Source organism: Pezoporus flaviventris, unplaced genomic scaffold (genome assembly GCF_033815535.1).
Source record: "Pezoporus flaviventris isolate CSIRO_AGI_PZ_B2104156 unplaced genomic scaffold, CSIRO_AGI_Pfla_v1 ptg000001l, whole genome shotgun sequence".
Classification (NCBI taxonomy): domain Eukaryota; kingdom Metazoa; phylum Chordata; class Aves; order Psittaciformes; family Psittacidae; genus Pezoporus; species Pezoporus flaviventris.
In genome coordinates, this window is record NW_026892549.1 from 60,764,129 (window position 1) to 61,018,859 (window position 254,731).

Below are 254,731 nucleotides of genomic sequence, written 5' to 3' on the forward strand. Positions count from 1 at the left end.
TTTCTAACATTTTCAACACTCCTGTTTGTTTGGCAGAAAGTTAATCGCAGACTACAAACTAATTCAGCTTTTGCAAATGAACCACCAGAAAATCAATCTTTAAGGGACAAAAAAAAAAAAACAAAGAAGAAGAAGAAAAGGGAAAGTAGTTTTGTGTAGTTTAACCAGTGTCTTTGAAACGCTTTAAGAAGCTCTCCCTTGCCCAGCGGCCGCCAAGTGACTGGCTGCCTATGGCTAGGAGGCTCCAGAACTCGGCTGAGGAGAACCCCGCTCGAGGGCACGTCACCAGGCACCGCTCTCTCATTGGTTGGAGAGATAGGAAGGCGGCTTTTGATTGGCGAGTCACCTTGTCAATCCACCGAAAAGGTGGTGCACACCCTGCCGGGCCGGGCCGGGCCGGGCCCGGCCCCAGCGCATACAAGTGTCCCAGAGAGGGAAACGTACTAGCGCTGCCCCCGCCGCCCCTTCCCGGAGGTGCTACCCCCGCCTCAGGCCCTGCGAGCTGTACTTCTGCCTCTGCAGGGCGTTTGCCTCGGGCTGCGGGGTCGCGCAGAGGGTCCCGGTGCCCCGGGAAGTGCGAGTGAGCGCAGCGCTAGGGCGGAGGGCGGAGCCTCGCCGGGCGGTGAGGTTCTGTGAGGTGGAGGGCGTGGCGGCCGGGCGGACGCGGAGAGCGAAGGAGCGAGGGCGGGACGGAGAAGGAGGAGGGCTGGTCACTGGCGCGGCTCGGCCTCGGGCCGGGCGAGACAAAGGCTCGTAGCGAGGTTGCTAGCGCGCCGCCGGTCGCCTGGTAACCGCCTGCTGCCTCTTTATCCGGGGGCGTTTCCGCGCCGCGGGCGGGGCGGAGTTGAAGTCTCCGCGGCCGCTAGCCGTGTCCCGGAGCTAGTGCTCGTCTCTGCTCTTGCTCCTATGCGGGCTGCGGCAGCGGCGCTTCCCGCGGCGTGGCCCCCGGCAAGGGGGCGGCCCCTCCGGGCATTGGGTCGCTTCCCAGAGAGCGCGTCCCGGCCCCGCCATGAGTTCGGAGCCTCCCCGCGCCTCGCTGCTCCGCGCCCTGTTTAAGATGGAGCCGGCGGCAGCCGCCTCTGAAGTACTTGGGGGAGCCTCGGAGTTCATGAAAGGTGAGAACGGGCCGGGGAGCTCTCCCCGTCCCCTGCCCGCGGGGGTGCCGCTCGCCGGAGCTTCCCTCGGGAAGGAGGCTCGCTGGCTTTTTTCCCCTTCCCCGCATCTCTCTCCTAGCTCCCTGCGCTTTTGCTGCGTGCCCGGGTCGGCTTCGGCCCCTTTCGCCTTGCGGTTTTCGTGAGCTGCCGGCCCCACGGCCGCCGCGGGGCACGCCTAAGCGGTTCCTTCCTGCTGTCTTTTCCGGTGAGAAGCGGGGCCGGCACCTGTTGCGATGTGTGGTTGTGTTGTGGATCAGAAATCTCAGCCTTTCTGCACCGAGGGGTGTCCGGCCGGGCTGAGCGGGTGCTCGCACCCCCGCCGCCGCTCTTCGCAGGAGAAAAAAGATCATGGAGTTCACGAGGTTGGAAAAACCCTTTAAGCCCATCCAGTTCAACTGTTTCCCAGCACTGCCAAGGCCACCACTAACCCATGGCACTGAGGCCTCGTCTCCACGGTGTGTGAACACTTGCAGGGACGGTGACTCCAGCACTGCCCTGGGCAGCCTGTTCCAACGCCTGAGCACCCTCTGGGGAAGGAATTGTTCCTCAGCTCCATCTAAACCTGCCCTGGTGCAGCTTGAAGCCGTTTCCTCTTGTGCCATCCCTTGTTCCTTGGGAGCAGAGCCCAGCCCCTCCTGGCTCCATCCTCCTGTCAGGCAGTTGTAGGGAGCGATCAGGTCCCCCCTGAGCCTTCTCCAGACTGAGCCCCCCCAGGTCTCTCAGCCATTCCCCATCACACTTGTGCTGCAGGCCCTGCACCAGCTCCTTTGCCCTTCTCTGGCCCTGCTCCAGCACCTCAATGTCTGTCTTGTAGTGAGGGGCCCAGAGCTGAACACAGGATTTGATGTGCAGCCTCACCAGTGCCCAGTGCAGGGGCACAGTCCCTGCCCTGGCGTTGCTGCCACACTGGTGCTGATACAGGCCACGATGCTGGTTTCTTCCTGGATGCCTGGGCCAAGAAATGGCTCAGCTCTGCCTGTTGCGTGGTGGGGCAGGACAGGGCTGCGGGGTGCAGTGGAGAAGTGCTGAGCTGCTTGGTCTACCCTGTGACGCTGCCCTTGTCTTTTTCAGATCGGCTGTACTTTGCTACTTTGAGGAATAAACCAAAAAGTACCGCAAATACCCACTACTTCTGTACCGATGAGGAACTGGTCTATGAAAAGTAAGTGTTGTGATCTGTTGTGTTTTGCCTGTTCCAAGTGATCACTTGAGATTCTTCTCAGAACACTTGAGTGCTCTATAGAATGTTCTTGCCCCACTTGGCTACTTGCACATAGCATGAGTATGAAGTTATCCTGAATATGTTTAGACACTAGCTGAGACTAGTTTAACAAGATTATTATGTTAAAAAACACAAAACCAGCTACAAGGCCAGTTAAATGGCTTAAATGTGGTTGGGCCTAGGGGAAGGATCTCTAAGCTTTGTAAGATTTGTTTATAAGGTGGGGGAGATCTCTTAAGACTAATTATGTTTTATTAAATGGTGTCTTAAATAGAAGACTGTTGTTTGGTGTGAATGGATGAAACAATAGTTTGTTTTGTGTGCGTTTTCCTGTGTAGAGAGTATGAGATGTTTGTCTTTTATACAGTATCATAAGAATGCAAAACTTAAATGTGCATTTGAAGAAATCTGCAACTTTTATTTAGAAGTTTGTAGAAGTTTGTAGAAGTTTTTGATATGATACTTCCTGTTGGCTTTTGTAGAACAGTAGAGAAAGTATTTCCCTGAAGTAAAAGCTTCATGTGTTTAGAAGATGATGAAAGCACACAGAAGGCCAAAAGTTAAATTGGCTATAGTTTGAACACTGTTAAAGGACATAAAATACACTAAACAAAGTAATTGCTGTGGTTAAATAGTGGCTGCTCTACGCTGTGTTCCCAGATCATCTGTTTCACATGTGATTGTGTATCTAGCCACTTGACAAGGGGTTTGCTCCAGAATTGAAACAAAAAATGTGGTCTTATTTTAAATAGAACTGTCCATATGAGTTGAAGAACTTGTGAGCATCAACCATTCTTCCTTCCCTTCTCCAGTGGCTTCAATGCTGCTTCTGTGAAGCTGTAAACTAGTCTTACATTGTTTCTAGCTTGCTTTCTATGCACAGCTTGCAGTTTTAGGTCTTCCTATCTACACATGTTTTGAGTCTTCATTATCTTAAGTTTTGTGTCTTCTAGTGAAGCTCCCAATGATTCACTCCCAAAGTTGACTTTTGTAATTACCTGCTTTGGTTGGGAGTAGGTTCTGTAATGATCATTAACTTACTCACATTGGAAGGGACCTCAGGAGTACCCTGAGGCAAGACTGACCTGATATCAAAAGCAGAAAAGCAGAATTCAACTGGGAAGGCCCTGAGCAATTTGCATTACATTAATATGTTCCACTTTCTTTAATGAAAGTAAAATTGGATCTCGTATCTCTAAGACTTCTGTGTTATGCTTGACCTGAGGAGTATTGTTTCTAATTCTTAATATGCTTCAAGTAAGGGTGAATGAATCTTGTGTGCAATTTGATCTTGGGGGTGGGAAGGTGGAGCAGTTCTGCACTGTTTGTTACAGATGATTGTACGAACCAAGGACTGTAGCTGGGGTATTTTGTATGAGGACACTATCATATTTAAAACAAAAACAGCTGAGAAATTTGGGGGGAGGGAGAGGGAAGATGTGAAAAGGAAATTCAGTAAGTATACTCCTTAACCCAATTACCTGTTAACCACATACCAAGGTCTAATTAGACACCAGGTAGAATTACGAGGTAATGGGAGGAAGTAAGGTTTCCTTTATCTTTTAGGGCACACCTAAAGATTTTGGATATGTAACTTGCAATGTGTTTTCTGAATGGGTAGGTCCTAATCTAACTGGCCTTTTTTCAAGGCATCATCCTCTGTCTGATACCATAGTAGTACACTCCCTTTTATGCTCTCAGAATTCTAAAACATGAGGTACAAATTAAGTGCCGGTTACTAGGTGAGTTTTCTGTAATAACCTAACTCCGTTATGTAACACTGCTAAACTTTCCCCTGGTATTTGTATTTCAGCACCCATCACTATCAGTGTTTGCAGTATTTGGTAGTAAAACCATGCCAGTTCTCCTGTTTTTGATGTCAGCCTGTTAGGTTTCACAGGCTGTACAGCAAGTGAGGGGCCTGACATCAGGGGCTGTCTGTAAGTAGTGGTGGAGTGTAACTTTGATACACCAGATCAGATGTGCTGCTCATTCCCTCAGAAATGCAGCCTTCTTTCTCACAGTGATCAGAAATACTTGCAGCGTGATAGCAAAGTAACTACTTGGAAGTGAGTTCTGAAGTGCTATATCTCAGAACAGTGGTTTCCAGAGCCTTCATTCTTGCCTGTCAGAATTTCATGAGCACTTCTGCTTTTTAATCAAATGAGTTTTTCAGATTGTTACAAGGAGGAGGAGATGTCTACTCAGGGACACAATCCTAAGTGCCTGTGAGGCACACAACTAATTTTGTTAATACAACTGTTTATTTATTTAGATATACATCCTTCAAGTGACAAGACAAAAATACTTCATTGTGCATGGAAGTAAACAGCTTTGGGCTGTTACTCTGTTAACTTTAGCGATAACTCCTAAGTATGAAGTGCTAGAGGAAGTTATTTAGCTGACTTTACTGAGGTGTCTGTTTGCCTTCACTTCAGTGATATGTGATCTTGAAAACCATAGGTTCAGGGTTGTCAGATTACAGAGAGTGTGTTACTGGCTCACATAGTACTTAGAATCTCACTGCCTTGCTTCCCTTGTTTTCCTCACTCTTGAAGAGGCATCAGGAAGTCATAGTGTACATTAATAGTATACCCCATTTATTAAACAAAGCAGCTGTTGTGCTGGGTCGAAGCTTTGGTCTGATAAATGCTGACGTGCTCTTGCAGTTTGTCACGTGGTTTAGCACCAAGTTGTACACAAGGTGTGGTTACGTAAAAGCTGGAGCACTTTAGCCTTCAGTTTCACTTGCAGTTGTCAGCTGTTCTCATGAATTCGTAACTGTCTCAGTTAAACATTCACACTTTTAAAAATAATAAAGATAGGCTTAAATGCTTTTAAGAACATCTCAAATGCTGGGTGACTAGGAACTCACTACTAGAACTGTCACTGTCATAGTTAAATGTACTGCAATTTAACCTTGAACCTATTATGCTAGGGAAATGGTATGTAAATTCCTCAGTTGATGGTATGTAAATTCCTTGGTTGAGGGAACAAGAAACCTGAATGAATCTATCCAATTCTGAATTCTCTTTTTCTTGATTGTTCTGTTTCTGTAAGATTTTGTCAGTTTCTTTCTGAGACTCTGAGGTCCCTCCTGAGAAAGGGACTGTAAGGGAATACAGTCTTTCAGGGTAATGCAGTGCAGGTAAAATAATATTTTGGGAAAATGAAGTTAGTGCGAAATAATCCAGCCTGATGAAGGCTGTCAGTTGGCAAATAGACAAGCCTTGCCTTGGCAAGACCTCAATTAATGAGTTAGGCACTAGTAAGCAGCTTTTTATTCTCTAAGAATAGCTTCTTTCATGTTTCACCTTTCAGTAAACAGGTCTGGGTTGAGCATACCACACTTGACTGGTTAACTCAGCTTTCATGTTTTTGTCAAAGCAACCTTTTATGTCCTTTTTGTTGTTGAGTAGTTTTCTCAAACAAAATTAAATTTAGATGATGAGAAACAGGAGTCTCTTACTGATAAATTATAATGGCAGTTTTCATAAATTCTACTGTTTTCAATCACTTGTTCTGACTTTGGATCTCTTGTGTAAACAGCTTTTGCAGATCTAGTCTGACATGTGAGCAGCTGTAAAATTAATGCTATGTTCTCTGTACATCCTGTTTTACACTAGCGCTTTCATTCAAGTCATAGTATGTTACTTGTCTGTTCCACAGTAGTCTTAATGTTAGCTGCTGCTTTCAGTTCAAGGAGCAGTAGAGTAAAACCCTTAAATGCTTAGCTACAGCACTATTAAATGAGCACTGTTTGGACTTTGATTTGTAGGGCCTGTTTCCTTTGCTGTGTGTGTATATGCAAAGAAGCAGTTTCCCTCCTATGAGAAGAGTAGGGGTTAACTTGTTTGTTTTTACTTTGGCTAAATGCTGCTTTTCTGTGGCTATCCAGTAACAGTACTTGCATACAAAACCTGAACTTCTCCATTGTTCTGTGGCTTATATCATTTGAAAGGAAAAAGAAAACTTGAACTTAGCCTTGTTACAACAAGCAGCTATCACTTCACACAGAGAACAGGGAGTTCCTTGTCCACATCAGTAGCTTTTTGGATGTGACTGTTGAACAAGATAAGTTAATAACTTAAAGTCCACAAAAAAAAGGAGATTTTCCAAATTATAACTTCTATCTATGTAAATGTCAAAACAGAGCAGGAAAACCTGCTGATACCAGCTTTTGTATGTCTAACTTTTACATATGAATGTTAAGAATAGTACTGTGGCTTTATTTTGCTTTCCATTGTAAAACAAGAGATTTTAAGTTCACTGCAAACAAGAAATTCGGAAGATCTAAGAAGTGAGAATGTAATTCCTTTTTCCTCCAGACATGAACTACTGACATAATTTTATGCTTGAAAATTGAAAACTACTATCCTTTAACACCTATGGTATTGTCTTAAATCTGATAGTTCCATAAGTTCTGTATCCACAGATTGCTTTACCATATCTGTTTTCACTTCTTTGTATGGGGAAAAAAAAAAAAGCAGTCACACAAAGTATTGAGGAATTTTTCTCTTTGCAGTAGAAGGACAGCAGGATTAAAAAAAAAAGAAAATCTGTTTTCTAGGCTCCAGTTTTATACTGGGTGGGAGCATAGCTTGATATAGGAAACCCCTTATGAGAAACTTTATGGGAGAGCCTCTTCACTGACAGTTTGTTCCTGACATCAAGGAGCATTGTATCAAAAATGCGTATATCTGGAATAGCTATTTATCTATAATTTGGATTTGTGTTCTTGTTGAAGAGTTGTAATCTTAAGGATTTGAAACATTCAAGGGGAAATGGAGTAGCCGGTGTTTTAGGTAGTCCAGAGCCTCTACGTTATTCTTGCCTTCAGGTGAAAGCAGTAAGGTGATGTATCATTTCTAGCCTTAGACTTGCTGTATCACCCTTTGTCTATTCAGAAGTGTGCAATCCCTAAGTAGTATTAAGCGTTAGGGATCATGTCTCAGTCCAGATAAGAAAGCTCCTATCAATTCATGTGTTACTGTAATTGGTGGGGCTAGAGCAGGGAGACACTCCAGTGGGCATCCCACTTTTCTTCATGCACTTGAGAAGCAGGAAGGAGAAACACACTCTAGGAAACGGGAGTTGGAGGAAGAAGATGGAGTAGCCAAGGTTTCCTGACTGGCAGTTAGGTTGTAGTGAGTGTGCGGGGTGATCCTCTTGGCTTTCATCCGGAAGTTTTAGTGGATGGACACGTGTTCAGCTTATGATTTGAAGCATTTATCTGGAGCAGCCAGTTGGGTGCTTCTGCAGTAGCTGATTCTTGTGGCTTAATGGCTAGTTAGAGTGCATACAGCAAGGGCCTTCACAGTGCAGTGACCCAAATGTTGTTCAACCCAGCCCAGGTAAGGGGCAGAGAAAAGCAAGTGGAAAATGTTGTTTTTTTTCCTAATTTCTGGATCTTTGTAAAATGTTACAAAATTAGTGTAGTTTTGCAGTTAGGAAACTGCGTTTCTACTAGTTCCTGGGGTTGTTGTGATTAATCTTTTGGTTTGATCACTTGCAAGCTTGGGATGCTCCTGTTTTGGCAGAAAAATGACTTTATATGGTTGCTAGTTCCCAAGAAGGCATGCTTCCTACTTAAAGGAGTAGTTGTACCAGTACTCTAGAAAATGATTGCAATTGTTAAACTGTGCCTCTTTTCAAGTTACTAAGCCAATAACTGGCTAAGCTGCCATGCAAGTAATATCCCCCCTAAGATTTACTACATTGTTAGAACTGACTTGGTGGATCTGTCCTAGTTGTTGCACCTCCCCCTCCCAATATGGTAATTAGGCTTTGGACCATATTTAAGCTATTGGAAATGCCTGCAGCTCAGTAAGGATGCATGCACAGCCTCGTTCAATGTGGCAATAACCCTGAGCTTCTGTCACAAATAGCCCTGAAATAGCTTTTCAGATAGCAATCTCCTTTCCTTTCATCCATTCCTTTGCTGTATCACAAAAGCATATGTGAATGACAGTATAAAACTACTGATCTGGTGTATTCATCTGTGGGAAAAGGTATCAGGCTTCTGGAGTAAAGTCTAAGCAGTGTGATTTGTCTTTGCAGGATAACTTGCTACCCTGGCCATAGGTAGGCTGTGATGATAATGGAGGTTAGCAATTCATTTCAGAGTCTGCCAGGCTGTAGTATTGATTCACTGACCATAACCAGGCTTCATTCAGTACTTCAAGATACGAAAGCTATTTCATTCTTCTGCTGTACCAGGGTCAGTGGTATTCAAATGCTTAGTAAGAAGTGGTTTTGACATTCAAAAGAGGTTCCCAAGGCTTGAACTGACTCATGGCACCTTCACGTGGCAACCAATGGAACTACAGTTGGCAATGATGAGTCGCTCTCCTAGAGAGTTGTGTATTACATTCCTCTCACCATTAATTTTCCTGGAAGAATGGATAGTTACTCTTTTCATGACAGAGTAGACCAGTGAGCTCTTTATGAGCTGGTCTTTCTAGGTGGATGACCATTCCTATGATACAACACAGCAAATACCTTGGATCTGATGCTTTAAGAACCCATAGGGATGAGAAGTTCTAGGAAAACACAGGTACAAGAAATGCATTCTGCTGCTTCCAGGTAGCATTGTGATAGTATTCTTGAAGTATTTAAATATCCCTTCGCATATCCTGGAGTTCTGCTACTTCTTAGCTTGAGAAGCATAAGGACAACATGTTTCCATGGGATGAAGGTGAAGAATAATTTAAGATATCATCTAAGTAGTTGATGAAAACAAAATATAATTAAATGTAGATTAATACCATACTTGCCTTCTGATCCTCATAGCTGGTTCCCACCTCCATGGTAAATGATTGCCTCTCTTAACTGGCTAAAATGTTTATTAGAACATCTAGATACAAAGAAAGTCTTATTAACTGAAAGAGCTGGAAATAAAGTATTTTAATTGTTATCAAACACTAAGATTAATCGCTTATGTTTTTTATCTTCAGCTTTTGCCAGATAAAATTCTGTAGTCAGATGATGACTTGGTGTATCATTTCTTCCCTGTTCCCTGCAGCTCCTGTTTCCCAGCTTCCATTTATGTTTAACTCTCTGTCAAAATCCTGTTCTTAAGAAGAAAATCCTCTGTGTGAGTCAGGATTAAGTGTTTCTAGATCAAGTACAGAAATGGCCTGTTATACTAAAAGTAATGAGTTGAAACATGTCAGAAACTTTAGTTCTAAGGATATAAGTTTAAGAAGGGTTTTGTAGCTTGGAGTTCTCTGACTTCAGTACAGAGCCTTGTATTATCTTTCGGAGAGCTCCTTGATTTGGAGGTTTGTAAGGCAGTTGTTTTACTTAGCCCCATTAAAAAGAAGGACATTCAAGCTTATTCCAATTTAGGGATATTAAGTGAGGAAAGTTAAAATTATACGTATAACAAATAACCTTTGTCTCTAACATCAATAAAGTCAGTGGCTGGTTTATAGTGCCTATATGGTGTTATATAAATAACTTGGGAATTGCCAGTGTTTATGTGTGACCAGAAGTGCCTTTCCTTTATAATTGTGTTTGGATTCTAAGAAACATCTTGTTTCTGCAGCACAGGCAAACAGTGGTAGTACCAGGGTGAGAAAAACTGATACTTCCTCTCCCTTTCCCCCCTTAAGAGCCATCATAGCATACTTTAATGGTAATGAGTGATGAACAAAGTCAGCCTAAGATACTGGCTTGGTGGCTGAGAGAATCTGAGGAGCTTTATTTTGTAGAAATAAAATTCTTTCATGGATACACTCAGATGTATTTTATCCTTATCCCCACCAATATAGTATATAATTTGTCTGTTGTGGATAAATTGGTTTGTAATTTAATTTTCATGCGCTTTTCCTACACTTTACTTTGAGTTTAATCATGTGGAAAAGTAGAAGTGAGTATCTGACTTCATGGAGATGTAGCTGTAGCAAATGAACTTACTATCCTAAATCGTGGTTGTAGTTCTTCAGTGCTTTATGTGAACTGTGTGTTCAGTTCTGTCTTTGAGTTACTTTGCTTACACCAGTTCTAAAAGTATTCTCTATTTTAGTAACTATCCTATTCCATACTTTCTCACAATACTTTTGAAAGTATTTTTCACAAAATAACCTTAAAATCCCAAATTTTACTCTTTCCTCATATATTTAAGTGAAAGAATAAAGTTAATGGAACAAGATAGAGCTGGTTTTTTGCTTTAGAGAAGGTGTTAGTGCAGCAGAATGGGAAGAGATGTTAATATGTCTTCTATATGGCTTCTCTAGAATCTACAATCACTGGTGTTGTTAGACCTCCAACTTTAACTTCTGTGCTGTAACTTACACTTGTCCTTCTTAGACAGTTGAGTTTCATCTCATCCTTTTCATCTCTATTAAAAATTGCACAGGTAACTTTTGCCTATATATAGCATACTTATCTAAGAAAAGATGAGGAATCCCAAGGTTCAACCCTGCTTTACTGCCACTGCAATTTGCCTGTGAGATGGTTAATGTCTGTGCAATCTACAAATAAAGTCCTAATAGCTGGACAGCTTAGTCTTTGACCCAGCTAATGGACTTCTGTAATTAAGCATTGTGTTATAATATTCTGTACTGAAGGGTTGAACTGAACCTTAAGAAACACTTCTGTTGCTGTAAACCAGATGATAATGAAATAGCATTGGGTGTGACAGGCAGCCTATTCATCCTAGACAGTGATCAGGCTAATGCCGTTGTCTCTTTGCACTGGGTTTAGCTTTTTTGTTTGTGAGAATGTGGGAAGGAGTATATTAGTAAAGTTATAAGTACCTAAAAGATCAGAAACTTCTACTTGTGACCACTTAGAATAGCAGAATGACTGCAGCTGGAAGGTGCCTCTGGACAGGAGATCTCTAATCCAGACCCTGGGCTCAAAGCAAGCTCAACAAGAGTGTATTGCTCAGAGCCTTGAGCAATTGGTTTGTGATTCTGCAGCCTCTCTAAGGGGTGTCTTCCCAATGTGTGACTGCCCTCAAAGTAAAGGTCTTCTCCTTAGTTAACTGGAACATAATTAATTTTCCTGAGAAAATAAACTTTCTGGTACGGGGAAGAAAACTTGAATGGTGCTACCACCTATTCTGTCATCTGATTTCAGGAAGTTTTCACTCCTTCGAAGTTTAGAATTTGTAGAACATAGTCACATATTTCCTTTGTCATTCCCCAAGTAACACATTCAGATGGCTTGTTTTGTTTGTTGGTAGGCAAGAAGTGTCCTTTCTCCTTTATCAAAAGACTAAGGGCAGTGCAGATTAAAGCAGTCTTAGTCTGTTCTCACTGGGATATATAATGTATGCATCAACAAATTTTCATAGAGCATCAAGATAAAGACTTCTATACACAACAAGAAAAACTGTTTGAGAAAGCTTACAACTTAAATTATGAGTGGTTTTGCACAACAGGAGGTGAGGAGAAAAAGCTCCAGAAAATGTCATAAGCTGTATAGCTTAAAGGCTGCTATTACTTGTAAAGGTGCCTATATGAAGGGTTAGCTTGGAAAAGCACTGTAAATTCCTACCAGGAATTTAGCTTTATTGTACAACATCTTTCCTGTACACACTACTGCTATTAGCCCTTATTCTAAGGACAATGGTTGCTGTTTCAAAAGTAATGTCAAGGTTTAAGAATCTAGAAGAGAGAAACAAGAACAATCAGAAGACATGAAATAAATAATATATTGGAATAAATTATACTGGAATATAATTGCCTAGAGACAAGAAGGTTGGAGGGGACAAAGGGGAACACTGAACCATGTAAAGTTAAGTGTATATGTAATCACTGGAATAGTGGAGAATGGGATAAAAAAAGTAAGCTTCCATTTCAGACAGATCAAGACTGGATTAAAACTTATTTAAGTTTTACCACCTATGAAGTCTTTAGCTTATTCTTCATAGTATCTAATGATATATTCTCATCTTAAGCAGTTGTGGAAACTTTATATAGGATGGCATCAACATCGCTTAAAGGGGAGTAGATGATGTTTTGAAGTTCTTCACTGTAGTTTTGTCCAAAACCAGTCTGGGTATCATGGGATAAAGAAAAAATTCTGTAGTTAGCTTGTGTATGTAATGGGAAAGGTAGTTACTGGAGCATCTTCAACTGAAGCTACAGATGCTTTCAAATTAATTGTTGGTATCAGCCTCTTAAATGAATTAATAAAAGGCTTATCTGTTTTCCCCTTTGTATTGGCTACTCCCAAAAGTTACTGATTAGCAGCTTTAACAACAGGCATGTTGAAATTTGCTTAGCTTTTTTTTTGTATAATAACACATCTTTTTGTTTGTTTTCTCCCAGTTTCTATGGCGATTTTGGACCTTTAAATTTGGCAATGTTATACAGATACTGCTGTAAGCTAAGTAAGAAGTTAAAGGTAAGCTTTGTTTAAAACTAGTGTTCCTGTATTTGTGTCTTGCAATACAACTGAAATGCGTTATCCAGTTTGTAAGTGATTGTTAGATGCTCGTTATATAGGTGGTTGCTACTAAGCTCTAAGGTTATTCATTCTGAATTATTTTCCTTCTGAAGAATGTTAGAAGTGAATGTTGTCATTGCTTAGCAGATGAGGCACTGAAGGCTGTGTTCACCTTTTTTGCATAACCCTACAGTTTCAAGGCAACAGTAACAAACCACTCTAGCTGTTTTGTAGGTTTGCAACTGTATATATGCTAGCATGAAAAAAGCAGAGATTAACAACCAAGCAAAAAAACCCACAGCCATAAAAAAGAACAAAACGTGGACCCTGAAATCATACTATTTAAACTCAAATCTCACTCAGTGGAAAAGTTAAACCTTTTAAATCTCATTCAATTTAATGTTGCTTCTAATAAATGTTCTGAAAATGTGCTTTTACACATAAAAATGGTTCCTTTTTCTGTCTCATAGAAGTATCCCTCTATCAAATATTTGTATAAGCTTTTTTATTGACTTCCACATCATGCTTGTTGGTTGTAGGGGAATAAGAAGTGGGGAGACATGGGGACAGAGGGAGGAGCAAAGCAACTGGTGCAAATGTAGTCACCACCTCCCACCAGTAGACTGGTGCCTGGCCAGTCTCCGAGCTACCCCTGCTCCTCAGTTTTACTGCTGAGCCTGATGTTCTATGGCATGGAATATCCTCCTGTCTGTTGGGGCCAGCTCTTCTCGCCATGTGCCCTCCCAGCATCTTGCCCATCCTAGACTACTTGCTGTGGGGGCACAGTGAGAAACAGGCAGCCTTGATTCTGTGTGAGCACCGTCTGGCAGCAGCTAAAACATTGGTGTGTTATCAACAGTTTTAGTCACAAACCTAAACCTCAGCATCATGCAGCCTGCTCTTGAGAGAGCTGAACTCCATCCCAGCCAGACCCAGCAGACAGAGCACATAGCTGGAGATTTAACCTGGTCCCCAAGTGCCTGCAAAAATGATATGCAGCATGTATAAAAGATTTATCAACTGCGTGAAAGGAATTGTGTTTTAATTCCGAAGCACTACCGATTACCACTCGTGTGCAAATAGTAAGGAGACCCTTCACTAAATATTACAGATTTAAATTCTATAATATATTAGTCCTGTTGCTGACAGAAGGGAAAAGTGGGACAGCAGATGTGATAACACTGGCCACTGCTAAGAGGATTCCTGTCTCAAAAGTGGAATTATGTTTTGGGGCTACTGTTTTCTGCACCAATGAAACCATTACACAAGTTGGTTAATGCTATGGACTACTCACAGGGACATGCCGACTCAGGTGGTCTTAAGAGGACATTTTGCAATTTGAAGGGTGGTATAGAGTTGCTATAACCTTTCTGCAAAAAAAAAATAAAGTGCTCCTAGTGAAAATTTACATGGCTGCTTCATGCAGAAAGTTTGGTGTAAATAAAAAAATACTAGACTCTTGTATTTTTAATTTGGAATGCCTTCATTCATATTGGGAAAGGGTTGGATTTGCCTTTTCTGTATTAACACTAGATAGAGCTTATAAATACATTCTCTTATGAGCCTATTTTCCAGTGCCACTGTCCCAGTTAAAAGACATGGCCAATGATGCTCACTCACTAGGAATCCATGTTTGGATTTTTTTAACCTTAATTCTGCTGTTTCTTGCCTTATCTTTGAGTTATTAAAGATTGTGGAGAATGCTTTCTCTGTGAAGCAATTACTCTATATACCTCCTACTCTGACTTTCGCCATGCATATGAGAACTGCAGAGATTAGTTCTGCTTTTTCCAGATTCAGACTGAGACTGGCATCAGTTTGGGACCTCAGTACAGTCTGAATACACTGCTGAAGCATATCTTTAAACTTCTGCAGTTGAACTAGAACATCTTCAGACTGGATCCTAGATACCAAGCATTTCAACCATGAAATAAGCACACAAATAATAAATACCTTGGGGCTTGTTTGTGGTTTCTTGATGATTCAGTGTTAAACAGGAGTGTGTCTACTGTCTTCATTCTTGTTAAGAGACCACCATGTGCACTGAATGAGGCAAGCTATTTGTTGCAAGTAGCTTCTAATCATGATTAAAAAATACACAGGGGAGGCAAACTGAAGCTGAAGTGGTAACTCTGGCATTTGCAGGGTTGATTTAGCAGACTGTGATGTCATTTTAATGTGAGCTTTATATTTTTATTTAAAAGCAAGCCCCCTGCAGTGCTATGTGATGCACCAGCAGGGCAGAGAAATCTCATGTGCATCAACTGCAGCTTAAGCTGGGAGGAGCTGCTGTTAGTGCTGCTGCCTTACCAGAGGCTAATTCCCAACGCGTCGATTTAAACTACTAGAGAATAGTAGAGAAGGGTAACCTGATCGTGCAACCACTTGAAAGTAATACCTGAACTTGAAACAGCTAAAGCTTGGAATACTGCTATAGTGGTATAAAACTTTGCGCATGAATAGGTTCCAGCCTGGGTGATGGACAATTCCCCTCAGGTAGGCCAGTACCTGCTAATGTAAGCTTTGTTTTTCTAATAGTTAAAATATGTGCCAGACTGTCCTCACTTAGTTACTGTCTGCAGTGGTTAAGTAGGCTTGAAAGACCAAATCCCTGTGTTTAAAGAGCATATCTGATGTGTACTGTAGTCCTAGCTATTATGGATTCACAGTTTCTACCCTTCTGCCTTTCATCTTCTCATGTCTGACCCTCACAATTATCACTGAGAGGATTCCCAAAGGCTGAACTATTGTGTAAGACAAGTTCATGACCTGTGACTTATTGCCAGCAAGGCATTGATGCAACAAGTAACTACAGCAACAAGAGTATGGCAGTTCTCACATGGCACCAGGGGGACATGTAAGCAGCCTGTGGCCAGTGTTGTGGAAGTGGGAGGTGCCAATTGGACTAATGACATGGAGAAAGAGGCTTGTTGGGCAATCTGCTGCGTGCATACCCTTGCATTAAGGGTAACCATGCCCTGTGACCAATAGCAGGAGTTGGCTGATGTAAAAGGAACTGCAGATATCCCGCCTCTGCTGTGGCATGGTTGCTGTTACCATGTTGCGCTGCTTTTGGGACCCTGAGGCAATCACACTACTTAAGCCTGATGCCTCCTGCCATGATTAGGAATATACCTGACTGGGGATGTGCTTCTTCATACAAAAAGAGTCTTTAAAAGAAACATGGCATGAAAGAAGTATTCACAAAATGTGATGGTTCTTGTGTGAATGTGAGGTCTCAAAAGGAGTTAAAAGACTTGGACTTATAGTAAGTTTAAAACTTCTGTGAGTAGGAACAGGAGAAGTGGGTGTATAAGATCTCATTAAAACAAACTTCCCCTCCAAGTCTTTCAGCTGTATTTACTTCTGTTCTAGATAAGGAATTAGACACGAAGGCAGTTCCCTGCCTTCCTCTCTCCTTCCTTGGGGGACAGGTAGGAGAAGCGTAATGGCACTTGAAATGTGCTAATGGTGGGCCAACTTTGTAAAGGAAATCATTGTTACTTTATGCTGACTGATTTTAAAGCCAGTAAATAGTTCTGTTCTGAGGAGCTGAAGTATTTGTTCAGATACCCATTTGCTGAGAAAGTTAGAGGTAAAGTCCTGGTTATGTTTTACCGGAAAACCTTTCTGACCTTGCTATGTTAGTAATGTTTTGATTGTTGATTGCTATGGAGATGATCTTGACTAGCCAAGTCAACAGCACGAGAAAATGCTTGGCTGGGCTATCTTCCTGCTGCTTAGAATTCTGCTTGCTGAGAAATATGTTTTTCTTCTGTTTAAATAAATCTGTTTTCATAAAAACTACTTTAAAAAGCCTGGTGTGTTCTCATGAGCGTATAGCCTCACAACTTCAGTAAATTCAGAAGCAGGGCTGATTGGGGAGGTTGCTGAGATAAATGATATTAGAAGAGAAGATCAAAGGCAGAAGAGGGAAAGTTCTGGCAGGTTTATGAACTCTGGGGTTAATGATTCTTGTATGCTAACTTTATTGCTGCTGAATCACAGAGGGTTTTGGTTTATTTTTGTATTAACATCAATAAGCTGCTGGGTATACGCATGGAGCTATAAGTGATTGCAAGCATCTCCCTGAGGACAGCTTAGATTCCGAGGCAGGGCTGTGTGTGCATGCTTTAATACGTACATTTCTGTGAACAGTTTGCCAGCCGTCTAGTCACTCTGATTTTTATATATGCATCTTAAGTATACATAGTATATGCATAGTATGTGCATTGATCCAGGCTTATTAAACACACTGCAGTAATTTCTTGCTTGACCAATGCAAGTGTAGTAAACCATATCCATGAAATAAAAGACTGTCAAATAATCTGGTGGTTCTAAACAGATGTTGAGCTAGTAATTGTTCACAATAGTATCTTCTAAACCTGTCACCAATTTCTGTGTAAATTTATCTTGAGGTCTTCCAGAAACAAGAACTGATCTGTTGAATAATCTTGCAGTGCAAATAATATTTTCTGGAACCTTCTCATACACCTAATGAATTAGAATTATCACCTAAAACCAAAACCTTTTCATGTAACCTCTGATTTTAGTTCAAATAATTGTCTTTGAGCATGCTCCTCTGTGATGTATCTTGACAGATACTGTTATTATATTGTTGCATTTGGTCTTGTAGTGATATGTGAAACTGCTAACATTTTCTTACTGCTGAAGAAAAATATATTTCATGTTTCATAGTGTTCGTCTTAGTTTTGTTTTAGAAAAAAGATGATTTGCAGCTAATGTTATCTGTAACTAGAGCTATTCTGTAGACAATCTGTATTGAAAAATTCCTTGTTGGAACATTTTTGGTTCTCTGGAGTTGTTCAGTATCTGGGGGAAGTAAAGCCCTAATCCATTCAGGTGGAACTCTAGAGCAGTCTTTAACACTTATCGTTGAACCTAGCCAAAGAAATGTACTTGGCTTATTAAACACGGTCAGAAAATCAGTGTTCTCTAAAAATATATGATATAGCTTAGCATTGATACTGAGGTGAGAATTTGTGCTAACAGAGATGTTACATTGGCATTTTAGCAAACGCGATAAAAGTTGACTTTCTTTAGCCCATGCAAATAGAAAGTGGTTTGTTTTATACACTTCTGAACAGTAAAATCCTGATGCAATTTTCCTCTGGTTGCTGTGCTATAAGCCATTAGTTAATGTCAGGTTTCAATTTAGTGTTAAAGCTTTAGTCAGGACTCAAAAGCCAGTGAACTATTTCATATAGCAGTATGGTTTATAAGATTCAAACCCTTCAATTCTGAAAATCAAGCAATGAAAGTGTTACATTACTTGCATTTCACTGTTCTGGGAACTTTTAAGGTGAGCTCTCACTTTTTTCAGGTACAAAAGCATCTCAAAATTGGAACGACATGTCATAGCTATCTGATAAAAAAAAACATCCATCACTAAAATAAACCAGGAAATATGGTCTTATTACATAGCACTTCTGGCTAGCTAGCAGAATGTGCTTTTTACAGTTTAAAATAGTATTTCAGGTGAACCGTAAACTGTTGCAAAGAACTTTGCTTTAAATAAGAAGCAGTCAACAAGTTCTAATTGAAGTTCTGTCACTGTTGCATAACTGCTGTAATCTTATCCCACCTACACATCATGGGTGGAACTGCACTTAGAGAACACTCATTAAAATCTTGAGGAGGGGGAAGAAAGGAAGGATCTTAAAATACTGGGCTTCATTTTGTCAAGGTGTAATAATAATTGAATGCTTCACTAATTAAATAACTACTGGAGCTTTGTGTGTTTGCATATATGCTGAGAAAGATGTTGCTTTTGGGCTCAAGATACAACCACTTCCAATCACCAGCAGCCAGCTAGCTCTGAAATTACAGTCCCATTTAGATGTACTCACTGTATTAACTCACTCCTTCCACCGATGAAAACTGTGGGTAACACCAGACTGGAGTGTACGGTTAGAACTGCTGTTAAAGGTTCTATTTTTGGTGGGAGGTGGCAGTAAGAAACTCACTATGATATATCAGTTTTTCCTCTGAGTTTATCAGCTGTTTGTTTGGGGTTTTTTCTTTTGAAAACATGATTCTGTGGTTAAAGCTGTCCTAAAATTTGCAACAAGATTGAGGATGAGAGTCAACGTTTACAGACTTCTGAAAGTGAAATACAGTTGGTACTACTCAAATAACTGCTGCAATATTTCAATAGATATATACACATCTAATACTTAAAAGCAGAATCCAGAATGTCTGGTGATGGCTTCCTCAGAACTGTACTAGCACTGTAAAAACCTGGCAGGAAAAACATGCCTGATAGCATTGCAGAATACAAAGAAAGTGAAGCAATTCATGAAGCTCAAAAAATGACAACACAATGGACTGCTCAACTTGCCATTTTTAAGTGACAGTTTTCTCTCTCTCTGGCTTTAAACAGTTTGCTGCGGTTTGTCATTATTGCTCTTTTCTGGTGCTTGTTGGGCTTGTTTTCAATGGGAGTTTTGTCCACAGGGGGGTTTTGTCTTCTTTGTTTTGTCCTAAATAAAGAAGAATTACCAGTGTTACTAGTTTTATCTCTGCCTATCCTTTTTTCAGGGTTTTCACTTGTGCAGTCATTTTTCTTAAATACAAGTTCTTGCTGTTGAAGCTTTAGAAAGATGATGTCTGTCACCCCATTTTTAGGTAGTATAGATGGAAGAGTAGTGTTTAGTTTAACAAAATGCCTGTAAGATTGATTGCTTTAGGTTTTTTCTTCTCCACAGAATTATGTGCTGGCAAAATTTCACATATAGGGGGGTGTTTTAGTCTAAAAATTTCAATGTCTTTTATTAGTGTTCATAGGTTATTGTTTCAGATCTTTAAACTTGGAAAAAAAAAACAGGTTTTTATCTTTAACATTGTGGTTCAGTGTTTTATAGGCTGTTTATGTACAGCTAAGAGATCTGCCCTTGAACAGTGGCTGTTTCTTTGCACTCCTATCTATAATGCAAGAAGATGGTTCATGGTATCAGTAATTTTGTACTTGTAAGACTGTAGAAGAATTTTTTCTGGCTTCTTTTTCAGTTTTGGAAAAGTGACTTTGGAAGGCATTTTAAATGTGTATTCTCTCAGTAAATATGCTTTCTGGTTCTTTTTAACAGTATTTCAGTCTATCAAGAAAGAAGATTGTGTACTATACCAACTTTGACCAACGAAAACGAGCAAACGCAGCGTTTCTAATAGGTGCATATGCTGTAAGTATTATTTATCACATGGATTCTTCTAACCTTCCTTAAGAGTCATCTGCTACATGTGAAAATAACATCTCAATGGGTTGTACTGTAGGGGGCAGGCAGATTGTCATTTGATTCTTCCCTAAGCTGTCTTTGAAAATTCTGCTGTGTGACTTTTGGGACTTAACTCCATTTAACTACACAGGGAGTGGCTTTGGTGGATCGTGTACATGCTTCCCATATTATACCATTTTCTTGAATATCAAAATGCAAACCACAAACTTACCTCTAAACTTGCCTGAACTCAATTGCTGCTCGTGGCATTACTGAAATTCATACTGAGGAGGCGAAAGCCTTTTCTTGCAGCCTTTCTTAAAGTTACTGGACCAGAGGCATACTGATTATTGGATGGATTTCTTAGTTAAATTTCATAATCTACCCAGAATAATGAAAAACCTGAGGTATTTCAATCTCCTTATTTTACAGACACTGTGCAATACACAGGGCTGCCTTAGTTACACAAGACTAATTTATTAGGATATCATGCAAATTTTGGTAGTCACAAGCTGACACTTGCACAGCTATCTGTGTGTCTTCATACCAGTGTAGTTCAAACTTCAGTTTCACCTTCCTGCTCTACTGTCCAGAGTTGAAGCAACTTCTAGAAAACTCAGAGTCTTTGTCATAGCATGTTAGAATACTGGAACTAACAAGCTGCTGGTTCTAAGCTGACACGCATGTTCCAGCTGAGTTCTGGAAGTCTCTGTTAAGACAGGTTTTATACTCTGTGAAAGCTGGTGTATTTCTTTCAGGTCATGCGGAAACCAAAGCTCAGTAAATGCAGATGATAATGTTGAAAGAATTTAGTTTGCAGATTCTTGTCATTAAAGAAAAAGTTTTACTACGTGTATGGGGTTAGCGTGTGCATGCTCTTGAGAAAGATCTGTTTAAATGTAAAGATGGAAAAAACTTGAGGATAAGTTTCAAGTATCGTTACTGAAAATACTATGTACAGAGAACAAGTTTTTACTAATACAGTGTTCCAATACAAAAAGTATTCTCTTGTTGAAACCACCTTAAGGTCGCTTTCCAATTCATCTCAACTTAGTGTAACATTGGAAAACAGTTTGCACAAAGGTATCCAATATGTTACAAAAGTATGTCATCCCAGAATTACTTGTATAGATGTGTATTCCTAAACTTGCAAGTGTTAAGGGAGTTCATTCATTTTCTTCTGTAATGATTGATACTAATGTAGATTCATAAAATGACTATTTAGTTATTCTAAAAACTTATTCATGATCTACTTACCAATCTGATTTTGTTGTTGTTTTTTTTTTTACCTGCAGAAGCTTAGTTTTGACAATCAAGACATATTCATTTCACTCTCAAGAAATAATATTTGCATTTCATAGTGTGTTACTTGCAAATACTGTGTTGGGTCAGATGCAGTAGAGGTACACTCTTGGGTTATGTGATAGGGCGTAAGGAAGGACCTGAAGGAACCTCATCATATTCTTCAGTAAAAGAACTGTGTCATTGGCAGTGTGATCTGTCACAGTAGGAATATCCAAATCATGACAGGAATATATGTACTCTTTAATCTCAGGTCTTGTAGATTTTACATCTTGCCTTTGATTATATAAGCTTTCTGAAACCAGAAAGTCTTAGAGCTGTGAACACTTACCAGTGTGTGAAAGTTAACTGAGAAGGATTGGTTTTGCTGGTGTTAAAATATTAAGTGTAAAATGAAACATGGAAAACAGTGGATCGAGTTCTAGGAATGGGTTTCCACTGGTGATTATGCAACTTAGATTGTTCCAATGAGGAGCTGCTTAGACATGTTGCACTGAAATACCCTATAGCTATTAAAATATTTTAATAAGAGACTCATAAGGTTAAGGGAAAGTTAAGTCTTAAAACTTTGTGGGCAATTGCTTTCCTGTTTATAAACTGCATCTCGGGTAGATGTGTTTTCTAAATGTCAATTTTTACAATGTACTTCCAATACATTTGGGCTAATCATGTCCAGTTCTTAAATTATTGCCCTTGCTCTTAAGAATTCAGTGAAGATTCTTTCTGTTATTCAAATTAGGACAAAAAGAATTTTTATGTAGCTTTCCACAATAGTTAATTAAAAAGAAAGAAAGAAAAACTAGTATTTAAAAATCATTTAAAAATAGTATTACAAGTACTTTCATGCATATCAAAACTAAAGCAGCCTTGTTTGTCTCAATTTGTCCCTAACAGTTTCTGGGGGGAAGAGGGGTGAGAGGGAATAAGTTTTATTGAATTATACCGAAGTCATTACATGAACTCCCCACTTGTCATCAAAGAATTCCTTCTTGGAGAAGGAGAGTGCATTTTACCCTTTCTGATAATATGGATGAATTGAGGGCTGGTCCCTTCTTTCCATATTATTAGGGTATTTGTTATGTTTCTTTTCTGGTTGGAAACCAAGGAGCCCTCAACTGGTTGTGTGATCTGCTATCTAGTAAAGTTTGGATTACTTGGGGTAGAAGAGCAGGAGGAATATTAGTCTGTTTGTACCAGTGACTGCTCTTGTACTTCTAGAGAAATGGGACAGCGGGGAGAGAGAATATATATGTATGGCACATGCTCCCTCTGGTAAACCTAGAGCTTTAATTCTACCCTTGTAGAAGACAAGTAGTTGTTATTTCTTGCAGTTCTTTAAAGATCAAAACTTGATTAGTGGACCCATATCTGACTTTTGAGCAGTCCTGATGAAACACAATGCTTTCATACTGTGACAAACTCTGAACAGGGATCCAGTGAGCTCTTTTGCCTTGTTGATAGCAGATAGGCTGGTCATATTTCTTTCTTACAGTTACTTTAAGTGTATTTTTTGGTAGACTTGTATTAGGCTTGTGTAACGCAAATAAGGGAAAAAAGCTGTTGAGTTCTCAAGTTTGTAAGTTTAGCACAGCAAATGACCAGGTAATAACAAACTACTACAGATGAGAGCTTCCCCCAAGTTTAAAACAATAAATCGGATTTCTCAGCTCTACCTGAAGCTTCAAGGGTTTGTTCTGGTATAATCTAGGCATATCACACTACTGCTCAAATCCATAACCGCTCCCTTGGAGGGTCAGCAAATGCGAAGGCTTTTCAGTTACTGCAGAGAAATATTGTAAGTCTTAAGGCGGTTTTGCAAAATATTCCTTTTTTATTCTCTAAACTTTTTAGGACGTGTGGTATGAATTTTCTTGGCCACTATCACTACGTGTCATGTGCCAGCACAGTGTCAAAGCTGTGAGAGGCTTTCTCTTCCTAGCACATCTTTATTTAGAAGTTGAGGGCATAAGAATAGAAAGGTGAGAGAAAAAAGAATACTTGAAACTTTTTAGTATTTGATGAATCTGTTTTTTTATAGGTAGCAGAGCCACATGATATGAGCTAGAGCAGTGACAGTGGGAATGGGAGGAGAGCCTTGTCCCTTGTAAAGCAACTCTTTACAGTGTGACAATAGTCACTGTCTGGAAAGTGGCTTCCTTTGTTTATTTTAAGGCTTTTACTCGCATTTCTCCTTCGATACAGATTCAGCTTATGCAGACTATTCAAACAGGCTCTGTGTTGTGTTATTTTTATTTGTGTGTGTTGCAGAATGAAAGCTCTGAAGATTCAGCATATTAGATTAAGAACTGAAGCTAAGTTTCAGCTGCTGACTTTTCATTGATAGAGTCAGAAAACACACCTTCCTCAAATTTTCTTAATGGATATCTCTAATTTTAAGTAGTGTTTCCTTCTCTACTTCATTCTTCTTCTTCAGTTACTGCATTATTCTTGACATCCGCAATACTTTGTTTTTTCAGGAGCTCTGTTAAGTGTTTCTTTACTTCTCTCCTTCCTTTTGTGTTCTTGAAATCTTTCTCCTGTTTCCAGCCGAGTATCTTTATTAGGAGCAAGCAGTGTCTGGTTCAAAATGGCGTGTATATATGTGCCTTTGAGCAGAGACAGCTTTGAAGTACCACAGCTTCTGTGAACTAAAACCTGCAGCACTAGAAAAACATTCATGTAGTACAGATTCACTTCAGATTTCTGACTCCATAACTGTGTAAGATGGAAACTCATCTTCCCCTGAAGTCCTCTGAACTCCCCTTTAAGGATCTTTTGACTATAAGCATGAATTTAGGCTTTAAAGGTGAGTAACTGACATGAATATTTGAATGAAATTGGTATTTTTCTCTGAAATATACCCCCCATTGAAATGTATTGCACAGGATGCACACTTCTTAAATGCAAAACCTTTGTGAAGTGGACTAAAGGAAGGACAAAGGAGACTTCTTTCACAGGCTAAAATAATCCTTTACAAAGAGCTATGAAAGCAGCATAGCATTGCTGTGTAGCAGGAGTTGAAAGCATGATGCTGGTGCCATTAGTTAGCAATCATAGCTGCAGACAGACCATGACAGCTTAAAACTACAAAGAAATGGGCCCCTCCACTTGTTGAATTAGGTAAATATATATATCCATTAAGTAAATCTCTCAATCTGTTCCAATATTAGCAATAACTGGTTTGACCCCAACAACAAAGAATGCAATAGTTGAGCTAGCAAAAAAGCAACAATTGTTCTGATAACATAGAGTGAATGGAAAGGTTTTCATCTAGAAATTGTGGTCTGGTTTGATGGTGGAAAGGATGCATTACTTTCAGAGATTATGGAGGGGGGAATGTGGAAGTCCAGGCAAATAAAAATCCATGTCAGGGAATAGATCTTTTGAAGGCAGATCAGTTTGTGGTGAGGCTTTTGGTTCAAAAGTAGACCAGTTGTTGAAAGCGGTGAAACAGGTGGTAGTTTAAAACCACCAGAAATGATTCTGGGCCCTCTTTTCACTCCATCATGGCAAGAGGTTTTTCAGGCTGTTTTACTTGTGTCAACTTTATGGGGTTTGTTTTATCCTTCTCTTTTCTGTCTGCCTCGTCCATGCTTGAGGAAGAAATGCAAGAAAATCTACTTACTGTGGTGATACCTTACAGAATACTGAGAATCCCATTAACTTGAGATATGACTCTAGACTTCAGGCAAATTGCAAATATTATGGAAGTGGCCACCGCTTACCTATATTCTAATGTGCTTAAGGTCAAAAATTGAAGAAAGCTTTTAGATAAGGAACTAACCTATGTCTTGGTTAAGAAAATCTTTATTAGAATACTTCATATTCAAGAGTTAAATGTGCATAGAGTGAATATGCAGCCATGTAGGTGCTGGGTGTGAGTTGGAGGGGAAAAGGCCAGGGAAATTGTGTGGCATTGTTTAAGAAACATGCTTGTGTGCATGAAATATGCCACTGCAAACTGGATTACAACTCTTTTGTAAATAATAACTTGCTTATATTTTCCAAGTTAGTTTTATTTTAGGATCAGTTTTACTGTGCAAATAGGAATTGAAATGCAACATGTGGTTTTATTTTAATTTCTTGCTTAAGCCAGTGCAGCTGATGGTGTTCAGGATAGCTGAATGAACCTTGGCTTAGGGTATTACATAAACTGTATGTTGGTCTAACAGTAACAGGTTTGGCTTGTTGAATTAGCTATTTTTGTGTAATTGGTAGTTTGATATTGACAGTTAGGAGTCGGACAATGTTTATGTTGGAAAATCTACCATTGAGCTGTGGTGGAGAAATATTTTCTTTGTCAGACACTGTGATATGTGGAGTCATCGGAAGCTGGGCAGAGAACTCCTGGTATAGATGCCTATTTTTCTTCTTAGGATGATGTTGAGTCTGTCTTAAAGTCTCTCAGTTGCCACAGTATGTGTTTGGTTTGGGTTTTGCTTTGGTTTTTTAATTTATTTTATTGTTTTTTAAAGGAGGGGAATCACACAAAACAGAATTCCCAGTTTCTGTTGACTTCTGTTGATTTCTGAATCTTTTACTTTACTCCTATAAATGTCCTAGGAGTTGGTCATAAAGGAGTATAGCATACATTCTTAGGAGTGTAATGGGCTGGGGAAGCTTACGTGTGGTTAATGACTTTTCAGGCTCAGGGCTGATATTTTTTCCTCTCCCCCCCCATCCTTTTTAGGTAATATACTTGAAGAAAACACCAGAAGAAGCTTACAGAACACTTTTGTCTGGATCTAATCCACCTTATCTTCCATTTAGGTATGTGAACATGAGAAATGGGCCTAACTTTTGTGTTTTGGAATTCGCTAAATATAGATTTTTCAGACTGGTCTCCAGGAAAAGATATCGTTTACTTCTGGTGGGATTACTTGTTCTGTGTTGGAATAAGAAAGCTACTGAGATTGAGTTAAGTGTTAAGTAAAACTTCCAGTCTTGCAAACTATCACATTTTGAAAATAGTTCTTAGCATGTTTGTGATTGAGCAATTCAAACCTTACTTCATCAGGTACCCTGTCTTACTACTTGGAAGCCATTCCCATCTTTTAAATTCCCTAGTACCTAAGCAGCTAGACTTACTTGAATGAAGAGGGTTTATGCTGTTATGTTTTCGCTATTTTGCAGGACAAGTACTGAAGTTCAAATTAAGATGCTTTGCCTATTTGTTTCTAATGAATCATAGCTGATTTCTATCGATCTGTCTTTATTGCCTATACTAATGTCCTACTGAGACTTAAATCTGAGGAGTTCTAGCTGTCATGCCTATCTAATAGACTTCCAAACTTTTTTTATGGTTTGGGCCATGAAGTGCCCTTGTGCTTTAGGAATGGAAATACCTCATGCTATTGTTATGCAAACACTGGCAACAAAAGGCAACTACAAGAAGGTCAAAATCCTCTTGGGGGGGGGGGGGGGGGGGGGCAGTCAGCATGTCACAAGTGGTGTTCACTGTCAGCCAGTGCATTTGTGAATGTAGATCTACCCTGTCTGTATCAAATTCATCTGATTCTATAGCCACTCAGCAAAGGAAGATCACATTCTCTCTCCTCATAGCTTGTACAGGAGCCAGATACAGTATAAACTGTTGGTGGTAGATTTGTATTTAAAGTCCAGTTTGACTGTGAAATCTTAAAATCAGTGATAGCTTATATTGGCAGGGTGTTTATACACTGACCTGGTCATTGGTAGCTCTCCAAAGCCCAAGAAGTTTGTTGAGCTATCAATATCCATATTTTTTCAGCTAATTATAACATATACTCACAGTGCATAAACAAATGAGTTATTTTAAACATGTCAGTGGTCCAAATTCTATATAAAATACAGGAGTGATAGTCTAAGTTAAAGATTAATGTATAGTTTTCTCTACCTCTTAGCTTCTTTGGTTCCTAATCTTTTCCCAGTTTCATGTAATTACATTGGTCCTTTCTATTTGCAGAAGGTTCAGCTACTGGAGAATTGCTAGAAGAAGTTCTTTGAAGCAAACTATTATTCTGAGCACAGAAACTGTATCAGTACATTCTATCTCATTATTTTGGGGAAAGCAACAAGTGAAATTTCCTTGTAGGAATTCATCTGTAGCATTTTGGTGGAGTCCAAAAATCATTATTCTCCCTTTCATATAAAATTCTTAGTAGTTCAACTTTGGCAGGAGTATTTCTTTCTTATAAGAGCTTTTAATACTAAAGTGATTTAAATTTTTCAGAATCTTAACCTGAGCTTATTCAGGACTTGCTTAAAAAACAAACAGTGGAGGATGTATGTTATCTGGGAATAGCTGGATCTTGTTCAGCAGTGACAGAAACATACTCTTTGGAATCACAGTAAGTTGCTATGTCTTTAGGTTCCTTTCTCCCCTGCCAAAGCAAAGATTAAGGTGAAGAAAACTAAGTGAAGAATTTGAATTGTCAGATCCCAAAATTGTAACTGGGAGGAATAGTGTGTTTGCAGACCCTATTTCCTCAAACCAAAGGCTACAGACCTTTGCCTTGCAACCAATTCTTTATAATAATGATGATGATAACAGCAGTACTAATGCAAAATGCTATTTCTGCTTGACTGGTAGGGAGTAGTGAACGTAATTGGCTCAGTGATTTCTTGTGTGGCTGTAAGAACCACAGTCACAAATATAATGACACAAAACAATGTCATTTAAGTGTTAATTGTTCAAAGCACGTTCTTGTAAGTTTAAATTCATAGCATTCTATTCCAAAATAAAAGAGGTATATCAGCAAAGGAGGGAGTTAAAAAAATCACAAAACCCCGTAAGATTTTCTAAAGATAACTTTATATTATATATAAAGAGCATTGCATGTCTGGGAGAGAACACTAGCTGAAAATTTTGAAGGTAATATCTAGCGAAGAGACTACTCAGGTTTTGCAGTCCGGCCTGTCAAAATCGTTACAAAAGTATAACCACTTTGTTCTGTTTATCAGCTTCAGTAGAAGAGGGCAATAACAGAGAGTAGGCAGCCTTCTGAAACATCAGTCCTCTGCAGTCTTTGTCCCTGTGTTTCAAGCTCTGGCTTGCTGTGAGATAAATGATTGGCTAAAACTGTAGTTCTTTGGGAGAGGATGTGTGTTTCATGGTGGGTTTTCTGTGTTGTGGATTTTGGTATGGTTTTGGGGTTTCTAACACAAAGCTTTGGGTATTTTAGAGGATGTGAGGGAGGCAGTCTTCCGCAGAGCCATGCTGTTTCTAGAAGGAATATAGTGATACGAGCTTTTGCTAGAAGAATTAAACATTTTGATTTCTTGAGTGTTCTTTCACATATGGCTTGGGGCTGGAAAGCACTTAAGTTTCTTTTGCAGCTGCTTTGGACTATGTCAGGTCTTGACACTGGATTAGAGCCTAAGCAGATTCTCTTATTGCAGTATAGTTTGTCCTGCTGGGAAGGAAGACTGTGTAATCTAGCTGTACAGGAGGTGAGACAAGGGGGGTGAGGAAAGAAACTGAAGGATTCGAACAAGATAGGAGGCTAGGTAAGAAATGGGGAATCTGATACGGAGGGGATATTTGGGAGTTGAATTGATAGGAAGAGCTAGAATAGATGCAGAAGGAGTTTAAGGATTACTGGGGCTGAGAGGAAGGCAGGTAGGGTCTGATGAGGGCCTGCAGTGGGACAATCTATGTTAGCTGAGAATGGGGAAGAAAGAATTGATTCCCCCTTCTGTGTTTTTCCAGGGCCTTTCAGCTTCTTTTCTCCCCCTGTCCATTCTGAGACACTTAAGGCACCTTTGGTGCAAAATATAGTATGATACTGAGGCTCCAGCAAATGAACCTGTGCTGGAAGCTGTTGCAGGTGAGGGGGGCTATAGCTGCTTGGCATCAAGCTCTACTGTGGAGAGACAAGTTGGTGCTATGAGGAAGTTTGTACTCCTTCACATCTTCAGTGTCTTGAAAAGAGCTAAACTCACTTATGTATAATGAAAACCGTAGCCAAATGTCTTGCTTCATTCTTCCTATTCTAAGGTCTAGGAAAGAAAGAATTTGAGATACTGAATCATTGGTATTCAGTTCTTACTGACATGAATTTATTCTGGTACAATATCTAAGTTCTGGGCTCAAGCTTCTGTAGTATAGGTCCTCTCTGTTGGAATTGTTACAGCCGGACTGTTTAACAAGTTGGTTATTTTGATATCTGAAATGTCTTCTATTTGGGAAAAGAAATAGATAATTTTCAATAGGTAGAAGCTGCAGGACTGTCATTCTTTATGGAGCACTGAGGAATGCTTACATGAAGTGATCACTGGGAAACTGATCTACTTTATTCTAGCTCAGTGACCTCAAAAAGCTTTAATCGGCTTAGATCTTTAGCTGGTATTTCAGTTAAAGACAGCTTCAGCAAATACTGCTTGGGGGTGGAAGGAAATCAGAATACCCCTCTTGCAAGATACAGGGAAATGTTCTGATTTTGGTTTTATCATAGAAAAATTAGAGATAAAGCAGGAAGATAAGGCAAGACTCTCTTTGAGACAATTATTTTTGGCCGATTCACTGTGACACTCAAGTCATTTGAAGATTTTGCACTGTAACTTCTTGCTTCCGTTTAAGCAAATGGTGCTAACCACATTTGAAATCATTATAAATACCAGTTACTGTGAAACTAAGCTTTACATTTTTACCTCAAACTGCTCTGTATTGACTTTATATTAAAGAGAACCCAGTATATTTTAGTGTGTGTTCAGACTCTAGATACAACATGAATTTCAGAGCTAGATTTTAGTTTGTAGCTTTTGGGTTTTGTTTCTTTATTGGCAAGTGCTTGGCAAACGCTATTTTGTTACCGATAGTGTTTAGAGGTTTGGTGGAAGGAAAGTGTTCTGCAGTATTGAGGTCAGCTACAGTAACTGTGAAATCAGATGTGGGATTTGCAGCTCAGATTCATACCACATCTGTATCTCATAGAAACAGACACATTTTTCTCATTTTGAAAGCAAATAGAGTGCTATCAGGTGGTGGTAAAACACTATTTTCAAATCAAGGTGGTTATGCATTTGGCCATAGAAGACTGGAAGAATACTGTAATGAAACATCAGCAACAGGAATTGGAGCACCCGCACTGTAAAACTGTGCCAGAGATGTCTGTATGTGCTTCTTCATATCATTCTGAGATGAAATGAGGTCTTGCTTTCTCTTCTGTGCTTTTTTAAACAGACTTTTGAGTTGAACAAAAAGTTTTAACATTTGAAATGCAAATAGCTTGGTTTATACCAGTAAAAACACTGGAATGTTTTTCTATACCAACAGGTAGTCCCGGTAGTCCCAGTTACTACTGCCTTAAACATAAGTACATATATTAGTTTTCTGTAGGATAGGATGGTGACTGTAGAATAAAAGATAATAAGTTTAAATAGGAAGAATGTCTGGAATTAATTTTAATTTCATGTAAAGCCATATGTTTCTTCAAGGTTAGTAAATGTATTTTTATTTTACAATGCTCTTCCTTATAACAGTGCTTTTCATTTGGTGTTACTGCGGTGCAAAGTATGGCCCATTCAGAATCTACTGCATTTTATGCAAGCTAAAATTAGTTTTATTAATTATTGCTCTAAACCTTTTGAAATATGTCTGTCATTGATAGAAAGAAAATGCATGCTGGTGGATCGGGTGCTATATAATTGACTTCTCAATCTGGCATGAGAAGAGCTGCATTTCGAACAGGATTTTTGTAAAGGTTAATACTACTTCTGACAGTATCCAGTATTTTTATCCATGGTCTGGAAATTTACACAAAATCAGTAGGAAGAGTGGTGGAATGGAACTAGCCGCTCTGCGTTAGTTTTTAATGATTTAGTTTTCTCCAGTAAATGCATTAATTCAGGAGGATTAAAGAAAATAAGATGAAATTTAGTTTTTTAAATATTTACAAAGCTTCTTAATGACTCTTCATCGGGGGCTGTAATGATAGGGGTGATAGGTTCACACTGAAACAGGGGAAGTGCAGGTTAGATCTAAGGCAGAAGCTCTTCTTCCCTGTGAGGGTGCTGAGGCGCTGTCACAGGGTGCCCAGAGAAGCTGTGGCTGCCCCATCCCTGGCAGTGTTCGAGGCCAGGTTGGACACAGGGGCTTGGAGCAACCTGCTCTAGTGTGAGGTGTCCCTGCCCATGGCAGGGGTTGGAACTGGATGAACTTTAAGGTCCCTTCCAACCCAAACCAGTATGGGATTCTGTGATTCTAATGATTTGACATGACTTCTGACCCATTTCTCAGGGATAGAAAAAGAACTTGGTAACTCAGCCCCTGCCTGGAGGAAGTTATCGAGGTGATTAGTGGGGGGAGATTTGTTTTAGGTTTGTTTTTAACAAAGAAAGAACCAAAACAGTAAGTGGCTTAAAATACCTCAGCCAACTCCCGCTAAACAGGAGGATATTTTACTCAAGTAATTTATTGAAAACATTCAGGAAATCAGGTCATGATAGACTCTTCATCTTTACTTTTTAAGTATTTCTAGACCTTTCAAGACATACTGTTGGCAGTAAGATTGTCATTAAGCATCTGTCCTGTCTAACACTTCAGCAAAATGCCCTTTGACTGAACTCTACAGGGTTACTAACACTTCTCTGGAATAATATGAAATCATCTAATAGGAAGATTGAAGTTAAAAAATGGCACTTCATAAGTACACTGCAACTGGGCTTCATAAATAAACTTTTTTACTTTTTTTTTTTAACATTTAAAACAGCTCTGTAAGGTGTATTTTGTTGCTTGCTTCTGTTCTGAAATGAGTAACTTGGGTTTCATTTCCTAAGAGTCCACAGGCACTTGCCTTTCCTGTAGTTCATATATTGCTGTACTGTATCAATGGATCCAGTATGCGGAATTCTCATGGATTGTACATAAAACTTCTGCCAGATGAATTTTTTTGTTCTTGCACCTAAACTTTAATACCTGTAGATATCTTAGCTTAAAATTCTGGAGCATAAAGCAGGAAGTTTCAGAGAGGGGTTTGCAACTGGAATTGATTCTGATCAGCCAGTTGTGCTTTTGGAAACTAGGAAAGAAAAAATACATACATTCATGCTTCCTCTTGAAGCATGAGGTAATATCAAGCCGCTGGTTCCAGGTGTTATTTACCACCCTGCTGTACTGTCATTCATGTCTGGTGCTTGTTTATGGTTTCAATCCATTATTGCATTCCTAGACAAAAGATAAATGGGGGGGGGGGGGGGAAGGGTGTGTGTGAGGTTTTCAGATGTTAACTCAGTGTATTGTGTTTCTTTTAAAAAAATAGCCCCAACATTAGAATTCTGCTACTCTTTGAGTTTCTGGGAATTTGAGATCAGGCTAAAACAGCTTTTCAATTGTTCATTCCCAACCTTTGCCTGTTTTGAATTTTGCTGGCTTTCAGTCTTTGTTATTCCACTGTGTGTGGATGGCATGTGTCAGCAGAGCTGTTTTCTCCAGGCAGAGTGCACCTACTCTAATGGTGAGGTGCACAGTGACAGAAATGAGACATTTGAGGCATGGCTGATGTAGCAGTGGATGTTAGCTGCCAGCATCCTGTGCACCTCACTGGAAATAGCTGTCTGTGGGCACTGTAGCTATGAATACTGCCCACCTGGTATTGTGATAGGCTTACCTTGGACAGCGCAGTTGAGTTCAGTATCCCTTCCTCTTCTCCATTCCCTCTCTTGCTCTGTGCTATTAATGGATTAGAGAGAATGTGGCTTTTTTCCCTGGTGTTGTGTTTATGTACTGCAGTATCGCATGCCTTATCAGTTGAAGTGGTACTTATAGAGGAAATAAAAACTAGATTCTTGCTATAGCAAAATAACATGTACTGCAGAACATCTGCTACAATCATATCTTCCATTTATGTTTCTCTAAATAGTTAATTTTGTGGTTTGCATTGGTTTAGGTTTTGTTGTTTCTGTCAGCCCCTTCAGAAAACTGTTGCAGCTTTTGCAGCTTTTCTGTTATATATGTTCCCATGGGGGCCTTAAGATTGTTTTTGCTTGGAAGACCCTTTTGTTTGCTAAAATCCTTTTGTGCTAAAATGCTATCTAACTTTCTCTTGTCAAAAATGTATTGTCTGTTAAGTTACATTTTACAGCTTTGGTATGTTCTGCTTATCTAATGTAATGAAAATACTTTCTGGCTTTTCATTTTGAAAACCTACTTTGTTGGATTTGGATCTTGAAGGTTTATTCACACTTGAAAGTTCTATTATAAAACACTGTACTAAGTATCTTTTAATACTCTAATCACTTGAAAGCTTTTCTAGAATAGCCTGCCTGTAATATGACATTACCAAAATTGGAGCTTTTCAGTTGCTTAAATACATTTTCTATCAAAATTGCTTGCTCAAAGCTGCTTACTCTCTTCTTAAAGACTGAGAGAGAATATTCTAGTCTTAAAGGACTTGGAATTGAAGGAGCACATCAATACAAAACCTTCATATAACTTAGAGCAAACAGACTATCAACAAAGGAAAGTTTTCAAGGAAGATTGCAATTTTGACTCTAATATAGGTTAGAGCTGTAGCTGGCTGAAACCTAAAATGTTGCTGCTCTGCTGAATTGCAGTTCTTAGCACTCTGGATAAGATGGCTTAGAGCAAAACTAGAAAACATTCCTTCAATGAGTGCTTAGGAAATAATCTGCCCAGGGAGAACCCTGCTGAAATGCAAACTGCTCTGAAGCACACTTTGAAAAGTACTTTGTCTTCTTGCCACACTGCATTTATTGCTGATATTTTTGGTGATGTTATTTGGTTTTATGTTGCTCTCTCTAACCACTTAAATATGTTTTGCTTTGGGGTATCCTGTCATCTTTTAAAGAGAAATTGTTATTTTCATAGTGGCAGAACTGAGGTTAAGCAACTTTAAGTACATCTGGGTATTTTTGAATCACATCTGTAATCAGGCATCAAAACAAGAGCCTGTAAATGAAATCCAAACTAGTAGTCTATTTGCCTTTCCCTGTTAGACAGCACAACTCAATGAAGACTTGAGTAATGGATAAAAGTTTTGTTTTATTTACTACTATCCTTACACAATTGAGAGAGGATGCAAAGCTTCCTGTTCCAGGACAGGGTGAATAATTTGGTAAAGGGCATGCAGTTGCTGATGTAAAATGGCACTCTAAAATGCTTTGTAGTATCTAACTGCAGTTCCACGGGGCTACATCTTCGGTAGGAGTGTGCTTTCGCATCAACAAGCTTCTACAAGATATCTTCTTTGAACTTTAATTCAGAGTTCTTAAAGAGGATGAAATAACTTGAATATATTCCATTGTGTGCTGCCTTTCCCCAAGTTCTTCAAATAATTCTGTGTATCTTAAATTAATTTGTGTTAAATCCATAGGGATGCTTCATTTGGGAACTGCACGTACAATCTTACGATCTTGGACTGTTTGCAGGGAATAAATAAGGTAATGACACTTTTCCTTAGCAAAACGGACTTTCAATTGACTTGAAAAACAAGAAGGAAAATACTGTGAAAATATATTACATCTGGTTTCAAAGCAAAAGCTGTGAGTTGAGGTGTATGCTGTCATGAAGCCTAAGTTACTGAGGACTGCAAGTAGTGAACATGGAGGAAGATTACACCTTTATCTAGCTGGCTGGTCTCAAACAGCTTTCTGAACTTAACCTTCTGAATCAGAATGTGCAAACACCCCAGGCCTGGCTGTTCTTAACACTGCGAGGTAGCGCACTAGCTCTGCTATAGATCTGCAATAGATCATTTATGATGAGTGGTAAAAAGCAATAACAAAGGTTCATAAAGTCAAATGTGACAGACATCTAGGTATCCTGTGATTTAATCTGATCTGTTCGTGCAAGTACTTGGTCCCAATTTATCCCCCAAACACTTGGTTCACCTGCATCTTCTAATTGTTTACAAAGAATGAAAACTAATATATCTTACTGGTGTTCTGATGTGTCACTTTCAACAGGCCTGGTCCTGGAGAAGATTAGGCTCCAGTATGGCTTTGTTAAAAATGTAACATCACATCTTAAATTTGCAACCTTGTGTTATGTACTTCATACTCTAAGCAAAGATGAGATTTTGTCCATCATTTCCCAGTGATCTTGATGAAGGGAGTAACCTGTGTGAACAGGTCTATACAGACAGTTTGTAGATTATTTGTAATTCTTATAAGTGTGGCAAAACAAATGTTTCTTCAAAATTGAAAACAGAGATCTAGCTTAATATTTTTAGTTCTGTGGGGGTGGGAAAAGAGCTGTCAGTTAACAGCAAGACTCTAATTTGTGTGGCATTCTACAGCTCCTGAAGCTCTGTGAAGCAGTCAGTGCAGTCCCTATAATTTATCTGCAACAAACTCGTCAGGACTTTGAACATCAATTTTTCCTCCTTTGTTCCCCTAAAATTTCTTACTGAATTTTTGTCCAGTTCACCTACAGAGTTAAAAAACACTTTGAGCAAAAACCTTAATCTAAAGAAAAATCTCAGTCTACCTGAGTAAATTTGGTGTTTGAATTACATAACATATAATTCAGGGGGGCCACAAATTTTGAAGTGCAGCCAGCCAACATGCTAAAATGAGATAGGTTTTCCTGTTAAGACAAACCTCGTGGTACCTTAGGTTTCATGACAGCCCCAGTGTTGAGCCTGCATTGTCTATAACAAAGCTGTTTTTCTTTTGTCTTCGAAAAGGTGCTTTATATGTAGCAAATAATGGCAGTGATGATGATTGTTTTTTTTTTTAAATCACAGACCTGTGGTGTGGTTTTATCACACCTTAATCCTAGAGTGTTGTGTAACGTCTGTACTTCTCTCAATGCACTAGATTGCAGAGCTGTCTTCCACCTGTTCCTTAGAAGAAATTCAGGCTATGAATTCCTTATTCATAGAATTGGGTTTTGGTATGGTATTATACGGAAACCGTTAGTACAAAATGGACGTATTTAATAATAGTCCAGTAATCAAATACAAAACTCGACTTCTTTCAGCCCTATAATAAATACTGGGCATTATAGTCTAGTGAAAGTCATTCTATCAGTGGAATGTGTATTAAAAGCAAATAACAAAACACAGGTTACAGACAGCATTTTATCCTGCATGTGCCATTTTACCTGGGTATGATGGTGATAAAGTCAGAGTATCATATTAAGTATAAAAAAATCAATAAACTTATTGGTCTATATTTTATGTCCAGCTGCATGAATATGTATTCAGCATAGAAACTGTAAAATGGATGTTTGACAAAAAGGGAATTGCTTTTTAATTTGTCATCTGCCTTACAATAAAAAACATATGTACCTAGTGGGATGGGGAGAATCAATTTGATGATTTAAGTGATATGCAACAACCTTATGTCCCATTGTAATGTCTTTGAAAGGCTAAAAAAGAGCCTGATGTGCTTTAGTGACTTCGTTGGAGTTCTTGTTATGTGTTAATCTGTGTAAAATGTTATGTTGTCTTAACATAGAAGCTTCGAGAAAACAAAAGCAGAAACATTCAGTGTTTTAGTTTTGAGTTCAAAAACAGTATTATAAAATTAGATTCTGTATAATATTTTCGTATAAACTTACACTTTGTTGCCTTTTAGGCCTTGCAGCATGGATTTTTTGACTTTAAGACATTTGATGTGGATGAATATGAACACTATGAGGTTTGTACACTTAATAATGAGTTGAGTGTTTTGTTTACCTAAAATAAGTTAGAATATACAGGGCCCCACAACTTAAAAAGATACTGGAAATGCATTTTAATTCAAGTAAAAGCCAGTGTTCATATATAAGGTATGTCCATCCAAACCTGTGTGCTGTGTGTGAAAAACATGCAGGATGAATACCCTTGCCCTTTCAGTGTATCACGTAATAACTCTACTGTTTTCGTGTAGGCCTTCTGGCTTCTGATATCTCTTTCATGCTTTCCCAACCTTCCCTCAGGATACGTTCCAAGGTCTCTCAGCTGACCTACAGAGTCTGTGTTTTTTTCCAACACTTGTTGAGCTGCTTCCTGAGATGCCATTAGTCCCAAATATATGATAATATTTTTAATAGCTACAGAGATTAAGCGCATTTTGAACTTTTTGTAATAAGGATGGATTATATGGGCATTCTAATTATGAAAATACATCCAAATATTTCCCTAATGAAGTCCCAGAAAACTAATACCTAAAATAAATAAGAATATACAGTACCCCACACCTGAAGAATAGATACTCTGGTTGACTCTAGATGCTTCTAGAATTTTGTTCTCTAACATACACACTTTTAATGGCTAATAGTAGACAGTTATCTCAAGCTCTGTTGCTGGAGAGAACCTTTAAGATATGGCCCTGCTTCAGCTGTGACCTGGGCTATGTACAGAAGCTGCACATACAGCTGGCCCAGAGCACTTTTCATGAGCTGTCTAACATTTCCCTTGGTTGTATTGGACTTTGTCTTTGGAACTCCTCTGAGTTCCTGAAGTTGCTCTGGTTAAGGGGAAAGATACATAAACTAGAGGTGTACTGAACGTCTGCCTATGTACTAAACTCTTCTTAGAGTTGTATTACTTTACTGTAGCCAGTATTTTTCCCTCCCAGCCCTTCTTGTTTCAGAAAACGTGGAAATAATGAGAATAAACTTGCTCAGTCTGAAAACATTTGAAAATTTATTCCCTTAAGCTGAATATTTCTAATATCAAATAAGGACAACTGCTTTTCTTAAATGTCTGTAACATTTGGTAAACAACTGTTTTAAAAGCAAGAAGCTATGGGTGACTCAGTGCCTATCTGAAAAACATACGGCTATAGGGCATACCCCAAGAAAGAGGGTGAGGTCAGGAGAGGAATAAACTATGGAAAAACTGAATTTGCAACACAAATATCTACAGTAGATGTTGGCCGCAGCAGGCACACTGTAGCGTATAGCTAGTCACTAAACTTAAAAGCACTTGTAGAAGGACTTCTGTACACTGCAATGTTCCAGAATGGTTAAATTGGGAAATTGGAATAGTATGTGCTGAATTACCAAAATTCAATGACCAGTAACTAAAATGTAAAATATGAAATTGCTGGGGGTTTCCTTCCTCTATGTACAAAAGGAAGAGGTTTGTCTAAACACAAAGGATGGTTGAGAATACTTAGGATTAGGCATTAATCTGCCTGAAAAACTAATATTAGAGTAATTGACTGTCTCATTATTTTGTTTGATACTGAACATTACTTCAGTCTGTGAAAAGCACATGTGTGTGAATGGTGTTTAAGTAGCTGCCTGCTGTCTGAGGTCTTCTGTGGTTTTATGCCTCGTGGTCAGCTTTGTATGTTTAGATACATCCTGTGCTACATTTCAGAACCTTTAAATGTTCCAGGTTTCTGCTGTATTAGGTCTCCAAATGTGTAGTTTTGTGCAGAAAAGTTGCATAAGACTTAAAGGGGGCAACTAAAGAAAATTCTATTTCACATTTGTAGCTCTTCCACCTCACTCCATGATCAAGGCAGCTAATTCCCCTTTTGTTGGACTAGGTATAAAATACTCAAGTTTTCCTTTTTGTTAATCATAACATTGTTTGCATGTAGTATTGAGTATATACAAATACATCTGTATTCAGATTGGTTAATATATCAAGTATTCACAGTAACTTATGTAGCTATAAAGAGCTACTTATTTCACAAATGAAGCTGGTAATACAGGTACAAAAATACATTTGACTTACTGAACAGGACCTCTTCCCTGAAGAGGTAGAGATGCTCCAATGTTGGCATTGCACAGTTTGTGACAGAGCTCCGGGTGATTGTAGGGTCCTGGCCTGGCTGGAAGATGGGTTCACTGCTCCTTATGCAACCTTGTTCACTTCCAGATTTCTCTCTGTGAGGACATTTAGAGCAAGCCTAATGGGCTTAGCAAAGCAAACAGTGGGTGAATTGGTTACAGTAATGTCCATTATCAGATCCTTTCACTCATTAGGATGTTTTGAGGAGCTGACAGCTGAAAACATAAGCTTAATAATGCCAGGGAACTAAGTGCCATGTCCTTAAAAGTCACACTGAGAATAACTGCATTGCTACATGAGGAATGAGTGCTTTCCATTTAGGATAAAAGAAGGCAGTTTTGCACTTTAGTCAGATATTTCCAAAGAAGCTTCCAGTTTGCTGGCACTGCCAGGATTTGAAAAGCCTTTTTTAAAGTTTTTATTTAAAAGTGGGCAAGAAATGCAAAAGCTCCCAGTTTGAAAACGTTCTCAATTTAGTCTTTTTGTTTGATTTATACTTTGCTTCTGTGATTACTGGCTCATCAGAGCTTATGCCAAGATGTAGATTTTTGTTTCTACAGGGAAATTAGAATTGTTTCTAAGGACTAATTGGTTTTAATTTGTTTTCTGCGAATTGTTTTTTTTAGCCAATGCCTTACAGGGAAGGGAAGCATTTTTCCATATTCTTTCATTAAAATATACAAGGATGTTGGTGTCTGTAAATTTTATAAATAGGTATCTTAAACTGCTGAAACCTCTAAGAGAGAAATATCTTAGAGAGAGGATCTTTCTGCTTTGCTTGGAAAACTTCAGCCAAACTGATTTGTGTCTCATTTTATGCAGAGATTTCTGCAAAGCAGCTTATGATTGGTTCTTTTGTCCCATATAGTTAAGATGGTTAATTCCATTTGAAGTGTTTTCATTTAAGGTAGCAACAACATAGTGAAAAGTAAAATAAACTCAAGATTAATTCTTTTGAACCTTGTCTGTACAGATATTAAAATGACTTTTTTCCTGACATTTTTTTATAGCGAGTGGAAAATGGTGACTTCAACTGGATTGTTCCGGGAAAATTTTTGGCATTTAGTGGACCACACCCAAAAAGCAAACTTGAAAATGGTATGGTACATATTGTAATGATGTCCCATTTCTAGCTTGTGGAACAGTCTCACCCAGTGAGCAGAAGATGAGAGGTTTATAGGTTAATTTTCATCTTCAGAAATAATCATACAGTGAACATTTTATATGCAATGATAGAGCTTAATTCCAAAGGTTTTAGAGTTCTTGGCTAGAAGAATTCCAGTTCTTCCAACAGTCAGTGGCTTCCCTTCAGTGATGAAATGTCTGAGAAATTCAGGTCCTTCCTTTTTTCCTGGAACCTGACACCTGATACAATAAGTGTGCAGAATTAAAGGTGAGTTGCATAAAGCAAAAGAGACTGTAGTGAAGAAATGACTTTTAAAAGAAGCTTGCCTTTACTACCGAAGATTCTTGGCATAATGGGAAGAACCTATATGATTCTAATGGAATAAAAAAGAGAAACTTGATCAACAGAGGGAAAAGAGAGATTTGGCTCAGCTAAAAGGAAACCTGGTCATTTAAAAACCACAATCAGATTTTTGCTGAATTTCAACTTACTCCTTGTGCTTCTTCCTTTCCTAGGTTATCCTCTTCATGCACCTGAAGCCTACTTTCCCTATTTCAAGAAACATAATGTCACATCAATCATAAGACTCAACAAAAAAATTTATGAGGCCAAACGTTTCACCGATGCTGGGTTTGAGCATTATGACCTGTTCTTCATAGATGGAAGCACACCAAGTGACAGCATAGTTCAGAGGTTCCTCAATATCTGTGAGAACGCTGATGGGGCTATTGCTGTACATTGTAAAGGTGTGTGCACTGTTATTTCTCAGATTGAAGTTCAAGATGAGTATTAAACCATAGTTTATTTAGAAATAAAGCATTTGAAAATAACACTTTCCAGTCATGAAAGTAATATTGCTTATGATACTTGGCTAAATATATGATAAATGTTTGTTATTTTCATGTGCATAGTAAGTTCTTTCATCCTACGCTGCTACTTACAGTAACTGACAATCTGTTGTTCATTGTCTTGGTTTTTCTTAGTATCGCTAGAAGGCCTGAGTTTGAGTTGGTTTCTCTTTTGCATTATGCTTCCACAGCATTATGATAATTGGTTAGGAAATGCAAAAGACTGAAAGGTTTTCTTTGTGCTTTTGGACTGTTGTTCACTTTTCTGTGGAGCATGACTTTCCACATTTCAAGTTAATGTGAGTTATTGTGATGCCAGCATTTCAAACCTGCCTGTTTCAGCAAAGCAGCCACAAAACATGCTTAATCGAGGATGATTAACAAAGGTTTTGAAGGGTTTGGCTTGATTTATGTTTGCAGTTGTGTAAGGACATTGTGGAGACGAATGTTTTGCTGGTCTGAAACAAGAACAGGCTATTCATCATTTTTCCATGAGCAATAAGCATGCATATCTAAGATAAGTTTATTTGCTAACAAGTTGCTACTGTGGCTAGAACCCTGCAATTCTGGCATTAATAAGCTGGACATCTGCTGAGTGAGAGTATAAACTAGTGATCAACAGTAGATTGCTATTCTCCAGGCTTAGCTGCTGAAGGAATACAATATACTTTTCTAGTGACTTAGATATGCACTTGCTAAACTTCCTATTTCTAAAACCAGTAAAAACCAAAATCAGAGTACCTTTGAGAGACCAACACACATATTTTACAAATCAAACTTCAAATACATGCAAATAAATGTGCACATCACAACAGAGAGCAGCATGTGTCTCCTCACCCAGTGGCTTTTTCTTTTTGAAGCAGTTCTGTTGTGAAACCAAGCTATAGAAGTATTCACTGCTACCTGTAGAAACAGCAAGAATTTTGACCAGTGTGTAATTTTGTATATCAGTGGCTTGGTAATTGCTGTTTTTTGTAATATCAGCCTTTAAAAAAACCCCAAACAACCAACTTGGAAGTAGAATTGTGGGAGTGATCATCGCTCCATGCATTCTTGAACCCTATTAACTTTTTACAAGTATATGTTTGTTCTTGTATCTGCAGCATTGAAATCCAGTTATGTGATGGATACTAACAGAAGTTCTTTCTTCAAATATTAAGGTGGTGCATAACATTGTAAAGACATCTTCTCCTATCCTACTTTAATTGGATACTTAAGAAATGCTCATGAATTTGTATGTGACTGTTGATACTTGTGTTTCTGTAGCTGGCCTGGGGAGAACAGGAACACTGATTGCCTGCTACATAATGAAACACTACAAGTTCACACATGCTGAAGCCATTGCTTGGATAAGAATATGTCGACCAGGCTCTATTATAGGACCGCAGCAACACTTCTTGGAAGAGTATGTATACCTTCTTTGCTACTAAGAATGAACTGCTTCTCTACACCCTTCTCCATCTTGCACTATTTATAGGATCTACTTTCTGTCTACTGACATCGTATGTTACTGCCTGTTGCAGTATATTTAAGGTTAGTCAACTTGGGATTGAACTCAAACTTGCTAAGAATCATCTTCTCTGGGGTGCTGTGTCTTTTGTCACCTTAAGGGGCAGAGGGTCTTAAGACTCTGCATGTTTGTGTTCATATATAGCCAATGATGACACTTAAAATTAATCTCACATTAGTATAATTGCTATGTTTTTTTTCTTTCTTGTAACTAAAGATTAAGTATGTAGTGGACAGCTCCTGACTTCTGTCAGATTCCTAGCATAATGCATGAAGTGTTTCTGATTTGGAGCTAATGGTCATTAGCAAAATAAAGGGATGGTTTTAATACAGCTTTTCTCAAAATGGACTGTACACTTTAGGTTGAACATTTCATGTGCAGATAGCTTGAATGGGTGATTCAAGTTTTGATTCTGACTGGAACTGAATGACAAAATCGCAGTGGCTTCAGAGATGTAGGCATTAAGTTTAATTTCATGGTGGTTTCTACACTGTGCATTTACTATTACAATGTTTATGCTGGTATCTTTTATTTGATACCATGATGATACTTAGTTGGAGGCATTTTCACTGTTAGGAGAAAGAACATTTGGAAAAGATACACCACAAATTAGTGTGGTGATTTAAGCCCAGCAGCAGCTCACCACCATGCAGCTGCTCACCCACTGCTCCCTGCTCCCCACTATTAATAATACATTAATAATAATGACAATGATGAAAGGAAATAGAGAGGAAGGAATAACACTACCACCCCTCACCCACCTTTCTTCCCCCTTTATACCTCTGAAGAAAAAAAAAAAGAAAAAACAAACCAAAACTCAAGTGTTTCACTGTACAGTTGCTCACCACCCACTGACTGATGCCAGCCCACCCTTAGGTAGTGATCAGCCCTTTTCTGTCCAGCTGCCCCCAGTTTCTATCCTGGGCATGACATGCTGTTGTTTGGAATCCCCCTTTGGCTAGTTTGGGTCAGGTGTCCTGTATCTGCTTCCTCCCGGCTTCCTGTGCTCCTCCTCGTGGCAGAGCATGAGAGACTGAAAAGTCCTTGACTGGGGAAGTGCTACTGAACAACATCTGAAACCTCAGTGTGTTACCAGCATTATTCTCAGACTAATGCCAACAGTACATCAACAGCTGCTAAGGGAGAGAATTACCATAGCTGAAACCAGGACAATTTGTCTCATTTTGGAAAAAAGAAAACAAGAGCTAGAAACTCTGTAAATACAGTAAGACATACCATACACTGCTTAGAATCAGAGAATCAGTTGGGTTGGAAAAGCCCTTTAAGCTCATCCAGCCCAACCCTTACCCCAGCACTGCCAAGGCCACCACTAACCCATGGCACTGAGGCCTCATCTCCACAGTGTGTGAACACTTGCAGGGACGGTGACTCCAGCCCTGCCCTGGGCAGCCTGTTCCAATGCCTGAGCACCCTCTGGGGAAGGAATTGTTCCTCAGCTCCATCTAAACCTCCCCTGGTGCAGCTTGAGGCCGTTTCCTCTTGTCCAATCTCTTGTTCCTTGGGAGCAGAGCCCAACCCCACCTCACTACAACATCCTGGCAGGCAGCTGTAGAGAGCATCTTAAAATCCAACAGATATCGGAGATAAAGAAGAAGCGTTACTGTAATTCGTAACAGAAACTGAGCATGAATGAAGATTCCTATTTTTCCAGTTCAACTGAGTGGGCACTCCTTTATTTAACATCTGGCCCACCATTAGTCAAAATACTTTGAATCACAAACTTCCACAAACCGCAAGTGCTCACTGAAGGCACATTTAACTTCTCCACACTGTACTGATGCTTAGATGATGCGCTCTTACAAATAACTTCCATAGTAGGGCAAAACTGAGAGAGGTAGTATGTAGTGTGGTTAGTAAGTGCAGTTTACTTGAAAGATATGAAAAGCTGGACCCATGTCTTTTCTGCAGTGGTATATAAATATTTGGTTTGATTTTTATAGATAGGCAAAGTTCCGTAAGATTTTTTTTTCCCTCATACTGTAGTATTGTTCATTAAGAGTTTTGTATTTAGCCTCATGCCAATAGATACTTGTTGTGACAACAAGGCAAAACCCAGGGAATGTCACCAGTAGTGTCAAAATGGGATTGAGAAAGAGGGAGCAAACACCAGTTACATCATTCTCATATAAAATCTCTTGCCCTCAGAGCTGCAAAGTTGCATCTGACAAAAAATGGAATTCTTGCAGACTTCAAAGGTCTTTAAATTCAGGCATGTTTTCTAGGCTCCTTCTGGTAGCTGGAATAAGAGGTCCTCCCTCTTCCCCTGCCCCATCCTTCTCCCTTCTCTTCCTGTTTTTTTCGGAATGTAGTGAAATTTTCCTCGAAGTGCTTACCTTTCCCTGTATTATGGAGCAGGTTCAGGCAGTTGTCTCAGACTGCTTGGTCCTTGAGCTTTGCCATAATACTTTCCAACAAAGAAAAGTTTCCAGTGCTAGTATATTCTGACTGAATTCCTTATTCTTTTTGCCTCTGTTCAGTATAAGACTTTAATTTTGTTACAATAATATGTAGTGGAGTCTCAGTTTTTGGATGGAACAGTCATGAGTGGTACCTACCCAGCAACTTCCTTATTCAGGAATAACACAGTCACATCAACAAAAGCCTGCTTGGCCCATGCACATCATAGCATTATGTCTGAAATACATGAGCTTTTATTTTCTGCAACTGATAGCAGAGTCCCATTCAATTTTAAATGGCTGTAACCACTTCCACTGTACAGGTCAGCTGTGATTTTACTGCACAGTGTCTTCATATACACGCAGCTCATGCTAATAACAAGTTGGAAAGTGCTGTGTCATCATTCATTCTCCACATTACATAAAAACGTTATTTTAAATGAATCTTTGTGTTTTAAAAGCTATTAAAATACCATTGCTTATTTCTCTTTAGTTCATCTCTTTATCCAGTCGGGGTTTGTAAGTTCAAGTTTCGTTGTCTGTAATATTTCTGTGATGGCTACAGACTTGTTTAGTGATTCGGGGGGGGGGGTATTTTTAACCACTGAAAATGTTCTGGGTTTGTTGGGGTTTCTTTTTTGTGATAGATTTAAATTTATTTTCTTTCCAGATAAAGATGTACAGAATCCATGGGGTTTTTAGCAATCCATACGAGTAGCATGCTTTCCTGTTGGGTTTATGTGTCTGCACCTTTGTTGATATGAATTGATTTGTTTTGTATCCCAAAGGAAGCAAGCGATGTTATGGCTGGAGGGAGATCTCATCCAATCAAAGCAGAAACACCAAGTCCTTGATGGAAACATTAACAGAGTTCTTTGTGGCTTGAAGGACATTTCAATCAGTGACAGCTTGAATAAAATACAAGACCTGGATCAATATAGGCAGGTAGGAGTTTGTAGGGAAGATTTCAAATAAGCAGAGATGGAGTTGATCTGCTAATAACTAGCTACAGATAATGTTTAATTTTTTTAGGCTTGTTTTAGTACTCAGTTGCTTTTTCACAACTTTTGCAACTTTCTGGTTTCACAAGTTCTGGTTTAAACTGATGCAGGTATTTCTTCAAACTTCAAAAACTTGCATTATTCAGGTCATTCTTTTAGGAGGGGGTTCAGTTGTTGATTGGATAAAAATATATCAGTTCTCTTCCTGAAAATGGATTTATTCCAAATATCTAGCTAATGATCGTATAGATGGCCATCCCTTTATCACAAGTGTTATAGATTACTGATACATTTAGGGTAAGGACCTTACAGTTATTTCTTGGAAGCACAGGCATGAAATGTGAATGAACATAATCATACTTGTGCATTCTGCGTGAGTTTCCTACAGTATCTGTAAAAAGCAGTTTAGAGGAGCTAGGCACTTGATTAACAGTGTCTTAGCTCTGTGATAACTGAAGAGCTTTCACATTGCTGACGGAGTCCTTAACTTGATGTAAAAAAACAGGGATGTCATGGGCATCTGTCACATGATCTATCATCATCTGTAAAGGTACTATGGAAAATAAAAAGTTTGTGGCTTGAGATACATAAAGTTAAATACCTAGATTTCTAACTGGAAAATATAACACTGTGTAGGGATGATGTTGTACACCAAGTGAAAACAGTTGGCACACAGCTGTATGGGTAGAAGTAATGTTTTTGAATCTGAGCTACTACTGCAACTTTACTGCTTCCAGTATTCAAGGCAACTTGCAGGTAACTCAACTACCTATACACTTTGTAGCAGCTTATGTTCAGGTTCACAATACAAATTCACAGTGCCACTTTCTTCTACCGTAAACCTCTCTATACTATGTGTATTTCATTTTTTTACAGATGTCATGTTAAAGTTAATATTCAGATTTCAAAACATTTAATTTATGTCTTTATCTCTTTGGATATTTGATTATATTTTGAAACCTCATTATACTGGGCTCTCTAGAAGCTGAAACCGAAGTGATGTTCCCAGTCCCCCAAATGTGTTAAGGGCTCAGAATCAGAGGACAGAACAGCTACACGCAGTAACTGTTGGGCAGGGAAAGACAGTGAAACAAAATTTACCAACATTGAGGTAACAGTGGCCTAGCAGATAATCCTCAGTAAAATCTAGCTAAAATCTTTATGTTGTCCTATAATTAATACAACACTTGGACCTTTACATGATTAGATTAATTCTTACTGTGTTACTACTTCTGTAAACCTTTTGTCTGGGTTAATGGCAGGAGCTATTAAACATAAAATCCCAGACTGGTTTTGGTTAAGGGAGGAAGGAACCTTAAAGCTCATCCAGTTCCAACCCCTGCCATAGGCAGGGACACCTTCCACTAGAGCAGGTTGCTCCAAGCCCCTGTGTCCAACCTGGCCTTGAACACTGCCAGGGATGGGGCAGCCACAGCGTCTCTGGGCACGCTGTGCCAGCGCCTCAGCACCCTTACAGGGAAGAGCTTCTGCCTAAGAGCTCATCTCAGTCTCCCCTCGGGCAGGTTAAAGCCATTCCCCTTGTCCTATCTCTACAGACCTTTGTAAAGTCACAAGTGCTGGTCATGAAAACAGAATGTATCTTTGCTCTTCTGGCTTGCAGCTACTCTCATTAAGTCCATTCATCCAAATTAACATAGAAAGTAGCGTACCTACAATACAAAGACTCAGGGGAAGAGAAGCAGAAGGAAACAGGAAAAGATACAGCTTAAACCAAAGGGTCTGCTGTCATTTGTAATATCAGCCTTATATCCAGGCTAGATTGGTATTGCAAATTTTACAAAGCACTCACTATTCTGTTTTCTGCAGAGCAGCAAGGTCACTTAGGCACAATAGGAACTGCAGTAATGCAAACAAACAGTTGTCTGAGGTCAAATGAAGCATAATGGCCATAAACTAACACACAAGTTTCACCTCAACATGAGGAAGAACTTCTTTACATGAGGGTGTCGGAGCCCTGGCACAGGCTGCCCAGGGGGTTATGGAGTCTCCCTCTCTGGAACCATCCGAAACCCACAATGGACACATTCCTGTGTGCCCTGCTCTGGGTGGCCCTGCCTTGGCAGGGGGTTGGACCAGATGATCTCCAGAGGCCCCTTCCAACACTGATGGTTCTATGACTCTCTGATAACTGGTATGAGTTGTTTTCATTTGGCAATAAAAAAATCATAGTTCTGTCCTTGCTTTGTGTAGCTTCATGTTTCTCTGTTACTTAAGAAACTGTTCTCTGCTTAATAACTGGGTCTTAGAAAAGGCTATTTTGAGTCAGAAAATATAAATAGGCATTTAAACAGTGTTGCCAGTTCACAGAATGTTTAGGACAGTGGATTTTTAGCTCCTCTTGCAGAACACACAATGTTATCTAAATTTCTTCCTTCTCTTGTGTGTACCACAAAATTGTGTGTTGCTGCTTCCCTTCCACATTGAGGATAACTTTAAAAATAGTTCTGGAGGAAGGAGTTGAATTTTATGTCCTATAAAAACTCACTTCTTTGAAGTAAATAAGTACTGGCACTAGACTCAAGCATCCTGAACTCACTTTGAGGTCAGATTCTGCAAAAAACCTCTGTGGAGTGTGTTTGTGAGTGACAAGAGTTTACTGAACTGTGCAAGGACAGAACGGTGCCCCGTCCATGCAGAGGGATTTGCCTTTTAAATCACAGTCTTTGCAAAGGAGATGCTCAGCACTTTGAAACTACTGCTAAGGATCTGATGGATTTCCTTGCTTGCATGCTTCATGTTTCCCAGAATGAGTTTGAAGACAGTGCACATGTGGAAGCTCGGGATGGTATGACGCAGGGAGATAAGCTCAATGCCTTAAAAACGCGGAGACGGACATGTTCTAGTACAGCTGGAGCTCTGAGGTAAGTGTTGATGAATTCTGAGGGAAGCTGCAATTTGAAATTGAGTCAGTGCTATCAGATCTTTATGGCAAGTACATGGCCTTGGTTGTTGCACCACCTTCTGTGGGGGAACTCTCTCTCAATATATAACTATTAGTTGCAGATTTGATGGTTTTCTGTCTCCCTGTTCAGGCTACCTACTTACCATGTAGCAGTAAAAGATGAAGTAAAAGTACCTCAAAACCTTCAGATTTCTCTCTAGCACTTTAAAGCTTTTGTCTCAAGCAAAATATTCTTCAGTGAACTTTCTCTATTTTTCTATAATTTTCTGTACTCCCTATGTAAATGTTAAACTTCTCAAAGCCAGTACAAATGTGAAGTTCAAAAATAAACCTGAAATACTTCTCTGTTTAACTGTAAATGAAAATAATGATTGTCAATAATTCCTAACTCTTGTTAGTCTTGTACTTTAAAGCCAGGATGAGACATGGGAGCATGCTTTGCCAGAGGGGAAAGGCTCTTTATGGTTTGATAAAGGCTGCTGCTTTTGTTTCTTTAGGCTGCAAGACACAAAACTGCACACCCGGTCACGATCACAACCTTTCAGGTATTAACTTTAACATTATAGTTCTCAATGGCTCAGGGCTTATATTTTTAGTGTTTTGAATTATCACTCCAGTTCATCAGCAATTTCAGACTTCTGATAACAGACTTTAACACCTGCAAATGCTAGTGGGAATATAAGGGGCAGAGAGATACAGCTGTGCTTCGGGGATACCCTGAATTCTTCTTAATAAATAATTAGCACATACAGGTAATTTCCTCAGTCACGTTTTCTAGTATTGATAGTGTTCCGCAGTGAAGGATGAGTAACGGTGGTGGTTTAACCCCAGGCAGCAACTAAGCACTGCATAGCCTCCCACTTACCTCCCCTCAGTGGGATGGAAGAGTGAAAGTGAGGAAACAACTCATGGGTTGAGGCAAATGCAATTGAACAGGGAAGGTCAAAGCCACGCACACAGGCAGAGGAGAACAAGGGATTCATTCACCACTTCCCATGGTCAGGCTTCAGCCATCTCCAGGACAGCAGGGCTCCATCATGCGTAACCGTTACTTGGGAAGACAAATGTTGTAACTCCTCCTCCTTTCCCCAGCTTTATGTGCCGAGCCTGACTCCATACGGTCTGGAGTATCCCTTTGGTCCATTGGGATCAGCTGCTTCCCCTCCAAGCTCCTTGTGCACCCCCAGCCTGCTTGCTGGTGGGGTGAGGCAGAAACAGCCTTGACCCTGTGTGAGTTCTGCTCAGTGGAAACTAAAACATCCCCATGTTATCAACGCAGTGTGTAGCACAAATCCATACCACAGCCCCATGCTAGAGCCTATGAAGAAAATCAACTATCCTAGCTAAAACCAGCCCACCAGTTAACCCATAACCACTTTATCTCTGTCTCAAATGCGTAAACTGGCTACATGTTGTTTGCATATCACAATTTTGTCAGTTTTGGTTTAGTAGATGAAGTAGAGGTATTGCTTAGTGGATACAACCAGTGCTGTTCTTTAGAAGATAAATACTGAATTTCAGTACCTTTTCATACAGGGTCCTCACTGGATATTTTACTACAGGCTTTGCTTAGAACTTTCTGTGGAGCCAATAAAGCCACTAGTTTCTTCTCATTTTCTAAATGTTCATTTCTGACCTGTGCTAATCTCAAATCAGCACCAACCATGCTTCCTAAAAGGAAATAAAATGTAGAGTGAAAATTGACTTAATTTTCAAGAGTTACAGGAATGGCAGAATTGAGTCTCAGTGTGACCCCACTGCATCTAAAATCACAGAATCACAGAATCCCAAGGGTTGGAAGGGACCTCAAAAGATCATCTAGTCCAACCCCCCAAAATACAACATGTAAGATAAAAACTATCTGTCATTAGAAAGCCTTAATACTGAAAGGAACACATTCTCTTCAGTTTTGTGACAACCTGGATTTTGGAAACGGATTACTCCAAATGTCCAACTTTGGAGGTGTCTGTTTACCCTTCCCTGGTGTGGAGTGAAAGCTATTTCTGCTCAATGCCATGCTGTGCTTGTAGCTGGAGACTTGTACCCAAGGTTTTTCATCATTTAAGAGCTGATCATGATAATATCTCCTGGTGTAAAGATGGAGAGAACTTCATTCTACTGTGAGGCTGTTTGCTAGCTTTTAATAAGTGAATATGGCCAGCTCTAATGCTAACATTTTTGAGTAGTCCAGTGCCCCACACTTCCAGCTGTAGCTGCACCATATGGTACAGCAGGAGAACAACATGAGTGGGATCTTTGAAAAGTTTATTAGAAACAGATTTAAAACCAGGCAGACTGTTGTGTTTGCACTGTTGAGTTCTTAGTACTCAAACCTGAGAATTCCCACTTCTTGGAATACCAGTCTGGAATACCATGCTAGAAGGGTCTGTGTGTTTCTGAGATGTATATTTTCATGATAATCTTGCTTCTCACTAAAACTCTGCGCTCTCTTTAGACTCAATACTTCAGGTAGCACAGAAGGATCCATGTCTCCTCTGAAGGCCTCCAAAGTGATGGCAGTTCATTCACCATCTGCAGAAAGAATAAGCAAAATTCCGACATCCTTGGGCTCTAACCTTAAAAGGTTTGAGTTTTTTTCCTTCTCATTTTGGTACAATGGTACAGAATAGTTTTCAGCACATACGCAGTCTATGAAGGACTTGCTGTTCTTGGGTGTAAGAAGGGCTCTTCCAGAGTGATTAGCTGCTCCACCAGCCAAACTTTAGTTGCCTGCAGATTTAAAAACCAAACAAAAACCCAAAACTTACACTGCTGGCATGAGAGTACTGGTGGGGTTATATCAAGTATTCCCATGAGTCTATTCACGATTAATGACAGAAGAATACTGAGTGATCTTTAATTTTATGAACCCATTATTACTATTGAACTAAGTAATGATAGATGTTAAGTGAAATTTAAATGATTGATGCATTTTTAATAACTTCTGGGCACAAATAATTAAAATAACTAAAGAGGTATTTCAGGGCACCCTATTTTTCTTAAAATTTATCATACTACTTCCTGGTTACTTGAGGACTTGTATCACATTACTGATTTCAGGAAACAGAAGGGGAGTTCTTAAACTGTTCTATGTACACAAAGTACTTCCATGTAGATCAGACACTGCCTAAACCTTTTAACACAACCTTCTTCATGGGCATACAGTTTGGTAGAGGTGAAAGCTAGCCATGGTAGTGCGTGAATAAGCCAAGTTTGGGAACTCCTGACAAAGAATTCTGGGTTTTATTAGTTGGGAGCTAGAAGATGAACACAAGTGATTTCAGATTGGTCTATGTTATTTACTTAATGTCTTCTGAATTGTCTGTTATTTTTTCTGTATGTATCTGTACATATCTTGTGTATATTTTTCTTTTTTCCCCGTATGTGTTTTCCATTCAGTGTTTCCATAAACTCCAGACTAGCCAGTTCTCTAGGGAACCTGTACGCTGCTTCAGATGATGATGAGAGCAAACTGACATCATTGTCCTCTAGGACAGGTTTTTCTGTAAGCCATATCTCCAGCCATTTGAATGGCAGCTTGCAGCTGCCTCACAGCAATAACCATGAACTGAACAACAACTTGTACAACAGAAACAGCAGTAGTGGCAACAGCCTGAGCAGCCAAACCAGTTTTCCCAGCGCCGTGACAGATGAGTACGCATCAACCTTGCTTTATGGGCCTTACGACTCCTCCAGCACGATCCCAGAGTCAGTGAATTCCTGTAAGTTCATAGTTACAACAGCACTGTCAGGCATCTGAGCAATCCTGATCTTCCTTGCTTCTGCAAGCAAAGCTGTTGCAAAACAATCTCAGCATGATTCTCTGACTTCCTTTCATGTTTCTAAACAATAGCTTTGTCTCTTACCTTGAAAGTAATTTTCATTTCATCTGCTTTTTTTCCACCTCCTTCAAGCATCTAGATGAAGGAGGTTCATGAAAATAAATCACTCCTAAACTTCAGCTAACACCTAACACCTTTCCTGGTATCTTTTTTATGGACCTTCTTGCCCTTTAGATTTTTTTTCATTTCAAATTATCTATAACATCATTTATAAGTTTATTATGCATCTTAATGTTCATGCAGTAACAGAGTTAAAGAAGCCTTTTTATGTATCATACTAAAAGTACAACATTCTTACAGGCAGGGTTTGTGTGAAAAACAAGTTCAGTTGACATGAAACCTAGTCCTTTTCAAATGGAAAAGGTATTTTGGAAACAGGTATTTCTGATGGTCTTACCATTTTAGCTTTCATTGCTTGACAACTTAGAATCATAGACTCCCAGACTAGTTTGGGTTGGAACTTAAGATCATCCACAGGCAGGGGCACCTCACACCAGACCATGTCACCCAAGGCTCTGTCCAACCTGGCCTTAACACTGCCAGGGATGGAGCATTCACCACTTCCTTGGGCAGCCTGTTCCAGTGCTGCTTTGGGCTTATTTTGTGCTCTTTTCCTGTGTGAAAGTCTGTATGAAGAGGATGCAAGGAGAAATTAAATACAACTTGAAAGTGACTCTACAAAGTGCAGAAAAGAGAGACTATAGAAACTCGTAACTCAGTTATGAAATCAGAAATAACTTCAGATATTTTAGGGAAAAAATAAACATATTTACTACTGTAAATCTACAAATAATTTACAGTTGATTTGATATGGTTTGAAAAGATTTGATGTCCTATTCATCTTAGTGTTGTGTTTTTAATAGAATATATTGTCCACAGTTAATGGAACCTGCCAGCCTCCCTTCAGTAGTACCAACACTTCGAGTTTTATATTTCAGCTCCTGGAAATTCAACTGTCTTCACATAAAATTAACTTCAAAATATGACACCTTTCTCTCCTGTTTCCTTATCACTGATAAATTGTTTCATTCTGAAGTTTTAGTGTTGTACCTGCTACTGGTTTTGAGTGTGGCTGGTCTCCTGCCACACTCAAACACCTAATACACATTGTATGTAACCAGGGCACTTCCCAGTTACCTGTGAAGCAACCTTATTTCAATATAACAATGGTTAAATTGCTTTCCTGCTTGGAAGATGGTTTTCAACCATGTCCTGAATGTTGCATATGCTTCTAAATACACCCCATGACCTTGTGCATCTGTCACAATCACAGTGTAGTGCACTGAATTGTTACCTGCTTTAAGTACAATCAGCTGAGTTGAGTGCAGTTCCTGGGATGTCACAGTGTATAAAATGAGTATATTATTTGATCATTTAATCTCTGAATGCTTTCTGTGTGGTAGGGAGCTCCTGACTTACTTGCTAATACAGATCCATCTTGATGTTGGTTTATTTTGAAGACAATATCATTTTTCTTGGTAATTAGTCCCACTGGTTGAATACAGTAATTTCACTTTCAATCTGAAACTTGTATCTCTTTATTGTGTCACGGTTGTAGTCCTTTATTACCCTATTTTCTTGTCAGGAAGGTATTTCATGCTAGTCATCTCAACTTGATTGTCTTCCAATAAGCAAAGTTGGCTCAAAGATCCTTTAGGAAAGTGTTCAAATGCTTCTACAAGTGTTGAAAATCCCTTCTCAATAAGTAGATGCAACACTTTTAAATTCATTTTTCAGGTCCAGAAAGCTATTCCTCAGTGCTGGCCTGCTTAGAAATTCATAGCTTGTGTTGGCTTCGTTAACTGTAATACATTGGGAATTCATGAGAGACACTGACTTGTATTTTAGCCTAGTGTTCTGCATTCCTGTTTATTTTTTATGTGGAATTCTATGGAAAGCAGCATCTTCCCCCTCACTCCCACCCCCTTCTTAATAGGACCCGTTAACCAACCATGGACAATGCTGTGTTTCAGCACTTCAACCACTGACATTCAGCTATTTTGGTTTTGGTGATATTCATCAGTGATCTTGAGCTCTGAGCAAAATCTGGAGTAGCATCAAGCCTTAATACCAACAGTACTGGTTGGCAGAACTCTGTTTAAAGCAGAATTCTATTTAATGATTTCCACTTGACTGCTTTAGATGCTGAAATGACTTGGAAGTCTTGACAGACAACCCTTAGTCTTGTTGCTGGAAGCATTTGCATTGCATTGCACTTCTTTCTAATTGGAGCACATCAGATGCTGTACCTGACAGAAGCCTATTCCATACACTGGTGGTGATGTTTATTCATTTAACTTATTGCATCAAAGAACTCTTGAACAGTAAGAATTATATTCCTCCTCTTTATACTAGCAGAAGCTCCCTTACCTGAGTTAAATCTCAAGCTACCCCTCTGTAATTGTACAAGTACTCTAGTTTTAGAAAATCATCATTCTGAGTTTGTTAACTATCAGAACAAGTGGTGCACAAGCATTTTATGATGGTTAGAACAGTAAAACTGCAGTTCTAATTATTTTTCTTCAATCCCATTAGTGAGGGAATCGGGAACTTCATTTTTATGCAATGCAAGTACGTATTATTTTGTTTCTTCAGTATGGAGAAGTTATTCAATACTCTCTTTTGCCTTTTCCTGTTTAAAATGAAAATCTTTAAAAACTTTTATTAATACTGTTGTTCCATAGACAAATCCCAAACATGACTGTCACTTCCTCTTGTTGTCAGCTATTTTTTCCTAATGGTTTTGTCCTTCATCAGTATAAGCTCATAATCTATTTCCTTTTTATCATGTTTCTGCTCTTGTATGCTCATGAATTAGAAAAAAAGCTTGATTTTTCACAGACTAGAAAACTTGCCGTTCTGGCCAAATAGAAGAAATATTTTATTTGCAAATGGGATGTTTTGATTTAACAGAATCTCTCACAATTATAATTGGCAGAAATATTCTTACCAAGTAGAACTGCATTTAAGGTACCACAATAAGACTTTGACTTTGTTCGTACAGTAGTTATAAATCGAAATATCACTCTTTAAAATGTATTTTTATGGAAGAGTATGCAACTGGGTAGTCTTAGGATGAGTCACCTTTTGCTTCTATAGCTGTCATGGAAACTGGCAAGATGGAAAATGCTCAAAAAAGTGAAGTGTTAGCAGTGTTTTAAAATTTATATACATCATCTTTATATGTGTTTCTTAATAAAAGCTTCCTATTAATGAATATAGGACAGCCTTTGAAGAAAGAGAGACAAGCAGCAGTGCATCTTCCTGATCTGGAAATTCGGCAAACACAAAGGATTATCTCAAGTGCCTATGCATTTTTTGTAACGTAGACTTATTTTAGTGGATCTTGTGGATTCAGGGTAATTCTTGCCTGCTGCAACAAGAGTGTTGCAGCAGTGGTTTAGGAGAGTTGATGCTCAGTTCAAATCTCTTACATTACTTACTGCAGTTACTTGGAGAAAGGGCACATTCAGGTGCTAACAAATTGTCCTGAATGCTCTCGGGGTGCTCCCTCCTGAAAGCTGACTCACAGTTCACTTGATCCTCAAATTAAAGGCTTGTGAATACGGTTCTAGTGCCCAGGTGGGTCTGTGGCTTTTCTCTTCCAGGAGGCTTTCTGGGCCTCTTGTTGAAGAAGAATGATAGTGATCTATGCAGTTGCTTCAGCATGAGCTTCATTAGATGAAGGTTAACTGTAGTGGAGCTAATTCTTTCTTTAAACATCTGATACTTGGGTATAAAATGATAAGCTTGAGACTGCATGGGACCACTGCAGAGGTACACTGAAAATTCTACTCAATTAACTGATTTTTATACTCTCATCATTGCAGTTCAGCAGTTTCCTTTGGGTTTTTTTCCTTCTATTTTTACCTCTGCTTTAAAAGAGATTTTGTTAAATACCAGCATAGGCCATGTAAAGGTGGACTGGGATCTTTTGTTTTGAATAAAGCTTTCAGAATCACAGGAAATACTTTTGAGTCCCTGCAAATAGGAGGTAGGAATGTAAATTTTAAAGTAGAAAATTCAAAATATTTAAAAAGGGAAAAAAAAAAAATCAGTTACAAGCTTTGAACTATTACAGTTAATCTCTTTGGACAATGTGAAGAGATTTAAGGGCACAAATTACATAACTGCAAAAGCAAACAAGCCAGACAAGTTTAAACTTCAGAATCTTTAATTTATGGGTTTCTTGTTTATTAAAATCCTGATGTAGAATTCTTGGTTACTACTGTCTGCAAAGTAAAGGGCTGAGGTTCATAGTTCTTTGTCAACTAATGCTAGCTGTTCCCAGGCTCACCAGAAGCATACAGTGCTTTCTGGTCGTATTTCATCTGTCCAAGCTTAAATGAATCTGTACTGCACAACGTATGACAGTGTGTAATTAAATTTCGTGCATTTTTTAATGTTTGTTAATCAACTTTACTTGGAATTCAGTTCTGAAGGATCCATCTCAAAAGCTGCTCTGATTAAGTGTAACAATCTTTCTGATGATTAAAATGCACATCTGAAAACGAGTAAGCTTTGAGAGCTTCTGCCTCACTCTTACACAGGTAATAAATAGCTTGACAAGTGCTCTCCCCAAAGATAATAATCCAAATGATTATTAGAGAATGGAGTTGGGGGGAAGGGCTTTTATGACTGTGTTTGGTGATTCCACGGTGATTCTGAACCTATGATGAAAAGATACTTGTTATTTCTGTTTAGTTTTGCAGTAAAGTATTTTCCACTAAATGATACCCTTCATTTTGAATCCATTCAGTGCTAAAAACAGACCCTTTTTAGTCAGTGGTATTCAAATCTTTACATGCTGACAGCACTTTCTAAACCTAGGAAAGAATATCCAGATGGTCTCTGATCTTCAAGATGTGAAAATGCTTTTAAAAGACAACTTTGGAAATACACACCGAGACCTAAGATACAGAAGTGTTTTTTTCATACTAGTTAGAGCTCTAAAGGTTTATGTATCTATTATCCACTTCTCACTATATATAACAAAGAGCATTTCTATGGGGAGTAGTTAAGAATAGTGGGAAAATGGAAGACTCCAGGGTTCCAACCATTCTTGGGATTCATGCTTTTCTCCAGTAGTTCTCTCGTATTCTGATGAATTGATGCAGTTTTAAGATATGATTTGGGGATTTTATTTGCTCTTTGTTTATAACTAGTCCAGTGAAAAGCTCTCTCAGATAAGACTTTTTATTCATCAGAATCCCAGCCTGGTTTGGGTTGGAAGGGACCTTAAATCTTAACCAGTTCCAACCCCCTGCAATCATCTGTTTTCCCAATGCATTTTTAAGGTATTGTTTTAAACTGGTGTTTTAAAGGACTTGTAACATTTCACTAATCTTGTTCTAACTCCTCCTTCCTGTCCTTTCTCTACTCATTAAGTGCAAAATGGATATTATATGTATATATATAATAAGTATAACTTCCCCATTGAGTTTTAATCAGTTTTTCTTCTCTGCACAGTCCCTTCAATCTGAGTATGTTCAGTACTAAAGCCTTGCTGCTTTGGTGAAACCTGCTGAGCTCTTAAAATCCAAGTCCTTCATGAAGAACTTCAGGAAGGAAACTGCTTGCTCAGAGGAGGAATCTTCAATACCCAGGACGTATTAAACCCTTAACGAAGTAGGAGACTTCTTAACAGGCAGAAATTTCTTGTTACTGACTACTGCAGCTGCACTGATGTTAAATTTATGGAAGTTCTTACCCCGTGTTATATGCAGATTTAAATTTTTAATGTTGAGACAGCTTGAATATATTTCTAATGAGTTTCATTAAGACATTTATTAACTTGTGTACAGTGTTAAAATATGTATTTAGAGAATATTTTGGTAAGCAATATATATAAAAATGATGTAAAAATTAGAATATATTTTAATTTAGTGTCCACTTTGCTACAAAAATGTGTATTTTAAAGAATTTGTACATGTTTATCAAAGATACAAATTTTTTTATGAACAAGTTTTTCTTGGTGTAGGGGTCCACCATTCTTACTTAGAGCCTAATGTAATTACTTTTTTGCTACTTGGTCTTCTGGTAACATAATGGAAGTCTAACTAGGGAGAAACTAGTTATTGCACTATCAACTGAAAGCACTTGATGCACAGTCTCTTCCTACTTTCAGCTGCTAATGTTTCATAAGGAAATGCTGTGAAAGAAAATCTTCCACTGCAAAGCAAAAGTGATTTATCTGACGATTCAATTCTAGAATTAATGCTTTCTTTCCTTTTGTCTTAAAGGAATGTTTTCACTTTCTTCTCAATGTAGAATACTACATTTAGCTATGCAATGTATGCTGCAAAAATGAAGACAGGCTGGACTGAAGTTGGTAAGACTGTGTACGTACAGTGAGTTGGGCAGTGCTACATACTTAAGTGGTTTTAACCTACATTTGGCAGTATGTGTACACTTTCATTAGCAAAGATGTTTGAAGTATATTAAATTTTCACTTATCAATTAGATAAGTTTGGATATGAATTGGGTAACATCAATTGGATGTTTCATAAACCTTGTACTTTGCAAACTGCTGTTAAAACACATAGCTAATGTAAGTTCCTGTATCACAGAACGTTTTTGCAGTAGTAAAGATGCTCTTTAATGTATAGTTTAATCAGGTGTTACTAGGAAGGAGACTGAGAATTAAGGTGTCACAGTGAAGCACTGGAGATCCCATGGGAAATTTTCACAACTCCACAAATGCACAGTAAGCAAAAAAAAAAGGACTTGATTTGCCACTAGTTTAGAAGACAAAACCAGAAACAGATCTGTTACGTAGGAGGGTTTCTGATACCTACAGAAACTTAAAAGATCAAACTCAGTTGAACTGTCCATCTGTTCGTGAAGATCAGGAATTCCCTGCATTTGCTTGACAGCTAAAGTTAAGGTAAAGTGCCACGTTATTTATTTAAAAGATAAGCTCACAAATTGCTATGGAAAGTTGTACTGAAAGTGTTACTAAGCAATACTGAGAGCAGCTATATAAATCACTAAATAAAATCTCCATGCAATACTGTACTTTTTCCACAACTGTGTATATGTAACATATACACACACAAAGTAGCATATGTGTGTGCATATATATACAATATACTGTATATTAATTATAGATTAATGGTAAGGTAATTCTACCTCTTATAAAGAATTTTGTCATGTACTTTGTTATAAATAGTTTTCCTTGATAAAATATTGTTTAATTTTGAAATGTAGATATATAGACATACAGCTAAGTGACAATAAAATGCCTTTATCATCCAGCCTCCTTGTTTCTTGGCGTTTCTTACATTAGATATTTTGATGCTAACCAATAAAATTGGATATCTAATAGAAAAGCAGCTCTTCAAAATGACCTTCCTTCTTCTAAAGCATGTAATGTATTTTTAAGTATCACAGTATGCTAGAGATTGGAAGGGAGCTCAAAAGATCATCTAGTCCAATCCCTCTGCTGGAGCAGGAACACCTAGATAATGTTACACAGGAATGCGTCCAGGCGGGTTTTGAATGTGTCCAGGGAAGGAGACTCCACAACCTCCCTGGGCAGCCTGTTCCAGTGTTCCGTCACCCTCACTGAGAAGAAGTTTCTTCTCAAGTTTAAGTGGAACTTCTTGTGTTCCAGTTTGTACCCATTACCCCTTGTCCTATCATTGTTTGCCACTGAGTAGAGCCTGGCTCCATCCTCGTGACACTCCCCCTTTATATATTTATAGACACTTATAAGGTCACCCCTCAGTCTCCTCTTCTCTAATATAGAGACCCAGCTCCCTCAGTCTTTCCTCATAAGGGAGATGCTCCACTCCCTTAATCATCTTTGTTGCCCTGTGCTGGACTCTCTCCAGCAGGTCCCTGTCCTTCTTGAACTGAGGGGCCCAGAACTGGACACAATATTCCAGATGGGGTCTCACCAGGGCAGAGTAGAGGGGAAGGAGGACCTCTCTCGACCTACTAACCACCCCCCTTCTAATACACCCCAGGATGACATTGGCCTTCTTGGCCACAAGGGCACAGTGTTGACTCATGGTCATCCTGTCGTCCACTAGGACCCCCAGGTCCCTCTCCCCTATGCTGCTCTCTAACAGGTCGTTCCCCAACCTATACTGGAACCTGGGGTTGTTCCTGCCCAGATGCAGGACTCTACACTTTCCCTTGTTATATTTCATCAAGTTATTCCCTGCCCAACTCTCCAGCCTGTCCAGGTCTCGCTGGATGGCAGCACAGCCTTCTGGCGTGTCAGCCACTCCTCCCAGCTTAGTGTCATCAGCAAACTTGCTGATAGTACACTCAATTCCCTCACCTAAATCATTGATGAATATATTAAATAATACTGGTCCCAGTACTGACCCTTGAGGCACTCCACTAGTTACAGGCCTCCAACTAGACTCGGCCCCATAGACTACAACTCTGGCTTCTCTCCTTCAGCCAGTTCGCAGTCCACCTCACTACCTGATCATCCAGTCCACACTTCCTCAATTTAGCGGTGAGGATGCTGTGGGAGACTGTGTCAAATGCTTTGCTGAAGTCAAGGTAGACCACATCCACCGCTCTGCCATCATGCATCCACCGTGTTATTTCCTCATAAAAGGCTAAGAGATTGGTCAAGCATGATTTCCCCTTGGTGAAGCCATGTTGACTGCCCCTCATAACCCTCTTATCCTTGATATGCCTTAAGATGGCCCCAAGGATAAGGTGTTCCATCACTTTCCCAGGGATGGAGGCGAGGCTGACCGGTCTATAGTTACCTGGGTCCTCCTTCTTGCCCTTTTTGAAGACTGGAGTGACATTTGCTTTCCTCCAGTCCTCAGGCACCTCTCCTGTTTCCCAAGACTTGGTAAAGATGATGGAGAGTGGTCTAGCAATGACTTCCGCCAGTTCCCTCAGCACCTGCGGGTGCATCCCATCTGGACCCATGGATTTATGGATGTCCAGATTGCTCAACTGATCTCTAACCCATTCCTCATCGACTAAGGCAAACCGCTCCGTCGACCTGACTTCATCTAAGGTCTCAGGGGTACAGGGCTCTTCAGGACTGCCTGCAGCAGAGTAGACAGAGACAAAGAAGGCATTCAGTAACTCTGCCATCTCTGTATCTTCTGTCACCAGGGCACCCATCCCGTTCATCAGTGGGCCTACATTGCCTCTCATGTTAGTTTTGTCTGCCATGTATTTGAAAAAGCTCTTTTTGCTGTCCTTGACCCTTCTCACCAGGTTTAATTCTAAGGAGGCCTTAGTCATCCTAGCTGCCTTCCTACATCCTCTAGCAGCAGCCTTATATTCCTCCCAAGTGGCCAGCCCCTCCTTCCATGAGGAGCTGTAAACTCTCCTCTTCCACTTGAGCATACCCAGCAATTCCCTATTTAGCCACGCAGGTCTCCTGGCCCTCTTCCTTGACTTCCTACGTGTTGGGATGCTCCGATCTTGAGCTCAGAAAAAGCAATCCTTGAATGCCAACCAACTGTCTTGGGCCCCTTTACCTTCAAACAGTCTTGCCCATGGGATTTCCCCTAGCAATTGCTTGAAAACGCCAAAAAGTAAGGTGACATTGCACAAAGTCATTAGTATGATGGGTATCTTTTATAACATCTCTAGCTAACCTTGTACTTGCTTTGTATAACATCAAGTATTTAATCAACGTGTTGACAGTATGATGTAAAGGTTGCATTTGAAAATACCGTAACTTAAAAGCTGTGTCTGAATTGAGGAAGCTCTTTTTTCCTGGACAAGGACGCCTGTTAAAGGTGTACTATACCTTGTCTTTTGCAGATGTAAAAGGTTTCTTAGTCTCACAAACAGCAGAGTCTTTGTCTGTAAAAACCTAAAACATCATGCTTTCATTAGCTTCTTATCCTTCCTTTCAATTAAAAACTAGTCACAAATGGTGCTAACATGGTTTAACTGTGCTGCTGATTATCAGCACATTTGTGTGTCACGTGATTATTTATCCAGGGTGCTTAATATTCCTGTTGGCTAAGTCTGTACCGCAGTGGATGATGTGGGCAGTATGGAACTGTTACACAGCCACTCTAAAGGAATGGCAAAGCCAGGGACAGAGCTTTGGAAGTTGCCCAGATTCTGATGGAAGTCTCATCTAAAAACACAATAAATGCTTTTGCCACTACACTCAGAAAATTAATGGATGGTGTTTTGGATGTGCAGAGTAAATACAAAAGGCAGCTAAATAAGAAGTTTCCAGTACATAGGAATTAACCTCTCCCCTAGGTTTTTTTTCTACATTTTCTATACAAAATACATAAATGCCAGCTAATGTACAACATATTTTTTGTTTTTAAAAATGAAAGATAAATATAGCCAATATTCTATTACAGTCTGCTTCCTAACAACAGCAACAAATCTAGGGACAGTGAAAGGTCAGGGAGGTCTTTAGAACCTTGTAGCTTTTAAGAAATACCCTGGAATTTGGTTCTCTGTTTATCCTCTGTTCCCTTCTCCTTGAACTTTTACTATTTCTGTTGCCCCATACATAAATGTATCTTCTTGTTCTGGGAGTGCAAGCACAGGAGATCATTAAAACAGGTTTGATAAACAGTCAAGGATGGGTTAAATAGATCTAGAGGTTTCACTGGGCCTGTGATTCCATGGCCTTATGAAGCTGTTAATCATCTCTTTAAAGTATGCCTTATGAAGCTTTTTGGTTGGGGAGAGATTTCTTGTTACAGATTTAGAGAATATTTTTCAATTACAGTACTGCAGAAAGAGGAGGATTTGAGTTTCTATAATAACTGTTCTCTACTGACAGCTAAACAATGAAAGGCCTCAAAAGGTTTGACACTTGATTAGATCTACACTGTAAAGTGCAGCAGGCAAAAAGTATGGTAATTAAGGGCCTGATCAAGTAAATCACTCAGGTATGTCTTTAACCTGGAGTACATGAGCAACCTAATTAATTAAAGAAGAACGTAGGTATTCTTGTTGGTAACAAATGCATGTTTGGATCAATAGTCCTGTCAATTGCAAACACGAGCCTGTCAAACGAAAGATGTGCTGTGTTGCAAAAAATTAATCTGTTAACCCACATTAATTAACTCCAGTATCTTAAAGAATGTCTATTGTAACTATAATTATTTCCTAATAGATTATTGGGTGTTGTCATTTGTTAGCACCGTGAGTTTAACAAAGATACCTTTAGTCAATATACAGATCATACCTTACCAGCCAGGAGCATTCATTTCTGTAGCCTACATATAACCCACCTGTAAAAGCACTTTATCTCCTACAGTCACCACAAAATTAAGCAGCATTCCTCTTCTGGGAAGCTTTTCTGAGAGGAAATATTAAGTTCTTTTACTTGCTTTCTTATTAAGTCTTGTGCAGGGTAAGGACAGCTAACATTCCGTTACTGTTTGAATAAAGTACCATTGAGTTCCTGAGAGAATCCAACTACAAACTCTTGTCTATTTGGGAAAGAAGTGTTACGTCCGGCTTTTCACACAGCTTTTAGTCCATGCAACCACCTGCCAGTCACCTCTGCTGGGACTTGTGCTCTGAATCAATTCTGGTATGAGACCGTTTCAAACACCGCACTATTTCTGTTTTATCTGTGTTCTTACTGGCACCTCCAGCAGGATCTCCTGTGGGCTGAGCCAGGCTGTTTAATCAAGAAATACTGAATATTTAGGCTGAGTACCAGCTTCCTCAAATAAGGAATTTTGTCTTACCAAGGATCTGTGCATCTGTTGTGTTTGAATGATTTAATTTGGAAAGTATATTGTTTAGACCAGTTCTAAAATTAAGCTTGCAGAAGCATAGTGCACTTTCTCTTAAAAAAGTGTCAGAAATAAAACCAATTTAAGGGAAGTATCTCGCAGAGGATTTTCTCCAGTAAATAAATCGTGTTTCAGACAGAAGTGACTGATACTGGTTTGAAAGCCTGCTGCAAATGAAAGTTGTGTAAATGGCTTTGAACCAGGAAACTGGTAACGCGAAGGGAAGAGTCAGACTGTGTAGATGCAGTATTTCTGGAGCATGACAGGGTTTGGTTTTTTTTTTTTCTTTTTTTTTTTTTCTTCTTGATTTAACAAGTTGAAAATCTGCTGAATAATTCATGAAGAGTGGAAGGGCTGAATCTTCCTGGAATGATATACAGTGTACGTAGCGTGGCACAGGAGAAACTGCAAAGCTTTGTATCAGTTGCTACCGTTTCTGCTGCTGATTGCAAGGTGCTGCTGCTCTTCACATTTTCACAGCTCCAGAAGCCTCAGCCGTGCTCTGGTCTGCTCACAGCCATCCGCTCTCTATGGACCCACCTTCGCTACCTACACGCTGTGGGATCTCATAGTACTGCGTGCCTTGGACACTGCCATTCTCTCACTGCGCACTGTGTGTTCTGGACCTTGCAGCCCGTATGACTGGAACATGCCTTAAGAGTCCCTCAGCTGCACATCCTCCCTTGTGCTTGGTGGGGGACTCCTGCAGCAGGATCTTCTGACCCAGACCAGGATGGGATTTACAGGGAGAAGCCAAAACTGAGCTGCATTCAGCGAGATGCCCAACGCCTCTTCCTGGAGTGCCAGCTCGCCTCTGCTGCTGCTCTGGGAGGACTCCTCTGGGACCCGCATCTTCCTCTCGCTGCTCTACGCAGTCTTGGCTATCTCGGGGACCTTATCCAATGTGATGGTCATCTATTTGGTCTTCTCCTTCAAGAAGCTGCAGACAACCAGCAATGCCTTCATCGTGAACGGCTGCGCGGCAGACCTGAGCGTGTGCGCCCTGTGGATGCCCCAGGAGGCTGTGCTGGGGCTGCTGCCGCCCAACTCCTCCTCCCTTCGCTCCGCAGAGTACCGGCTGCTGCGAGGGGGGCTCCTGGGCCTCGGCCTCACCGTGTCCCTCGCCTCTCACCTGCTGGTGGCCTTCAACAGGTACGTGCTCATCACCAAGCTGCCCAGCGTGTACCAGGCCCTCTACCAGCGGAGGCACACGGGCTGCATGATCGGGCTCTCCTGGGCCCTCGCCCTGCTCCTGGTCCCGCTGCTGCCCGGGCTCTGGACGCCAGGCTCTGCCCAGCAGCCGCAGCTGCGGCAGACGGACGGCAGCTCCCGCTACACCGCGCTGCTCCTCGCCCTGGCCGTGCTGGGCCAGACAGCGCTGCTGTTACACTGCTACCTCGGCATCGTGCGGCGGGTGCGGGGCAGTGCCAAGCGGGTCAGCGTCCTCAACTTCCACCTCCTGCACCAGCTGCCCTTCCCCGCCGCGCCGCCGCCGCCCCGCCGCTCCCAGCGCCGCCTCAGCAGCGTCTCCGTCCTGCTGCTGTGCTGCGTGTTCCTGCTGGGCACGCAGCCGCTGGTCTGGGTCAGCCTCCTGGGCTTCTTTCTGCGCCCGGCGCCGCCAGCGCTGCAGGCCGCCAGCTGGCTGCTGCTCTGCGCCCTCTCGGCCCTCAACCCACTGCTCTACACGTGGCGCAGCGAGGAGTTCCGCCGGGCGGCCCGATCCGTCCTGCCCCGCGCCGACGGGCCCGCTGCCGCACCGCGGCCCGCCTCGGCCGCCGCCGGCCCCGCCGCCGCACCGCCCTGCCCGCAGCTGCCCAGGCGGCGAGGCACGGGGGGCAGCGCCAGCGGCAGCGCAGCGCCGCGCTGAGGGGCAGCGCCGGGCGGGAACAGCCGCGTCCCCTCAGCCCGCTCCCCGCCCGCGGCCACCTCACGGCGGGGAGAAAGCAGTCCGCCGCGCCCCCCGTCAGGCGCGGAGCCCGGCACCGCTCCGCGCTTCGGACGTTCTCCTGTTGCTACTCTGGCCTCTCTCCTCCCTCTTTGGCCGCGCTGGCACGAAGCCCGAGGCTCCGAGGCTGAGGTGCGGGTTTCCCGCCGCCCGCTCCCCTCAGCTCCGCTTCCGGGTGCCGGCCAGGACTCCAGCCAGAAGCGGTGGATTTAGAAAGCTGGGATAACTGGTAAATATGGCAACCTACGTCACTGTTATGCTTTAAACTGTCGTTATGCTTTAAAGATGTCGATATGAGGCAGGCACACAGACAGCTCTTTTTGAGACTTCATAAAATCTGTGTAATCCGTTCAGATTCTGAGGTAATGATTTGAAAAAGTACTTTTGAAGGACTGGCAAGCGTCCCTTTGCACACACAAAGTAATAAATCCACCAGGAACTGCTTCCTTTCTCCTGTTACCTATCTCTATGTTCCATGCAAGACCCTCCTTCAGCTTTCCCTGGCAAACCTCCACACGATGCTGTCTGTGGAAACTGTTAAAAACACGTACACCTTTGTGGTGATGTTCTGGATATTTTAGTTTGAAGGCTATATAAGGCCTGTTTTGACAAAGGCCTCTCTTTGCCTATGGCTCTGCACTTGATAAAACACAATGCAATATGGAGAGCAGTGTTGTCCATCCAGCCTTGTCGCCTGTGTGGTTACAGCTTGTTCTGTTTCTGTTAAATGCATTATTGCTCAAGTGCGGTTTCCCAGCCTCCGCTAAATATAAACTAGCAGGTCCATTGGGAAAAGTGGTGAGGGAAACAGACTGCAGTGGTGAGCCTCGTTCCCCCCAGGAAAGGCCCCAAAATCCTTCCGTTTCCTTCTCTGTTGCTTGACCACCTCCTTCTTCTCCGGCACAGCTGGTCTCTGGTGGTGATACTTGGCACTCTGCCTTTTGGCACAAAAGACTGGGAGAAGGTGGTTGTTTTCTGAGTCCGTGGGCATCCATAAGCAGTATCACCTGAACTGTGCCATCATGAGAAGAATGGACCTACAGGAACATAGCAAGGTTCTTCACAACCAGAATATGTTGCATTGGGTGACAGGTATAAATGTGAGCTTGGCAGCTCTCGTGAGGGTATCTGAATGATGGGACTATAAGAAGGAAGAGACAAGCATGATGGGTGTAACATAAAAGGCCCTCTGGCCATATTTTATCATGCTCCACACTTTGCTTGCCTTAGCTGGTGGGGTTTGCTTTAAGGGAATTGCTTTAAGAGAGAGGGAAGAGTTTAATTCTTTCCCTGCTAGGCACCTGTGATGCAATGCTGTATCTAAAAGCCCCATACCAAAACTTATTTTTCTATATAAAAGCGTAAGGCATCGCCACAGAAAAGATTCTTCTTGACGTCAGGATTTGACAAAGACAAGGAACAGAGGCTTCAAAAGGAACATGAAATCATCTTGACATCCTGAAAATGTATCGACATCTTAAAAATCACATTAGCCACTTGCAAGGACCTGTTTCCCAGAGTCTGAGGCTTACAGAGAGCTTCTTCCTCCACCGTGGAGATAGTGTGAGAGCCAGTGTGCCACCAGCATCAGAAAGGTGGAGAGGTTTAGCAGGAAAACATGAACAAGAAGATATGCAAGGTTTATTTTTATCAACACTGTGCACATATCCTGGAGAGTGGAGGAGCCACTGTATCCTTGTTGGAATCTCTTATCCTAATCCCAGCAACTGTGCTTTTGTGCAGCAGATGGAGAAGGAAAACTGTTCCAACCACACCTATACTAGTTCTGGAAAATACTCTGGATCACTGCTGAAGTAGAGCAAACTCCAGGGCCACCAAGGGGTAAGACCCTGTTCTACTTTGGAGCATTTGTTCAGTGTGGAGCAAAAGGACACACATCACCACTTTCCACTGTGGCTGAAGGAATTGAAGACACTTGGTAACAGTACTGGGCTCAGCAGCAGAAGAAAAAGCTTTAAAATAAAAAAATCACGTGTCATCCCCCTGGTTTTGACTGTGGAACGTGTTAGTCTGGAGTTAAAGCAATAACCTGTTTCAGAATTCAGTGTCCAAACATCAGCTAACTGGAATTTCTGGGCTTCTTCCCATGTCAAATAGCATGCAAGTGAAATGCCTGTATTTTATATAGACTACGTTTTAAATGCAAGCCTGTATACAGAATGCTCTCATTTACAAAAACCTAAGTCAGCTATCCTTCTGCTATGCATTAATTCCAGAGAAAGCTGGAAATCCTATGGAAAGTTTGATGTAATTACATCTGACTGTAAATCTTTGACTGTTTTAATATACTCAGGTGACCTAAATAGCATTACGCAGAAAAGAACTTTAATTTAAAGTAATTAAAAAAAGAGTAATTGTCTCAAGATCAGTTTCTTAGAGAAATTACTGCTCAGAAAAGTCCTGTATGCCTTGTTCTACAGCCATATTCTTTGTATTTCCACATTGTAAATACTCCATGGTAAATTGCAATGGAAGCTCAGCTTAGCTTAACTTCTGGCTCTGTGGTACTGCTTCTTGGTTGAGAAAATTGATCTGACTCAGTTTTTGGCATCTATGCTTTACTTTTACAGCTGGTTCGTATGTGTCCTTCTAGTTTAATGGTGACTTTTCTTCAGTATGAATTTCTGTCACACTCAAACAGCTGATTAAGAGCTGCTGGGGCTGTGCTGCCAATTGTCCTTTAAAATGTCTGAGCCAGTTTTTCAAGAGGTTTAAATGAAGGTGATGGGAAAACCTGTTAGCAATTCAAGGGAGGTTTGCTTGAATTGAATTGCTTCTTTGATCTGGTGGTGTGCCAAGCCAGTTGTCTGAGCAGTCTGAGACTGCCCTTCCTAGAGTGGCTGTTCAGCTGGCTTCACATACATTAGATAGATCTCATTCAAGTGCTGGATTTATTACACAGTGGTGCAGGTCAGCCACATTGTTCATGTGCAATAGGTGCCTATTCCTTTGCTTTTTTCTCAGGGCTTCTGGAAACAAGAGCAGCTAGGAGTTAGTAATAGGCTGAATAGCCAGTCGTACTGATGTGGCTTGAAAACAGCCATTTGGTGTATTATGGTGGCCTAAGTAAATCTACACATCAGTTTGTAGGTTTGCCTGTGCAGAAACACGTGTGGGACCTGCTTTTTAAAGGTGACATTGTGATGCCTCAGAGTAACACCCTAAGGCAGAAACACGGTTAGCCCCCCTTGCAGAGGGGCTTCATAAACTTATTCGGATTAAACCTTTTTGAAGTTAACCTTAATTTAAGACAGTCATCAAAAGCCATTGGGCTGCTCTGTGGGAGCTGTACAGGTAGCTGTAATAGTATGAGCCTTCACCAAAACTGGGCAATCATTGCCCTTAACAAAGGTACATAAAAATGTACAGGCAGCAAAGTGAAGCTTAAAAACCTAAGAAAGCAGGACAGGGGCACTAACAGTGGGATGCTGAGTAACAACGCAGAGAGAAGTTTGAAAGCCAAAAGAGGCCTGGGATTATTATGAAATTCACCATCTCCAATTCTTTGATTCTTTATAAATGTGGGGAAACAGAATTCTATGCTTTTCCTAATAAACAAATCCATGTGATTGTATTCTCAAGTTCTTCTTTTATCAAAGCATTCCATACAGCAGCATATTTCCTTAACCTCTGGAATCCAAAAGGACTAAAGGTGCATGTGTGGCATCAGCATTCTTCTGGAGCATGGCTGGACGTGGAGGTAGGCTACCCCTGAGCTACCCTCCCCGCTCCGCCAGCAGCACGCTCTGAACCTTTCTTTTTTCCTAACTACCAAATTGATGCTATTTTTAAAAAAAACCCACATACAGATTATTTTCAAATGAAGACGTTTGAGTGTAGCATTTCATTAAAGAAAAAAGTGACAACATATACTTTAGCTTTCTATTTCATCTTAAATCACATAACCAGATTATTGCAGTATTCTTTAAATTCAGAAGTCCCTTTCCCAAATAGCAGCGAAAATAGCTTTCCTCGTGACTGTTTAACTTCTAAGAAAGCTACCTTTTTTTTTTCTCTTTTATGTCAATCCTTCCCATGCACTGTCATCATTTTACCAGGGTAATAGTCTATTTTCTTGCCTTCTTTTTCCTTTTCTTCAGTATTTTCTGTAATTTCCTTCCCTAAAAGTACTTGATTCTGCTGACCAGGGAATGACTTCTTGAGCAGTGTCAGGCTGGGGAGATGATTGTAAACTGAGACTGAAGAACTGAGGGACAAATCCCACATACTTAAATATCTACTTAAGACTGAGTAGGTTTTGAAGGTGGGTTTTTCCCTGTGTAGAGTAACGGACAGGTTCTGTGTCTGTATTCACAGGTGCTTGTATTTGATTAAGGCTATGTAAAAAACCAGGAGTAATACAGAAAAAAGTCACAAACAGTTTGAAGGCTGGAGAAAACTACTTATCAAAAGTGACCTCATTACCAAATACACACTCTTATGCAAGTATCCAAACCAGTCTGCTACCATAAAGGTGATTTAATGATCTCTTCTGGCTTAGCAAACATGACCTTAAAGGAAAATAGCTCTGATTTAAGAGTGTGTGCCACCTCTTTAGTTTATTGTCGATGAACTCAATATGGCAAGACTTCCTGTTCAGTCTGCCCTATACTTATTCCAGGCATATTCATAGAATCATGGAATAGTTTGTGTTGGAGGGGACCTTAAAGCTCCTCCAGTTCCAACCCCCCGCCACGGGCAGGGGCACCTTCCACTAGAGCAGGTTGCTCCAAGCCCCATCCAACCTGGCCTTGAACACTGTCAGGGATGGGGCAGCTGTAGCTTCTCTGGGCACCCTGTGCCAGCGCCTCAGCACCCTCACAGGAAGAGCTTCTGCCTAAGAGCTCATCTTAGTCTCCCCTCTGGCAGGTTAAAGCCATTCCCCTTGTCCTGTCCCTACAGACCCTTGTCCAAAGCCCCTCTCCAGGTTTCCTGGAGCCCCTTTAGGCACTGCAGCTGCTCTGAGGTCTCCCCTTATGGAGCCTTCTCTTCTCCAGGCTGAATCGGCCCAGCTCTCTCAGCCTGGCTCCAGAGCAGAGCTGTTCCAGCCCTCACAGCATCTTCATGGCCTCCTCTGGACTCGTCCCATCAGGTCCGCTGCCTTCTTATGTTAGGGGACCCAGAGCTGAATGTCGTTATCCACGTGAGATCTCACCAGAGTGGAGCAGAGGGGGAGAATTACCCTCCTCAACCTACTGCTCACGCAGCTGCTGGTGCAGCCCACGATACAGTTGGCTTTCTGTGCTGCAAGCAAACATGGCTGGGTCATATTGTGCTTCTCAAGAGCCAGCACCCCCAAGTCCTCCTCAGGGCTGCTCTGAGTCACTTCTCTGCCCAGCCTGTAGCTGTGCCTGGAAGGTGTAGAACCTTGCACTTGGCTTTGTTGAACTCCATGAGGTTGGCATTGGCCAACTCTCCAGTGTGTCCAGGTCCTGGATCCCCCTGGATCCCATCCCTTCCCTCCAGTGTGTCGACAGTATCACACAGCTCGGTGCCATGACAAACTTGCTGAAAGCCTCTCAGTCCCACTGGCCATGTCACTGACAAAGATGATGAACAGGATGAGTCCCAACAATGACCTATGAGGATTGCTGCTCATCACTTGGTCTCCACTTGGACATCAAGCCATTGACCACAACTCGTTGAGTGCTACCATCCAGTCAATTCTTTATGCACCCTGTAGTCCATCCATCATGTCCATGCCTCTCAGTTTTGAGACAAGGATTTTATGTGGAACAGTGTCCAATGTTTTGCACAAGTCCAGGTAGATGTCATTTGCTCTTTACTTATCCACCAGTGCTGTAACCCTGTTGTAGAAGGCCACCAAATCTGTTAGGCATGATTTGGCCTTAGTGAAGCCATGTTGGCTGTTACCTATCATCTGCTTATTGTCCATACGCCTTAGCACAGTTTCCAGGAGTACCTGCCCCATGATCTTGCCTGGCACCAAGGTGAGACTGACTGGCCTGTAGGTCCCTGGGTGTTCATTTCTTTCCTTTTTAACAGTGGGGGTTACATCTCCCCATTTCCAGTCAGTGAGAACTTCCTCGGCCTGCCACAACTTCTCAAATATGGTGGACAGCAGCTCAGCCACTTCATCCGCCAGTTCCCTCAGGACCCATGGGATTGTGCACCTTCAGGTTCACTAAATGGTCTTGAATCTGATCGCCTACAGTGAGTGGTCCTTCTTTCTCCCAGACACAGCCTTTGCCTTCTGTGACTTGTATTCTGTGGCTGGAGCACTTGCTGGTGAAGACTGATGCAAAGAAGTCATTCAGTACCTCTGCCTTTTTCATGTCCCAGGTGACCAGGTCTCCTGTTCCCTTCTGGAGGGAGTCCACGTTCCAACATGGAATTGTTCATGGAATTAAAAACCTGGAAACAAGATAATCCTGAAGAAAACCCATTCATGGCTGCTTTCTGGCCTGAAGCTTTGGTTTTCTGAAGAAACATGATAACATTAACCCTTTGTTTTGTAGGACAAACTATAGGGTATCTCACCTGCAACCCCACACCAGAGGTGTGGAGCCAAGCTTCTAAGAAGTGTTCAGAAGGAAAGCAAACTGCCTGTGGAAGGGGGAGCTCAAGCCAAACCAGGGAGCTGTGTAGCACCATAGGCTTCACCATGCTGAGCTATTCCTTTGTGGGTCAATGGGTTGAAATAATGAACAACAAAAATGTGTCTGACAAAATTTTTTAGTACTATTCTAATGCCTTTTTTTTTTCTGTACTGTTTTGAGATCATTCTCTGCTTCAGATTTTTCCTGCTGCTCTAGAACTGACAGTGGATGAAAACATATTTAGTTGTAATTATTAAAGAAACACAGTGGAAGAAAGAATAATTCTCATTGTCACTGGATGGAACCAGCTCCCATGGTGCAAGGACCAAGGTACAAGGAACAAAGAGCTGAATTCAGAGAGCAGCTGAGTAAGGGAAGTGGAAGTGGAGCCTTGTGGGGAGAAATGGCAGGAGCTACTGTACCTGAGAGAGATATGTTTTATATCTTGTTATTTTATTCATAGCTTCATGACTCTGCCATCTCAGATGGAGTTTTGTTCATAGAAGTCTTCAGGTTGTCTGGAATCTCCTGTGACAGTCTCAGGGCAGAATTAAAAATGCAGATATGCTTCAGGCAAGAGCTGCATCCATCCTGATCTGTCCTGAAGCTGATGATATGATGGAGGAGCAATGGCACTCTGAAAAGAGCAAGGTGAGCATTAGCAACACAAGAAAACTATGAAAGAGAGAGCTTGAGAGGCCAAGGTGATCAAGTGAACAATACCAGAGTTCAGCAAAGCATTGCACAAACTTTACTTCATGTTTGTTCCACTGAGGTGTCACAGGGAAATACCCTTTTTGTTTTCTCCTGCCCCTTTTGTCTGCCTTGCCCCAGTGTACCAAAGTGCTGGAATAGCTGATTTCCTCTCACCATAGAGCCTCTGACACTGACTTTGATATCATTGCATAAAACACTGTTGCTGTGATTCTTTATAAGCTTTGCATATTTCATTCTAAGGTTCAGTGAAATGGCTGTGCAGTGCTGTAGCTGTGGAGACAGGAGCAGCAAGGTTTCAGCAGAGGTAATAACCAGGAATCCTGTGAAGATGTGTGAGTAGTACTTGTTCATATCTACATTTGAGTATTAATCCTTTGTCTTCTGTTGCATTTCATCTGTTGCTATCTACATATGTTGGAATAGCTTCATTGCAGGAGTGTACTTTCCTATCAAAATGTCTCGTTTAATCCATTTTGATAAAGGTAGTGGTAAAATCCTGCAGGATTTGAGGTGTGCAGCCATGTTAGCTCCTCCATTGAGCATAAGTGTCCCTCTTCCATTCAACAGAGCATCTGCCTTTGCTCTAGGTGTAATTATTGTGGCATGATTTCTCTCAGGCTGATTAAATGAAAGAGTTGGTCAGCTGCAGCATGGGAAAACAAGAACAGCCTCAGTACCAATCCAAGGGAAAGGAACTTTTCATAGGTTTTGCTGTGCCTATTAGCTTTTTTCTTTGTATGCTATTAAGACAGTAGAGCTACCTGTCATATTAAAAAAAAAAAAGATAAATAGGAGCACAAAAATGATTCATGGGAGCTCTCCAGAGTCCATATGAGATACCTTTGCTATTTATTGGAGCTGTTCTGGGCATAAGAAAAAGGATTAGGAGAGTCAGGCAAATAGAACAAAGGATGGCTCTGAGCTGAATTAATTCTCAGCTTAATTAATTTTCTTCTTTCTCATGCATCATTAAATATTGCTCTTGTACTGTGTATGGAGTATCTATATTATACCTGTCACCTGATAGCAACCACGGTCGTTATGGTAATGTCAAGATTATAATTATAGTCCCTTCTGCAGTGTAGTCATACTATGCTAAAAAACATAGCTTTACATGGTAGTGTCCCATGCTTGGGAGCAGCCCAAACATGAATACATTTTGAGAGGTTTGAGGGGAAAGATGTTTTGTTTCTGATTTATAAAATTCAAGGAAAATTATGGATTTATATGTACATATGTGTGTATTTAATATAAAAGTATGTAGCCTTTGAGCTATGGCTTTACTTCATTGGAGGTAAACAAAACTCGTCAGGAATTCTTATCCATTGTTGAACATCCCTCTGTCTGAGTTTGGGAATTTAAGAATGTTAAAAAAAGTCAGCTATTACTCAGAGATCAAAGAAATCATGTGCAGGCTTGTCTGGCAGCATGTGTCTTTGTGGGAGACCAGCCCATACCCTTTTGCAGTAGATGGCAAGGTGGCAGAGAATAAAGTGTATGTCTTCAGAGAGTAACCTGATTTCTGTAGAAGAGAAGGGCAGAACTATGAGAACAAATTGTAAAACATTATCTGGTATCTTCTTCAGATTTTATTGCTATCATTGGCCTATTTTCTTTAGGATTTTGGAGACAATTGTTTATTTAGTTTTAGAGAAAAAATAAAATAAAATTGTCTCCTGAGTATACAACATATGAAATTCCCAAATGGAAAAAGGTTCTAGGGAAACCATAGTAAGGAATATGTGAGTGTGACTCAGGAAGCAAATAGTTCAAAAATGAAAACCCACTGCATGTAAAACTAAGGGTCTTGTAACCATTATCTCATTTAGTAACTTCTAACACTATAGACATCATGTTAACCTCATGAATAAAATAACTGATTATATATTAATCTTGTCTGTAATTTGAAAATAGTTCTGATCAGGATACTCAGGATAGAATGGCACATACAAGTTCTTATCTTTAAATGAGAGATCTCTAGAAATGCCCATGGCAGGGGGGTTGGAACTAGATGATCTTAAGGTCCTTTCCAACCCTAAATATTCTGATTCTGTAATACTGCAGGGTTGTTTTGTTTCCTGTTCTCCTCACTTGCACAATGCTATATCAAAATACTACTTTTTATTCCTTGATTTTGGGAGCAAAGTTGGTGAGTTGTAATATATTTTTGGCAATATTTGACATCATTATTTCGTTCCAAGCACAAGTGTACAAAGCTGTTTACGTGCCAACTGTTCCTAAGTTGGCATAGGGACCTATTATGTAAATACATCAATTCAGGTAGTCATTGAGCAAACTCTTGCAAAGAATTCCCATTAAAACATCCAGTGATGACAAGCTTGCTTGTAGATTCAACAAGAGTGCCTGGTGCTAGTGGATGCTGTCAGCAGTGAGGGTAGCTGTGTCTGGATGCTCTGTAGGAACCAAAACTCTTGTACTCTTTTCCGATGGCCAGCTGGGCATCTGACGGAATTACTCTCCCTCAGACAAGCCAGTTGCAAAAGGTGACAGCTACTGCATCCCTCTAGCAGCTGCATGTTTGTGCCGCCTTTACATACTCAGTAGCTCATTTATCCTCGTATCTTCATGACTTGAAGTTGCTTATGTGGAAAGAAATACGGACAGTGGAATCTCAATTAGTTTGTTAATTTTTTAGGGGTTGAGTCCCTAAACTGATGAGTAGAATTTTATGGAAAATCTTTATATTGCTATTGAGGCTGAAGTGAGAGTTTGAAGACTTGACTGGTTTACTACTGGACATAAATTGTGACAAGATCACGTAATGATGCCAGTTGATGGATGTGAACCATACTCATAAGACACAGCAGGAATTACCCCTCCTAGCAGTAAAGAGCACACAGGTGAATTAGAAGGAAAGACTGAGAAAACTAAATTGTATCTTGTATAGTCCTAGCTCATCAAAAGCTGTTGAGGATGTGAGGCAGACCCAGATGTGGAAGAGACTTTATGTTCTCTTCTACTGCAGCCTTTGTTATGAGGTTACACCTTCATTAAGGGGACTGGATTTGGTGTGTGCTTGCATATAGGCAGGTCCTGCAGATATTGCAAAAGCAAATGAAACCCAGGTTTCTTTGAATGGGTGTCAGATTCCAGGTGTATACAAGGAAATCCATCACCCAAAAAGGGTTCTCATTTACACAGCCTGTTCCAAGGAGTTAGGGTGACCATTTCATGTCTGCTCTGCTATTCCCATCAAAAAGTCTTTGGTACTAAAGAAAGAGACACGCCACCCCTCATGTGAATGAGAAATATCTTAGTATCTTTCTCTAGCCTTTTTCCTTTTTTGGCACCTCAGGGAATCTTCCAAGTCTTTTCAAATAATCCTTGTTTGAGACCAAGGATTTTTCTTTAGGAGGCAAGTGCCTTCACCAATGTGAGAGGGCTTAGCTGGGTTGTCTGTGATGTCCTGTGAAGTGTTTATTGGTATTGGTATGGCTCCAGAGCTTTTGCAAAGGCACAGGTAGGTTGCCTAAAGCATCAGTATGGATCTAGATTTTCCATTTGGAAGGAAGCAGTAAGACCTGTTCCAAAGGAAAATACATACTTTTGTCTCCCATTTTTAATGGATGACCAAAGAGTTTATTGAGAGGCTCAGTGAGTAGTTTCTTCCCCTTACTCAGCTCTATGTCTAGATAAAGTATAAAGACTAGCTTGACAATTATATTAACAGTAGCTCCGTGGACCTGCTTTGGCTACATCACACAGTTGTGTTCAGCACATGGAATTACTGTGGTCAAGAAAGGAGAAGCTAGATGGCACTATGGTCCAAAGAGATCATGTGCTGCCGGTGAACAGGGTGAAGCTGTGCAAGTCATCTAATCTAAAAAGACTCTGGAATTTCATAGATAGCAACAAAATCAGGGTCAGAATTCCTGAAGTAGAATAGGGAGAGAACAGGCTTTCCACTGATGCCATTATTTAGCTTTTGTTTTTTATAACACAGTCAGGATTAAACTTAAGTGTATAGCATGAAAGAGAAGATTTCAGATGTAAAGTGGCTTTAAGATTGCCTGCACAGATAAAACTGTAGATTGTGCATCATTGCCCCAACATAACTGGCAATTATTTGTGCTTTTTAAACATGCATTCAGATATTCCTGCTCAGATATGTTAGTATGCATAGAAGTGGATAAGCAATGCACCAGATGTGTGCAGTTAAAGGAAACCAACACATCTTATTTGGTGCAGCAAGTTAGAGGGAGAGAAAATCCACCCAGATCCACTCCTGAAACTTCTCTTGGATCATTTTTAAGGGTGGAGATAAAGGGACCTGCACTCCCAAAGTATAAATTTTGTACAAGCAAAGATCTGGGGTAGTTGCTGTAAGTAATTTTATAAAGCTGCTGTCATTTAACTTCAGATACATATATTTTCACTCTCATATGCCAGTTTTCCTGTTCTCTATTTTTAGAACACAATGGGGTTTTTTACTAAGGTATAATAAATATATTATTTTAACTAAAATATTTAATTCATCCATTTGTATTTTTTCATCATCAGTGAAAGTCAGAAAAGAATGTATTAATACAGTTTTAATGAAAATGATAAGGTGAACCAAAGCCTTTACATAAGTTGTAGTTGGTCTTTAAGAATACAAATAGGAAATTTAAGAATTCCTTAGAAGAATGTGAAAGTTATTAAAATGCAGAACAAATAATCAAAACCATTGGTAAGCTTTTGGAGTCTGGGGAGATCTTGTTTAATAATGAGTTTAAAGAAATCTCAACATTTAAAAGAAAAGAAGATGCAGGCAGCCACATCACTTTGCATGTGTTATAAAGCCAGTCCCTGGGCTTTCTCATTTGTGTATTTTGCTCATGCAGGGAGGGGCTCTGCATTGCAGCTTGCTATACCTTTTTCTAAAGGAAGAGCTCTTATTTTTAGAGGAGTTAAATAGTTGTTGGCTTAGAGGCAAGGTATTGCTGTACAAACTGGCAAGTTACACAGACGTGCATCTGTCACAAAACAGAGCAAGAAATAACTGGATTTGTAGTTACGTTATCATGGCAGAAGGTAACCATAAAATACTGTTCCTTCAGAGTTCAGCATGTCGCTAACGTGACAGTCAGGGGAACAGATGGGCATCTGACTGATTGGGAAATGCTAGAAATGCTTCAAGAGAGGCTAGAAGAGAGGAAATAATCCATAGACAGAAGACATAGTGGAAGAAGAATGTAGAGAAAGTGTTGTAGAAAATGTGCAGAGAACTAGGTCCATATCAATTGGCAGTGGGGTTTGAAATGTGAAGAATCAGACTATTGGAACAATCTTATGCTGGAGTAGCAAAAGTTCCCTTGGGCTAGCAAAGAGCTAAAAGTCAATTACTTTTAACATGGCACTTTGTTTAAAAATAAGAAAAAAAAAGATAAATTAATTTCACAGCAATTATTTTTGAGATCTTCATCCCATTTCAAGATACACTGAACTTATTAACTCCTGCTTCATTGTGTATTTGATAAGTCAGGAGTCTTTTTTAGCTCCTGTTCTTAGTATGCTAAAATGACATACTTCAAGTTTAAATGGAAAAAATTATGCTTCCCAAGAGGTGGAAAACATAAAAGCCCAGCCATGACCAAAATGGCAGACTGGGTGGATTTAGGAAGAAAACTCAGAGTAAACTATAAAAAATTACAAAATCTTTTCCTTCTGTCAACAATGTGAAAAGCTCTACTTGCTGTTAACACCTATTGGAAACACCACCTATTTGCTGCACTGCCCCCTGTGTAGTGAATATGCAGCTGCCATGGATTACCCAAGAAAATAAGCATCATCCGTTAAGCAGTAGTAGTCCTCAAACTTGCATTAAGACATGGCTGAGAAAGCTGGGGCTGTTCAGCCTGGAGAAGAGAAGCTGCATGGAGACCTCAGAGCAGCTTCCAGTGTCTGAAGGGGGCTACAAGGATCCTGGAGAGGGACTCTTCATCAGGGACTGTAGCGATAAGACAAGGGGTGATGGGTTCAAACTGAAACAGGGGAAGTACAGGTTAGATCTAAGGCAGAAGCTCTTCCCTGTGAGGGTGCTGAGACGCTGGCAGAGGGTCCCCAGAGAAGCTGTGGCTGCCCCATCCCTGGCAGCGTTCAAGGCCAGGTTGGACACAGGGGCTTGGAGCAACCTGCTCTAGTGGAAGGTGTCCCTGCCCATGGCAGGGGGTTGGAACTGGATGAGCTTAAGGTCCCTTCCAACTCAAACTGTTCTGTGATTCTGATTCTGTAGCAGATCATGAGCCTTGCCATGGATTAACTTAACCGTGGATTACTGCTGCTTTATTAGACACCACTCTTTATTTTTTAATGTCTTTTCAACCTTCTGAGGATTGTACATTTTTTTCTTTTATGGGGACTGAACTGACCCCATTTGGCTCTGGACTTCAGGGAACTGACCACAGGTTTCAGCCTTCAAAAGCCCTAAGAAATAAATAGTGCTGATACAGTACTTGTAGAGCTGTGAGTGATGTGCTGCCTCAGCAACAAGGAGGACTGTCCGCAGCGTACTGTCTGACCTAGCAATGTTTCTGTTATTTTCTCTTTTATTGCCATTCAAGTGCTTTCTCCCTAAAATTCAAGGAAACTCATATTTTCTGATGGTGTGTCAAATCCTGTTCAAGTAGTGTGGATGTTGGCTGAACCTTCTGCAGGTTCAGGCTATAATAGATAAACTGAATGAAAGCCAAGAAGTTCTCTAATGTCTATTAGAAGGGTCATGTTGTATATGGAGCAAAATACATGTATAGTGACAGGAAGCAGAGATTTTCCTATGTTTTAAATAAACAATAGCAGGTCCAATGTGTAGTTATTGGTGATAGGAAGATCTCTTTGTTCTATCTGATTTCTGTTTCCTGTGACACTCTATAAGGTACATCTCCTTCATGTTTGCTGGCATTATTTGTATTTTCTAAATGTGTGATGCAGCAAATTCTTAAAAATAACCATCAACTTTGTATTTGTTTTCAAAAAAATGCTGATGCTAAAGAAAGTGCTAATTTGAGATTGCAGCAACTGCCTGAAAATGAGCACACTCAGCAAGAAATCCAGGCTGACTGGGCTTTGAGTTGAGTGTCATAGGTGAGCTGAAGGAAGCGCAAATTGATGAATTCAATGTACTTTAAATCTGTGAGAATGTTTAAAAATCATTGTTTTAAAAAATATGTTTTTCGTTGCTTACCATAGGTCATTTTACCTCCCTGTCCTTGTATGAATTTCTCCACAAGATCGTTCATTGAAACAGTATAAATTAAGGGAATACTGCAGCACATTTGTAAAAAACTGAAAGCAATGGGATAATTACATTTTGAGTGGTTGCTGTTCACAGGCAGTCCAAGCAGGAGCTAGGAAACAGGCCAGGGTACTATGATAGCAGAAGATGCAGACAGTACATGAAGATATTAATATTTCTTAAAGGTGTTAATTGCTCTGAATTAAGTAACATTTATTACAATGAAAATAGTTTCTGAGCAATACCAGGAATACAATTAGAAATACACAACATCATAATGGGATGTTGAATAGGCTCTTCACTGACATGGCATTTTGCACCATACTTATTTGAAGAGTGGATTAGAATTTCAGGTAATTATTACAAATACATTTATACTGCAGCAGTGACTTGAAAGTCATTCTTCTGCTTAAAAACTGTTCCTGGTAAATTAGTTTGTATAACATTCTTGGAAGGTGCCAAATTCATTATATTTATTTTATTCAATTGTAGCATCATAGAATGGTTTGGGTTGGAAGGGACCTTAAAGATCATCAAGTTCCACCCCCCTGCTGAAGAAGACAGGCTGGAGAACAAGAGTAAGAGCTAATGCTGAAAGACCATTTATGTGCTTGCCCCAGCTTGGGATGCATACCCCACGCCTGTTACTGCATTTGCAGATGAAGAGACAGCTCATGGAAAGCCTCATCTTTCTTTTCATCTCCTGTTGAAACTCATACTTTTGCTACTTGTGGCAATAGCTTATATGTGAGTGACTCCACTCTGCCCAAGCAGCTCTTTCCTTTATAGCTTTGAAATCAGCTGCAAATTCCACAATTGCTCCCTATGTGCAAGTCACTTTCTCAGAACAGCAGCCTTCCTTCCAGGACCTGCTGTGTGTTGGGAAGATAGAGATTCCCACTTGCTTCTTGCTCCTCATCACTTTTTTTCCCCTCCTTTTTCTGTTTCTCTCTGAGTGTAAGCTTTGGCCAGTAATGCAGCCCTAAACTGCAATATTTCTATTATCAAAGAATCACAGAATGGTTTGGGTTGAAAGGAACTTAGAGCTCATCCAGTTCCAATCCCCTGCCATGGGCAGGGACATCTTCCACAAGAGCAGGTTGCTCCAAGCCTCATACAACCTGACCTTAAACACTACCAGGGATGGCGCAGCTGCAGCTTTTCTGGGCACCCTGTGCCAGCGCCTCAGCACCCTCACAGGGAAGAACTTCTAAAGCTGACTTGTTCCAGCAGAGGTGAGGCAGGAAGAAGAAGAGATGGGACCATTCCTAAGCAGTGGAACAAGCCAGAGCAAAGCGCCTTGCCTCCATGCATCTGATCCTCATTTTTCAAGGGTATTTCCACAGCTTTCAAATCCTCATTAAACAGCCGTCTGCTTTTAGTACATATGTACAATGTGTTCAGAGCTGTTAAGATGGAACTGATCTAGTAAAAGTTTGACATTTTTTTACACAAAGCCTCTGAGCCTCTGAGTTCACTGGTGAATGCTCTAGCAACTAAGGGGAGTATCTTCTAGCATTTTACACCTTTATTTACACTCCATGGCAGGGGGTTGGAACTGGATGATTTTGAGGTCCTCTCCAACCCAAACCATTCTATGATTCTTATTTAGTGACAGCTAGGGCTTCTTTACCAAAATCCTCAAGCATATTAAGACTTCAGTTACATAATAGAAAGAGTGTGAGCAGTATTAAGAGATTTTTTTTTATTTTTCTTTTCATTTTATTTTACAAGTGAAAGGATTTTTTTATCCATTTTTTTTCTTCTTTTCCTTTTTTATTCTCCTGTAGAAATTTCAGGTTTCAATATCTCAGATTTTCTTCTCATGTTTTTCAAGAGGTGGGGCATTTCCAGCAAAGTAACTGAAAGAAAGACTAGTAGGGAATCTTAATCAACTTAATTCTACTGGGTTTGTACCAATGAACTAGCTGGAATGACAGAGCAGGAGCTAGGTGGGAGAAGAACAATAGCATGTTTATGTGATACTAGCAAGTAATATGGGGCTGGATTTGGGAAGGATCTGGAAGAAAAGAGTATGAGAATTTGGCTTGTGTTGGAAGTTATAAAAAATGTAAATGGGTTAAATGCCTGTAAATACTATGCTACAAAATATCTTACAGTTCTGCTGGTTTTAGCAATTGCAGGCTACATTCAATACTGGTTAGAATTTGTGCTCTTGGTGCCTCTTTTTAAGGTACAAGTGAGGAAATGTTTGCAAAGGAGTAAGGGATATTCAGCATACTGAATAAGAGGTTAGCTTTAACTCAGAATGCTAGGAACTGACTTTTGGTAAGGCAGATTAGAAAATCAATGGAAACATTTTCCAGAGAGGTCTGGAAAAAGGCACAAGAACAGATACGGTGATAGAAAATGTGAGAACTGGCAGCGCAGAAGAAAGTCTTTGAAGACAAGAAGAGCAGGTTTTTGAAGTTACCCTCTGCAGAATTGGGAAGAGAAAATAAATATGCAAAGGGGAACTGTATGTGCTGAAACTAGTGTATAAAGTTGCAGGGGATTTCATAATGAGGGAGATAATCAAACTGCAATCCTGGTTGCAGATGATTTCATAATTAAGGATAATCAAGCTGAAATCCTGAAAATAAGGTGCCAAATTAAATAGCAGCAGGAAGAGTTTCAAAATAGCTCTGAGCTTACTGATAACTGAAAAGAAATGGAAAGAGGAGAGCCCAGGTATTTAAAGAGACGCTTCTGCAGGAAAAGTGCAGTAGTATCAAATGCTAGCACTTGGAACTGTTCTATCCCAGGAGAACAGCCAAGGTTTGGTATTGTACAGGCTTGTAAGGAGATAATGACAGAGCAGGTCACCTTTGTCAGCACATTGTCCTCATCATTCTAGGTTATTGCTGTTCAAAAGTGCCCAACACTTGCAGGAAGGCAGAGGCTGCTAAGGCATGTGATAATCAAGAAGGAAGTGTAGGCATGTGATACTGAAGAAGGAAATATTTGAAGTTCCTTTGGGCCTGAGAACAGTTTTGTATACATGGAGAACTACATGCCTGTGAGAAGTAGATCTTCCAGGTACTTTTCAAACAGTCAATGTTTAAAGTAGTTTAGTGCTTTGCAGGGTGGAGCTTCCCCAGTCTTCAACTTGCCAAAGTAACTTGAGTCATTTGCAATTGCAGTGCTGCAAAACTTCCCTTGGGAAGTTTCTCTTCATAGCTACCTTTTCATATAGCTATCTTTTCATAAGATACTGGTTCTTTACATGCTTGTGCTCATGAGATATTTGTACTGTGACTCCCTATTCCCCGCTGCATAAAGCCACCAGCATACTTGAAAGGAGTTTGCATGACTTCTGACTGTCCAAAAGGAAAAGAAGAAAGGAAATTACTAGGAGAACATGACCTGCAGCTGCCTCTGTGTCTGATTAAAAAGGCTCTGTACATATTCATACAATAACAAAGAAGTCACTGGGGATCAGTCATTGGTATTTTTGATGAGGGAGGAGTTCTATTAATGTTCATCAGTCCATCGATAAGCTGGTAGTAAATACCAGCTGTGGGCTGTTTTGCTTTTTCTGTGTGTAATTAGAACATTTAAGGAAATTTAGAAAGGGTGGTGTTGAGCTTTTGCACACTATTGACAAAGTGTGCTCTTGTGCAGAAACTTGTAGAAAGAGCAGCAAACTGGGGATGTGGTGAACATATTAAAAGGCAGACTATTATTGTTGCTGTTGTATAATATAGGCCATTGTGGTGGGACATCTACCTGGGATGATTTGTACCACAGGTGCTTTTGTATGTTTGCTGTAAGTAAATCTTTTCAAGGTTTCCGGTAATGTAAAGTTATCTGATATTAGCCAAGCTCAATCTAACTATTTTTCCCCACTGGGGAAGCTTTACATCACACAAAATCCCCTTCTCTCCATAGTCTGAATGTTGTTCTTTGGGTGACGGGCTGTCCAGAGACCAAAGAATCTGGATAGATTCTTCATGGTCAACTTTAAGACTTTCATGTAGGAGCCCAGCAGGAGTGTGCGCTGTGGAGATGCTCAGAGCAGACATCGCTGGCTGCTTGGGACAGGCACCTGGGTTCTTCACAAGTGCTGGACTGTTATCAGTGAGTCCTTCCTCACCCAGGCTGTACTGAGCTCAGATTTATCAGTGTGTTTTGTGAGATGGATTGTCACAGAGCAAGTTCTTTATCAGACCCATTTCTAAAAAGGAAGTGTTTCCTGGTGTAATTGAAGGACTCTGCATATGTCCTGCTCCAGGGACAAACATCTCAGTCACTGCTTGGGGGTGTTATTTCCCTCAAGTTCTCTGGAATTTAGATGCACTTAGTACAGAAAAAAATGTGGACATCTGCTAAGAGAAGCTGCTTTAAGTCTCTGGGTCTTGCTTGGTGTCCTTTCCTTGTAGAAGTGGATGTGTGGTAGGAAATAGAACAAATGGGCGTCACTTCCCATGTAAAAACTGTCTAGAAGCTGCATATAGCCTAAAGCTGTTTTTCCAGTTGCTCAGTTACAATGCCTTCTCTTTTTTTGCCTGTAATCTTAAAAGTATTTCCTCATAGTCATGAGGATATTACAGCAATTCCCATTAGTAAGGATTTTAAAACTTTCCCTTTGCTTGCAACTTGTTCAGAGGATAGCAGGTGTACTGAATTAACGCAAGTGTTTTTGATGTACCTATGCCCACATAGTTGACGTGTATTAACAAAACATGGAAGGTAACTGCCACTGATTAATTTATTGTTCTTTTCCACCCATCTCCCTGGAGCACCTCAACTCCATTAACTTTGAATGCCTAATGTAAGCACCTGAGTTTTCAGAGTAATAAGCATTCCTCATTACTGTAATTAGGCAAAAGATAGTTCACACTAACTTTAATTGTGGCTAAATGAAGTAAAGTTCAGGTAGAAAGAGTCTTCCTCATTCATTCCCACAGTTAATCTGCCTCTTACAGGCAGTGAGCACGTAAGTAAACTTCAGTTCTCTTCTGTCTCATTCTATAGTGTGTGGATTTGCAAACTTAATAGCATTTTTAAGCAAAATATCATTATAAACGTAATATCTCAATGCAGCGCTTCCGTCATACCATGTCATACTGACGGAGACCGTGATGATGAAGCTTCACCAGATCAGCTGTGCTGTGATGTCAGACATGTATGCATTCAGGACTATCCTGAGAACATGTAAGCAATGGTATGTGTGTGGTCTGCTCATGCACAATATTGGATAGCACCTCCATTTGGAAGGTAGCTTAACTTTTTGGTCAAAAAATGAAAAACCAAAATTTAAGAAAGCTTAAAATTTTCAGAGTTTTGGGTACTTTAAGGGACATCTTAAAAGAAATAATTTAAGCAACTATTATTTTTTTTTTTGGTTGTCCAGATCAAATTTCATTGGGTTGTTAGTAAAGCCTGGGAATGGGATCAGTGCAGTGAAGCAGCACAGGTCTAATCAGGTTTCATTCGGTTACAGCCTCTACATCGAAAACCACTGTTTGAGATATCAGAAATAAATAAATAAATAGCTGCACTAATCAAATGGAGAGATTCTAGAGAAATTCTCTTAAATTCATACTTTATCAGAGCAAATTTCTGACATCATTAGAAATATCTGAAGAGCTTAGACACAACTTGGAAAGGGAGGTACTTCCTTAGTGTCTGCTCTCCAGGTTTCTTAAAAGCCTGACACATTCGCTTCTTTTCAAAGAGAAACAATGGACTAAACCAGGAGATATACTTCGAGAAGGACCTTGAGATGAATCCTGGTTTATCAACTGGTATCAATACAGAATTTGACTATGTAATTTTTTATCTTTCTACATATAGCTATTGATGTGGGAGTATTTAAGGAAGTGTTTTGATCAATAGTCATCTTCATTAGAACAAGTTTGGAAATACAAAGCGCTTCCATTTTTTTAACAGAGTTTGATCCATGACTAACTGCTTTCATCCTGTGAAGCTGTGTTTCTGTAAGTGTATCTTTATGGTTTTAATGGGTATTTTTAAAGTCTAAAGCTAACCCTATAGCTGAATGAACAACCTTGCTGAGAACTAGGAAATTAGTTTAGTTCAGTAGTTCAGTTTTCTCTTTTTTTTCATGTGTATTTTTAAGGCTCTTATTTATTACTATAACACCTAAGAAACAGGAGGCACCCTGTGGTGAAAATGAGAAAACAGGTCCCTAATTCTGGTAAGTTTACATCAGGTCCTGATGTGGCACATACACAGTGGTCAGTTTGCACAGAATTCACAGCTCTACAAAAGCTTAATTGCAGTGATTGAGAAGATTTCCCAGCAGGGCATAGGGACTGAGATGAGCTGCGTGAAGGTGAATCTTTTAGCATTTAGCATCTGGAACTGAGGTTTTGAAAAACAGGAAACTGGTTTAAGGGTGGGGACTCTTAAAACACCTACTGTTCTTTAATATAATTGTGTGAAATGCCTGTTTCTGTAACCCTTATTTAGGGATCTTTTTTAATTTTTTCTCTTTGCTTCCTCTATAGTTTTAAGCTTCTGCTGATGTTCTCAACTAACTGCTTCTTACTGTCTTTCAAACAGGCATCAAAATGAAACAAAATGAAACAAAAGCTTGGAAATTACCTTTAGCAATATACTTGATAGAAATGGTACCATAGCAGAGGGAGGAATTTTGTCATGCTCTCATCATAGAGCCAGTTCTCTCTGTATAAAAGCAAGACTGAATTAAGAAGGAAATCTAAAAATGATTGGTCCTAAAATCTGTACTGAAAACCAAGATTCAAATTCTTCATCTGGGAACTGGCTTGATGTGTACCCAGAGCCAGTAAAAAGTAGTGTAAAAACAACCTGATTGCAAAAGTAGCATTATAGCAGGCTGACTTACCCCTAAACGTAACAGTCTTCTAACTAACTTGTTAGAAACTGCTCCATTCCACATGCCATGGCATGGGATGAAGTATACTGGAAGCTATATGGTCTTGCAACCTACATAAATGTTACCATATGCTTTATTAAAACATCTTCTACCTGTTACCATGGGCTATATATTTTACCCAAACCATTATTTCGGCTTGTATTTCACCTGGCACAGCTCATTCTGAATTGTCTAGAGCTCATCCAGGAGCATGGTATAAGCCACTTACAGCTTCCCCAAAGACTGTCCTCTGGAACAGAGGAATGAGCCATTCTTTGCTACTGTTGCTCCAGCTGTGTTAGCGCTGGAAGATATTTATTCAATTAGGGACACACAGCAAGGCTGGTTAGAGTAAAACTGTTTGTGAATTCAGAGAACAGACTGTAGCATCCCTGTGCTACACAACAGAATTTAGTTTCCAACTGTCCTAAGAATATTTTTCCTTTTAAAATATATTTTAAATAGTACTTAGTTGGGTTTTATTGTTTCAAGTAAAAGGCCCTCCCTCTGCTCCCCAAAAGGTTGTGTATAAAAAAATTGAGGGAAACTCCCAGTGACCTATTGCATTGTTTGATCATTACTTTTCCTAGCAAAGGCTGCTTGTCTTGGCAGTCATTCATAATTTTGAAGTACTTCCAAAGGAAGACAAGGCTCCATCCTCTTTGAAATGGTCCAAAAGAATCAAAATTCAATGACTGGTGATAATCCTTGCCAATGTTTTTTTGAAGTTACTGCAAGTAAAGAACTTTGTAGTGCCTGATTAGTGGCAAGATTTACAGGGCCCACGTGAAGAACATCTCATGAATGTTTGGATTAATAATAATAATAATAAATCTGATGCTTTACTACCGAACAGTGCTGGATGCACACTTATAGAAATGTGACTCAAGTGTCAACTCAAAATACCTGTAATAATAAGATAAGGAATAGAATGTATTACACAGAAGGATAGCAAAACCAATTGTGTGCCTGCATTGAGGGGATGACTTCTGTGTTCTGCTGGTGAGCAAACATGACAATTATGTCAAAATCCAAACAAGATATAGGTGAAATACTATCTTTTGTATACTGAAAATGTTTTCCAGATGTTTTCTAAAGAAAACTAAAATTGAGGTTGAGTTGCATTATTTGCTTCTATAGGGTCTGTATGTGCCCTGCAGATAATACAGTACTTCTGCAGAGATTACAGTACTTCTGAAGATTGGCATAATTCAACATGTGGATACACTGGTTCAGCGTTTGAGTCGTCTGTAAGGATTGCAACAGAACTTCATAGAATCACGGAATGGTTTGGGTTGGAAGGGACCTTCAAAGCTCATCCAGTCCAAACCCTGCAATGAGCAGGGGCATCTTCAACTAGATCAGGTTGCCCAGAACCACATCTATTCTGGCCTGTGCGTCCACCACCTCTTTGGGCAACCTGTGCCAGTGTTACCACCCTCATTGTAAAGCATTTTTTTCTTGGAATGTCATGTTATTTTCTCTCCCTTTAATACTGTGGTTATATCTTTACCTTTCCTGTGTTGTTCATTCACAGTGAGTATTTTGCATCCGAGCTTAAACAAGAGCATGCGTTTCCTCTGAGCTTGTTAGACGAAGTCAAAGAGCATTTTCCATCAGAAACACTAATCCATGACCTCCATTTGTACACCTACAAACCACCTGATGCTAATGGCATTCATCAGAAAAGTGAGACAAAGAATTATAAATTAACTTAAATTTCAGTAAATCTGAGATAAATTCCTTGTCTTATGCAGAATGGAGTTGTCTTATGCAGAGTGCATTGTTGAGATGAGGTGAGTTTCTCTTCTTGGTATGGAGTTTCTTTTTACTGAAAAAGTAAATACAGATACAGCATTCCTTGTGACACTAGGAAACAAATGATTTGTATTTTATGTAGTTTATAGAAGATACTTTCAGTAGTCATCTGCAGTATACACATAAATCACTAAGGAAAACTTACTCTAAAAGAAATTATATGGAGAAACAGATGTGTATTTTCTCATTTGCCTGTAATTATTTAGTATATATTCAACTCAAAAATTAAAAACTTACTATGTCAGTGTGTTTGCATCTGTTTCATGTAACACAACATTTTTCTACTATTGCTACAGGCCATAAGGTTTTGTGTTATAAGGAGTTTTAAGCTATAACTGGGAAAGTATATCCTTTCAAAGAGACATAACAGGATGGGGTTAAACCGCAGATATAAACACCTAAATGTAGGGTATCTGCAGGATATCTGTAGGTGTCCATATGCCAGCTCACACAGTTACTGGTCTGAGTACTACAGCTAGGAGGAATGTATTAAAAAATAAACATTAAAAATGGGGTTTGCATGGCAGTGATTTTAATTTTCAGACCATCATAAACCTTCAGTTCCTCTTTTTTTTTACATTCTTTTTCCATTTTTTATTCTGTCTTTCTCTAATTTACTTTGATTAAAGCTCAAATATTAAGCTCACAGCCTTAATACAGGCAATTCCATGTGATAAATATCATGTGAAATGAGGAAGATTACTTCTGTTATCTGAAGAATAGCAAGCACCGTGCTTTGATAACTGAGAAATCCTCTCATTTCCAGTCAAATGTTTCACATTTCCTTGAATTAAGTAGGTTTTGATTTCTGGTACTGATAACTGTCTGATTAAATGATACTTTTTAGTTGGGAGACTTTCAGGAAGTTTCTTGCTGTTTTCAGATATAAGATGTTGGTATTTTCTACAAACGTATATGCTCAGATATTTACTACTGTGTGTGTGTATTGCTCATTCTGCATGAGTTTAGACTTCTGAAAGTTCTGTGTTTTTTCACTGTTGAAGCAGGAAAAAGCCAAGCTAAAGAAGGAAGTAATACCTCAAGTAAGGGGACATAATACTGTGTGCAAATAAGGAAATTATTTAAAACACTGCATGAGGAACTTGGCCAGTCTTTGCCTTCCGCTGAAGTACCCACTGTTGACTACTGCTTTGGGTTAGACAAGGGACCACTAGTAAATGCTGCTGATGTGGCAAATGATCTATTCCTCAGGCAGGTTTTGCCAGAGTACACTGTAGTCTTGCACTTCTGGCCTGAGAATAATAGGTCCAGGTGGCCAACTTTGTCAGGACAATAAATTGATGTTCTTTCTTCTCTGTCCTGGAGGAAGTCTGGAGGAGGGAAGATGGTCTTCCTTCCAAAGGATATTTGCCTTTGCCATAGTGATAGAAAAAGCTGATGAATAAATCAACCAGAAAAAACAAAACAGAAGGGTCAGAAAACTTATGGCAAAGGAAACAACAATGAAAATATTGTATATGTCAGGACTCTGGTTGCTACTTCATAAACAAACTTCTTCCTATTTTTGTATATTTTACTTGGATATCCTGTTTCTTTCTTTATCCCCTGTGTGACAGTGGGATTTTTAAAAGACCTCAAGCCATAGAAAGGATTCATCGCTCGAGTATTTGGAGAAGGGGGAGAATATTCTGCTAAAATTGAGAAATATTTCAAGAGCGATAATAGATGTCACTAAAATGGTAAATGCCAATTTTCTCCTGAGAGGAGAATAGAAAGACACGCATCAGAAAATAAAGTAATTTTGACTATAAGCATTAGAGATTTAATTCTTCGTATGTTTCTTTTAGAAACCTCTTTGTATTTTGAAATCAGTTTTGACATGGATTTTCAAGTTTATTGCAACTTTTACACTTTAGATAAAGATGTTTACTCTTTGTGATAAAGTTTGCAAGGTTCTGTACTATGGCAAAGACAGCCTTCTGAGCTACAGGCATGCTTTGTGCTTGGTCCTGGGTTGAGCTGCCCAGGTCTCCTAGAAAGTCCCAAAGGGTTACTTTCCTCAGTTACACAGATCTTTGGCAGCAAAGTTGCATTTCAGTCTTTCAGTCATTCCAGTTTTCAGTGGTAGCGAATGTTTCAGTGTTAAGAAATCAAACAGTAAGGCACTACGCAGCTGAAGGGGCCCATTCAAAGTCTAATGGTATCTCTAGAAGAGTATCTATTTGAGTCCATTGGGGTTTAGATTAGCCCAGAATGAAATCCTAAGTAAGGAGGTGACATGATTAACGTAGGGAAATCTTACTTTTTGAAGTGGATGCCAGCAGGCACCTTTGTAGTAGCATGTAGTGCAAAGTCAGCAGGTGGATAAGCTGCCACACAGCAGAGGCAGCCAAATTGTGGTACCAGGACCATGAGGTGGCCTGAGAATGACACACTGGCAGCAGCTGGCAGGCGGCAAGAGCAGTTTGGCAATGCCAGAGTTTGGCAGAGTCTCTGTGCCAAACTGGGATGCTCAGAAGAGCTCACTTGATAAAGTTCAAGAATGACTGAGATTGTTCTGCAGGTGCATGGAGGAAGAGCAGCAGAGCTGGGTTTAGAGTGGCAGAATAGAGCAGGTGATTCCTGAGTTCTGAATGAACTAGTGATAAGTAGAATCATAGAATCATAGAATACTTAGTGTTGGAAAGGACCTTAAGCTCTTTCAGTTTCACCCCCCCTGTCATGGGAAGGGACACCTCACACTAAACCATCTCACCCAAGGCTCTGTCCAGCCTTGGCTTGAGCACCTCCAGGGATGAAGCATTCACAACTTGGGCAACCCATTCCAGTGCCTCACCATCCTTACAGCAAAGAACTTCTTCCTTATATCCAATCTAAACTTCCCCTGTTTAAGTTTGAACCTGTTACCCCTTGTCCTATCACTACAGTCCCTAATGAAGAGTCCATCCCCAGCATCCTTATAGGCCCCCTTCAGATACTGGAAGGCTGCTATGAGGTCTCCACGCAGCCTTCTCTTCTCCAGGCTGAACAGCCCAAACTTTCTCAGCCTATCTTCATGCGGGAGGTGCTCCAGTCCCCTCATCCTCCTCATGGCCCTTCTCTGGACTTGTTCCAGCAGTTCCATGTCCTTTTTGTGTTGAGCACACCAGAACTGCACACAACACTCCAAGTGAGGTCTCATGAGAGTGGAGTAAAGGGGAAGGATCACCTCCTTCGACCTGCTGGTCACGCTCCTTTTGATGCAGCCCAGGATACGGTTGGCTTTCTGGGCTGCGAGTGCACACTGAAGCCGGCTCATGTTCATCTTCTCATCAACCAACACCCCCAAGTCCTTCTCCACAGGGCTGCTCTGGATCTCTTCTCTGTCCAACCTGTAGCTGTGCCTGGGATTGCTCTGTCCCAGGTGTAGGACCTTGCACTTGGCATGGTTAAACTTCATAAGGTTGGCATCAGCCCAGCTCACAAACATGTCAAGGTCCCTCTGGATGGCATTCCTTCCCTCCAGGGTATCAACCAAACCACACAGCTTGGTGTCATCAGCAAACGTGCTGAGGGCGCACTCAATCCCACTTCCATGTCACTGGCAAAGATGTTAAACAAGACCGGTCCCAACGCTGACCCCTGAGGAAAGCCACTTGTTACTGGTCTCCAGCTGGACATTGAGCCATTGACCACAACTCTTTGCGTGTGGCCATCCAGCCAGTTCTTTAGCCACCAAGTGGTCCACCTATCAAATTGATGTCTCTCCAACTTAGAGACAAGGATGCCTTGTGGGACAGTGTTGAACGCTTTGCACAAGTCCAGGTAGATGACATCAGCTGCTCTAACCCTATCCATCAGTTCCATAGCCCCATCACAGAAGGCCACCAGATTAGTCAGGCAAGATTTCCCCTTAGTGAAGCCATGCTGGCTGTCACCAGGCACCCTATTGTTCTTGCCTTAACATGCCTTCCAGGAGAATCTGCTCCAAGATTTTGCCAGGCACAGAGGTGAGACTAGTAGTACTATTAATAGTAATAGTGCTACTATTAATAGTAGTACTATTAATTTCTATTTTTCTGCACTGTTTAAGATAAGATTTTCACGGGCTGCTTTGATTGCCTGATCTCTTAGACATTTCTCACATTTCTTTCCCCTTGCTTATAGGATTTTTCTTATATTGAATTATGCTCTCAAAAGCACAGACTACATGCATAGAGACCATCTGTCTGTAAGCCCTGTGTAGTAACTGGATCACATGTGCTTCCCCCATTATCAAGCTTTTATCTTTCCCTCTGCTTTTAGCCAGTGTCAGAGATGGGATTCTGGCTCAGTAAAATTTGGACTGATCCACTGCAGCTGTTTATATATTCTGATAAAAAATCTAAGTTTGATAAACCAAAACCTCAGTGATGGTCAGAGTGTAGATAATGCCATCTCTATCTCCTTTCCATGATTCTTACAAAGATTCAGGAGAATACTGAATTAACTGTAAAAACTTTCTCCTCCAAAAGCAGACCTTTATGTCAAAAGTTTTGATGTAGATTTGCATTTTTTTTAATATATGATGGAGAAGGTCACAAGAAAATAGTTCTAAATGTAAGGGAGAAAGAGCAGCAGCAGAATTTATGGATGAAAGAAGTTTCTTTGGGTGTAAGAAGATAAAAAAGAAGATTAAAAAAAAGGAAGCTCTAACCCAAAACATATCATGTGTTTTATAATGCATGAAAACAAGAATAAGGGAATAAGAATATTCTCTATAATACATTCTTTTATCTGAACTGCACGTGGGGCACCATTCGTCCCGGCATTTGAACTACTTCTACTTGAGAAGACAAAATATTTTTCCTAAAATGGATGAAATACTTAAGACTGTTTATTGATGTTTCCAGAAGAGCTTTTTCCTTAATATCTATTTCCTGTTTTCCTTTTTTTTTCTTCTGTTTTTTGTTCTTTTTTCTATTTGCATTATTTATTGTGGTTCTGGAGCAACTGTGATTTCTGAACAGAAGCTGGGATTTGTCAGGGAAGGTTGTAAGTAAAAAGAACTTACAGTGTTTATAAGATTTTTTTCACTGTTCTTTCAAATTGCCTCTCACTGTGTGGATCCTGGAAATTTTTTGAAGTTCATGGCAGTAGCTGGCATTTATGCATAGACTGAGTAGCAAATTTCCCAGTTGGGTGGTAAACTGCTCATAGAAGAGACTGTGTAACTTATCTCTATGTAAAGCACTATAACATTGGCAGGAAGGGTAGACTTCATTCCTCTTTAACAGCAAGACTTTAAAGCTTCCTTGGGCTCCTGAGAACTGAACTGTGTGTTCAGTTGGGAAGCAGAAAGCTGCTCTTACTATTTCTGAACACTTCTGTGTGTTGTAAACCCTGATGTGACAATGCAGGCTCTACTCACTTTCACTCCAGGCTCTTGACATTCCATGTACTTGAGGGAGCTCTCTGAATAATGTAGACATTTCTCTTTTAAGACGCAGCAAGCAATTACAGACAAGATAAAACTGGAAGGTCTCTCTGACATATTAAGTTAGGGTTCCAATGTGTTTCACCTTCAGTGACCTTAAAGAGTAGCTATGTCATTTTTACAGTGGACAGAACTTGATTATTATGAGATTACCAAGAAATTACAAGTAACATCTTGCTTGGCTTTATGTCCTAGTTCATTTAATTAGATCCTGCCAGGATTTCCAGTTATTCATAGAGGTTTGCTGGGTGCCCGGAAAGTGCTGTTCACAGTCAAGTCCAGTAGATAACTGTGTCTGTTAGTCAAAGCAACTAAACTTGGTTGTCTGAGTTTTGGGCTAATAAAGACAGATTGGAAGGATAAAGTGAGTCTTAAATGCCATGTTGTACAACACAAATCCTGATGAAAATAGACCAATACCATAGTATGGAATACATTCATTGAAACATCAAATTTGATAAAGAAGAGTAAGAAAATAAAAAATCAAGGTAAGTTTACAGATAATTCACAAAAATGAAACTAACTTCACACAGAATGTTATACAAAATTGCCAACTCGTCATTCATGCATCTTTAAAATAACCTACATCTTCAGACTAGTCGTCTTTCTTAAGTGTACTGTCCAACCTTTTTGATAACTTAGAAAGCAGTGTGGTTACTTGTATTAAAATAATAATATGATGATCTAATAAGCACTACTAAATAGTGCAGATTAATTTCCATTGGGAAGCTATGGGTTTTTAAACACACTGCTTACTTTCTAACCTTAATTTTCCAATTAATAAATTGCATATCAAAATAAATTTAAAAAAAGCCTTTTCAATTAATAAATACAATACGCAGGATAAAGAGAAACAATTGTTCTTAAATTGTCTGAGATCCTAATTTGTTCATACAATATATTTACAGTGTACAAACATATTTTCTGAAGCCATAAACTACAGCAGGATCCATATGCTGACCTTACAGGTGGAATGAGCATCTCTTCATACCACAGAATTCAATACAGTCGTGGCACAAGAAACCTGAAAGTGCAAGAAAAACAAAATCACCACCTGGATCTTGGCACCATAGCAGATAAATCAGTGTCATAAAATGTAAGAATAAATCATTTAAAGGTCAATAGTTCTGTATCACTTTAAATCAATAATACAGAAATCTTAGAGAGTATTTATCTTCTGTGTGAGATAATAGTATTGTATTCATTCAAATAATCTAGCAAACTGATTGTGAGATAATTTGCTTGAAATCTTACTGTATTCGCCCTTGAAATTCCTGCGCCTGATGGTCTTGCAGATACCACGTCACCATGCTACTTGATATCCTGAATACAGAAAGCCATGACAGAGGTAAGATTGATTTCAAGCTCATGAACCTACCTCAGAACTTAACTGGATTTTGTCCTTGATCCACAAAAGGATTCAACACCGCATATGCAGCATTTATGTGTCGTGTGTGCTGCACAGAAATGTTTTGTTTCCCATTACGATGACCAGGCTTCCAAGTGAAAGCCCTCATAGTAGCTGCTTTCACATGGTCGTGTGACCCAGTCAGTACTGATTCCACTCAGCAGGGAGAAACCCTCAGCCAGAGAACTATGTGGGTAGAGCAACTGTCTGTAGCTGAGCTGTTGGAAGAGAGGTACTAATGATGTGGTACTAGTGATCATTAATGTGGTTCTAATTATAGTCAGAAATGAAATGAATGGAGGCAAAATTTTGCAACCTAAAGGCTCATTAAACCATCTGTTCCTCGTGAATTGGTATTTACATATCATTCTGGGCAATTTCTGGGGGGATCCTTGTCTAAGAATCATGGGAATGGTGAAAGTCAGATGTTTCTTAAAGTAATTCAACACAGATCTTTGTCCTGCCTGACAGCAATTGCAAACACGCGTCACATTTTTCAGGTTGCCTCTCTTATCACTAGAGGGTAACATGGGCTATGATAAAGGGTAACACAGCTATGAGAGTCATTCTTCATCAGCTGTCTCTATCAGACAACAAGGACTAGGCCTTTGATGCCTAGCCAAGTAATCGTCTTGAAGAGGGAAATCAATCCCAGCAACTCACATCTTTCTTACCCTTGCTTGTCTAGAAAAATTCATGGGTTTTATCACTTAGCTACTCCTATAGTAGTATATTCCTGCCGTCAAAGTGTTAACAAAGCAAGTAGTTAAGATGATACTTTGTGAGGAACACATGGAAGAGAGAAATAGTCCAAGTAACAAAACAGCATGTTGTTGATTTAGGGAAGAGCACATTCCAAAGAAAACAAAAGGTGCCAGATCCTAAACAGACTTGCAGCTGGCTTGAAGTGTTACTTACTTTGCTATTATATGTACAGGCACACAAACACACATATTTTGCTACTGCAAAATGCTTTCTCCTGGGTACTTGTCATTTTGGCTTGGTGGAAGTAAAAATCAGTTCATGCCTTCTTTTCTGTTTGAAGGGTCATTTTCTTTAGAACTTTCAGTCTGCTTCCAGAGACTGAAAACTGACAATATCTATCTAAAAGAAAAATTTCCTTATGTGTTTTAACCCCCCCAAAATTAAAGAAAAAATAGAAATTGAGCAATCCCTGTAATCCTCACCCACATGGAAGATTTTAAAATTATGATTCTTTAATCATACAGTGATTTAATTCCTTTCTGATACCTGTGTAATATTTCTACCTGTTAGTGAGCCAGTCTGTGGGACTACAAAGATTGCGTTGATATCATGCAGCACAGCAAAAATGACATCTATACAGCTGAACACAGCTCTTCAGAATAGGAACCATTGTAAGAGAATAAAGAATATAGTCAGTGATTGACAAGTTGAAGGATGATCAATTGGTATCAGTGCAGTTAGCAGTAGTTTGTTTAGGGGAATCCAAGTTCTGCATTTGTTCCAGCTGGAATGGTATGTTACACACCTTGCTGTCATCATTTCACTTTGTCTTTCTGTGTCCATAGGGACATGCATGTACCTCACGACTGAAGAACAGGAAGGAGGTGCGAAACAGGGAGGTGGCTGATCTCCATTTTCCCATAATCAAGGATCTCTAAGTGCCTTGGAGAGCAGATGCTGATGAGTAATAACAGAGCTTGGTAAAAAAAATCTACATCCTTTTCTTGATTACCTTCATCTGATGATGTGAAATGCTAGTCTTAACGAGGGGTACAGAAATATTTAGTGGTATGGAAATTTCATGTAGAGTGTTGGGCGAATCAAGAAACTTGTTCATGTTCATTGGTAAATGTTTTCAGTTGACTTAATCTTGCTGTATCCCAGGTCCTAATCAGCATCTGTGCTTTGACCCAAAGCTCACATTATTTCTTTTCTCTGACCATTTTGAAGGAGTTTTGTCTAAGAAGCTGTAATTCCAGTGAGGAAAAATGACTTTGATGTGTTTCAAGATATTTGGTTCAAAATAAAAGCAGATCTGAGCTCTCATTTCAAAATTCCCAAACAGATTTTGAATACTTGTATTTGAATCTGGCTCTTAATATACACTGGAGGATGTTTCAAAAGGGAAACTTTTGTCAATGTGAAAACAGTAGAAGCTCAGCTACCCAACCTAAAGAAGTCTGACTCACAGTACGGTACTTGGAACTACTGTAGGTATGTGAATTAAAAGGCTGTTCACTTTTATACCCAGCATCGCTAAAATAACACTTTTTTTTTTTTTTTAGAAATAAGATTTGGAATTTCCAGAGCTTGTTTTTTTGCCAGCAACAAGAGACTAAGATAAAAAGTAGGGACTTTTTTCTCTAATGGCTTTTATTCATTCCTTTCTGTGAAGTGAAATAGGCAATGCCTCTGAATAGAAAAAAAACCACAAGGAATTAGCTATTTTGTAGTCTGTGCCACTTATCATACTTCAGTATTGTTTTATCTGACATCTTTTGTGGATTCTGGATGCCTGCAGACCCACCAGACAGGAAGTGTCATAGGAGCTGGTGCCTGAGAAAAATCATGAAGGAAGTAGATGTATTTATTTTTATATTCAGTATTTCAGAAATTCCTGAAAAGGGAAAGAAGCAGATGATAAAACTTTCTTAAGTTGCTTCTTTTTTCCCTTTTTTTCAGTAGATGACAAGTTAGATGTGGAGTACAATTGTAAGGTGTGATGTGAGTTACAGGGTAATGCGTTGGTGTTCTTTTTGTAGCTGGGAACAAAGTTACAATTCCTGAAACAGACACAACCCTTTAAATAGATCTGCAGGTAGAGCTCATCTTTCCCATCTGGAGATGAAAATTATAGGGAGTCAGTGATGCTCTCCTCCCCCTTTTGGGGGCTATACAGATGTTGTGTTATTGTCAGGTGATGAGAAAGAAGGTGGAGGGAGTTAAGGAAACCAAAGGGTCAGGAAAGCTTTGGGAACCAAAAAGTCAGTAGGCACTGGGAAAGGCAAGACAGAATATGACCCATATAGCAGGCTACTGAGGTGCTGAGAATTAAAGATTTGGCATCTGTCAGATCATTATCTGCTGTGTAAGCCATATAGTCAGCAGTACTCATACATACCCTCCAGGTACATGGTTTTTCAGTTACTTGATCATATGATATGACCATACTAAAGGTGTTCCCTTGGATGTGGTGCCTGAAGGGAATTCTTTCCTTGTTGATGCAGATATGTTTTTCCCTGCAAGAGTAGTTCTCATTTGAGTTACAGCACATTCCTCTTGCTTTTATTCTTTAGGCATGATCATACTGTGGAGGTATCAGACACTCTTTGCATAGTTTGAAAGCTCTTCATCCCAGCTGCTTCCATAAGGCATCAGAAACTCTGTGAGAGGCTTTCTCATACTCAGACATCCAGTGCGCATCCCAAGGAGATCTTTTGTGAGATGGGTGAGGGCTGCTGTTTGAATGGGGGACCTAAGCATGAACTTGCTGTAATACCTCTATGATCTGAGGCTGAAGAGTTGTTGAGTCAGACTTAGCTGCATCTTCTCACCTGAATGCCAGGCCCTCCACTGAAGGATTCTGCCCTCTCAAGCTCATGGGACAAAGATGCTTAACAGTGAACATGTTGCATGTGTTTCTGTGTTAGGGCCCTGTATAGAAGTTATTATTCCAACACTGGATGTTTTTAGCAGAAATCCAAAGTGTTGGCTCTAGATTACAGCTATTGGGATGGAGTGCCATGAAGTATTTTATTGCTGACCTCTTCTCCATAGGCCATAAATCACAAAACCAGTGGCGCAGGTTTGAAGAGACCAAATTCTGCGTGAGGGTTAGCCTTTCAGCTTCCTCTCATAGCCTCCCTGAGACAGTGCAGTACATTAAAAATCATAAAATCGTAGAATAGTTAAGAAGAGGTTTAGAAATGCTGGATAATGAACATGTTACATTTTGGTCAGAGAGAGTTTTTATCTCTTGGCTAGAGGAAATTAAGTGAAGTTCATCATATAGGTATTTAGCACGGTTGAAGAAGTATGAATTAAAGGAAAAGCTAAACACAATTCTGAAATGGGTTTCTGTTGTTACATTCCAAAAAAAGTCTGAAGTAAGTTTCAGTTTCCTGAAGGACATTTGTACTTTCTGATGCCAGGCCAAAAATGACGTGTTCAGTATTTCCAACTCCCTTCTGAGACACAATTGTCTTCTCTTTATTTGTCCAATAAAGCCTGAGAAAAGACTCTTTTGATTACTAGATGTATTAAAAAACATATTTACATCCCAGTGCTTTATTCTTTTAATCTCTTTTGCCTTTAGAGATATTTTTGTAATACGTTACATTCCAGTCTTCATTATGCTCTGCATGTCTCAGGTTTTTCTTCCAGTTGATTCTATGACACTTGATCTCACTGTGAATCTAGGTGCATCCTCTGGGCTTATCCCCAGCGTCCTCCTTTGTGCAATTTGAATAAAAAGCTTGATTGTGTGAATTCTTGAGGTCAACTGCTGATCCCTAGACAGGACAGCCTGTTCTGGAAATAAGCAAGCTTGATAGCCATTCTGTTTGCAAGCTGATGCAGAGGATAGTAGGAGCAACAGTAAAGCATATGTTCTGTTTAAAATGCACAGAAGGCTCACATTTGAAGTTGGGTAAAGAATAAGTTTTAAGAAATTTGTTTCATTTCTTTGTCAGATCTGTACTTCCTTTAATGATATTTCTTGGCTAACCCTGCTCTCACCTGTAGTGTCTGAGTTAAATTTGTCTGTCACTCAGTGTCATAGTCCCTCTGGTAAGGATCCAACTCCAGTAAAGTTAATGGCAGCTGCCCAGTTTAGTTTTACTGAGAGCTGGCTCAGAGTTTTTTCCTGTTATCTGATGAAGGGCTTGATTACAGTTTTTCCAGCATGCGGATATGGCCTCCTATATTTATATCTTTTTGTGTCTAGAAACTGATTTCCCAGAAACAGGGAAATTTTGCCTTTTCCCATTCAGCTTAGCCTATGATTATCCAGCAGTCAGGCAGAAGAGTTTCGTTTCTCGCTTCTGCCTGCCCGTGGTTAAAGAGTCTGTATTCGCAACTTAACTAAGACAGTACATTCTTCTTCACCAAAAGCCATTCCAGGGAAGAGAAATAACTCTGTAGATGTTGTTACCTCCTCCGGATAGATTTTGGATTTCTGGATTTGATAGCAGTACATTTCCTGACACTTCGACATTGTTTTTAATTCCCCCCCCCCCTCCTCTAATAAAAACAATGATAAAGATAACAGAAATAATATATTATGGGAGAGTCCACTGGAAGTTCCAGTGAACGTCAACTTTAGAGACTTTTGGTAAGGCATTGCTAGGTGCTTCAGATGGCTCTGGTTTATTGTCTTCTGGGTAATTCTTGGCTTGTCTTGTTTATTTTTTCATCTTTCTGAACACTGCTGTTCTTACAAATCGTTATTATTTTGAAGACATGCTTTCTGCCTAAGAGCACAGTTTGTATCTTCCTACAGTCATTACATCCCTTTTAAATTTATGAGTTTCTGAGAAGTATATGAACAAGTGGTTGATGCTGCTTCTCTTAACCTCATGCGTTTCTGTAGCAGCTTGTACTGTCCAGCTGCCCTTTGGTAAGGATGCAAATGTAGGGGCAGATGCTGCCAGGGAAAAGCATTAAAAAATAGAAGAAGACACACTGACTCTAGGCCAGCAGAAGCTTTACATCCTCTCATGCTACTCCCACCTGAACATGGTGTTTTGTGGCTAGCATTAGGTTATTAAATGTAAAATCTGCTTGACTCAAAAAGCATCATGTTAATGTGGTGCCAAGTTTCAGCAATGAGATTTCTTTAGCATCTACAGCATTGTTACTTCAGCTTTTATTTTTTCAAGTTATTACTCATTTATTAGACATTAAATCTGTGCTGTTTATAAAAGATACTATATGAGAACAATATTTCACAGGCATCAAATGACCAAACTAGTACCTACCAAACAATTTCCCAGAGACATTTTAAAATAACATATATGCTTAGTTTGGAATCTCTTGCTGCTTTTATTCAGGGATTCATAACTGACCAATACAAATTACTCAAGCAGTTGAATAAATAAACAGTTGAGATCTGGAAACCTTCATCTGTTCTTTGTGTTCATAGCATTTCCCAATTGAAAATTAAACATTGAAAATGTAACTTTACTTTATTCATAACACTGTTGCTATATTAGCCAGTAATAGTTGCCCTCAGAAAGATTCCAGTATTGATTCACATACCCACTGAAAACCAAACACTGAAAATAATCCCAGAGTTGTACTATAAACTGGTATTCTTCAGTTGTACATAAACAGGACATAAGAGAACTGAGAGGCATATCAGTGATGTAATGCATACAAGTAGCATCTTGAAAGATGGACATTTTAGAGGCATTTTTAAAGCGGAATTGGGAAGATTAGTTCACTCAGTTAATCCCAAAAAAATGAACCTGAATCAAGCTGATTGAGTTGGAGCTCCAGACTTCTGTTATCTGACTTATTTCTTCATTTTTACACTTAGGAATGGGAGTAACATCATCTCTTGAACTGGTAGTGCAGTTTTCAAGGGGAATACTGAGCTGGGTAACGTTATACAGAACTGAGTATTGTTAGAAGTATTCTCAAGACTCACTCCTACAAAAATATTTACACTGAAAGCAAACTTGAACAACTTTTCCATCTGAGATATAGAGCCATTCGGTTGCTTGGAATTACCCCCATTCTTTCATTTTATCAGTTGTTTGCAGGATCGGATCTTGCCCTTTTTGTGCACAATGGGAAGTGTTAGTACTCCTTGCTTTCCTGGCTTCCAATAGCTCACTGCAGAGAGCAGCAGAGGGCGCCGCCCGGCGTGGATCCGGCCTGCTCCGAATTCCCCCGTCCGGGGATTTCCCACTCCACCTCGACCAGAGCCTCTATAAAGAGCACGCTGGAGCTATGCTCGTAAACTGGTGCGGGAGGGCAGGATCTCACTGTGCTTCTCCACGGAGAACAGAAACCAAAGCTTTTGAATTTACTTTCTTCACCTAGTAACAGCAATTACGAATGTTAAAAGAGATGGGAAGAACAAGCCAAGCTGTGCTAATAATTTTGTATGTGTTCATGACCGGTAAGTTGGTGTGTGTTATTTGACTTTATTTGGTTTTGACTTTATTAGGTGTAAACTGACCTACGGTTTACTGTTAGATCTTTATTTCTCTTTGTTCCAGTTACTTTTCCATCTCAGTGAACACAACTGGCAATTAAGTAGTTCTGTCAAAATGTCAGGAAGCTTTTTTTGACATTTTCAGTCAGCTTTATCTGTGCTCTGTAATGACACAGTCATTTTCTTACTGAGTTTGCTAAAAGACTGTCTAGGAGACAACTGCAGTATATCAGTGTGTGTTTGATTTTTACTGTCATACCTGACAGCGTCAGTCAAGTTTGGTACTGAATGTCCTGTTGAAAGTTACTCTGCAGTTGTCCTTGCTATCTTACTTGCCACTCCTTACCTCAAATGTTACAGGTTTGGAACCAGATCCACTTGACAAAAAATGTTATATTGTGCCAATGCATTTATTTTCACTGACAGAGTTGGGTTTACACTATTTTATACATGAGAACTGCCTGTTAAAGTCTCTGTTATCTTTGACAAAAATAACAGTGTTTACGGGAAATTTTGGAGATGTAAACCGCTGCATAAGTTTTGTTAGTTTAACCTCCACCTGCTGCTGAGTTCATGTCTGTTCTCTCTATTGCAGTTAAAGCTTTTGAAATGGAGATTATACCTGCTAACAGAATTGTTAAACAGATTGGAGAAACACTCAAACTCACCTGCAATACTACTGGCTGTGCATCGCCAAGATTTTCCTGGAGAACCCAGATGGACAACCCCCTTGGAGGAACAGTGAATAATTATAGGACATACTCTACCTTGACTATGAATCCGGTTAGCACTGTGAATTCTCATGACTATCTGTGTACTGTCTTCTGTGGTGAGAAAGAGAAAAAAGAGAAGAGTGTCAAAGTTGAAATTTACTGTAAGTAAAAATGTAAAATTCTCTTTAAGCAGTACACATTTGTGCCAAATCAAGAAGTGGTTTTAGGTATGGTGGTTGGTAGTTAACTAATAATGCTGGGATAATGGGTCTGCTATAGTTCAACATGTATTCCTTGTAAGATTCCTTTATCTGTCTCTTCAGGATGCTTTCTCAGCCCCTTTCTGCTTAGCTTTCTGCTCTGAAGGTTGTGTGTACTGATCTAAATATTTGTAGAGCTGGAAAACAATAAAGAATCAAAGCGTTTGCAGTCTGCAGGGGAATGGTTCTGTTGCCTAAAATACACAGAAAACAAGATAGCCCCGGTGTATGGATTGCTCTGGATGCCTGTATTTAGTCAGCTGTACCACTGTCTAGGTGCCTTGCTAGATTTTATTAGATCATTTGTGATCATATTTCAACAATGGTACAAGTATAATTCCTGTTAGTGTATGAATTGCTTATAAAAGACCTCTGTGCCTTCATATGAAGATATGAATAATGTCTGATAATAAAGTTGGTGCAGTGTCATGTTCTGAATGTCTCTAAACTCAAGATGTTTGGTGTCTGGATGTTGCTCTTGTGTTGACCCTAGAGCTCATCTCTGCTAGACTAAAGAAATGGATTTTATTCTTTTAGCTTTTCCCAGAGATCCTGTCATTGAGATCAGCCCATCTTTAGCTGCTGCAGAGCCAGTCACTGTCACCTGTAAAATTCTGGATGTGTATCCTTCTCATTACCTGGAAGTACTCCTAAAGAAAGAGGATCATGTTCTTCATGAGAAAAACTTTTATGAAGATGAAAGCACAAATACAGAGAACAAAACTGTCACATATTCATTTAATCCCACAGCTGAAGATATAGGGAAAGAGATTACCTGTGTGGCGAAGTTACCAATTCCTAATATGGACTTTGAACCCAAAGAAAGAGTAACTTCTGAGAAACTGACTGCAAACTGTAAGCATTTTCATTCTAGGCTTTTCACACCAATTCCTGTTTAATGTTAAATTTCATGGATTGGGTTTCCAAAGTGTGTGCTATAAAAAATTTATAATCTGCGCTTATTTATGACATACGTTCAATTCTGTTGTATACAGTAACAGTCACTGAGTCATTAAATAACCACTGTTGTTCATGACAGAAGTTAGGCAATGCTTACGTTGGGCACTGGTGTTCATTCAGAAAGCGGTGGCCAGAAGAAAACTGGCAGATGCATGTTATTAAAATTGCCATATTATGCTTAGAAGTTACAAGTTTATAGTCCTGAACAATGGGACAAATGGAGGAATAAAAAACTAATAATAATTTGTATACATTTGGTCTAGCTTAGCTTTCAAAACTGAAAGCTAAAGGTCTTACCAAGCCTGGAAAAACTGTTCCACTGTGTTACTGGAATAAATATGATTCATGTATTCTTGGTATTGTGTGCAGTGTACCTCCAGAGAAGCTAGTGTAAAAGATGTACATGCCATTCTTCGTTCACTTACTGACCTTCTCTCTTTTGTTCTCTTCCAGTTGGCCCGCAAAATACTGTCATTACTGCATCTCCAGGCAACTGGCCAATGAAGGGAGACACTCTGAACCTCACTTGTGTGACTGAGAGTAATCCACCAGCACAGATAGTTTGGAGAAAACATCTGGCTGATGAAAGCATTCAGCTTCTGACAAAAAACAGTGTCCTTTCTATTCCTGATGCCCATTTCAATAACTCAGGACTGTACATCTGTGAAGTGACTAATCTGGTAACAAATAAAACAGAGAAAGCAACTGTGGACTTAGTTATACAAGGTACAAGTCTGCTTGAATTAAACCTGTATTACCTAGTACCCAGCTGTCTGTTGGGTTGGAGGATGCTGAAACACTGAAAATTAGGACATGACTGGGGCATTCCTTGTGATGTATTCAGGAGTTAGCTTTCAATGTACTGCTGCTCTTCATAGGCTATGCTTTTCATTTCTATGCTTCATTTTCAACTAATACTTTCTGTGCTGCTGTTGTACAGACATACTACTTTCACTTCCTACAGTGCAATACTCAAAGTGATAAAAGAATCTGAGAAAGTGGTGATGTGGGGTATACTGTTCTTTGCTAATGTATATAGCAGTTTCACAGGGACATCATGGTCTCTTTCTTTGAACTTGTAGTTTTAGTCATTAGTAGCAAATTTAGTAGTTATTTAATAGTAAATCAATTTGGGACATTATTAGTATTGGTATCAGTATCAGTGTTAGTATTGTATTATTGGTATTACTGGTACTATTAGTATTATTATTGATACTTTTTCAGTAGAGCCAAAATTCTCAGATGGAGCCTGGGACCAAACCCAAATAAGCAGATCCTTGGGCAAACAGTTCCTGCTTTCTTAAACCCCTCCCCATCTTTAGTACTTTTGCATTAGTATAAAAGCATTTTCTTTTGTCATGCAGGTGCTCCAGACATTACAGAACTCTCCATTGAACCTTCTACCACAGTTCGAGAAGGAGAAAATGTTTCCATACGATGTTCTGCTGAGGGTAATCCTTCTCCAAGGATTATTTTAAGGAGAAAATCTGACAGTGCAGACATGGGGCCTTACAGTGAGGGGAGAATTCTCCTTCCATCTGTGACGCTCCTAAATGGAGGAGACTATGAATGTGTAGCAGAAAATAAGTTTGGGAAAAGTAGAAGTGAAGTAACACTTAATGTGCAATGTAAGTACATGTAATGTTTTCCCAGTCATTTAAAAATAATCAGTTTATGCTCAACTTACTTCAGTGATAAATGTGCCAATAAAATGAAACACCACCCTGTGAGTACAATAAACCCAGCCTAGTTGTCTGCTCTTCCCCAAAGAAAGGAGTGGTGCTGATGAGCGAAACAAAGACATGAAATCCTTAATGTAATGCCAGTCTTAATCCTCATGTAATCAGGATCTGGATGAGCATGAAACTGATCTTCCTTCTTAACATTCTTGGTTTAGGCTATAAACCAAGAGTGTGGTAGCTCTGGCAGTGTATGCTTTACTTATTTTGAGAATGAGAAAGAAATTAACTGGGAGGCCAAAAACCCGACATCCCATAGGACATGCTATATCCACCTCTAAAAAATCCAGTGATGATTAACCACAGGGTTCTTCCTTCCAGATGGACCAAAGAATACAATGATCTCTGTTATTCCTGCCACTGCTGTTAAAGAAGGTGAAACTGTGATAATGAAGTGTACTAGTTCTGGCAATCCAGCTCCAGTGATTTCTTGGAAGAAAAAGAAGACTACTGGGGAGCCTGAGAAAATCTGTACAGATGCAACTTTAACCATAAAGAACATAAAAAGTCAAGATCTGGGGCTTTATGAATGTGAAGCTTATAACCAATTTGGCAAAGAAGAAAAGGATGTGAAATTGCTTGTTCAAGGTTAGTAGAATAAGCTGGAACATGAGTTTTCTAGTTTATGTATTTTAGGTCCAGATCTTATTCTATGAAGGACAGGGGAATTCTGTCTTTGATGTCAATGGAATTCAAAGGTGGCCTTGATGTCATTAAGTCATTTAGGAAGCTTTAAGTAACGGGTGAAATCTGCCTCGATACATTTAGCCTTAATACAAGGGTCTCATGTCAGATGAGTTTGCATCCCTACAAAGTGGCAGATGTATGCATAAGGCAGAGAAGATATGCAATGCCTGTATGTTCTTCTGTATAGGTCACAGGAGCATCCAGATACCTCCATGCAAAAGATTCAGAGAGAGTGTACGTGGTGAACCTCTCTGTGGAGGGCCTGTATTACAGCCCTGTGGCTCTCCTTTAAGTTACAATTCTCTCCTGTTCTTGCAAGCTGCATTTAAGCCACACCAAATACCAATTGCCCTGATAGCCAAGTCTCATTTTCAGCAGTAAGCGGATTTCTCTGCTTTAGCCCTGCTGCTTCTGTTTATTGCACGGCAGCAGCATATTGCTTAGAGATCGTTTCTGCCACTAGTCCATCTCTCTTCCTTATTCTTTACTATTTTTGTAGCTACACCAAAAGATACACTTTCAGTTTTCCCTTGAAGTGCAGTGATACAAGGTGAAAGTGTTACCATCTGTTGCACATTTGTGGATGTTAACTCTGTTCAGAGTACTCCATGAAATAAAATAGGTGATGGGATCACAACCCTTGAAACAGAAGATGGCAAATTCTTCAATTCCATTAAGAATGAATTGGATTTTAAACCCTGAGATGAGTTGCAGTTACTCAGATTCTTGTCATCAGTGATGGGACCTTAGTGCTAACAAAAAATGCTGTTTAAAACTGCAAATGCACAAAATCGATGCTGCTTCAAAATCATTCATAGTTCCACTTTCACCTTTGAAAACAGGATGTAAAATTGTGAAGCCTATTGAAAAAAGTACTATTCTAGAACTCCTTCCTTAGCCTTTTCTCTTCTGTTGAAAGAGGAGATCAACCTCTGGGGCTGTTGGTCCTTGTCCTTTAATGAACTCAAATGAATAAACAGTGATAAGAAGAAAAGGCTCCATATAATGTAGAAGATATGCAATATACTCCATTAATTGATAAAATGTCTGTCAGCTGATGATTGCAGTGTGTGAAGGATAGTTAATGACAGTAGTGTCTAAAGTTATATGCTTGAATATTATAGTGAATTGCTTCACAAAGTGAATTAGTACTTTGTGTGTACAAGCTGCTGATACCTCATGAGTTTTTCACTTCTGTTTATTGCTAAATCCTACCTTGCATTTCTTTTCAGTTCCTCCCCAAAATATCACTGTGTTAGTATATCCATCAGAAAATGTGAAAGAAGGAGAAAACATCACTATTACATGTAGCGCATATAGTAACCCACCATCAGAGATGGTCCTGAAAAAACTCCATCAGCAGAAAGAAATCATTCTGCCATCAGTGAATGGAACATTTATACTTTACAATGTCACCAAAAATGATACAGGCAGATATTTGCTTGATGTTTTCAATGAGGTTGGAAACAACATCACAGTGATTGAGATAGCTGTTGTAGGTAGGTAGATTTATTGCCTTAAACTTATTTTGTTCATACTTTCTAACGAATTTTGTGTCAAGGTTAGCACAACTAGCTCATGGCTGAACCTTGCACAATAATACTGCAGTTAACCTAAAAACCACCCAAAACCCAACAAACAAAACAAACCAAAATCAAACCAAATACTCGGCACCAAGCAGCTGGGGAGAATAAGCTGTATTTAACCTCCTTTTGGTGTAGAAGGCATTGTCTCTCCTACCCAAACTTGTGCAATAGCTTTAAAGAGATGGCCGCATTCATGAACAGTGAAACTAATCCAGAGAAAGTTCTGTTTCACAAATAGATCTAAAGATTGGGCTATTTTAAACATGGTCTTCTGAAGCATCATTTCCAGGAGGTAGAAATGTCCCCAAGTGTTTCCTGGGTAAAATACGTGATACTCATGTATTCTTCATGAAATCCATTGTATTCTTTGTTGTAGATGGTATCAGCTGAGTTTGAATTTGTCGAGCAAGAATAGGATTTGAAGTGTGCAATATGGAGTTACTAGTAAAAAAAGAAAGCATAAGGAAAATGGTTTGAAATGTGCTTTGTGCAAGAAAACAGAACTAGCGTTCCAAATGAAGGTCATGAATAACACTGCTTTTACAGGAATATATGTGTCTCTTTCAGTCAGTTTTTACACAACTTTTTTTTCTCCTCTTATCTCCAATTTCAGAAAGATTGGCAAAACCAGATCAAATGATCCCACTGATTATTGCATTTTCCTCTGTGACAGCAGTAGCGGTACCTGCAGTTGCAATTTTGATCTACGTGTCAAGAAAAGCAAAGATAAATGGATCCTACAGTCTTGTAAAAGCACTTGGGCTGAAAGTGTGATTCCATGAATAGAAGTCTAAGTTCATAATAAGCAATGTTATTTATTGTTGTGACTGGTTCCACTTTTCTGTGAAATACAGTAACAAAAAAATGACTTAAGAACACCACCACATGATAGCAAATGGATTGTTTTCCTGTTTTGATACGTATTTTGGTATTTCAATTAAAGGAAAAACTGGCGTCCTATCCTAGAAGTGAGTAAATCACTTCTGTGTTGAAGCATGCTGAACATAGAGTTCCTTGGAGAACTAGGTTTGTACATAGTGTATCATTTGTGTTGTAAATATGTTCAACTGACTATCACTTCGTAAAATTGCAGTCTTACTGCAACTGTACAGGGAAATGTTAAGTCAAAGATATAAATCAGCATTACTTGAGCTGAGCAGATGATAATATTTTATTTTGTATTACCTACAGAGCGAATGTTTTTAATACAACTTGTCTGCTTGTAGTAATGTTTGGAAAATGTTCTCTTTTCACTCGTATTGCCCTAAACCCTGTCCCTTCAATGAAATTCCATAGTCGCTGGGCTATGCCTTTCTGATCCTTTAAATGAATTTAAGCTCTCAAGGCTCATGTGTGAAACATTTTATTTTTCATATTACTCAGACAGTGCCTGGGGTTATAGCCTGGTTAGTTTTAGGACAGCTGAAATATTTTGGTAGGGTTTAATCATTACCAAATCAACGTCAGAAATTCTGTTACTTCATGAAGAGCCAGGTGAGACCCTGATAAATATGCTTTGTAGATTTCTACTGTGAAATAAAGCCACCAGTAGGTTTCTTTGACTAAATCCGCCTAGTGATTCTGTCAGAATACACATTCCTGTATGGAATATGTGGAATATAGAAGGAACCAGTGAAAACCATTATCCTTAGCAACAGCAGATTCAAGTGTCATGGGAAGCCTTAGTTGTGAAGGCACAAGCAAGGCAGGCAGTGACCTAAAGAAAATAAGAAAAGGGAGAGGCAAAATCAATGCAGCCTCATCAGTGGTGGTTGTTTCCTAGGGGAATGTCCCTCCCAAGTTGCTCACTGTGGAAAACTTAACCACTTGCCTGACAATTTTGCTTTTAATAGACAGCTGGTGCCTACATGCTCCACCCTGATTAGTGCTTTTTATTCACTGTACGCTCTCTCCAGTGTGCTAATGGCAAAGAAAACGGTGGTCTTTCCATGCAGAGGCAAAGATGAGAGGGAAGGAGTTGTGGATTTGATAGCATTCTCCCTTAACGTCCTGTCTCCTGGATGGCAGTGTTGCTTTTGACTCCTCTGGCTGGTGATGTTCAGCACTGAAGGCAGGGCTGTGGGAGGTGCAGGCACTGTGGCTGGGATGTTGAAGTGTGTCTAGTCTCAGCCACTGTGTCAGGCACAGGAAGGTGAGTTTGGCTCTGCCAAACTGCACGCATGAGGTCAACGAGGGATATGTGAAAAGAGTTTCTTTACATCATACAAAAGGTGGCAATTGCCCCCAGCAGCACTACAGACACAGATGTCTCGTGGTAGCTTGCTGCAGGGTGAGGCAATGGTGCAGATCTTCCATCTGGTTTTCACAGCGTGTTCAGCAGTGTATTGTGCACAGTAGATTGGTGCATACAGGGTCTCCTGTGCTTATCTGCTGTTGGAAAGGGAGGCTTGGAAAGTGGAGGTGTATCAGAAAAATGGGAGAGCAGTGTGGACTTGGCTTGGAGGAATGTGAGCATGCAGTAGGAGGGTGAAGAAAAGATTGAAGACAGAGGAGGAGGAGAGCTTTGACAGGCCCATGACATACATTTCTTGGAGGTGGTGCCAAGCATATTTAGTCAGAATGATGTCAGGCCTGTCTCAGTGCTGTCTTGTGAACAAACCACAAAGTATGATTTTTCCATTGTGCAAAACTTCGGTGCACTCACATTTTGCCTACTGGGCATAGCTGTGATATGTGTAGGGCAAGAAGGATGTTTTAAAAAGATACAGAGAAAGAGGACTGGAAAACAGGAAAATTGGAAATGTCAGTGACTTTCCAGTTTGGAGAAAGAATTTTGGAGGAGGGGATGTGACTGACATTTTCCAAATCGTGAGAGCAGCTGATGGCAAATGACAGATGCAGAGCTGCTGTTTGCTAAATCACGCAATGCCATAACTGCAGGGCACGTAAGGTAAGGGGAGAGAAGCTTAACAAGAACAATAGGGAGTGCTTCTTTACACAGTAAGTGGTGGACTACTAGAAGCTGCTGCAAAGGGTTGTGGAGGACAAAAGTATCAACTGATTCAAAAGAGGAATGAAAAAAATAATGGACTAAAAGTCTGTAAACAAATACTAGAAGGAATAGACAAAAATGGACGGTTTAACATCCCTGACCTGATGGTGCTGAGCCGTCCTCAGGGAACATATGGTAAGAAAGTGGCCAGGTTTGCATACTCTCCTAAGTAGTGTCTTCCACTACTGGAGATGTGCTGTGGTAGCTGGATCACTGGTGTGATCCAGTAAGGAATGTCTCGCCTTAGGCCTTTTCTGAGCAGTCTTGCACCAGGCCTATTTGAGAAGGGGCTTAGCAGTTTCTGTGCTGCTTTTCCTTCTCCTGTTGTCCCTTAGAAGAAATAAAACCAGGAAGGATGAGTGAGAGTAAAAGAGGAGTCATCTTGCAACAGTACTTAGGTGCCTGTGTAGTCTGCCCTGGAAATTCCTCCACAGGTTCCTGGTATCCCCTTGGCTGTTGGTTTCACCAGGATTTGTGATACAGATACGGACCATAATGTCTATATGGCTTGGCTGCCCTCTCAGGTTCTCCATTAGGCATGAAGTCAAAATTTTAAGTCAGTAGGAGTTGACCTGAGATTTCCACAGTGCCTTTTCCTTTAACCCAGGAGCACTAAATCAATACATAGAACTTGTAGTGCTCACTTTAGGAGAGGCTGCTGTTGGGTGGGCAGCAAGCTTCCTCTCAGTGAGATCACAAAGAAGGACCTTGCCAGGGGATCTCCTACCCTGCTGCCTGATTCTCGGTGCTTTCCAGAGCACTTAATGATTTGGGGAGAAGCTAGAGCTGGTGGAGGTTAAAAGTTCACAATCAAATAACTTCTCTTTTTATTGAACATTACAGAAGGAAAATTGTTTCTGCTTGCACTGTTTCTCATCAAGCAAATGCAGAACCTCTGCCCTGGCAAAAAGGCATCAACAGCAGCTCCAACCCGGCAAGTGCTTTCAGAAGGCGTCAGAGCCACCTGGCAGTCGAGGTAAGAGTGTCCCTGCCGTGGAGCCTGTCCTTATAACCAAGAAGGTGCTCTGTAGAGTAAAGGGCTATGGCAGGTCTACTCAAGTTTCTTCTACAGAGTCACCTCCCAGGTTATAGAGTTAGTTTTCCCCTTGCCTGGGCCTGTGCTCAGGCACACCGGTTGCCCTGGTTTCCTCAGAGCATGGGGTTATCCCAGCAATACAATGCTAATGCTAAATGCTAATGCTGAAATGAAGCTGGGTTTTAAAAGGTGATGGCAAAATCTCCCTCCCCACAGGTAGTGCAGGGTGTGCTCTTCCTTTAAATGTAAAACTTAAACAGAAGAAAACAAGTTTTATAAACTTCTCCAAGAGTGCTTGCAAATTATTTTGTAGGTGTACCAAAGGGAACAATTAATACATCCAGTGACAGAGGTGCTGTTACCTGCTGGAGGTCCTGTGTTTGCAGGAACAGGCTTCCCCTGGATTCAGGGATTAGCAGGGTCTGGTCATAATGTTTAAGGCCAAATGATCAACTGAATCAACTTGGAAAAGCCCTTTAAGCTCATCCAGTCCAACCCTTACCCCAGCACGGCCAAGGCCACCACTAACCCATGGCACTGAAGGCCTCCTCTACATGGTGTGTGAACACTTGCAGGGACGGTGACTCCAGCACTGCCCTGGTGATGTTCTGGTGTCTCAGGCTGCAGCATGTCTTTCAGCTTCATAACCTGCTGCTGGACCAGGTAACTTCTCTGAGCAGACTGTGTCCCCCTGTAAAGAATTGGATTTTGACTGAACATTGCTCACAACTGGAGAATATACCATTGTAATTAGTGATTAGCTGTGCCTTTCTGTTGTATATACATGGCCTGCTTCCTAGGCTAATCTGTCTGACCTTTCACACCTTTCTCTCCACAAGATAATTGCCTACTGTAATCAAGCCATCTCTTACTTCTTTGCTAAACTAAACAGACTGAGCTGTTGTAAACCTACTTTTCTCTATAAGGCACTTTCTACACAGTAAATAATCCCTGTGGCCTTTTCTAAATCCCTTCCAGCAGTCTGGTGTACCCTTTAACATGTGGCAAAAGATCTGTACATGGTCCTCCAGTGCTGTTTCTGCCAGTGCCAGAGAGGATTCTGCTTCTTTTCCCTTCCTTTCTGCCACTCTGCTTCCATAAACAGCCTTTTTTGTGTTTGCCATCTTTTTTTGTCTTTCAGAGATTCATTGCAGGAAATAAAGAATAAGTAAATCCCTTATTCCCGTTATGGTTTCTCAATGCTTTGTAGGATACAGTCCCTCAGAGCTGCTTTTGGTACATGTTTTTTAAACAAAAAGCTATGTGATACGAAGTCAAATGTCTCATGAGTTCAAATACCTTGGATCTAATTTGTCTGATAATGCCTACGTTCCTTAAAACCAGGCTCACTGGAACAAATTATTTTAGTCACAAAATAATTATAGTTATCAAATATATATATTTAAATCCCTGGCTCAGTTTTCCCATTATTTAAAACTTGTCATACCAACCAGTCTGAATTTTGCCCAGACCATCCAGCTCACCAGTCAAGAACTGACAAGAGTACTTGACACTTCTCTGTATTCAGATTGAAGGCCACTTCACCTTTGAAATGGAATAAGAGAAGCAGTTATGTCAGGGAAACCCCCTCTCTTGTTCTGCTGTCTGTGGTGTGGCTCAACAGCTTGTAATCCTTGCAGTGTTTTGGTGTCCATATCTTCTATATCCTGCCCTAAAGTGAGACAAGTAAGGCTAACAGAAATATGGCAATGCTGGTAAAAAGAGTGATGTGCTTTGCTGTTAGATACTGGGCATATTAGCAGTTAAAATGCATTGTTCTAAGTGCCTGGATAGCCACCGGGTACCAAAGCAGGGAATCCCCTCTCTGTCCCTTTGCCCTTCCCACCTGAGGAGTACACAGAATGGCCATATGTGTGGCTAAGAGATATGGGGGTGTGAAGTTCCCCTCACTTACTGTGTTCTTGGTTCCTGTGGTGATTCTGCCTTGTTTAAGGTTCATTGCGAATGAAAAAAGGGGAACAGTTTTTTTGGCAGGTTGAAAATTTACACTTACAAGGGCACCTTTTGGTTTTTGCAATGAGAAGAAATTTAGACATTTAAAGCCTAAGTTTTGTGCCAGGGATAGCTGAAGATTTATATCAAAAAGAGACAAATATGTATTTTATAAACGGATGTGACAGAGGGTCAGGTATTCTGTGCTTATGTGACTTGAAGTAGTCGAGAATGAATTCTTTTTTCATTGCAATAATGAAAATTAGACTTGTATGCATTAACTGGACCAGAAAAGAGCATATGAGGGAAGCAGAATGACTTTACTGCTCTTGCTGTTCTTAATTGTTAAAAACTTGCTGTTATTTTTTCTCTTAAATGTTTCACCTTTCCTTTGAGTGAAAGGCAGATATGGGATATCTGCTCTCCCTAGTTGAAAGAGATGGTGCCCTAGATGTTGAATGAATTTATGTTCCCAACACAGATGTCATGTCTTGAACACTCCCAGCTATTTCAGGCTGTTGCTCTTTCAGATATTTTAAGGGCTCAGGGTCTTACAGTGATGAAGACTATCAGTTTTAACAGTGATGGAACTTTGAGACACTGCTGCAGTTGAGCCACAGAGATTCTTTGCTTTGGCTAGTCAAACCTAGTAGATTAAACTGGCTTTTACTGCTAGTTGCTTGATGTGCATGGAAAAAGCCTGATCTATATCCTTTAGCACTACTTCTAACATGCAGCTGAAGAGAGAACTTCAGGAAATGGGGCTGGGGTATTTACTGGCGTTGTATATTGACCTTCTTTTGTCGCTTAAGCTAATGGGCCCAAGCAACAAAATCTCACCATAAATGGTGTATTTATTTGCTTGTTTCAGTATCAGGAATACATGTAAAATAGAGTTAAAACATGAGTGCCTTCAGTTCTTAAAATTATATCCAAAATGTATCTGCTGTTGTTTCTGTTGATTCCCTGTTTAAGTACAGTTCAGGAACATTTTGTCCCTCCATATATATCCAAGCATCTTAACAGCAGAGTGAAGCAAGACGGCATGATTCTTCTCTGTTTAATAATTTGCCCAGGCGCTCTTACCTGAAAAGCATACAGAAATAAACATTTTAGGGAGAAAATTTAGTCTTTGTAGATAAGCTCTGGGAAAAAGGAAAGAAAAATTCCCTCTCACAAACAAAAAGCAATTCCATCACCACATTGTTGTTACATGTTTTGTTCTATAGTTGCAATGGCCTTGGTGTTGATAACAGAGCAGGGATGGAGCAGGTAGCAAGTTTCTGTTTCTGTTGATTGAAGAACATTAATTCTTCTGAGAAATAGGGATGATGTTGGTATAAATCAAGTTGTCGGAGTTGAATTAAGAAGCAAGAACATGGCAAATTAGTGCTCTGCTTGCTTTGTCTGCCAGCCAGAAAAGTGGCATATCTATAGAAGCAGCTAAGGAAATGTACAGAATAGAGTAAAATTCATTTCCACATCTAAAGGTAAATTCATAAGCTGAAAATTCTGTGTTCAACATCTGAATGTCCTGAAATATCCTGTTTATTATGTCTATATACTTAGTGACAGAACTTAATTCTTCTATATCTTGTTCCCTGTTTTGTAGCAAGTATCTGTAGTAGAAAGCAGTTGAAGAGCACACTTCACCAGTAGCCTGCATGCTCATTCCTTTTTCTTTCCTGGGTCTAGCTGACTGTTAATTCAATAGAATGGAGCTGTATAAACCTCCAACACATGCAATTCTTTGGACATAAAAATCCACCTCCCAAAAGCTGTTGTGTTTTTTGTTAGAGAAGCCCTCTTGCTGAGAGATGGATGAGTAGATATGAGAGGCATCTGTGTAGCCTTAGGCTTGTTTGAATAGGGAAGTAAAGGTAAATACTGGGTGAGATTAATGCTGGTTTACCCCCAAGCTTTCTGCAACCTTTTTTGAGTGCACACACATGATTTTGGAACCAGGACCAGGTAAGGAGGTGACAAGGTAATTGTAGAAAGGTGCAGTGAAAGGGAAGTGAGGCTCACTTTGAGGTAAAGCATAAGAATGACCACACTCAGTCAGATCAGCTTTTTAACCAGCAGTAGGTAAAAGTTAATGCTTAAACAATGCTGTGAAAACAAGTACTGTAGCATGTTCTCCAAATGCACTCCCAGCCCTCAACCTTTCTGAAGCTCAGGAGTTCCCTGGGTCAGAACTTGCTTCACTGCACTCAGGAAAGTATGATTCATTTGTTTTCTGTTTGTCACTTGAAATTCTGTAAACTCAAAGCGTGCAGCACATCCTTGTTTGCAAGGAATGAAGTACTGCGTCGCTGAGTTCAGTAGCTTGCGGGGGCATGTCTGAGGGCTTTTGAAGTCTCTGTTTTAAACTCTTTTGGTTTGTGTCCTTTTCGAAATGGAAGAAAGCAGGAGAAAGTTTGAGCAGTGTTTCAACACTGAGCTATCTAGATCTCTAGATAATGCCCAGGACAAGAGAACGGAGTGTGAAGGACTCTGCACAGCATTGCCACAAGCTGTCAGCAGCAGGAGGGAGGGATATGACTGTGATCCCACAAATTACAGCTGGAGGGTTAAACGAGCCAAATCTATCAAAGAGTAATTCTGCATACAATCGCTATTGCCAATTGCTGTATTTAACACAGTGCAAGTGAGTAACCAATTCCTTTCACATCTGAAGAGATCTCACTTAGAGATTTAACATTTGGATTCAAGCAAATGTAAACAGATTAGATAATTCAATTAAAAATGTGGTCAAGTGTTTTCTATAGAATTAGGATTGGGAGAAAACCTAATCGTTTTTAGGAGGAGAGTCATAATACTGATGTAATAGTAACAGGGTAAAGAGTAGTAATAAAACAGATGGGAGAGAAATACCAGGGATCTTACTGAGTTGACAGAACATTGTAAAAATCTCATGGAATTTTGTAAAAGATTGTTTACAAAGCTATTGTTTCCACTGTTATTGACAAAAACTTAATTTCAAGGTAGCATTTTGTATGATTTATCAAAATGAATGTGAAACAATAGACCAACAGCATGAAGTACAGATGAAACAAGAGCTTCTTTTGTTGGAGGGTGTAATCAGAGCTCAAGTCTATGACACTTGAAAAGAGAAACTGTCAGTTCTGAACCACAAGATTAAAATCCCTGCCTGAACTTAAAAGATTAATACCTCTTTTTAGTTATATCTTTCCTGCAGTTGAACTGTCAAGCACAGACACCTTGAAAGCCTGTTTTTCAAGTGTCTTGAAAGAGCCATCCTCAGGTTCCTGCTTTTTTTTATGGAAAGAGACAGAAGTCTGCAACCTAGATACAGGAATGTAGTACAGTACAGCTTCTAGGTGACCCTGAGATTATGGCCCATACACATTGTACAAAGAAGCATCTTATATTGCATATAACATTCTTGACCAATTAAATTCTTGATTATTTAATTTCATCATCATTTTAAAGAGGTCACAATTAGGTTGAATTAAAAGCATAAACTTTTTGGAGAATGTGCTGATGGCAGGTTTGAAAACCAAAGTATGAGGCATACCTGAGATATTCAGGGACCGTAGCGACAGGACAAAGGGTGATCAGTTCACACTGAAACAGGGCAAGTTCAGGGTTAGATCTAAGGCAGAAGCTCTTCCCTGTGAGGGTGCTGAGGCCCTGGCACAGGGCTCCCAGAGAAGCTGTGGCTGCCCCGTCCCTGGCAGTGTTTAAGGCCAGGTTGGACACAGGGGCTTGGAGCAACCTGCTCTAGTGTGAGGTGTCCCTGCCTGTGGCAAGGGGTTGGAAACAGGTGATCTTAAGGTCCCTTCCAACCCTAAACCATTCTATGACTCTATGATTCTACAATGTAGGCCTACTTTTCCATCCCATTAAAGCTGTTTTGCAATTTGAAGTTTGTAACCTGCAAATATGCCTAAATACTAAAAACTAAAATATGTCTAAATAGTAAAATATGTCTAAACCCCACAGCTTAGAAAGGCAAAGTGCATTTCTGGACTGACTGTTGTCTTTCAGTATCCATCCATTTAGCAGGGGTCAGAGAGAACAGAGCCAGTCTCTTCTCAGGGGTATACAATAAAAGGACAATGGGATACAGTCAAAAGATGTTACGAGGGAAGTTCCAATTGTATGTGAACAATAGTTTCCTGATGAGGGTGGTTCAGCACTTAGACCAGATTGTTCAGCCGCTGTAGAACCTCTGGCCTTGAGGATTTTTACAATTCATCTGGAAAAGACCCTGATCAACTTCATCTAATTGTAAAACTTGCCTTGCTTTGAGCATGACATTGGTCTCAGTGATCTCCTGTGGTCATCCCTGCCTAAATTTTCTCTGTAACTATGCATGACAGAGGCTTCCACAAGATGCTGCTGCTTGTTTTATAAGGAGCAATGTAGTTCACATACCAGATCAAATGAAAATACTGAAACAGATCAGTACACTGCACTTTGGCAATGAAGAGAAACCAAAGGTTCGCAGGAGGATGGAAGAAATGCCTCTGGAGACAGGTTCAGGAATAGATGCTTCTACAGGATTGAGCTTTTTTGGATATCAGATATATAAATGTATGTCTGCAGACATGAGACTTGGTCTCTCTTCCAAATCAGTGGTAGTAGTCATAGGTCTAAATGTCCAGTCATTTTATGACTCTTTTTAAAGTGCTGTCCCAGATTGCTTCCTGTGGAAAAGAGTTGCATAGTTTAATAAGACACTTTGTTAAAAGTATTTCCTTTGATTGGTTTGAAACACTTCTCCTCTTTGTCCCCTTGCTTTTGAATTACTATGCAGGAAGACTGGAAGTTCACCATCTACCATTTTTCTGCTAATGATTATAGTGTTCAAGTCTGTCTAACTCCAATCTTTTCTAAATGAGAAAAAAAAAACCAAACCACCGAAACATCACTCTTTTAAGTGTTAATGTTTAGAAATGCTTTTCACATGTCAATAATCTCCTTCACCCTCTCAAACACTTCTAGTGCAGCATCACCTTTCATAAGGAATGATCAGTCTGGTACTTTCTATTCCAAATGAAGTTCTATCATTTAGTTACCTTAAAGGAGTTCTAATGTTTCTTGTATAGTTCTGCATCTCATTCCTTGCAGGTCCTAGTATTTTGTGATACTGCCCTCTTAGGCTGACAAAGTCTGGCTGGCACCCAAATTATGACATTTCATAGTTTCCGGTCCCAGTTGCCCATAGTAGGCCAAAAGGAGAGTCTGCTCCTTACTGAAAACTCATTTCTCCAACACACACACACTTTTTTTTCTGCTGGGTTAAATTTTGTCTGGATCAGGTCCTGAACCCAAATTGTTGTAGGGTCTTACTTGTATTTAGGCTTGTGCAACCAAGCTAGTGGTGGTGATTATGGGCACGATGACAGAGCCCTTTCTCCCACACTTGCATCCATTGAAAGAGTCTGTGAGACCAGTTACTCCTGGTAGCTGACATTCTTTTAACCACAGATGCACACTTGGCAGACGCCTTTACTGAGCTTACAACAGGGATCATGATTTGCCTACTTAGTAGTATGTACACTGCTCTTTGAGGGGATTTAATAACTTCATCTGAATGTTCTTTGGTCAGCATGTCACAAGCAAAAATTTCCCGTAGGAAGTGAACAGCAGTTAGGTTTCTCTGGAAGTCTTTGATACTTGTAAAGCCTGACCTGGATTTTCCAAGTAAGTTGACTGAAAAATACTTTCCATTTCCCTGGCCATCTGAAGTGTGTTTGATAACCACATTTAGGACTTCCTTTAGAATATCCTTGACTGAAAAGTGTATTCAAGTAAATCTTTATTCCCAGAAAGAATTTAAGGTTGCCTTGACATTCTTTTGAAACCAAAGGCCTGTACTGTAGAAATAAATGAGGTTTGTCAGAGATTGTACATGGTTCAGCCCTTACAAAGGAAGATGTGTTGCTGGACTGTACCTCTCCTACCGCAGCTCTACAGTGCTTTGCAACTGTATTCATTTTCTTCTCAGAATATTGCAAATGGCAGTAAGGATCAGCCATCCATAAATCATCAATATCATCCAAAGCCAATTAAAACATAGTTTTGCTCACTATGGAAAGCTATAAGAACTTTCAGTATGGGGGAAGGTCAGCATGTTCTGTTTTTAATGAATAAGCATTGAGTAAAGGAGAAGTTTTTACTTCTCGCTAGTATTAGTTATAGAAAACATCTGCTCTTCTGTTTGAAAGTTCTCATTCATACATCTCTTCTGGATTCCCTGTTCATACAATCATAGAATGGTTTGGGCTGGAAAGGACTTTAAGCTCATGAAGTTCCAATCCCTGCCACGGGCAGGGACACCTTCCACTAGAGCAGGTTGCTCCAAGCCCCTGTGTCCAACCTGGCCTTGAACACTGCCAGGGATGGGGCAGCCACAGCTTCTCTGGGCACCCTGTGCCAGCACCTCAGCACCCTCACAGGGAAGAGCTTCTGCCTTAGATCTAACCTGAACTTCCCCTGTTTCAGTTTGAACCCATCACCCCTTGTCCTGTCGCTACAGTCCCTGATGAAGAGTTCCTCTCCAGCATGTTGTGTTTTATGGCTGCAGCCATGAACTCCAGTATGCACTTCCCTATGTTACTGAGATAACACCTCTCCAGTATCTTCCACCTCAGTGGTGGCATTACCCAAGAGCCAGGCTGGTGGATCAGCATACCTCGTGCACAGGACAAACCCAGGCCTGTGAGCTGCACCAGGGTGCCCCCGGGTTCACTGCCCCTGGAGAAAGCCTGCCACCTGGAGCCAGACACTTTCCCTAAGGAACCTGGTGTGCAGATCTGTAAATGAATGTATGCTCCGAGTTACTTTCAGCAGCTTTGCCATACAAGTGATATATATTGGTTTGTCAGCAGCTTCCCAGAACTGTTTTGAAACAGCAAGTTAGTTAAGGACACATACTGTTCCTGTCATCTTGTATTATCATGCACTTGCTCAACAGCAGCAAACCTCTCCTCCCCCCCAAAAACCAAACTTTGTGTCAAAATCCATGACTCAAGAACATAAATCTACAAATTGCTGCTGTTTGTTTTCCTACTACCTTCTCATAAAGAAACTGCTTAGGAAGTAATTTTTCCATGATAATCTAGAGTCATCTGGGCTAGACACATGTCTTTGTAACATCAAATTTAGAGAAGCACAACTCCAGGGTGAACTGACATCTGTCCTCACAGCTATTTAATCCCCTGACCTAAATCTGGGTGTTTGTCACCACTGCCAGCACTACTGCTATTTGCTTCTAACATGAAAAGGGGAGCTAATGTCTCTATCTGCCTGCAGTTGTAAGGCTGTGACAGAGTAGGTTTTACTCTGTTAATTACTAAAATCTGTTAGGCTTAATTAGCATGATGCTCACACAAAGTAGCAGTGTGAGCCAGAAAATGGTGCATTAACGAAACACAATGCTTTGTAAATGTGGAAATAAATTCAGTGCACTTCACTGAGGCTTCAGTAAGTCTTTTCTGTAACCCTCTGCCACATGCAAGATGTGTGACTGTAGAGATGTGGCGGTTGCCCTGAAAAGGTTTTCCTCTTTATTTTGTGCATAAAATCCTAAAAATTGCCACAAAATTGCACTTGATCCTGAAGTGAGACCTCCCAGACTCCAAAGTGACAGTTGTTTCTGCATTACTCTGTTTTCATGCTGTATTCTTCTTTTTAAAGAGGCATTAAATAGTTCTGTGCTTGAGTATGTTAATGCTCTATTGGAATAGCTGTAGTACAGCACACAAGCTGGGTGCTAGCTTTGGTTCCAGAGAGGAAGGTTGTGCTAGATTTGAACAGTGTGTGAGGCACCTTAGGACTTTGGAGAGACCTGTTAGCATGAAAAGACAGGGGTTTAGCCCTATTACTATCAGTGATGTGCAGAAATCTTCAAAATAGTTATAAATATCAAAGACATTAAAAAATAGGCAGTGCAACTAGCAACTGAGAACTGAGGATCCTGAAAGCTACTTCATGTCTCAGTCTTTTCTAATATGCACTTTGATTGCAGCAATTGATTTCACTTGTCCAAGTTTTACCTTGCGGGCATAAAGTGAAGCTTAATTGGTGTAAATCACTTTGTAAGTACTAGGAGAAAGATGCTGGGGCAGGAGAGTGCTCTTCCTTGTATGGTGGTAGTTTGAGCACAGGGTAGATAAAACGTGTAGGAGTAAAATGCTGGGAAAGAACTGTCTAAAGTTTGATTGAGTTTCCTTTAATCTGTTTCTGGTTGGTTGAATGTTTTCCCTGGCTTTCTGTGGAGTCTGCATATCTTGGTTTAATTGAAGGTCAGCTTTACATTGATGCGAGAAAAGCCAACCTTGGGGTTTTTCCCGGATGAAATTGGGAAACCTCAGGCATCTCGTGCAAGTCACAGCTTCCCAGCAGTTTAGTCTCAGGCATGCTGTGAACAAAACTGTCACCTAGACAAGAACAACTAAAGGAAAAACATCCTTCTTTCAAAGATGTCTGTTGCCTATGGGCCAACAACTGTTATTTTGCTAAGGACTGGGAGATAATTGCAAGCCTTCACAGATCTTTTAGGGGTTGGAACTAGATGCTCTTAAGGACCTCTCCAACCCTAATCATTCTGATTCTATGATGTCCACATATACAATGGGGATCTGGTTTTTGTTTTGTTTTGACTACATAGTCATCTAGACTTCATTATTTAGCTTGCTTCAGCCAGAACTCCTGCCTGCACATTAAATCTCACTTTGGCTAAGCTGTCTGAGCCAAGGGCTCTCCAGGAGGAGTGACTCAGGCATGGGGATGGCTGGGTTCACGTGGAAGTCCTACCCCTCTAGGCTTTGTGGGCGCAGCTGCCTCCAGGAGCTTGAGCATAAACGCAAAGCACAGCTACAGCATGAGATCATAGGATCACAGATTGGTTTGTGTTGGAAGGGACCTTAAGATCATCCAGTTCCAACCCCCTGCCACAGGCACCAGAACTGCACGCAGGGCTGCAAGTGGGGTCTCACTAGAGCAGATGCTTAATTTGCTTCATTTTCATGTGTTTTGAAGAACAAATTGTTCAATGCAAAAACCCCAGTCAAACTCTGTAGGAGGATGTCTTTCTCCTCTATTCATGCAGAAATAAGGTGAATCCCACAATTTGGCATTCCTTATTTTTCATATGGTATCACTAAGCACCATTTCCTGTAGCTGTCTCTGCAAGCAGAGGTTAGTGCTGCATTCATGGGAACTGAGCCTATGCCCAGTTAACCCGCAGGAGGGGCTGCAGAGGTGTCCTTGAATGCTTTCTGCATCTCCGATTGTAGATTACAGGAAGTAAACTGGGTTTGCAATGACCAAGGTTAGCTGGAGCCAGATCGCACTTCTAATCCTGGAATTTAACAATCCTGTGATATTGTAACGCTTCTGTAAGTAGATGTGAATGTGAATGGAGGGAGGACAAGGGAAATAAATGTAAACTTGGAGGAAGGGCGCAGAAAGACATTTACACAGGAAAGTCAATTAAAACGGAGCATGAAAAACAAAAATAGAAGCAGAAAAGGAAGTAAAACAAGAAGTAAAGAAGACATTTTGGTTTTTTTTTTTATTTGATCCTATTTGTCATAAGGACTTGGTTCCACTGCAGCTGAGTCTGCGAGCTGGAGGTACTGAGAGGAGTGAGAAGCAGTGCAGAAAGTGGTTTGCTCGCTTCTTCACAGATACACGTTAAGTCCGTGATACAAAGCAAGTGGATAGTGACTAGGGAGAGAGAATGAGAAAGAAGGCAAAAGAAAGGCTTAGATCAATAAGGTGAGTGTCATTTAAGCCTGCCAAGGATCCTGCAATATGTCATGGAAAATGGTGAAGGTTTTGCTGAGATTTCCTTACCTTTGCTCGATTTTGACCTCATTTTTCTTACCCACACTCTTAGCACATACAGGGAATCATGGCTCCTGGAAACAGGCTGTCTGTGCCTTACTGGAATCTTGAATCTCATGCAGTCATGTGGTGGGAGAAGCAGCTTTAAGGAAACATGGTTGGGTTGCGGTGGCTCTGAGACTCACACTGCTGGACACTGGGAGCCTGGGTTTGCCCCCCGGCGCCCTGTGCAGCCCGTGAGGAGTGGAGCATGGAACTTGGTGCTTGGCAATTGTCGTTGAGACCTAAGTGGGACATGGGTATGTTCAAACCCCAGTTCTTCCTGCAGGGATGTCTCTGTCCATTTGTAGTGTGAGAGACAGCAACCTTTCATCAGAAAGACAGCAGGAGTCACAAGGACAAGAGGTGGTAGGGGTTCCTTCTTTTCACAAAGTGTGAGTTAAAGCGTCACCCAGGAAGTAAGGGCTTTGGGTGGAACTTCCTTTGCTAGAAAGGATTTACATATTTTTCCCTCCGAATTGCAGCACTCACTAGTTATCCAATTTGCTCTTCTCCTGCATGATAACCAGAGTGGCTGTGGTGTTTACAGGGAGCAAGCTTTTATTGCTTCTGTTTCAGGGTTATTAAATAATCATTGGATAAAACACATCCCTGAATCCTGTCTAACTGCTTGGGCTTGACTCTTGATTGAGTAGCAAAGCATTTGAATTGTGCTTATTTGACAGAGAACATGTATAAATAATAAACAGGATACAGGAATCTGGCTTGCAGTCAAAGGACATAAATCTTGTGGTCCTGGAGGTCACCATCTCCTGGAACGGAAGCAAACAGATCTAGCTGAAAGCACAGTTCCAAAACTATTTATGCTGACTGACCAAAATCTGTGAAAAGCAAGTTAGTTCAACATCACATTGACCTTTACTCTCTGACTCTGGTTATCATTGATCCAGTTACCTTAATTCCCTTCTGCAAGTGCAAAGGGTTAATATAGAAGCCATTTCTGTGGAGTATATGGCTTTTTGTACTACCTTAACCCATTCTAAACATTCTGCTTAATTCTTACTAATCAAATCTGTCTTAGCTGTGCAGATTTTACACCTGATTAAAAAAAGCCAGCAAAGAAAACTGAAATACGGGCTCATCTTCAGAGGAGCTGAGTACCCATCAGCGGTGTCACCTTCCGTGGGAGCATGAGTGCCCATTTCTGGAAGTAAGGCTCTGTAGCAGCATGGAAGTGTTCTTTACCTGGGAGCAGGCCCTGTTCTATTGACAGACAGAAACTTGTGAGTGATTTTAAAAGTGGTTCTAAAAAATTTATTTTTGAAAAACTTTTACATTTTTTCTTTTAAAATTTTGCTCCCATGCAGTTTGAAAATGGTGCTGCAGTTGGAATTCCGGAGGTGAAGGAAATCCCATGGGAATGTTTTCATCCGTCAGCTGCATATATTCTTAGGTTCTTTTCACCGCCCTCCAGACAAAGCAGCAGCTTAGACTGATTTTGGGTTTCTTTTTTATGAATTTGGTCCTTTTTTAGCACTTAGAGAAAGACAAAATAAGAACCCAAGTTATTTTCAAAGGCTTTTGAGACCAGAGACTTGTACATTTTTGAGTGGAAAGTGAAAAAAAAACCCAACCCAAACCAAAACCCCCCGCAATCAACCCACCCAAACCCCACATTAATGGTACTATTAAGAATGTTTCAGCTGAAAAGTCAACTGTGTATAGTAAAATCACTCATAAAGCTGAGGAGCTGCAGGTAGAACAGTTGCAGAGCTCTGATGTGGGGAGTAATAAAAAGATGAAAGGCTTGGACAGCTAGAAGGCCCAAGATTTGCTGGGTTTTATGGGATGTAATGGTGAGCTCCTACAGTTCAGTTTAGCTTGCAGAGTCTTCCTTTACAGTTCTACATCTGATAATTCAGTTATGAAAATGAACTCTCCCACATAGAAGAGAATGCTTGCAATCTTGTTCTGATAAGAGATTCCTACAGCCCCACCAAGTCACTTCAACATCAGGGGCCATGTGCTTCTCCTCATTCCCAAGGACGAGCCCACTGAAGCTATCTCAGGTTTGTCAGCACGTGCTGGTGTTCCCTGCTCAGTTGGAGCCAGTGCCTTCTAGTACTGCTTCAGAGCAACTGCTTTGACTGGCTTGGATATTCTGTGGATTTCATTGCTACAAATTCAGAAGCTTTCTCTACACTCACATATTAAAATGTACTGATAGAGCCCCTAGCTTTTAACCTATCCTTGATAAAAGAGACAGGGAAAACCTACGGAAGAGAGGACAAACTTAGCTGAAAGGCAGAATAATTGGTGATTTTGCATAACTGGGAGTGAGCATAATTTACTTGCTGTTGAGTACTCATAGCAATGTATAATACAAAATCAGAGTAGTCTGTGGCTAAGTTTGGGGGGATGACGGTAGAATAAAAGTGATGGAAATGCTGTTCACTCTCCCCTCCTTTCTTTGCCAAATGCTGTAATGTGATCATCTTTTTCACTTATGGATATAGCCCAAATTCCATCTTCAGTTATTTAAGTGTAAATTCCTTTAGTCATGGTTTCTTCGTGTTATAAGCAAAGGTTTGCTGTTAGAACAGCAAAGTCTTGACCACTGTTTCTAAAATACACTGGAATATGTATTAATCTGCGCAGCCTTTTTACATAAGATCCCATTTTGATGACAAGGGAATGCTTGGATGCTTTATTAGTCACTTTTCTATGTTTGTAATGGGGTGTAATACCAGTATAGGAAAGTCCACAATTAAAATAAGCCTGAATTTGTTTGGGCTGAGAAAACATCCACTCTACTGGCACATTCCTGGGTGACCAGAGTTGCATAAACTTTGAGGCAGCTGGAGTTGTATAAATTAGAACAGTTCAGTGCTTGTAAAATTCTCTGTTTATACAAAAGTCTCCGTGTGGAAAAATCATTAAGCCCTTTCACAAGTTGCCTTTTTACACAGAAATCAGTTATCTGGTAATGGAAGTCTTCATTCCGAGGAAGACCTATCTGGTAATGGAAGTCTTCATTCTAAACAGAGACAAATGTATTTGGAAAGAGGGAAAAAGAAATAATTCCAAATGTTTTCTGAGTGAGTTTGATTTGTTCTATTAATGGACCTGTGAAGACGTCCATGGTATGGCAGAAAATTGGTCTGACATTTCCTCCTGAAAACACATGTACATGAAGGCAAAGATGTGTATTAAGATGCAATAGATGCATTGTAACAGTCCTCATTTGAAAGTGGGGTTTTCAAAGCAGAGTTCCTTGTTCTAGCACATATATCATTGATGGATTCCAAATGCTTTGGATTTGGAAAGCATTGGGCAGAAAGCATTGGGCAGACAGCCTTGGGCAGAAAGCCTCCTGGGCAGCTGGGTGATACAAAATCACACAGCTTGTAGTGTGAGCTTCTCCATGTGTGTACTCTAGAAGAGCTTTCAGCTTTTAAGTGGACTTAATCAGTAAATTTTCCTAAGCCTTGAACTTTGGTCTTCAATGCACTAGTAAATCTGAGATTAAAGGTAAAATTCTGCCTAAAATGACACAGGGCTGTGTGCCCACTCCATTTACCTCAGGCTTTGCAGACTTCTCTGCAGTCAAACCTTAAGGGAACACCTTCCAGTTGACCTGTCTTGCTTGATTTTTAGATACTGGTATTGCTTCCTAGTCTCTCCAGTCACGAACTGATCAAATCTCTGTATTTGCATTCACTTCTTTTTAATTCAGGAAGATGTAGCACTAATTCCGAAACAAAACCTCTCTTGTTTCCATTGTAAAGAATTTAACTTGGCATTTTTCCGCCTATAGTGCTTTATTTAATATATGGCTCGTTGTAAAAGAGACAGTTACAAATAACCTGTACTTTAGGGAACTCTTCCTCACAATGTTCAATGATCATCATTTCCAGATAGGGCACTGAGGATCATGCTGAGGTGGGAAGGGAGTGCAGGATGGCTCAGGTCCAAGCTCCTGCTCAGTGCAGGGTCGGCCAGGAGCTCAGCTGAAGTTGGTCAGGGCTTTGTCCACCCTGAGCATCCCTTGTTTCAGTTTCCCCTCACTGCCTCTCACCCTCCTGGCGTGTACCATCATGAAGGGCCTGGCTCTGTCTCCTCCAAAACATCCTTGCAGATGCTTATCACATCCATCCCAAGAGGAAACGGCCTTAAGCTGCACCAGGGCAGGTTTGGTTGGAGCTGCGGAACAATTCCTTCCCCAGAGGGTGCCCAGGCATTGGAAGAGGCTGCCCAGGGCAGGGCTGGAGTCACCGTCCCTGCAAGTGTTCACACACCGTGGAGACAAGGCCTCAGTGACATGGGTTAGTGGTGGCCTTGGCAGTGCTGGGGAACGGTTGGACTGGATGAGCTTAAAGGGCTTTTCCAACCTGGTTGGTTCTGTAAGCATGACCAGCAGGTCGAAGGAGGGGATCCTGCCCCTCTACTCTGGTCTCGTGAGACCCCACTTCCAGCACTGTGTGCAGTGCTGGTGTACCCAACATAAGAAGGACATGGAGCTGTTGGAGCAAGTCCAAAGGAAGCCACAAGGATGATCAGAGGCTGGAGCACCTCCTGTATGGAGACAGGCTGAGAACATTGGGGCTGTTCAGCCTGGAGAAGAGAAGCTGCGTGGAGACCTCAGAGCAGCTTCCAGTGTCTGAAGGGGGCTACAAGGATGCTGGAGAGGGACTCTTCATCAGGGACTGTAGCGATAGGACAAGGGGTGATGGACTCAAACTGAAATAGGGGAAGTTCAGGTTAGATCTAAGGCAGAAGCTCTTCCCTGTGAGGGTGCTGAGGCGCTGGCACAGGGTGCCCAGAGAAGCTGTGGCTGCCCCATCCCTGGCAGTGTTCAAGGCCAGGTTGGACACAGGGGCTTGGAGCAACCTGCTCTAGTGTGAGGTGTCCCTGCCCATGGCAGGGAGTTGGAACTGGATGATCTTAAGGTCCTTTCCAACCCAAACCAGTCTGGGAGTCTGGGATCCTATGATCCTCTCCCCAGGCTGAGCAGAGCCCCTTCCCTCAGTCTGTCCTCACATGGATCCTGCTTCAGATCACCTTGACCAATGGTGTCTTTCTTGTGTGGAGAGGCCCCCAAAAAGGTGCAGTATTTCAGCATGGTCTAGAGAACTGTAAATGTTTTACTAGTAATTAAGTGACCAGAATGAGACGCATAGGCTCAGAAGAGGAACAGTTACCAGCTGACACAGATTTAAGGGCATGAAAAGTAAAATGTTCAAAGAAACTCTTTCTGAGAGTAACAGAGTTCTGTCAGAATCTTTTGTAACTGGCTGCAGATAATGCACTTATGCATAGAATCATAGAATGGTTAGGGTTGGAAAAGACCTTAAGATCATCTAGTTATGTGTCTTGAGACTTCAGTCCCCACAAATCTCAGTGGAGTGCTTTTCTCTGACCATCACATTCATCCAAACACAACTGGCTCATGGAAGCACACTAGAGACGGACAGTTTGAGAGGATTAATCCCATTTCCTTGGCATATAGAACTTGTGAGTCATTGCCACTACTTGTTTGAGCAGTGTTAAATGTAAGCATCTTAGTTGTATCTATACACCCACACTGGAGTTTTTATATAAGATTCAAATGTGCCTGATTAACATAAGAAAACCCAGTGCATATTTGTGGAGCAGGTACAAGCAGTGTCTCATCTCTTCCTGAACAAAAGTTTAATACATTCCCACAAAGTGACTTAATCCAACTTTTTTGCTACAAATTATATGATTGTAAAGGGATATAAATGAAAGATTAAAAGTTTTAAGGAATGCAGTGTAATTATTAGTTCATATTCCAAAAGGGTAGGAAGTTTACAAACAGAAAAGCTGCATCACTCCCCACCAACAACCAATTTGCACACACTGCATTCCTTTTAAGAATTAATTGTGCTGTAAAACTAAAGGTGAAGTACATACAGCAGGTATGATGCAGGAGTGTGATGTGACGGGACCTGCAGCTCCTGTTTTGACTTGGAGATTTAAGTCAAAGTGAATTGAAAGTAAATGTAAAGGCAAAGGATTTCAATGTTACAGGGCAGAATCCTGTTGAAAAGGGGGAATAGCAGCTTGGCAGGATATGAACGATGCTAGGAGTCCTCAACCCATGCTGTGAATTTTATTACCTCAATTACAATTTATTCAAGTATGTATGGAACAAAGAGAAATTAATTACTTTTTATAGAAAAAGAACAGGAATTATGATAAGTGCTTCCTGGTAAGAGACACCATGAGGTGACAGGATGTGAACTGGACCTGGGTAATAAAACTTGTGTGTGCACACACATATGCTTGTATAGCAGGGACTATATGTATGCTTTTGCATGGCTGTTTGGAAGGTCTCACCTTTTTCCATGGGGATCTTTTGCTCAGCTGAGATTTGGTTGGATTTGCTTGTTCTCATTTGCCTTAGAAACAAAATCTGCGCATTTTTAAGTTCTTTCCCAAAGGGATTTTTCAGGAAGTGTTGGTTAGAGGCAGGATTCCTGATGTGAGAGAGTTCTCCAAGGTTTTGCTAGCTCTTCTTTTTTTTCTTTTCTTGCTGCAACTGTTCCCAGACAGGGAAAGATTGGACTTGATGATCTTAAAGGTCTTTTCAAACCCAGCTGACTCTCTGATGCTGTGATTTGTGGGATGTAGTTCTGTAGCCCTGCAGACAATGTCTCAGGTGTGCAAAGTGGCACAGCTTTCAGAAGCAAAGAAAACGCCAGCCAGCCTTTGAGGCCAGATACAAGATGAAGCTCAAGCTGATCCTACCTTTCATACTTAATGCAGTATGTGCACAAAGTCTGCCTAAATTGAAAAGTTTTGATTTAGCTGAGCTAAATCAAAATCATAACCTTTATTAACCTAACATAATTATAACCTTTATTCGTAAGGTTTTCTTAACAGGACAGGAGCAAGTGATGCCAATTTATGTAGTCTTTAAACCATCTAAGTATACTTACAGCCCACAATGACTCCGTTAGGCAAGAAAGTGGGTCATTCTTGTTTGATTGCTGAAGTGAAGCAGTGGTTACAGGGCAAGAAGTGTGTGTGGCAGCAGAGTGGTTTCCACATACCAGCAATCTGAGACAGGTAGAAGTGATTATCTCACTTTTTCCTGTCATGTTTTCTTCTGAAGAGCTGGTGGATTGTACCCAGTTAGTGATGCTTTGAGCAGGAGGTGGAATGAAGTTACATCCCACCACCCCTTCAGCAGGGATCCCTCCATCAGAAGCTAAATTTGTCAAGTATATGAGTGTTTTAATTGTGGAAACTGGTAAAGACCCAATCAGGTGTGGTGAAAAAGAGCTTGTTTTCCTAAGCACAGAAACCAGCCTTTTGGGAGCGCTCTTTGAAGTTCTTTAAAAAAATACATTCAGGGTTCTTCCAGAAGGAAACGCTGACCATCATTAGCAGCACAGGCTGCTAATTCCGAGAGGTGCTCTTGAACTGCAGTCAAACGTGGCGTTTACATCCATCACCGAGTGTCTGCTGCACCCTTCAGACCATTCCTGGTATGATCACGCATTGGAACAGGCTGCCCAGGACAGAGCTGCAGTCACCGGCCCTGCCAAGTGTTCACACACCGTGGAGACGAGGCCTCAGTGCCACGGGTTAGTGGTGGCCTTGGCAGTGCTGGGAACGGTTGGGCTGGATGATCTTAAAGGGCTTTCTATAATTCTATTACATAAAAAGAACTACTAGTCAGAAATTAACAGCATTCCATTCTTTTGCACCAGCTTTCAGGTGGGAAGAGGGGAAGAACCCTAAATATAGTTCAGCAGATAGTTGGTGAAAGTTTCTGTATAGCAGCAAATGATGTTTTTGTGTTAGAAATGCTCAGTAACACAATGATCTTAATAAGTAAGACAAATGCTACTTCAAGTTACTTCTTTAGCTGTCAGGTTCAATAGCCAGAACTGAGGAAGAAAGATCTTAGAGCAAAGGCTGTGGAAAACCTGGGAATTAATTCAAGCTTCCAGAGTGCAGAGTTTTGGTTAAGTGAATCCAGTGCTGTGATTCAGTTCTTCACATACAAAACAAACAAGCTTTTGTACCAAAATCAAGGCCAGATTGGCCCAAGGTCTTCCTTAATCTACAGATGAGGGACAACACAACTGGATTTTACACACCTGAACACCTGTATATGCAATGTTCAGTGTACATACATGTACGTGTGTGTTCAACAGCTCCCTAATCTCAGCTGGAGTTAAGTACACTCCTTAAAAAGGACAAACAACAACATCTTGGTGAAAACACAGACCTGGTTAGTACACTGACAAGGACAGCTGTAGGGAGAAAATCCAGCCATATAAAGTTACTATTTTGTGTTTGGGATGTAATGTGGGACATGGGTTTAGCTGGTCTGAGGCAGCTTTTTGAAATAGATGAAAAGAGAAGATTTAAAAGGTTATTTCATGCATCTTCTATTATGCATGTTCTTTCTGTAGGGAGAGAAATTAAGCTTCTGAAAAGTGACTCTGTATCCATCTCCCAGTGACACAACCTGCTGAGACAGCAGCAAATAACACGAAGCTTTCATTCAGTGCTACTGCTTTATTATTTCCTCGCACACAAGGTAAGCAAAATGATTAAGGAAGAACAGCGAAACAGATCTGATGGTGCACTTCATTCCATGTGCCTCTTAACAGCAAGGCTCAGAAAGAAGAAAACTTACTCTGATTTTTTTAAGGGGAAAGAACATGTCAGTATTTTTCCAAAACTGTTACATAGTTATTTTCTTTGGGTGAATCTGAATTCTCAAAGCCCTCCCTGCAGCTCTCACATACACGCAGTGCATTGTCAGTGCTGACCTCCCTGTGCTCATTGCACTGCTACTAGCAGAAAAGAAACAAAACCAAGTCAAGTTTCCATTTTTCACACCAGCGTCTCAGCACTCCAAGGAAAAACCCCCCATCAGCCTTGAGGTTAAATCGCTCAGATGTGACAGAAGGCTCCTCCTGTTCACATGCATCCATACATCCATTGCCGTGTAGCGTAATACATCGCTGAGGTATGTTGAGTTTGGCTGTTGTCAGCTTGCTGCCTTTTTTATGTCATTATTTTTAATCCCTATAAGTTTGGGTTTATCATTCCCATTCCTTGGCACTCGATGATGTAGGTATCTTTATTGGGATCATCCTCTTCCGATTTTGTCACAGTAAATTTGGCCTAGAAAAGGATTAGAAATAGACCACTAGTGAAGTTATAACAGACATAAGTTTAAATATTCAGTATCTGATGCCAAATAAATGTATTGCCACGTGTTTATATCTATTACAGCTTTGACTGATTTCATTAAAAACCACTTCAATAAAGGTGGTGAAAATTATCCAACCATGCTAAATGCATTTAACTATAAAGTAGATTCACTTTCTACAGGTAAACCCCCATATAAACATTGTAGGAATTATTTTATCATCCTTGTCCCATATCATGGAAGGGATGGGGAGGGTGTAGCCTTTTATGTCAATGAGCAGCTGGAGTGTATGGAATTCTTCCTGACAATGGATGATGGACCGAGAGCTTGTGGGTCAGGATTAAAGGGAGGGCAGCAGCAGGGTATGTCACTGAGCAGCCTGATGCTCACAGGCCCTTGTCCTCACTGGGAGACTTCAACCACCCTGACATCTGTTGGAAGGACAGTACGGCCCGGCACAAGCAATCCAGGAGGTTCCTCCATTGTGTGGAAGACAACTTCCTTCTGCAAGTAATAGAGGAGCCGACAAGGAGAGGTGCCATGCTTGACCTCGTGCTCACCAACAGGGGAGGGCTTGTTGGAAACGTGACGTTCCAGGGCAGCCTTGGATGCAGCAATCATGAGATGCTCGAATTTGAGATCCTCAGGACAGTGAGAAGAGCCTGCAGCAAGCTCACTGCCCTGGACTTCAAAAGAGCAGACTTTGGCCTCTTCAGGAACCTGCTTCGGAAGGTTCCATGGGATATAGCACTAGAGGGCAGGGGGGCCCAAGACTCTTGGTTGATATTCAAGGATCACCTGCTACAAGCTCTGGAACAGTGTCCTAACAAGAAGGAAATGGGATAGGAAGGCCAGGAGGCCTCCATGGATGGGTAGGGAACTGCTGACCAAACTCAAGGAAAAAAAGACAGGAAGGTGGAAGAGAGGACAGCTGGTGTGAGAGGAGTACATTGTCCAGAAAGCTAGGGATCAGGTCAGGAAGATAGAATTAAATCTGGCCAGAGATGTCAGAGAATGTCAGGGAAGGGCTTCTATAAGCATATTGCCAACAAAAGAGAGACTAGGGATGTTTCCTTCTGGAGTGGGCCCACAAGAGACTTGGCTACCCTGGACTTGGAGAAAAGACCATTCTTGTTCAACATCGTTGTCAGCGACATGGACAGTGGGATTGAGGTGCTCTCAGGAAGCCTGTGATGGCACCGAGCTGTGTGGTGCTGTCAACACACTGGAGGGAAGGGATGGGATCCAGAGGGACCTGGACACACTGGAGAGGTGGCCAATGCCAACCTCATGAAGTTCAACCAAGCCAAGTGCAAGGGCCTACACCCAGATCAGGGCAATCCCAGACACAGCTACAGGTTGGCCAAAGAGATTTAGAGCAGCCTGAGGAGAAGCACTTGGGGATGTTGGTGGATGAGAAAATGAACATGAGCCGGCTTCAGTGTGCACTCGCAGCCCAGAAAGCCAAGTGTCTGCATCAACAGGAGCGTGAGCAGCAGTCGAGGGAGGGAATCCTGCCCCTCTACTCTGCTCTTGTGAGACCCCACTTGCAGCACTGTGCAGTGCTGGTGTCCCCAACATACAAAGGACGTGGAGCTGTTGGAGCAAGTCCAGAGGAGGCCATGAGGATGATCAAGGGCTGGAGCAGCTCCTGTATGAAGACAGGTTGAGAATATTGGGGCTGTTCAGCCTGGAGAAGAGAAGCTGCATGGAGACTTCAGAGCAGCTTCCAGTGTCTGAAGGGGGCTACAAGGATGCTGGAGAGGGACTCTTCATCAGGGACTGTAGCGATAGGACAAGGGGTAATGGGTTCAAACTGAAACAGGGCAAGTTCAGGCTGGATCTAAGGCAGAAGTTCTGCCTTAGAAGTGAGGGTGCTGAGGTGCTGGCACAGGGTGCCCAGAGAAGCTGTGGCTGCCCCATCCCTGGCAGTGTTCAAGGCCAGGTTGGACACAGGGGCTTGGAGCAACCTGCTCTAGTGTGAGGTGTCCCTGCCTGTGGCAGGGGATTGGAACTGGATGAGCTTAAGCTCCTTTCCAACCCAAACCATTGATTCTATGATTCTGTAATCAAGTTCAGCTCACAATGCCTGCTGAACTGCATTGCCTTGTTACTTGATGATACCCGATAGGTAAAACTTCCCCAACTTTTGGACTCACCTTTGTCAGCTGCTCTGCAAAGTGTATAGCCGTCTGAGTATGAAGTGTAATTGGTCCACTTTTCACTCTGGACACCCCCTTTGCTAGTGCCATAAAAATGATCAGCTGAAAGGGAGGGAAGGGTAATTATTAAGTAACTCTTCAGATCATAGGAACATACTGATTTAAAAAAAAAAGTCTATAGATGTAGAAATGTGGTCTGCCAAGTTTCAGGGAAGTTCATCTTGATGCTGAGTGTCAGAGTGATTTAAGGCTCAAGAAGCTTGGAAGTAGTAACTGTAATGCTTATTACAGAAGGCCTGCTAATTTTCCACAGTGGAGTTTGCCACTGAACTCTCATCACTACATTCAACTTTGCTCTCCCCTACCTTCCTGCACCCAGACTGGAGCTTACCTTTGTGGAGAGAAAAGCTCAGGAAAAGGTTTTCGAATTCTAACACTTTCTGGTCACACATTCACCAGCCAGCTATTTAAAAAATACTTGATTTACAAGCAGCACCATGACAAGTACTCGGTAAAGCGTGAGTTATAAACCCTGAGCAGCTCCCATATGTATTGATTTTAGTTGTAGCATGTTTCTACCAATTGTACTGAGCATACTTCAGGAAAAGCAGGATGGGGCCAAGACCTAAATGCTTCGTATCATACTACACAACAGTAACTTGCAGCCAGGTATTTACAGCTGAGAGGTAATGTCAGCCAACCTACAGCAGCCCAAGATTCTCATCAGGCTGTGCTGTTGAAAATAAGAAAGTGCAGGGTCTTAATTCCCAAATGAAGTTAGGTGAGCAAGACAAACAGGAACACCCCCTAGATATTCTGTTCTCTAACAGCTGCACTTAATATCATTCTTCATGTGTAACCAGGAGCTATTTTTATCCCCCTACAAGGAATGCCAAATAAAAGCAAATTCCTACCTCTTTCTTCCATACCTAGTAAGAGTTACAGGAAAGGAAAATTCAAGGGTGTTGGTGCAAAGCCAGGAGCATCTGTGGTTCCTAAGAAGTGTATGTTATTTGCTAATCCCAGTGATGTTGTGACCACACCTGGAAACCTCCTAAAACTTCTAATTATCAAACAATGATAATTAGAGATAGAGTTCACATTTCTATTACAGAGAGAATCCACATTTCATTCTTTCTCTGTTCAGATTTATATTCTTTACAAGTAATACAGACATGTTCTTGCTACTGCAACTTCATGTAAACACACAGAGGAGCCTTACTTGATCTTGCAGAGAATCATCCACAGTTCCACCATGTTTAAGATTCCTAAGCAGCATCTCGGCTGCTTCAATGCCAACCTTGTCAGAATTCTTTCCTAACAGGCAAATCCAGGAGATTAGGATGGTGCCAATCGTTATTTGCCATTTTAAAAATACAGAAGGAGAAAAAAAAAGCAAGAATTTATCAACTTTTTAAACCTTATTTCTATGCTTTTGCCTCAAGTATCTGCTTAAAAAAACCTCCCATCTGAAGATGACATATAGTTCATACTTCTTAAGCACTGGAAAGAAAGTAGCCCCACTCAGAGAAACATTTTATTCAAACTACTTTTTTAAAGTCCAGAAACATTTTCTACTCAGTGATCCTTAACAGTCTATTCTCATAAAAGGTAAGTTGAATAATTTTATTGTCCTGTTACTGTGTAGAAGCAGCTTAGTAGAAAGTGTAAGATTCTATTTACTATAAATGATTAAAATCCACTCATTTCCACTGTCCTTTATTACTAAACAACATCCATTTAAAAATGCAACACTCAAAGCATCAGCTATTTGAATAGCTTATACTTGGGATTCCTATTTTTTAATGAAGTTAAATCACAAAGAGGTATACTTCATGGAATTCTTACCTCTCTTGCCAAGTGATGACCCAGCTAACAAACAACCCGTTGAAGTCTCTGCAACAACACTAAGCAGAAACCCCAGAATCAATATTAAGAACAAAATCACTTGCATTACACTTTATCAGCTATGCAATCACAAGCTAGCTAATCAACCAGTAAGATTACACATATCAATAGGGAGTTTGGGCTCATCTTACATGATTCCACTTCCAGTCCCAAAGGCTTGATCATCAGGTTCTCGAACAGGCTGAATGTTAATATAAAGATCTCTGATTTCTTTTCTGATGCATCTCACTGCTGCTGCTGACATCTCTTTCGCCAGCTAATAAAAGGTAAAAACAGTCATTAAATTACGTAACTAATGTTTTTTCTTTCAGTTACGTTACAGTGAATTACGACAGTGAACCACTGAAAGAAGGGGCTACTTTATTAACAAGAAGAACAAACGACTGTTATAAACCCCTACAAGCAAGCACTGAATATCATTTCTTCTGAGAATTTTCCCACAAAATTAAGGTAACATGAAATGCTGGAAAAAAATACAATTATAATGATGTATGTAGAGGCTTCGGTACCAATAGAAATTCATCTTTTCTCCAGTCATAGTGGGAAAGACCTGATTTTAGTCTTGATTATCCCAAGACATAGACTAGAAAAAAAACCAAATGAACAAATGAAGTAACCCACCCCACAACTATTATGTACAGTATATAGTCTATAAAATATAATATATAAAATAATAGTTTTAAATCACAGGCAGGTGGGGGCTTATCTCATACTTGTGATCATAGCCAATATTCATAGGTTTGGAGATTTTAAGACCAAAACTAGCAGTTCACAGCTCTTCAAAAAGTAACTTAGCTTCTCCTCTTCCTTCCTCTACTAATTGCTAGGCTGTGTTTGAGAAGGAGCCTTAAGGAGATACTGCCACTTATTCTCTGTGAACACAGGCAGGACAGGAAAAACAGAAAGAAGGGGGTATAAAGGAGAAAATTCCTATTTTATCTTTGGCTAAACCTGCCTTTGACTTGTTCTGTCTAATACCCTTAGCAATGGTTAAAAAATTTGATGCAGTCTGATCTCTGCCTATTACATTGCATCATAAATCCCATAAATCTCTGAACAAGAGCCATGATTTCAGATTTAAAATAATCCACCTTAATATGAATGACATGTAAATAAGATATGAGATACCTGTCAATATATGCTAAAGACTTTTGAACAGTCATGTGAAAGATCAAGGATACCATCCTCATTTCCTGTTCTAGCTGATACCATATTGCTATGAAAGATATGCATTTCAGAAATGTCCAACAGCTTGACTAATTGAAACCATTTAATAAGGCTACTTAGTTTGTATGTGAAAGACTGCAAAATACAAAAATAACAGAGGTACTTTAAGTAGATTGCATGCAATTTTATATAGATATATGAAGTTGGATACTATCAGAGCTATTCTGAGCACTTACTTTTATAGGGAGTGCTCCAGCAACAAATGCTCTTCCGTATATCTTTGTCACTGTGCCACGTTCTGTTAAGTTTATTGGGCTCAACTCTTTGACTGGTGACATCTGGATTACAACTTCACCACCTCCCTGAGGATAGTAGCCCCTATTTGGAAAGGGTAATCAGATATAATTAAAGAGATCTTTATCATATGGAAACCAAGAAAAAAGAAGGCTCTTCATGTATTTCATCATACATTTTTATAGTAGCCTGGGGAACATAAAGAAGTACTACAGAGCCCTGGGAGAGGTGGTTAGGGGCTCTGGAGCTCAGACTGTCTTTTCGTCAATTCTCCAGAATACAGGGGAGGACCTAAAAAAAGCTAGGAGGATTGGCCAGGTTAATAACTGGTTAAAAGGGTGGTGCCATAGTCAGGGGTTTGGGTGTCTTGAACACGGGACCCAAGTTTGTAGGCCACGTCTAGTGGGGGCTGGCAGAGCTGGTCTGATAAAGAAGGGAAAGAGCAGTTTTGGTAGGAGGCTTGCCAGACTGGTCAAGGAGGCTTTAAACTAGATGTGTTGGGGGAGGGGGGCATCATTCCATCCCAACACACCCAGTCAATTTCCAGCACCTATAATAAACGCTCGGAGCAATGTAGAGATATTCCAGCTGCTCCAGCCAATGAGCTGGCTTCAGTTGGAGCTCGGCTCAGATGCCCCTATACAAATGCCTGTAGCATGGGGAACAAACAAGAGGAATTAGAGATGTGTGCACGTCTACGGGGTATGATATAATAGGCATCACAGAAACATGGTGGGATGGCTCCTATGACTGGAGTGTTGGAATGGAAGGTTACAGGCTCTTTGGAAAAGACAGGACAGGCAGGTGGGGAGGGGGAGTTGCCCTTTATGTTAGGGATAGGCTGGAGAGTATGGAACTCTGTCTGGGGACAGGTGAGCAGTCCACAGAGAGTTTGTGGGTCAGGGTTAAAAGGAATATAGCTATGGGAGACATTACTGTGGGCATCTGTTACAGAACACCTGATCAAGGAGAACCTGCGGGTGAAGCACTCCATAGACAGATAGGAAAAGCCTCACGCTCACAGGCCCTTGTTCTCATGGGTGACTTCAACCACCCTGACATCTGTTGGAAGGACGGCACAAGCAATCCAGGAGGTTCCTCCATTGTGTGGAAGACAACTTCCTTCTGCAAGTAATAGAGGAGCCGACAAGGAGAGGTGCCATGCTTGACCTCGTGCTCACCAACAGGGAAGGGCTTGTTGGAAATGTGACGCTCCAGGGCAGCCTTGGTTGCAGCAATCATGAGATGGTCGAGTTTGAGATCCTCAGGACAGTGAGAAGAGCCTGCAGCAAACTCACTGCCCTGGACTTCAAAAGAGCAGACTTTGGCCTCTTCAGGAACCTGCTTCGGAAGGTTCCATGGGATATAGCCCTAGAGAGCAGGGGGGACCAAGACTGTTGGTTGATATTCAAGGATCACCTGCTACAAGCTCAGGAGTGTTGCATCCCAACCAGAAGGAAGTGCAGCAGGAGGGCCAGGAGACCTCCTTGGATGGATAAGGAGCTCCTGAGGAAAATTCAAATGAAAAAAGAGGCTTATAAAAGGTGGAAGCAAGGACAGGCGGTGTGGGAAGAGTAGAGGGATGTTGTCCGGGAAGCTAGGGACCAGGTTAGGAAAGCTAAGGCCCAGTTAGAATTAAACGTGGCTAAGGATGTTAAGTGTAACAGGAAGGGATTCTACAGGTACATAGCAAATAAAAAACAGACTAGGGAGAACGCAGGCCACCTCTGGAAGCTCTCGGGAGAACCGGCTACACAGGATTTGGAGAAGGCTGAGGTTCTGAATGACTTCTTTGCCTCAGTCTTCACTGGCAAAAGCTCTGACCACACCACCCAAGTCTTGGAAGGCAGATGCAGGGACTGCGAGAATGAAGACCTTGGGCCCACTGCAGGAGAGGAACTGGTTCAAGACCATCTTGAAAATCTGAACGTGCACAAGTCCGTGGGTCCTGATGAAATCCATCCGCGGGTCCTGAAGGAGCTGGTGAATGAAGTTGCAAAGCTGCTGGCCATCATATTTGAGAAATCATGGCAGTCAGGTGAAGTTCCCAACAACTGGAAAAAGGGAAATATAACCCCCATTTTCAAGAAGGGGAAAATGGATGACCCAGGGAATTACAGACCAGTCAGTCTCACCTCTGTGCCTGGCAAAATCTTGGAGCAGATTCTCCTGGAAGGCATTCCGAGGCACATGAAAAACAACAAGGTGCTTGGTGACAGCCAGCATGGCTTCACTAAGGGGAAATCCTGCCTGACCAATTTGGTGGCCTTCTATGATGGGGCTATGGAACTGATGGACAGGGATAGAGCAGTTGATGTCATCTACCTGGACTTGTGCAAAGCGTTCAACACTGTCCCACATGACATCCTTGTCTCTAAATTGGAGAGACATCAATTTGATAGGTGGACCACTCGGTGGCTAAAGAACTGGCTGGCTGGCCACATGCAAAGAGTTGTGGTCAATGGCTCAATGTCCGGCTGGAGACCAGTAATGAGTGGCGTCCCTCAGGGATCGGTGTTGGGACCGGTCTTGCTTAACATCTTTGTTGCTGACATGGACAGTGGGATTGAGTGTGCCCTCAGCAAGTTTGCCGATGACACCAAGCTGTGTGGTTCGGTTGATACACTGGAGGGAAGGAATGCCATCCAGAGGGACCTTGACACACTTGTGAGCTGGGCTGATGCCAACCTCATGAAGTTTAACTATGACAAGTGCAAGTCCTACACCTGGGTCAGAGCAACCCCAGGCACAGCTACAGGTTGGGCAGAGAAGAGATTCAGAACAGCCCTGTGGAGAAGGACTTGAGGGTGTTGGTCGATGAGAAAATGAACATGAGCCGGCTTCAGTGTGCGCTTGCAGCCCAGAAAGCCGACCATATTCTGGGCTGCATCAAAAGGAGCGTGACCAGCAGGTTGAAGGAGGTGATCCTGCCCCTCTACTCCACTCTCATGAGACCTCACCTGCAGTTCTGGTGTCCTCAACATAAAAAGGACATGGAACTGTTGGAACAAGTCCAGAGAAGGGCGACGAGGATGATCAGGGGACTGGAGCACCTCCCATAGGAAGATAGGCTGAGAAAGTCAGGGCTGTTCAGCCTGGAGAAGAGAAGGTGGCGTGGAGACCTCATAGCAGCCTTCCAGTATCTGAAGGGGGCCTATAGGGATGCTGGGGAGGGACTCTTCATTAGGGACTGTAGAGATAGGACAAGGGGTAATGGGTTAAAACTTAAACAGGGGCAGTTTAGACTGGATATAAGGAGGAAATTCTTTCCTGTTAGGGTGGTGAGGCACTGGAATAGGTTCCCCAGGGAGGCTGTGAATGCCCCATCCCTGGCAGTGTTCAAGACCAGGTTGGACAAAGCCTTGGGTGATATGGTTTAGTGTGAGGTGTCCCTGCCCATGGCAGGGGTTTTGGAACTTAATGATCTTAAGGTCCTTTCCAACCCTAACTATTCTATGATTCTATGTTCTCTGTTACTATACATATGAATTTACTTGATGTGCCTTAGAGATCTTGATGATAGAATTAATTCTCTGACAGTATTACCTCATAACACACATCTTAATTACCTAACGCCAACATAATTGGCATTGCCATACAGTAATGTACTGCCTGTTCAGCATGCACTTGCCTAAGGGGTAGACCACAGGAAACAATAAACAGCAGCTGAAGTCTCAGCAATGAAAAAACATCAGAAAAGAACCATACCACATTCATCACATGGTGACAGTGCATCCAGGGGCATCTAATGCAGATTAGTTATACATTATAAAATCATCCCTCAGCTTGATGGAGGGCACCTTGTGTGTGTGCCTCTGTGCTCACACACTGGTTCAGCAAGACCTGCCACTGCCACATGTCTCCATAACTCACCTCTTCTTTATGTCGCAATTAAAGGTGAAATTGAACTTTTCAACCATTGGCTTGAAAACCTGAAAACCAAGCAGATATAAAACCACAGAGTGAATCTGTTTTGCAGTTAAAATTCCCCACTATTTTATGCAGTCTTTCAAAAAAAAAAAAAGAAAAAATTTAACACAAAAATTTTAGTTACATTATAAAAATAAAGAGAGCCAGTGTCATCCATGCAGCTAATTTGACATTCTTCAAACTTCATTCTGAATGATACCTTGTGTAAAAGTATTTTCTTACGGAAAGAGGAAGAGAGGTTCTTAACAATTCATTGCACTTCTAGAATAAAGAATGTATTTTAAATTAAGTTATCCTTAGTAATTAAAAGCAAAAGGACTAGTTAAAAGCAAAAGCTAGGGAATCCCATGAAACACTGGTTGCTCTCTACATGAAGTACACTAATACTGTTACATTCCCATGACTAATTTCATAGTTACAAATAAACTTGCAGTAAGAGGAACTGAAATACAGTCGTTACATTTATATATATGCATGAAAGATGCACCAAGCCAAAGAAACTTTTCCCTACCATGACTGTGTAGTCTATCTGAGGAGCCATCTCAGCATTAGTCCCACCTTTTAAATGAAGTTCTGATGGAGAAGCAGCAAACAGCACACAAGGCATTGCTACCTGCATCAGGAGACACACACTCCTAAAAAGAATCACAGGACAGTTAAATGTTGTGCAGTCATCATCCATAGAATTCCACAGAATATCAAAGGCAAAGGATTTTCCAGAGCCTTTACGTAAGTATTTGATTTTCAACATTATCTATAAGCTTATTAATCTCAAAGAACAGTAATTCAAAACCTCATGTCCTTAGCAAGCCTAAATATGGAGGGTTTTGTTTCACAATAAATGTCTTTACTACTCCTGTCTGAAATAAAAGTCATGCAGCTTACTTAGTGATGGGACTGTGAGAACAACAGGCTTACCTAGCAGACTGCAAAACCAGGAAAGGCTTAGGCAGCAATTTTATCATTGTAATACTTATTTAATAATAAAATATTTAGAGAATTACAAAATTGCTTAGAAGCTGGTCATGCTTCTGCAAAGAAAATCCAAGGGTATAGAAAACCTGCTTTTAGATACAAGACTCCCCTGCCATTGAATCTCTCTACATTTCATAGATAATAAAAAAACTTCCAAAAGGAATTTTCCCGAAGGAATTTTGTGCAGCAAAACCAAACAATTATCTCACAGAGGTTTCAAATGTTAGTTTGAATTGTGAAAACAGTAATCGCCACTGAACTGAAGAAAACATGGCTTTGTTGCCTTAAGTAACTTCCGAATGTTTATGAACTCTACTGTTTCTTTTTGTTTCTTTTTCCTTCTTCTTGTGTTTAATTACACATTCTGCTGCATTGTTGTTTACTTTCTGTGTTAAGTACAAGGCATTATCTTGGTTGTTTATACAATTGCAGCTCAGAAAAATATTTCTCTTAACTTAAAGGGAACTTTAACTTATGCCTAACCTGGCTTATGCTTCCAAACAACTGTTCACCTTCCATCGCTAAACCTACTTACTCTGTTTTGCAACAGATTCCAAGAACAAAGAGCCCAGTATTGTAATAGAGGGGAAACACAGGCACAAAGAACCATGGATAGAATATGTTTCCACTTCCCTAGTGTCCCATATCGTATCCCTACCTGTATAAGTAAAACTCCAACATTTACTTTATTGTACAGTGATTATTTCAGATCTCAAGGAGTTGAGATATTTACCTAATTTGCTGCATTTGACCTGATGTGAGAAAATAACAGATAAAGTTTTAAATACATGGGTAGCTGTTTGTTGCTTAACATTAATTAAGTGTTCAACTTACGTATCAATTGCATTCTAAAGCTATTACACTTGTATGTACTTTATTCATACATATCCTGCCTATACTAGAGGTTCCTCGGTCACATGCATGTGGCTCAGGCAGCACAGATTTTGCCTCAGTATGCATGCATTAAAGTTGTTGGGTTTTTTTCCCCTGCTGTTTTGTGATAATTTTAAAGTTACCAAAATGTTTTCTGTCATAATTTTAGCAGTGAAGAGCAGTCACTGGTCAGCATTATCCATGTACAAAGACATACCCTGCTGTTTTTGTATCTGCGATGTGTGTTCCACCTTTGATCTTCCCAGGAGTGAAGGTTATTTCTGTTGAGCCAATTTCTCCACCTTCCAGCTTCCCCTCACATAGGTCTCGAATGATCTCCAATCCAGACAGATGCTGAGGCCTTGGAGTGACAATACAAAGTTAGAGATATGTGCAAGAAGACTATATACGCATGTGGCATTAAAAGAAATACTAAACACCAAGTAATAAACACTAGAGGTCCAAATTTCAGCTCAAACAAGGATCAGAAATTTGATCTGGTTCCTACAATACTTTTGAGTTCACAGGAGCCAAAGGAGCAGCATTAGAATCATAGAATCAGTGGGGCAGGAAAAGCCCTTTAAGCTCATCCAGTCCAACCGTTCCCCAGCACTGCCAAGACCACCCATGGCACTGAGGCCTCGTCTCCACGGTGTGTGAGCACTTGCAGGGCCGGTGACTCCAGCACTGCCCTGGGCAGCCTGTTCCAATGCCTGAGCACCCTCTGGGGAAGGAATTGTTTCTCAGCTCCATCTAAACCTCCCCTGGTGCAGCTTGAGGCCGTTTCCTCTTGTCCCATCCCTTGTTCCTTGGGAGCAGAGCCCAGCCCCTCCTGGCTCCATCCTCCTGTCAGACAGTTGTAGGGAGCGATAAGGTCCTCCCTGAGCCTTCCCTTTTCCAGACTGACCCCCCCAGGTCCCTCAGCCATTCCCCATCACACTTGTGCTCCAGGCCCTGCACCAGCTCCACTGCCCTTCTCTGCCCCACTCCAGCACCTCAGTGTCTCTCTTGTAGTGAGGGGTCCAGAACTGAACCCAGGATTTCAGGTGCAGCCTCACCAGTGCTTGGGCAAAACGCAGTGGGTAACTGGCAATACTGAACGGGAGCCCAGCCAGTAACGGCTGCCAGAACCACAACAGAGCCAACAGTTTGGCTACCTATCTGTCTTGCTGTACTTGCATTTCCATTTGTTTCATCTAACTTGAATAGGAAAATAAACCTGTTCTTAACACCATCCACTCGGTGAACCATGTTTTGCTGAGGCATTACATGTCCTCAACTGTATTTCATGGCTCATCCCGTGCACTCTGCTTAGCACCTTTGACACTACTTTGGAGACGCTCAGGGGCCAAGGGCCCGAATGCTCTTGCCGGGAATGTTCGGTTCGCTCCCGACCCTTTCTCCGCGTTCTGTCCTTCCCATGTAAGAGTCACAGTGGGTTTCCCGACCCCTCTCAAGGCAGGGGGAACACACGCGGTTCGTTCTTGGAAGCACTTCAAACAAAGCCAGGCCCGGGAAGGCCTCACACTCGTAACGCGGCCCCGCTGAAGGCGCCCGGCGCCGCCGCACCCCGGGACCGCGGCGGACGTGAGGACGCGAGAAGGGCCGTTACCTGAGGCCGGGCTGGCTCCGGCCGGCGCGGATCCGGCGCACCCGCAGCGGCAGGCCCAGCAGGCAGCTCAGCGCCGTGGACACTCGCAAGATCTGCCCGCCCTGCACAGAGAAACGGCTCGTCAGGCGCTGTGGCACTGCCTACCCGGCCGGCCGCTACCCGCGGTGGGGTAAGGCGAGGCGAGGAGAGGCCAGCCCGAGCCCGCCGCCGGTGCTCACCCCCTCCATGATCCCGCCGTCAACCTCCACCCTGTCCCCGTCCATGGCCGGCGGTGAGCGGAGCGCTCTCTCGCAGAGGACCCTGCCGCGCCGGCGGGATCCCAGCGGGGTCCTGCAGACGGCGAGCCCCCGGCGGAGCAGCCCCACGGTGGCACGGAAGAGCCCGCGATGCGCTGCCGCCGCTTGGAGCAGGCGCAGAAGGCAGACACCTCCCTGCCCGCCCGCCGTGGGCTGTCATGAGCGGCTCCGCTGCGTGAGGAGCAGCCGCCGGGTCCCAGCGCCGGGGCAGCCGCGCAGCGGGGTGGGGTGGGGTGGGAAAACCAACCCCGTTGGACCCCGACGGAGCGGCGCCTTTTCTCCGCCCCGCGCTCCGGCCCCGCCGCCGCCCCCCGCCTGGTTGGCTGCGGCTGTCGCGGCCGGTGCCGGTTGGCCGGCCAGTGGGAGGTGTGCGGTGCGGGTGGGCTGCGCTGGCCGGAGCAAGATGGCGGCGCTGAGCGCTGTGAGGAGCAGCGGCCGAGCTGCGCGGCGCCTGGTAAGGGGAGCGGGGGTCCCTGCGCTCCCGGAGGGGGGGACAGCGCGCCGCCTCGGCGGCGGAACCCGAGGGTCCCGTTGTTTGCTTCCAGCCGGGAGCGGGCAGGGACCCTCGGAGCAAACATGACACGTTCGCGGGCTCGCCGCCTCCCCTCAGCCCTCCCGTGTGCCCTCCGCCCTCCTCGGCAGGTGACAGCGCGGACCGCAGCCCGTCCGCGGTGCACAGGTGACGGGACTCTCCAGCCCCGGAGTGTCCCCGGCTCCCAGGGAGCCCTGGACACCTTCCTCCGCCGCGCAGAGCACCCTCAGGGTCCTCCCCATGGCCCGTGCTTGCTGTGACAGAAGCGTGTGCCTCCTGCAGTAAGCCGCCGACAGCCATCCTTCTGTTATTTCTTAGTCATCCGATTGCGCTGCCTGTACGTTACACTGCCATCGCGCCTACTCTGACCCTTGGCATACCGCATCTGCACAGAGGCAGTGTAGTTTACACACACAGGGTCATAGAATATAGAGTAACAGGTTGGAAGGGCCCTGAAAGATCATCTCGTCCAATCTTTCTAGGCAATGCGTAACCTAGACTAGATATCAAAGCACCTTGTCCAGCATCATCCCATCAGAGTTGCATGATTTCATACGGGCATCTGGCTAAACATTGCGAAAAGAGAAGCTGTAACATTGGGCTGGATTTTGAGAATTCACAGCACAGTAACTTTTTCGGCTGCCCTAGTACAAAGCATACAAATAGGGAAGATGGAATAGGGGGAAATTTATTTCTCTGAATCCCAGAAGCCTTGACATGACACCTTACCATACTTCAAGAAGTGAATCTTGACAGTGGGTTGGACTAGATGATCTCCAGAGGTCCCTTCCAACCCCAGTGATTCTGTGATTCTGTAATCTATCTAGTTGCCTTTTAGGATGTTTACAATCTCATACACATACACCACTACGAAGACTTACCTCATGCTTTCTTCTGCCTTCTTGTATGATAGTCTTCCTCCCATAATGAAGAGTGTTGGTTTCCAATTATGTCACTGATGTTTTGTGGAATGTCAGGAAAACAAGCAAGACCAAGGACTTTCTCAGTCTCATGCTCTGCCAGGGAGGAGGGGACACTGGGAGGAAGCAGAGGCAGGACACCTGACCCAAACTAGCCAAAAGGGTATTCCATACCACAGCACGTCATGGCCAGTGTATAAACTGGAGAGTTACTCAAAAGACCCAGATCACTGCTCAGGTCGAGCTGGGTATCGGTCAGTGGGTGGTGATCGATTGTATTCTCCTCCCTTGTTATTTGCCTTATCGTTATTATTATTTGTGGCAGCAGTAGTGATTTGTGTTATACCTTAGTTACTGGACTGTTCTTATCTCAACCTGTGGGAGTTACATTCTTTCCGTTCTCCTCCCCATCCCTCCAGGAGCAGCGGGAGGAAGAAGGAGGGAGTGAGTGAGAGGCTGCATGGTTCTGAATTACCAGCTGGGCTTAAACCACGACAGTCAGAAAATAGCATTATGATGATTAAATACTGAAATTAATAAGTGCAACCTCTTTATTTAATGGCTTTTAATTTTCCCTTTGTTAGAAAAGAACACTGTTGTGAAGAGATTGGGTGCTGTATTACATACTAGCACACCAACTTTATAGTAGAGAATGTGCAAAAACCCAAATCAATGCAGTGATTTTGTATTATTCCTACGGTATTGAAACTCTTCTGTAACAAAACCAGTTTGGTTTTTTTTTTGCAGTGATATTACTAGTTCACTACCTGCATTGGTTACCAAATGTTAAAAACACATGGGAAGCATTATGAAACTTCGTATTTAGAATAGTTTTACAGATCTGATGTGCTCCTTGTGATCATCTTCTCAGGTAAATATTAAATGTTTTCCATGTAGGGTTATACAAAGAGAAACGAGCCTTATTGTAAACCTGGGACGAAAAGATCATGTTGGACAAAAAGAAAAAGTAGCCATGGACTGAAGTGAGAAGAAATGCAGAATTAAAAGTAGGAGAAGATAGGTTTGTGAAGATGTACATTATATACCAGGGTTGTAACTGAGAATGTTAAATGTGTTCCTAAAATAAGACTTGTCAGTCCTATCATTTTGCCTGATTTTTTAAAGGTGAAAATTCTTTGGAGAACTAATAAAAATGATTTACTGTTTGCTCATTACAGGAATGAGAAAAATACTCATTCTAGATCAGTAGATACAGTCTTTAGATTGTATCTAAATCAACAGATACAAGTAGCAAGCAGCTGAAAAGTAACTCGATATAACTTCATTGTGTCCTCTATTGTCTTGTATAAACATTTGTTTCTGAAAGAAAGGCAATATTAAATATAACTTGCAATGCTAGGCTAAATAACACAGAAAATGTGTACATTGTCACTTCAGAATGGTTCCGTTTTCTGAATACTCCACTTTTTAGAAGTGTAATACAAATTTAAGTAGTTGAGCAATGTGGGATGTGGGGAGGGAAATCAGGAAGTTTCATTTGCTCTGTAATAACTGGAATGATTTTTAAGTTGAAATGAACTCTCCCATGCAGGTGTGCTGTTTTCTGGCTCTTCTCAGAAGATAATTTCTAAATTTTACAGTTTTGAGGTACATTGTAGCACCTGATTTTTTTTTTCATATCTCTAAATTAATTAGAGATAGTATCCACTGATAAATGATTTTTGTTAATTTTGCAGCACTCTAAGAAAATGTAACACCAGAATTACATTAGCTTTAAGAAATCTTACTAAATAACTTCTGTTGAGTTGAATGATAAAATGCCTGTTTCTGTCAATGCAAGTGCTACTGGCTTTGCTTTTGACCAAAATCACAACTGATTATGTTAAGTGTCATGTTTTGCCTGAAGAACCGTTGACCCTTTAAGTTGGATAAATACAATTGTAACCAAGAGAGAAAACAATCTCATGCCCAGTCCTTAAAAAATGGCATTAAAGTTCATGTGAAATGGTATTTACTTGAAGATGGTTGCCTCCTAGATTAGCAAAAATAAAAGGGCAACTGTCTGTGCCCTCTGGTGTGAATTCCCTTTGCTGTCAGTACTTCTGATCAACCTTTGGTTGGAATAAGAATTGACGAAAATCCACTGATTTTTCTTGCAGCCTAGGGAGCTAGCCCTAGGGATTTTCTAGCCAGCATCTACTCTGGATAAGAATATTTCCAATGGCTGATGTAGTTGATATTATGTATGCTTTCTGTGTGTGTGTGTCCTGATTAAACTAATTGTTTAGAGAAACAATAGCAAGTGTGAATCTCTTGCAAGATCCTGTCATGATTTTTGTTAACTGGTTTTGTTATTGTGGCTTTGATCTCCCCATGTGTTTTGTTGGTGAAAGGAGTTAAAACCTGGCAAAGCTTATGCTAATGTAATGGTTATTGTACATTCAGTATAATTGTGTTTCCATAAGAACATCTCTTATATAAAGTAGGATTAAACTGGTTTAGTATTACTGTTACATCAGGAATATTGAATGAGCTCTGCATTCCTCAGTCCGCTGTATTAACACTGAAGACTTTTCTCCCCCAGGTTTGCAGTCACCGGGTTAGATCGTGCAGCAGCATTCGCTTTATAAAATCAAAATATGTGTGCGTGTTTGACAAATCTGCCCTCAAGTTTAGTCATCAGCAGCGATTATTCAGAACATCTGCTGGTAATTTTTTTCATCATAACATTTCTTTTACTTTGCTGTTTGATGAGTGTTACTTTCGCAGTTTGTATATGACTGGTGTATAGACTATGCTTGACACATTCAGATTTTTCTGTCTGAGGTATTCAGTATTAAACATTCTGTATTTCTGGTTCATCTATTTTAAGTTTCACGTGGCCAAATTGTCCAGTTTAAGCTTTCTGACATTGGAGAAGGGATTACGGAGGTGACTGTAAAGGAATGGTAAGCTCTACTTCTATAGAAATACACTAAGAAATGAGCAAATAGCTTAACAGCTGTATTATCAGTTATGTATCTGTGAATATGTTTTCTGGATTACTGGTGAAGTTTTTCAGGTTTAATTTTCCCCATTTTTAAACCTTGTATATACTAAGCTTTGCATTTTGCTTGCTTACAGTCTGATTTGTTTGAGAGTGGAAGAGGTGGAAGGAATGGGATGCCCTAACTGCACTTATATGTAGGCTTTTGTTCAGTGATGAATGTTTTTAGAGTGCAAGTTGGTCTTTGTTTTATTATACTTACTTAGGCTGAACTTAAGAAGCAAATACCTAGTCTGGAGAATCCATATCATTTTATCCTATACCTGTTCTTTATTGACTTTGGCAAAAGATTTGAACATTAAATTGCTTGTAAAAAGCCAGTGATGAATGAATTAAGCAAAATCAAAGTGTACAGTGAAGGAAGGCAATGTTGAAATGCCTTGTTCTTTGTAGAAATAGGTGAAAATATACTGATCCTGGCAATTTGAAACTAAGAACTTTATTAGATTCAGACTAAGCTGGGCTCATTCTTATTTTTAGATGGCTTATAATCTGTTAAGAAAACTCTGCTTTACCAAAGTAATAGTAAAAATCCATATCTGAAGGTATCCTAAATCATTTGTCATTTCACACCACAAAGGGTTCTGCAGCAGTCAGGCAAAAGGTATATAGCAAATGTACCCATTGTGTAGAATTTGTATTCTTATCTGGAATGCATTTTCAAGCTGTGGGCATGTACATAACTGATCAAAAGAACACACAACATGGATTTTTACACTTAACATGTTTTATACTAGCCCTTGTCTTTTTCTTTTAGGTATATAAAGGAAGGTGATAGTGTGTCTCAGTTCGATAGCATCTGTGAAGTACAAAGCGATAAAGCTTCCGTTACTATTACTAGTCGTTATGATGGCATCATTAGAAAACTCCATTATAGTTTAGATGAAATTGCTTATGTTGGAAAACCACTAGTGGACATTGAAATCGATGCTTCAAAAGGTATTGTAAAGTGGGCTTTTCTCTCTCCTGTTTTATGTTGTTGTCATAAAGCCATAAGTGACAGTTTACTTTTTCCTCCTGAAACTCTTAAAACTGATTTCTCTCTCTCCCTCCTCCCTCTTTATAAAGTCAAGAAAACTAAGCAGAAAAAGCTGTGATACTTTATTAGGATTTACAATCTCAACACTCCCTATAGAAAATTTAGCTTAAGCAGCAACCTTTAATATGCTGTGTTCACATCCCATCCCGTCCCAACGTTAAAACCCTCCTCTGTCACGGAATCACATAATGGTTGAAGTTGTGATTCAAGAAATGCTTATAATGTACTAAAGTTAATTTTTTGTGAGCAGGTATTGCCGCAGCAGAAGATGTTGTTGAAGCACCTCCTATGTCTCATGAAGAACACACACACCAAGAGATAAAAGGTCACAAAACATTAGCAACCCCTGCAGTTCGTCGTCTGGCCATGGAGAACAATGTAAGTTTACTGAACCAGGTCCTGCTACCTTTTATCCGGCTTTTATATAGCAGTTTGACTGACAAGGAGACATGACTTGACATGGATCTGAAGGAGAGTACAGTGAGAAATGGCTTGTTTCCAAATACGTTTTGAATGTATAAAAACTGCTGTAAAGATGAAGAGGATTGTGCTTTCTGATGATTATGGTGGATAGAAAAAGAATTACTGGGCTTAAAATGCAGCTGAGATGCTTTAGGCTGGAGATTAAGAAAACCCTTTTAGAATAAAAATCAGAAGTATCAGAATAGATTCCTAGGAGGAAGGAGGGAAAATGGAATCTCAGCTTTAGCTACCTTGTTCTGTTTTTCAGACTTGTATTAGAACAGAGAATGTACTAGGTGAGCTTTTCTGATTCTTTTTATGCTGTGAATCTATGAATATTCCTTTGGCTTTGAAAGCTCGTGGTGCATTTTTAGGAGAAAAATAAATAAGCAGAGAAAATTCAGTGGAAATAGCTTTCCTCAGATTAATCATGGAATTAACTAGGTTGAAAAAGACCTTTTAAGCTCATCAAGTCCAACCGTTACCCCAGGACTGCAAAGGGTACCACTAAACCATGTCACTAAGGGTCTCGTATTGATTCTGGGAGGTAACTAAGAGGTAAGTAGTATTCATAGTTCTTGCTTAAAGTATGCAGCTGGGCACCTAGTGGGCCTTCTGAAGGATTTGAACAGCGTTGAGTACCTAATAAATCATAGAAAGGGAAAGAAAACTGTAGATATATTAGATCAATAACTGAAATAATTTTTATTGTGGCTCACAATATAGAGTATTTTTATATTGCTGTAAAACAAAAGTGTCATATCTTGTTATGTACTTTTCAGATTAAATTGAGTGAAATTGTTGGAACAGGGAAAGATAATAGAATCCTTAAAGAAGATATACTCAATTACTTGGCCAAACAAACAGGAGCTATTTTACCTCCATCACCAAAGGCTGAAATTATCCCACCTTTGCCAAAATCAGAGATTGTGCCAGCTCCTCCAAAGGACAAAGCACGCAAAATTCCTGTGCCTGTTTCCAGACCCATTGTGTTTTCAGGAAAAGATAAAACTGAACCTATAACAGGTAAATAATCCAATATACATTCTTCAGACTAAGTTCACAGTAGGCTGCCAGTAAATGTTATTCCTTGAACAGATGGTTCTTTTTGATGGCATTTGCTTTTCATGTTATTGTCATGCAAGTAAGTGGTAGGAAAACATGCTCTGTTAGAAGGTGTTGCATGAAATAATTATTTTATGAAATAATTGTCCATGTTTTGATTGGATGGAATTGGGCTCCAAGTTGCATTTACTCATTTTTAGTCTGTGGTTGTTCAATGTGTGCTGAAACAGGTAGGAATTCTGAAACACATGTGAGGTATAATTAGTGGCAAAGTGCCACGAATTTGAGGGTTTATCAGTGCTTAATATGATTAAGCATACTTTAGGATTCACACTTCTGGAGAAGCGTGCAACAGAATACATAAAATAAGAAAAAACACATTAAAATAGGAAAATAAAAGAGGTTTTGCTTGCCTTTCAGGCAGTGTTTATTTGGAATGAGCAGTGCAGATTACTGTACTATGATGTCAAATACATACATAGGAGGGATATGCAGTAATATATTCTGAAATACTGCAGTTGTAAAAATTGAGTTGCATGTGCTGAATAGTTGATCCTAAAGTGAGCTTCACCCTGTCCTGCCTTTGTTGTGGTTTGGTTTGTTTTTTTTTTAAGTTGTGTAATGTGTTTAATGGAAACAAATAACTGAACTTTCACCGTAACTTGCCAGAAGTTCATTTTGTTGGTTTAAGAAGTCAGTGAATATTTTGCAGGTTTTCACAAGGCAATGGTAAAGACTATGAGTGCAGCCCTGAATATCCCCCACTTCTGTTACTGTGATGAGATTGATTTGACTGAGCTTGTGCAGCTGCGAGAAGAGCTGAAACCTCTAGCCCAAATTCGTGGAGTTAAGATTTCCTTTATGCCTTTCTTCATAAAGGTGAGACCTGCAGCAGAGCACTTACACAGATTTGGTCAAAATCTGATCAATGGTGTTGTATGTTTGAAGCACCTCTTTATCATCTGAGTAATTACAGGGCACAAGTAAAGTCTCAACTTTTCTTGGTTATTTATCAATTTACTATTGGAATTATAGTTAGGGCTATTTTAATATCATGGAAAGTCTTTTAAATATTAATGGGGAAGGATGGAGCAGATAAAGCATTATTTGTGATGGGGTTAGGCATCACTGGGTGTTTGTATTACACAAAACAAATTTGAGAAGCTGTCAGTATTTTTTATGAGCTCAATTAAAATAAACCCACATGAAATGTGTAATTAATATTGTTATTATTCTTATATCTTTGGTCAGTAATGAATCCCGTAGGTGAATCAGTATGTCTCTCCTGTTGTTCAAGTGTATCAGTATGTCTCTCCTGTTGTTCAGAAGACCAAACACTTGCACTCATTTAGTTGCCATAGTTCCATTTCCAGCTGTTGGCTGGAATGCATAGCTTAGTCTGAAACTTCTGGTGATGCTATTTTAATTAGAGTGTTAAGTAAGCATTTGTTCTGCGCCCTCTCTTCAGGGGAAATTATTCCTTGAAATAATTTTCATCTAAGTGGAGAGCTGAGAATGACATTGCTGCTGAATCTCATAACTTTTGTCTTGGGATATTTGATTTGAACTGGAGAATGGAAACAAAAGCAAATTCAACTTCAATTATACTTGGGAAAGGGATTATATGTTCATATAATGTCTGTTCATATGTCTGTCTGATATATATTTTGGTTTTGTAAGTTGTCTTATGACAGAGTATCAACAGACAAGTTTAGGAGAGTTCAAGCCATATTGTTATTACTCTAAATTGTCTCCCGCCCTTCCATCCTTTCCATGCAGCTCTCCAATTCAAAAATACAAAAATCTGTCCTTTTATTTTTTCTTTTCTGTTTACCAGGCAGCCTCTCTGGGATTATTGCAGTATCCCATTCTTAATGCTTCTTTGGATGAAAACTGTCAAAATGTCACATATAAGGTTTGTAAAGTACTGATAAAAGTTGTGAGCAGAAAACCTAAACTAACAGCTGACAAAGGCTTTTCAGAATGCCCAAGTTCATTGCAAGAACCAAAATTACAGTGTTGTGCTGGAAAATAATTTGGGTGTTGTGGAATCCTGGACTGGTTTGAGTCATCTAGTCCAAACCCCCTGCCATGGGCAGGGACACCTTCCGCTAGAGCAAGTGGCCTTCCAACCTGGCCTTGAGCACTGCCAGGGATGGGGCAGGCACACCTTCTCTGGGCACCCTGTGCCAGTGTTTCACCAAAACTGTGGTGTTGTGCTAGAAAATAATTTGTCTGTCCAGATTCTGAGATTGGATTTGATTTATTATTGATCTTATTTCAGTAGTTTCCTTAATTAGAACCAATTTGTTATTTAGGCTGGCCTTAAAAATGCGTATTAATCTAGTGATTTCTTATTTTTCACCTGAAAATGAGCTAAGCATTTATTTAAAAATGAGAACATATAAATTCTAGTGCAGATTTTAGTAATGGCACAGTGGTTCCACTGTTCCAGCACTCAACCCTTATGTATTAAACTCGTATTTTAAACTCAGCTTTGGTAAAAATGAGTTCATTTTCAACCAAGGTGCTAGATTGATGCTTCTGGGCAGGAAATTTTTTCTTAAGTGATGTGTACATGCTCCTTGCAGTACAAACTTTTTTCATGCTGTTTTGTCACTCTCTCTCAGATGAATCCTTACCTATTCTTTCTAGCAAATGAAAGGCAGCTCAGTTTCCTTTTAATGTTAGTGAACTCATTAAAATGTGCTAATGATGTTTTGTTCCCCATATAATCATCCTAAAGTCAAATATTTGCAGTTTGAAATTGATTCCAGGATTTAGTATTTGCCAAAATAAATTTGCACTTGGCAGATGTGAAAAGGGCATAATTGAAACTTTTACGTCCCCTTCTCCTGTCAAAGCTGTATAGAGGAGTTGCAGCTCCTGCTACAGACAGCACTTTCTAAGTTAAAAAGATACATAGGGAAGACTTTTCTGTGGAAAACAGATTTTATGTTGACTGCTTATGTTAATATTCAGTTAATGAAACTGGTTTCAGGCTTCACACAACATTGGAATTGCTATGGATACAGAGCAAGGTTTGATTGTCCCAAATGTGAAAAACGTGCAAGTCTGCAGTGTATTTGAGATTGCTTCTGAATTGAATCGCCTACAGTCTCTGGGCTCTGCAGGCCAGCTGGGAACCAGTGACCTCACGGGAGGAACATTCACCCTTTCGAACGTTGGCACAGTAAGTACTGGAAAAATGGGAACTTAGGCTGAAAACTGAAATAAATACCTTAGCAAAGTTTAATATGCAATGAACAAACCCTGTGGCAATTAATGCAAGAGGCAGTCTGCTTAAAACAAAGTTAATTTCATTAATATCCCTAGCTTTTTCTTTTCTAGATTGGTGGCACTTACACCAAACCTGTGATACTACCTCCTGAGGTAGCTATTGGAGCACTCGGAAAGATACAGGTATATTCACTTTCCCTCAGTGATGTGAGTGTTTAACTAAGTTCATGTGTAATGAGAATGTCTCTGTTTTGTTTTTCTTGTATAAATATTTCCTCTTTATGTTACAGAAGCTGCATAGCTTGTGACTGTAAAGTTTTGTGATGTTTTTAGAGACACCAGATGTTTAAATAGAAGTCTCTTGTGCCAAGGGTTCAGATTTGTTTTCTAGAATCCTGTTATATTACACTCACATCTATGTTTAGCCTTCTGGTTATTCAGAAACAACATAAATATATTCTTACAGGTTTTGCAACATGGTGATAGCATTTTTGCTGTCATCAAGGAGAAAACATGAGACGGAAACAGTGTTCTGATACTGAAGTTTAGTTTCATGAGCCAGATAATTGAATTCATACAGCAGTCTGTATGGTGAAAGGTGTTTCATATTTCCTGAATTTCAGGCTTTAAATCTTTAATACAGACGTTTGAGATCAATGGTGGAAATGAAGTCAATATTAAATTAAAATTACTTTTTCTGTGTTCTTCCTGCAAGCCTTTTGTTTAGGGAATGGTTTAGAAAAGTCTTTACTTTGAGTACTAACAGTTCATTAAACTCTTCAGGAAGAGACTTTTGAGTCAAGAAAGGTTTTTGCTACTTCAAGTATCTCCGTGTTGGTGGAAACAGGATATGACTGTTTATTATGTAGGTTTGCAATATATCCTGATCTGCAGTGCAAGCAATAATGGGAAGGCCTTTGTTTTTTCAATGGCCCTGCTGCTGTCTGTCTCATGTAGCAAAATGTTTAGATTTATATTAACAACTTAATGGTAAAAAGAACTACAGCTTTGTTAATGAAACTATTTCCTATTCCTGGTTTTTCCTGTCCTCTGATGTGTAGGTTCTTCCTCGGTTTAATGGAAAAGGTGAAGTATTTAAAGCACAGATAATGAATGTGAGTTGGTCGGCTGATCACCGCATCATTGATGGAGCTACAATGGCCCGCTTTTCGAACTTATGGAAATCTTACTTGGAGAACCCTGCTTCCATGCTGCTTGACCTTAAATAAAGGAAACCCGGGCTGGAATATGCCTTCCAACTTTGTCAGACTGAATAATGACAAAAGCTGACACTGCTAGCACATGGCCTTTGCTACGCACATTAGTATATCATATTGTGTGGTTAGAAGTTCTCAACAGCTGGTATCAGCCTATCAGTCATTACTTCTTTTAATTAGTAGTGCTGTAATTTCTTTTACAGGAGACTGCAAAACTTAATAGATCATGGGGCGACTTCTGATTACGGTGAATGAATGTCTTTATTTTGCCTTTTCTAATACGTATGGTTGTGAGGCTGGTGTGACCAAATGACACTGATCGACATCTGCAGGATTTATAATCTGACTAACCTGTTTTGAAGGGAAATGCTCATAATTCTTCCTTGTTGAACACATACATTTATTTTAATAATTTTTATCCAAATTTCCAAAAGAAGTTATGCAAAAATAATATACAAATAAAATGCCTTTTATGCTTCTACTGTAAGATGTCCAGAGAGCGTTTTGTTGTTTAACTGAATAAACCTCTTGAGTCTTTTGCTAGTCCACTTTTTCCTGGCAATTACTTGCACAGGTACTCTTTATCAAATTATAAATTAAGAGGCCATATTTATTGAAATGCTTGCTGATAACATGTATTGATAACTGTCAGGACCTTAATGCTCTAGAATATCTTGTATTTTTATAAGCTGGAAGTAGCTGCAGGCCTTAAATACCTTCCAGTTATTTTTGTTTCATATAGAAAGCATCTGACTGTTACAAAAGAAAGAAAGAAAAGAAAAAACTGAGGATTTCATTTGGTTTTCTGTCCTTGGGAAAGTCTGACAGGAAGCAGAACATGTTCTGAAAGCTTGCATTGTGCATTGGTGTTCAGGTAACTAGAGTTTGACAGATTAATCAGATACAGTGAAGAATTAACATTAAAAAAATCACTGTATCAGATAAGGACTTTTTAAACTCTGATGTGAGAAACATGATGAACAGGTTCAAGTTAGTGCCTCCAAACAGGCAACAGTCATGTGACTTTAAGGTAAACTGAACAGATGATGAGGTTTGCACTGGTGATTTAAGAGGAGAGATGAAGAAAACTGATGGGTATAAATTCCTGCTAGAAATTTAAGTTGCAAACAGACACAAGAGAAGACAGTTACATGGCCTTAAAAATGAATTTGTGAGGCACAAAATGGACATTTTTCTCCTTTCTTTAGATACGTCAAAAATTGCCTCTACAGGAGCATTCTCCAAAACTGTAGACCAAATTTGTCAATTGCATTAGCTGTGAAGATGCAAAACACAAGCTACCAGAGGTAGAATCTCTGCTATCCTTGATGCTGGGACTGAGCAAGAGGAAAACTGGTAATGTAGGGTAGGGAGCATGGGAGCATGCATGTAAGGTGCTATTTATATTTCTATTGTGGTATGAAAGTCTTTTATATCTAGGTCATTTCTTGCAAAGTTTGACTAATATATCATGCTTATCAGCTGTTTGATTTTTGTGAGATTTATTTATTCCTAATAAAAAATTAAAGCCACAAAGGCTTGTAGTAATAGTGGTTTTATTTGTTCATTTTCTGCAGGCAATTCTGTACAGGTGACAAGCTTCTATTTCTTCTTTATGAATTTCTACCTGTCTTAAAGATCCTCCTGCACTCAAGACTACCAGAAGAACACAGTCTGCTTTCCTACAAGTGTGTTGTTGTGGTAACAGCTTGGTCTGGACAGTGTGTTTTTTAATCTGATGACCATGGAGAAAGTCAATTGAGGAAACGTGACTGTGTGACAGAAAGCAATAAAGTGATCGGGAAGTATTTGAGACAGAATACTTTTGCTTACACAAGGAGCTTGAAATTTCTTTGCCTTTCAAAACTGCAATAAAAGGGAATGTTATTTGGTTTTCCCTAGCTCTAATTATCTGTTTCTCTTAAGGAGGTGGAAATGAAGTAGTTAGTTAGATTTTTAGTTATGACTTTTTTAGATCAACAGAAAACACTGATTAGAAACCACTGTGACATAGAATCTATACGAAAACTGAAAGAAGAAATACTTGTACCAAAGAACCTGCTGGATCATTTTTGCTTCTGCATAACTTTAAAGGAAGAAAAAAAATCCAAATCAAACCAAACCATAGGAGAAGGTTGGAAGATGGAAAACTAGTCAGTGTCTTCTTACTTAGGTGTTGGTGTTCAGGTGTTTATTTAATTGGTCATGGACTGGAGAGCGTCTTTTTAGTTATAAAATCCTACGTGGTAGTGCTAACAATGAGGAAAAATTATTTCTACTGAAAGAGGGTTATAACCAAATGAATGACATTCTTAAAGTTTCCTCTTCACAGTTTCCACTGGGGTGCAAAAATTGGTTAGAATTGTCTACTTCTAGAGCTTCTGCCTTAAATCCCTGTGATTCTTGCTTCCTCTCTTCCCATTTGGATGAAGAAAAGGATTCTGATAGAGTTGTTCTTTTACCTTCTTCAGGGGTTCTTTAAAGAGATAGAGCGTTAAAAATGTTTAATGATTGGAAGCATGAAACTGGATGAGTAATAACCCTCTGCACACCCAGTACAGATTACTTTTCTGCCTGGACTTTGATACTTTGCACTAAAATTCTCCAACAAGAGAATTCTTCAGTGTGGGCATAAGTAACAAGGAAAATGCTTAGTGATGTAATGCTTTTGCTAGTCTAATTAGTCAGTGTTGCTGTTTAATGGCACTTCGAAGCTCAGTTATCTTGCAGAGAGCCATTGCTGGAGTAAAGCGAGTAGTTGTCATTTTGAATTCAAAACTAGCTGCTTTTTCATTGTGGAGCATAACAAGTACTTCTTGGTTCTTTTTCCTGTCCCCCAGTTTGTAGCTTTTGCTACTGGGACTCCAGTCATATTCAGCAAACTGGGAGGACTGTAAGAGTGGTAAATGGGGGTTTTACAGAGTGCCTCATGTGATACCTTCTATTCTCAGCATAGGTTAAAATTAGAACTAGACTGACATTGCACTGGAGTCTGAGTGAGGATTTTAAATGGTTTCATTAGCACAGGCCAGGTTTGTAACTTATCTCTTCTTTTGCTCAGAAAGCAGTGAGTCCCAGAAGACCCTTGACAATACCAAGTAATTCAGGTACGTTGCTGTTAAACTCTTTCAGATACTTGGAGGTGAAGTTGTGGGGAGATCTCATTAGTTGGGAGTAAATGTGCAGCTGTTTTACAGGCATGCTTGGGAATTCAATTCTGAATCATTGGTTATCATTGCATGATTATTATGAATTTTATTTTCCAGACAAATAATAAGATCTAATAATAAGAAGCTTTTGATGGTAGTCCTGTTATAATGTAATTTAATCTCTGTGAAAACAAAGTCATATACTTAGGCTCTCTTTCGTGTTTCATGGTTCTAAAGCAGTATTTATAGAATAATATGCTTTCCACAGCAAAAGAGCATTGCCCAGTGTAAGCTTTACTAAAAATAAGTATTGTTTCAACTGTCTAGTCCAATACTGGTTTTAGTAGTACAAGTATTAAGAAGTGCCCCTTTTCTGCACAGTTTATAGAAAAAGATGTCAAGTTTTCTACCAAAAATGGCTTACAATTCAAAACGTGTCTCTAAACAACAAGAAATGATGGATCAGGTAAATCACTTTATCTCAGTAGAAGTTTAATCCTGAAAAATAAATTTTTAAATTGTAACTACTAATCAGAGCAAAAAACCCTCATACTGTTGCATATTGGGGTGAGAAATGAGAAAGGTAATTGCAACGAGGACCACGGAAAGAGAAGTTAATCCTTCAAACTAATAAATGTGATCACATTTATGTGGTGAAGGGAAAAAAAACTGCAATCCTCTCTTATCCAGGAAAAACTTAAATTCCTCTTTAGCAGCCCAAATGCCAGACTGCATTGTGCTGCACTGGGGTTGCTGTTTGTGCCACCTGTCAAATCCTGACGTTCCTCCTTAACAAACAGAGAACAGTTGAGAATCCTTAATACTGGCCCAGGCTCTTCTTTATTCAAGCATTAGATTTAGATTTTTATGCTGTTTTTACAATGGCAATCAGTCCTGACAATTATTTCGTATCATTTGCTTGTACATTTTTAATTAACTGAGCTCAGTACAATCAGGCTTTACAAATAACTGTTAAAAAAGACATGCTAAACATCAAACAGAATGCTTGACTGTTTGAACACACGAATGTTCACTAAGCAATTGTGCCTTATCCACACCACACAAAGTTGTAGTGGAACATGATAGAAAAGACTGCTCAGAAAGACAGACCTGCAGCAGTTGTAGGGAAATACATGCATGAAAAGACTTGAAATTCCCCTTTTGTTGTTATCTACCTGCTTGTTTGGAAGACAGTTTTACTCACTTTTTTAGCTTGAATGGATATCTAAGACATTTTCCTTACTTGTCCCTGCGTGTATTAGTAAAAGTTCGGAAAGAAAGCATTCAGCTCATCAGTGTTCTGAGTACACTGAGTGCTGGCATGAAGTTGAGCCCCACAGGCTTATCTGAATATCACTATCTTGGCTCCAGTTTATTTCCAAACAAACCCTTCCCTAAATGACTACAGTAACAGCAAGAAGAATGCTTTTTAGAGGGATGCTCTGCTCAGGATAACTGAGGATCCTACTTTGCTGCTCCTGAGGAAAATCTGTGTTCATTGTCTCGCTAAGGACTTGATGACTTTAGGCTGAGGTTTTGTTTTAAATGTGGCTCCTGACATTCAGCAGGGCTACAAGAGGAGACCTTCAAAGAGATCTGAAGGATTTTAAAAGCTTTTTTTCTGAAAAGGAATACATTACTAACTAAAAATATAATGAGTTAAACTGTGAAGAAACTGAATACAAATAAAGAATCCTCATTCACTTCCAGCAACAGTTCAGTTCCTCTAAAGTGCAAACCTCCTTTAGTTACAAGTATTTATACCAGGTAGCTGCCAGGATGCAACTATCAGGATTTAACTGCCTTAAAATGCAGGTAGTAGCTGAATTTCTTCCTGAAAAAGGAATGAATGGTCATGTCTGCATTTAGTACTTTTGGTCAGTACTCAGCCTACCACTGGAAGGAACTGAGAGAAGCAGTTGTTCACTGACTAAGAATGCAGAGAGATTGCAAGGATACCATTTCTTATTGTAAGTAAATGTAATTACATGCAATTATCTATTTTTATAAAGAGAAAATGGTAAAATTCTGGCAGTGTTATGCATTAACTAAGTTTAACAAGATAATCAAGTGGGTATTGCAGCATTTTAGTTTTTGTATCACTGTCCCCGTCTGGTAACTGGTGCATGTGCTGATCTATTGAGCCTGAAATTCGGCATTGGATTCCTGTGACTCTACCTGAACATGTAAGGATCATGAATGAAACTGCAGTTTGTGTTGGAACATTCACTGCTGTGAAGACACTCTGGGAAGTAAGAATACACAAGATAAATGAGGAATTACAGAAGGAAAAGGAATTCAGAGAGAGGTCTGCAGGAAGGTAGGTAAATCATAGTTCTTCAAGTATGTGAGAAGCTACACCATGTGTTACATTGCAGAAGAGTGCAGCTGGTCTTTTCAAACTCATTCAGACTTGAATTCTTTAGTTGTTACTCCAGGAGAATTCCCACTGGTTAGAATCTAGCAATACTGTTGGGTCAAACTAAGAACTGTGTTCTGTGTAGAAATATTAGCATATATACTAAATCCCCTAAATTCAGATATGAAAATCCTCTCCTGTGTGGATATCGTAACTATAGAAATTCAACATGATATGCTTTCTTCCCAGCAAAGGCATTCAAAGGGTCTCTTGAGCTCCAGTGTGGGCAGTAATTTCATGGAATATGAAGAAATTTAGCATTCTGTTTTTGGAACTCTTCCTGGTCTGTCAGATGTGTTTGAAATGGAATCACAAATTCAAAATACAAGCAGAAAAACAGAGAATTGCCTAATTTTCATGATTCTTGTGTAAGTCCCCCTGGGAAATCAAGCCAAAAGAATCCCTGTCTGATAGACCTCGTTTGATTGCACTTACACTTGGTGAACTGAAGGCTTTCTTTTTAGGAGATGGCTTCAAAATAAACAGCTTTGGAACTTCATTCCACATGACTATATTCTGTTGCCCTGCTGCAACATGATGAAGGTGAATGAAGTTATGTATTCCTTCTGACTGTAAATTTGAAGAGCTATAAAATAGAATTCCTGTAAACTGCCTCAGCCAGACATCACTCTGTGTTCTTGTCTTCCCTCAAATTGATAGTATATTTACCATCCAGTTGTAATAAGTGTTGTTTGACATCCAAAAAGGCTACTGTCCCTTTGTTCCAGAAAATACAACAGATAAATAGTAATTATTGCTTGTATTTACTGTTGCACCACTGACAGAGCTTCTTTCCCTCGTAGGCTACTACTTGTTTGGGAGGAGAGAGCTGCTTTAGCAAAGCTCAAAGAAAAGGTTATTAATGAAGATGGGAGAGCAATTTTAAGGATAGAGGAAGAAGAATGGAAGGTAGTGTTGATAGGAAGGAATGTTGAATGACTGATGCATTAGAAAACTACTATTTGCAACTTTACACTCGCAGTTGTACTGTTTTTAATCTGTGAAGTGCTCACTTTCGTGCTTTGCTAACAACAAATCGAGATACACTGTTGTGAGAGTGTAAAAGCAAGCCGATTATTGAAGTCCTGAATATAAAGCATTACTTTACAAAAATATAGCCCCAAAAGCTTTTCTGCATTAGGAATTATTTACCCTGCAAATGATGAGTTTACTTATGTAAATTCTCATTTAACATTATAACACAGAACAACTGAAATGTATCAAGGTGATAACCCTCTGCGTTAGATGCATGGAAATATTTCTTACTGAAATATTCCTTTCTAAAAGTGAGTTTCTTACTGAAATTGATTCCTTTCTAAAAGTGAAAGTGAGCCTGTAAATCCCCAGGATATTATTAGTTTTGTTTCTAATGCATGGGGGTAAGTGGCTAACTGTAGATCCGTGACAGAGTGGAAGAAGTCTGTTCAGAGCCATACAGGAATGCAGATGCCAGTTCTGTGAAGTGATGAGAATTAGACTGTGGTGAGGGCAGTGTGAGTGACAGCCCCATCCGGCAATACTCCGGAGTTCCTTGTTCAGAACTTGTAGCATACAGACATCGTAGTTCTTCTATCTCTCAGCTCATCCACTCTCAGCTGCACACTGGTTTTCTTAACAGAAAGGGAAATACAACTTAGATCACCGTTGAAATGCAAAAAGCTATTTAGAGCGGTCTCATCTTCAGCTATATTGGCTTTGGTTCAAAACAACCAAACAAACCGAAGCAAGCCTGTGGCTTTTCAAGCAGTGACAGTAATGCAGATACCTAACTCCTGGGAGCAAAACTGAGCAGGTTAAATCTGTGGTCAGAATGACCCACACTGATGATGTTCATTTAGGGGATGTTACAGTGTGGCTTGAGAAGAAAGAAAGACTGTTGCTGTTTCAACTGCAACTTCTACCTAAGCCTATATTCTTGTTGTATACCAACCTGAATTTCTTCTGGTTCCTATTTCTTGTCTTAGACGTTACCTTCGTGCTTATTGAAACTAGCCCATCTCCAGGAGTGGCAGCTTCACAGAACTAGTTTGCAGAAAATTCCTCACTTCATTGGGAGGTTTCACAGTCTTCTTGTTCTGGATCTATCCCGGAACTCCATTGAAAGTGTACCTAAAGAAATTGGTGAGCTGTCCTTTCTTTGTCTTAGCTGCTTTCCTGTCTTACAAAAACGTGACGGTTTTGTGCACTTTGCCTGCCTAAGAATCCTGTTGAGTAGTTAGAGACCAGGCATTTGAAATCTGACAGTGAGATAGAGAGCTTGGAACTGTGGATCCCCTACAAATCCAACAGATGGCCAGATGCAGGAGACGGTTCTTTATGAAAGCTCCCCATAAGACAAAAGCATGTAAACACACATAAGCGCAGCAGGTACTGGACGTCAGAGTGCAGCTAGAAAAGTGCTATTGAAAAATACATAGTGATAACATGTTGCACTTGTATAAGGATAAAGTGGTAACACAAACCAAGTAATACTGTATCTCAGATAGAATGAACATGTCTCATTTCTCATTTTGCTCTCTGCAGGCCAGCTGACTAGCCTCCAAGAGCTGCTTCTCAGTTACAATAGAATCAAATCTGTTCCTAAGGAAATAAGTAACTGCGTCAATCTGGAAAGACTGGAACTGGCTGTCAACAGGAGTATCTGTGATCTTCCTCCTCAGGTTCTGACAGACTAGCTTGTTTTGTTTAGTTTTGTTGAATGCCTGTTTTGAACTTATCCAAAACCAATTATCATTAAACATTACACTCCATGTTTTCAGATTTGCTTTGGTATTGATTTCCCAGCCACTCCACAGAAACACAATATTTATATGACTAGTCAATCTGAAGCCAGGTGAGGAGGACATACATATGCCTGAGAATTTGAAGGAGCCAGCCTTTACTTTGTCCAGATAAAGGACTTGGTAGTGCACATAGGATAGTGATACACTTGATGTTAATTTGTTTAAGCTGAAAGTCTTTGCTGGTGTATCCCACTGAGGATCTGATGTCTTAGCACATGGCGGAGAATGCAAATGCATACCATATGCCAGGACATAATTGCAAGCATCTTTACCAGAGCTGTTACCTGTGGAGTAGTGTGATTTATACAGCTGTTTATGTACAAAGAGTTGAATGAATGTTGTTCTGTTAAGAGAGAATAAAAACAACTGCTCACCTACCATTGAGCTTTAATTTGGACTGACCTAAATGTGAGTGAGCCCTGCATCTCCAGGTATTAGACTCCTAGATAGAGATGATTAATATGTAACCATGTTTACCTGTTTTATTTAAGTAGTGGCAATAGTTGACAGCAATCAGTGTCTTGCAAACCTGAGTGAGTCCAAACAGTAATACCTAACAACAAAAAATCCTCAAATGAAAATATCCACTATTAATCAGTATGCAGAAGGTATAAAATCTATGTGGATACAGGTTACCTGCTGCAAGTGACAGCTTTTAAATTGACAGCTCATGGCAAATACTTAGTTCTGTTCTATTGAGCCAGGTTTCAAACCCACATACCTTCCAGGTGAGAACTGTAACTGTCAGGTATTATCAGAGGATGTAACTCACAAACCATGCTGTGTCTATGAACTTCAAAATGTGTCCTGCTGATTTCAAAGTGTTTCTTTGTTTCAATCAACATTATTACAGCACTGCTCTAATGCAACAGCTATTCCATTAAACCTCCCTTTCTTTTCAGCTCAGTGATTTAAAGAAGCTTTCACACATAGATTTGTGCATGAACCAGTTTACAAGCATCCCTTCAGCCCTTCTCAACATGCCAAATCTAGAATGGTTAGATATGGGGGGGAACAAACTCCAGGAGCTTCCTGATGCAATTGACAGGTAAATAAAGCTCAAAGATGTTTTAGTCTCAACTCCATTGAATTGAAATTCTCATTATTAAATCCTAATTCAAAAGATTATTTCAATGTTAACCTCACTGCAAACTTAAGATTTATCAGCCCTAGTGTGATATTTTGGATGAGCTGGAAAAATCCATTCAATAAACAACAAATTCAGTGTCAACTATCAAATTATAATTTCTTGCCAATGACATTTTTGATCAGAGGTTAGGTGATTATGTGGGATATGGGGTTTCCTGTCAGAATCATTGTATTCTTATGAACGTTTCTTATGTGACTGTAAAAATTAATTACTTTTATAATAATTGACAAGATTAATTTTCTAAATCTTGATTGATTGCACAAATAACTGTTTTACAGAATGGAAAATCTCCACACTTTATGGCTCCAAAGGAATGAGATAACCTCTTTGCCAGAAACCATTGGTAATATGAAAAATCTTAGTACTCTTGTTCTTAGCAACAATAAACTTAGGAATATTCCAGCTTGTATGAAGAACATGACAAGTCTGAGGTAAGAAAAAGTAACAGAAACATAAATACTAGCAGATAAGTTTTAAAGCCTCCCTTGAGCTGTGTATCGTAGAGTGATACTAAGGAAGTGGAAAAGACATGTCCGTAGTTGTACAGATAGACACAATACCATATAAACCAGTAGAATTACACTGATTCACAACAGCTGAGGATCTGGTCAAGAAAGCTTTGTGTATCCTCACTCACTTAACGAAGTAAGCTACAATGGTTACAGTCCCAAATGGAAAAGGAGACTGTAATATATTTTCTCATTTCTAAAAGGTCCAAATGCCCATTTCTAATTGTCCTTTGCTGTCACTCTCTAAAGGCAAGAGCCAAGACAGGAAAAACACATGTCAAACACAAAAATGACACAAAGTAGAACTTTGGCACGGAGAAGTCAACTGTTTAGAATTAAACAAAAAGGCTCAGGTGTAAGGATATAGATAAAACTCTCCTGTACTTCATTTGAGAAATAAAAAAAGAACGGATGTACATTTTTCATGGATAGAATCAGAAATATTATTTTGTATACTGTGAAAGTTTCCTTTTGTCTGCATTTTCACTAGGATTACTGGATGCTGGCTGTTTGAGAGAAAGAATGCTAGTCTAAAATCACATCTAACCCAGTAAAACAATCGCTGTTTTCAGGTAGCTTGGAAGAAGCAGCAACTCTTTAAACAAATATATTAAGCATAGGCTGAGGGATGGTTTAGTTTACTTCATACTACTGGTATAGTGGCAAGTTTAGTGTAAGAAAAGACTTCTTTTGCTGAAAATACTATTTGAGGAATCTTAGTTCAGTTTCAAAAGAGTTGTCATGTCTGGACAAAACCTATTGCAAGAGTAACTTTTTTTGGTGAACTGTCAGATTTGTCAACTTCAGGGACAACCCACTGGAGTTAGAGGTAACACTCCCTCCATGTGAGAATGAAGAAGAGGAGGAGCAACAGGAAATGTTTGGCATCGAATTCATGCACGTGTATATCCAGGAATCTCTCAAGAAAACAGGTATGGCTTTTTTATTAACTCTGATCTCTCTGGAATACAGTGAGGAAGGGAAGGATAAGCTGGATAAAAGCAAGCCGGGATATGTATACAAATGAAACATGAATAATCTTAATAACTGAGTACCATTCTCCAAACCAGCTGTGAACAGATTTTTACTGAGGGTAGGGGCAAGTTTATCAGGGGTTGGCCCTGGAGCTTTCCCATAAACAGCATGTATTCTAGTAGGAACCATGCAATATTGGAATTAGTTACCTACAACCTGGGTAACTGGAAGTTGCTGACTGGCTGTAGTATTTGCAATTTAATCAGTTTACACAGTGTGGGTCTTCCAGCACTGTTTGTCTTACGAACCTCAACTTTACCTATTTCTTGATGTTGTCCAGATGGTGACAATCAAAGCAGCATGTAACAGGGAGACGCTCATGATAAACAGATGCTTCCCACCACTTGCTTTCCCTGACAGCAAATCCAGTCACTTAAACAAAACAACCTTCCAATTTCATCCTATTCCTACATCATTTGTGACTAAAAAACGCTGTTATTAGTCTCAAACGTAACAGTTGAAAAGTGCAGACAGAGTCTTGGGTGACATGGTCTAGGGCGAGGTGCTCCTGCCCATGGCAGGGGAGCTGGAACTAGATTATCTTAAGGTCCTTTCCAAATCTAACCAGACTGGGATTCTCTGAGTCTATGAAAACAAGCACTTTTGAACACGCGCAGGTGGCAGCTGTTACTTGCAGAGAGAATTTCACTGCACCTAAAATGAAGATCCAAGGGAACATTTTGTATCTATTGTGAAGACTTAAAAACCTGAAGGACTGAAAGGCTCTTTAGTCAGAACACCAAACCAGCTTTCTCAGCATCAATGAGAATCATGTCAGAATAATAAATTTAGCAAAAATACATCAAGATGACAGTTTACAAAGGTTTTTTCCTTAACAGACTCCCCTAGCAGCACAGGCTGAAGGTTACTTACGCCTACTTACATTTTAAGAGGAAATACAAGGCTATCCTGAACTTCAAAGTGAAAATAAAGTATGTTAACTTCTCTAATTTTAACCCACTGTCTTTCAGGAAATGTGGAAAGCAGCACTTCTGGTCCTTCTCCTGTCATGAATGCTACTGAATAAAGAATGTAACTGTGAATGGAAGAAAATACCAAGCATACTTAATCCTAGCAAAGAAGAGTACAACAGGTTTTAAATATTCCTAAGGATTTTATTTTTCCACTGATACGAACTGGTTTGCATATTTGGAATTCCCACTCACACTGGGAAATAAAAGACCTTTTCCTTGTACAGGAAAGATTAAAACTTTCTCTTTTTTTTTTAAGCAATGAATTAGCTTTGTAAAAATCCAGGTAAGTAACCTATGTTCTGTCATGTAGTTGGCTCTGGTATCAAAGATGGACTTGGGACAGCTGTCAACAGGACATTCTCCAAGGACACAGCTGACTCTATGTAATACTGTAGCACAGCCTTGTATCCTCGTTGTTGTAAGTACTCAATCCGTCCATGATCAATAAGCCGTTTACAGAGGCAGCCTATCTCCTTTCGTTCTTCAACTGTAAGTATCCTGGTTTCATAAAAAGGAGGAAAAGAACAATAATGGGTGTCAGAAGAACAGTGTTGTTAATTAACATCAATAGGTAAGCTTAGAAAAAGCTACTTAAATCACTAGAAGTTCAGTTCAGGAAAGCGTGACTTGAAAGATTTTGAAAAGTATGTCCATGAAAATGATATTTTTAAAGTAGAATATTTCTATCAATTAAAAAGTTTCTGTAAAATGAGGCATTTTGAGGACCCCAAAGGGTTTCATGTTTCACTACACACAATGTTCATTTTCTGCAGAAGTCGATTTGCTAGAAAACGATTTCCATACCCTTGTAAAGTATCAGGACCACTCTCTAGCTTGCCGAATGTTTGCTCGTGTTCTTCTGTGTTGTTAGTTTGCTCTTCACTTTCTTCACTTCCAGAGGCTTGCTTTGTGGTTTCTCGCATGCCACAGGTGGCCCAGCTACTCATTCTCTGAAAATAGTGAAATTCTACTGGTCCGAGTCCTACTGATTTAAAGAACTCTCTGCCTACATAATGTGTCCAGTCACACTTGTGATGGCAACACAGCGCAATAACAATTCCAGCTACAGGCTTACAGTCAGCTTCACTGCTTTCATTATCAGCAGAATTGTTGGAAGCCACCTCTGTCTGATCAGTCCTGGAGCGTTTTGGTGCAGGCTCTTCATTTTCTGCATCACAGCAAGTTGTGTAACTTTCAACCAAGCATCTCAAAGCAAGATCTGGGAAAAAACAGATACCCCCCCCCAAAAAAAAAAAAACAACAAAACAACAAAGCAATGAATGCCATGACATTATTTATACAGCCTGCATCCTGGTTGAGAATGTACTTACTACAGAGAACAAAAGTATACACAAACTAAGCCAAAAAGCAACTTGAAAGATAAATAAAAATTACAAGCATCCTTTGAAAACATGAAACCCCTAAATGCTAAATTAATACTACGATACCTCTGGAGCTACTAAGGGTCTTTGGTCTTGAATATTTGTGCTACGCATGTGGATTTAAATTACTCTGGTTAACAAAGTGGCGTATTGTGGGAGGATCTCCTGTAAAACATGCAATTATTTGCTAAAAGTTTGTTATCTAGGGCACAACCTATTTAATATGTGCAGGTACTTCTTAAATGCCTGACTGTGTCATCTTTGTAACAGTACCTATGTAGGTGTCATATCCGTGATGTTTTTCTCTACTTAGTACACATAAAACAGTAGAAACAGTGTATTAGTTTAAAATCATCAGGACAGAAACACAGTCTTCTCATATGTTTGCCTGGCATCCCCTTTCAGACGGGCAATGTAGATTTAGAAAGAAAGATATTTCAGAGTAGAGGCAACAGTGTTATAAAAGATACTTTCAAAAATGTATGACCCATGTCACCACTCACTGTTCTTTGTTCTGCTCTATAAAAAACAAGGCAGGTTTTACTTGTTTCTAAGGTAGCCTTCCATCTATTATCAATATACTATTCCACTGAAGTCAGTATATATTTAGAATGCTATTGCTACATTCACCAGAAAAGGGTTAAAGGGCAAGAAAAGGTTAAAAGGACAGTTTGGAAGCTCAGTCCATTCACATTGTTAAGATCTAGTACCCTAACTTTGTGCAGGTAACACATAGAGAATTCATACCTGTTGCAGCACCACACAAATGCTTCCCAATTCCTACCACTGGGAGTTTTTTCTTCTCCAGAATAGGTACCTTATCTGGAGGGAAAAAAAAAACAAGAAAATAAACACACATACACAAAATCCACAACAATCTCAGAACTTCTATTAGTATAATTAGGACAGTGTTTTTTTCTGGATAAAATAATTTGAGTACACTAAAGAAACAGATGTTTACCACTACTAAAAATACAGTGGTCTGTACATATAGTTACAAGACATCCAAAGGAAAGTTTCTTTTTCTAAAACAAACTAAGAGAATTGAATGCTGTAGCTGAGAAGCACATTTAGCCATTTTAGCTTTTCTATACTGCCTATGAAATGTAAATATGACACTAATGCATCTCCTGATGACAGGTGACCCCACAAATTCTATGTTATTGAGATGCCCAGCACCTCAATGATAGGCAGTACTTTATTCTGCAACCTAACACAAATAATTTAGCCCTGCAAGCTCGAAACAAGCTTCATTTTGTTTATTTCTCACCTATGATGGCCTGTAAGTGTATAAAAAGCAAAACATTTTAAAAGAAATAGACATGTATGTAAGTATCTATGCACACAGCATTAACCTGTGTCCAACCTACCACTGAGAATAATCTTCAAAACCAAGTCCATTTAATCACACTATGTACAAACTGACTTGACCTCCAGTATTCAAAATGTAAAACTAAGACCATTTCAGAATTACACAAGCCAAGAAGGAACTTACTTAAACACAAATGCTGAATATCAACTTGAAGCCTTTCAAATATAGAATCTCTCCTTTGATGTTTTCCATCCACCTGTGTAAACAGAACAAGATTGTTTGGTAGGGCTGGCCACTAGTCATTATCATAGCTGTTAATGCCAGACTTTTTTCCTGGCAGGTCAACATCTGCACATTTCCAACATTATACACCCAGAGTTCTTCCTAATATGTCTGCTTTTGGCAAAGTATGGAATGTAGGCAATCACACTTCCAAAGCTTTTTCAATATAAAGGCTTTATGTTGGTTTTGAAGCTAAAAAGCAAATACTAACAGCTTCAATGAAAACAGTTTAAAAATGATACCCTGCTAATGTGACAGTCTTCTCTTACCTTAAATCGTGTAGTTGCCCTTTCCACAAGCAAAAACTGAACATTTTCAACATTCTGCAAGGCAACATCAACCCAATGGGAGAGCTTTCCTCGCCCAGCTCCAAACTCAATAAAACATCTTCCTGGACCAAGTAAATGTAATTTTTCCATGTTACCTAAAATAGAAGCCTACAAACATCAAAAGATTATTTATGAATGAAGCAAATACACACAGTGAATATTGTAACACCTGGTAGAAAATGATTACTTCATCAAACTGCAGGAGACTTTTTCAGGTCTTCCTTTCCATGAGGGATTAGGGGAAAGATCTTGTGCACAGAGGAAAGGGTTTATAACTTCTGGCTAGTCAGCATTTCTCTGCTCTTCTTCCACTGCTCACAGAACCCCACCCAGATGGAATGGATTTTCAGGATCAGGTACAAATCATAATACTCTTCTCTGCTGATTCTCGAAGGAGCCATCCAAAATACGGGCACTGGACTGGACTGTCTGGGAAGCCTCTGTGCTTGCAGAGTGCTCTCTGCTGCAGTTATACATTTTGATATACATAGGAAAGTAGAGAGTGGGAAGAAAGTATGGGAAATGGACACTTCTCACTTGTAACTTTCTTCTTTCCTAATCTTTGTTTTGCTGCAGTATGCAATCCATCTCCCCTAACACTCCTGCTGTTCAATATACACTAACAATGCAGAAGGTAAACTTAGGCTCACCAACTCTTACAAACTTCTTAGCAAACACAGCATTTTCTTTTTTGGAGCACAGATTTATTGAGCTAATGTAAAATAAGAATATATAAGTAAAAATTCTGAACATCATCACACCATTTATCATCTCAGTATCCCAACGAACTTCTCTTACTAACACTTAACAAAGCAGCCATTCCAAGGTTATATATATTTTTATATATATATATATATATATATATATACACATATGCTATCATTTGAAGAGCGTAGTTATACTGTATACCAGATTTCCTTTATGTGGAGTGACCAGCATTATGAATGCAGTCACTCAAATTTACAGAAGCAGAATTCCACATGTTTAAAAATATCTATAGCTATCAGTAAAGCAGTGTCCATACCTGTTGTTTCAAGTGTTTGAAAGCAGATTCCCCATTCCTTGGGTCATTTAAGGCTTCTTGTAAAGCCTGGTGGGACAGTATTTGTTCCTTAACGTGAAATTCCAGGCCTGCATGCAAATGCAAAGCTTTTAGGTAAAGGTTTCCAGTTTCTATGAGTTTCTGGTTTTGTAACATATTCAGACGTGAGTTCAATCTGCAGCACTAACAAAATAGTCTGTTGGGAGCATAAATCTATCATGTATGTTTATCAGAGTTGTGTTGTTAACTGTATTTGATGGGAAACAAAAAACATAAAAGGAAGAGAAAAAAATTACTGCTACTGCTGAACCCAGGACAGCTATCTAACAAAGATCAGTGTTTTAGCATTCTCTCAATATAGTTTATTCTTCTGAGTAAAATTTACCTATGGGAGGATTGTCTGTGCCTTGATGATAATGACTTCATGTGTTTAATGCCAAGTATCTCACATTTTCATAGATATCCAACAACAAATCTAATAATGAAATATTTAATCAATTAAATGTAAAACATTTTCAGAATTAAGGAAGCTCACCATTACTTGCTTTTTTCAACTTGATAATTAAGTTCTCCAGCTCTTCTTTGGATAGAGAAGAGAGAGGTACCTTTTTAAGGAGGAAAAAAAGGAAAGAAAGCACCACCCATAAATACAAGACCTTTCTATTTTTGCTAGCTCTTAAGTCATACCAAAAATTACAACACGTTTTGTAGGGACTGAGCTTTAGAACAAATAAATGTACTCACCTGTTTTTCTGGTATTTCTGCTACATCTTTTAAACCTGCATTAATATCTTGAACAAAATAGACCTTTAAAAAGAAAAGGAAATCCGATTATGCTAATTACCAGGAAGCAAAAAGCAGAGTTCTTCAGTGTTTCTTATCATAAGGTACATAGTAAGAGGAATATACTGAAGAAGAAGATATTCCAAGTATTTTTTCCTCTATAGTCTGCCCCTGAATCCCAAGCAGAAATGACGGTTCTGACACATTTTAACTAGATTGAACAAGTGAGAAGAGTTAAGCTGTCAGTGCTTACTAGACTGATCCCAAAGACCCTTTTAAGACTTCTCAGGTGATGCTGAATGTACAATACTGGTAAGGCAGAAAGGCAAACAATAAAGAAGCCATCTCTCTCCGAGGAATCTCTCACCAAGCATCTGAAACGAATGGCGTTGTGAAAGACTGTTCTCGGAGGTTAGCAAAACATTAATTCAGCATTTTCATTTGGAACTACAAGAACTGAACAGCTGTACTGAACTACAGCGACAGGGCATGTGGAGGATGTGAATTCCATCCCAGCAAGTAGTTACTCAGGTTCCATGCTGCCCTTACTGCAGCGCTTGCTGTCCTCCAGTTCACAGCTACTGTCAGCACAATCAGTTCTCTGCAAAGCTGTAATGTTTAGGGTCTTCGGTGGAAAGGAAGTAGTGTTATATTTACACTGCACTTACTGGCTTTGGCTTCTCTCTTGAATTACATTTCTTTAAATGTTTTTGTAGTTGGTCTTCATACACCGTGCTAAAATCCAAAAGGGGAAACAAATTAAGTAATGGCACTTATCATGTGAACTCTTGCAAAGAATATAAAAACCATTTATTTTACTTACTGTTTTGGATCAAGAGGACATGGAATCCTTTTTCTGCCATTTTCCTCCTAGTAACAGAAGAAAGGTTTTAGACGCCACTTCAGCATGCGTTCAGTATCCCTGTTCCAGAAAAGCTGTTGCGGGACACCCGAGGTTCATAAAGCATCTATTCGGAGACAGGGAGGTTAACCGGGATAGCGACACCGGGACAGGAATTTAACATGTGATTGGATCCTAACAGAATAAACCTGCAGGGCGATGGCAGCGCTACTGCCGGGCTGAGTGACAGCCCCAGCCCATCCCTTCAACAATACCGCCGGGGCTCCCCTCACGCCAGGAGCCGGCCCTCCCCAGCGGGAGAGGGGGCACAGCGCGGTACCTCCTGCTGCCCGTGCTCCCCGCAAAAGCGCCTCCCGGGCGCCGGGATCATCTTGCAGAAGCGCTTCTTCTTCTCCACGAAGTAGGCGCACCGCCCCGGCACCGGGCAGCCGCGGCCCGCTGCCGGCGCCGCCATTGCCGTCCCAGCGCCCCCCGCGGCCACTGCCTCCCCTCCATGTTGAGGCTCCTCCTCCGCGGGAGCTGCGCGCGAAGTTCGGAGCGCAAGATGGCGGCGGAGAGGCTGTTCAACCGGCCCGTGTGTGTGCAAGTGAGGTGCCCGGGCTGCGAGGAGAGGTGAGGGGGGTTTGGTGGCCTCGCCGCCGAGCGGAAACTTTACTGCATCCTGTAGGAGAACGGCTTGCAGAGCGGCAGGCTTTGTCCTCCTCTCTTTCTCTCTTTTCTCTGTATTGTGCCCTAACAGCTGATGGGTAGAGGCAGCGTCCTGCGCGCGGTGAGCTCGGTAGTTGCCTGCGTTCTTCTTGCTTTGGGGCTGCTAATGGGGACCCTTTGCGTTAAGGGGTCGCGGCGAGGCTGGAGGTAGTCAGTGAGAGCTGGGGCGGCTGCTGTGGTGTCTTACCTGGGGAGAGGGAAGCGAGAGGGCCGTGGTGGGGAGGAAACACCCAGGGGCTGTACAGAAACAAGAGGCCCCCCTTGCAGGCGACGGGGGGGGGGGGGGGGGGGCTGGGATTTCTGCCTCGAAATAGGTGCATTATTGTTCCCTACAGGCCTGACAGGAGGTTGTAGTGAGGTGGGGTCGGTCTCTGCTCCCAAGGAACAAGGGACGGGAAAGAGGAAACGGCCTCAAGCTGCACCAGGGGAGGTTTAGATGGAGCTGAGGAACAATTCCTTCCCCAGAGGGTGCTCAGGCTTTGGAACAGGCTGCCCAGGGCAGGGCTGGAGTCACCGCCCTGCAAGTGTTCACACACCGTGGAGACGAGGCCTCAGTGCCATGGGTTAGTGGTGGCCTTGGCAGTGCTGGGGAACGGTTGGACTGGGTGAGCTTAAAGGGCTTTTCCAGCCCCGCTGGCTCCCTCCCCTCGCCCTCTCAGTTCTGAAGCCCGGCGGGCGGGGCCGCTGTTTGCGAGTCTCCCAGGCCGCAGCGGTTACCCCGCCGGCAGGACGCCGCCGACTCCTCGCAGCCTGCAGCTGGCCTCACAGCGGCCTCCGGCAGCGTTTCAGCTCCCTCGGTGCTGGCCCGGCGTGCCCACACGTCTGTCCCGATAGGGTTGTGCCGAGTGATAAGGCGATGTGGCTGCACTCGTGTGTGTGGCTCAGTAGTGGTGGTTGGGAAAGCACAGGAATCCTAGAATCACAGACTGGTTTGGAAAGGACCTTAAGCCCATCCAATTCCAACCCCTGCCATGGGCAGGGACACCTTCCACTAGAGCAGGTTGCTCCAAGCCCCTGTGTCCAACCTGGCCTTGAACGCTGCCAGGGATGGGGCAGCCACAGCTTCTCTGGGCACCCTGTGCCAGCGCCTCAGCACCCTCACAGGGAAGAGCTTCTGCCTTAGATCTAACCTGAACTTCCCCTGTTTCAGTTTGAACCCATCACCCCTTGTCCTGTCACTACAGTCCCTGGTGCAGAGTCCCTCTCCAGCATCCCTGTAGCCCCCTTTAAGACACTGGAAGCTGCTCTGAGGTCTCCACACAGCTTCTCTTCTCCAGGGTGAACAGCCCCAATGTTCTCAGCCTGTGCCTGTATGGGAGGTGCTCCAGCCTCTGATCATCCTTATGGCCTCCTTTGGACTTGCTCCAGCAGCTCCATGTCCTTCTTATGTTGAGGACACCAGCACTGCACACAGTGCTCCAAGTGGGGTGCAGTGTCTATTCAGCATGCAGTGAATTTCAGTAACGTAGGTCCTATCTGGATTAGACTGTGTGTGCAGGTGTTAGGGCTGCTCTGGCTCTCCCATGTTAGGAGCACAGGAAGGCTGATGTCTGTGGGTATATTCTGTAATGCAAGTAACTTCTTGGATGGATCACTCAGCAAGAAGTAAATGAAGACAAGGTAGCACAGTACAAATGATTGTGAAGTTTCAGCAGTTGTTAACAAATTTCAGACTTTTGCAAAGGTTCCAGCTTCTGGGCAAAGTTTCAAACCTCGCTATTTAAAGTTTGGCCGACAACAAGCAATAAAAAGCCTGAGCTGACTGAGGAGCTGTAATGATTACTGAAACTGTGGGGCTTTCAGGTATCTTAGTAGTAGTCATCACTGGACACTTTTGTGATATTCCTGCCTAAGTTTGTGGCTTTGGAATGTTATCTGATTCCTGTAATACAGCTACGAACACATGGTGTTTGAATATTGTTTTCTTGATTTGTTACTAAGCTTCATCTTTTTTTTGCATGCAGGAGATTAAATGTTCGGGTGAATATTGAGCTACTGTCCATTTCTAATCCTGTTCATAAGAAGGTTTGTGAATTTAGTTATATTTGTGTCATTTACTAGGTATTAATCTCAATTTTATTGTATAAGAGGACAAATGGGCAAAGGAAAAACAAAATAGAATATTCGTATGTCTGTCACTTGCCCTTATTTCAATTTAGATGTAATTTCTAGAGTAATTTAGTTGATGTGGTATGATGTCTTCTAGCCTTTTGGCCCTCTCAGTTTGGCAGCTCATGGGTTGTAGTAAACTTTGAAATTAAAAGTATTCAGAGACCCTCAGAGGAACCCCAGTGAGAGCTTGAGAGCAGTCTTGCTGTAAATGTACTGAACATTGAGGAATGTGGAGCAGCAGTTGTCTTTGCAAAAATCTCATCTTAACCAGCCAGAATGCCAACTTGTGGATAAATGTAACATTTTGTTATTGATAAGTGGTAGTCTTGGAATGTTTGGAATTCATCCAGTGGAGATAGAAAGGATGTACTAAATTTGCAGTAAAATAAAGTCTTTCTCAGGGAAAATAGCAATGAGATTACTGTTGGAGGTTATATCCTTTATATATATAATATATATGTATAAAAATCTTTTTTTGTTTATGTCTAATTTGTCAGTTAAACTGTGCATCCACCTACCATGATGTTAAGATGTCATTAGTTTTAGTGTTACTGAGTAAAGATTTGTTTGTAAAGGAGTACAGCAATTGTTTTGTAAGATTCTGCTAACTGTGCATGATAATATTAGGTGCGAAGAAGCAGTTTAGCTAAGGACCATGTACCGAGGTGCAGCCTGTGTCAGGCTGGAGTGGGCTGACATTAGTTTTAACATAAGCTGCTTGCACATATAAATCCACCTCCAATTAAGAGTTTTGTTAGCGTTGCTGGCATCTGAATCACTGAAACTGGTTTCGGATTTCTACGTGTAGGTGTGCTGTGGTCACGTCAGTTACGTTGGAGGAGCTGTCAGGTTTCTACTTCCTTTCTTTCCTTGCCTGGGGAATACTACATTCTTCACACAGGTTTGAGCCTCATTACAGAGAGCCTGGGCCTGCAGTAGCAGGTGTTTAGCGTAAGCCCAGCCTTGCGGTAAAAGACTAAGGTTTACCAAGGAGGCAGCTTTTCCAAAGCACTGTGTACACCTCCAGCAAACAAATGAGTTTGCTTTTAAGTCTAAGTAGTATAGTGCTACAGTTTTCCATAGGGGCTTACTCAAACACATAAACTCTTCAGAAGGTTGTTTCTTAAACTTCTAGGAGCAGTATGCTATGAAAACCTTCCAGTTACGGGAATTATGTGTTTGTGATCTATTACAGTGCTGCCAGTCCTATTTCATGATGAGGAAAAATAGCACATAGTTTTCTTTCTGCAGAATGTTGAAGACGCATTGAACTTTGAAGCCTCAAAGGTGCTCAAGGTTGAAGTTTTTTACTTGGTTTATTTTTGTGAGGAAGTTTTCTCAGTTTTTCCCACTGTAATGTTTGCAATTGTGTTAAATGTTAATGTTTTCCGCCTTCAAATGAGTTGCCACAGTTCTATCTTAATGTGTGGTTAAACAGTAAAAACATTAAATATTGTTTGCAGTATTGGTTTACAATGTTTAAACAATCCTACAGGATGGTTTATGGTATTTTAAATCATATTTAAATGTCTGTCTTCAGGATTTAGCTGTTCGATTGACTGATGATACCGATCCTTTTTTCCTTTATAACCTTGTCATATCTGAGGAAGATTTTCAAAGGTAAGTGATATTGTCATGTCTTGTATGTGAATCATTTCCAAATGACAAAAAAGAATGAAGGAATATTTTTAGCTTAGAATGGTTATCATAGAATTTCAGTTTTGGCATTTTTCTCTTGTGAAGTTTTGTCAGAATTTTGGTGATATTGTTCTCCCTGGCCATTCAGTGAAACAGCCATGTACAGGAAAATGATCTGGCTCAGGTTTATTCAGATGAGTGACAGAATCCTGATGTTAACTTCCCTGCATATAGCTACAGTACCGCAGTTCATATTCCTACTTCCATCTTCTGTTTATTGTAACTACTTCACATAGACTCTTGTATGCATGTGAAGTATTCCAGGCAATACTTGCAAGAGGAAAGTCTGTTTGCCTGGACAGGGACTCTCGGAACTGAGCTCGCGTCTTCTGGGTTTCTTGCATGCTAACTGCATTGCCGAGTCTCAGTTTGCTTCACTTGCTCAGAATTCAGCCATCAGATTTGGGCGTCCGGCATGATCTGCTTTGTTGTTTGGATAAAGTCTTGATAAAGGTTGAGTCTCCCCTCATTGTCCTTTGCTTCTTTCATGTGCCCCTATCTACTCTGTGCTGTAAGGAAGGCATCTACTCAGAGGACTACATTTATTGTTCCACGGTAACTTATTTGAAGTCTTGAAGACAAAAATGTCCTCTGTTGATTGCTATCGAAGATGTGATTATATTTCTTCTGCATTCAGGATTGAAAATACTCTGCTGATGAACTTTAATTGGCATGATAAGAATTAGTTCTTTCCACTGGTATAAACAAAGTATTTTCTAGGAAATTAATAACTCTCCTATATATTGTTAATTTTTTCCCCCTCACCCTGTTTCTACAGTTTAAAGTCCCAGCAGGGTCTCCTGGTGGACTTCTCTGCTTTCCCACAAAAATTTATCGATTTGCTTCAGCAGTGCATTCAGGAACAGAATAAAGATATCCCAAGGTAGGTCATAAGTGAGTGCCATGTTACTCTGTGTGTATGTTGGGAGTCCTTAAAATACTTGTTAGCTGATCTGCTGGAGAAGGGTTCATAAAACGAGAGAACCTTCTCTGGATGTGTCTGAGCATCAGTTGGTGGTAGTTACTGACAAAACTTAAGTCTTTTGAGGACAGAGCAGTGGGATTGATATCCAGTGATAGTCTCCCCACCTGATCTCGAGCTGGCAAGCTTCCCAAGCTGGCAGATGAGCAGGGGTGCAGCACTGCTCCTTTTCTTTTAATGCTTTAGTGGGAGAGAGCTGCTCTGAATTTCATGGAGTTGTGTTTCATAGGAGAAGGCAAAGTTATAAGGCATTCTGGCAAGGATGATTTTCTGTCTTTCATTTCAGTGTTCAGATATTAAAGTGTGAGGGGGACAACCTGAGCTCCACTCTCCCTGTAGCAGCCTTTTCCCATGTTTCTGTTTGTGTGGGTATCAAGGGAGGCCTTGTGCAGAGCACACAGCTCCACTCTAGTAGTCAGGCCATTTCCTAAAGTATATAATGTGGGCTATGATTTTTCCTAGGCTGTAGGATACCTGAAAGTCAGGAGTCTACTTTCCTCTCCAGTTTGGTTACAAAAGCCTTACTTGGTTTTGGACTCCTAAGACATGGTTCTGAAAATTGTACAAATAGACTGCTTAGTTTTGTACATTTCTTATTCTTAATTGCAAGCCTTTTAGTTGCTACTTGTTTGTAGTATTAACTACAACATAGGGATCACATTTCATAGTTCAGACAAAAGCTGGACTGTCTTTTCTTGTACGTACAAAAATATATTTTATTTGAAAATAGTTTGTAGGATCTATGAAGATAGTGTCATGAAAAGAAATGTGCTAAACACCTGATTATTTCTCTTTTCCCTAGGTTTTTGCTGCAGTTAGTGTCTTCAGCATCTGTTCTAGATCACACACCTGTCTCTTTAAATGTAGTGGAGACAAACCCTTTTAAACACCTTACCCACCTCTCTCTCAAATTCCTACCAGGAAATGATGCAGAAATAAAGAAGTTTTTAGCCAGCTGTTTGAAGTGCCTCAAGGTAAAATGAAAAATTGACATAGCTGTCACTGCTCTGTGTACCTGAGCATTTTTGTCAGTCTTAATAATACTTCAGAAGCGTTTATCAAATTGTATGTTTTGGTTTATTGTTTTACTTTAGCTCATATATGTCATTGCATGCAGTTATTTGGGTGCAAGTTTTAAACCGAAATTGTTACTGTCACTCTAGCAAGGAAAATGCTACGTGTATATTCAGCAAAGCTGGCAGGAAATCAGGTATTTTACACATGCAGTGCACGGAGAGTGCAGCTGGTGAATGCTCCAGTGTCTCAGCTTCACAGCCTTGTGCTCATTGCCACAGCAACAGCAAAAATAAAACCCTGTAAACTTTCATGCTCTTTGTTGTGCAGTTGTTTTAGGAAAGCATGCCTGTGTGTGTAATTCTGAGGCTTCATGGACTTCAAAGGGCTAGTAGCTATAAATAGCAAACTAAAATTGTGATGTTGGTGCACTTGCTAGCACTTGTAGCTTGCTAGGTTTTATTGAAAGAGAAGGTAATGCTCTCATAGTTTGACTGTTGTCTATTCAGTTTCATAGCCTGGGATTGTCTCCTTTGCTGGGCTGTCATGTTTATACCCATCTAATAAGCCATTTCAATCCATACATTTGCAGTAGTTCAGTAGATCTGTTGTTCATGCAACTCATTTGTAAGCAAGACTTTATGATACTATTCCCTTATAGAAAATTGTTAAGAGTTTATTAGGGGTTTTACCTTGTATCTAATGCCTTTAAAATTTATTTTAATCTTCCTGAATGTGAAGTTTATTAAATAAGATGATTTTTCCACAAATATAATGGATATTTGTTGCTTAGGCAGGGTATGCTGATGAAATGGAAGCTAACTACTACTTGTATTTTGGGAGCTAAGGTTTTGACTTGATGTCACTTTGTACATAGGAAGACAAACTGATGTTGGAAGAAAAGCTTAGAAAAACTGAAGAGGATCTTACCAGACAGCTGAGCTACACTCAACAGGTAACATACAGCTTTACCTTCCCTTTGTTTGCACTTTGTTTTAATCTGTAGAAATGTACCTTCTTGTGGGCTGGTTGGTTAGCCGCTACCTAGCCAGGGTAATTGACTTTGAGTGAGTGAAAAGAATGTCAGTCTGTTGGAGCAGAACAAGCAAAGGATGTAACTGGAGAATAAAATGTATTTCTTAGAGTACCAAACCAGGATTTCACTTCATTTGGAACAGAGGTCTGTCTGTGTATGCACATGCACGTTATGTACTATACTAGAGCACTTTGTATTATAAGGGTAAGGAACATCAGCAGATACTTATTTTCACTCCTAAACAGTGGTTGGAAGAAAATTCAGTTGGAAATGAAGATTCTTCTATCCACAGTGTTGGAAAGGTGCTCTTTAGCTTCTCAGTGCCTTACTTTCCTGCTTATAGAATGATGTTTAAATTCTGTTAAGGTATCCTGTTTAAAGATATTTTGACATCTGGTGCTGAAATCTAGAATTTTCTTAAGAATTCAATGTCTCTCTTTTTAAGAAGTAACGGTAAAGAATCATTCAGTATTAACTGAAGTGCTTAAATTTGTAAAACTCTATTTGCATTGTCAAACTTCAACAGAGCTTGTCAGAGAGAAACCGGGAACTTGACAAACTAAAACATGAGTGGACATCACATACTACAGCTCTAACAAACAAACACACCCAGGAGCTGACAAATGAAAAGGAGAGAGCTCTCCAGGTATGGCAACAGAGGAGACTTGACAATATTCTTGCACATGAAAGTTTCCTGCCTTTATTTTCAGCTTCACTGAATAACTGCTGGGTTTCCTTTCTTCTCACAGGCACAAGCTCAGTACCAACAACAGCATGAACAACAGAAAAAGGAACTGGAAAATGTACATCAGAAAAGTATTCAGCAGTTGCAGAACAGACTCTCGGAACTTGAGGTCATCAATAAGGATCTAACAGAAAGGAGATACAAAGGAGACTCCACAGTCAGAGAGCTGAAAGCAAAGCTTTCTGGAATAGAAGATGTATGCTTTATTATTTCCCATAACCAAACTTCCTAGTTTTAGAGCATTCACACTGCCTGCCTGTGCGTGTAATAGAAAATATAGCATATTAATTTTGTTCTGCTAATACTCGTTCCACATGATGTTACTCTTTAGATATAGGTCTTTAAATTACTACTGCAGGTTTTCTTTAAAGATCAAATTCCTTCCCAACATTCTAGGAATGTCAAAGAGCAAAGCAGGAGGTGCTGTCGCTGCGTCGGGAGAACAGTACTCTGGATGCTGAGTGCCATGAAAAAGAGAAGCTCATCAACCAGCTACAGACACGGGTTGCTGTTCTGGAGCAAGAGATCAAAGACAAAGATCAGCTAGTTATTAGAACAAAAGAAGTACTGGATGCGACACAAGAACAAAAGGTTCCTTCAAGTTTCAAAATAGTTTCCTCCAAAGCCCTGTAGAACATGAAGTGCAGCCTCCATAGCTTAGCAGCTGAGCAATTTTTATGAATACAGCAAGGAAGCTTTCAGATGGAGTTAAAGATTCTAAATTACAGCGTAACAAGTACACTCGATTCAGTTTCACAAGGGTTGCTACTGTGTTAGTATTGTGGTAGTGGAGTACAGTTAGTGCTAGTTCTTGTGAACAAAAAATGGGTGAATTTGACTGAAATTTGACTGAAAAGCAAAGACTGAATTTCTTGTGAGGATCAGTCCTCAGAATTCCTGAGGTGCTCCTTGAAATCACCAGCAATGTCTGTCACATCTTTATAACACTGTTTTCAATGTTGTCTTAAAGGTGATCCTGGAGGAGAGCACGGAGAAAAAACACAGTCATATTGAAAAACTAGAGGCAACCATTAAGTCGCTGTCAGCTGAACTGCTTAAGGTTTGTTTAAGCAAACATCATTGTTATGAAATGTCTTCTTTAGTTTCAGGGGTTTATCTTGAGAGTATCTGGTGATTTTTCTTCTCACTAGGCCAATGAAATTATCAAGAAGTTACAGGGAGATCTGAAAACGCTCATGAGCAAATTAAAATTGAAAAACACAGTAACAATTCAGCAGGAAAAGCTCCTGGCAGAAAAGGAAGAGAGACTTCAGAAAGAGCAGAGGGAACTGCAGGAGGTCGGACAGTCTCTTCGAATGAAAGAGCAGGAGGTACTGACATGTTAACCCTCCCTCCTACAGATGTTACTGTGCAGGGTGTTGGGTTTGATGGGTTTTAACTTAATTACAGCAATAAGGTCTTAAATCTTCCCATGGAATAGAAAGTACCCTTTTAGTTTAACACATTTAAATGTGTAATCAGCTTTTAATTTGTTCTTTTTAAACTGATGGGGGGCTCTTCCCCATCTGTTCCATCCACCCATATGGAACAGAACTGAATTGTGTTAAGAGTCCAAAGCAGTGCAATTGACATCCTTCAGAGGGCAGATTCGTGTGGAAGCTGGGGAAGGAGGCAGGAACAGGGTGAACTTTTCCTTCCATCAAATGTATTCTCCTGCTTAGTCTTTGCATTGTTTAATCATAAAAAGTGAAGAGCAGAAAGGTTTCTGGCTGCCCCTAACTAAAAGTAGGGCTTACCTGGAAGGAGTTATCATCCTGCTCCTGTAAAATACTGGGCCGGGACTTCCTTAACTTTAGAACAACTCCAGTTTGTAGTAGCACCTGATGGTGTTGTCATTCTTTTATGGGAATATTGCAGGTTTGCAAGCTGCAGGAGCAGCTGGAAACCACCATGCAGAAGCTGGAGGAAAGTAAACAGTTACTGAAAACAAATGAGAATGGTAGGTCTGTGAAATCTCCTTTCTTCTGCTGTAACAATGATGTAGCGATCTACCTGCTCCTGCAAGTTAACGGGAGCAACTACAGTGCTTCACCTGTGTGCTGCTGTTTTGTAGAGAGGTTGTTGTTGTTTATGGAAAATAAGCTGCTGTCTGTGGTCTCTACATGCAGCTCCGGGTTGTTGCATGCCCACAACTTCCTTTGGTGCTTGGGGTAGTGTGTGTGGTGGGGCTAATGCTGGAGGAGGGACAAGAATGCATGTAGGGCTGGAGGAACCTGGAGCAAAAGGGCTTTTTGTGAGACTGGGGCTTCTAGTGCTGCTTGAGCTTAAAGATGGAAAAGAGCACTCTGAGCTGTCATTTGTTTCTTTGAGGAAGGGCTGCTCGCTGTTGTGAGCAGCTTGTAAGAGGTGGGAAGCAAGCTTGGCCTCTGTCTTCTCTTGTCAGTAATCACATGGTTAAACAAACAGCTGAATGAAATCCAGATGACAAAGAAGCTGGAGACTTCTGCAAGTGCTCATGCTGGTGTTAGGACTGCTATCTCTCCTCATGGCATGGTAAGGTACAACTAGAGCGGGGCAGTGACGTAGTTGTTGCCTTAAATGTATGGCCTTAAAAGAGGGAAAAACAAAATGTGCTTTTATCTTCCTTGGGCCTTAGTGTGTGTGTGTATGTGTGTGTGTGTGGTGAATTATGGGGAGTTTTGGTCTTTGTTTTTTGTGGGGATTTTTTCTGCCTTTTGTTTTCTAATAACACCCTGTTGGGTGCTACTTAATGCCCTGACCCTCCTCAGGGAGACTTTTCTAAGCTCTCATCTATTAGAATACGCAAACAATGCAAAATTACCTTGGAAAAGATGCACAGGGTGAAAGGGGAAGAAAAGAGGAGGTGACATTTTTGTGTTGTGAGGTTACCTACCTCACAACAGTTATATTTACCTAGTGTACTCTTTGAGTACTCTTACTAGTAGTGATATTGAGAAGCATGAAAATAAGGGGTAAGATCCTGCTGTCTTTGTTAAATTCCACAGTGTATTGGTTCTCACCTTGGCCCCATGTACGCAGGCTGTTGTCACCTGGCAGTGGGTGAACTGCTTGTTCAGTAGTGAAAGGGCATATCCATGTAAAGAGGTCTCTGAGTTATAGCTGGTTACAATTAATGTGTTGACCAGTGACAGGGTGTGTAATTGTACAGCTTATTATGAGATTATAGTTATTAGCTGAGAGTGCTCAATTCCTCTAAGTATTTAAAGTTACACGTTTTCATTAAGAAAAAGTGGTTTTCTTACCACTGGGAAGCCTCAGGCAAGCATTAACTTTGCGTTAGTTATTAAGTTTGGAATTTTGAATCTCTAAACAATCACTTCAAGAATTGTTTTCCTCCTTTATGGATGTATTCTATTTCTCTTACAGCATGAACGGCCGTCCTTTCCCAGCTCAGGGATCAGTCATCCCATTTCTCCTTTATATGCCTTCCAGAACTTCACGGAACCAGCACACACCAAAACCATCAGTTCCCAGCCTCCAGGACCAAAGGCAGGCACTTGGACTTTTCTGTTTGGTTCAGAATGTTGATGGCATAAAATAGCAAAGCTTTAATGTTCTGGGTATTTCTCCAAATGCCTAAGTATTTACTGTATATCCCAGTGCATCTTAAACCCTGTCTCAAATGGTATCACTATTAGCAATAGCTAATGCTTGGGTTTAGGTTGCTCCTTTTTGCATGCTTTGCTGCACAGAAGGGCTAGGTGGGGGATAGAAACACTGAGCCCTGCAAAGTTCTCTCTGTGAATACACTTAGTGGAGTGGTTCTCTTTCACCTGCAACTCTTTTGTGTCTGCAGATCCAGCTTAACACCCAGCTTCCTAAAATGAATCGATGTTCAGATGTGCAGACAGTGACTGCAACCAGTCATCCAGCAAATAAGGAGAAGTAAGTGTTGGTGGGTGCATTTTTAGGACTGTAGGGTTTTTGTTTATTAAATGATTTTATGAAGCCATTTGTGTTCCATGTGTGTCTGGAACCGAGCAAAACGTTCCAAGTACTAAGCTTGTTCAGTACTGCCTTTGACCAGCAACATGTTCAGGCATTTGAAGTTGTGGCAGCCTGAACCGGTCACTGGGCATGGTTTGTGGACATCAGCTGAAGAGCCATGCTTTCAGGAGGGAGTCCCAAGGAACAGAAAGCCATTGTCCCTCCTGGTGACATATATAAGGGTACTGGGTGATAGGTCAGACAAGAGATGAGTTCTAGGCTGTTCTTAACTTTTAAATGATAAAGTTCAGAGGAATGCAGTCCTTCTACCTGAAGTTCAGGTTTTTCTGAATGAGTCTTTGTTCACATTTGTTGGAAGTAGCAGTGTATTAACGTGTGCGTTAAACTTTAATTGGCCTTTTTCTTTCTAGTGGTGGCAATTTGGGGCTGGATTCGAAGTATTTCAAGAGGAAAGATGACAGCATTCCTTTACGAGGGCTTAGTCAAAATACACTCAACTCAGGTATGTATGGAAATAGTAAAACGGGACCTTATTTGAAACGTAATAACAGTTCTGGTTCTATGACCACTGTCTTGTTTCTGCTGCTCTACAGAGTATCTGAAACCCTACTTGCCACCAAAAGCCACACCATCACCGAAAGCTGCAGCAACACCAGCCTCAGCTTATTTTCCTGGATAGCAGACAGGGTTCCAACAGTAGGAATCCTCTCTTAACCCCGGGGGGAGTTTTGGATGCACTGTAATAAGGTATTAGTAAAGTATCGGTGTGAACTGACATGATTTTATAACTCTGGATCTCTTTTCTTTGCAAAAGGTGTGTTGACTGACACTGATGACTTCTCAGGATGCGTAAGCCTAAGGGAAAGATAAAGCTTTAAGCAGCCTCAGCCTTGGCGAGACCCTGCAGTTGTGCAGTGTCCGCCTGGTGAGCCTGTAGTCTTCCTAAAACCCACCCGAGTGCGCTGACCTTTGTATCGCAGGCATTGATGAGTGTGTTTTGTAACGGGAGAGCTGGACATGCCAGCATTCCCTGAGAGAGACCAGGTCTCTTGTGCCTATCCTCTTGACTCCAGAGAAAGGATGATGCAACGGGAAAGTGCTGGGAACTGAGTGGTGCTGTCAGTGTTAGTAATGGTCAAGCTCATAACTTAGGGTGACTGTTTTAATCTAAAAAACTTGCTTATTTGGATTGCATCCAGACATACAAATAATGGAATTAAAGATGGACAATTAATTCAGTGACAGTCAAAAATTGTAATTCAGGTGTTTTACTTTTGGTTACCCTGACTTTTCTATTGAGCTCTTGGGGCTCTGTTCCACTCTGCATAGAAGGTACCTGGTGAGCATGGGAACAGTTAACCAGGGAGAGCATCGCAACAAGCAGCTAAAAGGTACTTGATTTTTACTAATCACCCTTTAATACTGTCAGGCTGCAGGCATTTAAGATACTCAGGTTTAGAGGGACTGAGTCTATTCAGCTTGCCCTGCTCCCTGGCTTCAAATGCTCAAATCATGTAAGAAGAGCTTTGTTCTGTGCTGTCTCTTACTCAGTGTAGAATGCAAGTGCTTGTAACATGCAAAACACACCTTTTTTTTAATGGCTGTTTATATACTTTTGTTGTTAAAGATATTTTGTACCTTTTACCTGAGTTATTTAAGTGCATCCAGAAGACTGTGTATTTAAGTGGTTTGGTTTGCAATGCAAAATGTGTATATTTGTTTCTAAATTGGCACCATGTTCATGTATGATGGTCACTGGGTTTGGCATGTGAAGGTTTCCATGGAACTATTAAATGATTTTTATCAAAACCCGATTAGTAACTGTTTAAGAGCGTTAACTCATGAGCCCGCTGCACTGACAGCGCTTCTCACTTGCTGCAGTACAACACACACATACACTACACCACTTACGTCAGTTGAAGCTTTAAGAGACAGGACCAATTATTTAAAAATTCATTAAAATATTCAACTTTATTAACAGGATATTTACATTTTTTTTCCTGCTCTTGGTCAACCATGATGAACGTTCAAAGGTAAAAAAGCATTAAGCAATAACCACAAGATGAAAACATTTTAAACCTATACAATACTTTATACACAAATTTATACAAAGGAACACTTAAATAATACAACTGGACACAAAAATATACACTTTTTGAGAAATTCACATCAGTAATTGTATAAAGCTCTCTTCTGTACTAAGGGTCCTGAAAATTTAGGACTAAAACATTAGCTCTGTAATGCAAAAGGGTTATTGTGACAGTCCTCAAAGGCCACTATATAGCACACGGACATATTCAAGGCTATCATCAGCTTATAGTTCAGTCTGTGTATTCAAGTTTTGAGGTCCTTGTATGATTATGCAAACATCAGAAATAGAGTGGTATAATAAACGGTACATAGGGAAGCAGAGGTTTGGAGCCAGCAGTAAACGCTGAAGGCTCAAAACAAACACCCACTTAACCAAGTGTTTGCTACTCCCGTTTATTCAAAGATAGAAAGAGTAAATGCACTTACATAAAAATAACTCTGACTGCTCAGCAAGCGTGCTCCTGTGATTTCATATTAGTACAAACCTAAAAAACCTGCCCTACGCCTTTGAAACTAAATGGTCCTGATTCCCCTGCTCCTCCTGGAGTACATGGACATTAAGGCTTTGAATCACCTGACCCAGGACTTCACACCGTTACAATGGGGTCCCCGGGGGTGCCACTGTGTCTCACTGAGACTTGGCACAACTGGAATTAAAGCTCACCACCTTAAGGAAGCAGAAGGACACATGCTCATGCCTGGACTGGTCTGTTTTGTCTCTGAACTACAAGGTAATGGTTGAGTAGTAACAGTACTTCATGGCAAGAGACAAGTACGTAACAGTTTGTGTTTAAAAGCAAATTATTAACTCAGTGGCAACATCTTTGGAGAAACTTTTTTTTTTTTTTTTTAATTCCTATGGATTTCATGCAGAAATATACTTCTTAAGATCACCTTAAGAACTGACATTTTGGATGGAACTGGAATGTGTATCCCAAACTGCTGATGGAAAACAAAGTCCAAAATCCCTTCCTAAATTCTTGTCATACGTTTGTATCTTGCAGCAATGGTTCTTTAGCTTCCCCAGGAGCCTGGGGGCTGTGGGGGTGGCCATGGCCGCCACAGTGCTTCTTCCAGTTGCTGGAGCGGACAGTCAGGTTGGTGTGTTCAGGGATAAACAAGGCAACGAGTAGTGCCAACAGCACGGAGCAGGCTCCGAACAGGAAAGGGGGGCCAGGAATGATGGAGTTCTGGAAACAACAGGAACACCACACAGGGTTAGAGGGCCCTCAGCCACCCGGGAGCAGACCACAGCTGCTCATTACACACACAGCCCTCAGTGACATGGCTTAGTGCTGGGGAACGGTTGGACTGGATGAGCTTAAAGGAGACCTTAAAGGAAGAACTGTCACTTGCTACACTCAGCACCTCAGTACATGTCCCCATAGGGGAAAGGACATTTACGAGAGGGAGCAGATGCTTTCCTATTACTGCTCCCCCACTTCCTCTTCTAGTGAAAGTTCTTTCTGCTGAGTCTCCTCAACAAATTAATATCCATCAGGAACTAAAGCAAATACAGAAAGCTTGGTTAAAGAGCAACAAAACCAAAACATACAAGGTGAAACAGAAATACAGTGCCCAGGGAGACAGGAACATCAGGACGCTGCTGTTCAGCCCATCCTCTCCTCCATCAAGTCTCTTCACAGGGGTGAGCAGTTCCCCAACTACAGTCAGCTGTCTCCAAGAGTTAAACTAAAGCCATCCAGGTAAAGTTAAACAGAGATCAACCACCCTTGGCAAGAGTGAGTGAAGAATCTTGTTACACACTTCAGTAGGCTACAGACAGTGACGCTCAGGAGATAGCGGGCACAGGCTCTCCTCCCAGCTTGTGTTTTTGAAAACAGTAAGTAAAATAAGAATACCTGTTGCAAATGGTACTGTGTGACCACGCTGCCTCCTGATGGGGACTCGGGCATGGGGAGTTCATTCAGTTCAACGTGAAAGATATAGAATATAAAACCATAAAGTGCTGGGCCCAAGCCATTACACAGGCCCCGAATTCCTGTTATCATCCCTTGAACAACACCTGGAAACAGTAAAATACACCGTTATCTATATTTATACGTCTAGAATTAACTATTTTTAATGGATCGACAGTACTTCAGTCACTTAAAACTGATGCAAGCAGGCAAGTGTCTCTAAATGATGTTGCAATACTGGGTAGCAAGGTAGCGGGGGGGGGGGGGGGGGGGCAGAAAAGTTGCCATTATTCAAGTATTTTTGCTGTCTCACTGAGTAAATTGCTGTGTGCAACCTGCAGAACATAGCAAATGTCTGTCAAACGTGAGGCAAGAGCCAGCACCTGAAGTTTGCTATTGATTTTGCTGCTGTTGAGACCTGGTGAATGTTCTCCCTGTGTGCCAGAAGGACATAATACTTGGAAGCCGCAATCTGAATGAGGACAACACGTACCCTGCTGGTCAGCATCCGCCGTTCGGGAGACCAGTGCACTTACAGCCGGGAAAGTAATACTGGACATGGCTGCCACGGCGCCAGCAGCCCACATCATCCTGCAAGCACACAGACACGGGTGACTGCGCTGTCCCGCGGCACGTGGGCACACATGTACGTGTGTACATATGTGTACCCAAACGCACACTCGAGTATCTCCCTTGGACAAAGGGTAACATGCAGGAAAGGGCTGGATCGTTCAGACACTGCAATGATATTCACCTACCAGGGCTCTGATCCAAAGCCGTACCATGCGAGCTGCAGTATTTGAAAGCCAAGGCCCAGGAGGATGGTGTTCTTGTTTCCAATAGACCGCATCAGTAAACTCAAAACTATTGTCTGACACCGGCAAAAAGAGAGAAAAATGAAACATTTCAAAGAAAAACAACATTTTATTCTAAGTGTTCAACCCATGCGGCTTGAGTAATGAATTAAAAAAGCAAAACACCTCAAAACATTCTATTCTGAATGTTAAATACATGCAAATTAATTTTCAAAAGCCAAGTGCAATTCTCTGTAAGCAGCATTTGCCAAGAATTCAGGAATCTCCACTAAAGAACCAGCAACTGTGTAGCAAGTACCTGCCCTTTTGACAAGGGTTTGTGGTGACAGGACCAGTGAATGGCTTTAAACTGAATGAAGGGAGCTTTAGGTTAGATCTAAGGCAGAAGCTCTTCCCTGTGAGGGTGCTGAGGCGCTGGCACAGGGTGCCCAGAGAAGCTGTGGCTGCCCCATCCCTGGCAGTGTTCAAGGCCAGGTTGGACACAGGGGCTTGGAGCAACCTGCTCTAGTAGAAGGTGCCATGGCAGAGGTTGGAACTGGATGAGCTTTGAGGTCCCTTCAACCCAAACCAGGCTGGGATTCTGTCAAATAACATGAACAAACTGTCACCTCTTCTTTGATGCACAAAGGATGTGGTTTTCCCAACACAAGGCAGTCTGGACGCTAAGGAACCAAACCCTGCCTGGGTTTTCACCTAAGGGAACTGCAGCATTGTGAAAGTTCTGCACAGCACTTGGCTCTTCTGGAGTTACCAAGCCAATGGAATGCAGAGCAGAAACTCACCTGTGCGATAATGGAAAGAATCCCAAGGACTGCTATAAATGCTGCAACACTTTCCGAAGAAAATCCCATGATCTGTGTTAAAAAAAGGCAACCGAATGATGAACAGTAAAGTACGTATCAAGGTGTCACAAACATCAAATGCACTGCACACAGCTGGCATTATTCAACCCCTCCCTAACTTAGAAGAAAAGGTGGGGTTTTGTTGGGTGGGGATGTGTTTGGTTTGTTCCTTCCATTGTGTGTCCTTGCTTCCAAGCAAGTACACACAAAAAAAGGGGCATAAATAGAAAACAATTTGTCTCTAAAAAGAGACAAAACCAGAACAGGAAGAGGACTTAAACCTGCCGGAAGCTGCAAAGCGCACTGGTTATCTCCACGTCCTGCATTCATCCATCCATGCTGCAAACTGCCTGGTAAATTCATTTTTGTTCAAATCCGTATCAAAACGTTCAGTTACCTGTCTGAGGTACAGGAAGAAGCTGGAATATTGCCCTGCCTCCGGGAGGTATGAAAGAAAGACCGTTATGCAGATTAGCAGCACGATTGAGTCCTGGCCGACTTTCTTCAGTGACTACGGCAAGAAAATAGTATTAGGCACCATTTAGTCTTCATATTCAACAAGCAACCTAGCAAGAATCCCAAAAGCTTGCCAATTCCTGGGGCTGTGCTGTGGTACCACCAGAACCTTCCCTGCGTGGTCACTGGCAAAGTACTAGCAGCAACACAAAGTTAAACTTGAAAGATGTGGTTTTTCAAGCCTTAAACGTAGTGAATTCATTCTCTTCCCTGTCTCAAAAGCTCAAGGTTTACAACTAACAAATACTCCACATTATCATAGCTTACTGCAAAGGGGTCAGCCTGTTCCCACGAAATGGGTGCTCCCCAGGACGCTGGCCTCATCTTCTCTGGCAGCGACTCTGGTACAGCAACAAGAATAAAGCAGATGTCCAACAGGGCTATGGCTGTAGCCAGCACCACGACCAGGCTGTCTCCGTAGACTCGACCAAGGTAGGCACCAATAGCAGGGCTGGTAACTAAACTTGCTGCAAAAGTTGCTGACACCTACAACAAGGAGCAGCTGGTGAGATTCACAGTCAAAAGTCAACAGTCCTGTTACCCACCTGCCCCCATTTTCACAAGCCTAACCATTTCCATCAGGTAGGGATTGAAAGTAACTTTCCTCCTGGGACACTGGGGTAGCAGTGGCTCTTTCCCAGCATGTCTCAATTCCTGATGTGTACAGGCAGAAAGAAACTATTTAGTTCCCATTCTGCTCCTCTGTAACTGCAGGGCTTGAGGGCCCTGAGACCGGGCAGGTCACCGGGAGACACCGAGAAATGGAGAGGAGGTGTAAGAACCTGGACAAACAAACTGCTTGCAGCAGTGCCTGGAGACTGGAGCAGGCAGCATCCAGCTGTCACACAGCAGCAGTTCCAGCAGCATCCAGAAACAAAAGGTAAGATTTTTGACAAGACAATGGGGTAGTACTTGTGTGAGAAACAATGGAGGGGTAACTCAGAGCCTCCCAAACTACACCATGAACACTGGTAACAACTGTTAAGACAGACATATGAAAGCCAGCTTTTAACAGGTTTGAAGTTAGAAGCAGAATATTCAAGAGACACAGGACTGGGCAACAAAAACAATTCAACAGAAAAACCTTGCTCCAAACTTGCCACAGAAGAGACAAGAATACAACTCTGAAAAGCTTCCCCTGCTGAAGGGTTTAGTGCTAAAGACACAGGAACAAGGCCCCAAAAATACCTACCAAGCCATAGGCCATGCTCCTTTCATGTTCTTGGGTTATGTCTGCTACATATGCAAAAACCACAGAGAACGTCACTGCAAACACTCCAGAGACGGAGATTACGGCAAAGTACCACCTAGAACAGTGCAAAGCAACCCATCAGAACAGTAAATGGAACAAAGAGCCTCTATTCACAGCCTGAGCACAGTTCAACAATAAATCACCTTACCCAAATTGCCGTGACAAATACCAAGTTAAACGTGGATAAAGCTAAACTGAACATGCCGATACAGTTGTGCAGCTCCTCCTTAGTGCACCAAGGGCAAGCACTGGAATTCTGTAACATCTACAGAAAGCTGCTGTGGTTAAGAACTTGTAGGAGATGAGGTGCTGGATTTACCTTTGGCTGGAGGCCTGTGACCCAAAGCAAATCGGGAACTTCAGGATTTTGAGAATCTGGTCATTGAGAGGTCAGCACAAGCCTTATCTTTGTGCTATAGACACCAGACGTGTCATTTGCACCATGAATCTACACTTAGAAACAAGCTACTTCCCAGAAAAGGGATGAGGAACAATGTGTGACCACAGTGAAGGCTGGAAAGGCTCACAGAGGTACCTGAAGAGGCTCTGCCCTGCAGTTTACTGGAGATCATTCCAGTATCTTAGTATCAGTCTAGCATCCTAGCATTCCAGGCAGAAGTACCTGAAGTAGGAAGTGGGGCCTTCAGCAAAGAGCTCAAAACCTACAGCTCTTAAAATCCTCACCAAGGCATTTGGCCTCATGGCAGCTGCTCCAGTTTGACTCTGCTCTCCCAGCTTTGCACCAAAGCAATACAAAAGCATCAACCCTCCATGAAGCACAAACACAAGCAATGCTGTCAAGAAACAACAGATCTAGTGTGAAAGCATCCACTAACCATGGGCTGATCTTCATCAGTGGTATTGGTGCACAGGTGAAAAACACTGTTAGCAGCAGGAAGGACTTCCGTCCCCATACATCGGACAGGGCACCAATGAGTGGGGCACTGAGAAAGGATAACAAGCCCTAAACGAAACAAAACATTTCCTGTTAGAACAGTTGGAAGGGGTTAGAACAGCGACAGCAAATCCTACCACAAACTGAGAGCAGCCAGGCCTCTACTTTTGAGTAAAGCTGATGACTCTCGTGCAACGCACTGAAGGCAACATGGTCCAGTGTTACCCATGTCTGGTTACACACAGCTGAGGTAACAATTTGAGATCTGTTACCTCAGAACCACACAAAATTCAAAATGCAGATGATCCAGTGGCACCTGCAGGTTCATGAACTGTGTTTTGTAGTTTTATGTACTTTGAATTCACATAAATGTAAGTAATTGAAAAAGCCCCACCGCAGCAACAAGCTCCAAGTAAACCACTACCCAATTGTAACACCACATGGTGCCATCAGGGACTGGTCAACTGCCTTCCTATTTGCTGACCCCAAACAGTGGGTAGAGACAAAACGGTATCTTACTAAAAGATGCAGATTTGCTTTTTTAGCAACAATGTATTCCCTTGGTTTATTTGTACTGTGAAAGCTCTACTGAAAGAACTCTGGATTACGTTTTCCAGTCAATTCTCTATTCGTCCCACCACTCACTTTGCATTGTGCCTGCTAGAAACTTTTGCACCTTACCTTTACTCCTTGAATTAGACCATTCATTAGAAATGTATGTTTTGGGAAGGTTTCATGCAAAACCTGGAGAAAAAATACAAACACTGTAACTTACACAAAGTATTAACTACACACACCGCTCGTGATGTGTCCAACATCTACAGTGGCACAACCACAGGAGTTTAACACTTCCATAGAATACAGGGAAAGAAAAACAAGAGGAACCATGAATAATCTATTTAGTCTTTAATTCACACGGAAGGCACGTTGAGATTTTAGTTTTATGTGCTAGAGGCCTCAGTTCCCTCCACACCTGGGGAAGGATCCCTGTCATCCAGTTTCAGTGCCTGAAATCTAAACAGACCACAGGGAACCCAGAAAACGGTCTCAGGCTCGAGTCTCCACATGCTACTGTTTACCTGTGGGACCTGGGGAGGGAGTGGAGAGACCCCATCGTTCTCAAGTGCCTTTCCACCCGGTGGCTAGAGCCCAGCTGTGCAGGTAAGACAGGAGCACCCCTCAGTCTGACTGTGCTACACGAGATGGACTCCATCCAGTGACCAAAGTGCAGCTCATCTCCAGGAGGAGACTGTCCCTGGTCAACATCAGCTTACCAAGCTGCACCAAGACTGCGTTTTAGGTGGAGTCTGCTTGGAGATCTTTAAGCCTTTGCTCCTTTTAATTTGCAAGCATGTGTCACTCTCAAAGATTAAATTCAGACGGAAAGCAACTAACTCCATTAGAAAATAATTTGGTACAAACACGCTGGGATGACTGGCTCACTAATCACAGGGAAGCTCCTGACTGGTCTAACAGGGTCTGTATGCTGAAGCCTCCGTTTCAAGCACAGCCAGGTCAGCAAAGATCTCCCTCCTTTGAAACCTGACCAAATTTCAAGTGTATTTTTGTCCTTAATGTGTAATGTGCTAAATTTTTGTAGTACCTTGAAAGGAAAGAGATTTCACTGCCATCTCGCTGGTTTCAAGTCAGAACATATTTACATGTCAGCTTGAGCATTAGCAGACTGCACATAAACAGCCCCGCTGCCCCATTACACTGCTGCTTCCAGGAATTTAAAACACAAAACTTCTCATGTGCACAACAGAGCAGCTCAATGCTATAGAACTGTCATTTAATTCAGAAGATGTGCAGTGCCTTTGCAGCAAATGTCCCATCTCCCATACAGTGAAAAGAATCTTCAGCCTATCACTTACCACCAGGGTGGGCGCTGTCAAGAGTCCCCAAGCAAAGAACTCCAAGAAGATCACTATCACAGCGTGGTAGACACTTGGAGAACCTATTCCTTGAGGCTAAAACAAGAGAAAAAACAGGTGATCAAAACATCTAATAATCTACCACTGTCACGAGAAATGCATGGGAACACTACAAACAGAAGAATTAAGGAATGGAACAGGACTCAGAACCTGGAATAGTTACTCAAGCTAACTGGTATTCTGACATTCCTTTTTTTAACCCTCTGCTACCATCATCCTTAAGTGTCTTAATCCCCTGCAGAATACAAAGCCTGCTCCCATCTCAAAGTGAAAAATAAACCACTTGTACTGCCAGTCTGGGGAACAAGGATGCTGAGAGCAGAGACAGCCTCTTCTTTGGGGAGTTAGTTCCTCTTCCTCGAGAAAAAATGTTTAAGACCACACAATGTTGCATGGAAATCAAGTTCTCGTCATTTCAAAACATGGCAAAGCCCGATAACCCGGTCTGCCCAACAGCTTTAGAGTACTTCTGCTACTAAAAGGCACCATGGCTACAGATAAAATTGAGCTCTGAATCAGGGAAGAAAAACTGAAAGAATGAACACTAGAAGTGAAGCTCAGGAACAGCACTGATCACTTCCCAAATCCTGACAGCAGGCCTACGTTAGCCAAAATGTGCCCCAGCTGCAGAAAGAGACCTAGATAAAAGATTTGAAGTAAGGAACTTTAAATTATTTGGTGATTTAGTATAATCAGAAGCAGTTTTTGAGGAGAACAAAAAGAGCACTGGTGGGAGAACCTGCTCATCTCATAGACCTGTAAATGCCAGCCTGTCAAACAACATGCCACAGCTCATCATTTGCAAATTGAGGAAACGGTGCACTAGCTATTTTCAGAGGGAGGCGGGATGAGTAACTCCTGAGAAATCTCATGAGCATGCTATAAGCTTACGAGTGCTGTCTTAGCATCTACCTTCCTGGCTCTGTCTGGAGGTGACAAGAGTACCACCGATCTGATCAGACCTAGCACTTGTACTCAGCAAACTCGCTGCTTCCCAAGAAAGCTCAGGGGGGTCTTACCAATGTGTATAGATATCTGATGGGAGGGAGCAAAGACAAGCAGTGAGACTCCTCTCAGAGGCATCAGGGCCAGCTCTGAAGGTACACACTGAAATACAGGAAATTCTACTTAAACCTGGAACAAAACAAGCCCTGGGGAACAGGCTGCTCAGTGAGGTTGTGGAGCCTCCACCCCTAAACCTGACAGGACTGCTCCAGCTGACCTGTCTGGGGAATGAGAATGGGTAGCTGGGCTAGAGATGTTCACAAGTGCCTTCCAACCTCAAACACTACACAATTTGAAGGCAAGGGCAGTTAATACTACAGTCTTGCTTTTATGACAAGATTTATGCAAGTCATACCTAGCCCTTCTTTCCAGATTCCAGTATTTCCAACAAGTGGGGGGGGTGGGATGGAGGAAGGAAAGTCTTCTGAACAACTGTAGGAAGTACAGAAAACCACACTGGCCATTCACCCCTACTGCTAGAGAAGATAATAATTTTCTAAAGTAACTATACCAATATTTACCATCCTACAGGTGAGCTACAAATGTACCTTAGCACTGTGTTCATTTTCTTTCCCCAGCCCTTTTCAGTAAATACAGACATACCACACAGATATTTCTGCTATGTTTATAGCCTGCTCTCTTTAGGATGTAGATTAACAGTCTTTGTAGGTACAGAAAGCAGCTATAATTATCTTCACTTCCCACAATTCCTCTCCCTTTCCACCCACGACCCTTACTTTAGTTTTGGGTTAAAATCTATCCAGCTCTGCACAAACTGTGAGCAACATTCTCATGAAGCCAGGTTCACTCCTACAGCCCCCAGATCCCTGTCACTTTTACTGGCTCATGACCCCAGCGTATTACAGCAGGTGAGGCTGGAGTCAGGAACGACTCCAGCCCCTTCAGGCACTGAGCATCAAAAGCACTTCACTGTGTTCACAGGCAGCAAACACAAGCTCCATGTCCAGCTGAAGTGTCTATCCTGCACAGCTCAATTGCTGGTGACTCCTGACCCTGCCAGGTCACCCCGCTGTAAGAACCTGATCAGGTGTTGCCATTACATTGGCAGAAACAAGCAGAGGTGATGCTCAGATCACCAGCTTCCTCAAGCTTCCTTGCTTTCTCGATGCTTATGCTCCCCTATCACAGGTACTATTATTCACTCTGATCTATATATAAAAAAAGAAGTATTAGTCACATGTAGATTATCACCTCTACAGCTATTTTTAAAGATGGTTGCAACTATAACATAGCAAAAATACTCCTGAGGTGGAAGAAAGAGGGAAGGAACTGAAGAAGTGGAGATATTACAGCACACGAAGATATATGATGTGCATTCAGCCCACAAGGACAAGTCTGATGCGCCCTCCTACCCCAACAAGTCCAGTGCAGGTGTTAGGTATTCAGCCCTGTCCCATTCCACACACCCATCCCGCTGTGCTTTACAAACTGGCTAACATAGTGTCTGTCATGTGATGCAATAACCTAAGTGCCACCAAACCAGAAGCCTTCCACCTGGAGATAAGGCACAGAAAAGATATGCTTGTGTGAACAATCTGGAATCAGGATGTTCCCATCAGCGTAACAGCAACTCCCACCTGCAACCGTGTAGCCAGAGCCAATCGTATTAAGTCTCTGGCAGAACCTGTGGCACAGAACAGTACTAAGAATGCCCCTTTTTCTAGTTAGAGAGAAAACATCTTTAACCAAGCATGCTGTACTGTCAGTCATGCCCATGATAAAACATGGATATGTCAGGCAACCCTGAGAACACACACCTGACAACAGAGTAACCTTGAAAGCAAGAAAGGCATCACATGGATGATGATGGCTGTTACCACTCTGACGGGGAGGCAAAGGCTCCAAAGCAAGTACTAAGCTCTGCCTCTCCCTAGCGCTGCCGAGGGGGTACCTCCTAGTTCATTTCAAGGCTGTTTCCAAAATGCATAATCTTACATCAGATGAATTCCAGCTGCTCACAAAGGAAGGCAAAATTAAGAACAGTGTTGAAAACAAGCACTTTGCTGCTCCTCTGGTGAATGTGACAACACACACTTGAGTACACACCAGCGCACATTTTGTCCTGTGCTGCAGCTCCTAAGCTTCAAAGACCACCACAAAAATACCACCATGCACCAACACAGCCTCTTGCAGTACCCACCACCTCAGTGTAACCTGTGGCAGGAGGAGAGGCTCTGTAGAGACAACAGCAGGTTTCCCCACCTGCTTGTTTTCCTCTTTCCATGGCAGACCTGCTGATTAGAAGTGGCAATAAATGAAACTGACTGAAGTTTCCCATCTGTAAAATCTTTTTGCCTGCGACACTGCCTCATTAAACAGCTGTATATTCTTGCTGGCGACAGTCACAGAGTCATCTTAGATGCCCAATAGTTTCAAACTAAACCAATCAGGCTGGAAACAGACACTTGGAGGCTTAATTAATTGCTGGTCTGCCACTTGGAGACATTCACCCGTTTCCCATAATGTCACGTAGCACGCTGGGTAAGCAAAGAAACTAAGGAGACAAGAGCAAGGGCAGCTGCTCAAACCTTTCAGCAAACATTAAAAAACAATCCAGGCACAAAGTTTTGCTGTCATTATGACGAATACTCCGCCATACCAGACTTTACAAACATATGTAAAACAAACTCATTCTCAAAACATTTATTTGAAGGCAGGCAGTATCACAAGATGGTATTTTTGTTATCTAACACCAATCTGCATACCTTCATCTATGTTTATAGCCCATTTTTCCTTAAATCCAACTGAAAATGGTACAGAACTCATGCGAGTTTGCACTCTGCTTTTGGCACCAGTGGGAAGCACCGAGTGTGGTACTGCAGGTATCACTCCATGCAGTGTTAGAATATCCCTTCTCCTCTCTCAGCAAAAGAGAGTTCAAGTTGAGACACTTGCATTTTAATCAGTTTTTTAACCAATGATTACTCCAGGCAGAGATTCTGAAGCACCATGTCCCGTGAGTAACAACATGTACTCTGCTTCTATTACCATTCTAAAATACTTGAATTTAGCATTTGTACAGGGTAATATCATACATTCCACCTTTACAAAGAGCAGGAAAACATGTCCTAGGAAACATCAACACCCATCACTGGAATTAATTTTGCTTCTTTCCACTAAGTAATCCAGACATGGTCACTAGTGCCTCTACCACCTCCCTCCTCTCCCTTATTATTCCAAATGGACAAACAGAATGGCCACCAGCAATTTAGGCTGTCAAGATGTCTCTTTATTTGAAATAATGATACTGTGTTTAGAAGCTACATAGTATACCACAGTGGAAAAAATCCAGGGGCAATGCTACACTGGAAGCAACGCTACTCATCAATTTAAAACAAAACCAAAACAAAACCAAGCTCCAGCAGCCAAAACATGAAGCAGCTTCCTTTCTTTACACAATTTCTGTATTTAAGAGGAAGCAAGGCAGCGGGAGAGAACTGCAAACCACTTTTGCCACTACCCTTCATGGGACTTCCCTGATGCACTGTCCCACTCACAGGACTCCTCTTCCTCAGGCTCTGGAAGAAGAAGGCAGCTGTGATGGGATCCACTCCCTGTGCAGGGGAAGACATCACAGCCAGCCTTTGCACTAGCACCACCAGAAGGGTTCCTGCTCTCCTCCAGGCCGAACCGGGACACTGTGCAGCCCACTGCTGCTCCAAGCACACAGCTGTCTCCACTCACCGAGGCTGGTGTACACCTTTTGGCCTTTGAGATCATCCAGTCCAAGCGCTCCCAGCACTGCCAAGGCCACCACTAACCCATGGCACTGAGGCCTCGTCTCCACGGTGTGAACACTTGCAAGGCCGGTGACTTCAGCACTGCCCTGGGCAGCCTGTTCCAATACCTGAGCACCCTGTGGGGAATGAATTGTTCCTCAGCTCCATCTAAACCTGCCCTGATGCAGCTGCTATTCCTTCTGCAAAGATCCATTTCAATAATGTCCAATATAAGGTCAGGTTTAGGTTAGGACTAAGATATAATACCGCATGGTCGCGCACAGACGCAAGTGATCTGCAACTTCCTACACCCGACTCCTCAGTCGACACTCGCTCCCGAGCCCTAAACACCGGCCTAAGCTGACAGACAACACCACTGTTGACGACCCGCACTAGCGTGACGCTCTCACAGGTGTTCCTCTGCCAACTGCCTCAAGGGAACCAGCCCGGGCTGCCAGAACGCGACTACAGGGGCCGAAGCAGAAAAGAAACCGAAACCGAGCTCCGCGGGCCACCGGCCCCCACTCCCTCTCCCTCCGCACCGCCAGCTCGCCCCACAGCCGCCCGGGCCCGCCCGGCCTCACCGTCCCGCCGTCCTTAATGATGATCTTCTTGGCCAGCATGATACTGCGGTTCACGGCGCGCTTCTTCTTCTTCCCACCCTGGGTCATTTTACCATCCTACAGCCCCGGGGGGGAGCGCGGGCAGCAGCGGACGCTCCCCGGCAGCCGGGTCTTCACCTCCCTCCCCGCGCGGCCGCGCCTGATCTCACGCACCCGGCGCCATCTTGTCCAGCTTCCCCCCACACCCTCCGGCGCAACCGGCGCGCATCACGCGATCGCCCCATTGGCCGGACGCCGGTCACGTGCACAGGACGCACCACCCGCGTTCCGCCGTGGGGGGGGGGGGGGCGGGAGGACCGGGGGCCCGGCTGTTCAGCGCCGCCATGGTTCTTGGTGCGCTCCCCCCTGCAGCCCCGGCGCACCGAGCCCCGCACCCCTCACACGCATCGGTCCCAATAGGCCTGTGCCTGCCCGCTCCCAGCCGAGCCCACAGTGCTGCTCCCAGCCTTCCTCCCCTCCCCCGGCTGGCTGGGGGCCTGGAAAAAAGGAGCGAACCCAGTCAGTTGTTCCAGGACATACCTGGAATTCGGCCAAAGTCCATAGCTTCTGAGGCGATCCAGCTTAAAAATCCAACTTGGAAACGTTCTTCAGGCATTGGAACAGGCTGCCCAGGGCAGTGCTGGAGTCACCGTCCCTGCAAGTGTTCACACACCGTGGAGACGAGGCCTCAGTGCCACGGGTTAGTGGTGGCCTTGGCAGGGCTGGGGTAGGGGTTGGGCTGGATGAGCTGAAAGGGTTTTTCCAGCCTGGTTGATTCTGTGGTTCTCTGAAATTCCTTAATGGTTGATGTCTGGCAGCACTAAAAGGAACAATATCTGTGCACATCCAGCGTGATTTCATTCACTGTCTAACACACAGCTCTCCATGGCCACATCCTCATACCCGTCTTTTCTTTGTTCATCTGCCAGGCCTCTTATTGCCTATCTTTATCTCCCCTGCTCCTGCAACACTGTTTCCCCCAAAACCTCAGTTGCATAGGAGTATCTTCCCTGTCCATACCGACAGTGACTGCTAAGGCAAACCTGCGCTCTAGTTCCCTTTCACCACAGGCAGCACTATGGGTGTGTAATCACAAAGGGGTGCAAATCATTGAACACTTAGGGTGCACTTAAGTTAAACTATTAGCCTTGAGACCAAGCTCCTTCTTATGTCATCATAATGCAGCTTTTAAGGAACTTGGAATTTCACAAGGTGCAGCCCTACTCATGCCAATGGATCCACTCTGCTCTCACAGTGAGACAAAGGCAAGCAGACTCCAGCTCACAATACAAAGTGTGGTCCTACCAGGCTACCCACAGGGGAGAAAGGGCACTTGCAGCCTCTGCTATTACCAGTCCTTTGTCACAAGTCTCAGTAAGTCACGCCAAGTGCGTGACAATTTTGGTCCAGCGTTTCTCTCTTGAAAAGCAGAGGGATCCTAAAATTCTGACAGTTTCAAGCCTACCCCTTGGAGACAGTGCTGTTACATTTTGGTGGGAAAGTCACATACAAACATGGATGTGATGTGTAAGGGACTCACCTAAAGAAGTTAACGCACCTCAGCAGACCTTGTGTAATGAGGCTGATTGAACAGCGGGGTTTTTATCCACATCCTTATTATTATATCAGACCAACACCCATTACTGATATCCTCCCTAAAGAAATGCACTCACATATCAAGTTTGCTGAGCACACACAATTCAAGTAAGAATTCATCATTCATACATTTAGAATCAACTCTAGATATTCATGACTTGCTTTTACTGTCATGAATTTCAGCCAGCTACATGTTCTCAGATACCAAACTCCACTTACCCATGCCAGTCCTGACATAATCCGCTCTGCCATTATTTAACTGAGAGACAAATTCCTGACAAACGTTTAATCTCCTGAAGAAGAGAAACAAAAAATGCCTGTTCCACCTAAACACCTGTAGTGTTCAACCTTCTATGCAATGTAAATGCATAACACTACCTGCTAGCTGTAGAAGACAGTACCATCTTTTTGGAAGTTAAATGAAAATGGACAGAGTACTTACCATCTCCTCAAGGGAACCCCAGACAGATGATGGTTTCAATGGTTTCTATTAACACTCTTACAGATTGCTTTTAGGACAAACTTGAAGAACTCCATCCCCTGCATCCCAGTACTCTGTTCCTTTGCTTAGTTGATGAATAATTAACTTCTGGTTTTAGGTCTTTAATTTCTGTTTAGGTCTATAACGACCTGAAAATGATGCAAAAAAGTTGAAATCATGCTGCATGTCATCACTAAGATCAGAGCAGAACTGACAAAAAAACCAGACAGAATTGAAGTGTCCTGACAATTACTGGTGCACAGCTGGTGAAACAACCTTCAAGAAAGGGCAGGAAAATGTGTTATACACCATCTACAGCAATATGTTTGTGAACTCTGTTCAGGTTTTTGATATGTTATAAATTTCAGTTATAAAAACTCTCAATTTCTAAACTGGAACATGAATCAACAGATTGTGTTGTACTCTAGAGGGTATATTGTATAGTACTTACATTGCAGTCAGAAAGTCAGTATTCAAAACAAGGGGGAAAAAAAAGCTTCTACATCACCAGCTGCCTTCTGGTAACTTGTGACGAAACTCTTGTACAAAGCTGGTACCACAAAATGGTGTTCTACCATTGCACACTACCCTGTAGTTTGGTTCTTGATACCCAGAGGCTCCCCACCACCTCCAGTTCAGGAACCACAGTCCTGAACAAGGAGGCCAGGGCTTTCAGACCAGGGGAGTACAGAGACAGTCACAAGAACACTGCTCAAATGTGATTCAACAGAAGGCACGACACAGTGGTCAAAAAGCAGCATGTCTCACGCAAAATGAAATTCCTGGCACAATGCAGTAAGCTGTATGTTCAAAGACACCATTAGCAAACATCTTACAAGAGCATGCAGCAGTTTATAGAAAATTATGCCAAAAAATTATATTCTGAAATAAGAATGTTAATTAAAACATTGTTTTATTTCTGCCAAAATATGCATAAGGCAAGCCTCTGCGTTTAGAAAGCTCTCAGTTTTATATCATATTCTTAACAAAGCTAGTGCTTAATTTTAACCGATTACTGTGGTGACATTATCTACACATACAGGAGGGAAAAAAAAATACAGTATTTTACCTCAATATGGTTTAAAAAAAGAACCATGCATTCCATGGTTCAGCAGTGTTATACCAAAAAAATAACCTATTTCCAGGCTGCCTGTAAAGACCATGTATTAGAACTGTATTCAGTGTAATCACACATGAATATCAACACATACAAAATCCTAGGACTATCTTAAAAATTGCTACAATGTTTGAATATATTATTTATATTTGGGCTCATATATTTAAAATTAAATTTAAAATATATTGACAATAAAAACAAGCTTTTAAAAATCTAAAGAAGTGTTAACTCGTGACAGCAAATGTAGACATATGCTTGGCGTAGAAGGAATTCCAACTGAGCTGTACATTGCTAATGGAATGGATGTGGCTAATTTACAGTCAGAACAGCGATGGAAGGTTGAAGGCAAGAATTAAACATGTCATGTCTACTCTTGGATGCAAACATGCAGCAGACATTCAAGAATGAGCACTGAATGACACCTCAGGACAGAATTCTGTTGCTTCCAGAAAGAGCTCTACATTGAACTGAAAAGAATCTGGATTCACAGTAACTGGAGAAGATACCATCTCATTACCTCCACTTATTTTGTTGCATTTCCCCCTGCATTTTTTCAGTAAAAATACGTTAATTTCAGGCACCTAAAAGCATATAAAGAGCTTACCTGGAAAGAGCAGAACTCTTTAAATAACTTCCTGTGGAAAATACTCAGTATTACCAACAGAACGATGAACAGAAAAGCAAGGAAACACTTCTTGTACTTTCTTACAAGAACCAAGCACCACAGGTAATGATACACTACCGCATATATGGTGTAAAACCATGTTATAGATAAACATCACCTTTCTAATACATAAAATAACATGTCGTGTTTTTTAGTATCTCATTCTTACAAAGCATGGATTTCGGAGGAAAAAACAGTGAATAATCTTCCTCATTCACAATATCCAGCAAGAAAAACTGTCACAGGAGGAAAATGAGCAACAGCTTCAAATTTGGAAAGTGATGGTAGCTTAAATACAACAGAACATGCGCAGCTGATAAGGAAATACATTAACAACAAAACCCAGAAGAAATGCAAGGTTTCATTTATCGATTTTAAAACAATTCAACATAATCCATTACAGTCTTTCGAATTACGGCCATAAAAATAAGTTAGGAACACAAACCAGGTACATACTTCCAAAAATCAGAGAAGACGGTATGAGTAACTGAAATGCAAGCATATGCTACCAAAATAATCCATTTTTGAGGAAAAATAAAACAATAGTTTAAAAAAGTTACAGTAAAACCCTCAGGGTGTTATCTTGTAGAAGCCAGATCTAGAACATGAATCTACCCCTTATTAAGCAAACAAAAAGGGAAGTTTTCTTGCAGTTTCTCTAAAGCAAAGAAGTTGAACAGGACTGTAAAATTATCTGAATTCTTTGAGAAAAAAGATTCCTGGGCACTTGCAGATAGCACAGAAATACGTTTAAAGAAAAGTTTATCTTACTTTATATTACACTCAAGATTTTTCACCACTGAACTGCTGGTTTATTTTACTTTGAAGACAGTTCTAAGTTTATGTGACCATTTACTGTGTATCCCAGAGATTCTCAAATAAAACTACCAAATATCCAATTACTCAATAAATACCAGTACTCCCATTATGTAAATCTTAAAGAAAATCACATCATTGAAGTTATTGCAAATAAATACCTAGCTATAATTTTATAAATATTTAAATAAAATTCTGCTAAGTATAGCTTAGCCCCCTCAATATACAACTAAACTAAGGAATCTGTTGACTAAAAGTCAGAAAAACAGTCCAGAAAAACAGGTTTGTTTTTGGAACGTTAGATTCCTACAGATTGCTTGTAGGGCAAACTCAAAGCACGCTACCCCCTACTTCCCGACGCTCTGTGCTAGCTATGCTTCTTTGGTTAGTTACGAGCTATAGACTGAATGTTTTAAGATACAAAGGTATCTCAAAGAGAAAATGTGCATACGCTCACAGACTGCAAGGGTTACAGAAATCACTGATCCCTCCTCAAATCTTTTCTATTCTCAAGAAACATACACCGTCTCCCTTTGTCTAGAATAATGCTTTTCAATCTGGAGGGCCTCAGACAAGAGTCTTAGCCTGGAAAGGGCGAAGGAATGACAGCTAAAAATGCAAATTCGTATCTCCCTTATAGCAACAAATGTATGAAGAGATCTACTGAAAACGTTAATGGAACTGTCAGTTGAAAGCACAGAAGAGTCACCGATCAATGGACAGGAGTTACTGTTCCTTAGTACAGTAGATACAGTGTTTTCCAAAGCTGTAGGACATCCTATTCAAAAGCAAAGAGCACATATTCCTATTATTTCCTTTAAATGGTTCCTTGTTGAGAAATATTGACAGGTTCACCCAAAATACTGAACCTGGGTTATATGTAACACAATTCCAGCAATGTGGTGATTATGTGGCCTACTTGGTCCCCTCCTGTGCACCCAGCTTTAAAGCGTTCTCAACCTGCTGCTTAAGTAACCAATTATATCATCTGAACATTTCCACTACTGTGATACTTGCAATTAAAAGTATCATCGTGTAAGCCAAGCTCCAGTTCAGATATTACTACCAACTTCTCCATCATTTCAGAGTCATTCTGCACTTTCCATTCTACACAAGCAGTGCTGTGAGCCACTGCTCTATGCTGTTCTCTTACTTTGTGTTGCATTTTAGTGGCCGAATGGCTACATTTAATTTTTGAAAGATTCTGTCCCATTAAGGGTTATAGGTAAAAGGCTGAAGATTAACATAGCATGCCAAGTTAGGGTAATACAAGATAGTTTTGACTACCAATTTGACTGTAAGTATGGCATGCTGGGACAGATTCACAGCTCACAAAGCTCAGCAAGCCCTGGACTCTGAAATTTCTTTAATGTCTTGCTCTGATATGATAAACAACCAAAAAAGCTGATAATCCATGTCACTGCCAACAGAGGGAAACCACTATTTTTGCTTGGCTGATGCAAGTGGAATTTCTCCTTTCCCAATAATAATACTTCATTAAAAAAATCTCAGAGCCCTCTTCCAGACTCTCCTTGTCAATCCACTGCTAAAATGTGGAAAAGAGGATGCGATACTTTGGTTAACATTTTAAAACATCTCTCTTTTCACGTGTTCATTAGCATAAGACAGAAAGAGAATGAGGGGGAAACGAAGGAAATCATACATTTGTGCCACTTGCCATTCTATAGGTAAGGGACTACTGATGGGGTTTATATAAATGTGTATCTTCACAAGTGTTATGTGTGGGTAAGAAGTCACTCTACATAACTATCTATTGTGAATAGGCCTCCTGAAAACAAGTGCTTTTTAAGACACCTTTTTTTGTTTATTAGGTCCCTCATTTTTAGTTTTTTTTGGTGTGTTTCTGGTTATATGCAAATACTTCAGCAAGTGAAGTGTTCATAACAGTCTAATTGAGTTAAGTTCTGACTGCATCCAGGTTTCCTTAAGAAGGTTGGTTTTGGTTTAAAACAGAAGAACAGCATGCTTTTATATTTACCTATTGCACAGTTAATCACTTTTGCATTATGTTTCCTATTAAAGTAATTCTACGACTAAACTGAATAGCTCCAGAGAACCCATTTTGGTCTCGTGTCGGCTCAAGGACTCCCAGAACAAAATAATAACAATGAAAAAAAATAATTTCAAATTAAGCCACTACATAGAAACGTCCTGAAAAAGCCTTGGAAAGTTCATGAGTAAACACCACTTGTTTAGAAAACACCTCTGTAAAAGTACAGTACAGTATACAGATGATAGACCAGAATAGCTGCAGATGGAGCTGTTAAAGACAGCAATTATGCATTCAGAATGTTTATTATGGGCTCTTTGTTTTAAATTGTGGTTAAAAAATCCCCAGAGGATATTTAAAGCATAAGATCTACTTTGAAGGTTCTACCAAGAAGTTGATTTATAATCAATAAAAAGAATGAGCATTACCTCTGAGCAAGCACTCTGTCATAGCCCTACTCTTAGTACCAGGTTAGTGGAGCAACCTCCAGCCTGTGTTCACAGAGCAGAGTTTTCCCATCTGTTGGAACACTACAGGCTATCCTGATGATGGCTGAGGTATCCACAAAGATTTCCAGCTTTCACTCTGACTTTCTTCCTTTGAACGTTAACATTCTTACAATAGGTTTATATAAGCAACAGTTATATTATTATAATTTAATAACAGATTTGTTATTAAATCAGCCTCCTAAAAATATAAAAATATTGGATATTATGAAAGTGTCTTTCGATCATACTGCAATCTTCACAGTCTTCATAGGAAACCTAATTAGAGCCATCGCTTTAGAACTGTGATGTGTATTCATCTGATTTCATGTAACTAAACAGTTAAAAACCGTTATTTGCTAAGATTGAATACAGTCAAATTGCAAACCCATACAATCTGACAATGTGGTCATGTGCTCTTTCAAAGAGTGCATAGGACGGATTTCTGCAGCAGTCAGTACAGTAAATTCTTTTGATGCAATCCCAGTCAAAGCTGTAAACATTCCTAATCGCAGTTTCTTGGAAACCTTTTGTTCATGTTTTTATTAGCAAGTTGCACTGGAAGATCCCCTGCCTTTTTCTTTTTCCTCTCGTCAGTTACAGGCAGTATCATCACCTTCAACCCCTCCAGCTGTTCAGAACTACTCATAAGCATTTCTTCAATAGATTCAGGGTAGGAATCCTTTCCTTGCAGTGCACAATGACACTTTCCACATGCCATTGTTAGCAAGGCCCCAGTGCATGATCTTGGAGAAGCAGGTTGATGAGGAAGTGTGCTATGCCTTAATGGGATTTCCTGCAGGTTTGGGATCATAACCGTATAGGAAAGTAGCTGCTATTACAAGGACTGCTCCAAAGAAAAAGACACTGAATAGAATAAGGATAGGGAGAAAAAAAAAAAGAAAAAAAGTTAGCTTGTTTCAGTTGATGCAACTTCTTTTATGTGTTACAATCAAAGACAAGACATTGTGGGAACACAGCGGATAAATTGTATTTGTCCAATTTATAAAGAACAAAACAATTTGCATATATTTATTATAGAAGGATGCAGGAAGAAGTTGAAATAAGACATTTACATCCACAAAATAATGTATCTCTATAGTGACATTCTGAACGTTACAATTACAGTTTCATGGAACAACTGTCAAAAGTAATCAGAACAACCTTATTTTTTTCCCCATTCTTTTGCCTAAAGCTCTCTGCAAAACGCAAGCAGAAGCTAAAGTGCAATTGCTGCAGTTACCCAGCAACTTCTAACATCTTACACACAGCATGTTGTTGGAGTCGTGTTTGCTTTGAAGTCCAAAGCTTACGTCAAAACAAATTCCTGCGGCCCAAGAAACAGTTTGCAAGTCAGTATAATCTAATTTTTGGCAGATACATCAAGATTTATGTAAGGAGAAGATAATAAAGGCATCCTATGTATTGTGACACATGGGCCTTTAGGTTGTTTTGCTAGTTACAAGTCTGAAACAAAAGACCCAAAGCCAACAGATGATCAGTACACGTGTTAGAAAAGAGCCTTGTCATAAAGACATGACAGTGTTGACAATTTGAGCTTCTGAACCAAACACTATAAAAACTATGGCACATGACTTGATAATCCTTCAGAGAATACAGTTAGCCTGTTTCTGGACACGTTCCATCGCAACACATTCAAGCACTTTAGCACTTCACATCTATTGTCCCAATCAAAGATATTTGTTGAAGCACAGAAACAATTACGCAGTTTCAGTTCAAATAAATTCAGCTGGCGTAAGCCAGGTTCTAAAGATAAAGTTTGATTAACTCGACTTGAACCAAGTTATTTATTAAATAAGATGGCTTCAAGTTCTACATGCTGCTAGTTGGCTTCACCTCCTTTAATTATTTACCACTGTTTCCATTTTCACCATGTTTGCAGAAGCTGGCAAGTTACTTATTATTTTCCATTTGAGCACACAGAAATACCTAAACCACTTTCTACGTTTGTTTTAATAGGACAAATATAGGCTGCTTATAATTGAAATTCAATGTCTTCTACTTTTTAAGCCTAAACAGTCGTTCTGCTTCCCTTTTTGAATGTTTATGTAAAGTCCTGCTTATACTGCAAGTGCTTTTAGATAAAAAGATGGGGTTTTTGTATCAGATAAAGTTGCGAATATTATTCAAAGTATTTTTATACTATGAGTATGTGTAACATGAGGAGTGTGGGTCAATTATAAGCAAACTATTAATATTAGTTGGAATAGAGCAAGAAGGTTGGAATATTACTTCTGCACTCCACATATTAACATGCATTGCCAAGACAAACACTATTGTGGAACCTAACCATGTACAAACCCTGCAGTGTACAGAGCTACTAAAATCTGATTCACACAACTTCGGGGCAGTGTATTGGGCCTAGAAGCCTATAGCAACCATTTTCCTTTCTTGTTTGGTCAAGTTGTTTTCACTAATAAATACTGGATTCCTTTACTAATAAATATGGGATTCTTTATGGTACTTGCTGTAGTGTAACTTCCATGTGTGTATGCAAAGAGACATGTATGTGGAGAGAAAAGCAGGAGAGGAACACACTGAGGAAGGTAGGGTAGGGAGGAAAAGGAGAGAAAAGGACAATGAATTAAACCAGAGCTTGCCAGAGTGGCTTGTCAAGAGCCAAGATTTGAGCGCCAGTTATTCCTGACCTGTGGGGGGCTCTGTCTTACAGGAAATTTAACCTTGCCAACTGTTACCTATGGTATGTTATGAAACTCAACTTTCATGTGCAAGTTGTATATACATGGAAAAGACTTCTTACCTTGTAGGGACAAAATCTTGCAGCCAGAAATAGGAGATCAATGTTGACAGTATAATAGAGAGAGAAGTTGCAAATCCCTTTAAAATGTTGTCTGCATATTTTATAACAGCAGCAATCACCAGCCCTCCAAGTGCCTGCAAAAAATAGTAATGCTTGGATTTGCAACCTGCAAATTCAACTCAGAGCATCTGTTTTAACAACATGCACTTACTTTAGGAAAGGGTTTTGTCTATGTTTAGGAGCATTACATTTATGTTATGAATATGGGTTGTTAAATATTGGAGAAGTTCCTTCCCCATTAAAGAAACTGTTGATCATATTACCATCATTAAATCAGTGTAAGTGCTTGTACCCTGCATTTTTACCCATAAGAGGAAGGGCTTTTTTTATATTATTTCTATTAAAAATCACAAAAGAAATAAAGTTCACATGCTTTCATGTTGCACAATACTTTGTATTACATATACTCGCTACATATTTTCAAGGGTTTTATTTAGAGGTTTATTCTAATAGCGATAGAGCAGACTTTTGGCTATAGAATTCACAGTAGCTTAATGACACCCATTAGTTTCCCCAGTCAGTAAATCCCAAATGCCTCCACAGAAACATGTGATAGAAGTTATCTCACCTGTAGAACAACAACTACCCAAGTAAGTTTATTGTATCCTTGAAAAAATCCGTTCTTTGACAGTTGCTCTCCATCATAAATGTATACACCCATCAGTCCAAATATGCTACCAAAAAATCCTGAAAATATAAGATTGATTTAAAAGCTTCAGGTGAAAAACATGCAAACGGGTTCCTTGTCCTCAAGGACTGCTCACATATTTCCCATTTTAAAACAGGACTGCCCCTTGTGATACCATCACGTTCAAATGCAGCCAGTGTTCAAATAGATATTCTCATTTAAAAGCTGTTTTTCACACTTATAACAAGTTTTGACTGTTTCCAGTAGGATGCTTTTATCTTCCACTGCTCTCTACTGGAATGGGGTAATTTTTGCTTATGGCATATAGCAAAATTCACTTAAACAAGTTCAGTTTTCCTGAAACTAGTCCTGCCTGAAGGCTGAGGTCACACTACAACCTGTGAGAAAAACAGGGAACACATTCACTGCAGGAGATGGGCTCTGACATAGCAAGAGCTGGAATTGGGAGTTTCGCAATTCAGACAAGGATCATGGAAGTGGGATTCTTCTGATGAGGTCTCAACAGTCTCAAAAACAGTGAATGTTTACTAGTAGAGACTTAATGTCAAAGGAAGAAACTGAGGTGAGATCAAAATGTGTATCATATGGTGAGTATAGTGTTCTTCTAACCATCTGGGAAAATGTTCCGAACCCCCTTAGGCATGGACGTAACACAAAATACCTCCTCTATGACTGATTCAGGCTCTAGTCCTGAGCAGGAAAGAGGGAGCAGTTTTTCCATTCCTTTTCTATGAAAAGTTGGCCTCTATTCTCATCACTTTTCTTTCTGACAGACATAAAACCTTTTGTTTGCCAAGAATTCTTTTTGTAGGCAGAATGAAAAACTTAGATTTCATTCAGATTAAACCAATTATTTCTATTTTCCAATCAATCTGCTAAAATAACTGATCAACTGTTCATACATCCCTGACCTGAGCCTGGGATGCATTAAACCTACATTTTTTCCAAGAACTATTCTAAAATACATTTTACATTTTTTTCTACAGTTCTAATAATTGTCTATGGATATGAAAATGAAAACCAGGTTGGACATACAGGTTTTGTTGTTTGTGTTTTAAGAAATGCTCTACTTCAAAGCTCTTGCTTACAACTGACTTGCTCCTGAATGATACGACATCTTAAGTAGGCAACTCACTACCGTGCACTTGCAGAAAGGATGCACTGATGTATAGTGAAACAGTGATTTCATGTTTTACAGATTTTCTAAAAGCTACAGAAGATGACAACATTGATTTCATTTCTGAACTGAAAACAATCTTCCTAATGAACATATTCTACTGAGTTTGTATGGAGGCAAATTAAGCTCATTGACAAAAAAGAATTAAGAATAGAGTCACAGAATAGTTAGGGCTGGAAAGGACCTTAAGATCATCCAGTTCCAACCCCCCTGCCATGGGCAGGGGCACCTCACACTAAACCATGTCACCCAAGGCTCTGTCCAACTTGGCCTTGAACACTGCCAGGGATGGAGCATTCACAACTTCCCTGGGCAACCCATTCCAGTGCCTCACCACCCTTACAGTAAAGAACTTCTTCCTTATATCCAATCTAAACTTCCCCTGTTTCAGTTTGAACCCGTTACCCCTTGTCCTATCACTACAGTCCCTAATGAAGAGTCCATCCCCAGCCTCCTTATAGGCCCCCTTCAGACACTGGAAGGCTGCTATGAGGTCTCCATAGCAGGTGACTTGATTCTCACTGTTAGCACAGGCATTTCTGTCTTCATATATCACAGTCCTAGTTACTCATTACTTTCAACAGTTCATGTTTAGATGCAGCCTCTCCTGATCTCATGTTTTTCACAAAGCGACTACTGGAACATTCAATATATGACCAGGTCACCTGGTCATCAAACCAATGAACTCACTTGTTTTCATACACACTTCTGTGCACTGCAGAAAATCTGAAGAATGTTTGAAGAAATCCTTGATTTTTTTTTTTTGGCAATTATGACTGTTTAATTGGAAATTGTTTCAGATATCCTCATTGTCGCCCACCAAAGCACTTTTATCATGGAAACTAAGAGTGGTAATAGTCAGCTTTCCCTGGCAATGGGTTTTACATTGTAGCTCCATCCAGAGCACCAAATCTTCCCTTAAATCCTGGACCAAGCCCCAGCTACTCACCCTTCTCTGCCTTCAGAATTCCCTAACATAACCTTTCCTGATGTATTCCCTCCCCTACTTCTACAATAAATACTAGCAGATAGTAAGTAGAGGTTTTGAGCCCCTTCTCTATCCTCAATTTGCAAATCATTATGGGCATGTAAAACTATTAAAATATAACCAAATGCAGTTCTGTGTTTTTAGCTGAAACCATTTATAACACAGCCACAGGAAAAGAAAGGAAAAAAATACTGCTGATATTCAGACATTTTTGACTATAGCAGTGTCTGACCAACCATAACTACAAAAAACTACACCATCTCTTGCTTCTATGGTATATTCTACCAGACTCAGTACTCTATATTACACATTTATCTTAATTCTTCAGCATGTGGTATCTCCAGGAGATGACCTGAATGAAACTTACCAAGCTGAATGTTTCTGATCCACACAGACTGCTTGGTTTCCTTTAAGATTTTCTCAAAGTAAACGCCAGCAAATCCACTGGAAAAGCAAGCTATCAGAACTGCCATCAGGCCCACAAACTGAGATCCTGCCGAATGCTCCTTAGCAGCTGGTGCTTGGGAGTCTGAAGGCCACTGGATGTAAAAACAGTTACACAGCGTTCACTGGTAAAATCAAGTCAGGAGCACCTATAAAATGCAAGTTTGTTTTCTAGCATAAATACAATCCCATGCTTGCAAAGTTTTGTATTTTCACCACAGATACCTAGAAAAGCCTGCAAAGACATCATTTTTCTTTCTGCGTATTTGTAAGGAGTAAACCTGTGCCTGAAATGGGAGAACACCCTTCAATTTAAACAGGGCCAGGACTTATGCTTTATAAGGCAGAACTGTTTCTCAATCATAATTTGTGATGGTCATTCATACTCACCAACTTTTGCAATCCAACAGTTACCTTATAAATACAAGCACAGGTAGAAAACCACATACACAAGCTGCCTTTAAGGCTGGATCAGTTGACTTTTGCATGTGCCTCTCTTCAGTGATTATACAGATTACTAAACATGAAATTTGTGAAGCTAAATCCTGCAATATATCTACTGCTAACAGAATAAAATGCAATGCCATAGACAGAAATCATACTGAAGTCCGCTTCAGATGTTCTGCTTTCAGACGCTATCAGAATGGTTTATTCTCATTTTTAATTATTAAATTTGAAAATTCTATAAAATGTAATCCTGATTCTTTTTTAAATCCTTAACAAAAAAAAAAAATAGGATATGCTAAAATCTGCTAAAAATTCTTAGAACTTAGTCTCTTGTTCCATGATTCTGCCCTCTAAAAATGACAACCCCTTGTACCTCCACTATTTAGAACAGAGGCCAAGTTTGCCTCTTGAAAAAGTTCAAGTAAATTTATCATGCTGAAAACATATCGCGCTGTGAGCAGCAGCAGATCAGTGAGTCCCTCATGTCTCAAGAAGCGTGCTAGCAAATACTGCTATCACTGTTATTTGCAGGTTGCTCCAGAGCTCCTGTCACATTCTACAGGGGAGCACTGGGACACAAAAGAAGTGTTATTTTCTCTCTTTGAACCAGTTCTGGTGTCCTCTAGCCCTTGCCAGTGATGATTCATAGCTCGTGACCACACTCTGGCGCTCATGTGAAGCTGGTGGAATCAGAAAGTAAGCACAGAAATCCACGTGCCTTGAATAAACAAACTCAAACTACCTGCTAATACTTACCTGAACAAATGCCACTCCTGCCATCAGTATTACTAACGAAAGCCACTGGTATACACCTAACTTCTTGCTCAACATGGACACAGAAAACAATGCTGTGGTAAGAATTTTCAGTTGATACGTAACCTGGAAGAACCCAGAAACAGTTACTACTGCATAATTCATGGACGGATTTGAAATGTACAGAGAAATCCAAAGGTACAGTACCTGGTATGTGGCTGCGTCGAGGTTCGACAATGCTACATACAGCAAGTTATTCTGAAGAGTATAAATCCCTGAAGGAATAGCAAGTTTAAGAGTTTCCATGGGTTTATTAAGGATTTCATCATGTAGCACTCTGTTCAGAGTCCGTAAATTGCACTCTACCCAAAGAAACAATAAAAGAAATAGACATTCACTATAAGGATGCAGGGGGGGAGGATATGGATATATATGAATATATATAAATGAATGATATATATGAATATCATATATATATTAATATATTAAAAGAATTCTGTACTTAAAGATTGTTGCCTCCTTTTTAAAGCTATCACTGCTGTCAAGACCTCAAAATACTATGTTTGTTTAACTTTCATGAGACTCAGATATATGCAAGGAAAAAGGGCTGCAAGGTATCTTCCAGGAATATCAAAACTAGAACAATTATTCAGAAGAATTTAAGTACAACTTATTGAAACCATGTCAATATTTCAAGGTGAATGTCATCTAAAAAGTGCACATTTAGAAGCAAGTCATCAATATTTATGAATATACAGTGATATTTTTAAGCTGTTGAAGATCACATATATATGTCAAGGAATCAGATAAATTCAGTCTAGAATGTACAAAGTAAGAACTGGAGTAAATCTGAATATACTTTTTTCAAGCTTAAACCTGCACTTCTTCCTGTAATAATGAACTTGCTTTCTCCCTTCTTCATCTGCTGTTTGTTTCGGGTTTTTTTCCCTATTATTCTTGCTTGGGACACCTTAAAGCTTTTCACTTTTTCCTACTTTTACATATGAATGTCTTCAAATGCCTGAGCAAACACAGCTGCCTGGCTTCTTTTCTACTATTAGCTTTAACCTGTTAACAGAAAATTCATTTTTCAACTTCTCAATATCCATATTCTTTAGAGTTAACTCTTGCAAGCAAACAGACAATATCTTTTTTCCTGTGTTGAAGAATGAGGTATGATTAATGTCACTCCAAGACTATTTCTAACATTTCTAACACGAGAAGGGAAATGCTGTTTTCATGCCTGTACTGACATGGCTGCTCTGCAGTTGCCACTACAATACAGCATATTGATTAGGAAAATTACTTGGTGCAAAATTTGACACATACTGCTGTCTTTGTAGACCAAGAGAACACAGGCCAAAATCTTCAGAAGTTCAGCAATAACTACTGCAGTGGAGGATAAGTAACGAGGTCCTTCTTCCTTCAGCGTCCGAGAATAACGCATGGTCAAGACTAAACTTGTGGTCTGAAAAACCAGGATGCTCAAGGAAAGGTATTTTAAATTGGTAGACATTTCTTGACTTTTTTCTTCCTGAAACAGAAAAAAACCCCAAACCCAGGCTTAAAAGGCAATATTGCAGATAGAGGTTTCCCATGGGAACTGGCATGTTAAAAGAAGTTATCCAGGGAGCTCAGCCAAATGAAAACAACAAACCTAATCTGATATTTTAAAAGAAAAAGGAGATGAACAGTTTAGAAATGTTTTTTTCAAATAGGAGATTACAAATGGGGAAGCATATCAGAATATTAGAGTGAGAACTAATAGAGAAAAGCAATATTGCTTAGCTGTAGTAACAACAAAGTAAAATAAGGACTAATAACTGGTAATTAGCTTTCCAATAACTGGTTTCACTAAAGAAACCTCTCGAGGTAAATCAGTGCTGGATTTCTCTGTGTAGGTGAAGGCTCAGAAGGTATTCCCAAAGTGAAGGAGCTGTGGCACTGCAGAATGCCCAGCACCCCTGCTGCACTGAGCTATTCTCAGAACTAGATCTTCTCACCCTTCCACCAGGTTGCAGTCTCTGCCTTGCCAGATGACACAGTGCCAGCACAGCACAGGGTGAGGGCGGCGCTGCTTTACATGGAAATAAGGTATGCCTGATGCTGAAGGAAAAGGAGAGTTGTGGGAAAGCAGGATAGGAACATGTGGGAAGGAGGAGCTGCAAGGAGGCAGCACCAAACCCGTCCAGCTGGTTATCCTGCTCAATTGGTTCAATACAGATGACTGGTGATTGCACCCACTTTCTCACACTGCGCCAACCACCACAAACCTTACATTAGTAAAGCTGTATCATCCTCACCTCTATCATGAACTTTCACCAAGCTGACGTGGTTTCCTTTGCCCTTTGTCACCAACTGAAGTATTAACTGAGTGCAGAAGATTAACAGATTCAATGCAATTCGCATTTTGCGAGCACAATACAAGGACATTACATTCAGAACACTGTATCGTTTTCTGCAATTCTTCATACTAAGAAGAGTTTCCATACCACAGAAATGAATGCTTTCTATAAAAGATTAACTACTACTGCCTTCACTGCCCATATATTCAAAAATGGAGCCGTGCTTTATAATGAAAAAGTAAAGTCAAATAAGTATTAGAAGTCAGAGATGTTTTCAAGTAAAAGAAAAGTAGTAAGAGTCAAGACAATAAATAACTGTTCTGACTTTTGGAAGGCTAGAGATGGATAAGCAATACTTTATGAATGCATATGCCAGAGCTGCCCCTGTGCATGTTTTACATCTACAGGCACATAAGTTTTGACTCATTATCTAGGTTTGTACCACTGCTGAAGGATTTGCTGGTACCTCAAAATATTTGTAGCTGAAACTGGAGCAGTTTCTTGCTCGACTGCATTTCTCTAGCGCAAGATGCATTTCGTAACAGTTTTCATTGCTATGAGATCTGGAAAGCTGTGCTATGCAAGTATTTCTGACTTGCCTTTATCTTGTCTCTAAGCATTAATGCATTAATAGATTTTCTCCAGTCAAACAGACAAACTCTAATTAATACCTATACAGCATGGATCGGATGCTTAAGAGACACTGCAAACAAATACGAATTGCCAACAGCCACAGAGATAGGAAGTACATACTTGTATCCTGCACAGTAAAATTGTTTATGTTGAGAATTATATGGCTGTAAAAATATTTCTAAAATCATCTCAGACAAGAAAAAGATGCCAGGATGCAGAAACTGAGAAGAAATACAAAATGATTCCTTTAAGGAATCTTAACAAGGAATCTCTAGCGTGAGGTGTCCCTGCCCATGACAGGGGGTTGGAACTGGATGATCTTAAGGTCCTTTCCAACCCAAACCATTCTATGTTTCTATGATTAATAGAAGATAACATTTGTATGAACTATGGTGTCATTTAACTCACTGAAGAAACAAATACTAATGACACAACTGAACTATATAAATCAGACAGAAATGAAGGAGAAGAAAACTGCAGGCAACATTCAAGATTTGCTAACTTTTCCCACAGGTTCTGGTGGAATAACCCTTTACACAAGGATGTTAACTGTAGAATTATGCATCCCCATCAACAAAATGCAGAAGATCAGTTAGTCAGAGGAACAGCTTTGAAGAACAGGTTTGCTATACCTGAAAACAAGGAGGAGAATGAGAAGAACAGTTGCCAGGAAGGGATGAAGAGGGGACATACAAGGATCAGACTCTCCAGAGGAATAGAGATCAGATTCTTCAGCAGCAGGGAGAAGACAGAGGGAGATAAAGGGAAAAAACTCAAAATCCACTGGGAGAAAATACAGAACTGAAGTTCATCAGAAGGTCTGTCCACGCTACTGGGGAAAACACTGCAGAATGCACACTTACGTGAGACAACTTGCACAACATTTTTTCCACCTTTTCCATCTACCTCACTTTTTGGTATTGAGACCTGACAATCTGGAAACACAACGTGCTGTGGCTAACAGGAACACCACCAGATTTCATCCAAGCACACTTATAGATAAATAAGTTTTTAACTTTTTGGCTTTCACTTTTCAAACTGCTTCTGACAAACTACAGGTAACGGGAACACACATCCCTCCTGAACTGGGACCGAAATTTCTGCCTTCTGTGAGCCTGTGAAGTGACAAAGGGTTTTACAAATGTTCCCAATTCTGAGAGATCAATTTTATAACCTTCAAAACTGGTCACAATCTCAGAAAATAATGTTCATGTGAATCTCTTGCTGAAATAGAACCATCTATTTACTAAGCAGCTTAAAATGGAATTTTAAAAGCAAATCACTACTATCTTGTTTATGAGCAAGTATCAAAGCGTTCAGCATGAAAACATGCCAACTAGGTCAACAGTTTAGTAAGCCCATCAGCAAAGCCATAAGGAATACATACCACACTAGTTCCTTGAACTACAGTCTTGTCTTCAGTAGTAATCGTGATACAAAAGGGAGCTTTCCCAATGTGTCTCAAAAAGGTGCCAGTAGCAGCAAGCATTTCTTTGCCATAATTCACTAAAGCAGTTTCAGAGTTTCCAAAACTCATACAAAATAGACTTTAAGTGCCCAGTGCGCTAGCTGAAATAAGGGTATCTGTTAAGAGCTGTCCTGTCAGTGGCCAGCAAGGCAGGCTTGTAAAGGACAAGTGTGTGAATTTTCTTGCTGTATTTACAAATAGTTGGTTCACTGAAACTTATGTATGCCAATAAAATAACCACCCTTTACTGAGCACACATACTATCTTATCAGATCTCCTGGTCCCTCTTCCTTTCTTTAAAGAGAGCTGCGTATGAGCTCATAAAACTCTGCAAACAGGGCACTCCCGGATCCAGAAAAGGATCTAAGCACCAACCTTCAAAGGGCTGGACCATCTTTAAATGCATTTCACAGCAGGTTTAGATTTAGAGGTTACTACCAGAGGTGTAATTGCTTTCTTCTAGCCACAAGTTTCTGCTACTCTCACTGCAACAAACTGCATCATATACTAAGTGTCTTCAGTAACAGCTCACACTTTGTCTTAAACCAATAATGAACCCGGTTCTCAATGTGTTTCCTATACAGAGTTACCACCAGGCTTAGATTTCTTCCTGGGCTTTGGACAGACTACTCAGTACTGTGTTCCAAAAATCAGATTTAGGTTTGCCAATTCAAAGACACAAAGTTGAGCAGTCACATTTACTCAATGACTTTTGAACTGTATCTTGCAGTGAGAGGTGCTAAGTACCTGCAACTCCCAGGCTGCCACATGGCCTGTCACATCAGTTAACTCAGAGACTTGGCTTATTGTTCTTTTTTTCTATTAGTCTAAGTGAAAAGAAGTAAACCGCTCCTTCCTAGTTTATTCAGTATTACCATGTAGACACACTCTACAGCCAGCAACACGGAAGGCAGGGGCAGAGCTGAAAGGCAGGTCTATATAGGAAGTCAGCATTCAAGCCAAGTATTTGCAGCCATGTAACCTTCACCTTCGGTACACACAGGTGGATAAAACGCAGGGCTTTTCTTAACTTTTGTCTTTTACAGATGTGATGGTGTAAACCTCTGAGCTTCTCAGCTGCCAGATAGCTACAGTAAGAGAATTTTGTGCAAAATTAAGGATCAGGTTATGAATTTATCCTATTCTTGAATTTGTAGGAGGTGTCAAAACCTGAGAGAATTACTTCAGCTTAAGGTATCTAAAATACTAAAACCAAAAAGGAGACCTCTAGAAAGAGACATGACTTATTTATTTGAAATATTTTTTAGTTAAGCTGAGAGCCTAGAGACTGTCTGGAGACATTTTCCACAGATGAAGTTATGCTGCACATCAAGGACATCCTTCCACCAAGTATGGCCTAACACCATCTTTGAGAACAAGAGAGCAGGGACCACTTCACAGATCCAAGCACCCGTGTACAAATCCTGATAAAAATATGTTACAGTAAACTAAGTATAGAACTGTTAAGACTCAACTTTATCAAACATCAAGTATCTAGTTGAATAGCATGTTTTGGGCTCACTGAAATTACATTTTCACATATTGTTTTATAAAGAAAGATGAAAGCTCATCCACAAATGATCTGAATTTCATTTATTTGTGCATTTCTCCTGCATCAGTTACATTGAGAGTTCCTTCAGTATCCCAAACTATCCAATATTCTGCATTATATTTCACAAATTCAGTCTGAATTACTAAGAAAGCTTTTTTAGAAGCTGGCTCACTTTTTATTATATTCATTTGATTTCATTTTTTCTTAAATTTAAAAAAAAAACAAACCTAACTACTATTATGCTTGCAATCTTCACAGTGATGGCGTTACATGAGTTACATTTCCTCTAGCCTAGCTGTGAAAGGTTTTCATTGCTGATGGTCTTTCACAGTAAAAAGCCAAGTTACAGAAGTTATTGCTAGTGCTTATTCCATTTTTGGATCAACGAGTTTAAGACTGCTTAACCAAACTAAAGGCACTTGCAGATTAGTTATAGTACAAAGTCAAACAGAAGCAGACAACCAACCTCTTAAAACTGCAGAAGGGTAACTTGAAGTCTGCAGTCTCTAGCAAAACTTTTAAGACCAGCTAGAAAATAAGCAGTGACAGAATCTGCCTCACAGAAGGGTGGGAAGTACAGTACACTACTGCATTCCAGTGGAATGGATACGGACACACTTCCTGGCCATTTGCTTTGAAATCACGGCAGCAGATTGAAGAAATAGGACTGTGTTCTCCTATTTCTCAAATGGAATGTAAGCCTGGTGCTGATGCTACACCTGTACAAATATAATAAGCTGGCAACAAAGAGGAAAAAGACAATTATTAGGTGGAGTAAGAGCTCACAGAACCTGAAGAACCTATTTTTATTACTTCCTTCTTCACATTCACACGTGCATTACCGTCTTCCCTGTGTTGGCTAACAAACAAATAATATGCTACTATCTATAACAACTACATCCCTCAGAGGAAAGTTCTTTTCCATAAATCTTTCACTTGAACTCAATATAGCCTTCTTCCCACCAAAATTAGTACCAGATGCAACAAATACATTAGGTATAGAAATAAATGGATGGAGTTCATGAAGTTCAGTAAGCCCAAGTGCAAGGCCCTGGATACGGGCTGGGGCAATTCCCAGTATCAGTACAGGCTCGGTAACAGCTCAAGAGCAGCCCTGTGGAGAAGGATGTAACGGTGCTGATGGACGAAGAATTGGACATGAGCGGGCAATGTATGCTTGCAGCCCAGAAAGCCAACCTTATCCTGGGCTCCATCAAAAGTAGCATGGCCAGCAGCTTGAGGGAGGTGACTCTGTCCCTCTGCTCCCATGAGATCCCACCTGGAGTACCACATTCAGCTTTGAGTCTCCAGCAGAAGACAGATTTGGCCCTGTTAAAGCAGGACCTGAGAAAGGCCACAAAAATGAATAGAGGGATGGAACACCTCTCTTCTGAGGAGCTGGGGTTCATATTGGAGAAGAAAAGGCTCTGGTGAGACCTTACTGCAGCCTTTCAATATATAACAGGAGCTTTTAAGACAGACAGAGACTTTTTACTAAGGCCTGCAGTGTCAGGACAAGGGGCAACAATTTTAAACTGAAAGAGGGGAGATTTCAATTGGATATAAGGAAGAGAGTTTTTGGGATGAGGTTAGTGAGACCATGGCAGGGAGGCTGGAAGTAGCTAATCTTTAAAGATCCCTTCCAAACCAAAGTATTCTAGGATTCTGTGATAAATACCTCAGATAGTAGCGAGGGTGCACAGACTTTTCCAAATCTAGTAAATGCTGCTGAACTGGGTTATGAACAAGATCTTACATATATATATTTGAAGTGCTAAATTTGGACTGATATCATGCAACAACACATTTCTTTCTCTCCCCACCCTTCCCAATGTGTGTTCTTTCATATCTGTGTATTTATTGTTTTCATAAACCATGTTATAAATATTGCTAATAATCTTAAACCTATTTCTCACTTTAAAAGATCGCTATTCATGTTTTCAATCTTTCTCATATGATAGAGGTTTCTCCTTCATTCCCTCCCACGTGTCTATACTTGCCAGCTGCTCCTCCCCAAATACATGGCACTCCTCACCTAGACCACTGCAACTCACTCCATCATTTAAAAACTTACCTTCCTTTTGCTTTTGTTTTTTGGTTTGTTACTCATTCTTCTCGTTGGATACATTATAATGTGTATTGAGCACGCTATGGCAAAAATAAACTATGTTCTTCTTAGAGCTTGTCTTCTTCTTCAGAAGCGTTATTCAAAGCAAATCCTCTAGCAAAGTTTTTCTTGCGTCTTCTAGCAGAAACTGAGTAACAGAGATGTTTTCACATGAAGTTTTCCTTCAGGCAGTGTTTCCAATTTCTTCATTGACATTAGAAAAAAATCTTAACCGGTGAAAATAATTGAAAACATTACTGCATTCAAGTAACATCTTCACAACAAGGACAGCAAGCACAACACAGCAGAATGCTGGTGGACCTTGCTCCTGCAACGTCATCTAGTACCTATCTAGGTAGTGCTATCTAGTACCCTATCTTGGTGTGCTTGTTTTAGCTAGGGCAATTTTCTTCATGGTAGCTGGTATGGGGCTCTGGTTTGGATGTGTGCTGAACATTGTACTGATAACACGGGGATGTTTTAGCTTCCACCGAGCAGAGTTTACACAGGGTCAAGGCTGTTTCTGCCTCTCACCCCATCAGCGAGCTGGCTGGGGGTGCACAAGGACCTGGGAGGGAACGTAGCTGATCCCAATGGACCAAAGGGATACTCCAGACCGTATGGAGTCAGGCTCGGCACATAAAGCTGGGGAAAGGAGGAGGAGTTACAGCATTTGTCTTCCCAAGTAACGGTTACGCATGATGGAGCCCTGCTGTCCTGGAGATGGCTGAAGCCTGACCATGGGAAGTGGTGAATGAATCCCTTGTTCTCCTCTGCCTGTGTGTGTGGCTTTGGCTTTCCCTGTTCAACTGCATTTGTCTCAACTCACGAGTTGTTTCCTTACTTTTACCCTTCCCATTTTCTCCCCCATCCCACTGGGGAGGAGTGAGCAAGCGGCTGCATGGGGCTTAGTTGCTGGGTGGGGTTAAACCACCACATTTGGCCTTTTTAAAATCATGCAGGTACCTTTTAGCAAGGGCACTTGGTGCACAGAGCAGTTACACATTAAGTTGTAACTGCTAACGATCAAGCAATGATTTCCTCTCAACTTTGCTCCAAACCCCTAGACTTTTGCCAAGTATAGTAGAGGCTGTATCACTGGCCTAACACTCAACCAGGAAACTGCACCACTGCCAAGTCTAACAAAGGGAATGCAATTATATATTAACTAACATCTAATTTCAGATAATGCTATAGATTGCTTGGGACCCAGGTCAGGTTTTCCTCTAGGTTGACAGAAAACACAGCAGTTCAAACACACGGTTCTGAAGACCTCGCAGAATTTTTTTTTTTTTTTCTTTCTTTTGTGGGGGAGAAGAAAAAAAAAATCACCATTCCAATCTATGAATCAGAATGGAAAAGTTGGGCATTGTGAACCTTAAATGCCAAATCTGTGGCTAAATACTCTTTAAGCCCACCCCATCCCCTTTTATCCTTTACACCAAGCCTAAGAATCCAAAGGCAAGATTTCCTTGACCGAGGAGAATTTGTTTTGATGACTATTAAAGAAATTACATATGGAGAATAAATATTCAGCATTCAGGAAATTCAAGCCATCATTGAGCCAAATCTAACACCAATATTTCTTGTAAGATGAAGCTTTCAACTACGCACACAGTAGTGCAATAGTTTTATATTGACATAACAGTCATTAAGCCAAACTCTGCCTGCCAGCACAGAAATCTGATACGACCTGCCTTAACTGCCTCTCTCTTTTCAAACAGTGCATACACTGCACTCATTGTATGGACCACAGAACAGAAAGATCCTAGTAGTCACGGTCAGACTCTGGGAGCAAGGAAGCATTCAGTTCTCAGTTTCAGTTGAAGCACACAGGAGGGCAATGCCAAGAGCTGCCTGAATCCTGCACATCTCTCAAGCCAATGAAGGGACTTGACTTAAGGTGCTGAAAGGCTGAGCACTGAATACAAGCTACAGCTTACTCTTACATTATTTATGAATTACTAATCAAGTCTCAGTGCTTGAGGCAATGCAGCCACCCTCACTCAAGGTGACCCAGCATGAGTAACACAAACTAATACTACAGTGAAAATCAATCTGTAGACACTTACTGCTGAAAGCTAGTAGTAACAAATGAAATCAGACAGCTGAACAGTGCACTACAGGGGGTATGACTGTAAGACAAGAAGGTCCAAAAATTCAGTGGAAAATCCTTAACTCCTAACCATCTTACATTTGTATACTAGATCCTAAGAGGTACAGATCTTAAGAGTCTCTCCTCCCCTCTAGGGACACCCACTATCAATGTGACCCACCTTTGTAGCCTGCAGAGCTCCAGTGAAGATACTGACACTGTGCAAGCAGTGTGCATATGGGTATGAACTGGAGTAACTGGTGAGGAATAAACTCAGGTGCTAAGCAATCCACGAATAATAAGAGAGGAATAACTATCTAGCAAGCCTGTACCAAAATCAAGTATGTGTTGCCCTCACTTAATACTCCAAATCTGGAACTGTTTTAAGCAGACACATTTGATTAGGGGGATTGAGGTGCCCTCAGCAAGTCTGTGATAGCACCAACCTGTGTGGTGCAGTCGACATGCTGGAGGGAAGGGATGGGATCCAGAGGAACCTGGACACGCTGGAGAGGTGGCCAGTGCGAACATCATGAAGTTCAACAAAGCCAAGTGCAAGGGCCTACACCTCGGTCAGGGCAATCCCAGGCACAGCTACAGGTTGGGCAGAGAAGAGACTCAGAGCAGCCTGAGGAGAAGGACTTGGAGGTGCTGGTCGATGAGAAACTGAACAGCAGCTGCTTCAGTGTGCGCTTGAGCCCAGAAACCCCCCCGAGTGCTGGGCTGCATCAACAGGAGCATGAGCAGCAGTTGAGGGAGGGGACCCTGCCTCGCTGCTCTGCTCTCATGAGACCCCACTTGCAGCACTGTGTGCAGTGCTGGTGTCCCTAACATCAGAAGGTCATGGAGCTGTTAGAGCAAGTCCAAAGGAGGCCACGAGGATGATCAGGGGCTGGAGCACCTCCCGTACGGACACAGGCTGAGAACACTGGGGCTGTTCAGCCTGGAGAAGAGAAGCTGTGTGGACACCTCAGAGCAGCTTCCAGTGTCTGAAAGGGGGCCACAAGGATGCTGGAGAGGGACTCTGCATCAGGGACTGCAGCGATAGGACAAGGGGTGGTGAGTTCAAAGTGAAACAGGGGAAGTTCAGGTTAGATCTAAGGCAGAAGTTCTTCCCTGTGAGGGTGCTGAGGCGCTGGCACAGGGTGCCCAGAGAAGCTGTGGCTGCCCCATCCCTGGCAGTGTTCAAGGCCAGGTTGGACACAGGGGCTTGGAGCAACCTGCTCTAGTGTGAGGTGTCCCTGCCCGTGGCAGGGGGCTGGAACTGGACGATCTTAATTAAGGTCCTTTCCAACCCAAACCAGTCTGGGAGTCTGGGATTCTATGATTCCTTTTGCCTAGATACCTGGCTTGGACGATCCCTGCCTTTTTTGTTCTGTTATTGCAAACAGCAGCATAACTAGCAAAATTAGGAATTAGGCTGTGTAAGAAGCCTGTAGGATTGTTAAAGACATACAGACACCCCTAACGACACATTGCTCTAAATAAAGCAAATTTATACTTGCAACTACCACAGTCCTTCCTAAACCCAGTGTTTTGCTGCATATGCTACTTCTACAAACCAGCGCATCATGCATCCCAAAAATCTGGAAGATTTTTATCTTCCCAAACTAACTCTCAATCACAGGTTCTCACAATGCCTAACAATGCACAAGGGAATCATGAATCACAACTATCACCTCCCTCAAAATCACCCTGCAGCTCCTAAAGAAATCTGATGTTGCCCATTCTATTCTAAAAGAAAAGCACACACCACAGAGCTGGAGTCTCCTCGAGCAAAGTGTCTGCACAGCAACAGCTTCAGGGGAGCAGGCCCCATGTACAAAACTAACAGTGAGGAGCTGAACGGGTCTGGCTCAACTCAGTCCATAGAGAGTTCAGATGAGTCAACTGCAGTGCCAATGGAGAAAGGCAACAGCAGAGGTTTGGGAAGAAGCAGTCTGTCACGTAACGTTCATTCCAAACCCCATTTTGTCAGCCTGCATACACATCCTCCGAAAAGCAAAGGCTGCCTCAGATCCCAACCCTGCTCTGTAGAGGACACAACAGATGAACTTCCTGCTGTGGTGTTTGCTCAGTTTGGGAGGTCTGTTGCATACATGTCCCACATCACACACCTTCCATCGCACAAAGCAGTCTCAGCCTTCTCCACCCGATCCTTCCTTAAAAACCTTTTCTCTGGTACCCAAGTCTCCCTCACAAATGCAAAACACAGTTTTAAAATGAAACAGATGGGAGTACCTGCTGGTGTTTATCTTTTACCTTCCAGCCTATTCCATACCATGCATTACCTCACTACATCCGTTATCTCTGCACCCTCTGGTTTTACGACACAATCCATAAGCTTTGCCTTGCTAAAACATTTCCCACCCGAAACCCCCGTGTGAATGTGACACCACGTCAGTACTTAGGAGGTGTTAACTTCGTAATTCTTGTGCTACCTCCACCCCAGCGCTACACCGAGCACAGGAGACCTCCTCGCCACAGTACTGCTCGCACACAGACAACAAACCCACCAAGTGGCCACAACCCCAGCACCACCGCCGCCGCTGCTGCAGACCAGATCCACATCCACATCCACCTCCCTTCCCAACTGCACAGAATCAACTAGGTTGGAAAAGACCTCGCTACACACCTCACCGCAGCCTCCTTCCACGTAGCCGTAGCTGCTCCCCCACAGCAAGTTCTCCTTCATGCCCCAACTCCCCCGCCCCCCACAAGACCACTCCGGTTACCGGCGTTTCCCTCAGTTTCTCCTCCATCCCTCTCTTCCCCTCCCACAGACCCGCTTCCCACCCCATCCACCAACCCCGAGCGTCGCTCAAAGGCCTCCCGCGAGTTCCTTCCCTCATCCATGACCCTCCCGCGGCAGCCTCCACCGGGCTCCACCGCTCCCGGCCCCAGCCCAGGCCCCCACCTGCAGCACCAGCCCCCTCTCGCCGCCGGCTCCGCTTCACCACACACACGGTGCTTCCGGCAGCGCGGTCCTGTACCGCGAAGGCTCCGGCTGCAGCCGCGGACCCGCCCGCTCCGTTCCGTTCCCAGCGCCGCGGCAGCCAGCGCGGCCCGGCCCGGCCCGAGGCGAGCGAGAGAGGGGGGAGCCAGCTCGGGAGAAGAAAGCCCTTTAAGCTCATCCAGCCCAATCCTTACCCCAGCACTGCCAAGGCCACCACTAACCCATGGCACTGAGGCCTCGTCTCCACGGTGTGTGAGCACTTGCAGGGACGGTGACTCCAGCACTGCCCTGGGCAGCCTCTTCCAATGCCTGAGCACCCTCTGAGGAAGGAATTGTTCCTCAGCTCCATCTAAACCTGCCCTGGTGCAGCTTGAGGCCGTTTCCTCTTGTCCCGTTCCTTGGCAGCAGAGCCCAGCCCCTCCTGGCTCCATCCTCCTGTCAGGCAGTTGTAGGGAGCGATCAGGTCCCCCCTGAGCCTTCTCTTTTCTGGACTGACCCCCCCCAGGTCCCTCAGCCGTTCCCCATCACACTTGTGCTGCAGGCCCTGCACCAGCTCCATTGCCCTTCTCTGGCCCCGCTCCAGCACCTCAATGTCTCTCTTGTAGTGAGGGACCCAGAGCTGAACACAGGATTTGAGGTGCAGCCTCACCAGTGCCCAGCTCAGGGGCACAGTCCCTGCCCTGGCCCTGCTGCCACACTGGTGCTGATACAGGCCAGGATGCTGGTGGCTTCCTGGCTGCTGGGCACAAGCTGCTCATGTTCAGTTCCAACCAGCACCCCCAGCTCCTTTCCCATGGGCAGTTTCCAGCCACTCTTCCCCAACCCTGGAGCGTTGCAGGGGGTTGTTGTGGCCCAAGTGCAGGACCCACACTTTGCCTTGTGGAACCTCATCCCATTGGCCACAGCTCATGGATCCAGCCTGCCCAGACCCCTCTGCAGAGCTTCCTACCCTCCAGCAGATCAGCACTCCCACCCAGCTTGGTGTCATCTGCAGATTTACTGAGGGTGCCCTCGATCTTCTCATCCAGATCATCAGTGAAAATATTAAACAACACTGGCCCTAACACGGAGGCCTGAGGGACACCACTAGTGAGTGGTCACCAACTAGATGTGACACCATTTCCACCATACTTTGGGCTCTGTCATTCAGCCAGTCCAGTGAAGAATACACCCATCCAGGCCATGAGCAGCCAGTTTCTCCAAGAGAATGCTGTTGACAGTATTTTTTACTGTCAGTGTTTTAGTTAGGTCCAAACAGACAATGCCCACACCTTTTCCCTCATCAGGGAAGTGGGTTGATAGCCTGCTGGCCAGGGTCTCACCGATGGAGCAAGGGCTCTGGTGCTGGGGACACTGCCTGAGGACTGGCAATAAGAGCATGTCTGCAGTGAGAGACATGAGCATTTTGTATGAAATCCATGATTAACTGATTAGAGAAGGCAAGTTCGCACTAAGATATGGAGATCCCAGAGAGAACCCTATTGCAAAGAAACAAATTGTCCACCAAATTTTGAAGACCATATTTAGGCAAAACTCCTTTATGTATCAATTACAGCTGCAGGTACTTAGGTTGGTTTACTGGTGGTTGACATAGGACAGTGCATCCTGTGCAGCACAAGTGACACCCTGGCCCCGCTGAAGCTGGCAGCAGGACTTGAATGGAAATGTATTTCATCAATTACAATTGTAAACCATAGGGGACAAGCACAGTACAAGTAAATGTAACTTTAATACTAGGCACATTTTCCATAAGACAATAATTAGAAGTACTCCGTAGGAGAAGGCACTTTGTTAACACCAAAGGAGCTTAGCTGGAGCTGCAGGAGTGTCGGTGCAGGCACCCCACTGCTAACAGGGTGTCAAGAGCAATGGCCACTGCACATACAGACACAGCTCTGGCAGTACCAGAAGAGTTTGCTGCAAGATGTGGAACTTTTCCTGAACTCAAAAATGGGCCATGGTTTTTCTGTGACCACATTTACTGTGCCTGCTTGCAGATGTCAGCATCATTCTTGATATTAAACTTGAAGATACATCTGGTATCACAGGTTAGACTAAATACTGGAGAAAAGGAGCCAAGAAACTACCAGTTTTATGAACTTAATTAAATTTCCGTTCCTTCCCAAGGGAAAATGCATTGGTTTTCAGCAGCTTTTAGATTATCAGCCTAATGTAGGGTGCATTTGCCTCATATGCTTCTCTACAGAACTTCAGGTATTTGAACAGAATTCAGCATTTCTTTGCTCTGAGCTGTTTGGCTTCTTTAATGAATAATTAATTTCCCAAAATTTTAGTCCCATGTGTTTTTTTTTTCCCCAAAATTTTTGCCCACTGAGCTAAACCCAATACTCTGATATTGTTCTAGCATCTTTTCTTCTGTCCCATGGAGGACTGCTTATCAGATGTTCACCTTAGCCTTATTTCATCTGATGATGACCAGGCCATTTCAATATATAACAATTTGTTTGACCTCCTCCGCTTTTGTCAGTAGCCGAATAGTTTTTAAGGAGTTGTTTGTAGCATCTGTCAGATTTCAGGTTCTTTGCATTGCCCGTGGGAAATAAAAATAAACCATATAGGTAGGGTACAATATGCTCTCTTAAAATGATGCCTAAAACACTGACAAAACTAATGATATCTATTAATGACTAAAACAAAAGGTAAACTAATGACAGGCATGACATACTAGCTACACATAGAACATAACAGCCAAGTAGTATCTGCCAATTCAACTTAAGGGTATTTTGTTTTTCTTACAACAAGTAATTAATGTAATATTATAGCATATAATCCATGTGTAGGATGCCAAACAACTCTTCAGAAGTTCATATAGACCATTTTGATGTAGCAGCAGAGAGAGCAAAGGCACTCAAAACACTGAATAACAGCAGGAATCCGGGAGTGGAGTGTTTCCCAGCAGAGCTCTGTAAAAAAAAGAGAGCAATTTGATAAACCCAATTCAAAATAGTTCTAGTATTACTATTATAAAAGCATGGAAAGTTTCAGAATAATCTTTTCCTATTAACTTTTTTTATCAAGCCGACACTTCTGATGTTACAAGATCACATCCACGTATAACGTACACGTAAATAACAGGTCTTCAGTGATAGGCAAGATTCAAAGTTTGTACTTCTTATGTGCTTTGTAACACTTCTATGTTCCCATTTTTTCTCATTTTTGTTGGTACTATTTCCTTTTATTATCATGCACATATTCTCAACCTTTTATTCAGAGATAGGAAATCTGATAGATATCTGACAGGATAAACAACGCTTTCAGTTTTCTACAACATGTAGAGAAAGAAATGAGTAGAAACTACAAAAAGTGCTTACCACTTGACTGCCGCCTGAGGAAGGAGAATTCTGAAAAGAAACAAACAAATCAATCTAAAAGTGTTCCCAGTTTTGGGGATTTTGAACACAATTTTGTCTGTGATCAACAAAATTTCCATAGCTTAACCCACTGCATGGCTTTAAGTTGTTCAAGAGGAAAGTAGCTTTGCATAAATAAAGGAAATAGAGTGTGTAACTAGAAGTACCTCATCTGACATCTGAAAGTTTCAGCTAAAATTACTGAAAGGGCAAAAGTTTCTTTCTGTCTCATTCCATTACCCTATTCCTTACAGAGTTTTCCATCCCTACAATTAAAAGAGGATGTAAAAAATTGATGACTATGAAAAAGGGAGGGGGTAAGGGGGGAAGAGAGTGCAAACCAAAGTAACCTGCCAGGGAGAAACTCAACAATCCAGCTTACAGAAAAAAAGAAAAAGAAAAAGTGAAGGATTGACTGGGCAGAGCCTATCAAATCTACACAGGGAACAGGAACTGAAAAGTAGAGGATTACAAATTGTAACAAGGCCACCAACTGGAATGGGAAGCAAGGCAGGTTCAGATTTAAACTATAACTGATACTGAAAGAGCTTTCCCAGGCTGAGGCTGTATTTTCAACAGCAGTTTCTTTAAATGTGCTCTAATAGAAATGGAACTAATACACAATGTTCTCTTCAGCACAAACCAGCCCAAAATTGCTCTGTCAACCACTCAGGTTCTTTGTTTTCTAAGAAAAGAAGGTGAAAATGCTGTGATGAAAGTATTCTTACCGGTTTCCCAGAATAAGTGCTTCCTGAGGTAGAGGAGCCCTGTACAATAATTATAAGCCATTTACTTTTGTTGTATGAGCCTCCTAGTGAGTTGTACCCAAAGAGCACACAGCAGGCTTGAAAATGCCCTAGATATTAGTAGTTTTGCTACTGACTGCTTGATTTTACCATTTTCCTTGCCTTTCCCCCCGCCCTGTATTTTAATTGAATGGTCTTGAGTAAGCACAGCTTTGTCCTCTTCATTCCATGAACAGAGGGTTTTCAAAGCAGTGTATCACTGACTGAACTACAAAGTTTGAAACAGTTATCCTGCTATATAAATACATCATTCTTAGCAGAATGACCCTATGAGTAAGTAACAGAGCGTATCAAAACTTTGCTATGGCAGGAATGAATGCCGCCTCATCCGAAGGCTCAAGTTTGAACCTGGTATTTCACCTTTTACTGGTCACACTTCACAACTGTAACAGAATTTTAAGTTTCATCCTCATTATTGTTACCTATTTTCAAACCCAATACCACATTTCTAACTTGGTTGTGGAATACTGAAAACAAGAATATCCTTACTGGCTTTCCTTGATGACTGCTTCCTGAGGAAGGTGAGCCCTGAAAAAAAGATACCCATTTTTGACTCTAAGCCTATTTGTACTTCAGTATATTCTGGCCATCTGGAGTAAAGGACCATGGGAGAACAAACACTATTTTGTGTCTAGTCAACTAAAAATCCCAGGGAAAAGCTTATCTGAAACACAAATTATTAACATCTTTCCATTACAAGTGTTCTTTTGAATGATGTATTGGATAGAGAATTTGTTTGAAAGGAAAGTACTCAAGTAGAAAGAGCTGATTTGAAGTTACAGTGTGTTTAATATATGGAAAGGGAAAAGATAATAAGGTCCGATTAAACATTAGTTCCCCTTCAATCACTCTACATTAGATTTCTTCCTACTTGAAGAAAGCTGTGATAACAAAGTAAATGAAAATAAAGGTGGATACTGAAAAATATATATTATAGTAAACTTATGCAGCTTTCTAGCAAAGTTGCTCTGCTTATTTGAATGGCAGTGCAATAGGACAAGCATTGATTCTTTAAGAAATGACATCAAATACGGTACACAAAATCTTTCACCTTTATAATTCATGCACAAGAAAATGTAACAGTTGTGCCTGGTTTTTAATAACAGATAAAACATTGGGTGTGCTTATTTATATCTCTTTCTATCGAATGAGAATGACAGCAAGGTCTGAATTACATAGTAAGAAAAAGTGGTCTGAAATGAGAGAAGAGGAAAATATGCATAGTCAAATGTCAAGTGTTCTTCCCTTCAGAAAGTATTTTTGTCAAAGCAATGCAGAATACTTAAAACAAATGCACATAAAGTCAGTGAAAAAGTGAGCCCCGAGCACAGAGCATTGATTACTATGAATTTAAACAGAAATAGCTGTTGAGAAGTATAATAGTAGCAATAATAATAATAATAATATCCTGTAACCTCATTCTGTGATGACTACAACTAATTCAGAAGTTGAGCTCCATATCTAATTGGATATATATTTGTAGCAGGCTTGTAAGAAAAAAGAAAGGTAAACTTGAATTTTTTTTACTTACTCCTTGACTATATTGTCTGCCTCCAGAGGAATACGAGTCCTGTAAGAAGTCAACCAAACATCTATTAATTGAATGAATAAATCCTCTATCACTGTCTTGAGACAATTTGTGCAATATTTAGGACAAACTTACTTGGATGTTATTTGAACAAAAAGTAACTGGGGTACCTAAAACTTCAGCTGTCTATTGCAAATCAAAATGATGGCAATTTCTTATGCTGAATCAAGAAAGTGGTGTTATGAAATACAGGATAGCAGTGGTAGTGTTTTACACAGAGCAGTAATTCACTGTAACCAATTCTTTTATTCAGCTTGCTGAAACAACTTTAATCAATATTACCTCAACTATTTAAGCTCAGTAATATGGCCAGATAAATGTACCTTACAGCATCAAGTAAATGACCTGATCCAGACAGTACAGGGAAAGCTGTAGGACTGATGGGGTGGGAAGAGAATATACCCACCTGCCCACCATACCGGCTGCTTCCTGAGGATCCCTATTAAAAAAATTACAAGAAACCTAAATGCTTAAGCATTTTTTTTTGTTTTTCTGCACAGAATGAAACCTAATAAAAGGAACTTCTGACAGGGGATCCCAATAGGAATGTGGAAACACTTCTGCCTTAATTCTTCTAAGTTTCTCAACACTTAAAAGTAATAAATTTGACAAACAGTCACAAAACACCTGCTAAGACTATTCTCTGACGTAAATATACAGGTATAAAGTGTCTTTAAGTGTGGCTCTGTTCAAGAGGGGAAAAAAAACTACTTTATTTGTGATTTTCTAGGTCGAAAACGTGTTCAGATTGTTTCATGTGTATTACTGTAAGAAAAGAAGTATTTGGGAGAGGTTCGGTTTGCAGCTGTTAAAAATCCTCTCTATGCTACAAGAAATTATCTTAATAGAGTGATACTGAACTCAAATGCCTGCCAACGGAGTAAAAAGAAATTAGTTTTTTAGTATAGCAGAGTGAAACTTTGCAAACAGAGTAATACTAGGGAAAAATATGGTCCACCTTCTTATTAGAGAGCCATCCGTTACATCTGTTAACTCTTTGGGCTAGCAAGATTTCTCACTCAGTGACAAACTACAAAGTCTACAAAAGGTACATAGGGAGCAGCTTACAATAAGAGGCTCTAATGGCAGCTGAAGATGAGTAAAGTAGTATTATTCTGGGTAACACACCAGAATTTGTATTTTCAAAGCAATACCTATTGGTAGATGTTGTACCAAGTTTCTAAGTATTTAATCTAAACAAATACAAAAAAAAAAGATAATGATAATATAATTGAAGAATAACAGAGAAGATAGAGTTTTTTGGTATCATAGGAATGTGAAACAAACATAAAAATGGTGAACTAAAATCATCACTTGAGAGAAAAGAGGTAAAAGAACTAAAATGATGATCCGTGCAGTGTCTTTACATTGGAGTTTGTTCATGCCACTCCATTTCATTTACTGAGAAAGAGCCCCTGTTTTCAGATATTTATTGAGAGTAAAAGAACTCTGACAAGGTGCCTGGCAGCAGATGCACTGCATCCTATTTTTCATTTAATAAATAGCAAGTAGGAAGAAGATCTTGAAAACAAAGAAACATTGCTTGCCTGTCCCCCATACTGGCTGCTTCCAGAGGATGATGAACCCTGTGAAAAAGGGGAAACATTTGTAAATGGTGTTTTTAAATACCACCTGGCATCAAAAACCTGGACCTCTTCTAAACAATACTCATGGCACTGATTAACTGGAACAGTAATACATCGCTATTAATGCAGTGGCAAATGGCTACTTCTCTGCACACCAGATTAGTGGTTTATGCAATGAGATGAAGCCCATAATGGTCTCCGGTGTTTTTTCAAGTTAAGAAAGCTTCTAGAGCTACACAGTGAAATTTTGTCTCTAGTAGACAGAAAGATGTAACTGCAATGTCAAGAGCAATTCACTATAAGCCACGTGCACTCTGTGAAATTACTGTCCCTACCTCTGTGACTAAACTGAACTGAATACTTAATGGCTCTGGGCAATTCTGGCAACTGTGCCATACTTATCCTCAAGGAACTAATCTGTGTAAATGTCAAAGACAAATTGCCTACCTGTCTACCAGGGTAATTGTTTCCTGCATAAAAGCCCTGTATTCAACAAAAATAGCAAGTTTTACTCTGAATTGAATACAATGTCATGCATAGGAAAACCAAGAGAACATACTGACCTATTGCAGTGATAAAGTCATCTACATTGACGACTAGTATACTTTTCTATTTGCTTGATTAAAGAAGTAAACAATTTAGTGTTAGTTCATCCTCATTTCTTCAAATTATTTGTTTGTAAAGAGAAGTAAACTGATAATTTACATGTTTTCAGTACTTCAGATTCTCAGAAGTGGCATATATCCCATTACTGGTGTATTTATAGCATGTGGGTTTTGCTTGATTTCATAATCTGAGAAAGAGAAGTAGTCATCTAAGCAATTTTGACTCTTCTGAGACAACAGATAACTGAACCTTCCCTTAAAAGTAAATTAGCTGAATTTCAGCAAAGGGGGGGGGGGGGCGGGGAGAGTTTGTGGGGAAGGGTCTTGTTTTGTTTTTTTTGTGTGTGCATTTTTGTTTTAAGTATTTACCCGAGTACAGGGAATATACCCATTAGACAGAATAATGGAAACAGCTTTAACTTTTTAAATGTACAGCTCTGCTATTTTGGGCCAAGATTTTAGAACTGAGTTTCCCTAGCTCAATCATACTGGTAATAACCATCATAAGAAGAGTAGTATTACACACACATGTCCAAACCTCAGCGGATATACTATGAGACACCTGGGAAAGATTCTTAACAAAGTTCCAGGTATCTCTTACAAAACAAAAGAAATAAAAGCTTTGAAGCAGTTTTTCATGTCTGAATATTTTACAGAGTTAGCACTATTCATAGTATTAAATACAGATACCAGGAGTATTACTACTTGTTTAATCCAGGGTGGGGAAAGGGTAATTTATTTCCCACGTTTTTCCTTGAAAACAGAAGTGTGTCTGGGTGGCTAGTTTTGAATACAGGAACAGTTGCAAGTCACTTTGTATTTTTGTTCTTAGCAGGTTCAAAACTCCTCATTTTAGCACAATGTGAAAAAAACTTCATCATACATATAAATTCACAGTCAGAATGATTTCAAGAAATGCAGTTCCTTGGGAATTACATCCTATGAACAATATAGAAAACCAATGAATACTTACTGTACTTCCACCGGGGCACACACATCCACCCTGCATAAAAAACAGCCAAACTTATTTTCCTGAGTCTATGACTGAAGAAAGCCTCTGAATTAGTAAATCAAACTCACATTCTGCTACTGCAAGAAAACGGACTCCAAACTCCTGCTCATAGACTCACCAAACTCCATTTAAAAAGGAGTTTCTTTCTTTACCATCCTTTCAGGCTAGCTGTGTACCTACTGATCAAAGTTTTAAATAGAGTCTTCTAATTTCTCATTTAAAACTTGCAGTAAAATCCTTACCCACTGAAAGAGTAAGAGGCCAGAGCACCTGGAATATACACAGCACTCTTTCATGCTACAGATGTTACAGGAAACACTACACATTACTTCCAGTGGAGGCTTACTAGGTGATAAAACTGAGAAGTGGCCGGGAGTTCACCATTCAGTGTCTCACTTTCCACATTCATTCTGCATGAAATGGGTAAGGACAGTGTTGGCAGCACACAGTTGTTGTGAAGGAAAGATAGGCAAAGTAAATTGTGAGCGCCTGCCACTAGCACAACTGAACTGTGTGGAGAAAAGAAAGTGTACCTGTCCACCGTACTGGCTGCCTCCTGAAGAGCCCTGGAGAAAAGGAGTAACTGATTATTTCTGTGTTAATGAGTAACATTCTCACTTGTTCTCTGTGGTGCTTAGACTTTCAAATCACTTCTGTTTAAACATAACAACAAAAATGGGCTTCTCAGAACCACAGGTTGTTTGAGGAAGCATTTCCCTGCAGTCACACACGTCCCTGTTTCATTTGCTCACATCATGATCTGACGTAGCAGACAGACCCATACTTGGCAATCCTCAATCCGTTTGGCTTAAAGCTATTCTTTCTTAAAATGTTCCTTTTTTTGCAAAAACCATGAGTCAGTTTTCCAAATGAATTGTGTCCTGAAACTGCAAATACTATGAAAGTAGAAGCTTTACCTGTCCACCGTACTGGCTGCTTCCTGACGAAGCACCCTAAAAAAGTGAGAAAGAATTTACATTTGGAGCACATTCTTTAACTTAAGTATGACCTGGCATGGAAAAACACACTTTTATTTTCTTCCATGGATTTAAGCATCACAGGAATGCCAACACTTCCTTTCTAACCACACTGAAATCTAGTAGCTTTTACAATGGCTACTGTTTAAACAGAAGAGTAAAGTTTAAATCAGAGTCAGCTTCAGGCAGAGGTGAGCAGTGCTGTTGCACTGGATTGTGTGATGTTTTACTTTCCTGAGTGGGCTGACACAGCAGAAGGTCGTAACTTCATGTATTCTGCCTAAACACTGCTTTGCTGTAAGCCACCCCTTTACAAAATGTTCTGGTTTTCACCCCAAAAAACCCAGAGAGAGACATGAACAACTTAAAAAAAAAAAAAACAGAAAAAACAATTCTCACCTGTCCCTGTCCTCCGTACTGGCTGCCACCATAGGAAGATGGACCCTGAAGAAAAGGTGCCAATTATTTCTCTATTAAAAAGCTTTTTTAAGGGTTTTTGAAAGAAAGACTATTTCTTTCTCTGCTATACAATGAAGGATTACAGAAAGATAAACACCCAACCTATCCCTGTATGTGTTCTGTGCAAATTAGGGATAGTCTGTAACAGGTGAATCATCCAGAATACTGATCATGAGCTATTGGGATTATATACCTAGTTTCAGGAGACTGTATATGGACTGAAAATGTCTCCTCTGATTTCCTCTCCAATAAATCAGACAATGAATGTTTTCAGAGGCTAAGGATGAGTTTGTTGGGGACTTTACACCATAGTAAAGGCTATACCATTAGGCAGCACCAGGAACCTTTCCATCATCTTTCATTTCACAAGGGCATGGAACACCTCTTGGGAAATCCTGACTTTCTCCCCATTCACTTGGTGAGACATACTGCTTCTCTGGTATCAACTCTGATACAGCATTTTGCTGAAGGGATGAGGTATTCCATAGATTGAGGTAGAGAAGGAATGCAGTCTGCTTCCAGCCACCCTTTACTGTTAGAGGTAAGAATCCCTAACAGAAGCAGAAGGGAAACAGATCTAGAATGAGGAGGGCATGTGGGAGGGTGAAACAAAGCCAGAGCTGCATTGACTGTGATACAACAGAAGTACTGGGCCTTCATAGGTTCCATATTGTTTCACATCACGTATCTTTAGATACTTGATCATCTATTACCCGATTTTATTCAAAACACAATTTTTTTCAGTCCACAGAAAAGTACCAAGTTTTGATGTAGAAGATAGGTGTTAGAATAAGGACTACACGGGAAGAGATTCTTACCTGTCCTCCATACTGGCTGCTGCCTCCTGAATAAGATGAACCCTGAACAAATAGAATTTAATAATCTCTATATCCATGTCATAGTGCTCCTTTAAACAGTACTCCATATGAAGGAGAGATACCCAATTCCTTCAGTGCAAAACTGAGTAGACTGAACCAGACAGTGAAAAAGGAGTGAGACTCATCTGCATTTACTATGATGCATCAGAAATTACATCTCCTAAAAGCTCTCCTGGGGCTTTGTATCACTTACATTTATAACTACTATATGTTTAGCAACACATTAAATAAAACATGAGGGGGAAAAAACCTCAACCCCCTTAAAATGTTCTTTTACACAGATAAGTATCAAGTCTCTTGGATAAAGTAGTAGACACTACAAGGAAAGGATTCTCACCTGTCCACCATACTGGCTGCCTCCTGAATAAGGTGAACCCTAAATATCAACAAAAAGGGAACTGAAACTTTTTTACACCCATTTCACGGAATCATAGAATCAATTCATGAGGCTTTGAAAAGTTTTGGTCAGCCTCATGAGTTTATTTTTGAAAGACAGGACCTCTAATCCTGAAAATTTCAAGAGCCAATTGAGTCAATCATGTATTTCACATTCTATTTTTAGTCTTAAATAATGCTCTTTATCTGAGCTTGTTTAGTTTAATCATAGTAGCACAGAATGCTACAAAGATTTATTGAGAAGATTTTAGACTAAGATGAGTCAAGCTAAGGTTGACAGTCAGACAATAAATAAACTACAAGTTTGCATAGGTCAGAACTACAAAAGTGGGGACTATCAGTGCTTACCTGTCCTCCGTACTGGCTGCCTCCATAAGAAGATGCCCCCTAGAAAAATATTGAAAACCAATTATTTCTAAATACCTCATTCATGGAGATGAGTGTCAAAGACATCTGCATTTTGTTATTTGACTGTAATCTTCCCAGAATAAACTCTGTATCTTTGTATTTCTTGAATTCACAATACTACTACAGAGAATAGATCATTATAAAGTTTCTTGGAATACTGAGATAGCTATCTGGGTAATCCTTTACTTGACAAGAGTCAAATAACGGTAAAACAAATAAATCACATCAAGTATGAAAGGAAGAGCTTACCTGTCCACCATACTGGCTAGCTCCAGAGGAATACGAGTCCTGTAAAAGGTACCAAACAAGTGAGTTATCTGCTGTAGGGTTTCCTTAAATCAAAACATGACTTTTCCAGGGCAACAGAAGCAAAGGAGCAGGACTTTCAGTATGATTTAATAACTAGAGTTCAAACCTTACGAGGTACCGTGGGAGAATACCCAAGTTCCTAAGCAAGGGTGGAAGACAAAACCCCTGCTGCTCTGTTTGTGTATGACTTGCTGGGAAGATTAAAGCAGCATTCTTTCAAGTGTTTTCTCTGCTCATTTCAGGAGAATGGCATTTCTCTACTTGGAAAGCTGAATCCTGGGCCAAAGCTATCAGTAAAAATTGCCCAACAGGTCTCTGAAAACCAAAATAGGCAAGTTCACTGGACATACAAGTTCATACAACAAGACGTCTCTTTAAAGAGGGGAGATTGGAACTGTTATTCTTCTTAATGGAATTAGGTCCACTAGGAATCAAAAATGCTACATTTTGATTTGTTCTTTACCCACACCTGGGTTTTGTGTGAGCTTCATTATGCAAGTCTTACAAAAACAAGGGCACTATTTACTAAAAAAGCCATAATGTATAATCTTTGGGACATACTGAATTCTATGCTGAATTTCATTTACTGAGTTTTTGCTCTTTAAACATAGTACCCATATAAAAACTGAACTGAATTGAGTTTGTGAACAACCATCACAAGCTGGCTCTCCTGTTGGAATGAGTACTTACTTGGCCACTGTACTGGCTGCCTCCAGAAGAAGATGAGCCCTGGGGAGGGAAAAAAATAAAGAAAAAGAAAAAAAGAAAGAAAAGCAGAGAAACTGGTTACTTTTCTCTAACAACAGAACTATTTCAAAGCAAAATTTCTTGAAAGACAGCAGTTTATACATCCCTATTTTAATTTTAATTTGCTTGGGTTTAAAATCTACTTAAAATATAAAATCCAGCCTTCCCTACTTTGTGAATACAGCTCAAATTTACTCTGTACCTGTCCATCACGATATATGCCTCCAGAGACCTTTCAGAAAGGAAATACCTGTTGTTTCACTTTAAAGGATCTGACTGAAAGACAGGCAGCTTCTTTCTTTCTGTTTAAAATCAGCACACTGAAGAATGACATCTCCACAAAAAGCTTTTAAAGTTCATTCTTGCAGAGTCCCACAGAGCTTTTGAGTACTCTGAGCTTCCACAAGAGCTGCTAAGCTCATAAAGAAATGAAACTGGTTTGCATTTAGTACATAACGTTAAGCATCTATCAGAAATGTGGCCTTCGTTGGGAATTGTAACTGTGTAAAATGGCTTTTCAATTGGCCTCTGAAGAAGATATTAAAGACAATGTTCTGAGGTGGACTAGAACATAGAGTTGGGGGAGAACCAGGATCTACATTCAGTATGCAAAAGCCATTCTCCCATGCTGAGGTGTTGGGTGCATTAAAATAGAGATCAGTTGTGTGCTTTGAGATAGTCCTCACTCCATGATGCAAAACAAACAACACTGAGTCTTGGAATGAATTAACTGGATACTTTTTAGGTTAACCTAAATTGTAGAATGCTTTCTAGGGTAATACTTAGTGCGTTCATGTAGCAAATGGACTTTTGATCCATGGGATCAGACCAGAGCAAACCCTTCCTGAAATGTGTACAGTGTGGCCATCAATTCATCAGCACTGGCTGTTTCACTCTGTAAGGTGAAACAGTCCTAGCAGGTTGCAGTACTTGTTGGTGTAGACATAATGACTTCGTTCCCTCAATCTATGCACAATATCCCTGATTACAAACTGCTGTCCAAAGATAGCCAAGCCAGTAAAAGCAAAACAAAAAAAACCCAGTCCCAACTGGAAGTTTCAAAGGAAACAAATCCCAGCACCAATAATATGAGGTATGTAGAACACAGGTGGGTAAGAATATTTTCTTGACACATTCCTCTTTCCTTCAAGGCAGCAGTCCTGTTTATCATGTAATACTGTTTTTTGTCTGGACAGAAAGCTGTGTCCAAGCCAGCCTGGTATCTATTAGTTCATGCCACTCCTGGCAACAATGGTAACAATGCCGCAGAGCTCTGTAGCAGGTACAAAAAGACCCAAATAGTTTTTCTCTCTTTAGTGCAGTACACACAGAGCTCCAGTGACATACGCTGCATAACTTCCTAACACATGATGAACAGAACTGGCCTTGGGAATGCTCTAAACAGGTCTCTCCTGCAAAAGAGGAGATAAATATCCATGCAAAAGAGAAGATAGATACCCATGCAGGATAAATTAAAATTCCTATCTATGAACACTAATCTTTCTTGTGGTAAATTATCTAAGAAGAATATAAACACATAAATCCATGCCCTTAGGGATATTTTGACATAATGCCAAGGAAGCCAATGAAACTAATACCCAAAATAAATATTGTTATGTACCTGTGTTTGTGCCAAACAGCATTTTCATTCAAAGACTCCTCTTTGAATGACTACCATTTCAGATGGAAAGAGAAACTGTGAGCGTTGCATGAATGTCCTGTGTGTACTTTTAATTGTAACCGAGGAAGGTTTTTTACAAAAGTGTGTGACTTTTATTAGGTACTGACACTTTTTAACCTCTCTAGCCATTATATTGACAAAACAAAACCAGGGCACACTGAAAAGCTGATGAATATTGCTTACATTTGCAGAGGTATCACTCCTGACTAAGGTAGGGGATCCACCCTGTAAGGGGGAGGTGGGATGGGGAGAAAAAGAAAAAAAAATAGCCTTTGTCTTTGATCATAAACTAAAAATGAAATAAAACCTTAGAATGGCTGTTCTGTGGCACTGGAAAGGAGGAATACCCCAGCCTGCAATTAAATTACACTTACACTTCACTTACGTTTCTTAATTTGCCAAGATAGCAAATAGTCCTTTTTGGCCTGGAAGACCATGTGTCACAAAGAATCATTTGTATCTACCCATAACTCATTGCATAATGAATAAAAATGCTACCCAAAGTGCAGGAATGTCCTTTACATACTAGATATTGATGGACCACAGCCTAAATAATTTCATATGGAGTTAAAAGCACAAATGAGAAGTGGCTCAGGTTTTTTGGTTGTGTTTTGTTGTTCTGTTTTTGTTTTTTAAATTTGGTAAACATTGATTTCTAAGACAACTCTGAATGGTTGGCAATTTTATACATTTGATATTATTTTAACTTGATAATTAACTTGATTTAACTTATTTTAACATGATAAATCTTATGTCAGTTAATTCTGCTATTTAATGCAATCTGTCCCCCTGCACTGGGCACTGGTGATGCTGCACCTCGAATCCGTGTCCAGCTCTGGGCCCTTCACTACAAGAGAGACACTGAGGTGCTGGAGAGGGGCCAGAGAAGGGCAATGGAGCTGGTGCAGGGCCTGGAGCAGAAGTGTGATGGGGAACGGCTGAGGGACCTGGGGGGTTCAGTCTGGAGAAGAGAAGGCTCAGCAGGGACCTGATCGCTCCCTACAACTGCCTGACAGGAGGATGGAGCCAGGAGGGGCTGGGCTCTGCTGCCAAGGAACAAGGGATGGGACAAGAGGAAGCAGCCTCAAGCTGCACCAGGGCAGGTTTAGATGGAGCTGAGGAACAATTCCTTCCCCAGAGGGTGCTCAGGCATTGGAACAGGCTGCCCAGGGCAGGGCTGGAGTCACCGTCCCTGCAAGTGTTCACACACCGTGGAGACGAGGCCCTCAGTGCCATGGGTTAGTTGGTAGTGGCCTTGGCAGTGTTAGGTTTATGGCTGCACTTGATGATCTTAAAGGTCTTTTCCAACCTGAATGATTCTGTAATCCCTCATTCTTCATCTTGGCATAATAAGAAGTAATTCCTACTATGTCAGTAATATATAAGTCACCAAAGGAGCAATGACTATAAAATTAAGAGTACATTCAAATAAATAACGTAGACATAAATAGGGCCACAGATAATTTTCCAGTTAAATAATTTAGTAAAAGAAAATAAATAATAAAAAAATAATACTTACAGAACTTGTCCCAGAACAATCACATCCACCCTGTAAAGAATGCAGAAAATATTTATCAGGAGCACAGGACTGAGAGGGTCCTCAGTTACAACTCAGATGACTTTTGCTATCATCCCAGGTACATTTATAATTGTCCAAGTTCCCATCTTCTAGAAACTAGGCTGTTTTCTGTTCTCTTCATCCTATGCAACTATTCCTGTCCTTACTGCTTTGATGAGGAAAAAATCTTCTAAAATAATTATCTTCTAATTTGCTATCTACAGTCTTTACCTTCAAAACCTTACTCACTAAAAGGACAAGTAAAACATTCCGAGTCATACTACAGAGAGCAATTTTTTTCCATGCAGAAACATGTGATTTCTACTCCGATAAGCCTAAGTGAGAGGTGGCCAGGAGTTCACCATTCAGAGCCTCACTTCCCACATTCAATCTGCGTGAAATGGGTAAGAAGAAAAAATATATAGCAACAAAGCAGGGGTAGAAGTTCCAGTACAACTGCCACTCAGTCAGTACTGGTGACTCTGGCCTGCAGGATGTCTGAATCACATGGAAAAAGAATATGACATTGCTGAGGCTTTAGGCAGAAAGGACAGTGTTGGCAGAACACAGTTCTCATGTACGAAAGGCAAAGTAAATCATGAGTGCCTGCCACAAGCACAACTGAACTGTGTGGAGAAAGGGAAGCGTACCTGTCCACCATACTGGCTGCCTCCTGAAGAACTTGAACCCTGTAAATGTTATATTTTCATTTAAAAGACTTTCTTTAAGTTTGACATGTACGTTTGATTTACCACCAATTGTCTTTTACTCTCTAAAGTTTGTTTGAAGAGATCTATCTGGTTACTAACCTAGTTTTATCTATGGAAAGATTAATGAGGATAAAAAACCCCACAGTAGTCTGGACCTTTAGGTACTGCCAATCTGGTCATATTTTCTTGATATGTGTACATTGGGGGAAAAACAATTAAACAAAAACCTCCAAACCTCAAACAAAACCCACAAAAAAAACCCCTACCAACCAATACCCAACAACAACACCCCCCCCCCCCCAAAAAAAAAATACCAACCCCAAACTCCTTAACCAAAACCAAGCCAACAATGAAGAGACAATTCCCACCTGCCCACCATACTGGCTGCTTCCAGATGAGGAGGAGTCCTGAAAAATATAAAAATAACTTAATTAATAGTTAACAATAGAAATTAATATCAAATATTTCTTATTTTCACTTGTTTCTTGGTGTTAGGACATCAGTTGATAGATGAATAGTGTTTTGACCACTCTGCTTACACTTGGACTTTTACATAGAGATACATAAGGATAAGGTGTTTGAGTACCAAATGAATCTTGCTCCCAGATAAAAGATTGCTGTAGTACAATATGGGGGCTCAAGCTTTTGTATAACAGATACTTGGGGTCAAGTATTTACCTGTCCACTGGAGTAGCCACCACTTTGAGAGGATGAGCCCTGCAAAAAGTAGACCCAATTTATTTTTGTTTCCAATAGTTTTTGGAAAACAAGACTACGTTGTGTCTTACACACATTTCTTTAATCTTTCAATCATTATTCTTTTAAAAACAGTTTGCCATTTGTTTTTACAAGACATGATGCCAGATGTCATGAGAAATTCTAGGAGATAAACAGTTGGGTATCATTTACTCATCAGGACAATCGAAATAGAACAGCCATGTTCTATTGGAAGGGAACTGCAAATAAGGAATAAAATAGATGCTTACATGTCCACCTGACTGGCTGCCTCCTGGGGAATAAAAATCCTGGAAAAATGCATTGAAATTACATGAAAAAAAATCCCAAAACCCCCAAACCCGGAAAGATCAGGATGGAAGCTGAATTTCTCCACATTCCTTAATTTTCTCTTATGTATTGTTTAAGAACAACAACAAAAGTCTTTCTGTTTAACACAGCACATGTTCCTTTATGCCTGTTGACAATTGCTCCTTTAGTGAAAGATATTCTTTTGAATGCAATGATTAAAGAGTTCTTATATCTCCAACAAAGTAATTTCTCAGTCTGTGTCAATTAATTCTCATTAGAATAAATAAAATGTGTGCCATGTATGAAGGACAGGAAAATGGAAGCCTTCAGAAGTGAGTAATACAGCACATTACAGCAAAGGGTTATACTTAAATAATGTTGGACAAATCATGGTATTGAAGCCTTCTGCAGCCAGGTAATGAGTAAAAGAGTGCAGGAACCTGAACAAGTAAATTGGGTTACTGTGGTTTGTAATGTTAGAGATTCAAGAGTACACCTCAGCATCACCTCATCACCTGGGATTTCTAGCAGTACTTTAGCCATATCCTCATTCCCTCTGTGCTTGTGGGACTTTTCTGTCCCACACTGGAAGCTGCTATGACAGCTTCCACACAAGCTGTAATTTAGGTGGCTAGGAGTTGCCAGGCCCTGGGGCATACACCCTGGCAACATGTAAGGAAGAAGTACTTACCCGTTCATTCTGCTGGCTGCCAGATAGTGAGCTGGAGCCCTAAAAGAGGTTAGAATCTAGTTACTGCACAGCAAATAGTTCCCTTTTTTTCTAAGCAAGGGTGGAAGGCAAGGAATACCACTGCTTGCTGGGAAGGTTAAAGATGTAGGCTGTAGGGTAAGCAGTATTTTTTCAAGTTCTTTCTCTGCTCATTTCTGGAGAATGGCATTTCTTTGGCAAGCTAAATCCTCATATAGCATTAACAAAAGAATGAGATCACATCTCAAACTATGTTATTTCCTCTTAGAATGCTATAGTCGAAAACAGCAGCACTTTAAATGCTGTCTTGGTTCCTGTAAGAGCTCAGTGGAGCACACCAATGTTGATGTACCTTAGTTTCTTTCACACCATTGTTTCCTTCAGAAGGCCTTGGGGCCCTCTGTGATATCGTATTTTAGCTTTGTTGAATATCCACAAGAAGATTTTGATACAGAAACTGTGGAAACTAATGACATACTATACTTGTGGCTGACATGCACAGCTGAATTTTTAGAGAACAATTTCCTGCTAAGCAGGATACTGGAAAACAGTCGTTAGAGATCCAGTTAAACTGCGAGAAAATGAGACATGAAACCTACAAAGTTGTATTAACAGTTCCACCAGAATAAATAGGAAATATACTCTAGTCAGGAGGACAGGCATGTTCTTAAGCAGAAAAGCAAGCAGTTGTCACCACACTCCATGGAAAGGGACCATTCCTATGCAATATATAGATGCAGGAACTTGAATCTTATATATCCAGCGTCAGAAAAACACAAATGAAATGTGACTTGGAGATGGCAAGAGCAGGAACTAGTCTGTGCAGGATTGAGAAGGGAAGTTGTATTGTAGAAAAAGAATAAAATAAACTGAGAAAATGCTTAAGGGTAAAGAAAACAACAAACAAAAACACCAAGGAAAAATTGAGTTTTTAAATAAATCTGGACTTCAAGAGCAATTGCATTTGAAAGTCTTAATCTGTGGGAATTGTTGAGAGTCCAGAATAGTAAACACAAATGGCATATGCTCTTGAGGAAATAAATCACAAAATATAACCCTTAAGAACAAGAATGGCTGATCTGACATATCGATAATGCTGCTCTTGTAGTTAAATCAGTATTATTAAATTTAATCAGTGAAAAAGTAGCCCAATTAAATTGCTGGAAGTCTCTGGTTCTGTATACCTTGAGCATACACTAATATTGAGTTTCAGTGGAAATCCTGAAATAAAGAAAAAAGAGCTTCCTTTGTAAATGCTACTTCTAATAAAGACTTCCAAGAAATCTTGACAGCTGCAAGTCAGAACTGTTGTAAATGGAGTTTTAATTTGCCAAGTCCTTACCATACCATAGCACAATAATGTGACATAATTTAAATCTATGCTTTCCTTTATCCCTAGAAGAAAAACCCAACATTTCAAGCAAGTTATTGCAGAAAACTACTAACCAACACAGAAGATTAGAATGTACTGGGAAGGAGCTCTTGAAGATAAGATGATGAGATAAGGTAAAGGTCTGGGTAATCACCTAGATACTTAAAAAGGTAGCAAATGCTGATATTGCTATGCTTGAGAAGAAATGCTTACATTGTCACTGTCACTGCCTCCTATGGAAGACGAATCCTGTAAAATAAAGAAAAAACATTTCTTTTCATATAAAAAGGACTCTCACATGACCTTGCTTGTGAATGATATAAAATAGAAGAATAAGAATAAGCAGCCACTTAGAATTTCCTACTTTACCTAAACCAGTGAATGCACAAGAAAAGAAACAAATATGTAACTTCACCTGTTGCTTAAGCAAAGGAGGTTAAAAAATCCCAACTCTCCCTGCAAATGTGTGTTTTTACAAGGAAAAATTTTGTATAAAGTTGATTTGCAAAATTAACCATTCTTTATATTCAGAAATCCCACTATCCATGCTTTATTTCTAGAACCCGCCCTAGAAGTAGCAGCACAGCTATGAAAAAAATGGGATTATATGTCTTCTTAGTTTAAATAAATAATTAGGTATGACTTGGGCTAGTTAAAATGTGTTGCTAAACAAAACATAAGATAGTCTCAACAGAATGATCCCCCAATGACATTCACATTCATAAATATAGACTTCAAATATAGCTTGTGCCTGCCCCTAGACTTGGAACAGCTTCTGCAGAGGTAAAGAAAATGCACAAAACATCTTATTCACGAATGAGCTGATGCATAAACAATCAAATAGAATTATAGAATCATAGAATCATTAGGGTTGGAAACGACCTTAAGATCATCTAGTTCCAACCCCCCTGCCATGGGCAGGGACACCTTACGCTAAATCATATCACCCACGGCCTCGTCCAACCTGGCCTTGAAGACTGCCAGGGATGGAGCATTCACAACCTCCCTGGGCAATAGTTAAAGCATTGAACAGTCACAGTGGCACAGTCAGCAAGAGAGTATTTATAGTGCATCACAACCCCTCCATTATGGAAACATTTGGAGTGGTAAAAGGGTAAACACAGGAGAGACAAGCAAAAAGTAAAATAGGCATCACTTCAAAATAACTGAGATATAGAACCCAGTGCACAGAAGAACCAACACAGTGAGCTTGAGCTTTTGATGTATGAGACAAATAACATTTACCTGACCATAAGATCCAGCACCACTGTATGTGGAAGATCCACCCTGTTCAGAACACATAAATCATTTTCATATTGCAAACAGACCTGTTTCTTTTTATTTTGTTAAAAGGAAAAAGGAAATATTTTAATGCTTATTGTAGGGATATTTAAAAAAGGTGAATATTACTTGATCAGAATGGCTACTGAGCAACTCATGTCCCTGTGAAGCACTCCTTTAGCATCCTTTAAACTCAAGTTCTATTTCTACTTTTGGAGAGACTTTCACCTTGCAGATGATTCAAAGCTACTTTTGTTGAGAAGAACAAGCCTTAATGGTTGGAGGCATCCCACTTTTTACTCCTGCATAAATTTTAAGGTTACTTAGTTAAAAGTAGATGTAATCTTCCCTCCACAAAGAAAAAAACCATGTTCATTAAAATGAAGAGCCAAAATACAGAATACAGCTGTATAGAGGAGTCCTCAGCACCCTTTTTACACAGAAAACCACATTACTTACCTGACCATAGGATTCACCGCTGCTGTCATAGGCAGAAGACCCACCCTGTACAGAAAATAAAACCACGTTTATTATTTTGGCTCCCGCAAGAAAGAGTATTCCTTCTTTCAAAGGGTAGTTTAGAAATG

General features: G+C 40.8%; 10 protein-coding genes and 2 long non-coding RNA genes across 20 annotated transcripts; 8 read left to right on the plus strand and 4 right to left on the minus strand.

Annotated features, from left to right (window-relative positions):
- Nucleotides 1–696: 696 nt before the first annotated feature.
- On the plus strand, nucleotides 697–58,567 carry CDC14A (cell division cycle 14A). 4 transcript variants are annotated; one of them, XM_061461272.1, is made up of 16 exons: nucleotides 697–1,115; nucleotides 2,226–2,316; nucleotides 12,660–12,735; nucleotides 19,884–19,976; nucleotides 26,002–26,081; nucleotides 34,625–34,691; nucleotides 36,834–36,896; nucleotides 39,997–40,084; nucleotides 40,628–40,858; nucleotides 42,227–42,365; nucleotides 45,676–45,832; nucleotides 48,655–48,770; nucleotides 49,309–49,356; nucleotides 51,267–51,395; nucleotides 52,211–52,533; nucleotides 58,123–58,567. In XM_061461272.1, the coding sequence occupies exons 1-16, from the start codon at nucleotides 1,010–1,012 to the stop codon at nucleotides 58,134–58,136; spliced, it is 1,821 nt and encodes a 606-aa protein (XP_061317256.1). In that variant the 5' UTR covers nucleotides 697–1,009; the 3' UTR covers nucleotides 58,137–58,567. The 4 variants fall into 4 exon arrangements, with proteins under 4 accessions (XP_061317256.1, XP_061317282.1, XP_061317264.1 ...); XM_061461298.1 differs by lacking the exon at nucleotides 52,211–52,533; XM_061461280.1 differs by lacking the exon at nucleotides 36,834–36,896.
- A 5,797-nt stretch (nucleotides 58,568–64,364) lies between these two features.
- Nucleotides 64,365–66,237, plus strand: GPR88 (G protein-coupled receptor 88). Its single transcript, XM_061460884.1, has one exon. The coding sequence runs from the start codon at nucleotides 65,149–65,151 to the stop codon at nucleotides 66,235–66,237; it is 1,089 nt and encodes a 362-aa protein (XP_061316868.1). The 5' UTR covers nucleotides 64,365–65,148.
- A 92-nt stretch (nucleotides 66,238–66,329) lies between these two features.
- Nucleotides 66,330–98,507, plus strand: LOC133273026 (uncharacterized). Of its 2 annotated transcripts, XR_009744634.1 has the most exons (5): nucleotides 66,330–69,468; nucleotides 73,077–73,547; nucleotides 73,854–73,945; nucleotides 96,242–96,294; nucleotides 97,905–98,507. It is a non-coding gene; the product is annotated as an uncharacterized LOC133273026 (long non-coding RNA). The 2 variants fall into 2 exon arrangements; XR_009744633.1 differs by lacking the exon at nucleotides 66,330–69,468 and having other exon boundaries at nucleotides 71,428–73,547.
- A 4,639-nt stretch (nucleotides 98,508–103,146) lies between these two features.
- Nucleotides 103,147–110,791, plus strand: VCAM1 (vascular cell adhesion molecule 1). 2 transcript variants are annotated; one of them, XM_061460910.1, is made up of 8 exons: nucleotides 103,147–103,465; nucleotides 104,097–104,375; nucleotides 105,012–105,329; nucleotides 105,888–106,160; nucleotides 106,799–107,062; nucleotides 107,495–107,761; nucleotides 109,093–109,359; nucleotides 110,060–110,791. In XM_061460910.1, exons 1-8 carry the CDS (start codon nucleotides 103,402–103,404, stop codon nucleotides 110,218–110,220), a joined length of 1,893 nt encoding a protein of 630 aa, XP_061316894.1. In that variant the 5' UTR covers nucleotides 103,147–103,401; the 3' UTR covers nucleotides 110,221–110,791. The 2 variants fall into 2 exon arrangements, with proteins under 2 accessions (XP_061316894.1, XP_061316903.1); XM_061460919.1 differs by lacking the exon at nucleotides 109,093–109,359 and having other exon boundaries at nucleotides 103,149–103,465; nucleotides 110,060–110,673.
- A 3,154-nt stretch (nucleotides 110,792–113,945) lies between these two features.
- LOC133273081 (uncharacterized) lies at nucleotides 113,946–133,846 on the plus strand. 2 transcript variants are annotated; one of them, XR_009744645.1, is made up of 4 exons: nucleotides 113,946–114,248; nucleotides 114,637–114,731; nucleotides 117,144–117,273; nucleotides 133,728–133,846. It is a non-coding gene; the product is annotated as an uncharacterized LOC133273081 (long non-coding RNA). The 2 variants fall into 2 exon arrangements; XR_009744644.1 differs by having other exon boundaries at nucleotides 113,946–114,731.
- Nucleotides 133,810–147,904, minus strand: RTCA (RNA 3'-terminal phosphate cyclase). Its single transcript, XM_061460970.1, has 11 exons — nucleotides 147,612–147,904; nucleotides 147,394–147,494; nucleotides 145,999–146,142; nucleotides 144,445–144,568; nucleotides 143,877–143,935; nucleotides 139,946–140,087; nucleotides 138,674–138,798; nucleotides 138,483–138,541; nucleotides 137,857–137,951; nucleotides 136,632–136,736; nucleotides 133,810–134,444 (listed from the first exon to the last, which is right to left on the minus strand). Exons 1-11 carry the CDS (start codon nucleotides 147,654–147,656, stop codon nucleotides 134,346–134,348), a joined length of 1,098 nt encoding a protein of 365 aa, XP_061316954.1. The 5' UTR covers nucleotides 147,657–147,904; the 3' UTR covers nucleotides 133,810–134,345.
- Nucleotides 147,905–148,006: 102 nt separating this feature from the next.
- Nucleotides 148,007–160,707, plus strand: DBT (dihydrolipoamide branched chain transacylase E2). The gene is made up of 11 exons (XM_061460933.1): nucleotides 148,007–148,143; nucleotides 151,687–151,810; nucleotides 151,975–152,050; nucleotides 152,906–153,087; nucleotides 153,438–153,565; nucleotides 154,432–154,675; nucleotides 155,427–155,593; nucleotides 156,552–156,629; nucleotides 157,716–157,907; nucleotides 158,066–158,137; nucleotides 159,016–160,707. Exons 1-11 carry the CDS (start codon nucleotides 148,093–148,095, stop codon nucleotides 159,181–159,183), a joined length of 1,482 nt encoding a protein of 493 aa, XP_061316917.1. The 5' UTR covers nucleotides 148,007–148,092; the 3' UTR covers nucleotides 159,184–160,707.
- Nucleotides 160,708–161,597: 890 nt separating this feature from the next.
- LRRC39 (leucine rich repeat containing 39) lies at nucleotides 161,598–171,411 on the plus strand. Of its 3 annotated transcripts, none has more exons than XM_061461001.1 (9): nucleotides 161,598–162,278; nucleotides 164,404–164,640; nucleotides 165,543–165,648; nucleotides 166,704–166,860; nucleotides 167,263–167,399; nucleotides 168,425–168,570; nucleotides 168,951–169,103; nucleotides 169,989–170,113; nucleotides 171,188–171,411. In XM_061461001.1, exons 2-9 carry the CDS (start codon nucleotides 164,516–164,518, stop codon nucleotides 171,241–171,243), a joined length of 1,005 nt encoding a protein of 334 aa, XP_061316985.1. In that variant the 5' UTR covers nucleotides 161,598–162,278; nucleotides 164,404–164,515; the 3' UTR covers nucleotides 171,244–171,411. The 3 variants fall into 3 exon arrangements, with proteins under 3 accessions (XP_061316985.1, XP_061316966.1, XP_061316976.1); XM_061460982.1 differs by having other exon boundaries at nucleotides 161,614–162,278; nucleotides 169,974–170,113; XM_061460992.1 differs by lacking the exon at nucleotides 161,598–162,278 and adding an exon at nucleotides 163,984–164,290 and having other exon boundaries at nucleotides 169,974–170,113.
- A 134-nt stretch (nucleotides 171,412–171,545) lies between these two features.
- On the minus strand, nucleotides 171,546–177,765 carry TRMT13 (tRNA methyltransferase 13 homolog). Its single transcript, XM_061460957.1, has 10 exons — nucleotides 177,502–177,765; nucleotides 177,144–177,190; nucleotides 176,989–177,055; nucleotides 176,282–176,344; nucleotides 176,073–176,142; nucleotides 175,520–175,626; nucleotides 174,436–174,603; nucleotides 174,068–174,140; nucleotides 173,320–173,394; nucleotides 171,546–172,409 (listed from the first exon to the last, which is right to left on the minus strand). The coding sequence occupies exons 1-10, from the start codon at nucleotides 177,634–177,636 to the stop codon at nucleotides 171,928–171,930; spliced, it is 1,287 nt and encodes a 428-aa protein (XP_061316941.1). The 5' UTR covers nucleotides 177,637–177,765; the 3' UTR covers nucleotides 171,546–171,927.
- On the plus strand, nucleotides 177,680–190,205 carry SASS6 (SAS-6 centriolar assembly protein). Its single transcript, XM_061461015.1, has 17 exons — nucleotides 177,680–177,794; nucleotides 179,855–179,915; nucleotides 181,543–181,622; nucleotides 182,479–182,583; nucleotides 183,485–183,656; nucleotides 184,574–184,651; nucleotides 185,259–185,378; nucleotides 185,482–185,673; nucleotides 185,874–186,068; nucleotides 186,448–186,537; nucleotides 186,629–186,808; nucleotides 187,356–187,437; nucleotides 187,882–187,991; nucleotides 188,847–188,969; nucleotides 189,277–189,365; nucleotides 189,839–189,930; nucleotides 190,022–190,205. Exons 1-17 carry the CDS (start codon nucleotides 177,727–177,729, stop codon nucleotides 190,105–190,107), a joined length of 1,923 nt encoding a protein of 640 aa, XP_061316999.1. The 5' UTR covers nucleotides 177,680–177,726; the 3' UTR covers nucleotides 190,108–190,205.
- Nucleotides 190,206–191,380: 1,175 nt separating this feature from the next.
- Nucleotides 191,381–205,235, minus strand: MFSD14A (major facilitator superfamily domain containing 14A). Its single transcript, XM_061460947.1, has 12 exons — nucleotides 205,022–205,235; nucleotides 199,633–199,728; nucleotides 198,440–198,502; nucleotides 197,700–197,827; nucleotides 196,804–196,918; nucleotides 195,879–196,097; nucleotides 195,493–195,606; nucleotides 195,036–195,107; nucleotides 194,197–194,309; nucleotides 193,932–194,029; nucleotides 193,382–193,545; nucleotides 191,381–192,709 (listed from the first exon to the last, which is right to left on the minus strand). The coding sequence occupies exons 1-12, from the start codon at nucleotides 205,106–205,108 to the stop codon at nucleotides 192,503–192,505; spliced, it is 1,476 nt and encodes a 491-aa protein (XP_061316931.1). The 5' UTR covers nucleotides 205,109–205,235; the 3' UTR covers nucleotides 191,381–192,502.
- Nucleotides 205,236–210,688: 5,453 nt separating this feature from the next.
- On the minus strand, nucleotides 210,689–228,577 carry SLC35A3 (solute carrier family 35 member A3). Its single transcript, XM_061461040.1, has 8 exons — nucleotides 227,582–228,577; nucleotides 220,839–221,043; nucleotides 219,717–219,871; nucleotides 219,513–219,635; nucleotides 218,233–218,404; nucleotides 215,620–215,738; nucleotides 214,992–215,125; nucleotides 210,689–213,076 (listed from the first exon to the last, which is right to left on the minus strand). The coding sequence occupies exons 1-8, from the start codon at nucleotides 227,633–227,635 to the stop codon at nucleotides 212,986–212,988; spliced, it is 1,053 nt and encodes a 350-aa protein (XP_061317024.1). The 5' UTR covers nucleotides 227,636–228,577; the 3' UTR covers nucleotides 210,689–212,985.
- Nucleotides 228,578–254,731: the final 26,154 nt, after the last annotated feature.

Coding starts and splice junctions, on each gene's coding strand:
- LRRC39 (XM_061460982.1), top strand. CDS start 164,516: ATGAATGAAACTGCAGTTTGTGTTGGAACATTCACTGCTGTGAAGACA. Junction 164,641..165,542: donor AGAGAGAGGTCTGCAGGAAG/GTAGGTAAATCA, acceptor TTTCCCTCGTAG/GCTACTACTTGTTTGGGAGG. Junction 169,104..169,973: donor AAGAACATGACAAGTCTGAG/GTAAGAAAAAGT, acceptor GTGAACTGTCAG/ATTTGTCAACTTCAGGGACA.
- MFSD14A (XM_061460947.1), bottom strand. CDS start 205,108: ATGACCCAGGGTGGGAAGAAGAAGAAGCGCGCCGTGAACCGCAGTATC. Junction 193,546..193,931: donor GGCGGATGCTGACCAGCAGG/GTACGTGTTGTC, acceptor TACTGTTTCCAG/GTGTTGTTCAAGGGATGATA. Junction 192,710..193,381: donor CACAGTACCATTTGCAACAG/GTATTCTTATTT, acceptor TGTTGTTTCCAG/AACTCCATCATTCCTGGCCC.
- DBT (XM_061460933.1), top strand. CDS start 148,093: ATGGCGGCGCTGAGCGCTGTGAGGAGCAGCGGCCGAGCTGCGCGGCGC. Junction 152,051..152,905: donor GAGGTGACTGTAAAGGAATG/GTAAGCTCTACT, acceptor TTTTTCTTTTAG/GTATATAAAGGAAGGTGATA. Junction 154,676..155,426: donor TAAAACTGAACCTATAACAG/GTAAATAATCCA, acceptor AATATTTTGCAG/GTTTTCACAAGGCAATGGTA.
- SASS6 (XM_061461015.1), top strand. CDS start 177,727: ATGGCGGCGGAGAGGCTGTTCAACCGGCCCGTGTGTGTGCAAGTGAGG. Junction 182,584..183,484: donor CAGAATAAAGATATCCCAAG/GTAGGTCATAAG, acceptor TCTTTTCCCTAG/GTTTTTGCTGCAGTTAGTGT. Junction 186,538..186,628: donor TGTCAGCTGAACTGCTTAAG/GTTTGTTTAAGC, acceptor TCTTCTCACTAG/GCCAATGAAATTATCAAGAA.
- CDC14A (XM_061461272.1), top strand. CDS start 1,010: ATGAGTTCGGAGCCTCCCCGCGCCTCGCTGCTCCGCGCCCTGTTTAAG. Junction 2,317..12,659: donor GAGGAACTGGTCTATGAAAA/GTAAGTGTTGTG, acceptor GTTTTCTCCCAG/TTTCTATGGCGATTTTGGAC. Junction 48,771..49,308: donor AGTACAGCTGGAGCTCTGAG/GTAAGTGTTGAT, acceptor TTGTTTCTTTAG/GCTGCAAGACACAAAACTGC.
- RTCA (XM_061460970.1), bottom strand. CDS start 147,656: ATGGACGGGGACAGGGTGGAGGTTGACGGCGGGATCATGGAGGGG. Junction 140,088..143,876: donor AATTGCGACATAAAGAAGAG/GTGAGTTATGGA, acceptor CTTTCCAAATAG/GGGCTACTATCCTCAGGGAG. Junction 138,542..138,673: donor GGGACTGGAAGTGGAATCAT/GTAAGATGAGCC, acceptor GTTTCTGCTTAG/TGTTGTTGCAGAGACTTCAA.
- SLC35A3 (XM_061461040.1), bottom strand. CDS start 227,635: ATGTATCCAACGAGAAGAATGAGTAACAAACCAAAAAACAAAAGCAAA. Junction 219,636..219,716: donor TCGACGCAGCCACATACCAG/GTACTGTACCTT, acceptor GGGTTCTTCCAG/GTTACGTATCAACTGAAAAT. Junction 215,126..215,619: donor GGGTAGTTGTTGTTCTACAG/GTGAGATAACTT, acceptor TATTTTTTGCAG/GCACTTGGAGGGCTGGTGAT.
- VCAM1 (XM_061460910.1), top strand. CDS start 103,402: ATGTTAAAAGAGATGGGAAGAACAAGCCAAGCTGTGCTAATAATTTTG. Junction 103,466..104,096: donor TTTGTATGTGTTCATGACCG/GTAAGTTGGTGT, acceptor TCTCTATTGCAG/TTAAAGCTTTTGAAATGGAG. Junction 109,360..110,059: donor GATTGAGATAGCTGTTGTAG/GTAGGTAGATTT, acceptor CTCCAATTTCAG/AAAGATTGGCAAAACCAGAT.
- TRMT13 (XM_061460957.1), bottom strand. CDS start 177,636: ATGGCGGCGCCGGCAGCGGGCCGCGGCTGCCCGGTGCCGGGGCGGTGC. Junction 175,627..176,072: donor GTTGAAAAAAGCAAGTAATG/GTGAGCTTCCTT, acceptor ATTTGCATGCAG/GCCTGGAATTTCACGTTAAG. Junction 174,141..174,435: donor GGGCAACTACACGATTTAAG/GTAAGAGAAGAC, acceptor CTGTTTACACAG/GTGGATGGAAAACATCAAAG.
- GPR88 (XM_061460884.1), top strand. CDS start 65,149: ATGCCCAACGCCTCTTCCTGGAGTGCCAGCTCGCCTCTGCTGCTGCTC.